Source organism: Leptopilina heterotoma, unplaced genomic scaffold, assembly GCF_015476425.1.
Source record: "Leptopilina heterotoma isolate Lh14 unplaced genomic scaffold, ASM1547642v1 Lhet_63, whole genome shotgun sequence".
NCBI classification, from domain to species: Eukaryota; Metazoa; Arthropoda; class Insecta; order Hymenoptera; family Figitidae; genus Leptopilina; species Leptopilina heterotoma.
In genome coordinates this window covers 3,723,301-3,981,433 of record NW_025111149.1, presented here as the reverse complement: position 1 = coordinate 3,981,433, position 258,133 = coordinate 3,723,301, and the positions used below count along the sequence as shown (strand labels likewise).

Sequence of the window (258,133 nt, the reverse complement as noted above, 5' to 3'; positions counted from 1 at the left end):
AAAAACTTGGAAAAACATACTTGGAACATAAAACACTCGTAATTTCCAGAAAAAAATCACTCTCTATATATATTTTTTGGGCGCTTTTTTGATAAAAAAATCAAAATTTCCGACCCATATCTCCGACATCCTGCATATGCGATTTCGCTACCACAGACTTTTTTTTCTCGGCTTTGCATCAGCTACAACTTTGCTGTTGACAACTTTTTGCCCAACCCAAAACTTTTCAAGCTATTTTTTAAAAACTGTCAAAAAACTAAATTTTTTTACATTCTCATCACATGAGAAGGTATTTTTTGGTCGAATTTGACTTTTGCTAATTTTATGAAATCTTTACGTTTTGAGGTGCCCTGAGTCCGAAAAACATGGTCCGCGAGTGCGTCTGTCTGTGTGTCTGTCTGTCTGTCTGTCTGTCCGTCTGTCTGTCTGTCCGTCTGTAGACGGTCATATGTTGTTCCCACGATAACTCTTGAAAAACTTATCGAATCGTTTTTAAATTTAACACACTTAAAGTTGGTGTAAAAATGAAGGCTAAGTTCGTTAACCAGACATTTTCGTTGAAAACTACAAAAACTACGGTAGTTTCAAAATTTTTAAAAATCAATTTTTTCAAATTTCAGAATTTTTAACTTTATTTTATTTTAGATTAGAAAAAATACAAACAACTTTTCTCTATAACATTTTTCATAAAAACTTAATTTTCGAAGTTATAGTCTCTTAAATGGTCAAAAAAAACTAAAAAAATTCTAAAATACACTAAAAATCGAAATTTTTTAAAGGAATAAAATCAGTCAATTGATTTTGACATATTCCCACCCTAAAATACTTGAAAAACATACTTAAACATAAAAAACTCGTAATTTTCTAGAAAAATCACTCTCTATATATATTTTTTGTGTGCTTTTTTGATAAAAAATCAATTTTCCGACTCCATTATCTCCGACATCCTTGCATTATGCGATTTCGCTACCAGAGACTTTTTTTCTCGGCTTTGCATCAGCTACAACTTTGCTGTGACAACTTTTTGCCCAACCCAAACTTTCAAGCTATTTTTAAAAACTGTCAAAAAACGAAATTTTTTTACATTCTCATCACATGAGAAGGTATTAGTTTTGGGTCGAATTTTGACTTTTGCTAATTTTATGAAATCTTTACGTATTGAGGTGCCCTGAGTCCGAAAAACATGGTCCGGCGAGTGCGTCTGTCTGTGTGTCTGTCTGTCTGTCTGTTTGTCCGTCTGTCTGTCTGTCCGTCGTAGACGGTCATATGTTGTTCCCACGATAACTCTTGAAAAACTTATCGAATCGTTTTTAAATTTAACACACTTAAAGTTGGTGTAAAAATGAAGGCTAAGTTCGTTAACCAGACATTTTCGTTGAAAATTACAAAAACTACGGTAGTTTCAAAATTTTAAAAATCAATTTTTTCAAATTTCAGAATTTTTAACTTTATTTTATTTTAGATTAGAAAATACAAACAACTTTTCTCTATAACATTTTTTCATAAAAACTTAATTTTCGAAGTATAGTCTCTTAAATGGTCAAAAAAACTAAAAAAATTCTAAAATAACACTAAAAATTGAATTTTTTTAAAGGAATAAAATCAGTCAATTGATTTTGACATATTCCCACCCTAAAATACTTGAAAAACATACTTGAACATAAAACACTCGTAATTTCCAGAAAAATCACTCTCTATATATATTTTTTTGTGCGCTTTTTTGATAAAAAATCAATTTTCCGACTCCATTATCTCACGACATCCTTGCATATGCGATTTCGCTACCACAGACTTTTTTTCTCGGCTTTGCATCAGCTACAACTTTGCTGTTGACAACTTTTTGCCCAACCTAAACTTTTCAAGCTATTTTTTAAAAACTGTCAAAAAACTAAATTGTTTTACATTCTCATCACATGAGAAGGTATTAGTTTGGTCGAATTTGACTTTTGCTAATTTTATAAAAACTTTACGTTTTGAGGTGCCCTGAGTCCGAAAAACATGGTCCGGCGAGTGCGTCTGTCTGTGTGTCTGTCTGTCTGTCTGTCTGTCCGTCTGTCTGTCTGTCCGTCTGTAGACGCTCATATGTTGTTCCACCGATAACTCTTGAAAAACTTATCGAATCGTTTTTAAATTTAACACACTTAAAGTTGGTGTAAAAATGAAGGCTAAGTTCGTTAACCAGACATTTTCGTTGAAAACTACAAAAACTACGGTAGTTTCAAAATTTTAAAAAATCAATTTTTTCATATTTCAGAATTTTTAACTTTATTTTATTTTAGATTAGAAAAATACAAACAACTTTTCTCTATAACATTTTTTCATAAAAACTTAATTTCGAAGTTATAGTCTCTTAAATGGTCAAAAAAACTAAAAAAATTCTAAAATAACACTAAAAATCGAATTTTTTTAAAGGAATAAAAATCAGTCAATTGATTTTGACATATTCCCACCCTAAAATACTTGAAAAACATACTTGAACATAAAAACTCGTAATTTCCAGAAAAATCACTCTCTATATATATTTTTTGTGCGCTTTTTTGATAAAAAAATCAATTTTCCGACTCCATTATCTCCGACATCCTTGCATATGCGATTTCGCTACCAGAGACTTTTTTTTCTCGGCTTTGCATCAGCTACAACTTTGCTGTTGACAACTTTTTGCCCAACCCAAAACTTTTCAAGCTATTTTTTAAAAACTGTCAAAAAACTAAATTTTTTTACATTCTCATCGCATGAGAAGGTATTAGTTTTGGTCGAATTTTGACTTTTGCTAATTTTATGAAATCTTTACGTTTTGAGGTGCCCTGAGTCCGAAAAACATGGTCCGGCGAGTGCGTCTGTCTGTGTGTCTGTCTGTCTGTCTGTCTGTCTGTCTGTCCGTCTGTCTGTCTGTCCGTCTGTAGACGGTCATATGTTGTTCCCACGATAACTCTTGAAAAACTTATCGAATCGTTTTTAAATTTAACACACTTAAAGTTGGTGTAAAAATGAAGGCTAAGTTCGTTAACCAGACATTTTCGTTAAAAACTACAAAAACTACGGTAGTTTCAAAATTTTAAAAAATCAATTTTTTCATATTTCAGAATTTTTAACTTTATTTTATTTTAGATTAGAAAAATACAAACAACTTTTCTCTATAACATTTTTTCATAAAAACTTAATTTTCGAAGTTATAGTCTCTTAAATGGTCAAAAAAACTAAAAAAATTCTAAAATAACACTAAAAATCGAATTTTTTTTAAAGGAATAAAAATCAGTCAATTGATTTTGACATATTCCCACCCTAAAATACTTGAAAAACATACTTGAACATAAAAAACTCGTAATTTCCAGAAAAATCACTCTCTATATATATTTTTTGTGCGCTTTTTTGATAAAAAATCAATTTTCCGACTCCATTATCTCCGACATCCTTGCATATGCGATTTCGCTACCAGAGACTTTTTTTCTCGGCTTTGCATCAGCTACAACTTTGCTGTTGACAACTTTTTGCCCAACCCAAAACTTTTCAAGCTATTTTTTAAAAACTGTCAAAAAACTAAATTTTTTTACATTCTCATCACATGAGAAGGTATTAGTTTTGGTCGAATTTTGACTTTTGCTAATTTTATGAAATCTTTACGTTTTGAGGTGCCCTGAGTCCGAAAAACATGGTCCGGCGAGTGCGTCTGTCTGTGTGTCTGTCTGTCTGTCTGTCTGTCTGTCTGTCCGTCTGTCTGTCCGTCTGTAGACGGTCATATGTTGTTCCCACGATAACTCTTGAAAAACTTATCGAATCGTTTTTAAATTTAACACACTTGAAGTTGGTGTAAAAATGAAGGCTAAGTTCGTTAACCAGACATTTTCGTTGAAAACTACAAAAACTACGGTAGTTTCAAAATTTTAAAAAATCAATTTTTTCATATTTCAGAATTTTTAACTTTATTTTATTTTAGGTTAGAAAAATACAAACAACTTTTCTCTATAACATTTTTTCATAAAAACTTAATTTTCGAAGTTATAGTCTCTTAAATGGTCAAAAAAACTAAAAAAATTCTAAAATAACACTAAAAATCGAATTTTTTTAAAGGAATAAAAATCAGTCAATTGATTTTGACATATTCCCACCCTAAAATACTTGAAAAACATACTTGAACATAAAAAACTCGTAATTTCCAGAAAAATCACTCTCTATATATATTTTTTGTGCGCTTTTTTGATAAAAAATCAATTTTCCGACTCAATTATCTCCGACATCCTTGCATATGCGATTTCGCTATTAGAGACTTTTTTTCTCGGCTTTGCATCAGCTACAACTTTGCTGTTGACAACTTTTTGCCCAACCCAAAACTTTTCAAGCTATTTTTTAAAAACTGTCAAAAAACTAAATTTTTTTACATTCTCATCACATGAGAAGGTATTAGTTTTGGTCGAATTTTGACTTTTGCTAATTTTATGAAATCTTTACGTTTTGAGGTGCCCTGAGTCCGAAAAACATGGTCCGGCGAGTGCGTCTGTCTGTGTGTCTGTCTGTCTGTCTGTCCGTCTGTAGACGGTCATATGTTGTTCCCACGATAACTCTTGAAAAACTTATCGAATCGTTTTTAAATTTAACACACTTAAAGTTGGTGTAAAAATGAAGGCTAAGTTCGTTAACCAGACATTTTCGTTGAAAACTACAAAAACTACGGTAGTTTCAAAATTTTAAAAAATCAATTTTTTCAAATTTCAGAATTTTTAACTTTATTTTATTTTAGATTAGAAAAATACAAACAACTTTTCTCTATAACATTTTTTCATAAAAACTTAATTTTCGAAGTTATAGTCTCTTAAATGGTCAAAAAAACTAAAAAAATTCTAAAATAACACTAAAAATTGAATTTTTTTAAAGGAATAAAAATCAGTCAATTGATTTTGACATATTCCCACCCTAAAATACTTGAAAAACATACTTGAACATAAAACACTCGTAATTTCCAGAAAAATCACTCTCTATATATATTTTTTGTGCGCTTTTTTGATAAAAAATCAATTTTCCGACTCCATTATCTCCGACATCCTTGCATATGCGATTTCGCTACCAGAGACTTTTTTTCTCGGCTTTGCATCAGCTACAACTTTGCTGTTGACAACTTTTTGCCCAACCCAAAACTTTTCAAGCTATTTTTTAAAAACTGTCAAAAAACTAAATTTTTTTACATTCTCATCGCATGAGAAGGTATTAGTTTTGGTCGAATTTTGACTTTTGCTAATTTTATGAAATCTTTACGTTTTGAGGTGCCCTGAGTCCGAAAAACATGGTCCGGCGAGTGCGTCTGTCTGTGTGTCTGTCTGTCTGTCTGTCTGTCTGTCTGTCTGTCCGTCTGTCTGTCTGTCCGTCTGTAGACGGTCATATGTTGTTCCCACGATAACTCTTGAAAAACTTATCGAATCGTTTTTAAATTTAACATACTTAAAGTTGGTGTAAAAATGAAGGCTAAGTTCGTTAACCAGACATTTTCGTTAAAAACTACAAAAACTACGGTAGTTTCAAAATTTTAAAAAATCAATTTTTTCATATTTCAGAATTTTTAACTTTATTTTATTTTAGATTAGAAAAATACAAACAACTTTTCTCTATAACATTTTTTCATAAAAACTTAATTTTCGAAGTTATAGTCTCTTAAATGGTCAAAAAAACTAAAAAAATTCTAAAATAACACTAAAAATCGAATTTTTTTAAAGGAATAAAAATCAGTCAATTGATTTTGACATATTCCCACCCTAAAATACTTGAAAAACATACTTGAACATAAAAAACTCGTAATTTCCAGAAAAATCACTCTCTATATATATTTTTTGTGCGCTTTTTTGATAAAAAATCAATTTTCCGACTCCATTGTCTCCGACATCCTTGCATATGCGATTTCGCTACCAGAGACTTTTTTTCTCGGCTTTGCATCAGCTACAACTTTGCTGTTGACAACTTTTTGCCCAACCCAAAACTTTTCAAGCTATTTTTTAAAAACTGTCAAAAAACTAAATTTTTTTACATTCTCATCACATGAGAAGGTATTAGTTTTGGTCGAATTTTGACTTTTGCTAATTTTATGAAATCTTTACGTTTTGAGGTGCCCTGAGTCCGAAAAACATGGTCCGGCGAGTGCGTCTGTCTGTGTGTCTGTCTGTCTGTCTGTCTGTCTGTCCGTCTGTCTGTCTGTCCGTCTGTAGACGGTCATATGTTGTTCCCACGATAACTCTTGAAAAACTTATCGAATCGTTTTTAAATTTAACACACTTGAAGTTGGTGTAAAAATGAAGGCTAAGTTCGTTAACCAGACATTTTCGTTGAAAACTACAAAAACTACGGTAGTTTCAAAATTTTAAAAAATCAATTTTTTCATATTTCAGAATTTTTAACTTTATTTTATTTTAGGTTAGAAAAATACAAACAACTTTTCTCTATAACATTTTTTCATAAAAACTTAATTTTCGCAGTTATAGTCTCTTAAATGGTCAAAAAAACTAAAAAAATTCTAAAATAACACTAAAAATCGAATTTTTTTAAAGGAATAAAAATCAGTCAATTGATTTTGACATATTCCCACCCTAAAATACTTGAAAAACATACTTGAACATAAAAAACTCGTAATTTCCAGAAAAATCACTCTCTATATATATTTTTTGTGCGCTTTTTTGATAAAAAATCAATTTTCCGACTCCATTATCTCCGACATCCTTGCATATGCGATTTCGCTACTAGAGACTTTTTTTCTCGGCTTTGCATCAGCTACAACTTTGCTGTTGACAACTTTTTGCCCAACCCAAAACTTTTCAAGCTATTTTTTAAAAACTGTCAAAAAACTAAATTTTTTTACATTCTCATCACATGAGAAGGTATTAGTTTTGGTCGAATTTTGACTTTTGCTAATTTTATGAAATCTTTACGTTTTGAGGTGCCCTGAGTCCGAAAAACATGGTCCGGCGAGTGCGTCTGTCTGTGTGTCTGTCTGTCTGTCTGTCTGTCCGTCTGTCTGTCTGTCCGTCTGTAGACGGTCATATGTTGTTCCCACGATAACTCTTGAAAAACTTATCGAATCGTTTTTAAATTTAACACACTTAAAGTTGGTGTAAAAATGAAGGCTAAGTTTGTTAACCAGACATTTTCGTTGAAAACTACAAAAACTACGGTAGTTTCAAAATTTTAAAAAATCAATTTTTTCAAATTTCAGAATTTTTAACTTTATTTTATTTTAGATTAGAAAAATACAAACAACTTTTCTCTATATTATTTTTTCATAAAAACTTAATTTTCGAAGTTATAGTCTCTTAAATGGTCAAAAAAACTAAAAAAATTCTAAAATAACACTAAAAATCGAATTTTTTTAAAGGAATAAAAATCAGTCAATTGATTTTGACATATTCCCACCCTAAAATACTTGAAAAACATACTTGAACATAAAAAACTCGTAATTTCCAGAAAAATCACTCTCTATATATATTTTTTGTGCGCTTTTTTGATAAAAAATCAATTTTCCGACTCAATTATCTCCGACATCCTTGCATATGCGATTTCGCTACTAGAGACTTTTTTTCTCGGCTTTGCATCAGCTACAACTTTGCTGTTGACAACTTTTTGCCCAACCCAAAACTTTTCAAGCTATTTTTTAAAAACTGTCAAAAAACTAAATTTTTTTACATTCTCATCACATGAGAAGGTATTAGTTTTGGTCGAATTTTGACTTTTGCTAATTTTATGAAATCTTTACGTTTTGAGGTGCCCTGAGTCCGAAAAACATGGTCCGGCGAGTGCGTCTGTCTGTGTGTCTGTCTGTCTGTCTGTCCGTCTGTCTGTCTGTCCGTCTGTAGACGGTCATATGTTGTTCCCACGATAACTCTTGAAAAACTTATCGAATCGTTTTTAAATTTAACACACTTAAAGTTGGTGTAAAAATGAAGGCTAAGTTCGTTAACCAGACATTTTCGTTGAAAACTACAAAAACTACGGTAGTTTCAAAATTTTAAAAAATCAATTTTTTCAAATTTTAGAATTTTTAACTTTATTTTATTTTAGATTAGAAAAATACAAACAACTTTTCTCTATAACATTTTTTCATAAAAACTTAATTTTCGAAGTTATAGTCTCTTAAATGGTCAAAAAAACTAAAAAAATTCTAAAATAACACTAAAAATCGAATTTTTTTAAAGGAATAAAAATCAGTTAATTGATTTTGACATATTCCCACCCTAAAATACTTGAAAAACATACTTGAACATAAAAAACTCGTAATTTCCAGAAAAATCACTCTCTATATATATTTTTTGTGCGCTTTTTTGATAAAAAATCAATTTTCCGACTCCATTATCTCCGACATCCTTGCATATGCGATTTCTCAACCAGAGACTTTTTTTCTCGGCTTTGCATCAGCTACAACTTTGCTGTTGACAACTTTTTGCCCAACCCAAAACTTTTCAAGCTATTTTTTAAAAACTGTCAAAAAACTAAATTTTTTTACATTCTCATCACATGAGAAGGTATTAGTTTTGGTCGAATTTTGACTTTTGCTAATTTTATGAAATCTTTACGTTTTGAGGTGCCCTGAGTCCGAAAAACATGGTCCGGCGAGTGCGTCTGTCTGTGTGTCTGTCTGTCTGTCTGTCTGTCCGTCTGTCTGTCTGTCCGTCTGTAGACGGTCATATGTTGTTCCCACGATAACTCTTGAAAAACTTATCGAATCGTTTTTAAATTTAACACACTTAAAGTTGGTGTAAAAATGAAGGCTAAGTTCGTTAACCAGACATTTTCGTTGAAAACTACAAAAACTACGGTAGTTTCAAAATTTTAAAAAATCAATTTTTTCAAATTTCAGAATTTTTAACTTTATTTTATTTTAGATTAGAAAAATACAAACAACTTTTCTCTATAACATTTTTTCATAAAAACTTAATTTTCGAAGTTATAGTCTCTTAAATGGTCAAAAAAACTAAAAAAATTCTAAAATAACACTAAAAATCGAATTTTTTTAAAGGAATAAAAATCAGTCAATTGATTTTGACATATTCCCACCCTAAAATACTTGAAAAACATACTTGAACATAAAAAACTCGTAATTTCCAGAAAAATCACTCTCTATATATATTTTTTGTGCGCTTTTTTGATAAAAAATCAATTTTCCGACTCCATTATCTCCGACATCCTTGCATATGCGATTTCGCTACCAGAGACTTTTTTTCTCGGCTTTGCATCAGCTACAACTTTGCTGTTGACAACTTTTTGCCCAACGCAAAACTTTTCGAGTTATTTTTTAAAAACTGTCAAAAAACTAAATTTTTTACATTCTCATCACATGAGAAGGTATTAGTTTTGGTCGAATTTTGACTTTTGCTAATTTTATGAAATCTTTACGTTTTGAGGTGCCCTGAGTCCGAAAAACATGGTCCGGCGAGTGCGTCTGTCTGTGTGTCTGTCTGTCTGTCTGTCTGTCTGTCTGTCTGTCTGTCTGTCTGTCCGTCTGTAGACGGTAATATGTTGTTCCCACGATAACTTTTAAAAAACTTATCGGATCGTTTTTAAATTCAACACACTTAAACTTGGTGTAAAAATGAAGGCTAAGTTCGTTAACCAGACATTTTCGTTAAAAACTACAAAAAATACGGTAGTTTCAAAATTTTGAAAAATCAATTTTTTCAAATTTCAGAATTTTTAACTTTATTTTATTTTAGATTAGAAAAATACAAACAACTTTTCTCTATAACATTTTTTCATAAAAACTCAATTCTCGAAGTTATAGTCTCTTAAATGGTCAAAAAAACTTAAAAAATCCTAAAATAACACTAAAAATCGAATTTTTTTAAAGGAATAAAAATCAGTCAATTGATTTTGACATATTCTCACCCTAAAATACTTGAAAAACATACTTGAACAAAAAAAACTCGTAATTTCTAGAAAAATCACTCTCTATATATATTTTTTGTGCACTTTTTTGATAAAAAATCAATATTCCGACTTCATTATCTCCGACGTTCTTGCATATGCGATTTTGCTACCAGAGACTTTTTTTCTCGGCTTTGCATCAGCTACAACTTTGCTGTTGACAACTTTTTGCCCAACGCAAAACTTTTCGAGTTATTTTTTAAAAACTGTCAAAAAACTAAATTTTTTAGATTCTCATCACATGAGAAGGTATTAGTTTTGGTCGAATTTTGACTTTTGCTAATTTTATGAAATCTTTACGTTTTGAGGTGCCCTGAGTCCCAAAAACATGGTCCGGCGAGTGCGTCTGTCTGTGTGTCTGTCTGTCTGTCTGTCTGTCCGCTGTCTGTCTGTCCGTCTGTAGACGGTAATATGTTGTTCCCACGATAACTTTTGAAAAACTTATCGGATCATTTTTAAATTCAACACACTTAAACTTGGTGTAAAAATGAAGGCTAAGTTCGTTAACCAGACATTTTCGTTAAAAACTACAAAAAATACGGTAGTTTCAAAATTTTGAAAAATCAATTTTTTCAAATTTCAGAATTTTTAACTTTATTTTATTTTAGATTAGAAAAATACAAACAACTTTTCTCTATATTATTTTTTCATAAAAACTCAATTTTCGAAGTTATAGTCTCTTAAATGGTCAAAAAAACTTAAAAAATCCTAAAATAACACTAAAAATCGAATTTTTTTAAAGGAATAAAAATCAGTCAATTGATTTTGACATATTCTCACCCTAAAATACTTGAAAAACATACTTGAACACAAAAAACTCGTAATTTCTAGAAAAATCACTCTCTATATATATTTTTTGTGCACTTTTTTGATAAAAAATCAATATTCCGACTTCATTATCTCCGACGTTCTTGCATATGCGATTTTACTACCAGAGACTTTTTTTCTCGGCTTTGCATCAGCTACAACTTTGCTGTTGACAACTTTTTGCCCAACGCAAAACTTTTCGAGTTATTTTTTAAAAACTGTCAAAAAACTAAATTTTTTACATTCTCATCACATGAGAAGGTATTAGTTTTGGTCGAATTTTGACTTTTGCTAATTTTATGAAATCTTTACTTTTTGAGGTGCCCTGAGTCCGAAAAACATGGTCCGGCGAGTGCGTCTGTCTGTGTGTCTGTCTGTCTGTCTGTCTGTCCGCTGTCTGTCTGTCCGTCTGTAGACGGTAATATGTTGTTCCCACGATAACTTTTGAAAAACTTATCGGATCATTTTTAAATTCAACACACTTAAACTTGGTGTAAAAATGAAGGCTAAGTTCGTTAACCAGACATTTTCGTTAAAAACTACAAAAAATACGGTAGTTTCAAAATTTTGAAAAATCAATTTTTTCAAATTTCAGAATTTTTAACTTTATTTTATTTTAGATTAGAAAAATACAAACAACTTTTCTTCATAACATTTTTTCATAAAAACTCAATTTTCGAAGTTATAGTCTCTTAAATGGTCAAAAAAACTTAAAAAATCCTAAAATAACACTAAAAATCGAATTTTTTTAAAGGAATAAAAATCAGTCAATTGATTTTGACATATTCTCACCCTAAAATACTTGAAAAACATACTTGAACACAAAAAACTCGTAATTTCTAGAAAAATCACTCTCTATATATATTTTTTGTGCACTTTTTTGATAAAAAATCAATATTCCGACTTCATTATCTCCGACGTTCTTGCATATGCGATTTTACTACCAGAGACTTTTTTTCTCGGCTTTGCATCAGCTACAACTTTGCTGTTGACAACTTTTTGCCCAACGCAAAACTTTTCGAGTTATTTTTTAAAAACTGTCAAAAAACTAAATTTTTTACATTCTCATCACATGATGAAAATAAAAAATTTTGATTTTCGTCGATTTCTTCAAATTTTTTGATTCCGAAAATTTTTGCAATTGTAAATTTCGACTGAATTTGTTATTTATTTTCATTTTCAAACAGAAATTTACTCGAAAAATCAGTTTTTGAACGATTTTAAAAATTTCTGAAAAATAAAAATTGGTCGATTTTTTCGTTTTTTTTTGTACAGAAAATTTAAAAATCTTGATTTTCGCCTAAATTTATAAAATTTTTTCATTTTCCATCTAAATTATACTCGAAAAACAAGTTTTTAAAAGAATTTGAAAATTTTTCGAAATTTAAAAATCGTCGTTTTTCTCGTTTTTTTTTCTACAGGAAAATAAAAAATTTTGATTTTCGTCGATTTCTTCAAATTTTTTGATTCCGAAAATTTTTGCAATTGTAAATTTCGACTGAATTTGTTATTTATTTTCATTTTCAAACAGAAATTTACTCGAAAAATCAGTTTTTGAACGATTTTAAAAATTTCTGAAAAATAAAAATTGGTCGATTTTTTCGTTTTTTTTTGTACAGAAAATTTAAAAATCTTGATTTTCGCCTAAATTTATGAAATTTTTTCATTTTCTATCTAAATTATACTCGAAAAACAAGTTTTTAAAAGAATTTGAAAATTTTTCGAAATTTAAAAATCGTCGTTTTTCTCGTTTTTTTTCTATAGGAAAATAAAAAATTTTGATTTTCGTCGATTTCTTCAAATTTTTTGATTCCGAAAATTTTTGCAATTGTAAATTTCGACTGAATTTGTTATTTATTTTCATTTTCAAACAGAAATTTACTCGAAAAATCAGTTTTTGAACGATTTTAAAAATTTCTGAAAAATAAAAATTGGTCGATTTTTTCGTTTTTTTTTGTACAGAAAATTTAAAAATCTTGATTTTCGCCTAAATTTATGAAATTTTTTCATTTTCCATCTAAATTATACTCGAAAAACAAGTTTTTAAAAGAATTAGAAAATTTTTCGAAATTTAAAAATCGTCGTTTTTCTCGTTTTTTTTTCTATAGGAAAATAAAAAATTTTGATTTTCGTCGATTTCTTCAAATTTTTTGATTCCGAAAATTTTTGCAATTGTAAATTTCGACTGAATTTGTTATTTATTTTCATTTTCAAACAGAAATTTACTCGAAAAATCAGTTTTTGAACGATTTTAAAAATTTCTGAAAAATAAAAATTGGTCGATTTTTTCGTTTTTTTTTGTACAGAAAATTTAAAAATCTTGATTTTCGCCTAAATTTATGAAATTTTTTCATTTTCCATCTAAATTATACTCGAAAAACAAGTTTTTAAAAGAATTTGAAAATTTTTCGAAATTTAAAAATCGTCGTTTTTCTCGTTTTTTTTCTATAGGAAAATAAAAAATTTTGATTTTCGTCGATTTCTTCAAATTTTTTGATTCCGAAAATTTTTGCAATTGTAAATTTCGACTGAATTTGTTATTTATTTTCATTTTCAAACAGAAATTTACTCGAAAAATCAGTTTTTGAACGATTTTAAAAACTTCTGAAAAATAAAAATTGGTCGATTTTTTCGTTTTTTTTTGTACAGAAAATTTAAAAATCTTGATTTTCGCCTAAATTTATGAAATTTTTTCATTTTCCATCTAAATTATACTCGAAAAACAAGTTTTTAAAAGAATTTGAAAATTTTTCGAAATTTAAAAATCGTCGTTTTTCTCGTTTTTTTTTCTATAGGAAAATAAAAAATTTTGATTTTCGTCGATTTCTTCAAATTTTTTGATTCCGAAAATTTTTGCAATTGTAAATTTCGACTGAATTTGTTATTTATTTTCATTTTCAAACAGAAATTTACTCGAAAAATCAGTTTTTGAACGATTTTAAAAATTTCTGAAAAATAAAAATTGGTCGATTTTTTCGTTTTTTTTTGTACAGAAAATTTAAAAATCTTGATTTTCGCCTAAATTTATGAAATTTTTTCATTTTCCATCTAAATTATACTCGAAAAACAAGTTTTTAAAAGAATTTGAAAATTTTTCGAAATTTAAAAATCGTCGTTTTTCTCGTTTTTTTTTCTATAGGAAAATAAAAAATTTTGATTTTCGTCGATTTCTTCAAATTTTTTGATTCCGAAAATTTTTGCAATTGTAAATTTCGACTGAATTTGTTATTTATTTTATTTTCAAACAGAAATTTACTCGAAAAATCAGTTTTTGAACGATTTTAAAAATTTCTGAAAAATAAAAATTGGTCGATTTTTTCGTTTTTTTTTGTACAGAAAATTTAAAAATCTTGATTTTCGCCTAAATTTATGAAATTTTTTCATTTTCCATCTAAATTATACTCGAAAAACAAGTTTTTAAAAGAATTTGAAAATTTTTCGAAATTTAAAAATCGTCGTTTTTCTCGTTTTTTTTTCTACTAGGAAAATAAAAAATTTTGATTTTCGTCGATTTCTTCAAATTTTTTGATTCCGAAAATTTTTGCAATTGTAAATTTCGACTGAATTTGTTATTTATTTTCATTTTCAAACAGAAATTTACTCGAAAAATCAGTTTTTGAACGATTTTAAAAATTTCTGAAAAATAAAAATTGGTCGATTTTTTCGTTTTTTTTTTGTACAGAAAATTTAAAAATCTTGATTTTCGCCTAAATTTATGAAATTTTTTCATTTTCCATCTAAATTATACTCGAAAAACAAGTTTTTAAAAGAATTTGAAAATTTTTCGAAATTTAAAAATCGTCGTTTTTCTCGTTTTTTTTTCTATAGGAAAATAAAAAATTTTGATTTTCGTCGATTTCTTCAAATTTTTTGATTCCGAAAATTTTTGCAATTGTAAATTTCGACTGAATTTGTTATTTATTTTCATTTTCAAACAGAAATTTACTCGAAAAATCAGTTTTTGAACGATTTTAAAAATTTCTGAAAAATAAAAATTGGTCGATTTTTTCGTTTTTTTTTGTACAGAAAATTTAAAAATCTTGATTTTCGCCTAAATTTATGAAATTTTTTCATTTTCCATCTAAATTATACTCGAAAAACAAGTTTTTAAAAGAATTTGAAAATTTTTCGAAATTTAAAAATCGTCGTTTTTCTCGTTTTTTTTTCTATAGGAAAATAAAAAATTTTGATTTTCGTCGATTTCTTCAAATTTTTTGATTCCGAAAATTTTTGCAATTGTAAATTTCGACTGAATTTGTTATTTATTTTCATTTTCAAACAGAAATTTACTCGAAAAATCAGTTTTTGAACGATTTTAAAAATTTCTGAAAAATAAAAATTGGTCGATTTTTTCGTTTTTTTTTGTACAGAAAATTTAAAAATCTTGATTTTCGCCTAAATTTATGAAATTTTTTCATTTTCCATCTAAATTATACTCGAAAAACAAGTTTTTAAAAGAATTTGAAAATTTTTCGAAATTTAAAAATCGTCGTTTTTCTCGTTTTTTTTTCTATAGGAAAATAAAAAATTTTGATTTTCGTCGATTTCTTCAAATTTTTTGATTCCGAAAATTTTTGCAATTGTAAATTTCGACTGAATTTGTTATTTATTTTCATTTTCAAACAGAAATTTACTCGAAAAATCAGTTTTTGAACGATTTTAAAAATTTCTGAAAAATAAAAATTGGTCGATTTTTTCGTTTTTTTTTGTACAGAAAATTTAAAAATCTTGATTTTCGCCTAAATTTATGAAATTTTTTCATTTTCCATCTAAATTATACTCGAAAAACAAGTTTTTAAAAGAATTTGAAAATTTTTCGAAATTTAAAAATCGTCGTTTTTCTCGTTTTTTTTTCTATAGGAAAATAAAAATATTTGATTTTCGTCGATTTCTTCAAATTTTTTGATTCCGAAAATTTTTGCAATTGTAAATTTCGACTGAATTTGTTATTTATTTTCATTTTCAAACAGAAATTTACTCGAAAAATCAGTTTTTGAACGATTTTAAAAATTTCTGAAAAATAAAAATTGGTCGATTTTTTCGTTTTTTTTTTGTACAGAAAATTTAAAAATCTTGATTTTCGCCTAAATTTATGAAATTTTTTCATTTTCCATCTAAATTATACTCGAAAAACAAGTTTTTAAAAGAATTTGAAAATTTTTCGAAATTTAAAAATCGTCGTTTTTCTCGTTTTTTTTTCTATAGGAAAATAAAAAATTTTGATTTTCGTCGATTTCTTCAAATTTTTTGATTCCGAAAATTTTTGCAATTGTAAATTTCGACTGAATTTGTTATTTATTTTCATTTTCAAACAGAAATTTACTCGAAAAATCAGTTTTTGAACGATTTTAAAAATTTCTGAAAAATAAAAATTGGTCGATTTTTTCGTTTTTTTTTGTACAGAAAATTTAAAAATCTTGATTTTCGCCTAAATTTATGAAATTTTTTCATTTTCCATCTAAATTATACTCGAAAAACAAGTTTTTAAAAGAATTTGAAAATTTTTCGAAATTTAAAAATCGTCGTTTTTCTCGTTTTTTTTTCTATAGGAAAATAAAAAATTTTGATTTTCGTCGATTTCTTCAAATTTTTTGATTCCGAAAATTTTTGCAATTGTAAATTTCGACTGAATTTGTTATTTATTTTCATTTTCAAACAGAAATTTACTCGAAAAATCAGTTTTTGAACGATTTTAAAAATTTCTGAAAAATAAAAATTGGTCGATTTTTTCGTTTTTTTTTTGTACAGAAAATTTAAAAATCTTGATTTTCGCCTAAATTTATGAAATTTTTTCATTTTCCATCTAAATTATACTCGAAAAACAAGTTTTTAAAAGAATTTGAAAATTTTTCGAAATTTAAAAATCGTCGTTTTTCTCGTTTTTTTTTCTATAGGAAAATAAAAAATTTTGATTTTCGTCGATTTCTTCAAATTTTTTGATTCCGAAAATTTTTGCAATTGTAAATTTCGACTGAATTTGTTATTTATTTTCATTTTCAAACAGAAATTTACTCGAAAAATCAGTTTTTGAACGATTTTAAAAATTTCTGAAAAATAAAAATTGGTCGATTTTTTCGTTTTTTTTTGTACAGAAAATTTAAAAATCTTGATTTTCGCCTAAATTTATGAAATTTTTTCATTTTCCATCTAAATTATAATCGAAAAACAAGTTTTTAAAAGAATTAGAAAATTTTTCGAAATTTAAAAATCGTCGTTTTTCTCGTTTTTTTACATTCTCATCAAAAATGAGAAAGTATTGGATTTGTGCGTTTTTGAGAAATTTCTAATTTTGATAAATCTTTACGTTTCATGACCCCCTGATTCCAAAAAAATGGTTTTTAGAGAAGTGTCTGTCTGTCTGTCTGTCTGTCTGTCTGTCTGTCTGTCTGTAGAAAATTTTGTCTCGACGATAACTCGAATAAATTTTAACGAATCGTCTTGCAATTTGGGGTGCTTTTTTAGTCCATTAAAATAAAGCCTGAGTTCGTTGGACAGCTCATTTCGTCAAAAAACCACAAAAATACAAAACTTTTAAATTTTCAAAATTTTGTATTTTTTCCAATTTTCAAAAAAATATTTTTTTCTAATTTTTTCCTTAAATTTTGTACAAAAACAAACAACTTTTCCTTTAAACACTTTTTTGTACAACAAAAAACAAAAAAGTTATGAATTTTTTTAAAATTTTGAAATTTTCAAAATTTTGGATTTTTGACAATTTTTAAAAAAAAAAATTTTTTTAATTTTTTTCCTTAAATTTTGTACAAAAACAAACAACTTTTCCTTTGAACACTTTTTTGTACAACAAAAAACAAAAAAGTTATGAATTTTTTTTTCCAAAAAAGTGCAAAAAATTGAGATTTATAGTGAGTGAAGCATTAGCCGAAACATTAAAAAACATTAAAAACATGTCAAAACTTTCACTTTTTTCTTTTAGATGCCAAATTTAGGTAAATATACAAAATTAGGAACAAAAAAGAACTCAAAATATCCGAAAATTTTGCTGTTTTTGAATTTTTTCGTAATATTTGTTTTTTACATTCTCATCAAAAATGAGAAAGTATTGGATTTGTGCGATTTTGAGAAATTTCTAATTTTGATAAATCTTTACGTTTCATGACCCCCTGATTCCAAAAAAATGGTTTTTAGAGAAGTGTCTGTCTGTCTGTCTGTCTGTCTGTCTGTCTGTCTGTAGAAAATTTTGTCTCGACGATAACTCGAATAAATTTTAACGAATCGTCTTGCAATTTGGGGTGCTTTTTTAGTCCATTAAAATAAAGCCTGAGTTCGTTGGACAGCTCATTTCGTCAAAAAACCACAAAAATACAAAACTTTTAAATTTTCAAAATTTTGTATTTTTTCCAATTTTCAAAAAAATATTTTTTTCTAATTTTTTCCTTAAATTTTGTACAAAAACAAACAACTTTTCCTTTAAACACTTTTTTGTACAACAAAAAACAAAAAAGTTATGAATTTTTTTAAAATTTTGAAATTTTCAAAATTTTGGATTTTTGACAATTTTTAAAAAAAAAAATTTTTTTAATTTTTTTCCTTAAATTTTGTACAAAAACAAACAACTTTTCCTTTGAACACTTTTTTGTACAACAAAAAACAAAAAAGTTATGAATTTTTTTTTCCAAAAAAGTGCAAAAAATTGAGATTTATAGTGAGTGAAGCATTAGCCGAAACATTAAAAAACATTAAAAACATGTCAAAACTTTCACTTTTTTCTTTTAGATGCCAAATTTAGGTAAATATACAAAATTAGGAACAAAAAAGAACTCAAAATATCCGAAAATTTTGCTGTTTTTGAATTTTTTCGTAATATTTGTTTTTTACATTCTCATCAAAAATGAGAAAGTATTGGATTTGTGCGATTTTGAGAAATTTCTAATTTTGATAAATCTTTACGTTTCATGACCCCCTGATTCCAAAAAAATGGTTTTTAGAGAAGTGTCTGTCTGTCTGTCTGTCTGTCTGTCTGTCTGTCTGTAGAAAATTTTGTCTCGACGATAACTCGAATAAATTTTAACGAATCGTCTTGCAATTTGGGGTGCTTTTTTAGTCCATTAAAATAAAGCCTGAGTTCGTTGGACAGCTCATTTCGTCAAAAAACCACAAAAATACAAAACTTTTAAATTTTCAAAATTTTGTATTTTTTCCAATTTTCAAAAAAATATTTTTTTCTAATTTTTTCCTTAAATTTTGTACAAAAACAAACAACTTTTCCTTTAAACACTTTTTTGTACAACAAAAAACAAAAAAGTTATGAATTTTTTTAAAATTTTGAAATTTTCAAAATTTTGGATTTTTGACAATTTTTAAAAAAAAAAATTTTTTTAATTTTTTTCCTTAAATTTTGTACAAAAACAAACAACTTTTCCTTTGAACACTTTTTTGTACAACAAAAAACAAAAAAGTTATGAATTTTTTTTTCCAAAAAAGTGCAAAAAATTGAGATTTATAGTGAGTGAAGCATTAGCCGAAACATTAAAAAACATTAAAAACATGTCAAAACTTTCACTTTTTTCTTTTAGATGCCAAATTTAGGTAAATATACAAAATTAGGAACAAAAAAGAACTCAAAATATCCGAAAATTTTGCTGTTTTTGAATTTTTTCGTAATATTTGTTTTTTACATTCTCATCAAAAATGAGAAAGTATTGGATTTGTGCGATTTTGAGAAATTTCTAATTTTGATAAATCTTTACGTTTCATGACCCCCTGATTCCAAAAAAATGGTTTTTAGAGAAGTGTCTGTCTGTCTGTCTGTCTGTCTGTCTGTCTGTCTGTAGAAAATTTTGTCTCGACGATAACTCGAATAAATTTTAACGAATCGTCTTGCAATTTGGGGTGCTTTTTTAGTCCATTAAAATAAAGCCTGAGTTCGTTGGACAGCTCATTTCGTCAAAAAACCACAAAAATACAAAACTTTTAAATTTTCAAAATTTTGTATTTTTTCCAATTTTCAAAAAAATATTTTTTTCTAATTTTTTCCTTAAATTTTGTACAAAAACAAACAACTTTTCCTTTAAACACTTTTTTGTACAACAAAAAACAAAAAAGTTATGAATTTTTTTAAAATTTTGAAATTTTCAAAATTTTGGATTTTTGACAATTTTTAAAAAAAAAAATTTTTTTAATTTTTTTCCTTAAATTTTGTACAAAAACAAACAACTTTTCCTTTGAACACTTTTTTGTACAACAAAAAACAAAAAAGTTATGAATTTTTTTTTCCAAAAAAGTGCAAAAAATTGAGATTTATAGTGAGTGAAGCATTAGCCGAAACATTAAAAAACATTAAAAACATGTCAAAACTTTCACTTTTTTCTTTTAGATGCCAAATTTAGGTAAATATACAAAATTAGGAACAAAAAAGAACTCAAAATATCCGAAAATTTTGCTGTTTTTGAATTTTTTCGTAATATTTGTTTTTTACATTCTCATCAAAAATGAGAAAGTATTGGATTTGTGCGATTTTGAGAAATTTCTAATTTTGATAAATCTTTACGTTTCATGACCCCCTGATTCCAAAAAAATGGTTTTTAGAGAAGTGTCTGTCTGTCTGTCTGTCTGTCTGTCTGTCTGTCTGTAGAAAATTTTGTCTCGACGATAACTCGAATAAATTTTAACGAATCGTCTTGCAATTTGGGGTGCTTTTTTAGTCCATTAAAATAAAGCCTGAGTTCGTTGGACAGCTCATTTCGTCAAAAAACCACAAAAATACAAAACTTTTAAATTTTCAAAATTTTGTATTTTTTCCAATTTTCAAAAAAATATTTTTTTCTAATTTTTTCCTTAAATTTTGTACAAAAACAAACAACTTTTCCTTTAAACACTTTTTTGTACAACAAAAAACAAAAAAGTTATGAATTTTTTTAAAATTTTGAAATTTTCAAAATTTTGGATTTTTGACAATTTTTAAAAAAAAAAATTTTTTTAATTTTTTTCCTTAAATTTTGTACAAAAACAAACAACTTTTCCTTTGAACACTTTTTTGTACAACAAAAAACAAAAAAGTTATGAATTTTTTTTTCCAAAAAAGTGCAAAAAATTGAGATTTATAGTGAGTGAAGCATTAGCCGAAACATTAAAAAACATTAAAAACATGTCAAAACTTTCACTTTTTTCTTTTAGATGCCAAATTTAGGTAAATATACAAAATTAGGAACAAAAAAGAACTCAAAATATCCGAAAATTTTGCTGTTTTTGAATTTTTTCGTAATATTTGTTTTTTACATTCTCATCAAAAATGAGAAAGTATTGGATTTGTGCGATTTTGAGAAATTTCTAATTTTGATAAATCTTTACGTTTCATGACCCCCTGATTCCAAAAAAATGGTTTTTAGAGAAGTGTCTGTCTGTCTGTCTGTCTGTCTGTCTGTCTGTCTGTAGAAAATTTTGTCTCGACGATAACTCGAATAAATTTTAACGAATCGTCTTGCAATTTGGGGTGCTTTTTTAGTCCATTAAAATAAAGCCTGAGTTCGTTGGACAGCTCATTTCGTCAAAAAACCACAAAAATACAAAACTTTTAAATTTTCAAAATTTTGTATTTTTTCCAATTTTCAAAAAAATATTTTTTTCTAATTTTTTCCTTAAATTTTGTACAAAAACAAACAACTTTTCCTTTAAACACTTTTTTGTACAACAAAAAACAAAAAAGTTATGAATTTTTTTAAAATTTTGAAATTTTCAAAATTTTGGATTTTTGACAATTTTTAAAAAAAAAAATTTTTTTAATTTTTTTCCTTAAATTTTGTACAAAAACAAACAACTTTTCCTTTGAACACTTTTTTGTACAACAAAAAACAAAAAAGTTATGAATTTTTTTTTCCAAAAAAGTGCAAAAAATTGAGATTTATAGTGAGTGAAGCATTAGCCGAAACATTAAAAAACATTAAAAACATGTCAAAACTTTCACTTTTTTCTTTTAGATGCCAAATTTAGGTAAATATACAAAATTAGGAACAAAAAAGAACTCAAAATATCCGAAAATTTTGCTGTTTTTGAATTTTTTCGTAATATTTGTTTTTTACATTCTCATCAAAAATGAGAAAGTATTGGATTTGTGCGATTTTGAGAAATTTCTAATTTTGATAAATCTTTACGTTTCATGACCCCCTGATTCCAAAAAAATGGTTTTTAGAGAAGTGTCTGTCTGTCTGTCTGTCTGTCTGTCTGTCTGTCTGTCTGTAGAAAATTTTGTCTCGACGATAACTCGAATAAATTTTAACGAATCGTCTTGCAATTTGGGGTGCTTTTTTAGTCCATTAAAATAAAGCCTGAGTTCGTTGGACAGCTCATTTCGTCAAAAAACCACAAAAATACAAAACTTTTAAATTTTCAAAATTTTGTATTTTTTCCAATTTTCAAAAAAATATTTTTTTCTAATTTTTTCCTTAAATTTTGTACAAAAACAAACAACTTTTCCTTTAAACACTTTTTTGTACAACAAAAAACAAAAAAGTTATGAATTTTTTTAAAATTTTGAAATTTTCAAAATTTTGGATTTTTGACAATTTTTAAAAAAAAAATTTTTTTAATTTTTTTCCTTAAATTTTGTACAAAAACAAACAACTTTTCCTTTGAACACTTTTTTGTACAACAAAAAACAAAAAAGTTATGAATTTTTTTTTCCAAAAAAGTGCAAAAAATTGAGATTTATAGTGAGTGAAGCATTAGCCGAAACATTAAAAAACATTAAAAACATGTCAAAACTTTCACTTTTTTCTTTTAGATGCCAAATTTAGGTAAATATACAAAATTAGGAACAAAAAAGAACTCAAAATATCCGAAAATTTTGCTGTTTTTGAATTTTTTCGTAATATTTGTTTTTTACATTCTCATCAAAAATGAGAAAGTATTGGATTTGTGCGATTTTGAGAAATTTCTAATTTTGATAAATCTTTACGTTTCATGACCCCCTGATTCCAAAAAAATGGTTTTTAGAGAAGTGTCTGTCTGTCTGTCTGTCTGTCTGTCTGTCTGTCTGTCTGTAGAAAATTTTGTCTCGACGATAACTCGAATAAATTTTAACGAATCGTCTTGCAATTTGGGGTGCTTTTTTAGTCCATTAAAATAAAGCCTGAGTTCGTTGGACAGCTCATTTCGTCAAAAAACCACAAAAATACAAAACTTTTAAATTTTCAAAATTTTGTATTTTTTCCAATTTTCAAAAAAATATTTTTTTCTAATTTTTTCCTTAAATTTTGTACAAAAACAAACAACTTTTCCTTTAAACACTTTTTTGTACAACAAAAAACAAAAAAGTTATGAATTTTTTTAAAATTTTGAAATTTTCAAAATTTTGGATTTTTGACAATTTTTAAAAAAAAAATTTTTTTAATTTTTTTCCTTAAATTTTGTACAAAAACAAACAACTTTTCCTTTGAACACTTTTTTGTACAACAAAAAACAAAAAAGTTATGAATTTTTTTTTCCAAAAAAGTGCAAAAAATTGAGATTTATAGTGAGTGAAGCATTAGCCGAAACATTAAAAAACATTAAAAACATGTCAAAACTTTCACTTTTTTCTTTTAGATGCCAAATTTAGGTAAATATACAAAATTAGGAACAAAAAAGAACTCAAAATATCCGAAAATTTTGCTGTTTTTGAATTTTTTCGTAATATTTGTTTTTTACATTCTCATCAAAAATGAGAAAGTATTGGATTTGTGCGATTTTGAGAAATTTCTAATTTTGATAAATCTTTACGTTTCATGACCCCCTGATTCCAAAAAAATGGTTTTTAGAGAAGTGTCTGTCTGTCTGTCTGTCTGTCTGTCTGTCTGTCTGTCTGTAGAAAATTTTGTCTCGACGATAACTCGAATAAATTTTAACGAATCGTCTTGCAATTTGGGGTGCTTTTTTAGTCCATTAAAATAAAGCCTGAGTTCGTTGGACAGCTCATTTCGTCAAAAAACCACAAAAATACAAAACTTTTAAATTTTCAAAATTTTGTATTTTTTCCAATTTTCAAAAAAATATTTTTTTCTAATTTTTTCCTTAAATTTTGTACAAAAACAAACAACTTTTCCTTTAAACACTTTTTTGTACAACAAAAAACAAAAAAGTTATGAATTTTTTTAAAATTTTGAAATTTTCAAAATTTTGGATTTTTGACAATTTTTAAAAAAAAAAATTTTTTTAATTTTTTTCCTTAAATTTTGTACAAAAACAAACAACTTTTCCTTTGAACACTTTTTTGTACAACAAAAAACAAAAAAGTTATGAATTTTTTTTTCCAAAAAAGTGCAAAAAATTGAGATTTATAGTGAGTGAAGCATTAGCCGAAACATTAAAAAACATTAAAAACATGTCAAAACTTTCACTTTTTTCTTTTAGATGCCAAATTTAGGTAAATATACAAAATTAGGAACAAAAAAGAACTCAAAATATCCGAAAATTTTGCTGTTTTTGAATTTTTTCGTAATATTTGTTTTTTACATTCTCATCAAAAATGAGAAAGTATTGGATTTGTGCGATTTTGAGAAATTTCTAATTTTGATAAATCTTTACGTTTCATGACCCCCTGATTCCAAAAAAATGGTTTTTAGAGAAGTGTCTGTCTGTCTGTCTGTCTGTCTGTAGAAAATTTTGTCTCGACGATAACTCGAATAAATTTTAACGAATCGTCTTGCAATTTGGGGTGCTTTTTTAGTCCATTAAAATAAAGCCTGAGTTCGTTGGACAGCTCATTTCGTCAAAAAACCACAAAAATACAAAACTTTTAAATTTTCAAAATTTTGTATTTTTTCCAATTTTCAAAAAAATATTTTTTTCTAATTTTTTCCTTAAATTTTGTACAAAAACAAACAACTTTTCCTTTAAACACTTTTTTGTACAACAAAAAACAAAAAAGTTATGAATTTTTTTAAAATTTTGAAATTTTCAAAATTTTGGATTTTTGACAATTTTTAAAAAAAAAATTTTTTTAATTTTTTTCCTTAAATTTTGTACAAAAACAAACAACTTTTCCTTTGAACACTTTTTTGTACAACAAAAAACAAAAAAGTTATGAATTTTTTTTTCCAAAAAAGTGCAAAAAATTGAGATTTATAGTGAGTGAAGCATTAGCCGAAACATTAAAAAACATTAAAAACATGTCAAAACTTTCACTTTTTTCTTTTAGATGCCAAATTTAGGTAAATATACAAAATTAGGAACAAAAAAGAACTCAAAATATCCGAAAATTTTGCTGTTTTTGAATTTTTTCGTAATATTTGTTTTTTACATTCTCATCAAAAATGAGAAAGTATTGGATTTGTGCGATTTTGAGAAATTTCTAATTTTGATAAATCTTTACGTTTCATGACCCCCTGATTCCAAAAAAATGGTTTTTAGAGAAGTGTCTGTCTGTCTGTCTGTCTGTCTGTCTGTCTGTCTGTCTGTAGAAAATTTTGTCTCGACGATAACTCGAATAAATTTTAACGAATCGTCTTGCAATTTGGGGTGCTTTTTTAGTCCATTAAAATAAAGCCTGAGTTCGTTGGACAGCTCATTTCGTCAAAAAACCACAAAAATACAAAACTTTTAAATTTTCAAAATTTTGTATTTTTTCCAATTTTCAAAAAAATATTTTTTTCTAATTTTTTCCTTAAATTTTGTACAAAAACAAACAACTTTTCCTTTAAACACTTTTTTGTACAACAAAAAACAAAAAAGTTATGAATTTTTTTAAAATTTTGAAATTTTCAAAATTTTGGATTTTTGACAATTTTTTAAAAAAAAAATTTTTTTAATTTTTTTCCTTAAATTTTGTACAAAAACAAACAACTTTTCCTTTGAACACTTTTTTGTACAACAAAAAACAAAAAAGTTATGAATTTTTTTTTCCAAAAAAGTGCAAAAAATTGAGATTTATAGTGAGTGAAGCATTAGCCGAAACATTAAAAAACATTAAAAACATGTCAAAACTTTCACTTTTTTCTTTTAGATGCCAAATTTAGGTAAATATACAAAATTAGGAACAAAAAAGAACTCAAAATATCCGAAAATTTTGCTGTTTTTGAATTTTTTCGTAATATTTGTTTTTTACATTCTCATCAAAAATGAGAAAGTATTGGATTTGTGCGATTTTGAGAAATTTCTAATTTTGATAAATCTTTACGTTTCATGACCCCCTGATTCCAAAAAAATGGTTTTTAGAGAAGTGTCTGTCTGTCTGTCTGTCTGTCTGTCTGTCTGTCTGTCTGTAGAAAATTTTGTCTCGACGATAACTCGAATAAATTTTAACGAATCGTCTTGCAATTTGGGGTGCTTTTTTAGTCCATTAAAATAAAGCCTGAGTTCGTTGGACAGCTCATTTCGTCAAAAAACCACAAAAATACAAAACTTTTAAATTTTCAAAATTTTGTATTTTTTCCAATTTTCAAAAAAATATTTTTTTCTAATTTTTTCCTTAAATTTTGTACAAAAACAAACAACTTTTCCTTTAAACACTTTTTTGTACAACAAAAAACAAAAAAGTTATGAATTTTTTTAAAATTTTGAAATTTTCAAAATTTTGGATTTTTGACAATTTTTAAAAAAAAAAATTTTTTTAATTTTTTTCCTTAAATTTTGTACAAAAACAAACAACTTTTCCTTTGAACACTTTTTTGTACAACAAAAAACAAAAAAGTTATGAATTTTTTTTTCCAAAAAAGTGCAAAAAATTGAGATTTATAGTGAGTGAAGCATTAGCCGAAACATTAAAAAACATTAAAAACATGTCAAAACTTTCACTTTTTTCTTTTAGATGCCAAATTTAGGTAAATATACAAAATTAGGAACAAAAAAGAACTCAAAATATCCGAAAATTTTGCTGTTTTTGAATTTTTTCGTAATATTTGTTTTTTACATTCTCATCAAAAATGAGAAAGTATTGGATTTGTGCGATTTTGAGAAATTTCTAATTTTGATAAATCTTTACGTTTCATGACCCCCTGATTCCAAAAAAATGGTTTTTAGAGAAGTGTCTGTCTGTCTGTCTGTCTGTCTGTCTGTCTGTCTGTAGAAAATTTTGTCTCGACGATAACTCGAATAAATTTTAACGAATCGTCTTGCAATTTGGGGTGCTTTTTTAGTCCATTAAAATAAAGCCTGAGTTCGTTGGACAGCTCATTTCGTCAAAAAACCACAAAAATACAAAACTTTTAAATTTTCAAAATTTTGTATTTTTTCCAATTTTCAAAAAAATATTTTTTTCTAATTTTTTCCTTAAATTTTGTACAAAAACAAACAACTTTTCCTTTAAACACTTTTTTGTACAACAAAAAACAAAAAAGTTATGAATTTTTTTAAAATTTTGAAATTTTCAAAATTTTGGATTTTTGACAATTTTTTAAAAAAAAAATTTTTTTAATTTTTTTCCTTAAATTTTGTACAAAAACAAACAACTTTTCCTTTGAACACTTTTTTGTACAACAAAAAACAAAAAAGTTATGAATTTTTTTTTCCAAAAAAGTGCAAAAAATTGAGATTTATAGTGAGTGAAGCATTAGCCGAAACATTAAAAAACATTAAAAACATGTCAAAACTTTCACTTTTTTCTTTTAGATGCCAAATTTAGGTAAATATACAAAATTAGGAACAAAAAAGAACTCAAAATATCCGAAAATTTTGCTGTTTTTGAATTTTTTCGTAATATTTGTTTTTTACATTCTCATCAAAAATGAGAAAGTATTGGATTTGTGCGATTTTGAGAAATTTCTAATTTTGATAAATCTTTACGTTTCATGACCCCCTGATTCCAAAAAAATGGTTTTTAGAGAAGTGTCTGTCTGTCTGTCTGTCTGTCTGTCTGTCTGTCTGTAGAAAATTTTGTCTCGACGATAACTCGAATAAATTTTAACGAATCGTCTTGCAATTTGGGGTGCTTTTTTAGTCCATTAAAATAAAGCCTGAGTTCGTTGGACAGCTCATTTCGTCAAAAAACCACAAAAATACAAAACTTTTAAATTTTCAAAATTTTGTATTTTTTCCAATTTTCAAAAAAATATTTTTTTCTAATTTTTTCCTTAAATTTTGTACAAAAACAAACAACTTTTCCTTTAAACACTTTTTTGTACAACAAAAAACAAAAAAGTTATGAATTTTTTTAAAATTTTGAAATTTTCAAAATTTTGGATTTTTGACAATTTTTAAAAAAAAAATTTTTTTAATTTTTTTCCTTAAATTTTGTACAAAAACAAACAACTTTTCCTTTGAACACTTTTTTGTACAACAAAAAACAAAAAAGTTATGAATTTTTTTTTCCAAAAAAGTGCAAAAAATTGAGATTTATAGTGAGTGAAGCATTAGCCGAAACATTAAAAAACATTAAAAACATGTCAAAACTTTCACTTTTTTCTTTTAGATGCCAAATTTAGGTAAATATACAAAATTAGGAACAAAAAAGAACTCAAAATATCCGAAAATTTTGCTGTTTTTGAATTTTTTCGTAATATTTGTTTTTTACATTCTCATCAAAAATGAGAAAGTATTGGATTTGTGCGATTTTGAGAAATTTCTAATTTTGATAAATCTTTACGTTTCATGACCCCCTGATTCCAAAAAAATGGTTTTTAGAGAAGTGTCTGTCTGTCTGTCTGTCTGTCTGTCTGTCTGTAGAAAATTTTGTCTCGACGATAACTCGAATAAATTTTAACGAATCGTCTTGCAATTTGGGGTGCTTTTTTAGTCCATTAAAATAAAGCCTGAGTTCGTTGGACAGCTCATTTCGTCAAAAAACCACAAAAATACAAAACTTTTAAATTTTCAAAATTTTGTATTTTTTCCAATTTTCAAAAAAATATTTTTTTCTAATTTTTTCCTTAAATTTTGTACAAAAACAAACAACTTTTCCTTTAAACACTTTTTTGTACAACAAAAAACAAAAAAGTTATGAATTTTTTTAAAATTTTGAAATTTTCAAAATTTTGGATTTTTGACAATTTTTAAAAAAAAAATTTTTTTAATTTTTTTCCTTAAATTTTGTACAAAAACAAACAACTTTTCCTTTGAACACTTTTTTGTACAACAAAAAACAAAAAAGTTATGAATTTTTTTTTCCAAAAAAGTGCAAAAAATTGAGATTTATAGTGAGTGAAGCATTAGCCGAAACATTAAAAAACATTAAAAACATGTCAAAACTTTCACTTTTTTCTTTTAGATGCCAAATTTAGGTAAATATACAAAATTAGGAACAAAAAAGAACTCAAAATATCCGAAAATTTTGCTGTTTTTGAATTTTTTCGTAATATTTGTTTTTTACATTCTCATCAAAAATGAGAAAGTATTGGATTTGTGCGATTTTGAGAAATTTCTAATTTTGATAAATCTTTACGTTTCATGACCCCCTGATTCCAAAAAAATGGTTTTTAGAGAAGTGTCTGTCTGTCTGTCTGTCTGTCTGTCTGTCTGTCTGTCTGTAGAAAATTTTGTCTCGACGATAACTCGAATAAATTTTAACGAATCGTCTTGCAATTTGGGGTGCTTTTTTAGTCCATTAAAATAAAGCCTGAGTTCGTTGGACAGCTCATTTCGTCAAAAAACCACAAAAATACAAAACTTTTAAATTTTCAAAATTTTGTATTTTTTCCAATTTTCAAAAAAATATTTTTTTCTAATTTTTTCCTTAAATTTTGTACAAAAACAAACAACTTTTCCTTTAAACACTTTTTTGTACAACAAAAAACAAAAAAGTTATGAATTTTTTTAAAATTTTGAAATTTTCAAAATTTTGGATTTTTGACAATTTTTTAAAAAAAAAATTTTTTTAATTTTTTTCCTTAAATTTTGTACAAAAACAAACAACTTTTCCTTTGAACACTTTTTTGTACAACAAAAAACAAAAAAGTTATGAATTTTTTTTTCCAAAAAAGTGCAAAAAATTGAGATTTATAGTGAGTGAAGCATTAGCCGAAACATTAAAAAACATTAAAAACATGTCAAAACTTTCACTTTTTTCTTTTAGATGCCAAATTTAGGTAAATATACAAAATTAGGAACAAAAAAGAACTCAAAATATCCGAAAATTTTGCTGTTTTTGAATTTTTTCGTAATATTTGTTTTTTACATTCTCATCAAAAATGAGAAAGTATTGGATTTGTGCGATTTTGAGAAATTTCTAATTTTGATAAATCTTTACGTTTCATGACCCCCTGATTCCAAAAAAATGGTTTTTAGAGAAGTGTCTGTCTGTCTGTCTGTCTGTCTGTCTGTCTGTCTGTCTGTAGAAAATTTTGTCTCGACGATAACTCGAATAAATTTTAACGAATCGTCTTGCAATTTGGGGTGCTTTTTTAGTCCATTAAAATAAAGCCTGAGTTCGTTGGACAGCTCATTTCGTCAAAAAACCACAAAAATACAAAACTTTTAAATTTTCAAAATTTTGTATTTTTTCCAATTTTCAAAAAAATATTTTTTTCTAATTTTTTCCTTAAATTTTGTACAAAAACAAACAACTTTTCCTTTAAACACTTTTTTGTACAACAAAAAACAAAAAAGTTATGAATTTTTTTAAAATTTTGAAATTTTCAAAATTTTGGATTTTTGACAATTTTTAAAAAAAAAAAATTTTTTTAATTTTTTTCCTTAAATTTTGTACAAAAACAAACAACTTTTCCTTTGAACACTTTTTTGTACAACAAAAAACAAAAAAGTTATGAATTTTTTTTTCCAAAAAAGTGCAAAAAATTGAGATTTATAGTGAGTGAAGCATTAGCCGAAACATTAAAAAACATTAAAAACATGTCAAAACTTTCACTTTTTTCTTTTAGATGCCAAATTTAGGTAAATATACAAAATTAGGAACAAAAAAGAACTCAAAATATCCGAAAATTTTGCTGTTTTTGAATTTTTTCGTAATATTTGTTTTTTACATTCTCATCAAAAATGAGAAAGTATTGGATTTGTGCGATTTTGAGAAATTTCTAATTTTGATAAATCTTTACGTTTCATGACCCCCTGATTCCAAAAAAATGGTTTTTAGAGAAGTGTCTGTCTGTCTGTCTGTCTGTCTGTCTGTCTGTAGAAAATTTTGTCTCGACGATAACTCGAATAAATTTTAACGAATCGTCTTGCAATTTGGGGTGCTTTTTTAGTCCATTAAAATAAAGCCTGAGTTCGTTGGACAGCTCATTTCGTCAAAAAACCACAAAAATACAAAACTTTTAAATTTTCAAAATTTTGTATTTTTTCCAATTTTCAAAAAAATATTTTTTTCTAATTTTTTCCTTAAATTTTGTACAAAAACAAACAACTTTTCCTTTAAACACTTTTTTGTACAACAAAAAACAAAAAAGTTATGAATTTTTTTAAAATTTTGAAATTTTCAAAATTTTGGATTTTTGACAATTTTTAAAAAAAAAAATTTTTTTAATTTTTTTCCTTAAATTTTGTACAAAAACAAACAACTTTTCCTTTGAACACTTTTTTGTACAACAAAAAACAAAAAAGTTATGAATTTTTTTTTCCAAAAAAGTGCAAAAAATTGAGATTTATAGTGAGTGAAGCATTAGCCGAAACATTAAAAAACATTAAAAACATGTCAAAACTTTCACTTTTTTCTTTTAGATGCCAAATTTAGGTAAATATACAAAATTAGGAACAAAAAAGAACTCAAAATATCCGAAAATTTTGCTGTTTTTGAATTTTTTCGTAATATTTGTTTTTTACATTCTCATCAAAAATGAGAAAGTATTGGATTTGTGCGATTTTGAGAAATTTCTAATTTTGATAAATCTTTACGTTTCATGACCCCCTGATTCCAAAAAAATGGTTTTTAGAGAAGTGTCTGTCTGTCTGTCTGTCTGTCTGTCTGTCTGTCTGTCTGTAGAAAATTTTGTCTCGACGATAACTCGAATAAATTTTAACGAATCGTCTTGCAATTTGGGGTGCTTTTTTAGTCCATTAAAATAAAGCCTGAGTTCGTTGGACAGCTCATTTCGTCAAAAAACCACAAAAATACAAAACTTTTAAATTTTCAAAATTTTGTATTTTTTCCAATTTTCAAAAAAATATTTTTTTCTAATTTTTTCCTTAAATTTTGTACAAAAACAAACAACTTTTCCTTTAAACACTTTTTTGTACAACAAAAAACAAAAAAGTTATGAATTTTTTTAAAATTTTGAAATTTTCAAAATTTTGGATTTTTGACATTTTTAAAAAAAAAATTTTTTTAATTTTTTTCCTTAAATTTTGTACAAAAACAAACAACTTTTCCTTTGAACACTTTTTTGTACAACAAAAAACAAAAAAGTTATGAATTTTTTTTTCCAAAAAAGTGCAAAAAATTGAGATTTATAGTGAGTGAAGCATTAGCCGAAACATTAAAAAACATTAAAAACATGTCAAAACTTTCACTTTTTTCTTTTAGATGCCAAATTTAGGTAAATATACAAAATTAGGAACAAAAAAGAACTCAAAATATCCGAAAATTTTGCTGTTTTTGAATTTTTTCGTAATATTTGTTTTTTACATTCTCATCAAAAATGAGAAAGTATTGGATTTGTGCGATTTTGAGAAATTTCTAATTTTGATAAATCTTTACGTTTCATGACCCCCTGATTCCAAAAAAATGGTTTTTAGAGAAGTGTCTGTCTGTCTGTCTGTCTGTCTGTCTGTAGAAAATTTTGTCTCGACGATAACTCGAATAAATTTTAACGAATCGTCTTGCAATTTGGGGTGCTTTTTTAGTCCATTAAAATAAAGCCTGAGTTCGTTGGACAGCTCATTTCGTCAAAAAACCACAAAAATACAAAACTTTTAAATTTTCAAAATTTTGTATTTTTTCCAATTTTCAAAAAAATATTTTTTTCTAATTTTTTCCTTAAATTTTGTACAAAAACAAACAACTTTTCCTTTAAACACTTTTTTGTACAACAAAAAACAAAAAAGTTATGAATTTTTTTAAAATTTTGAAATTTTCAAAATTTTGGATTTTTGACATTTTTTAAAAAAAAAATTTTTTTAATTTTTTTCCTTAAATTTTGTACAAAAACAAACAACTTTTCCTTTGAACACTTTTTTGTACAACAAAAAACAAAAAAGTTATGAATTTTTTTTTCCAAAAAAGTGCAAAAAATTGAGATTTATAGTGAGTGAAGCATTAGCCGAAACATTAAAAAACATTAAAAACATGTCAAAACTTTCACTTTTTTCTTTTAGATGCCAAATTTAGGTAAATATACAAAATTAGGAACAAAAAAGAACTCAAAATATCCGAAAATTTTGCTGTTTTTGAATTTTTTCGTAATATTTGTTTTTTACATTCTCATCAAAAATGAGAAAGTATTGGATTTGTGCGATTTTGAGAAATTTCTAATTTTGATAAATCTTTACGTTTCATGACCCCCTGATTCCAAAAAAATGGTTTTTAGAGAAGTGTCTGTCTGTCTGTCTGTCTGTCTGTCTGTCTGTCTGTCTGTAGAAAATTTTGTCTCGACGATAACTCGAATAAATTTTAACGAATCGTCTTGCAATTTGGGGTGCTTTTTTAGTCCATTAAAATAAAGCCTGAGTTCGTTGGACAGCTCATTTCGTCAAAAAACCACAAAAATACAAAACTTTTAAATTTTCAAAATTTTGTATTTTTTCCAATTTTCAAAAAAATATTTTTTTCTAATTTTTTCCTTAAATTTTGTACAAAAACAAACAACTTTTCCTTTAAACACTTTTTTGTACAACAAAAAACAAAAAAGTTATGAATTTTTTTAAAATTTTGAAATTTTCAAAATTTTGGATTTTTGACAATTTTTTAAAAAAAAAATTTTTTTAATTTTTTTCCTTAAATTTTGTACAAAAACAAACAACTTTTCCTTTGAACACTTTTTTGTACAACAAAAAACAAAAAAGTTATGAATTTTTTTTTCCAAAAAAGTGCAAAAAATTGAGATTTATAGTGAGTGAAGCATTAGCCGAAACATTAAAAAACATTAAAAACATGTCAAAACTTTCACTTTTTTCTTTTAGATGCCAAATTTAGGTAAATATACAAAATTAGGAACAAAAAAGAACTCAAAATATCCGAAAATTTTGCTGTTTTTGAATTTTTTCGTAATATTTGTTTTTTACATTCTCATCAAAAATGAGAAAGTATTGGATTTGTGCGATTTTGAGAAATTTCTAATTTTGATAAATCTTTACGTTTCATGACCCCCTGATTCCAAAAAAATGGTTTTTAGAGAAGTGTCTGTCTGTCTGTCTGTCTGTCTGTCTGTCTGTCTGTCTGTAGAAAATTTTGTCTCGACGATAACTCGAATAAATTTTAACGAATCGTCTTGCAATTTGGGGTGCTTTTTTAGTCCATTAAAATAAAGCCTGAGTTCGTTGGACAGCTCATTTCGTCAAAAAACCACAAAAATACAAAACTTTTAAATTTTCAAAATTTTGTATTTTTTCCAATTTTCAAAAAAATATTTTTTTCTAATTTTTTCCTTAAATTTTGTACAAAAACAAACAACTTTTCCTTTAAACACTTTTTTGTACAACAAAAAACAAAAAAGTTATGAATTTTTTTAAAATTTTGAAATTTTCAAAATTTTGGATTTTTGACATTTTTTAAAAAAAAAAATTTTTTTAATTTTTTTCCTTAAATTTTGTACAAAAACAAACAACTTTTCCTTTGAACACTTTTTTGTACAACAAAAAACAAAAAAGTTATGAATTTTTTTTTTTTTTTTTTTTTAAGTTGTTGGGCCAGGTATATTTTTTAAGTTTTTGGGCCAGATTTAGCCAAACGGTTTATCTAGAACTAAAAAATTTTATTTTCATATTAAAATAATTTTTTTTGTCTCTCAACATTGTTTAGAAGTATTGCTTTACATATTACTCAGAAAATTTTTTTTTAAAGTTATTAAAAATTTAATTTTTTAGTATTTCTAAATTAAACAAATTTTTTCTTGAGTTCTGGTTGACCGATATAAAATTCGAAATATGATTTTTTTATTTTGAATTGCACTATTTGAATATATTTTTTGTTTTTAATCATTTTTACATTATTATCACATGAGAAAGTATTAGTTTGTAGTTTGTAGTTTTCTCTACAACATTTTTTCATAGAAAATTTTTTTTTTAAGTTTTTGGGTCAGGCCAGGTCAACTGGGTTAAAAAAATTTTATTGGTTTTCTAAAATGTTATAACTAAAATATATTCATAAAAGATATAACATTTTAGAAAATTAATGAAATTTTTTTAATACAGTTGTGCTGGTGTGACCCCTTTTTACATTTTATTTTTTGATCCTGTCTTGTTGGAAATGGTCTTTTACATTCTCATCACATGAGAAAGTATAAGATTTAGTGGAAAATTTACTTTTGCTAATTTTGTGAAATCTTTGCGTTTTGATGTGCTTTGAATCCAAAAAACATTAGGGAAAAGTCAGGGAATTTTGTTAGTCAAGGAAAAATCAGGGAAATTTTAAAAATTCTTTAATAGTCAGAGAATTTTGATCGAAAAAAACTACAAATTAAAAAACTTTGGTACTTAAAATATCAATTCAGTTTTTAATTTCGACGTTTTTGTAATATAGCTCATTATAATGGTCCCGTTACATTTTTTATAAGATTGAACCTTCTTACGGACATTTCAATGTAGAATATTAAATAATTTAAAAATTTGTTAGTCAGGAAAAGTAAAAAATTAGTTAGGGAAAAATCAGGGAATTTTGAAAATAAAATTTTGCGGCCACCCTGAACAAGGTCCGGCGATTACGTCTGTCTGTCTGTCTGTCTGTCTGTCTATCTGTCTGTCCGTAGACAAAAACTTTGTTTTTGTTACCTACGATACTGACAACATTGTAGAAAAAAATGAAGAGTAATATAGGAACGTTCGTTTTTTTGAAAGAAAGCTAAGATACCAGAGTAACTTTTCTAGGAAATAAACACTTAATTAAAACAAAAATGTCTGAGTAAATAAACAAAGAGTGAAAAGTTAGCCATTACGCTCCGGTCTACACTACACAAAAAATTTGATACTAATTCTTTAAAAATATTTTAGCTGCTTCTGCAAATCATGTTTTTACTAAGAGAATTAGTATAATTAAAAAAAACTTCACAATTTTAATCATCAAGACCAAAAATATACATTTAAATTCACATAATATCGCAATCATCAGCAAACTAAAACATGTGATGAGAATGTAATCCTTAAAGTCGTAGTAACTTTAAGAAAAAAAAATGTTTTATAAAACATATAATAGGAAACAAGAAAACAAATAATGCACAACAATTGCAGACCCCTGCGAGCGAAGCGAGCCACTTGCGCGCGAAGCGCGCAACAACACACGGAGCGCGAAGCGCGACGTGCGAAATAATCGCCGGAGCGCGAAGCGCGACGATCAATATTCGCGCGCCCCGAGGCGCGCTGAAACTTGCGAGCGAAGCGAGCCCCCGCGCGAAGCGCGGATGAGAATGTGTCCGCGCTTGCGCGGACAGATTTTTTTTTGAAAACAATTGAATTTCTTAAAAGAGTTTCTGTAATATTTAAAAATAACGAATTACCTAAGTTCTTAATGAATTTTAATTAAATATTTTAAACATGATTTTTTTCTCCAAAACGTTAAAAATTGTAATTCTAAGATGTTATTAATTTTGGTATGTATTTGAATTTTTGAAATAATATGTAATTGAAAGTACTGAAAATACTAAATTTAAAAAAATAAGAAGCTAATTTTCAATAATTTTCATTTTTAAATTTATGTTTAAAAATTTTTTATTAAGATTTTTGATAATTCAATTATTTTGAAAATTTACAATTAAAATTCTTCAGAAGTTGATTTTCAAAAATTCTATCTAAAAATTCTATTCTATTTTTCTATTTTACTTTAAAAAAATTAATTATTTTCTATTAAATTTTAGAAAATTTCAATTATATTCAAAATCTTTTTAATAGTACATATATTTGGAAAATTTATATAGAAAAATGATTCAAAAATAATTTTTGAAAGATTTGTTTATAGTTATTTTTTGCACTATAAAAACGAAATAATTTGGATTATATTATCCTAAAAAATGTGGTATTTTGTTGCAATATTTGGAAGAGAAGTCGAGAAAGTCGCATTTTTTAAAAATAAGTGTAAAAAATCTCAATTTTACTTTCGAATAATCACCAAAGGACCAATTTCCGAGCATTTCAAAAAATGTATGATGATACGTGTCCAATCCAACTTCTTCCAAATCATTATGTTTTCCACCAACTCTAATGCATTTTTGCGAATTAGCAACCCTTGGAAATGGAGGATCGTAGAGTCCCAATAATACGCCCTTAAACTTGAAAACAAAAATCATGAAGCAAAATAGAATTATTAATTAAAATAAATTCGATTTGGCTGGAAATAAATAGTGGAAATATTTTTCTTTAAATTAAATACTCACTTGATTCATTCCCGCATTTACAAAAGGTGTCGAAGGATCATTTAAATTCAAAATAGAACTCGATCGAATAAACGCATGATCTTTTAGAAAATAATCGAGAAATTCTTTTCTAATACTGTTCGCAGATTTAAACTTTTCATTAGTATTATAAAATCTTAATACTATACTCTTATTCACCAAATCAAAACGCCGAAATAACATTTTTGCGCAAATTGCCGCAATGCTTTTAGGTTATACGTTATTTCTTCTTAGACGAAAATAAACATATTTTTATAAAAAGAATAAGGCATTTTCTTTTTTTGTAAGAAAGCTCACTGCTTTATTTATGAAATTAAAAAACGTTATAGATATTCTTTTCAGTGTTTTCTGTAAAATCCTATCGTAAAAATAAATAAACACTGTACACGTGAAGATTTTTTTCTTCTGCAATCAGCTGATTCGGCACAGCAGACGACAAATTTCTATTCTAGCGGTAAAATTCAAATAGTATCAAATTGTATTCACTTTCAGTGCGCATGTTCTCTCACTCTTGACAATAATTAAAAAATAAAATAACATCATTTATCCAGAGTATCGCCTGTGACACGGTGTCGAACAAAAGTAACAATCAAACGGTACATACGAATATCCAGAAGCAATGACAGATGCAGCAAATCGATCTAAAGTGAGATCAACGGTACTTCGAATGTAGCTACTGAAGCAAGGATTTCCGCAAACACAGAATTGTGTATTATTTATATACTTGACCAAAGTTGCAGGTATAATGCTCGCATTGAAATGAATCCTGTAAAAATTATTTTTAAAAATTAATATTTTAAATATATTAAATAATTATTATTATAACTTATTATTTCGAACGTTAACTTTCACATTATAACAATATAATTTGGATCGCGAGCGATCCAACGAAATTACATTCTACAATTTAATTTCTGCGAAGAATTTTATAAATTAAGAAAATAATTGAATTCTTGCGAGAAATTTGATTAAAATTTTTGAAAATAATTAAATTCCTACGAAGAATATTATAATTTAAGAAAATAATTGAATTCTTGGGAAGAATTTTTAAATATTTTTAAAAATAATTGAAATTCTGTGAAAAATATTATTATTTATAAAAATAATTGAATTCTTGCGAGGAATTTGATTACTACAGTTTTTGAAAGTACTAGAATTCTTGTGAAAAATTTTATAATTTAAGAAAATTTATTTATTGAATAAATAAACAAAATAATTAAATTCTTGAAAAGAATTATAAAAAATTTTCAAAAATAATAGAAATTCTGTAAATCATATTATTTATTAAAATATTTGAATTCTTACGAGGAGTTTGATTAAAATTTTTGAATGTAATTGAATTCCTTCAAAGAATTTTATTATTTGAGAAAATAATTGAATTTTTGGGAAGAATTTTTAAATATTTATTTAAGTAGGACATTATACTAATGGGTCTTGAGCCCGTTAATCATAAAAATAAATAAATAAATATTTTTACAAATAATTGACATTCTATGAAAAATACCTTGCTTGATATACAACTTTAGCAGCAATTTCAACAAGATTGGGCAGTTTGAATCGAACTGAAATTATATTTTCTGACATAAGAAAATTATTGTTTGCTATATTCAATGTCGTTAGTCTTAAATTGCGTATACTTCCGGGAAGCTTAGAGAGATTATTTTTCGAAACATCCAAGTACTTCAATGCATCTAGACATCCTAAACTTTGAGGTAACGATTGCAGTAAATTTGTACTCAGTCTTAAAGTCACTAATGATCTCAATTTAATGATCGGGTCCGGTACTTCTGTCAACTGCAATAAAACAACACTTTTATGTAAAATTTTAACAATAATTAATATTTATAATAATCTATTTTTGCTTAAGTGATTTTGAATATTGCTATACAAAACAAAATAATTTAAATTAAACATTTATTTAGTTAAGGATTTTTTTTTTAATATTATACAAAATAAATTTTTTTTGTAAAGAATAAATATAAAATTAAAAGAGGCTAAATTAATTAAATATCTTCAAAGAATTGTATTAAAATTTTTGAAGATAGTTGAATTCTAGCGAAGAATATTGTTTATTTATGAAAATAGTCGAATTCTTGAAAAAAAATTTACTTAAATTTCTAAAAATAATTGAAAGTTGAAAATTTTTCTGAATTTTGTAATAATAATGGAGTTTTTTTTTAATAATATTAATAACATTTCTTCTAATGCTAATGCATTAGATCACTAACATTAGATTATGTTAATGATAGTAATGAATAATTTTATTAATATTAATTAAAATTTTGATTATTGAATTTTATTAAAAAACTTATGGAAATAATTGAATTCTTCAAAGAAATTTATTAAAATATCCAAAAATATGTGAATTTTTTCAAGAAATTCTAATCGAATTGTATTAAAAATAATTGAGAAGAATTTTTTTTTTTTAAATTGAAATTCTGTGAAAAATATTATTTATAAAAATAATTTAATTCTTCTGAGAAGTTTGATTAAACTTTTTGAAAATAATTGAATTCCTGCAAAGAATTGTATAATTGAAGAAAATAATTAAATTTTTGAAAAGAATTATAAAAAATTTTCAAAAATAATTGAAATTCTGCGAAAAATATTATCTATTTATAAAAATAATTGAATTCTTGCGAGATATTTGATTAACATTTTTTTAATTACTCGAATTCTTTCTATTTTATAAAAAGTTTTTAAAATAATTGAATTCCTGAGAAGAATAAATTTTATTTTATTTATAAAAATAATTGAATTCTTGCATAAGGAATTTAATTAAAATTTTTAAAAATAAATGAACATGAAAAAATATTATTATTATTTATAAAGATAAGTCAATTCATGCCAAGAATTCAATTAAAATTTTTGAAAATAATTGATTTTCGACAAAGAATTATAAATTAAATTTCTTGAAAGTAATGAAATTCTTCCAAGGAATTTAATTAAAATCGTATTCTCATAATTTTTTTTAAAAATGTTATTAAAATTTTTGTAAATAATTGAATTGTGACAAAGAATTTCATTAAAAAATTTTTTAAAACAATGAAATCTTGTCGATAAATTTTAATAAAAATTTGATTTAAAATAATTGAATAATTGATTTAAAATAATTGAATCTTGTCGAGATATTTTACTAAAATTGTTTTTTTTTTTTAATTTTCGTCACTTACGAAAATAATTGAATTCTTCCTAAGAATTTTATAAAAAAAATTTAAAAACTATTGAATTTCTGAGAAGAATATCGATTATTTAGGAAGATAATTGAATTCTTGCCAAGAATGTAATTAAAATATTTTAAGATAATTGAATTCCTGCGAAGAATTTTGTTATTTATGGAAATAATTGAATTCTTTCCAAGAATGTTATTAAAATTTTTTGAAGATAATTGAATTTCGGCAAAGATTTTTGTTATTTATGAAAATAATTATTGAATTCTTGCGAAGAATTTTGTGAATTTGTTCAAACTTTGTATCAAAAAAAAGGTTCAAAAATTTTAGTTGATATAAATTTTAGAATTAAATATATATATTTAATAATAATTAATTTACCTCATTAGAACTGAGATCCAATAATTTTAAATTTCTCCCCAATTTCAATTGATCCATCCATGTCCACTTTGTTTTTGGACATTTGTGTAATTGATTTTGTGACACATTCAATTCTTGTAGATTTGGCAAATTTCCCAAGTCCTTTGGAAGACTGTTTATACAATTATTTGACAAATTCAAAATTCTCAAGTTTTGTAATTTCAAAATATTCCTGTCAAAGGATTTTCTCTCTAAACCAGCGAGATGTAGTTCCATAACTTTTCTTGGAAAACCTTCTAATACAGGATAACCAGCGGCACTTTTAACTACCATTTTCGTTTTTAATGCATCTTGAAGATTCTTTGCCTTTAATTCAGTCATTGATAATACGGACGCATCCAATTTATTCGAATGTCCTAATTTTAAAACGTGAGCAAAACTTTTTAGTTGAATCGCATCCGATTTTATTAAAATATCGTGAGGCGGCTGTTTCAAGCGTATTGTCATTTTTCCTTCGTTTATACATTTTGTGAATACGATTTCAATGTTGTCACTTAACTGAAAGTAACGTGCATGGTGAATAATTTTTATTAATTTATTTAGAAATTGAATTCAAATTCAATGAACAAGTGAATTTAAAGTCAAGCAACAAGTGAATTTGAATTCAATTGACAAGTGAATTTGGAAAAACAATGTGAGGCTTGGAAAGTTTTTACCTTGTACTTAATACCCTGTTTATTTTCCATAGTTTGCAGCAACAGGTACAAATCATTTTCGGTAGATTTGAGTTTTCCTATTGAAAGACAAGATTTTTTCGGCTTTCTTTTAATGTTTCCTTCACATAACCTATTATTCACTTCTACTGTACACATCAACTTCATCGTTATTTTTAAATTTCACAAATTATTCTAATAATAAAGTTTAGAGTGTTAATTTACTCCCCTAGATATTAATATTATTTACAGTCATCCGGGACCTTTTAAAACATTTAGAACATTCTACTGCTACTGTAAACCTTGTAAACAAACGATCATCATAGGATAAACAAACCGGTATTATTGTCAGTTTAAATGGCTCAGTTCAGTAAGTTCACTCTAGGTGGGCTGCTATCGACCAATCAGAAAGCAGAACAACACATCTTTCGTCACTGTGAATTGCACTCAAGTTTAAAAGTCCTGCCACGTAATATTTATGTATTGCACTTTATGCTGTTATTCCTAACCTTACTGCAAGTGTAAATTGTCAACAATTAGTGCGTTTGTCATTGAAATACCTCTAAAAAGTGAATAATTAGTTGTAATAAGTTTAATTCAACATGTCTTATCAATTATATAGAAATACTACGCTAGGAAATACTCTGCAAGAAAGTCTAGATGAATTAATTCAGGTAAAATTGTCTTGTCAGAAAAATTTCTCTTCTTCTTGAATTTTTTTCTTATATAAAATTACGTGACTTTTAATAAAACTTATTTTTTAAATTGTATTTCTCAGTATGGACAGATTACACCACAACTTGCGATTAAAGTATTATTGCAATTCGACAAAGCTATCAATCAGGCGCTTGCAACTCGAGTTAAATCAAGACTCACATTTAAGGTATTCTATTTTATTTTATTTTAATTAAATTAAATTCTTTTATCGTTTCTTCAAAAAAAAAAAATTGTTTACAGGCTGGCAAATTAAACACATACAGATTTTGTGACAATGTTTGGACTTTTATGCTAAATGATGTTGAATTTCGAGAAGTTCAAGAAGTGGCCATAGTCGATAAAGTTAAAATAGTTGCATGTGATGGAAAAAGTAAGTTTTTTCGATTTTTTACATTTCTTTCAATAAATTTCCTACATTAATAATAAAAATTATCAATATTTTTTTCAGCCCTAGATGCGGATGCTGCTCAAAAACGATAATATATCAAAAAATTTTACAATACGCAATTTTTTCATGTAGATTTTACAAAGAAAAGCGAACTTTTGGATGAAAATAATTTGTATTTCTCACTATATTATATGTGCCAAAAGATTATTTAAAAATTAGTATGTTTGGACGATATTCAATTTTTTGAGAATAAATGAAGACAAACGGTTTTTCATTGTTTGTATATTTGTTTTATACAAAAATTGAAAAGAGTGTGAGTGATGTTTACGTATTTCAAGGTTAAACGAAAAGTGAAAGTGTTTTTAAAACACAATTGTATATGAACACGGAAAAATGTTAAAAGTAATTCAACTCAAATATATAACTATTCCATGAAATCTTATCATCGTGTAAAAATAAATTTTTTCTTCTTTTAAATGCGAGTCACATTCAAGGTCAGTAGAATAAATTTTAAGAAACTAAAAAAATCGTAGGTCATAAATAAGTCATATAGTTTTTAATATTTATTCAATATATTAAGTGAAAAATATTTTTTTGTCACAAATAATGTACAATAAATACATAACAATATCTTACCTAATTTTTTTGTTTTTTTAAAATGTCGGTGGATTTAGAATGAATAATCGATCCTCTTCTTTTTTTATCCATTTTAACATTTTACTAATTGCATTGATGGCATCGGGTTTTGTAACTAGAGGTCCAAACGTAGCGTAAAGTTCAAAACCGGATGTAACCTTTAAAAATTTATAATATTTAGAAATTTATTTGTACATTTAAAAAAAATTCAAGGTTAAACAGGGCTCGAATTAGGTCCGTAAATTTGTTTCACCTCCGTAAAAGTCAGTTTTTTTGAAAAAAAGGTCCGCAATTTGATTGAAAAAGGACGAAAAGTTTGTAAATTGTAGGGGAGAGGGCCCTAAGGTGGTCACCCATCTTTTGAACGACTGTAGATTTTAAATGGAATTATATATAAAGCTCAATAATACGGCGTTTGAAACTTTATCTTATTACCTAACTTCCTATCATAAAGTTTTTTTCATTTCATTAATAAAAAAAAAGTTATGGCACTTTTTAAAAAAAGTTGAAAATTCGACTTTTAAAAAAGTGGCCCCAAGGTGGTCACCATACAAAAATTCACTAAAAAAGTTTTTAAAAAATGTAAAAAACGTATTACTAAGTTGTTTATTTAATATTAATTGTTTTTCAGGATCACAGAAACATATTACATATTTTTTTTTGCACTTTGTCCTTTCGTCAAAAATGATACTTTTTGTGTATGTATTAGACAGGTAAAATTTTGAAAATAATTCTATTTCATTATTATTCATCATAAAACTTGAAAATTGATAATATTCACATTCACAGTGATAAATGTTGATAAATATGGCGTATAAACACATTTTCATAAAAAATCAAAAGTGACCACCTTGTGGCCAAAAAAGTGTCCACCTTAGGGCCAAGACACAATTTTTTAAACGTTAATGAAAAAATTTTTTAAAGCACAATATTAATTATATTCATTTGGAATATTATTGTACGATATATAAAGATAATTATAACGATTTTTACTAATTTAAAATGGTTAATTTCGATGATTTTAACACCCTGAGAAAAAAATTTCTCGATCATTTAAAAACAGAAATTTTACGACGTTCACGTTACAAAGAGACTCATACGACTATTTACCTCAAAACTTTACTAAAATCTTTGTCTTTTCAAATAATAACAATAACAAAAAACATTTGAAGATACTAACTAATATACAAAAATTTTCTTAGGGTGACCACCTTAGGGCCCTGACCACCTTGGGGCCCTCTCCCCTATAATATCATTTGGAGAATTTTAGAGAAATTAGAAATTTTCTCTTCAAAATTTCAATTATGTGTATAAATAATAAAAATCGTCTCCGAAATTCAATTGAGCGGATGGGAAGAAGAACTCGATGTGACGCTCCGCTGCACGCTGTATTGTCAGTCAAGAGTTCCAAATGCCGATAAAATTAAAGTTTGAAATTTTAAATTTTAAAAAGTGCTACATTATAGAAAATAAAGAGGCGCATCTTTTTTTCCTTTGAATTTTTTTTATAGGACAATTAGTTTAAATAGTAAGTGCAAAAAGCTAAAAAAATTTTATTTTTATTTTTCATTCAATTTTAAAACATAAATCATCGTAGTTAAGACAAATATTGATAAAATTAATCGGTATTTGATATACAAACTCGTTAGGGTCTATAGAAGACGATAACATATCAAAAAACTTAAAAATTATTAATTGTTTAATAATATTTAATTATTATTAATGATCTACCAGCAATCACATTTTCTTACCTTCGCCGACAAAAAGTCAGTGGGGAAGTTTCGAATTAAAAGAACTTCCAGTGAGACATTTGTTCTTCAATGTATAAAGATGTTTTCTGAAAAATTTCAAATTGATTTATTGAAAAGTTTAGAAAATATCGAAGTTTAAACAAATTGCGCGTGGTGCGCTAGCGAGTCGCCGTGTATAGAGAATTATATTCTGTGTATAAATGATCTGCTTCTCATAACTTTTACATATACATTTATTTACTATCGCAAATAAATTGTTTTCAATTTATTTATATTGATAAATTAAAATTGATTTAATGTTTAAATTAATAAATTTTTACTAAATGAATAGAATAAAATATTATTTATATTACCTATATGAATAAATATTTTTCTTATTAATTTGTTATTTAAAAATATTTTTTTGTATAAAATTTTCAAATATCTATAATAATAATGTGGACAAGAAAATATTTTCAAACTTTCCATTTTCAATATTTAAATTTCTTATCTACAAATTATTATTGATAGTTCGTAATTATTTCGTTATTTACGTTACAAATTATTGTTAAAAATTTTTACGCTTTAAGAATGTGAAATATTACCTTTAACGTTATTGTTAAAATATGTCATTAGAACGAAAAAGGAAATATTATGATGCGTCAAAAGAAAAGTGGAAAAATTTAATTAATGTATATTTAGTATTTCATTAAATATGTTATTAAAATGCCTTAACATTAGTTTGAGTTATTTATTAACATTTATTAGTATTTAAAAAATATTTTATTTATTTTTATTTTCACATATTAAAATGTGTTTAATTATAATAATTTAATATAAGGTTTCAATATTATATATTACATTTAAAAAATGTTTAAATAATTTTATTATTTATTATTATAAAAGTTTAATATAATTGAAAACAATTTATTTGCGATAGTAAATAAATGTATATGTAAAAGTTATGAGAAGCAGATCATTTATACACAGAATATAATTCTCTATACACGGCGACTCGCTAGCGCGCCACGCGCAATTTGTTTAAACTTCGATATTTTCTAAACTTTTCAATAAATCAATTTGAAATTTTTTAGAAAACATCTTTATACATTGAAGAACAAATGTCTCACTGGAAGTTCTTTTAATTCGAAACTTCCCCACTGACTTTTTGTCGGCGAAGGTAAGAAAATGTGATTGCTGGTAGATCATTAATAATAATTAAATATTATTAAACAATTAATAATTTTTAAGTTTTTTGATATGTTATCGTCTTCTATAGACCCTAACGAGTTTGTATATCAAATACCGATTAATTTTATCAATATTTGTCTTAACTACGATGATTTATGTTTTAAAATTGAATGAAAAATAAAAATAAATTTTTTTTAGTTTTTTGCACTTACTATTTAAACTAATTGTCCTATAAAAAAAATTCAAAGGAAAAAAAGATGAGCCTCTTTATTTTCTATAATGTAGCACTTTTTAAAATTCAAAATTTCAAACTTTAATTTTATTGGCATTTGGAACTCTTGACTGACAATACAGCGTGCAGCGGAGCGTCACATCGAGTTCTTCTTCCCATCCGCTCAATTATTTTCAAAAATTTTAATAAAATTCTTGTAAAAATTTCAAATTATTTTTAAAAATTTTCCTCAATTCAATGATTTTCAATATCTACTATTTTAATAAAATTTTCCAAAAGAATTCAATTATTTAAATAAAAATGTTGATAAAATTCTATGCAAACATTTAATTATTTTCATAAAATAATAAAAATTTTACAGGAATTCAACTATTAACAGATTTTTTTATAAATTTCTTCGCAGTGATTCGAATTATTTTCATAAATAATGAAATTTTTCACAAGGATATTTTTGAAAATTTTAATAAACTTCTGTGAAAAATTCAATTATTAACAAAATTTTGTTTAAATTCTTCCCAAGAATTTAATTATCTTCTTACATAAATAATAAAATTCTTAGCAGGAATTCAATTATTTTTATAAATAATACAAATTTCACACGAATTTAATTATTTACAAATGTTTTATAAATTTCTTCGCAATAATTAAATTATTTTCATATTATTATAAAACTTTTTACAGAGATTCAATTATTTTCATAAATAATGAAATTCTTTTTTTGAATTCAATTATTATTATAAATAATAAAACTCATCGCAGAATTTCAATTATTTTTAGTACAATTTTTATCGAATTCCTCAAAAAATGTAATTATTCTTAAAATTTTAATTAAATTATTCAATAAATTATTTTTTTTGTTCTTAAATAATTGAATTCTCGTAGAATTTTCTAATAAAAATTGATGTAAAATTGCCTTTCAGTTAAAATTTGAAATTATAATTAAATATTAAAAGCATTATTGCATGAATTTTTAGAAATATTTGAATTTTGAAGAAGTTTCAAATTAAAATCTTTGAAAATCTGAATTTTTTATACTTTTCACTAACAATTCTGTAGAATCAGTTTTTTTTGAAAAAGTTTAATTTAATTTTTTTAAAATTATTTAAAGTTTTTATATTCTAATATATTATATATTTAATTGAAGAATTTCCGAATAATTGAAATTTTGTAAATTTAAATTGTCAACAAATGTATTTGAAAATTGTCAAAAAATTTATCAAAAATTATTCAAAATAATGGATTTATAGAAATACTTTAGTTAAAAACACTTAAAAAATTTGAATTTTGTAGAAGTTACAAATGATTGCAGAAATTCAATTATTATTTTCAAGAATATTAAAATCCTTCGCAGATATTGAATTATTTTCGTAAATAATAAAATTTCTACGAAGGTTTTTAATACTTGAAAATAAAATAAAAATAGATGAAATAATAATTTCAATTATTTTTAATACAATAATTTATTTATTTTTGAATTTAAGTAATTGAATTCTAGTAGACTTTTCTACTAAAAATTGATTTAAAAATGAATTTCAGTTAAAATTTTAGATAATAATTGAATTTTGTTTTTAAATTATTTGAAGTTTTTATTTTCTAATATATATTTAATTCAAGAATTTTTGAATAATTGAAATTTCGTAAAATTAAATTGTAACAAATGGATTTGAAAATTCTGAAAGAACTTTTTCGGAAATTATTAAAAATAATTTATTGGTTTAAAGAATTTTAGTTAAAAATGGTAGAAAATAATAATTGAACTGAAATGATGAAAATAATTTTGAAGAAGTTACTTTTACAATATTGTTATAATATAAAATAATGATTTTATCACTCGGTCATCTTTAATTATTTTAAAACATGAAGAAATCGATTGCTCCGAGTCGAAGACTCGGAGTGATCGATATCATCATGTTTTATAGGTAAGAAAAAATTTAATTTATAGTTTTAAGTAAAATGTTATCTTATTTGACTCGGACTGGTCATATTTTTGTCCGCAGATGGTCCGTAATTTTTAATTTTTGGTCCGTAAAGTCTGTATTTTTAGATATGTATTTTGACTGGTTCGAGCCCCAGGTTAAATTTAAATATTTTAATTAATTTATATTTTTACCCAAGCCAGCATAGTTTCTTTGTCAAATTGTTGAAAAATTAACTTCAAGGGACGACTGGAAGTGTGCAATCTGTGATGTAAACATTGATACGAACCAAGTAGCCTAGAAAAGACAAATAGAATTAAGTAACAAAAAAAATTTGCCAGTTGAAAATTTTAATTATTCCGTGTTAATATCTCAAATTGAAGTCTACCTTTCGATTTCCTCATCGGAATTGTAAGGGGGCTGAAAACCAGGACTCCAAAATTGCGCCGTGGTTCTGCATTTATAAAGAATGTGACGAATCTCAGGTAAACCGATTTCGGCAGTTGTTATTGACATTTTATTCATTGATTCATTTATTGCTTCTAAACAATTTGTTCTTCGTAATTTTTCCATTATTTTCTAGAAAAAAAGAATTACTTTTATTATTAGATTAGATAGATTTATTATTAGATTAGCGAAGCCTATAGGCTTCGCATTAGTTAATTGAACAAAAATAGCAAAAAGCAGGTTTAATAATTTTTTTCCCATTTTATACAAAATTCACATACTTTTTTCGCCTCGGATAAAGTAAAGAATACATCTCTATCTACGGTGAGCAATAATAAACAAGCCTGACAGTCTTCTGATAAATATGATACATGACCGTGCATAAAGCCATTGGCATCAAATTTTGGTAAACAAATTGGTGTCCAACTCTCGGCCGTTTTAAATGACTCCGAACTACTCACTAAATTTTGTATCAAATGCAAATCCGCTGGATGAATAAAACATTTTTTCATTCTCACCAACGTTACCAATTGATTATTCGCTAAAAGTATTGCAAACACTAAATCCTGAAATTGAATGTTATAGAAAATATTAATCATCAGGTGAAGTAAATTCTGTATTAATTAATTTAATATTAATACAGTGCAAATTAATTCGATATTAATTAATACAGTGCTAATTAATTCAATAGGTATTAATTAATTGAAAACAATTGAATAAAATTTACTTTAATTTTTCCACAAATTTGAATGATGGTTTGTGTTATTAAATCTCGTATTGATGGTAATATTGGTAAACATTTAACAGCTCCTAAAAAGAATGCCGGCTCTCTGTCCATAAAATTTAATAAATGATCTATCAATCTCTCACTACCAGACAAAAGTCGTCTCAAATCAAAATTTCTCCTTTGATCATAGACTTTCGTTAATTGTTTCTGTGTCAATACTGACAGTATTTGATTATAAACATATCTGTAAAAAAACAAAAAAACATATTTAAAAAAAAGGAATAAAAATATTAAAAATTAAAATATAAAAAATATAAAAATAGTTATTTATAAATTATTGAATTTCTATATGAAGAATTATTATTATTTATGAAAATAATTGAATTCCTGCAAATTTTTTTGATGAATTTAATTAAAATTGTATTAAAAACAATTCAATTTATTGAATAATTGAATGTTTCTTAAAATTTAATTCTTATAAAGAAATTTTTATTAACTAATTTTTAAATAACTGTATTCTCTTGACAAATCTTAATAAAATTTTTTAGAAGGGTTACATTTTTCAAGGAGTTTGATTAAAATTGTATTAAAAATTATTATTATTTATATATGAAAATAATTAAATGTTTGCGTACAATTTTATTAAACTTGTTTTTAAATAATTGAATTCTTTTGGGTCATTTTATTAAAATAGTAGATATTGAAAATTTTTGAAAATAATTAAAATTTTGACAAGAATTTTATTAAAAGTTTTGAAAATAATTGAATTTTGAAGAATTTTTTTTTATTTATAAAAATAATAATTGGGATTTTGTCGAGATTTTCTTGTAAATTTTGAACATAATTGAATTTTGTGATAAGAATTTTATTATTTTTAAAAATAATTGAATTTCTGCAATAATTTGTAACTTCTTCAAAATTAAATTTTTTTTATTGTTTTTAACTAAAATTCTTCTATAAATCCATTAATTCAGGGAAAGTAGAATTGGTCAGGGATTTTTATTAAAGTACTGAAAAAAATTAAATTTGCAGGATTCATAATTAGTTTTATTTTATTTTTTAATATATATTTAATTAATTATTAAAAATCATGGATTTATAGAAGAATTTTAGTTAAAAACACTAAAAAAAAATTGTATTTTAGATTAGTTACAATTTACAAATGTTTGCAAAAATTCAATTTTGTTCAAAAATTTTTTTAAATTCTATTGAAAATTTCAATTATCTTTAAAAATAATAAAATTCTTCTTCAAAATTCAATTATTCTTATAAATAATAAACATTTCACAGGAATTCAACTATTTACAAATTTTTTATAAGTTTTTTCACAATAATTCAATTATTTTCATAAATAATAACATTTTTTACAAAGATTCAATGATTTTCATAAATAATAAATTTTTTTACAAAGATTCAATTATTTTCATGAATAAGAAAACTCATCATAGAATTTCAATTATTTTTAATACAATTTTAACCGAATTCCTCGAAAAATGTAATTCTTCTGGTAAATTTTATTAAAATTCGTCGAAAAATTTCGATTATTTAAAAATTTGTTGATAAAATTTTTTATGAGAATTCAATTTTGAGAAAAATTCATTTATTCAATAATTTTTTCATTTTGGTATTTAAATAATTGAATTCTCAGAATTTTCTAATAAAAATTGTTTTTAAAATGAATTTCAGATAAAAAATTTAAAATAATTGATAATTGTTCATTTCTTTCTTTCGAAGAATTTTAATAAAATTTTTTAAATTAATTAAATTAATTAATTCAAATCCTGAGAAGAATTTTATTATTTAGGAAAATAATTGAAGTTTTGCAACGAATTTTATTAGATTTTTTTTTAAATAATTGAAATCCTGTGAAGAATTTTATTATTTAGGAAAACAATTGAATTCTTGCAACGATATTTATTACATTTCTTTTAAACAATTGAAATGTGAAGAATTTTATTATTTATGAAAATATTTGAATTCAAGCAAAGAATTTCATTATTTGTGAAATGTAATTAAATTCTTGCAAAAAATGTTTGAAAATAATTCCATTTTTCGAGGAATTCATTTAAAATTGTATTAAAAATAATTTAAATCCTATGAAAAATTTTATTACTTTGGTAATAATTAAATTCTTACAACGAATTTTTTACATTTTTCTAAATAATTGAATTCTTACGAAGGATTTTATTAAAATTTTTGTAAATAATTAAATTTTTTTTTTTTTGAAAAATTTTATAAAAATTTAAATTATAATAAAATTTATTCAATTTCAAATGGTTTCAATTGGAGAGTCAGAATATTCTTTTGGGTCAGGGAAAAAGTCAAAATTTTTTCTGGAAATCAGGGAAAAAGAAAATTAATTTTTTGTGACAACCCTGAATTAATTAAATATATATTGACAAATTTAAATAATTTTAGAAGATTTTGAATTATTAAAATTTTTCAAAAATCTAAGTTCATTACAATTTCTAATTTAATTCATTAAACATTAAAATTTTATAAAATTTCAAATTAAAACCGTTTGAAGTTCATTTATTTATGAAAATTGTAAACGCAACTCTTTTAATATTTAATTAAATTCGAAATATTTAAGAAAAATTATTTATTAAATAATTTATTTATTTTATGATAGTTGTTAAAAGTTATTTAAAAAAAATTCTTGTCAGAAATTGAAAAAAATTGAAGGTTTTGTATTAAAATTCGTTGTAATTTTATAGTTTATGAGTCAAACAAAAAAGACACAAAAATTCAGAATTTTCTTATGAATTCTAAAAATTTATTTTTTTCAGTACTTTTTAATAAAAATTCCTGACTTTTCCCTGAATTCTTCATGTCAGAATATACAGGATGTCCAGCGATTCTTTAAAAAAAATTCAAGGACTTTTCAAGGTTTTTAAGGTCCAAAATAATTTTTTTCAAGGTCCATTTTTAGGGTAGTAATTTTCAAAATATTTGTTATTTATAATCGAGTGTAATAGAGTAAGTTCTGTTTATTAGTTTTCCTCAATAAGTGTATTTTAAGTAAATTTTTACTTCCTCTCTAAAATTAAATTAGTAAAAATGATTACTAATTTGATTTAGAGACTGACTTTTTTCTTTTGAAAAAGTAAATTTTACTAATAAAAAATCATTTCTACTAATTTTTTAGTGAAATTTACTAATTAAAAAGCAAAAAGTCAGTAACTAATGCAAATTAGTAAATATTTTTACTAATTAAAATTTAGAGAGTACTTATAAACAATTTTATAATTTCTACATACAACAGTTATTCATAAATAACTTTAAATACAATTTATTGATAAAATATTAGAAATATAAAGAACATCGATTTAAGAAACATCAATCAAAATTGTTTTTAAATAATTGAATTCTTTTGGAAATTTCTATTAAAAATAATTGATATACAAATTATTGAATTAAGAAAATTTGTTGAAAATAATTGAAATTTTGCAATGAAGTTTATTAAATTAAGGAAGATTTCGACTATATCAGCAATTAGTGACATCTATTAGACGTCAATTGAACTCTTTGGTTTAGAGTCAGGTGTTATTCTTTAGATAATTATTCCGATATGGTTGTCGGTAAATAATTATTTTCTTGAATTTAATTTTTGATCTGAAAAAATAAGCTGCGTGAACGACTGCACTGTGCATCTGTGAGGACTCGAACCCCAGTTAATAGCTGCCTTTCGCGGGACTAACGCCTACCAATGCACCATGCCAACACAGCCTGGACGTTCACGTTTCTTATAATCTCAGATCAAGCCCATACACTAGTCGAAGAGCTGTATAGTTAATGTAGGAAATTATTTGCTGATTAAGAATTTTAATTAAGGAAGATTTCGACTATATCAGCAATTAGTGACATCTATTAGACGTCAATTGAACTCTTTGGTTTAGAGTCAGGTGTTATTCTTTAGATAATTATTCCGATATGGTTGTCGGTAAATAATTATTTTCTTGAATTTAATTTTTGATCTGAAAAAATAAGCTGCGTGAACGACTGCACTGTGCATCTGTGAGGACTCGAACCCCAGTTAATAGCTGCCTTTCGCGGGACTAACGCCTACCAATGCACCATGCCAACACAGCCTGGACGTTCACGTTTCTTATAATCTCAGATCAAGCCCATACACTAGTCGAAGAGCTGTATAGTTAATGTAGGAAATTATTTGCTGATTAAGAATTTTAATTAAGGAAGATTTCGACTATATCAGCAATTAGTGACATCTATTAGACGTCAATTGAACTCTTTGGTTTAGAGTCAGGTGTTATTCTTTAGATAATTATTCCGATATGGTTGTCGGTAAATAATTATTTTCTTGAATTTAATTTTTGATCTGAAAAAATAAGCTGCGTGAACGACTGCACTGTGCATCTGTGAGGACTCGAACCCCAGTTAATAGCTGCCTTTCGCGGGACTAACGCCTACCAATGCACCATGCCAACACAGCCTGGACGTTCACGTTTCTTATAATCTCAGATCAAGCCCATACACTAGTCGAAGAGCTGTATAGTTAATGTAGGAAATTATTTGCTGATTAAGAATTTTAATTAAGGAAGATTTCGACTATATCAGCAATTAGTGACATCTATTAGACGTCAATTGAACTCTTTGGTTTAGAGTCAGGTGTTATTCTTTAGATAATTATTCCGATATGGTTGTCGGTAAATAATTATTTTCTTGAATTTAATTTTTGATCTGAAAAAATAAGCTGCGTGAACGACTGCACTGTGCATCTGTGAGGACTCGAACCCCAGTTAATAGCTGCCTTTCGCGGGACTAACGCCTACCAATGCACCATGCCAACACAGCCTGGACGTTCACGTTTCTTATAATCTCAGATCAAGCCCATACACTAGTCGAAGAGCTGTATAGTTAATGTAGGAAATTATTTGCTGATTAAGAATTTTAATTAAGGAAGATTTCGACTATATCAGCAATTAGTGACATCTATTAGACGTCAATTGAACTCTTTGGTTTAGAGTCAGGTGTTATTCTTTAGATAATTATTCCGATATGGTTGTCGGTAAATAATTATTTTCTTGAATTTAATTTTTGATCTGAAAAAATAAGCTGCGTGAACGACTGCACTGTGCATCTGTGAGGACTCGAACCCCAGTTAATAGCTGCCTTTCGCGGGACTAACGCCTACCAATGCACCATGCCAACACAGCATTTTTTATTAAAATTTTTGAAAAAAATCGAATTTTATTACATACTTTTGAAAATAATTGAATTACTGCGAAGAATTTAATGCCAAATTTTAAAACAAATTTCATTAAATGAATATTATTAAAATTTTTAAAAATAATTGAATTACTGCAAAGAATTTAATGTCAAATTATGAAAAAATTGATTTTTGGGAAAAATTTATGCAAATTCTATTTTAAATAATTGAATTAATGTAGAAATTATTTTTTTTAAATAATTGAAAGTTTGTGTAGAATTTTTTTAAAACTTTTGTTTAATAATTAAATTCTTTCGTGAAATTTTATTAAAATAATAGAATATTGAAAATCATCGAAGTAAGAAAAAATTTTTAAAATAATTTGAAATTTTGCCATGATTTTTATTAAAATTTTTTTTAAATATTTGAATTCTTGTGATGAATACTATTATTTATATTAAAAACATTGAATTTTGCAATGAATTTTATTAAAATTTTATTAAAATGTTGACCACAATTTTCTTTTTGATTTTTTGAAAATAAATGAATTTCTGAGAAGAATTCAATTAATTTATAAAATAATTGAATTCTTGTGATGAATATTGTTATTTATGAAAATAATTGTATTTTGCAATGAATTTTATTAAAGTACCTGAATATAATTGAATTTTGGCGAAGAATTTTTATATTTATAAAGATAATTGAAATATTGACGAGAATTCAATTTAAAACATCAAGGAAATAAATCTCACTTTTAAGAATTTTAATTTTTCAAGTTTTTGTCATAAAATTCAAGTACTTTTCAAGGTTTTCAAGGTAGCTGGACACCCTGATATATGATTATTATAATTATAATAATAAAACTATATATATATTCCAATTTATATTTTATTTATAATAAAAAAAATTTGAATTAAAAATTTTTGCCTTCTATTATTTTTAAAATTGCTAATTTTATTTAAAAAAGAGTGAATGAGAAGTCAGCCGCGCGCGAATTGTTGCTAGTTGAAGAAATAATGATAAGATTTAATAAAAATGTTTGATACTTACGTTAATTGTAAAACAACTTGTGAGACACTTTCTAATGTTTTGGAGACAGCAACTAATATCAATGGTCCTTTAGTAGCGAAAACAAAACAAGTATCTCCTGCATGCACTGACCTAATCATATCGTCACTTGCTTGAACAAATGATACCAGAGCTTGCATTACTCCCATCACGGTTACTAATTTATCTTCCGAACTGTATCGCGAATAAATTGGCTTTCCAGCTTGGCTCAAGACAAATATGTGTTTTTTACGTGAAAGCCACACTTTACAAGTCAAAGGATCAACAGTTTCAATGCAATTTTGACTCAATTGTTCAGTTAAATCCTCCTGTTTGTAAAAGCAAAGAATTATTTTCATTACAATAAAAAGAATATCGTTTATCATTTGTTTTACATATGTACATCATTTAAATAATAAAAATAAACTGGTAATTAGTATTTAGAATCAAATAATACAATAAAGTGGTAATATTGCTTTTAAGGGAAATTAGAGAATTGTTTAATAACTTTTTTTTTGGGGAGAAAATCGGTTTTTTCCAACTTACACAAGAATTATCCTTACTGTCTTTCTGCAGTGTTTTAATTGTATTGGTTGATTGTTCATTACTTTGTGTTTCATTTTTACTACTTGTCATTGCTTGCTCATAATCTTCGTAATTATCAGTTGTAACTAACATAGTCTCTGAAGATGCTCCAGGTCTTATCTCACAATCCATGTTATCAGAGATAACATTCTCAAATTTCTTTGTAGCCATTGCGAAAAAAAAGTACAGAACAGAAAACACTTTACACGAATTCTTTCATTATTACACTAATTCACTAATTGAAAAAGAAAATTAATATTTTAGCTATTCTTTTGTTTCTTTAATTGTTGCAAATATTGCAAAAAGATTATTTATCGTACATTGAAGGTTAGAATTTTTTTTCCTTTTCGCATCATTTGCATTTGCCTTCTGTCAATTTCCTTCTAATTTTATTAAATTTACTCTAATTTAATTAACAGTCATTTTTTTATTATATTTTAATTAAAAAATGACAGGTACTCGCAAAAATGTATAGAAAGAAAAAAAATTCTTTTGACAATAATTTCCGATAGAGCTGTCAAAATCTAAAGTTGACATCTTAATTTTTATTGGTGGATAGTTTACAGCAGTGGACAATTTTAATTGGCTGGGTAATATTGCAAAAGAAACATCATCCAATAAAAAACAAGCATGATAAAATATTATAGAAAAAAGAAAACAAATGAATAGGACTTAAGGTTATTTAACTGTTTCGCGGTTATATTTTAAATAAGGCTCCAAAATACACAGTTTTTTTTAATTTATTTAAAATTAATAAAGGTTTTTAAATTGTGGTCGATTTAAAGAAAAATACTAAAGAAAATAAAGAAGAATAAAGGTTTCGGGATAATAAAAGGTAGTATTATGTAGTATTAGTCGTGATTAGTCAGTTACATACGACCGTCTGTCACTCAGAAATCGAAATGAAACATTTATCTCTCATTTTTTATTATTGTTGACTAAAATTAAACTAATAGTATGTTTTATCCGTTTAGACGAGTTTTTAAATTTCTATCAAATCCATTTGGTGAGTAAAAACGCAGATTCTGTTTTACTTTAACAGTTTTTGCCGAATTCGATTTTTAGGTTAACTTTTTTGAAGTCTTTGTTTTTAATGTTTTTGATTAATTTTTCTAATGACAAAAACATTCTACTTAATGAAACGAAACTGACTTTTATTTGATAAAATCATATTTTAATTGTGGTTATTCGAATTTTATCTGAATTTGATTTTTAGGTTAACTTTTTAAATATTGTTTTAAAAAAATTTTTTTTAATTATACAATGTTTATTATTGAAAAATTAATTATAACTATGAAAAAATGAGAAACGTTGACAAGGTGGTCACAAGTTTCAGATTATCAATTTCCCTCACATTTTCCTGACAATTTACTGACATGAAAATTATTTTCCCTGACAAAATTTTTTTCACAGGAAAATATAAAAGTTTACGGAAAATGAGTAAAATTTATAAATTTTAATAATTTTTAAAAATTACAATTATAACTATTCCTGAATTCAATTATTTTCTACAATTTCTAAACTTCATCTCTTCATTCAATTATCTTATTAAATAATTTTCATAAAGTTCTATTTAAATTCAATTATTGAAATGCAAAAAAACTCAATTTTTTATAATTGTAATTATTCATGTCTTTTTCTTAAAAGTTATAAAGTATAATATTTTAAAAAGATTATAATAAAGAAATTCTTACAATTAATTTTTTAAAAATAATTTTAAATAATTTGTGAAAGATAATAGTTTCTGAATTATATGTACAATTGAAAAATTTCCAATAACAATTGAAATTTGGTAAAATCTTTTAAAAAGAATTGAAGTTTTGTAAAAAATAAATAAAAATAATCGAATTTTGAAGAATATGACTATGATTTCTCCGAAATTTTAAAAAATTATGATAGAACAATTCTAAGAATTAAGTTTTAAAAATATTTTATAATGCAATTTTTCGAAAATAATTTAATTTTTTAAAAGAATTTTTGTATAATTTAAAAAAAACTAATTAATTTCTTGAGGAATTATTTTAATTAAAAATTTTGAACATGATTTTTTTCTGCAGAATGTTAAAAATAATTCAAAAAAGGTTATTTTTTGTATATGTATTTCAATTTTCAAATACATATACATAGTTGAAAATAAATCTAATTTTTAAAATTTAGAATCTAATTTTCATTAATTTTCATTTTTAATTTTACATTTAAAGATTTTCTATTAAAATTTTTGATAATTCAATTATTTTTAAAATTAATAATAAAAAAGTACATGTTCCGGTAATCTGTTCGCAGTTTGAAATCCGTTGCTATTGGTTTTTTGTTTCCTAACTTTCTAAATAATAATTTTTTTTTTTAAATATTTTTCAAAATTAATGTAATGAAAATCATTGAATTCTTGTAAAGTATTTATAAAAAAAATTTGATAATAACTGAATTAATTTCAAGAATTTTATCGACATTTTTCCAGTAATTGAATTCTTTCGAAAAAATGTAATTAAAATTGTATTGAAAATAATTTAATTCTTGGCAAGATTTTTATTAAAAATCTTTAAAATAATTGAATTGTTTTTAAGAATTTATTTCAATATTCTTGAAAATAGAGTTTTTTTTAATAATTTTTACTGAAAATTTTGAAAGTAATTAAATTTATCAACAATTCAATTATTTTCAATAATTGTAAAAAAAATTCTTTACAAGATGTCAATTTATAAATAATAAAAATCTTCGTAAAAAAATTAAATTATTTTTATATAAATAATAAAATTCTTATTAGGATTTCACTTATTTTAAATACAATTTTAATTGATATCTTCGAAATTTTTAAAAATCTCGTAAAAATTCTCCAAGAAAATTCAATTATACTTTAGAAAATAATTGAATTTTTCACAGGAGTTCAATTATTTAAAAAAACTTTTAATAAAATCCAATTCAAGAATTCAATTATTTTCATAAATAATAAAATTCTTTAGAGCAATTCAATTATTTTAAATACAATTTTAATTGAAGGAATTATGTTAAAAATCTTGAAAATAATCGAATTTGATTAATATTTTTAAAAATAATAATTGTTTTCTTTTGAGGAATTTTATTAAAATTGTATTGAACATAATTGAATTGCTCTAAAGAATTTTATTATTTATGAGTTATTTTTCGCACTATAAAAATCAAAATAATTTGCATTTTATACTAAAAAATGTGTTATTTTGTTGCAATATTTGGAAGGAAAGTAGAAAAAGTCTCAATTTTCTTAATTTCCCTGACATTACTGACATGTGGCCACCCTGTTTGATTATAAATATAAATATAATTTTGAATACATATTTTTTCAGTGTGCCAAATATCTAAATATTCGACGAAAGTAGTGCAGAATACATCATGCGAAAGTTCATCGAGAGTTATACAGACCAGCTTTGGTCAGCCGACTTTTCAAACACATCCTCATTTAATAAAAGAAGGCGAAGTCGTCCCTGGAATTCAAATGGATGAATTTAAAAGTAGACGAAGCAAATTAATGGAACAAATTTTCCTCAATAGTATCAATGAAAAATCATCGCATATTGTTGTAATTCCATCGTCAACGACAATGTACATGACTGAAAAAATACCCTACGTGTTTCGTCAAAATTCCGATTTTCTCTATTTCACCGGTTGTCAGGAGCCCGACAGTTGTCTCATTCTCACAGGAAGAGGTGAGAATTTCACCTCAACTCTATTCATGAGAAGCAAAGATCCACGTTCAGAATTATGGAATGGTACACGAACGGGAGTCGATGCAGCGGTACCATTATTTGGTGTCGATGAAGCACTTCCAATTTCTGACTTTGAAAGATTTTATTCATCGTTCATTAATGAAAATCGACAGAGTAAAATTTGGTACGATTCGGAGGATGTTGTTCAACCGGAGATACATAAAGTATTGATGAATATTTTAAAAGTAAATGATGGGAAAATATTCACTTGTCCGAAGACAGTATTTCATCAGATGCGTTTAATTAAATCGAAAGCAGAGATTGCTTTGATGCAGAGAAGTTGTGATATTGCTTCGGATGCAATAGCGAAGGCGATAAGTTCATCGAAACCGGGAATTAGTGAACATCAGTTGTTTGCTATTGTTGATTATCAATCGAGAATGAATGGAGCAGAATTTTTAGCATATCCACCAGTTGTTGCCGGTGGTAAAAATGCCTGTACTATTCATTATATAACGAATAATCAAATTGTTAAGAATGGAGAAATGGTTTTAATGGACGCAGGCAAGTTTTTTATTAATAACATTTTCTCATAGTAAAAATATAATACTAATTAATTATTAATTAAATACTACTACTTTAGTATTTATTTAATTTACCTTTTAAAATTGAAAAATTAAATTAATTAAAAATTTTAAAAGGTTCAATAGTCTGTTTATTTTCTAAGGTTGCGAATATCATGGTTATTCGTCGGACATCACGAGGACGTGGCCGGTTAATGGAACATTTACCCAGCAGCAGAGAATCTTGTATGAAATTATTCTTGAGACGCAAAAAGAAATGATAGTAAAATTGAGAGATATGCCGAGTTTAGAGCAATTATTTCGGGAAATGTGTTTATTTTTAGGAAAACGATTGCAGGAGGTTTGCCTCGTTCCAAAACATTATGGAGGTGATAAATTAATTGCAGCCGGTTATGCATATTGTCCACATCATGTTAGTCACTATTTGGGAATGGATGTTCACGATACGGCGAAAATATCAAGAAGTATAAAAGTCCAACCGGGAATGATTGTCACCGTTGAACCAGGTAAATAAATAAATTTCACTTGTTTTCAAAAAAAGCAGACTTTGCATTCTTCTACTGAAACTTTTACTATCTATTACTTTTTTACGATTTAATAATATTTGGATATTTTTTTTTATTATTTATTACTTTCAAAAATTTAAATAAAATTCTTGGAAAGTATTCAAATATTTTTAACCTTTTTTTTAATTTTTTCAAAAGATTTCCCTTATTCTTAAAATTGTTTTCATAAATAATAAATTTATTTGCATGAATTCAATTATTTTCAGTACAATTTTTGTAAAATTTCTCGAAAGAATTCAATTATTTTCATAAACAATAAATTTATTCGCACGAAGTCAATTATTTTCAGTACAATTTTTGTAAAATTTCTCAAAAGAATTCAATTATTTTCAAAAATTGTAACAAAATTCTAGGTAAATTTCAATTATTTAAAAAAATTTTAATAAAATTCAATAATTAAATTTTTAATTACAATTATTAAGAAACACCATTATTTTTAAAAATGTGAAAGAAATTTTTCGTATAATTCAGTTGCTTTCAAAGTTTTCAATTATAATTGAAAACCTACATTATTTTCAAAAAACTTAAAAAAAATTCTTCAAAGGAATTTAAGTATTTACGAAAACTTTAATAAAATTGTTTAAAAGAATTAAATTTTTCATTAATAAGTAATAATTTATTTAAAATTTAATAATAAAGTTATTAGTTACAATAATTATTAACAAAATCTAATTATATTTAAAAAATTGAAAAAATCCTTCGAAGGAATTGAAATAAAATTCTTTGAAACTATCAAATAATTTTCAGAAATTTTAATAAAATTCTTCACACAAATTCAATTACTTTTATAAATTTTAATAATTTTCTTAAAAATTAAATTATTTTAAATACAATGTTAATAAAAATTTTCGAAAGAATTGAATTATTTAAAAAGATTTTAATAAAATTTTTCACAAGAATTCAATTATTTTCATAAATAATAAAATTCTTTGCAGGAACTGAATTATTTTCAAAATGTTTTATAAGGTTCTCTATAAGAATTTAATTTTTTTAATACAATTTTAATTAAACTCGTTGAATTTTAATTCAATTATTTTTATTAAATTTAAATTAAATTACTTACTAATTAAATAAATTAATTTAAAGTTTAATTATTTAATTATTTTCAGCAATTTTAATAAAATTCTATGCAATAATTAAATTATTTTAGATTCAAAAGTATAACATTTTTTAACAAAAATGTTATCTTTTAAAATTAAAAGAAAAAAAATTGCTTTTTATTCGAAAAATAGTGAAAAATAAAATAATTTCTAAATTCTTCTTGCAGAAATAGAATTAATATTCTTTAAATTTAAATTAGTAAAAATTTCAATTTCAATTTCAATTTTTATGTTTTAGAATGTTTAATTAAATTTACAAAGTAAATTATGACTTTTAATTCTAAACAATTTTGTTTAATTAATTTTCGTCATTATTCAATCTTTAAAATATTACAGTAAAATTTGATTAATTTGAAATATCAAAACATTTTGGAAATCAGAGTAATTCATAATCAAATTTTCGTGATATCCATGAAGAAAATGAATTGCTTTGTTTGCACATTGAATCGACTAAAATTAGTTATTTAGTCGTCAAATTTAATTTTTTCATGGCTTCATTTTTACTTCTTTTCATTCTTTTAGCTGGCTAGCTACCTTTTTCAAATTAATTAACAAGTGCAAAGCCTGAAAAAGCTAAAACAAAAATATTAATAAGAAAATCTTTTATTCCGTTTATTTACAGGCATATATGTAAGTCCAAAAAATCAGTTCGCACTTCCAGAATTTCACGATTTGGGTCTTCGAATAGAAGACGACGTGTTGATACAAGAAGGAGAAACTTTAGTTTTAACCCGAAAATGTCCAAAAGAAGTCAATGAAATCGAAGACTTGGCAAAACTAAGTCAATAAATCCGAATGTAAGTATGTTAATAAATTTTGTACAAACAAAAAAATGTTTATGTAAATAAATATTTATCAAAATTGTTCATTTTTACCAATTTTATTAATTTTTATCCATTCAGAATGAGATTTTTTTTAATAAAATAAAACAAAGAAAGTTTAATTAAAACATTTTATTCAAAAACCTCTCGAAATGGAAACAAATGAATATTATAGACTTGCAGCCAGTAGAGACTAATTAAAATTAATAATAATAAGACATAAACAAAAACTGCTATCATAAACATTAAGTTTTTTTCTTTTTTATTTCGTCAATTAAAATAATCATTCGAAAACAGGTTGCATAAGAAATATATCTATTTTATAAACATGTGAAAAAGTATAGAGGAGGAGTAACAAAAAGAGGAGAATTGTATAAATGGAAAGCGCGATAAAAAACATTTGATGCAAAATATTTTTCAAAAACAAATCACAATTTTTAGCAAGACTTTCATCAGCTTTTGCAAGATTAAAAAGAATATTTGTTTGGTAATAAAACTTATCTGACTGATATTACAATGTCATTTTTCTCATTTTAACATCTGCTCGTTTTAAGGTGATGAAATTTGTCAATTTTTTCACTCTCAATCGTGACCAAACTAAATGATCATTCAGTGCATGTATTTGTGCTGCTGCAAGGGCGGCGCTCTCCGGATAAACAACAGTTGTGCAACCGAGACCTGTAGAAAAAAAATTATTTTCTTTACTATTGAGTTAAAGAATTAATTTTTAATTTACTTTACTTTTATTTCTATTTTACTCTCTACAATTGATTTTAATAACTCTAACTATTGGAAAAGAGAAATAATTTTTTTTTGATCTAAATGTTGGTAAACAAGATTAATTGCGATTTCCCTTTCAAAAACAGTGATACTTGCAAAAAAATAAAACTTGAAAATAAAAAATGATACTTTACAAATTAATAAAAATGGCAAATAAAAAGTAATACCTATATTACAAAATAAAATAATAGTAAATAATTTTAAACTTTAAAAAATAAAGAAAAGAAAAAAATTGCATTTTCGCAAGAAAAGTATAAAAATTTACCTGATGGAACATTGAGAGACGACCAAATATCGTGACCAATGTCTTCAGCTTTAACAGGTGGACAATTAATGACAGGAAGAGTTGAATTTCCAGAAAGAACTGGACCCAATCCGTTGCTTCGTCCCGCTACAGCAATCAATACCACCTACAAAGAGAGAGAAAAATAACAGAAAATTGATAAATTATAAACTCAATAACAATCTGACGTCATCATCGTTATATATTATCACAGAGTTGAAAGAAAGAACAAATGTCAACACAGGTCAATTCTTTTGATATTGATACCTTTTCGCCACTGCCTTCATATTCAGCGAGAATTCGCAGCGTTTCCTCCGTTTCTTTATGAGCGCTGCTCACTCGCAATTGAACACGAAGTCCCAATGCTGTCGCGTACTTGGCAATTTTTTTACAATGCTCCTCGTCCGATGGTGAACCCATTAAAACAACAACTAGTGCACTTGGTGGTGGAACCAAGTAATCCAATTGATCGGCAACCCATTTGAAATTGCGTTTCACCGATTCCAAATCTTCCTGTGTCACGGTCGCGAGGTTTCTGTAGACCTAAAAACAACTCTGTTGTAACTAAATTTTGAATAATTGTAAATTTCGATTTATTTTTTTAGTATTTTTACTTTTCAACTAAAGGTATATTTTTAGTTTTTTATTATAAGAGTATTTTCAATTTTCACCTAGAGAAATATTTTTAGATTTACACACTATTTTTAAATTTCAACTAAAGAAATATTTTTAGTTTTGTATTATAAGAGTATTTTTTATTTCCAATCAAAGAAATATTTTTAGTTTTTTATTATAAAAGTATTTTCAATTTTCAACTAAAGGAATATTTTTTTGCAGATTGAAAAAATCATAAGAGTATTTTCAAATTGCAACTAAGAAAATATTTTCAACTATAAAGGAATATTTTTTTGAAGAATGTAAAAATTATGAGTATTTTAAAATCCCAACTAAAGAAATATTTCTTTTTTCTTTGCAGAATGTAAAAGAGTTTTTAAAATACCTGCTTGTCCTTCATGAGTCTCTTATCACCAGAAGGCCAGAGTCTCCAGGAGTCGCTGTCAATAATATCAGCGACGAGAATTTCGCCATTACAATCAATGCCAAATTCAATTTTCATGTCAATCAATGCACAATCTCTTGTCGACCAGGCTTTCTCTAAAACTTCAAAAACTGCCAATGTCATGGCATTCATAATGTCATATTCGTCCTTTCCAATGACGACGCCATTCAATTTAAAATTGGCAGAAACTAATTGTTGCTCAGACCATTGTGGATCGTGATTCGCGTCGTCCTTGTAGAATGTCTCCTGCAGAGGTGGATTGAATCTGAATCCCTCCGTGACTTCTTTATTTTTAAAAACAAAATTCAAATTAAAAATGGGAAAAAATTAACTGTTTTTAAAACAATTCAAATTAAAGAATGAAAAACATCGTTCGTTTTTTGAATAAAAATTCAAATTAAAACGGGGAAAAATTTTTGACGAAACAAATGGATAAAAATTCAGATAGAAGAAGGAAACAAATTAACAATCGTTTTAAAACAAAATCTAAAATTAAAAATGAAAGAAAAATTTAACAATACAAATAAATGAATTAACATTCAGATACGACACGAATAAAAATTCAGATTGAAAAATTAAATTAAATTAACGATACAATAATACAAATAATCATAAATTCAAATTAAACAAGGAGAAAAAATTTAACGATACAAATACAAACGGATAAAAATTCAGATTGAAAAAGGAATAAAAATGAACGATCATTTAAAAAAAATTTAACGATACAAATACAAACAGATAAAAATTCGGATTTGAAAAAAGAAACAAAATTAACGATATAATTATACAAACGGATACAAATTTGTATTGAAAAAGGAAAAAAATTAACAACAATACAAATACAAAAAGGGAAAAATTCAAATAACGAAAGAAAAAAATTAAAGATAAAAATGCAAACGAACAAAAATCAAAATCGAAAAAAAATTAACAATACGAATACAGACAAAAATTCAAATTGAAAAAGGAAAAAAAATTGTCAATATAAATATAAACAGACTAAAGTAAAATTGAAGATGGAAAAAAATTACAATTCAAATTCAAATTAAAAAAGGAAAATAAAATTAACGATCGTTTTTAAGAAAAAAAATTCAAATCAAAGAAGAATAATGGAGCACTCACAGCTCTGCCTGCCTGCGCAGGCAGTAATTGGAGTAAGAGAGAAAGTCAATTAGAGTGAAAGAGACAGTAAATTCAATTTTGTATGCTGCCTACTAGCTGTGAGTGCGCCTTTAAAGTTAAACAAAAATTTAAATTAAAATGGAAAAAATGAAAAATAGAATAGTACATTATTAATCAAAATAACGAACAAAAATTAATATATCGAATTATTTTGATGATTAATACCTGGATTTCTCTTCAGGAAACTTCCAGTTGCCAAGCGTCTGGTGACCCATTCGATAGGGACCATTTCACATTTTTTGGCGATAAAAGCCGTGTCATTGGCAACTTTAACGAAAGCAGTTTTAAGACCAGCTTGATTTAAGAGTTGAAAAACTTTTGCTGTAGTTGCATTACTAATGGCAGCTTTGCCCTCCAATTCATGGGCCTTAACTCCATCTCCGGCTGTTATTCGATCCTTACTTTGAAGAAAGCAAAGGGAATTATCGTCCGTCAGTTCATAGACTTTTTTCGTCTTTCCCTCAATTATCAACTTTCCCAGTTTGTAGCCTGAAAACAATATATTTTACCATTTATTTTCTCAATTGACAAAAATTACTTCTATTTTTACCTTCATTTTTCCACTTCTTTCAGAAATAAATATTTTCCAAAAGTTAAAATTAAAAAGAATTAAATAAAAAAATTTAATTTAATAAAAAATCAAATAAATATTTTTACAAATGACAAAAAATCTCCAAATTGAAATTAACGGGCTTACAAAAAGAAAATTTATATAATAATTATTTACATTAAAAGGAATGAAATGAAAAAATTTATATTAAAAAAATGAAATAAAGAAATTTAATTTAATAGGTAGGGGAATGTAGTCAAGGTTGGCCTACTGTCTAGGTAGGCCACTCGCGTTTTTTTGTCAAGTTCACTAGCGCCACCTACGCGCATTTTTGTCGAAGCTTGTCTTAGTGAAACCTAACTTTTTGTTCAATTACATTTTCGGAAAATCGAAAATTGTGTTTTCTGTGACGTCGGTACAAAAAAAGCTCAAAAAAAGTTTTGTGCATAATGTGAAAAACCATTAATAAAAGATAAAAAACAAATTGAATCGTCAAGGCAAGTATGCAGAAAATTTGTGGGACTCATGGTTGAAAGGAAAACAAAGTAAAAAATCGAATCCCGAAACGTATTTCTTTATGGTTACAACAATTCGGTAATGTTACTTACTGTCAAGGTCGGCCACTATGTGTTTAAAATGCGCAAAGATGAGGACGAGCTACTTCATTTGCAAAAACTGCAATTCTGTATAACTCATAATATAATTGATCATCTTATTAATATTTTTATTTAATTTTATTAATATTTTAGTGCAAAATTTTTTTTTATTTATATTTATTTTTTTATATTGTTTATTTTTATTATTTTGTTATTTCATTAAGTTACAAACTGTAAACAATAAAGAATCAATTTTCCGTAACTCCAAACATGTTATTTTATTTTTTAACGATTAATGCCCTTTGAATTTTAAACATGGCCGACCTTGACTGTAATGGCCAACCTGGACTACAAATTTTTTTTTTTTTAAATCTTTATAACTTTTTCATTTTTAAACCTGTCAATTTACTTTGTACAGAAAAAATGTTCCTATTAAACAGGACTTTCCAACCATATACTTCAATTGTCCAAATTTATTTTTAAAAAAAAGTTATAAACAAAAGTCAAAAAGGTGGCCGACCTAGACTATGTTCCCCTATAAAATCAAAAAAAGAAAAATATTACAAATTTACTTAAAAAAAATCCCTGTCAAAATTGAAATTAATTACTACTTTTACTTCCTTTTAATATTTATTGCAATTCTATTTTTCTACTTCACTTCTTACAAAAACGAATATTTTGCTAAAATTTATATTAAAAATAAGATCAAATTTAAATATTTTATATGGTTTTTTTTACTTTTATAAAGATGTAAATTTAAAAATAATCGTTATCGAAATTATACACAAGGAACAGAATGTCATTAAAAAAAGAACTAATCACTTAAGAATATTAATAAGTTTTTTTTTCTTTATTAACAATTAAATTACTAATTGAATATTGTTTAAATATATTAATTATCAATAAGTAAATAAAAAAATTAAATTAAATTGAAATAAATTGAATTAAATAAAATCCCAATAATGCTAAAATTTATGTTTCGTGAATTAAAGTACACTTTATTTCGTATTTGAATTTTGAAGAGTAAAACAAAAAAAAGAATTGAACTTTGAATTGACAGAGAAATAATAAACGGAAATTAAAGCTTACCTGCCATCTTCACCCTCTAATGTGCCTCGTGCAAGTGTCTGTTACCAGGCACAAGTCTCCTTAATAATCCCTTCCTCTCGTTGAATTTCTTATCTAAAAACACGCAACATATTTTTAAATCAGAAGCAACAAGTGTCCATAGATAATATGCCTTAAAATGAATAAATACACAAACGATGATCTATATATGACGAAAAAAAATTAAAATCAATAAATAAAAAACAATAGATAATAATAATAATAATAATAAATAGAAACTAGAATCTGGATAAATCTCCCCGCAAAAAAAATATTCTGCCTAAACTAGAAAAACGTGTCAGCTCACTTTCTTTTGACCTTGAATAATAAATTTAAATCTAGAAATCTCTTCGAAATTTTAATTCACGTTAGATAAATAAAAATTTTGATGAGCAAAATTTTTTTTCTCTTTAAAAGAAAAGAAAATTCTTTAATTGGTTTTTAAGGATTAAAAAATAAAGAGAAAAAGTACTTGGAAGATTTTTCGTACATTGAAAACGAGTCGTTATTTTTGTGTAAAGCTCTTTATTCGACACTGAAGGGAAAAAAAGTGGAGATATATAAATTCCTGCCCTTTCATTCTCAAAAGTGTCTTTCTATTGGTGGGATTATTCATTCAATGTTGAGAATTCAGTCAGTTATTACTCACCGTTCAAGAGAGAACTAGCGTGGTGAGAGATTCTATTACGTTGACGACAATGAACTCGAGACACGTGCTGACTGTACTCTGAAAAAAGCAAACAAAAATTTTTTGACAAAAAGCCTTGAACACATCTTTAAAAATAGTAAGAAAAATTTAAATTTTTATCTCTTTTTTTTGTTATTGAAAGAAAATTGTTTTTAAATAAAAATTATTTTTTTTGAAATTATCTTGAAAATTACTTTTTGGAGCAGAGATTAGAAATTTTCATTTCTTCCATTTTTTTGTTGTTGTTGAAACAAAATTGTTTTAAAATTAAATTATTTGTCTTGAAAATTACATTTTGGAGCAGAGATTAGAAATTTCCATTTCTTTCTTTTTTTTATTGAAAGAAAATCGTTTTTAAAATTAAATTATTTATCTTGAAAATCACATTTTGGAGCAGAGATTAGAAATTGTCGTGCATATTTTTTTTTCAATTACTGATAATTGATCTAATTGGACACAGTGTAGCTGCTAAAAAAATTCCATCTCTGATTATTAGTTTTAATGTTTTTAAATGGCTGAATAAATTCTAATTGAATACTGACAATAATAGAATTCTCTCCAAATATTTGCTCCGAGTAATTTAAATAATCTTAATTTAAATAGACCACTAGAAAATTTTATTTTCTAAATTTTTGCCCTTTACTAAATTTTATTTATTCGGTTTTTTTGTCATTACATTTTTTTTCTTTTATTAAATTTTGTTTTGTTGCAAAATTTATTGGCTAATTTATTATACACAACAAATAATTAAATTTTTAAGATTTGGAAAAATAATATTAATCGACGCAAACGACTGTTTTCTTAATAAAAATTAATAAATATAATAATATAAAAATAATAATAATAATTAAATGTAAATAAATTATACTTGCCGAATTTTACACAAAAAGTTTAATTATGTTTCTTCGTAGGTTGTAAATATCGTGGTTATTCGTCGGACATCACGAGGAACTTTTATCCAGCAATTATTTCGAGAAATGTGTTTTTTAGGAAATAATTTTTTAGAAAAACGATGTTTTTAGAAAACGCCGAGGCAGAAGATTTGTCTTATTCCGAGGTGATCAATTCATTGCAGACAATCATAATATTAGATTAAAGAAGGAAAAACTGTAGTTAAAACCTGGAAAAACCTAAATCAACTGAGCCAATTAATATGAATGTAAGTATTCAATTTTTTATCTTAATTTTTATACAAAAAAATAAAGATAATAATAAATAATATTTGAAATTAAAAAATTTTGTAATATAATAAATCGAAGATCAAGTTTCGCGCGCGTAAAATTTGCTAGTGAATAATAAAGGCCTTGTAAGGTATAGAATGAAAATAAATTAATAATTAAAAAATAAATAATAAAGCACAGTAGTTTGATTAATACATTTTATTTAAAATCTTCTCGAAATGGAACTAAACGAATAAATTTACAGTCAATAGAGACTAATAAAATATTAAAAATTAACTGTAATAAGACATAAACTGCTAAGTTTCATAAACATTTAGTAATTTTTGGTTGTCGTTTTTTTATTCTAAATTAGTTAATGCATTTAAAAACAATTTGCGTAAAAAATATATCTATCTTTAATATCAACACGTTAAAAAGTACACAGAACAAACAGTAAAAAATACAAAATATTTTTAAAAACGATCAAAATTTCAGAAATTATTCGTTTTCTAATAAAATTTATCTAACTATTAAAATGTCATTTTTCGTATTTTTAAATCTGCTTGTTTCAAAGTGATGAAATTTGTTAAAATTTTCACTCTCAATCGTGACCAAACAAAATAATCGTTCAGGGCATGAATTTGTGCTGCTGCAAGGGCAGCGCTCTCAGGATAAATAACAGTTGTGCAACCGAGACCTAAAGAAAAAGAATTATTATCCTTTTATTAAATTATTAAATTATTAATATCAATGTTAATAATTATCCTCAAAATAAATTTAATGATTGAAATATTACAACTTGACGTTCACATAAAATAAAAATGTTTAAATTTAATGAAAATGTAATTGCTAAAGGGAAAGTTCGCTTTGAAATTGAAAAATGAAATTGGAAGAAAAAAAAATTAATAAAATAAAACAGAAAGAATAAATATAAAATTCCGTTTTCTCGAAAAGTAAGAAGACTTACCTGAGGGAACATTGAGAGATGACCAAATATCTTTACCAGCATCTTCAGCTTTCACAGGTGGACAATTAATGACAGGAAAAGTTGAATTTGCAGAAAGAACTGGACCCAGCCCATTGCTTCGACCCGCTGCAGCAATCAATACGATCTGCAAAAGAGAAAAGAAATAAAAATTGAGAAATTAGAAACTCAATAAAAATTTATTTCTTAAATTGAAGGGCTACATAAAATAAGGGGACGAACGCGAGACTTGGAAGGGATACTACCAGCCGGGTAGCAGTGGCAATCCTTGAGCCGCTCGCTGCTACCTGACTGTTATTATCCCTTTCAACCACGCGTTCGTCCCCTTATTTTATGTAGCCCTTCAATTATTATTATTATATTAAATTAAATATTATTATATTTTCATCGTTATGTTATATTATCGGAGCCGAAAAAAGAAATAAATATCAACAAAGGACAATATTAGTTTGGCATTGTTACCTTTTCGCCACTGCCTTCATATTCAGCGAGAATTCGCAGTGTCTCCGCAGTTTGTTTATGAGCACTGATCACTCGCAATTGAACCTGAAGTCCCATTTCTGTTGCATACTTGGCAATTTTTTTACAATGCTCCTCGTCCGATGGTGAACCCATCAAAACTGCAACGAGTGGACGTGGTGGTAGAACCAAAGAATTCCAATGATCATCAACCCATGTAAAAGTACTTTTCACTGATTCCAAATCTTTCTGTGTCACGGTCTCAAGCATTCTGAAAACCTGAAATAAAAATTTTTACTGTGTAAAATTTTTCAAATAATTGAAAATTTCACTTCGCAATAGTTAATTAATTCTTTCCATTTCTTGGTAATAACTCAAATTCTAAATTTTTCTAAACAATCATTTTCCAAATGTACAGTTAGAATTCATCGAAAATTTGTATTTTTGAAGAATAACCGCCTAATAGAGAATAAAATTCTCTTTTCCAGCTGGAAGATTTTGAAACTGAGTGCTCCAAAATATTTGAAGATAAATTTTTTCAGAATTCTAAAAAAGTAATACCTGCTTGTCCTTCATGATTCTCCTATCACCTGACACCCAGAGTCTCCAAGAATCGGCATCAATAATATCAGCGACGAGAATTTCTCCATTCGTATCAACGCCAAATTCAATTTTCATATCAATCAATGCAACATCTTTTGTCGCCCAGACTTTCTCTAAAATTTCAAACACCACCACTGTTGTTGCATTCATAATATCAAATTCATCCTTTCCAATGACGACGCCATTCAAATTAAAATTGGCAGAAATCACTTTTTCCTCGCTCCAAATTGGATCGTGATTCGCGTCATCCTTGAAGAATGTCTCCTGTTTAGGTGGATTGAATCTAAAACCCTCCGGGACTCCTTCGTTTTTTTGGAACAAAAAATTAAAATTAAAAAGGGAAACAAATTAAAATATTATTTTATTAAATAAATGTATTTAAAATTAAAATATAAAAATAATTTTTAAAAACAACGACGCCAATGTAAAAAAAAACAAACATTCAAATTAAAAACGAAAAAATTTCTTGTTTGCTTTTTATTCACTAATTTTTTTAAAAAAATTTCTTTTTAAATAACATTTAAAATTTTTAAATTAATGTATTCAAAATAATTATAGGTATAAATTCTTCTTAATAACTTTATCACAAATTTTTTTAAGAATATTCAATTATTTCGAGAAAATTTATTAAAATTCAATTGTAAATAATTTAATTCCTTTCAGTTAGCTGTTGTTTGCTTTTTTGTTTCTTAACTTTTATAATTTTTCTTTTCAAATATTTTCAATTTTAAAATTAATGAATTGAAAATCATCGAATTGTTGCAAAGAATTTTATCAAAAAATTTGATAATAATAGATTTCCTTCAAAGAATTTTATTATTTAGGAAAATAACTGAATTCTCGCGAAAAATTTAATTAAAATTTTTAAAAATCCTAATTAAATTCTTTTGAAAAATTTCTTTGAATTTTTTTTAAGCTAATGAAGTTTCTTTAATAATTTTAATTGAAAATTTTGAAAGCAATTGAAAATTGAAAATTGAAAATTGAAAATTGAAATTGAAATTTTAAGAAATAATTAAATTGTTATGAAGAATTTTATATAGAAATATTTGAAAATAATGAAATTTTTTCGAGAATGTCAATTAAAGTTGTTTCGAAAATAATTGAATTTCTTTAAAGAATTTTATTAAAATTAAGTATATTCAAAATAATTGAATTCATCACAAGAATTTTATTATTTTTTGAAAATAATTGAGGGGCTGGATGCTATAATGTCTTATGCGCCATGTTAAGTAAATGGCGCGTAACACATTATAGCATTCAGCCCCTCAATTCAATTCTTTCAATATTTTTTTGACGAATATATTTAAAAATTGCATTGAAAGTAATTTAATTTTTATATAGAATTTTTTAAAAGTATTTTGAGAATAATTGAATTATTTTTAAAGAATTTTAAATTCTTGTTGAACTTGAATTTTATGGAAATTTTTGACAATAATTGAATTCTTTCGTGTAATTTTATTTAAATTTGATTAAAAATAATTTAATTCCTGCAAAGAATATTCGTATTTATAAAAAATAAAAATAATATTTATAAAAAAATAATTGAATTCTTTAGAAGGATTTATTAAAATTTTAGAAAATAATTGAATTCTTTTATGAAATTTTATTAAAATTTTTGAAAATATGAACAGTAATAATTGATTTTGTACTTAATAAGTGAATGTTTTAAGTTTTGATTATGAAATTATTTAAAAAATTTATATTTAAAAATAAAAAATTTTGTAATTGAGGAGTTCAGTCAAATAACTCGATCTTCGTTCGGCTTAAACGCTGAAAAGCCAGTCAATGGTATCAAATATAGGAAAAAATAAAAACTCAAAATTTCGATATTTTAAAAACGCTATCTTAAAGGAAATGAAAAAGCACAACTTTTGTCTTACTTTCATTTCGTTTATAGAACGATTATTTTTTACAATAAAAAATAAAAACTGAAAAATTTTTATTCTGAAATTTAATTAAATTTTAAAACATAAATTGTATTATTTAGTACAAATTTAAATGAATTTGATTGCAATTTGGTATGTATGTTACCGGCAAAACCCGAATTGCCTAGGCAAAACCCGATTTCCCTAGGCAATTCGGGTTTTGCCAAGGCCGTTTTAGGCAAATTGAAAATCAAACTAAATTGAATTAAATTAAATTAAATTTATTGCAAAAAATATTACTATGACGCAATTGATCATAAGAAAATAGTCTTAGTTGAAAGAATTTCTTTTTCAATTTACCAAATGGCTTGTATTGAGTCATGCATTGATGTAAACAAATAGTAAACGAACTGTTCTTCATAGCTCACTATTAATTAGTGTCTCTTTTGACTTTAAATTGTACATACCATTTGAAATGAGTAACGAAAATTTTATTCAAAAATGGAAAAGCAAATTATTATATATAATAATCGTCGTGATTCCAGATTTCCGGATCTCTGTCCACACTTGAAGTTAGTTATGGTTATTCTTTTGTTTTTTATACGTTTGTTTTGAAAATTAATTTTTGTGGGTTAAGTATTGGCATTTTTTATATTTTTAAATGTCAAATTTTTCAATGTTCATGTTATTATTGTTAAGTGCTGCCAGATTGGAAGAAATATAGTAAAAACTTGAAGTTTGTTTGAAAATGTTGTGAAGGCTGTATATATATCAAGTAATTATGAAAATATTTATAAACATTTAAATAATATAGGGTAAGTGCGGGTATAGTCGGACAGTACTAGTAGTCGGACACTTTCGTGTTTTTTGGCAAATAAATAATAATGCATTGTGATAATTACTTTAAAAAGTATACAAAACGAATGTGTGAAGTTTATATTTTATTAAAATAGTGTTATTTTCGAAAATAATTAAACAAGAAATATTTTATTTAATGTTTTAAAAATCATGGTGTCCGACTATAGATACAGCCATTTTCGAGTAGCGCGATGAGTGGCACAAAGTTTTGTTGATAATTAATCATAAATATTAAAACTTATAGGGTTTAAATATTATATTAATAACTTCTAATATGCTTTAATTCCATTTTCCAGTAGATAGCAATTAAAAAATTATCTGTTTTACTTTATAAATTCAAAATATCTGACAGATGTCCGACTATAGAAACAAGGGGAAAAAGTGTCCGACTACTAAAGCATTCGTAATTTTTTATTAAAATGTTTATATTTTATTAAATACTCAACTATTTGTAACAAATTTATATGATTTTTAATCCTGAAGAAAAAAAAAAATCCTGAAAATTAGTAAAACTATTAATTACAATTATTAACAAAATCGATTATATTTAATAAATTAAAGAAACTTTTTGAAAGAGTTCAATAGTCAAAACCATTAATAGTACACTATTCTTCGAAATAATTAAATTATTTTCTATATTTTAATAAAATTCCTTGAATGAATTAAATTATTTTAGAAAATTGAAATAAAATTCTACAAAGAATTGAATTATTTTCTAAAAATGTTAATCAGTTTCAATAATTAAATGTTTAATTTAAATTATTAAGAAGCACGATTATTTTAAAAACTTGAAAGAAATTGTTCATAAAATTCAATTATTTGCAAATTTTTAAATTAAAATTATTCATGAAACTCCATTAGTATAAAAAAATTCAAAGAAATTCTTCAAAAGAATTTAATTAGAATTTTTTAAAAATTTTAATAAAAATCTTAGCAAGAATTCAATTATTTTCATAGGTATCCAAAAAAGAATATTTAGGAATGTTTTCATATTTAAAATATTATAAATGCGGATTTCCATGAAAACTGTTCAAAGTACAGCCAATCAAGGTGTTACACGAAATTATAATTAAGTTTAAGTGCTTGTAATAGGTATGTTTTCGTTGCCTGCACTAAGTGTAACTCTTTTACACCACCTCAAGAGTAGGTGCAGAAAGTGTAGCGAAATGTATGATAAAATTACGTCACATCCGGCAAAGAGAACATCATAGTGCAGGTTAGGTGTTAAAGTATAAGAAGTGCAGGCAACGAAAACATACCTATTAGAAAAGTTTGCCAATATCTATATAACTCTCGCCTATTGTTATCCAAACAGAATTAAAAAAATAGCCAAGGCGCCAACTAATCGGACAATCGATCGCCATTCAAAAAGAACAGCCAGTTTGGCGCTAATCGCCAAAACTGTCCATTGGGCCAATCAAACTACTACACGAACCCACTGATGACTGGATAAATTCCTAATCGAAGAACGAATAAAATTAATCTCAATCTTTCGACATTTATCAAAAAACTGTCCCTAGTGTTAACTAATAAAAAAAAAATTGCCATGCGCCATCGATCGCCATTCATAAAAAAGAATTGCCAGTTTGGAGCCAAATCGCCAATATACTGGCAACACTGGATAATCTTCCACTTCCTCCGCTTGATTTTCTTATCTGAAAACACGCAATATAAATCAAAACCAACAACTGTCCATAGATAATGTGAAAAATCTTAAATCGAATTAAAACAAATACGAACTAGATACGACGAAAAAAATTCAAATCAAATAATAGAAAACTAAACAAATAGAGTAGAAAACAAACTTAAATAATAGAAAGTAGAATCTGGACAAAATAGAATATTTAGGGTCCCCAAAAAAATTCGGCAAAAACTAGAAAAACGAGTCTCACTTTCCCTTGACCTTGACTAGTTCGACAGCATTTGAGTAATAATCATTTTTGATTTTTAGTTCCATGCATTCATGGTTCCATGATTCAAAATTCTAAGCGATACAAGACAGTGAAAAGTCTTTCAGTGGTTTTCTAAAGATGAAAAATTAATTTCCAAACCTATAAAAGAAACGAAACCTAAAAACCAAAAAGCTAAAAATTAGACATTTTTCGTACATTAAAAACAAAAATGTAAAAATGTACGAAATTAGTTTTCTGTAACTGCTCTTGATTCGCCACTCGCAATCTGCTCACAACCAGAGAGTAAAAAAAAAAGAAGAGAAGGTATATAAAATTCCGAAACTGCCCTTTCATTCAAAAGCCTCTTTCCATTGGTCGGATTATTCATTCAATCTTGAGAACTCAGTCAGTTATTACGCATCGTTCGAGAGAGAAATAGTGTGTGGTGAAAGATTCTATTACGTTGACGACAACGAACTCGTAACACGTGGTGAGTAATACTGAAAAAAGAAAACAAAAATTTCAACAACTTCTTAATAAACAAACAAAAATAGTAAGTAAATGTACAACTTTTCATTTTTTTTGTTGCCATATTAAAAGAAAATTCGGCTCTGTTTAAAATTAAATTATCTCTGAAAATTATTTTTTTTGGAGCAGAGATTAGAAATATTGTCGTGTGTATGTCAAAAGGGCATCTTTTCTTTTTCTCAATAATAATTGATCTAATTGGACACAGTGGCGAAAAAAAATTCCATCACTGATTACTTTTAACATTTTTCAATTGACTTAATAAAATTTTAATTGAATACATTTGGAAATAAAATTCTCGTTCTCATTTGTGTAATATTTAAAAAGCCAACACGACCTATAGGTAATTTTGTTTTCTAAAATTTTTCTCATTTACTAGAACTCATTTACATTTGGGGTTTTTTCCCTGCATTTCATTTTTTCCTTCTGATAAAATTATCTATTTTTAGATCATTTTTGACTAGCTATTTTTATCAACTAAAAAATGGAGAATAAATTTTTATAATAAATCAAGTCTTAGTAAAAATTAAATTTATAAACTTATTAAATTTTAAATTATATCTACAAAACATTTTATAATTGTTATAATTTTTTACCAATATTGTTTTAATCAATAAGTAAACAATGGAAAATAAATTTTTATAATAAATCGATTTTTAGTAAAAATTGAATACAAATTATTGTATTTTATAGATAATTGTCATAATTGTAAAAAAAATATTATAAATATTTTGTCATAATTAAAAAATAAATGAACAAGTAAATAAATAAAGATGGTAATAAATTTGAAGATAATGTAATTTTTCATCTAAAAATTATTAAATAAACTAATAATTGATACATTCGGTTGTAATTGAATTAATTATTAATATTATCAAGTAGTTTAGCAATAAAAAAACTATTCAAAAGTAAATCTGATAAACTATTTCTGCTTTTCGTCATAAGAGTATGTACATTGAAATTGCTTTTAGATTTATTTTTTCCATTATCTACTTCAATTCAGCACTAAACTTTGATAATAAAAACTAGAAATATGATATGTTATTATAACGTTATGCAAAATTTAAAACCACTGTCTAAATTAACAATAAACTTACAAATTGCTCTGCGGAATATTTTTAAGAAAAGAGAACACAGTCTCAACAATTAGAAATGTTAATTTCTATTCATTTCTAAAAATTTCCATTAAGTTCTATTAATTAATAAAAATTTTAATAATAAAGAAAATTAAAAATAGAAATTAATGGAAATTAATAGAAATTAATGGAAATGTCTAATTTTTTAGATTCATTTTTCAAAAATAATTCCCATAATTTAATTTACAATTTGAATAAAAAAATGTTTGACACTAATTTATGAAAAATAGAGAAAATAAATATTTACGTCACTATCGATTATGATATTATTGTTTAAATAATTATTTTTTAAATTTTACATTTGTTTGCTTTTCTATTCTTACAAAACAATAATTATTTACGCATATAATTAATGGGAGACAAATAAACAAATTTTTTTGTTTTTAAAGAATAAACAAAAACAGTATATTATTATTTCTAATATTTTTGTTAATTTATATAGGTCCCTATATCGAATGACGAAACTTGTTGCAAAATCAAACTGACTAGGGAATCCTGATCTATAAAATTATCGTAAACAATAAATAAACAATTTCTTTAATCAATCATGAAGTCAATAGTTCATAGGAACAAAACTGATAATGTTTATTGAAATTGTCTCTTGGGGGTCTCTCAATAAATATTAACAAAACATTCCTTTTTTTGTTGTAAAATTTCGAAAAATTGCAAATATATTTTTAATAATAGAAATTTAATTATTCATAAGATTAAAATAATTTTTTTTTACTTAAATATTAACAAAAAATTGAATATTTTTATTATATTTTATTATTATTGTTATTCACATATTTTGATGTTTTAATTTTTTATTTATTTATTTATTCGTATAAACGGGCTTACAAAAGAAAAAATATTATTATTAATTTATTTTCAAATATTAACTATTTTTAAATGATTTTAGATTCAAAATTTAGAAAAATTCACTTATGTAGTAAATAATTATTATTTATTATTTTCGAAAATTTTAATTAAAGTTCTTCTGTGAGAATACAATTATTTTCATAAATAATAAAATTCTTCTCAGAAATTCAATTACTTTCATAGATAAGAAAAAAATTCTTTACAGGAATTCAATTATTTTTAAACATTTTAATAAATCATTTGAAAGACTTCAATTTTTTTTTTAAATTGTAATAAATTTCTTTTCAAAAATTCAATTATTTTATTAAATAATTGAATTCTTTGCAGGAATTTAATTATTTTCGAATCTTTAATAAAATTCTTTCTTTAAATTCAACAATTTTCATAAATTTTAATATAATTCTTTGTAAGAATTGAATTATCTTCGTAAATAATAAAATTCTTTGAAAAAATTTAATTATTTTCAAAAATTTAGATAGAATTTATTTATTAAAATAAAATTAGTTTCAATACATTTTTAAAAAAATTTCTTAAAAGAATTCAATTATATATTCAAAAGTTTTTAATAAAAAATCATCAAAAAAATTCAATTTTTTGTCAATAATTTTAGTAAAATTCATCGCAAGAGACTTAGATTATTTTCATAATAAAAATAAAATTCAATTATCTTCAACAGAATTTTAACTAAATTCTTCGTAAAAATTTTTATTTTCTTTGAAACAATTAAATTATTTTCAAAAATTTAAATATAATATTTTTGTCGAGAATTCAATTATTTTTATAAATAATAAAATTCTTCGCGGGAATTCAATTATTTTCAATCAACTTTCTTGGCGTTATTCAATTAAAATTCTTAACAAGAATTCAATTATTTTAAAAATTATTTTATAAAACTCTTTAGAAGAATTGAATTTATTATTTTCAATCAAATTTCTTGGCGTTATTCAATTAATTTTCGAAAATTAATTTTTAATAAAATTCTTAACAAGAATTCAATTATTTTGAAAATTTTGTTATAAAATTCATTCGAAGAGTTGAATTATTTTCAGTACAATAAAATTTTAATTAAATTCCTCGAAAGAATTTGAATTTTTTCCCTAATTGAATTCAATTATTTTAAAAAAATTTTCTAATATTATTCGTCGCAAGAACGGAATTATTTTCATAAATCATAAAATTCTTTGGAGTTATTTTTTTATTTTACATAGAAAAAGACATAAAGTCTAATAATTGATTGAATATTCTTATTAATTAAAATAAAATATAAAATAATTAAATAAACAGAATTAAATATAAGTAGAGTATCAAAATAAAGTTCATGTAAAAAATACTATTTTTTTAATATTTATATATTTTCTTACTAACTTTAATATTAAAAAAAATTTTTAATTGGTAAATTCCAAATTACTGAATTTTGAAAAGAAATAAAAAATCCAGATTTTTTTAAATGTAAATAAAAATAAATTTGAAAATTTTTTTCAATTTTTTCTGAATAAAAAAATATTTGCTTCTCTCAAGGTTTATCATTGCCTGCAATTATTAAATTATCTACTATTATCTGCATTTCTGACTAAATATATCTAAGATTCGACTCAATTTCAAGCTTATCCCATGTTCTTTGACCTTATTAAAATTTCGTCATTAACAAGATTCACATCAGTATTTTTTCTACATTACTAAAGTATATTTTGTATGAATATATACGGAAAATTACGGAAAAGTTTCTCTCGTAGTTAATGAAAGAAAGAAAAAAGTCGAAAACAAAATTTTGAAAATTGTTAAAATTTAATTCTTTTCTTTTTTTTTGCATTTGTTTCAGATAAATTGTTTCAATAGTAAAATAAAAATATGTCCAGCGATAATAAAATTGAAACCTGTTCAGATGGAATTTCGAGATTAATGATTGATACAGTAAAAGTGAGACAAAGACGAAGTAAAGGTGAAACAAGAGGGCAACGAGGAACAGGATTAACACATGAATGTGGAGTTTTTGGCTGCATTGCTGCCGGCGATTGGCCATCATCAATTGATGTTGGTCAAGTTGTTTGTCTCGGTGAGTTTTTTCCTCAAATTCTCCGCACACGAGAGAAATTTGGAAATTTTTGCAATCGACAATCGACAATCGAAATTTTTTTGAATTGAAATAGATATGAAAAATACCAATTTCTAGTGATTTTCAAATACTTTTAAATTAAATTCACTTTTTAATTGATTAAAATTATAATTATTAAAATATCGATTTTCGAACCAATTAAAAATTCGATCATTTTTGATAATTGTTCAAAGTTCACGAAAGATAAGAAATCTCAAAAATTTTCACTCTATCTTCATAACAAGTGTAAATTTTGGTCTATTATTTATTTACACTTTTAATAAAGATAAAAAAAATGCAAATAGCTAATATGAAGAATATTGAGAATTCTACTAAGGATTTTAATTGTAATTTCAGGTTTGGTGGCCCTGCAGCATAGAGGACAGGAAAGTGCAGGAATTGTAACGAGCGAGGGTGTTTGCGCAAAATCATTTCACGTTCACAAGGGAATGGGAATGATAAATAATATTTTCAATGATGACAGTATGAAAAAGTTGCGAGGAAATTTAGGAATTGGTCACACAAGATATAGTACGAGTGCGGCGAGTGAAGAAGTTAATTGTCAACCATTTGTTGTTCACACAGCTCATGGTGCATTGGCAGTTGCTCACAATGGTGAACTCGTCAATACTGAATCTTTGAGAAAAATGGTGAGAAAATAATTCGACACAACGTCAATAAATTCAGGCCTCGGATTGACTTTAAGGCGTAAAAAATTTAAGTCGTTTCAGTAGAATTTAAAGTAGAAAAAAAGTCGAAAAAAGTCAAAGAAAATTTTATTGATTTGATTGAAATTCAATTATTTTCAGGGAACTTTCTACTAAATTTATTAAAAATTCAATTATTTTCCAGAATTTTTTTACTGAAAAAATCATCTTTAGATCAATTATTATTTTTAATAATTTTGATTTTCTATTTCTAGAAACTTGTAACCAAATTTATTCAAAAGTTTAATAATTTTTTAAAACAAGTATTTAAAGATTAGTATTATTGAATACAATTAGTTGAAATTTTCAAATAAAATTCAATTTGAAACCTTCTAAAATTTTAATATTTCTAAAAATTGATACCATAACTTCGAAATTAAATTATTTTCAAGAATTTTCAACTAAATTTATTCAAAATTCAATTATTCTTTTAACAATCTTGAGAAAGTTCTTCAAGAGTTTAATTAAATTAAAAAAAGAAGGTTCACTTAAAATTCGTCTATAATTCGACTATTTTTAAATGAATATTACGAAATTTCGATTATTTGTTTTGTTCAAAAACCAAGTTCTTGAGAATTTTGAAAAGAAACTTCAAATTTAAATTTTTACCAATTTCGATTAATCGAAAGTTTTTTTTATTAATTAAATTATATATTTTTAAAAATTGAACTAATTTCAAAGGAATTTGAACTAGAATTTTTCAAAAATGAAGTTACATTTAGAATTTTTGATTTAAAGAAACTTGAAATTTAAATTTTCAATAGTTTGCATGCAGAAATCTTTCGAAATTTAATTATTTCTAAAAATTGCTACTATAACTTCTTCAAAATTCAGTTATTTTCTATAAGTTTAACCCAAAATTAATTAACTGTAATAATTTTAAGAAAGTTTATCGAGAGTATAGTTATAAAACAAAGAAAGTTCACTTAAGTATAACATTCGCAATTGTTTTCAATTCAATATTACTGAATTTCAATTATTCGAAAGTTATTGTTAATTTGTTTAAAATTCAATTATTTTCAAGAATTTTTAACTATAAACTTCTTCTCAAAATAAATTATTTTAAATAATTTTTCGAAAAATTGTCGAGAATTACATTATTTAGATACAAGAATTCATATTTTTTATAAAAATTGCAAATTAAACACTTTATGATTTATTTAAAAAGCTATTAAGATGAATTATAGAAAGTTTGTAACCAAAAATAATAAGTTTTTCTACAAATTAGTGTTTCAAAATCTCGTAATGTAATTTTTAAAAAAAAATTGAATTTCTTAAAAGAATTTTTGTCAATTTAAAGAAATGAATAATATTAAAGAGTTTTAATATGAAATTTAAAAATGACTAGATTCTCCAAAATTTTAATAAGATTCCAAAAAATTAGATTTTTAAAATAGTTTAATTTAAAATTTTTGAAAATAATTGAATTTTAAGAAATTATGATTGAAAAAATGGTTTTTTATAAATAAATTTTTCAAAAATAATTGAATTTCTTTTTCTTATATGAATTTTTTGATACTTTAAAAAACTAATCAATTTTTTTTGCAGAATTTTGATTAAACATTTTGAAAATGATTAGATTCTCCAAAATATGAATAATAATTTTAAAAATATTAGATTTTTAAAAATATTTGAATTAAAATTTTTTAAAGACAATTGAATTTTAAAAAATGATGATAAAAAAATTCTAAAAATTAGTTTTTTAAAAATATTGTAATGTCATTTTTCGAAAATAATTGAATTTCTTTAAAGAATTATTGACAATTTAAAAACTAATCAATTTTTGGAAGTATTGTAATTAAATTTTTTAAAAATAATTGACTTCTCAAAAATTGTACTAATAATTCAAAAAAAATTGTTTTTTAAAATTATAATGTAATTAGTTTTTGTATTTAGAGATTTGAATTTTTGGAAATACATACATAATTGAAAATAATTGAATTTCAAAAAAATATAATGAAAAAATTCTAAAAATTCCTTTTTTTAAAAATATTTTATAATTTTTGGAGGAATATTTTGAAGAAAAGTCGGAAAAGTCACTTTTTATCAAAATAAGTCGAAAAAGTCATATTTTTCGAAAATAGTCGAAAAAGTCAAACTATCCTAGGCTTACACTATTAAAACAAAACAAAATAAATGAAATCCTAAAAAAGAAGATCCTTTGGAAAAATAATTTTTTCAAATCAGTTTTTCCAAAAAAATGAAAATCAAACTAGAATAAAAGATGAAATTCTCAAAATAGGTTTTGGGCCGAGGAGTCGGTCTCTCAACGCATTCAGATTCGGAATTAATCACACAAGCATTGTGCCTCAATCCACCTGAGGGTGAATTAAATGGACCCGACTGGCCAGCGAGAATTAAACATTTAATGCAATTGGCACCACTTTCTTATTCGCTCGTCATAATGCAGAGGGATAAGATTTACGGTGTTCGCGATCCCTATGGAAATCGACCTCTTTGTTTGGGAAAAATTGTCCCCGTTGGTAATCTAGGTAAGAAAAAAAATAAAAAAAATTATCATATAAAAAAATAAAAAATAATACTCACCATTCCAAAAATCAAAACAAAACTAGGTAACGATTCCGACGAGGAAAACGATGCCGAAGGTTGGGTAATTTCATCAGAATCGTGTGGTTTCCTCAGCATTGGCGCACGATACGTTCGAGAAGTATTTCCCGGTGAAATTGTTGAATTAACACGAGAAGGCATCAAGACAATTGACATCATTGAGAGGCCTGACAAAAAACCCCAGGCATTTTGCATCTTTGAATACGTTTACTTTGCCAGAAGCGATAGTATTTTCGAAGGTAATCCTCTTCGTCTCGTCTGAAAACAAAAAACTATTTTATTAATTTGAAAATTAATAAATATACAAAAAAATATTTTTTCTAAATTAGATTTTCTGATGCAAATTCCGAAAAATTAGTTCTTTTCAGTAATAGAATTTTTTTAGTCTTTACTTATTTCTTTAGTTTAGAAAAGGAATTTAACCAAAAAAATATTTGTTTCATTCTAAACTAATTGTTAGAAAAATAGTTCTTTTTAGTTTGAAATTTTTCAGTTTTTAGTTATTTTTTAATTTAAAAAAGAAGAGAACTTAAAAGAAAAATTTTCGATTTCAGGTCAAATGGTCTATTCAGTTCGAATGCAATGTGGAAGAGTTTTAGCCCTAGAATCTCCTGTCGTGGCCGATATTGTCAGTTCGGTTCCCGAATCGGGAACAGCTGCAGCACACGGTTATGCAAGACAGGTTTGTTTCTTTTTCTTCCCGCTAAAGAAAAGAAAAAAAAATGGCCTATAAGTCAAGAAAATGTTAAAAGAAAATATTCTAAAATTGCATTAATTTTTTGCAGTCACAAATTCCTTTTGCAGAAGTTCTTTGCAAAAATCGATACGTTGGCAGAACGTTTATTCAGCCAAGCACACGATTAAGACAATTGGGAGTGGCGAAAAAATTCGGTGCCTTGTCTGAAAATGTCAAAGGCAAAAAATTGATTTTAATCGACGACTCAATTGTCCGAGGAAACACCATTGGTCCAATTATCAAACTGCTTCGAGACGCTGGAGCAAAAGAGGTAAATACACAGAAATTTTACGAAATTAAATTGAAATTAATCCAATATTACGAAATTGAATTATAATTAATTAAAAATTTTATTCAATTTTATGAAATTAATATAAAGTTAATTCAAAATAATTCAATTCAACGAAATTAAATTGAAATATTAAATTAATTCAATTCTACGAAATTAATAAGAGTAGAGATGATTCTATCACTCAGTCGTGTTTTAATAAATAGTGAAAATTAACGATCACTCCGAGTCAAGGAGTGATTAATTAATTAGTTAATTAGTTAATTTTCTACGAAATTAAGTTGAAAATTTTAATTAATTCAATTTTAAGAAAATAAATGACTTTGAATTAAAAATTAATTGAATTGTATGAAATTAAATCAAAACTAATTCAATTTTACGAAAATCAATTAAAATTTATGCAATTTTACAAAATTAAATCGAATTCCATTTTTAAAAATTAAATTAAAATTTATTCAATTTTTCGAAGTTAAGTTCTAATTTATTCAAAACTAATTTAATTTTACGAAATTAAATTAAAATAGGTACTGAATTTAAATTAAGTAATTTAATTTTACAAAATTGAAGCAACATTTTAAACTAATTCAATTTTACAAAATTTAAGTATAATTTTTAATTAATTCAATTTTACAAAAATATATTAAACATATTCACTTTTACGAAATTAAATTATAATTAAATAAAAATAATTCAATTTTACAAAACTAAATTAAAATTATTTCAATCTTTTGTGAAATAAAAATAAAATTATTTCAGTTTTACAGAGTTGATGTAAAATTTTTGAATTTCACAAATTTTTTGAAATTAAAGTAAAATTTTCAATTGAAATTTGACATATTGAATTAAAAAGATCTGAATTTAAATGTAAATTAATTCCATTGAAGAAATTAAAATAAAATTTAATCGAAGTAATTAAATTTTACTAAATGTAATTAAAATTAATTAAAAGTTTCAATTTAAGTAAATTAAAATGAATTCAATTTTACGGAATTAAGGTAAAATTTTAAATAAACTTTATTTCACGAAATTAAAGTAAAATTTTCAATTAAAATTTAAAATATTCTATTAAAAAGTTTTGCATTAAAATTAAAATTAATTCCATTTGACGAAATAAATTTAAAATTGATTCAATATTATAAAATTAAATTAAAATTATTTCAAAATAATTCAATTTATTTAAATTGAATTGAATTTGTTTTAAAATTAATTACATTTTGCGAAATAAAATTAATTCAGTTTTACGGAGTTAAAGTAAAATTTTGAATTAATTCAATTTCAGGAAATTGAATAGAAATTAATTCAATTTCACGCAATTGATATAAAATTTTGGATAAATTCAATTCCACGAAGTTAAAGTAAAATTTTTAATTAATTCAATTTTATACATTCAATTAGAATTAAATTTTTGATTTTAAATTAAGATTAATTAAATTAACTACAAAATATATCATTAAAATTATTTAAAAATAATTCAAAATAACTGAACTGAATTATAAATTTTAATTTCAATGACAATTAATTCCATTTTACGAAATTAAAATAAAATTTATTCAATTTTACGGAATTGAAGTAAAATTTTTGATAATTTCAATTTTACAAAATAAAATTAAAATTATTTCAAAATAATTTTTATCAAAATTTATTACATTTTGCGAAATAAAAGTAATTCAATTTTACGGGACTGAAGAATTGAAGTAAAATTTTGAATTAATTCAATTTCACGAAATGAAATTGAAAGTAATTGAATTTTTTGAAGATAAGTTATAATTCCAGGTATTCAAAATTAATTCACTTTTCTAATGAAATTAAATTTTCAATTCTAAATTAATCAAAAATTAATTAAACTGACTCATTTCTAGGTCCATATAAGAATTGCTTCACCGCCTCTGAAGTATCCCTGCTATATGGGAATAAATATTCCCACGAGAGAGGAATTAATTGCAAATAAATTGGACAGCGTGAAATTGGCGAAACACGTCGGCGCTGATAGTTTAACATATCTTTCAGTTGACGGTCTCGTTGACGCTGTCAGACACGGAATGGATAATCGAGAAAGTAGTTACATCGGTCACTGCACTGCTTGTTTGACCGGCGAATATCCCGATGAATTACCAGGCGACTTGGGTTGGTGAGGACTCAATTTCATTCGGGAACATTCCTAATTTAAATGAGAGAGAAAAAACAAGTTCAACTTGTTCTCTATTTTTTCAAATGCTTGTGTCTCGTTGCTCATAGAGATTTATCAAATTTTCAATTTAGACAATTTTTTTTTAAAGAAAATATAATAATTTTAATGTTAGAAGAAAAAATATTTTTTGATAATTTTTAATGATTGAGAAACAATTTTAAAAAGCAGGATGTAAATTTGTTCTTGGATCAATATTGTACTTACTGAATACGGTAAATTGATATAGGAATTTTTGGTAAAGGAAGCAGCTGATCATCTTGCAGTACTTTTATTTAAATAAAATAGATTTTTTTTATGAAGTTTTCCCTTATATAATCATTTCCTCTTCTTCCTCTTCCTCCTCTTCCTGAGTAATTCCGCTCATCTTTCTCAACTGTTCGGATATTTCTTTCATTTTCGCTTCGCGTTTTTCTTTCTTTTGTAATTTTTTATCGGCTGTTGATGTAAATTCCCTTTTTATCGTTCGACTATGTTCGGTGTGAATTTCATCGGTGATAAATTCTTCAACTTCAGATTCGTTAACACTTTCGGTTTGGGGGAAATTTTCGTACATTAATTCTTGATTAGTTTGGTCCATTTCTAAAGTCTCTTTATGTAATTGCTTCTTTTTATCGACAGTCTTTTGATTTTTGTCAATATTTTTTTTTCTTGCGCCTTTCACTTTTACGATACCTTTATTACGAGTGACAGTTTTTCCAGGACCGATAAACGGTTTAAATTCTCTCGATGTCGATGGTTGGGGTTCATCAATTTCATCCTCATGATAATCTGAAGGTTGCTCGGCAGAATTTTCCACAAAGCGTTCAAATTCGTTTAGTTCTGGATTACAATCGGAAAGATTTTCCTCCTCTTCTTCTTCTTCGATTAATCTATCTTCTCCATCGAGTACTTCATCGGGTTCTTCTTCTTCCTCTTCTTCTCCGTTATTTTGAGGTAATGTGAACATAAATGGATTATCTTCGTCTGATTCGGAAACAGGACTAATGCCACGTGATCTTTTCTCCCTACGAATTCGTTGTTTTTCGATGTAATTATTTAATATATCGATTCTTTCAGCTCTCGCATCTGTCCAAAAGGCTAGCGCTAAAAATAATAACAATGTCAATATTATTGTACAACAAATGTTAAGCGCGAAACGCAATAATATTCAATTTATTATTAAATTTGTATTAAATGCAAATTACAAAATTTTTTATTTTCAAATAGGGTAAGTGCGGGTATAGTCGGACAGTACTAGTAGTCGGACACTTTCGTGTTTTTTGACAAATAAATAATAATGCATTGTGATAATTGCTTTAAAAAGTATACTAGACGAATGTGTGAAGTTTATATTTTATTAAAATAGTGTTATTTTCGAAAATAATTAAACAAGAAATATTTTATTTAATGCTTTAAAAATCATGGTGTCCGACTATAGATACAACCATTTTCGAGTAGCGCGATGAGTGGCACAAAGTTTTGTTGATAGTTAATCATAAATATTAAAACTTATAGGGTTTAAATATTATATTAATAACTTCTAATATGCTTTAATTCCATTTTCCAGCAGATAGCAATTAAAAAATTATCTTTTTTACTTTATAAATTCAAAATATCTGACAGATGTCCGACTATAGAAACAAGGGGAAAAAGTGTCCGACTACTAAAGCATTCGTAATTTTTTATTAAAATGTTTATATTTTATTAAATACTTAACTATTTGTAACAAATTTATATGATTTTTAATCCTGAAGAACTCCTTTAATTAATAATGTGCTTATAAACACAGTAGATATTTGCTATTTCAAGAAAAGAAGCATAATTTAAGATTGTATCCTTAAGTGTCCGACTACTAGTGCATTTACCCTATCAACTTCAATATTTTTGAAAAATTAAAAAAATTTAATTATATTAACAAATTTACTAATTAATTATTATTGTTTATTATTTTCAAATATTTTAATAAAATTATTTCCAGAAATAATAAAATTCTTCAGAAAAATTCAATTATTTTCAAAAATAGTAAAATTCTTCGCAGGAATTCAATTATTTCAATACAATTTTAATAAAATTCTTCGAAAAAATTTAATTATTTTTATAAATAGTAAAATTGAATGCAAAAAATTAAAATTTTTTTATGAACAAAAAATTCTTCTCAGGGATTTAATTATATTCAAAACAATTTTAATACAATTTCTCGAAAGGATTCATTTATTTTTAAAAATTGTAATAAAATTTTTCTGAAGGATCCAATTATTTCCGAACAAATTTTAATAAAATACAATAATCAATTTTTTCAATTCCTATTATTAACAAACACAATTATTTTAAAAACTTGAAAGAAATTCTTTGTGAAATTCAATTTCTTTCAAAATTTTCCATCACAATTATTTAAAAAACTACATTATTTTTAAAAAACCAAAAAAAATTTAATTATTTACGAAAAATCTAATAAAATTGTTCAAATGTATTTAATTTTCTATCAATAATTTTAATGAAATTTTATAATAAAATAATTATTATTACTAATTAAATTATTAACAAAATCGATTATATTAAAAAAATTAAAGAAATTCTTTGAAAGACCTCTATTTTGAATATTGTAATAACATTCCGTGAATTCTTTGAATTGAATTATTTAAAAAAATTATAATAAAATTTTGAGAAGTTAATTATTTTCTAAAAATCTTAATAAAGTTCAATAATCAAATGTTTAATTACAATTATTAACTATCACGATTCTTTAAAAAACTTTAAAGAAATTCTTCTTGAAATTCAATTACTTTCAAAATTTTCATTTAAAATATATTAAAAAAAACTATTATTTAAAAAAAATTAAATTATGTTCATAAATAATAAAAATCTTCGAGAGAATTAAATTACTTTTAATACAATTTTAAAAAAATTCTTCGATGGAATTCAATTATTTTCAAATATTTTTGATAAAATTCTTTGCACGAATTCAATAATTTTGAATACCTACATTAATTTTAAAATTGAAAACATTTTGAAAGAAAAATTATTAAAAAAGTTAGGAAACAAAAAAACAAATAACTAATTTCAAACTACGAACAGATTTTCGGTATTCAACGATTATTAAGAGGAAACTTCGACTACATTTTATCAAGAAAATGATTTAAATCTTCCATAAAATTATTTTTAATTTTATAGTAATTTTTTGAGAGGAAATCAATGGTCAAAAAATAAAATCGGTCAGAAAATGTTCTGACCCTTTTTGGATCTTTATTTTTCTTAAAAATTGATAGATTTTCAAATCCATCCGTAATGTTCTAAAAAATATGTTTTTTTGTATCTAAAAAAATATTTCCGAATGAAAAAATTGATTTTTATAAAATATAAAAATCCAAAAAGGGTCAGAATATTTTTTTACCATTGATTTCCTCTCAAAAAATTACTATAAAAATAATTTTATGTAGGATGATTTAAATAATTTTCTTGATATAGTTAAAAATGTAGTCGATAAGTCTCCCCTTAATATAGAAAATAGAAGATTATAGTCCCGTTTACTATACTTAAATAAATAAATAAATAAATGAAAAACAATAAAATATGATTATAACCTTCGTCCTGGTACTTGGGAGGAACTCCAGCCTCTATTATCGTCTCAATATTCGGTAAAGATTCATTGTGTACAGAATTGCCTAAAACTTCTGTTCTGGGTGCAATGAATACTCTCTGCATTTTTAACAATTTTCTACTTTTCGTCAAATATCTGAGAGTTGGTGCAACTTCAAAAACAGGATCGTCAACACTGATAGTATTGTCCTTTTCGAAAAACATATAAGTACCGACAGCATCTTCATAAACGCCCTCGAAAAACTGTGAGAAAAATATTAAAAAGATAAAAAAACACAATAAAAGATAGAGAAAACGTTATTCAAAAAGGGAGACTTACTTTTCCATTAACTTGTATTATTGGTGTCTCAGTGTCAATTCCAAGTATATCAAGTTTCAGTCTCTCCGTACCAAACATGCTATTTTCGTCACAATTTGGAAATTCTACGTAAACTAAAAGTTCTTCTTCATCCTCCTGCAATTCTTCATCATCAAAATCTCCACTGGCTTCAAACATTTTTTAAAACAACAGTTTTCAAATTCCTTCGTGATTCCTTATTCAAAGTCGTTGTTGCTTTTCCAAAGTAATCAAACTTCGATAAATTTTAATTATTACTATAGAAAATATATTTAATACTCTTACTAATAACTTTGTTCTTGAAAGAAAAAGACTTGAAACGAAAAGATCTAAAAGACTTCCGAGACTTATAACAAAAACGCCAAAAACAGTGCAAAACGTGCAAAATTTCAAGAAAGTGCGTCTAACATAACCTAAAAAACACTCCTGTCAAAAACAAAGTCACGTGACATGGCGCCATATATTTAAATATTTGAAAAAGTAAAAAAGAATTTTAAAGTTTTTAGATAACTGAAAAAGAGTAAACATATTATTGTTAAATAAATAAAATCGAGTAACTATTAATCATATAATTAGGAATCAAATTTATTGAGTATATATCTACGAAGTTATAATAACAAAGAGTGTTTTTAAAGAGCCCAAAAATATTGAAATTAGATTTAAAATTCCACTGGAATTTCGTAAAAATTTGACCTGGAAATCATCGAAAAGGTATGGAATTTTAAATTCGGATTTCTGTAGGAATCCTGAAAAGGAAGTTCTATTTTGAATTTCTAAAATTTAATGTCAAATTTAACGCATTAGAAACGAATTACAAGTGAATCCGATAAATTTTGTTAAAATGCTATTACTGCTGTTAAACTTTCTTGTTGTACGAAGAAAATTGAATATCGCAAAAATTGTTACATATTTTATACTTTTATTTTCAAAATAATTTAAAAATTAAAAATAATTTTGATAACGAAACTTTTAATTATTCTAAAAATTAAAAAAATAATTATTCATTTAGCTTTTTAAACAAAGAATTCCGTATCTTTCGAATCTAACATAACTGCAAAATATTAAATTAAATGAAAATGATAAAGTTAAACATGAACTTTTAATTCTAATTTCTTTGGAAAACAAAAAATCTGTAGTAAAAATACTAATTATAACTTGCATTAATTATTTAATTACAAGATGTAATATAATATAATGAAGCATCAAATTAAAAAAATTCTAAATTCGTTTTTAGAAACAACGAAAAAAATGCCAGGTGAATTTTAGGCGTACCATAGCCCCAAAATTTTAATTCTATACATTGGTTGTTTCATTGAATTTTTAACTTTATAATTATCATTTACTCGGCAGGTATGTGTCCATAATTTAATGTTAACATTATTTAAATATAGAGAAAAGCTTTTGATGTAATATATTTTTAATTGAAAAAATTGACAATATATTTTCATTGATTAGTTGAATATTCTGTGAATCACGTATTAATTTTAAACATTAAAAAATGTTAAAAGTTTATAAAATTAACATTATATTAAACAATATTTTTATGTTATAGAAATTATAAGAAATAAAAATTGTATTAAATTACTATTTTGTAAAATATACTTTGATAACTTAAATTTATGTTGTAGTCTTTAATAATATAGTAATTATTTCAAATAATAATTATATCTGTCAAAAATTATGAAAAATAAATATTATATTTTTAACAATTACATTATTTAGCATTTTGCAAGTTAAAAAATTATTAAAAAGTTAAAAAACTAAATATTCTGTAATTAAGAAATTAAAAAAAATATAATTCAATTGAATGTAAATTATATCAAATAACTTTTTTTAATAATATTGAAATAATGTTAACATTAAATTATATACATTAAATTAAATTATAAAAAAGTATTTACCTTCAGAATGAATGATAGTTGAAAAGTTAAAAATTGAATTAAACACAAAATAATATAAAACATAACCATTGAAACACATCAAAACACATTAAAAAGTTTGACATTAAAAAATATAAAAAATGCCAATACTTAACCCACAAAATTTAATTTTCAAAACAAACAAATGAATGCAGATAATTTGCTAACGGAAAGGAAACTTACGATTATTATAATGTATATTACTACTGTAAAAAGGACTTTCTTAAAAAAAATTCAATAGTTAAATTTAACGACTAAAATTTATTTCAATAACATTTGACAAAATTTCTAAATGTTTCGATTTTTTAAAATTATTTTCAGGAATTCAACTCTCTTCAAAAAATTTAAATTGTACAATTTTTCAACATGCAACCTCATTTTTTCAGAATTTCTAAATTAAATTATTTAAAAACAATAAATTTTGTCAAAATAACTAATTTAAGTAATTAAATTCAATTGTTATTTATTTTTCAACGAGAATTAAAATAATTTGAAATTTTTATGGAATTTAAATTATTTCTAAAAATTACAATTACAATTCTTTCAAAAATTCAATTCTTTTCTTAGAATTTATAAATTAAATTATTCAAAACTTTAATTATTTTTTAGGAAAGTAATAAAATAACAATGTTTAAAAATAAATTTATTTAAATAATTATAATTTTATCGACAAAGATTCTCAAAGATTTAAATTGAAAACATTTTTAAAATTCGATCATTTATAAAATTTTTTTTTTTTTTAAAAACTTGTTTCTACAAATTTTAAACTATGATTCGAAATAAATTGAATATAATTCTAACTAAATTACAATTTAATTGAATCAAACAACTAAATTCTTTACAATTTTTAATTAAAATTTTCTTAAATTTCCATTTGAAATCTTTTGAAATTCAATTATTTATAAAAATTGTAAAAGCAAATTGTGAACACAAGAATTATTAACTTTCTAAAATATTAAATTACTTTTGGAATTTTTAAGTAAAATTGTTCAAAACTTTAATAATTTTATAGAAAAATAAAAAATAGAACCCTGATTTTCCAAAATCTCAACTGAAATTAATTTTTAATTTAATTCGTATCAGAAATTTCTACGATAATTCAATTATTTAAATACAAAAGAAATAATTGATAATATAATTGATTAATTTATTCTAAAAATTGCATCTAGGTATAACTATTTTTTATTTTTCCTTTAGTTAAGAAAATAATTGAATTCTTGAGAAGAAATTTATTAAAATTTTTAAGAAAATCTAATTTGTAGAATTTTACTAAACTTTTTTTTTGAAAATAATTGAATTTCTGCGAATAATTTTAGTAAACCTGAAAAAATAATTGGAGTCCATCATGAAAGTTTATTGAAAATAATTAAATTCTTATACAGAACAAAAATATTCGAAAATAATTCAATTTTGGTGGAGAAATTTATTAAAATTTTTTTTTAAAATACATAGTTGAATTGTTTTAAAGAATCTTATTAAAATTTTTGAAAACAATAAATAATAATAATTAACCACTTCAATAGTTAATAATTGATTTTTTAACAGTAATTACAATTTCCAAAGATTTCCATTTAAAATTCTCTTGAAATTTCATTATTTCTTAAAATTCCTACTACAATGTTTCTAATCAGAAATTTTTACTAGCATACTACTTTAAAATTTTAATATAACTCTTCTGAAAAATTCGATTATTTTCATAAGTAATAAAATTTTTCAGAAAAATTCAATTGTTTTCAACAAAATTTTGATACAATTTCCCGAAGAATTCAATTATTTTCTAAAATTTTAATAAATCCTTTGAAACAATTCAATTATTCTCAATTTTTTTAATTAAATTCTTTGCAATAATTAAATGATTTTCAATAAATTAACTTTAAAATTGAAAATATTTAAAAAGAAAACTTATTAAAAGAATTAGAAAACAAATGCAAATTAAATTATCCAAATAGTAGGAAATCGTTAAAAAATTGGTAAATTTTTATTTTCGTAAATTAGTGCGAAGCCTGCATGAGATCAAGATTTTTGAGTTGGTTCAAATTTTTTTTTCAAATCCTCCCAACACTTATTGTAATTGGAATCAATCTTTTTGCAATTTTTTCCACCCCATTTCGTTATTGTCATGCTGTAATAAGTTTCAAACATAAACGCCTGAGTTCCTTCGGCAATACGTTCGGGTCCCAGTTTCGAATTAGAAGCACTTTCAAAACAATTTGTATCGGGTCCATGCGGTGTCATTATTGAATGTAAAGAGCCACCACCAGCCTGAAATCCATCCTCCTTGGCCTCATAACGTCCCTTGATTAAACCCATAAATTCACTCATGCAATTTCCTTAAATAGAAAAATATAATTAATTCCCATTTTTTCTCATCGATTAATTTTTTCAAATTTAATCAATTTTATCGATGATAATATCTATTAATTTGCAAATATTATCTTTATGTAGATGCAAATATTATCTATTTAATTAAACTAATAAGTTTAGAAAATTATAAATTAAGGAAATAATTATTTGCATAAAGAGAGTGTAGCTCTATTCTCTTTCGTCCTATATTTTCAGAATTTCTCGGTCCACTATGTAGAGTGAAGAAAAAAGGGGAAATCGTTCAATTGACATTCACCATAATAGAGATGATATTGTACGGAAAATTCCGACTTTTCACAATTGGAATTCAAGAGAGATCAATTTTCAAAAGCACTCTTCTGGAACGATCTCGCATCATTTCGACAAGCCGCAGTAAATTACAAGAAAATGAAAAATCTTTTTACGTATACAATTGTAAAGAGATTTTTCATTTTCACCATTTATCGATTTTCATTTAATTTCTCGAAACATTCCCGTCATTATTCAATCATCTTCGTTCTAGTTTTGTTTTTAAAGAGTGTGATAATAAGTGGTACTAAACCAAAAAAAACAAAAAAAAAAACCACTATAATCATATAAAAAATAAACTCTTAAAATAAGAATAAATAAATAAATTAAATAGAAAAATAAAAGCAAAGATTGCTTTTGCTTTCAAGAATCGAGATATGTGTTTTTAATTATTTACCGATTGAATAAGAGATGTTATCAGAAAAGCAAAAGATCGGAAAGTAAGATAATTTCTTAATCCGCGTTGGAGGCTTCTTTTCTTTCTTTATTTCCCGGCACCACGCGCGTTGCTTAATTCTATGTAGTCAATCTTTAGAAAGGCGTATAGAATGAAAGAAAGGGAGCATCGGATTCTTTTAGATTTACTCTATTATTAAATGTAAATCATTAAAAATATTCTCATCTCGAATCATTAATTTATCAATCTACTTACGATGATAATAAGGTGGACGGAAAGTGTTCTCCTGAACGGACCAACGAGGAGGAAAAATCACAAAATCAGCGATCGCGGTCCCCGGTTTCGTCGAGGGACAAGTGAGAACGGTGAATATTGATGGGTCCTAAAAAAATGTATTTCCGATTTATTAAGAAATAGAAATAATTTACTAACTGTAGCTAACTATTTATTTATTTTTATTTATTTAATTAGAGATTAATTATAGATATACTCACGCAATGATCGAAGGAAACCGAATTGATAACCATAAAACGTTCAAGATTGTATCTGTAGGGGACATAATTCCCATGCCATGCGACAACATCAAACGGACTGTGACGTTGATTGGCGACAAACATTTTTCCATGATATTTGCAAATTATTTTATAATCCACGTCCCGATCCTCGTACCATGCAGAAGGGGTTTCAAAATCTCGAGAATTTGCCAGTCCATTGGCACCTGTAAAAAACAAATTTAACTTTATTATTTCCTAGCAAGTAATACTCGCAATTTTTTATTTTAATTAATTTATTATTATTATTATTAATTCATCATTTCCTATTATTATAAAAACTAGCCAAACTATCCGCGCGCAAGCGCGCGGGAATGTTGTATGGGGCTGCTTATTTTAAACAATTTAAAAAATTTTAAAGAAATAATTATTATAACCTAACAAAGAGATTTAACTAACTAAAAATCAAATAATTTCACTCAATGGTCTCAATTTAAATAGAATTTACATTACTAGACTTAAACTATGGCTAGAACAATTACAATTAGTATCTGGGTCATCTTTTGCATTGCTTATTTTATAAAGCCATTTTAAATTAAATACTTTTTAAAGAAATAATAATTATTACACACTGAAAAAAGTTTTACTTGAAATAGCGATAAGTTTCTCTAGAATAACGAAAGTATTAATTGAAGCACTAAATAATTTCGCTACTAAAGTGAAATCTGTAGTTCATCCAGCTAAATATTTTTTGCCGTGCATAACGAAAAAAGAATTAAATTAACATCAGATTTTCTACATTCAAAAAAAACGAATTCAAATACAAATTAATCATTTTACAACTTAACCAAATTCACCCCAGAAATCACTGAATTCGATAATTTAGAAGAAAGTCAGACAAAAGCAGGGTTCCTACAGAATCTGGAAATCATGGAAATCATGGAAATCATGGAAATGGTATGGAATTTTTAAAAGGCTTCTGGAAATCAGGGAAATCATGGAAAAGGCCTGTAATTTTTAAAAAATTCTAAATTTTTTCAGTTTTCCATTTTTTTTCTTGAATAAAAATTCAAATAATAATAAAGCTAAATGGTATAAAAGCGAAAAAAAATGTTGAATTTTAAGAAATTCAATTTTTCGGATTTTTGATAATTTTTAATAATTTTTTATTTTTTTCCAAAGAGTCGAGACAATTTAATAAGTAAAGTATTTTCCAAAAGCACAAAAATAATGAAGCTAAATCCTATAAAAGAGAGGAAAAAATGTTGAATTTTAAGAAAATCAAATTTTTGAATTTTTTCGAATTTTTGATAATTTTAGATTTTTTACTAAAGAGTCGAGACAATTTAATAAGTAAAGTATTTTTCAAAAGCACAAAAATAATGAAGCTAAATCCCATAAAAGAGAAGAAAAAATGTTGAATTTTAAGAAATTCGGATTTTTGAATTTTTGATAATTTTTGATAATTTTAGATTTTTTACCAAAGAGTCGAGACAATTTAATAAGTAAAGTATTTTCCAAAAGCACAAAATTAATAAAGCTAAATCCCATAAAAGAGAAGAAAAAATGTTGAATTTTAAGAAAATCGGATTTTTGAATTTTTTCGAATTTTTGATAATTTTAGATTTTTTACTAAAGAGTCGAGACAATTTAATAAGTAAAGTATTTTTCAAAAGCACAAAAATAATGAAGCTAAATCCTATAAAAGAGAGGAAAAAATGTTGAATTTTAAGAAAATCAAATTTTTGAATTTTTTCGAATTTTTGATAATTTTAGATTTTTTACTAAAGAGTCGAGACAATTTAATAAGTAAAGTATTTTTCAAAAGCACAAAAATAATGAAGCTAAATCCCATAAAAGAGAAGAAAAAATGTTGAATTTTAAGAAATTCGGATTTTTGAATTTTTGATAATTTTTGATAATTTTAGATTTTTTACCAAAGAGTCGAGACAATTTAATAAGTAAAGTATTTTCCAAAAGCACAAAAATAATAAAGCTAAATCCCATAAAAGAGAAGAAAAAATGTTGAATTTTAAGAAAATCGGATTTTTGAATTTTTTCGAATTTTTGATAATTTTAGATTTTTTACTAAAGAGTCGAGACAATTTAATAAGTAAAGTATTTTTCAAAAGCACAAAAATAATGAAGCTAAATCCCATAAAAGAGAGGAAAAAATGTTGAATTTTAAGAAATTTGGATTTTTGAATTTTTGATAATTTTCGGTAATTTTAGATATTTTACCAAAGAGTCGTGACAATTTAATAAGTAAAGTATTTTCCAAAAGCACAAAAATAATGAAGCTAAATCCTATAAAAGAGAAGAAAAAATGTTGAATTTTAAGAAAATCGGATTTTTGAATTTTTTCGAATTTTTGATAATTTTAGATTTTTTACTAAAGAGTCGAGACAATTTAATAAGTAAAGTATTTTTCAAAAGCACAAAAATAATGAAGCTAAATCCCATAAAAGAGAAGAAAAAATGTTGAATTTTAAGAAATTCGGATTTTTGAATTTTTGATAATTTTTGATAATTTTAGATTTTTTACCAAAGAGTCGAGACAATTTAATAAGTAAAGTATTTTCCAAAAGCACAAAAATAATAAAGCTAAATCCCATAAAAGAGAAGAAAAAATGTTGAATTTTAAGAAAATCGGATTTTTGAATTTTTTCGAATTTTTGATAATTTTAGATTTTTTACTAAAGAGTCGAGACAATTTAATAAGTAAAGTATTTTCCAAAAGCACAAAAATAATGAAGCTAAATCCTATAAAAGAGAAGAAAAAATGTTGAATTTTAAGAAAATCGGATTTTTGAATTTTTTCGAATTTTTGATAATTTTAGATTTTTTACTAAAGAGTCGAGACAATTTAATAAGTAAAGTATTTTTCAAAAGCACAAAAATAATGAAGCTAAATCCCATAAAAGAGAAGAAAAAATGTTGAATTTTAAGAAATTCGGATTTTTGAATTTTTGATAATTTTTGATAATTTTAGATTTTTTACCAAAGAGTCGAGACAATTTAATAAGTAAAGTATTTTCCAAAAGCACAAAAATAATAAAGCTAAATCCCATAAAAGAGAAGAAAAAATGTTGAATTTTAAGAAAATCGGATTTTTGAATTTTTTCGAATTTTTTATAATTTTAGATTTTTTACTAAAGAGTCGAGACAATTTAATAAGTAAAGTATTTTTCAAAAGCACAAAAATAATGAAGCTAAATCCCATAAAAGAGAGGAAAAAATGTTAAATTTTAAGAAATTCGGATTTTTGAATTTTTTCGAATTTTTGATAATTTTAGATTTTTTACCAAAGAGTCGAGACAATTTAATAAGTAAAGTATTTTCCAAAAGCACAAAAATAATAAAGCTAAATCCCATAAAAGAGAAGAAAAAATGTTGAATTTTAAGAAAATCGGATTTTTGAATTTTTTCGAATTTTTGATAATTTTAGATTTTTTACTAAAGAGTCGAGACAATTTAATAAGTAAAGTATTTTTCAAAAGCACAAAAATAATGAAGCTAAATCCCATAAAAGAGAGGAAAAAATGTTAAATTTTAAGAAATTCGGATTTTTGAATTTTTTCGAATTTTTGATAATTTTAGATTTTTTACTAAAGAGTCGAGACAATTTAATAAGTAAAGTAGGTATTTTACACATTAAAAAGTTTGACATTAAAAAATATATAAAAAATCCCAATACTTAACCCACAAAATTAAATTTTCAAAACAAACAAATGAATGCAGATAATTTGCTAACGGAAAGGAAACTTACGATTATTATAATGTATGTATATGTATATGTATATGTATATGTATATGTATATTTCTATTTTCTATCAAAACGTATAAAAAACAAAAGAATAACTATAACTAACTTCAAGTGTGGACAGAGATCCGGAATTCATCATTTCCTATTATTATAAAAATTACAAAATTTTATACTTCTAAATATCAACTTCAATTTTTGAATAATTTCAGATTCAAAATTAAAAAAAAATTTACTTATTAACTATAATTAACAAATTAATACAAAATTATTTAATAATTTCGAGAATTTTTATTAAAATTCTTCGAAAAAAATCCATTATTTTAGAAAAGTTTAATGAAGTACTTAAAAAGAATTCAAAAGATTTTAAAATTTTTTAAATTTAGATAAAACTTTTTATTAGCATTTAATGATTTTCAATACAATTTCAATTAAATTCTTCGAAAGATTTTATTGATTTTGGAAAATTTTAAAAAAATTCTACACAAGAATCAATTTCTTTTCTATACAATATTAATTTAAATTCTGTGAAATTATTTATGAATATAATTTAATTACAAGAATTTTATTAAAATTTTTGAAAACAATTTAATTGATTCGAAGAAAGTTAACATTTTTTAAGGAATTTAGTTCAAATTCCATTTAAATATAATAGAATTCTTATAAACAATTCTATCAAAAATGTTGTAAATAATTGATTTCTTGTCAAGAATTTAATTAAAATTTTCGAAAATAATTAAATTCCATCAAGAAATTTTGTTGAAATTGCGTTTAAAATAATTGAATTCTTGGGAAGAATTTTCTTATTTGCGAAAATAATTATATTATTATTTATTAATGTTTAAGAATTTCTATTAAACTTCATCGAAACAATTTACCTAATTATTTTCAAAAATTTAAATAAAATTCTTCGCAAGAATTCAATTATTTTCGTAAACATTTAAACATTTTAATAAAATTTTTCAAAAGAATTCTATTACTTGCAAAAATTTTTATAAAACTCTTTCTAAAAATTCAATTATTTTAAAAACAATTTTAATTCTATTCTTGGAAAGAATTTAATTATTTTTATAAATGTTAATAAAATTCTAGACAAAAATCTAATTCTTTCTCATACACAATATAAATGTTACTATTGTAAAATTATTTGGGAAAATAATTTAATTCTTGACAAAAATTTTATAAAAATTTTTGATAACAATTTAATTGATTCGAAGAAAGTTAAAATTCTTTCAAGGAATTTAGATAAAATTGCCGTAAATATACATTAAATATATGTAACTGAATTCTTAACAAATAAATAATTTGAATTCTTAACAATTCTATCAAAATTTTTGTAAATAATTGAATTCTTGTCGAGAATTTTATTAACATTTTCGAAAATACATTCTTCGCAAGAGTTCAATTATTTTCGTAAATAATAAAATTTCTCAAACAAAATTGAATTACTTTAAAACATTTTAATAAAATTTTTCAAAAGAATTCATTTAAATACAAAACTTATTCTCTAAAATCTAAATCTGAAGTAGTAATTAAATAATTAATTTTTGTTATTATTTAATTTCCAAATCTTTAAATTAGAATTTCATTAATTTTAAAATTCAAAACATGAAAAAAGAAAAATTATTTTAAAAAATTAGGAAACAAAAAGCAAATTTTATTAAAGAAATTTTTAATAAATGCAGAAATAAATTTATTAGTACGATTTAATTATTTGGCTAAATTCTGAGATTCACCTTTCACTTGCGCGATACGAGTTTTGAGTTTCGGAATAAATAAGAGATCTTTTATAATCGGAAGAATTATATTATAAACTTTTTCTTCCGTTTCGCCTCGAAAGTTTTTTTTGAGTAACATTACAAGTGATTTATCTCGCAACAACGCAAATTCTCTGTTTATGTCTGTGTGTATATTATAACGCGAATTATTATTCATAGCAAAGAGGCTATTGCACTTCCAAATAAACAATTCTTTTCTTCAATCAAGATTTTTCTTATTCATCCACTTGCATTTTAATTAATTTTTTCTTTTAATTCCAAGTTACTTTCATTATTCTCTTTTGAAAAAGTAATTCAACAAATTTCTTCTCTTAATTATAAACTAGAAGAATATTATAATATAATTAGCCATTAAAAAAATTTCTATTAAATTAATTCCAATTTATACGTATATATACGTATGTAATATTATATTTGATTTTTATGGAAAATTATATATATTTTATAAGATGAAAATTTTATATTTCTCGTATAGTTATTAATTATGTAACCAAAGTTTATCTTTCAAAAAAGAATCTTTTTTTAAAACTTTTTTGAAACTTTTTAAAGTTTAATAATTATTTTTGTATTCTTTTTGTTTTGTATTCTCAATTCTTTTCAAACATACCAATTGGTTCGATAATTTGGAATTAACTGAATTTTATTTTCAAAAAATGTTCTTTTTAAATTTTTTGAACTTTTTAAAGATTAATTATGTTGTTTTCGTTTTCTTTTTGTTTCGTATTCGTTTCAAACATACCAATTGGTCCCAAATTTGGAAGTTGAAAGTGATTGTCAAAGACCTCAAGAATGTAACCTCTGGATGGACCAAATACTGTCACGGAGAAACGCATTCCTCGTTGAATAACGCAAATCTCATTTGGCTCACATCTCATTCTTCCGAATTCGGTCGTAATTTGCAAGACACCCAATTGTGGTACTAAAAGAAAAGGAAAATTTTTAAATCAAATATTATTTCAACAATTAAATTTAATACTTTAGTGTAATTTTTTTAATAATTTAAAAACAAAATAGTATCTTTCAAAAAAATGAAAATAAACGTTTTAAAAAGAATGATTTGAATTCTAAGACAGGGTGGTAAGTACTTTCACTTTCGTATACTCTTTCGATGTTTTTTGTTTCATATTTAAAGTACTTTGTATAGCAATTTATTGTCGATAAAAACAAAAATATAGTGAAAGAAAGAAAAAAACAAAATAAATAAATACTGGTCAATAATGATCACGCATTGTTTATAAGTAAAAGAGTTTGAAATTTATGTAGACCATGACTTTCACACACGCATATATAGAAACAGAGGATATATTCCTTTACCAATAAGGAAGTCTCCATCAGAATTGTAAAAGGCTTTATCTCGCATGGAAGAATTACAGAGGTAAATGTGAACAGCAATTCCGGCTCGCGTGCGAGCATCGCCAGCTCCGCAAAGTGTATGTAAACCCTCAACGAAATCTACTTCCGGTTCCTGACGAGTTGGCACGTCGAATGGCATCCAACGAATCTAAAAACAAAAAGACATATTAATATCGATGAAAAATTGTATAAATAAATAAATAATACATTTTTGTTACTGTTTTCTTCTATGTAAAATAAAAAGTTAATTTTCAGAAATTTTAGATTACTTTTGTTCTGAAAAGTTAAAAAATTTGTACTAATATATTATTAGTATTAATTATTAATATATACTATATATTTATTAGGAAATATTTATATTTTCGTAGAAACATTTTTGCAAGAAAAATTTAGAAATTTCTTATTTTCCATAATTTTGCGTTAATGACAGGATTTTTTTTTTAATTTCAAAGATGACATTTTTGTTCAAAAAAAGTTATAATTTGTTTTTAACTTTCATAATTTCGATTCTGAAAAGTAATTCAATTCTTATGTAGAATTTTATTAAAATGTTTGAAAGTAATTGAATTCCTCTGAAAAATTTTAGAACTTATGAAAATTTATTTAAAAATTTAATAATTTATATAACAAAATTCATGCGAAGAAATTTATTTAAAACTTTTGAAAATAATTCAATTTTTTCCAAGATTTTTTTAGTTACAACTTTTCAAAGTAATTCAATTTATTGTTTGAAAGAATTTTATTAAAAACTTATAAAATTTTCTTCTAAAGAATTTTATCAAAATTTTGAAAATCGTTGAATTCTTTCATTTAATTTTATTAAAATTTTAAAGAATACATAATGGAATTGTATCAAGAAAGTTTACTAAAATTGTATTCAAAGTAATTGAAACGTTCCGAAGAATTTTATAACTTATGATATATTTAATAATTTAATAATTATTATTTAAATAATAATTCAATAATTTATTTAATAAAATTTCTTGCTAAGATTTTTAATAAAATTTTTCAAAAGAATTGGATTGCTTCGAAGAATTTTATTAAAAACTTTTAAAAATAATTAGTTTCTTCCAAAGAATTTAATTAAAATTGTATTGAAAACAATTAAATTCTAATAAATAAATTTCTTCGAATTTTTTTTAACTAATTGAATTCTTTCGAGAAATTTAATTGAAATTGTTTCAAAAATAATTGAATTCCTGTCAAGAATTTTATTATTTATGAAAATAATTGAATTCTAGCAAAGACTTTTAATTAAAATTTTTGAAAACAATTTAATTATCTCGAAGAATATTAAAATACCTCGAATTAATTTAGTAAAAATTGTATTGCAAATAATTAAATTCTTTTAAATTCTTGAAAATAATTGAATTCCTGGGAGAAATTTTATTTCTTATGAAAATAATTGAATATTAATAAATAAATTTTTTTAAAGTTTTTGTAAATAAATGAATTCTTTCGAGGAATTTAATTAAAATCGCATAGAAAATAATTGAATTTCAGTCAAGAATTTTATTATTTAAGAAAATAATTGATTTTCCGCAAAGAATTTTATTATAATTTTTGATTGCAAATTATTAAAATTGTTTAAATTATTGAAAATAGTTAGGTTCTATCAAGAAATTTTTATAAAATTGAATAGAAAATAATTTAATTCCTGCAAAGTATTTTATTTTTTTATGAAAATAATTTAATTCTTTTGCGACGAATTTTACTAAAAATTTTGAAAGAAAAGTAATTTTTTGGTTTAAATTCTTTAAAGAAATCTAATTAAAAATGTAATGAAAATAATTGAATTCTGATAAATAATTATTTTCAAAATTTTTTCAAATACTTGAATTCTTTCGAGCAATTTAATTAAAATCGTAATGAAAATAATTGAATTCTTGCGAAAGCTTATTATTTATAAAAATAATTGAACTCTTGCGAAGAATTTTATAGTTCATAAAAATAATTGAATTCTTGACAAGAATGTTTAAAAATTTTTTTTAAATAATTGAATTTCTGCGAAATTGAAGTTGTTATTTGAAAATAAAAATTCATAATAAAAAATTAAATTCCACGTTTCCCGCGCAAGCGTGCGTAACATGTGCTAGTTAAAAAATAAACAATAAAAATAAAACTAAAATAATAAAATCCAGAAGAGAGAAAAAGAAATTTAGTTAATTTCAAGACCTGATTAGGTGTAGGGGGAAATTGGTCCCATTCATGAGTGACATGATCTTGTAATTCTTGAATTGGTTCAAAGACATCGTGCACAACCGAAGGTCTTATTCGATACAGCCAAGATCTTTTATTCTCGCCTCTTGGAACTGGAATAGAAAAAGGAAATTTTCTCCACTGAAGGAATTTATTCTCCGTAAGAAATTTTAAAAACATCTCTTAATTAGGTGTGTTTCTTCTAAACACTTCATTATATTTCAAACGCAATTAATTAAATTATATTATTATTTCTCCTCTACTTTACAGATTTCCTCTTTTCGAAACAATATAATATATAATATATAATTAAATAATTTTTAATGACACTTATTAAAATTTATATTCATCGTATATAATATTGTATCATCGCGACTGTGTTTACTGAAACATTTAATATTCAAGTTGTTAACTATTAGAAAATATTATAATTTATCTATTACGTTAATATTTACTTATTACTTATTACGTTATTTATTAATATCACGAATAATATTTAATGAATATATATATTAATTTTTGTATTTTATTAACTCACCGGTAAAAGCACTGCCCGACAATTGTTCAGCGTAAAGACCGTAAGGACATTTTTGAGGACTATTTTGACCCACGGGAAGTGCTCCCGGACAGCGTTCATCCTCACTGCTGAATTCACAATCAAAACCTGTCAAATACTAAAAAAGAAAATTTTTTTTTTACTATAAAAAAATTCTCCACCATATTTCTGCGAGTATAATTTTTCAAGTAGCGAATTTAATCAGTTTACCACAAAAAATTCTCTACATTTCTGAATATAATTTTTCAAGTCGCGAATTTTATCAGTTTCGCCTGTCTTTTAATTCTACATTTGAGATATTAAAAAAGAACAGGATTTATACAAGAAATGTAGTTTGCAAATTAAATTGAAATTAATGAATAAATTAAAATGTAAAAAACACAAAATAGAAAAATAAAAAATATAGAAACAAGAATAGAAAAAATAGATTTATGATTGAATCAAAATGAAGAAAGAAAAACAAAATAGAAATAAAAAAGTAAAAAATAAACAAGAATAGGAAAAATAGAGTTATGAAAGGATTAAAATTGAATAAAAAACAAAATAGAAAAATAAAAAATAAAGAAAAATAGAAAAAATTGAGTTTGAAAAGTACCTTAAATTCTTCCTTCATAATGAATGAATTGCACTTTTCCTGAAATGTGTGTTGTGAGAAGATTTCAAAAAATCACGCCGTTTTATAAACAACCTTAGTCTGACGTCAGGATTTCAATTATGCAAAATATGTTTACTCCTCGATTTGTCGACCAATAAAATGCTTAGAATCAGAAGGCACGACCTAATGAGCAGGTTCTTCACGGTGCCGGTTGCTGATATCCAAGACACACCATCAGAAAAATTTATCTCCTTGATTATACAAAACAAGTATATTTTTTTCTTTTTAATAGCTTATAAACATTCTTCAACGGACGATAACATTCCTCCAGAAATGTCAATTCTTTAGTTGTTTTCTGCAAGCAAAAAATCGCACATAGTAAATAAAGAGTAAATAAACAGTTAAACAAATAGCAATTAAACAGTAAATAAAGAGTAAATAAATATTAAATAAATTATTTAATAGTAAAAAAAATTGTAAATAAATTAGTAATAGTAAATAAATTAGTAAATAGCAAACAATTAGTAAATAGTAAATAAATTAGTAAATAGCAAGCAATTAGTCAATAGTAAATAAATTAGTAAATAAAAAGTTAACAATTAGTAAATAAAAAGTTAACAATTAGTAAATAGTAAATGAACAGTAAATAAATTAGTAAATAGTAAATAAATTGTGAAATAGCAAATAAATTAGTAAATAGTAAATGGACAGTAAATTAATTAGTAACCAAAGAGTAAAAAATTAGTAAATAGTAAATAACCAGTAAATAAATTAGTAAACAAACAGTAAAAAAATTAGTAAATAGTAAATAAACAGTAAATAAATTAGTAAATAGTAAATAAATAGTAAACAATTAGTAAATAGCAAATAAATCAGTAAATAAATTATAAAAAAGTAAATAAATTAGTAAACAGGAAATAAATTATTAAATAGACAGAAAATAAATTAGTAAATAGTAAATAAACAGTAAATAAATTAGGAAATAGTAAATAAACAGTAAATAAATTAATAAATAGTAAATAAATCAGTGAATAAATTACAAAAAGTAAATAAATTGTAAAAAAATAGATAGTAAATAAGCAGTAAATAAGTTTAAAAAAATGGAGAAATTACTAACTAGCAAATAAATATGTAGTAAATAATTCAGTAAATATATAGTAAAAAATTAGTAAATGGTAAATAATTCAGTAAATAGTAAACAAATTGTTTATGACAATAATACAAGTGTCAGTGAGTAAAACATTTAAAAAAAAATTCCAGTTTCATTCAATATTAAAAATCTTTGAATTATAAATTTTTCCGGCAATGTTTTTTCCTCTTGTTTAAATTTCTAATATATTCTAATTAACATAACAAGATGTGAGCGAATTCATATGTTTATGTGGTTTTCTAGTTATGTTGCAAGACACTGAGAGCAAAATGTCATATAATTACATGGAGAATTTTTGCATTTTTTCATTTCTCTCTGATAAAAAGCCACAAATCCTCTCGATTTTATCCTCTACAATTTTCACCACTTAGGTGAAATTTAATTAAGCCACAATCAACGCTTTTGATCTAGTTTCTTTTTCTTTTTTTTTAACCTTCGAAATCACGAAAGCTAGCAAAAATTTTTTTTGTTTTCAAATCACTTTCATTTCTGAGTAAATTTCAATTTTTATTTTTCCATTCACTTATTTTTCTTTTTTGATTTATTTCTACGTTTTTTTTTAATTTCATTTTTACTATACATTTTTATGTCTTTTATTTATTTATATTTTCATGATTTTCTTTGATTTTTACTTTTATGAATTTTTAAAATACTTTTATTTTCTCTTAGTGTCAATCAGTAAAAGAATTGAAAAGAAATTTGTTATGGAATGAAAAGAGAAAAAAGAATGGAAAGAAAAAAAATTGAAAAAAAATAAAAAAATCCAAGAAAAAGGAAAAAAAAATTCTATTCGAGCTAAAAATTTTAATTCCGGCAAAAAGAATGCAGAAGAAATTATTTTTCCTATATTACAATTTCACGGAGCGTACGTAGTAAATTTGCAAGGTCGTATTATTGTTGGCAGTGCAAACTTGGTCATTCAAAACAAAAAAAAAATATAGAAAAAAAAGAAAAAAGACTTTTCCTTTCTCTCTTGAAGTTTATAACAACTGGTAATAATTATTTTTTTTAAATCATGAAAAATACTGAGTTTAACAAGGTCTTTGAACTAGGTTCTCTCATTTTCTGGAAGTAACACGAATGAGACTCATGAACCCGTTATATTCACTTAACTTATGCAACAACTGGTTCTTGTCACAGTATTAACTGTCGTTAACTCAAAATTTTAATAAATTTGTTAATAAAAAGAATTTAAGAATATTAGCAAAAAAATAAATTTAATAAACTCTATAAGTATATAATAAAATGAATAAGATATAAATAAAAAAATTTACTTTTTATTAACTAAATTGCTTATTTATTTATTTACTTATTTATTTATTATTATTTAAAATTATTTTACCTTCAATTTTTTTTACCTTTTTATTTAAATGTATTTTTATTTTTAGAAAAATTTTACTTTTTGATGAGAATTGAAAGAAAATTCTCTAAAAAATGAAAACAACACGAGTTTTTATTTAATATTTATTTAAACCAATAAATTCAAAATTATCAGAAAAATTCTATCGTTTGATGAGAATTGAAAGAAACTTCTCTAAAAACTAAAGACAATATTGAAGTGAATTACTATTTATAGATCAAGATCCGAAGAGTCAATCTAAAATTCTGAAGAAACAATCAAAAATTAATTATTTCCACTCGAATTCCTTATCTTTTTCAATAAAATGTGAATAAAAAAAAAATGTTATCTCTATTTAAAACGCTTTAATTTAATGTCAATTCCGATTTTTTACACATTCGAATAATTAATGAAAAATATTCTCAAATTTCAAAAGAAAACAAAAACATTTACAACTTTTTAACTTTTAATGTACTTTTTTTTTTAATAAAACACATTACAAAACTGAAAAACCATCTTTTAATTGCAGCGGAAATGAGAAAAAAACTCGCTTATGTAATATTTAATATATCATTACGAAAAACAAATTTCCAGTTTTTAGTCTAATCGCACATACATATACATATAATGACCTCCGAAAACTTTTAATTAAGTGACACATTCAAAAAAATTGGGGAAAAAAATTATGTTTAATTCTTTTGAAAAACCTGATGACAAAATTAACATAACTGCCCATGGAATAAATAAATAAATATCAAGAATTTTGTCGAATATGTACAGAAATTAGCGTGTTTGTATTTTGATCGATATGAATCTAATCGGAAAAAAGGAAATTTCAACTGACCTGAAAATTTGTGCAAACAAAAAAAAAGGATAAATAATGTTTTCGTTAGACGTGAGATAAGAAACCGGGATATTGACAAAGTACAGAGAGAAAATAATCAAATAAATTATTTGTTGACAAAATACTAATGTAAATAAATAATTACATTTAGGAAAACTTAACGTTAAGACTCTTAATTAATTACTAAACTTGTGAGCAAAAAAAAAAACCCGTTAAAGAATGTTAACATTTTAAAAGTGTAAAATCTTTTACATTTACTTTTTTTCAAATTCTTTCTCAAATTTTTTTCAGTTTTTTTCAAATTTGTTTTCAACTTTGTTGTTTTTTTCTGTTTTATTGAAATTAGTTTTCGATTTTTTCAGTTTTTTTCAAATTTGTTTGCAAACGTTTCTCAGTTTCTTTCAAATTTTGTTTCTAATTTTTTCCTGCTTGTTGTAATTAACGATTTTTAAACTATTGACAAAATTGCTCACCATAATTATATTTCTGCGTATTTCTTTTCCTCTTTTGCCTGTCGGCTAAAATAAAAATTTCGCAGAAAATTCCTTATTCTCTCTTGCTCTCTAACTTCATGTTGAAAACTTTTCCAAACGACGATGGTCATTACTTATTGCTCTAAAGTACAGTTAAGTACTTTTGATTTAGAATTCCTCATTAGTCAAAAGGTTTTTTTCTCCTTTGCATCTGAAAAAGATAAACTCAATATTTATAAGCGTCTTTAGATCATGTAGCTGAAAAAAAAATCTTGTCTACGCATAAAAGAGAATACTAAATAGTAAAAGTTATGGATTTTCTTTCTTCAGAAAATTTTTTTTCTTTTTTCAAATTTAACAATCGCTTTCACAGGAAGACATAAATGCAGAACAATTTGTAACAGAACATAATTTAATATAAAATAAAAATTCAAAACTCAAATAGAAACTTTTGTAATTTTCAAGCTGCATTTCAACAAATTATTGAATGATTTATATAATTATCTTCTTTGAAACTCATTAATTATTTATTGTAATTAATTTTTTCTCACTGTATTATCTAATTATAATTTCCAATATTTATTTTCCATAATAAATAATACAAATTATTTATTTAAATATTTGTCATAATAATGTGACATATTTTTCAAATGTTAAAAAATTTATTTAAAATAATAAATTATAATATAATTTATAATTATATAATAATTTATAACTTATAATAATAAATTATAAATTAAGTGATAAATTACAAACCATTAAATAATAAATAATATATTAATTATCTATATAATATTTTATTATATTATATTAAATATAATTTATAATTAAACTATATAAATAAAATTATTTAAACAAATTTTTATGCACAATTATTATTCGCTTGAAAATATAATTTTCAACAAAAAAAGAAAAATTAGAAAATGAATAAGTAATTAATTTCTTTTCCTATTCATGAAAATTTGTTGTCCATAAATAACTAATATAAAAATGTTAAAAATAAATTGCTATTTCGTACTATAAACACGAAATCAATCAACAAGTTATATTTCTCCCTCAGTTATGTGCAAGTGCAGTTAGAATATTATAAAATTGAATTGAACGGGTTTTAAATGCAAAAAAATGTGTCTTGTACCATTGACCAATAAAGATTATTTCTCTTTTTATCGTGTCTTTTATACCCTATAATTTTTGTGTATTCAAAATTAAATCCAATTTGAAAAAACCATTAAAAATTAAATCCAATTTGAAAATCCAATTTATAAATATAAGTTTAATTTAATATTTTCCAAAAAAATGTTAAATATACAATTGAAAATTTTCCAAAGCAATATTTTTAAAAAGAAAAAAAATTATTTTCGAATGCATTTGAAGAATACAGTTTTGCGCACTACTTTCTCTTTTTTTCAATTTCCAAAGAGAATATTATATGGAACTATTTCAAATTTTTTACGGTAGAATTTTATTTGTAAACTACTCACGAAAATTCCTTTATTAGAATTTAAAATCTAATCTTGACATGTAGCAATAAGACGAAGACAAATAGACTTCCCAAAGTGAAAATTAAACCAAGAATGTTAATTTTCATCTCGAAAGAAAATTTGACTTCTTGATGTGTTATTTATTCACTGCACTGAAAATTTAAATACAATTTCAATTAATTATCTTTAAACAAATTCAATTATTTTTAAATAAATTTAATTTTCCTTTAATTATAAATAATTCTAAACTGTAATTTTTTTCGACTCAATTAATTTAATATAAATAGGAAAATCTCACCATTTTCTTATTGTATTGTGACGAATGGAAATTAGCATTTTTTCAGGAATTTCTTTCAAAAAAGGTCCCAAAAAAAAAATATTTGAAGCATCTAGTCAATGATTATGTGAAACAGGTTCATTAACCATTATTATTTGCTCAAGTTTTTCCTGCACTTAATTTTATCGGTTCCGAGCACTGTGACTAAAAACCATAATATTTCCCACTTTGCGCCTCGATTTCAAACTTTGTTTTAGCAATTTCAATTTTCCGTCGAGTCACCAAACTGAAACAAAGAATTTATTATAAGAAAAACATAAAATTAAGTATAACATTGTTTTCTAATTATTATGAAATAACTCAATAAAACAATTTTCCGCAATATTGTTTATTATTTCCGAAATATTCAATGAAATAACATTCAAAATAAATAAAAACCGAATTTTGTTTTTTTCAATTTATTAAATTCTTTATTAATAATTTATCTCTGTATAAAAATATATTTACTAAAAGTATTTTCGGTATTTCCACCAGTAGCAAATTTATTTATTTGTTGGTTTTCAATTAATTAAATTAATTAAAAAACAAATAAATTAATTAATAAATAATAATAATAATAATATAATAATATAATATAATAATAATAATATAATATAATTAATAATATAATATAATATAATAATAATAATAATAATAATAATATTAATAATTTTTTTAATTTTAATTATTAAATTTGAAAAAAATAAGGGAATTTTTTGTTTTTACACCAAACAACAGAAAAAATTGTCAAATTATTTATTTTGTGGCACAATTTTCTTTGGATTCACCTTGAAAAAAATTTTTCAACTGTATGTGGCAAATAGTCGCAAGGTCATTCTGTTATTGTTTCGCTAGCGGAACAAAATTCTATGCGTTCCAAAGGTAAATTAAGTGCGTCTTTTAGTTGCTACTGTAGGTAATACTTTCAGTAATAAATACATTTTTACAGAGATAACTATCACACTGCCGACTTCTTTTACTTCCTTTACATTGATTTCGAAATTTTCTGAAATTTCTTCTCGAAAATCATTGATATTTAAATGTCATTTTCAAAAAAAAGAGAAAAGATATGGAAAAAAATCGTAAATAATTCTCTTTTTTTTAAATCAAACTTGTGGAATTTTAGTCACAATTTTGCAAAATTCAAATCAACCCGTTGGACTCTTTTGATAAAAGGTTATCTGGACTGCTTTCGTTTATTAATAAATTTGTCTCTTGAAAATAAGGACTCGAAAAACCAGAATTACATTTTTGATAACTAGTTCACCTTTAATGCGAAATAATTGCAATAAGGAAATCAAAAGTGTTCTTGTGATAAGAACACATTGAATTTATGTCATTATTGCAAAATATTATGAACATGAAAATATATTTTTTTTAATTACATACAATTTTTTTGTTTTCAATTTCAAAATTTTGTAAATTTTGAAATTAAAAAAAAAAGTGATTTAAAAATTAAATAAAATAAATACCTACTATAATAAAAAAAATAAAATGAAAATAAAAAAAAATATTTAGAGGAATGTTTATAAAATAAATATTACATGTTATAAAAAAAATAAAAAATAAAAATGAACGAAAAATATTTAGAATGTTGAATACGAAGAGACAGAAACAATACAATAGATGCGGTGAAAAATTCACGAATGACGGATTTGAAAAGTTCTGTCCCGCTTTTGAGAATTTTTCTTTTTTTTCATTCATTCATTCATTCATTCATTCACTGTATAATTATTAATTATCATGCACTGGAAGTAACTTTAATGAAATCATAGATCACAAATGCGTAACGTCACTGTACTGATTACAGTGAAAGAAAAAAGTTCTTTTTTCATTGTCACAATACGAATTGTCATCATATCAATTAATTCCGTACTCTAATTCAAAGAAAAAAAATCCATAATGTAAATTTTCTCTTTTTAAAACGATTTCGATTAAATATGTATTCACAGAAAAGAAAAGAAATCAAATCATGACTTTATTTATAGGAAGAAAAAATTTATAAAAAAGATTCTTTCTTTTGAATGATCATGAATTTTTTTATAGGGAAAAATGAAAAATAAATACCTCAGATCGACTTTAAGAAGTCAGAAAATTTCGAAAAATTTGTTTATTTTCTTCAGTGTTGTCACAAGAATTTTATTTTTTATTTCCCTGACTTTTCACTAATTTCTAAATTTAATTCTTCAAAATTAAAAAAATTTTTGCAGAATAAATTAATTAATTAATATTTAAATACTTGTCATTTTTTCACAAGAATTCAATTTTTAAAAGTTTTAACTTTTAATTAAAAAAATTTTATAAAAATTGCAAACTGCAATTTTTTTGAAATTTAATAATTATTATTACCTATCTAAAATTTTTTATTTTCTTTTTAACTCTTCTCGTCTTTACAATTTTTTTAAAGTTATTAAAGTTCATTTTTTAAAAAATGCAATTTAAAATATCCAAAAATATTAAAAATAATTGATTTTTAAAAAATTGAAAAAGAAAATTTTTTAAATTAGTATTTAAAAATATTTTAAAACAATTTTTGAAGAATAATAGATATTTTAATGTTAATGATTCCAATTTAGTAAAGAATTGAATTTTTTAAAAGAATTTTTTCTCGAAAATATTAAGAAATAATCAAATTTTTCAAGGAAATTTTCAATACAAACATGAAAATATCCGATTATTTCAAAATTTTAATAATAGATAAGTATAGAAAAATAGTATTTTTTAAAAATTTTAATTTAATTTTTTTTAGAATTCAGTTGAATTTTAAAAAATTACTGGTAAAAAATCCTAAAAATTAGTTTTTTTTTTTAAATATTATTGTAATGTAATTTTTCAAAAATAATTGTATTCCTTAAAAGAAATATTGGAAAATTAAAAAAAATAATTCTTTGAAGGCTATTAATTAAAATTTTTAAAACTGAATAATTTTCCGAAATTTGAAAATTTGAAAAGTTTTTATTTAAAAAAAGTTATTATTTTACGTCTTTTTAAAAATATTTTATTATAATTTTTTGAAGCTAATTTTCATTCATTTTCATTTTGAAATTATCATTCGAAGATTTTTCTTTTTCGAAAATTCAACTATTTTCAAAATGTACAATAAATTAAGTTTCCTCAAAATTTAATTTTTTAAATATTACAATGAAATTCTTAAAATATATCAATTATTTTCAGTAAAATTTTACAAAATTTCAATTATTTAAAAACATTTTAATAATATATTTCAAAAATTTAATTATATCATAAAAAAATTATTCAAAAATCATTTTTGAATGATTTAACTGTATCGTTATTCTTCAAGTATACTTTTTAAAAAAATTTAATGCACTTCTTTTTGTAGATATTTGAATTTTTTAAAATATAGAAATAATTAAAAATATTAAAAATAATTGAATTTTAAAAAAATATGAAAAAAATTCTGAGAATAAATTTTTTAAAAGATATTTTAATATTTTTTTATTTTTTTGGAATAAAAAAAAACTTATTTTCGAAAGATTGGACTATAATTATTTTTCTAATCAAAAATAGTTATTTTAAATAATAATTTTAATTAATTTTAAGTATAATTTAAATTTAAAATTAAATAATAATTGTAAAAATCGAAATAAGTTTGCATTTTATACCAAAAATTCTTCAAAAACTAGACTCTTTAAATATCTTCCAAAATTTGTTTTAAAAAATTCAATTATTTTAAAAATATGTTATTAAATTTAAATTATTTAACAATTTTTTCATTATATATTTCAAAAATTTAATTAAATTGTACCGAAAATTCTTCAAATATTAGACTCTTTTTAAATATCTTCCAAAATTTCTTTTGAAAAATTCTATTATTTTCAAAATATGTTATTAAATTTCAATTGTTTAACAATATTTTAATTATATTTTCAAAATTTTAATTACATTGTAAAAAACTTCTATTCAAATATAATTTTATCGAAATTCGACAATAAATTTTTTCTAATCGAAAATAGATATTTTAAATAATAAATTTTAAACAATTGGAATTTGAAATTAAGTAGTAATTGTAAAAATCGAAATTATAGTTGCTTCTTATACCAAAAAAGTGGTATTTTGTTGCAATATTTAGAAGAAAAGTCGAAAAAGTCGCATTTTTTGAAAATACGTAGAAATAAGTCGCCTTTTCTGGAAGTAAATCGAAAGAATAGTCTTTTTTGAAAATAGTCCAAAAAAGCTTCAAAAAATCATATTATCCAAGACCGGAAAATAAATAAAAAACAATGAATAAAATAAATAAAATATTTCTCTCAATCTAGAGAAATTTCTTTTCCACAAAGTATTCAAATACCGACGATTTATTCAACGACGACAAAAAAATAGCAATTGCCGAGAAAAATTATCATAAATAATAATAAAAAAAGAAATTTGTCCTTTTTTCGGATGTGGTTTGAAAAAACATTTTTTTCTCTTTTTTTTTTTTTTGACGAAATCATAGAGTGCTTTCATTTGTAAAAGCAATAGTATGATGGTCATTATATCGAATCGGTTTTGCGGTGGGAGAAAAAGAGTGGATTGCAGCGAATGAACATTGGTTCTGAATACCCTACCTGCCAACAGTCTGTCGGATTCAGCAGGTGAACACGAGTCCAGAGTCCCGGTCTAACGCTTTCTGCACCTGGTGGTCGGTCGCGTGAGTTCGTTGTCCGGTTTGTCTTTTATATTCTCTTTTGCATCGAGAAAAGCCCGCGAATCGTGTTTCTCTTCAATTTTCCCTCTATATCTCGTGCTCTCATTTCATAGTGAAAAAAAATCTAAAAAAGAAAACGAAGAAAATGTAATAAAATGTTTTCTTGATAAAAAAATAAATAAATATGACAAAAATAAATAACAATTAATGTTCATACATTTGTGACGACGGTGTAAAATCAAGTCGCGTGTGTTTCCGGTACTGACAGATGCCTTTGTTCATATCGTTAATGTGAAATTGTTTTTTTAACGGATCTCTTGTGAGATTCCTAATACGCATGGAATTCTGGTGATAACAAAAAAAAGAACTTCTTCTTCTTCTTCTTCTTCTTCTTTCGTTTGCCTCAGGTATGAATTTTCTGCAAAAAAAAATTCTCTTTTTAATATTTCCCTTTTGCACATTTTATATTTTATTGGCATTAAAATCACTCTTATTTCTTTTCTACTGCTAAATAATGCATTTAAATTACCAGAGGGACCAGAGAAAGGAAATTCTAACATTGTCAAAATTAGCACAATATTCTATTGTTTATAATATTACGTAATAAATAAATAAAATAAATAATAAACATTGCAAAAAATTTTGATTATTAAAATAAATTTGCTAATATTCTAGCAAAATTTATTTTAAAAATAGGCAAAGAATAATAAAGTAAATAATAAGTAGCAGAAAAATAATTAATAAATAATAAATAAACAACAAATAAAAAAAATAATAAATAAATAAATATTGCAAAAATTTTTTTAATATTAAAACGAATTTGCTAATATTGTTGCAAATTTTATTTAAAAACAAAATAATAATAAAGTAAATAATAATAAATAATAAATAACAAATAAATTATTTATAAATACTGCTAAAATTTTTGAATATTAAAACAATTTTGCTAATATTGTTGCAAATTTTATAAGAAGAATGAATTAAGAAATTGTAAGAAATTTTTTTGAATATTATAACAACTTTGCTGATGTTTTTGCAAATTTTTATGGGGTTTGACGAAAAAAATAACAGTAATTTTAATTCTACTTCCTTTTATTATTTTCCAAAATATTTTTTATTAGTTTATAAATATTGACCAAAATTTTTTAATATTAAAACAATTTTGCTAATATTGCAAAATTTATGAAGGACAAAAATAATAAAAAGCATATTTTGAAAAATAATAAGTAAAATTAAAATTGTCATTTTTTTCTTAGAGAAGAAAATTACGAAATTCGCTCATTCTTTTTTTTTTTGTAAAAATGCCACCGACAAAGTAGATTTTCGGTCATAAAAAATAAAATTTCATATCGTATAAAGAAATATTGGATTGAGTTTCAGTAACAGAGTACCGGTTTTGCATGATTGTATATACTGAACTGTAAAGAGCGTTCTCAGGACGATAGAGTGCTTGTCAGTTATAAGATTTAAAGCGGAAGTGTTTTCAGACGTATGATTTTAAAGTAATTTCATCTTGATAAATTCCGTTCACCGCGGTCTATTATAGCATTTTGTTACTCTATATTTAATTCAAGAAAGAAATGTTTGCATTATTTTTGAAAATTGTTTCACATAACATGAGTTATTCGGAATCAAAATAATAATATAAATTTTTTTTTTTTGCCCATGATAACTAAAATTATCGATTAATTTTTTCAAACGAAAAATTATAATTTATTAGAATTAAACAGAAAGTTGATATTATCGTGAATGAAATATAGAATTAAAAAATGTTGATTGTTAAATAAAATAAATATCCTTAGAGAAATTACGTATTTTAATTACTAAATTTTTTTTTACTTTATATATTTTTTACTTTATCGTAAATCGTAAAACAAAAAAAAATTAATTTTAATTTTTTTAAATATTTTTATAGGAAAAATAAGTTCGTCTTTAAGTTAATAAATTAATACTCGTAGAACAAAGAATAGAAAATGACGAATTTCAATTATTAATTACATATTAATTAATAATCGAGTAAATAATATTTATAGAAAAATTATAAGTTCGAGCCTTTAAATTAATAAATTAATACTCGTAAAACGGGGAAAAATAAAAAATTACTATTTTAGTTATTGAAAATTAAAAAATAATATTTGGAAACGAATTTTGTCTTTATACTTTTATCAGGCAAAAGTTCACTTTCTTTTCAAGCACATTCAATCGTGCGTAAGGTAAAAGTTTCAGAATTTCTGCTTAATAAGTAAAATCCTTTGAAAGGCGATCAAAACAGGCGTGTTACACATTCTACGTAAATTATCTTTGTTCCGGAACAATAGTTTCATTTTGTCCTTCTGAGCCAGAAAACAATGTCTATGAAGTTCAATTTTAACTTTCTCTGCGTGATGATTGATATTTTATCATACAGAATCAATTTGTCGATTGTCAATATTTTCAATATTACATAGAATTTTATTCAGATAAGTCTCTGCTATTGTTTCAAATTTCTTGTTTTAAATTTCCTTCTGCGAATTTTTATTCGAATTTTTTTTCAAATTTCTTTTTTCCAATTTCTGGTTTAAAATTTCTTTTTTCGAATTGAAAAATTGAAACAAAAGAAAAAAAGAATCTTTCGAATTTCTTGTTTCAATTTTCTTTTTTTGAAAGAAATTATTTTGTTTGCGAACATTATTAAAAATTGATTTGAATTTGCAAATGTTAAACAAATTAAATAATTCTCTTCGAACATTGTAACTCACAATATTATTGTCCTGAACACGCAAAACGTAATTCAACGTTCAATTAGTTTCTCTTATCAGCATTGTCGATTTTTTCTCAGCAAATCCAGTTCCAATTGAATAACATTTCTTCTGTGTATACTTTAGATTAAAATAATTTCTATTTATTGACAATTTTTATTTTTTCAGTTAAATAAATTTCACATCGAATTTGTAATTTGGAAAATTAATCCAAAAAAACTCTTTTCGATAAAAATCGAGTAAAGAGTCATTTTTGGTACTTTTTCTATATTTTTCGTTGAATTCTTCGTTGATTCGTTTTTGTTTAATCGTTCACTAAATAAATATTAATATTAAATATTAATATAAATATTATAATATTTATTACTAAAATAGAGAAATGAGAGCAGTCCGTATGAAAATTGTCGCGTCCTCGCCAACATTTGCCATACAACTCGATTTCCATATCAGAAATTATTTACTTTATAAAAGCCATTAAGGAAATGAGCAGGTATGGATGAAACTTTTTAACTCACGCCTACACTATTCAGTATCACACTTTTTCTGTTCCATTTATTTTCATGTCGTGAGAACTGTGCAACGTTAAAAAGAATTATTATAAGCCTCTCAAGTTTCGCACTCTTCAACAAAACTGAAAAAAAACATTAAATAACAATGAGCATATGTCAATAGAATTTTGCTTATATAGAATTTCCCATTTCTGTATTTGACCCCAAGTCAAAAAAAACGGAAAAGAAAAAATAGCGAATCATTAGTGTCACCATCTAAAGAAAAATTTTTCCTCTTTTGGAAAAAAGACGTTTTTTTTCTTACAAAATATAAAAATATTTCTCAATAATTATATACCTTTTATATTCGAATTAGAGATGTTTAGCAAACACGAATAAAATATTAAGAAAAAAAGTAGACTACGTACTTTCTTTATTTTTCTGTATAATTTCTCATCGCGAATGTAAAAAATAGAAAAAAAAATTATTTGACGAGAAAAAAATGTGATTTCAAAATTAAAAATTTGAAAGGATCGAGTGAAGATGGAAATGGAAAAATAGAAAAAAAAACCGAGATCAAAGAATAAATAAGCGAAAAAGAAGGAATGTAATTTAATTTTGAAGATTTTTAAAAATACTGACCTGAAAAAATTAGTCCACAGATTTAAGTCCGACGTATTGTATATAAAATCGATTTTTGTCATATTTTTTCCATACAGGAAAAACTTGTAAATGTCAGTGTCTTTCCACGTGGCTTGGCACATTCTCAATACCGGACCACCGTAATAATAATATACCAGAGCGTGAAAGCAGCGAAATAACATCTGTTCTTGAAAATAATCATCTCTCTCGATCAGTTTTGATAATTCACCATTTTTTCTGTAACAAAAAAGAAAAATATTAGTCTACTATAGATATAAAATAGAATAAATTATTATAATGCGAATTAAATAAATCTATGATAAACAAATAGAATAAATCTACAATAAAAATAAATTCATGCAATATACAAATTAAATCTATAATAAAATAAGTTTATATAATATTAATTAAATAAATCCTATACTATATACTGAATCGAAATTCAGTATTTATTTTTTTTTTCGTTTCAGGCTTCGTACTCGATAATTAATTTTAAGAAAGGAGCAAAAAGTAGCTTAAAGACAGAAAAAAGGTAGTAAAAATTTAGCTAACGAAAAATTAAACTTGACGACTCAATTTTTTTTATAATTTCTTAATTATTACATTCAAAAATAGAATAATTTTTTAAAATAAATATTTAAATACCTATTTATTTTGTCTATAGGAATTAAAATATTTCAAATTATTTAAATGTAACGCATTTTTGAAATTTAACTATCTCTAAAAATTACAAAAGTAATTCTTTTATAATAAATTCAATCATTTTTTTGTTGAAATTTATAAATAAAATTATTTAAAACTTTAATCATTTTATTTTATTCAATTTTAAATCAAATCTTATTAGAAAGTTCAATTATTTAAATACCAAAATAAATAATTTATTGAATAATTGAATATTTCTTAAATTGGAATCTTATAAAGAACTTTATCAACATTTTTTAAAATAATTGAATTTTTACGAAGAATTGCATTAAAATTTTTGATAATAATTAAATTCATTCAAGAAATGTAATTAAAAATGAATTGAAAATAATTATTACATATACTCTATGAAACAAATATTATATCAAAATTTTTTAAATAATTGAATTTTATTCAAATTTTTAAGAATAATTGCGTTTTTAGCGGAATTAATTAAAAATTATATTAAAAATAATTGAAATCCTGCGATGAGTTTTATTATTTATGAAAATAATTGAATTTTTGTCACCGAACTTTAATGAAGTTTTAAAAATAATTGCATTCTCGAAAGGAATTTAAAAAAAATCTTTTTAAAGAAATGATTTTTTTCAAAAATTTTTATGAAAATTGGGTTTTAAATAATTGAATTCCTTTGAAAATTGTATATATTATTTATGAAAATAATTGAATTCTTTCAAAAATGTTATTAAAATTATATTGAAAACAATTCAATTATTATATAAAGAATTTCTTTAAAATTTTTTTAAATAATTGAATTCCTGAGAAAAATTTTATTTTTTTTAAAAATAATTGATTTTTTTCGAAAAATATTAGGAAAATTCTGTTTTAAATAATTGAATTTCTGTGAAAATTTTTTTATTTATAAAAATAATTGAATGTTTGCTAAGAATGTTATAAAAATTTTTTTTAAATTATTCAATTCATTTGGGAAATTTTTCTATTAAAATAGTAGATATTAAAAATCATTGAATTTTACGAAAAATTTGTGAAAATAATTGAATCGTTTTAAAGAATTTTATTAAAATTTTTTGAATTTTTTCCTATAACTTTATAAATTTTTTTAAATAATTTTTTTATTTCAACTGTTAACAAATTTAAAGTTGTGTAAATTCTCAAACATGGAAAAAGTAGAGGCTTTTAGTGTAACAAGTAAAAAAAAGTATCCAAATAGTAGCAAATCGTCAAAAAAGTAGTAAATAGTAGGTTTTAGTAGAAGAGTGCGAGGCCTGTTTATTTAGTAAAATGTCATTTTCCTAGTTTTGAAAACGTTCAAATAAACAAAATTTTTTTCTATTCAAATATTTTTCATAATTACTATACAAAAGAGAAAAACAATTAGAAACAATTTTCTCTTATTAAGAAATATTTTTAAAAAATATTTTTCAAAATTACTAGGTATAAAAAAAAAGAAAAGTAAATAAAATTGAACATTTACTTTCTTATAAATTGTATTTTAATTTACAAAATTATTTTTTTTTGTATATAAAAAAATACAAATTGGAAGAAGTAAAAAAAATGTTGTTTATTTGAAAGTTCGAAACTTCAGAAACTTGTAATATTAATCAATTACGAAATGGAATAGTTTTTTTTTCTGTAAAATTTTTGCAAAGTGAATTTTAGTTCACATTCACATTTCACTTTTTCAAAAGGAAATCGACAATTTTTTATATAAAAATGTTTAGAATACAAATTTGAATCTTAACAAAGAGAATATTGTCACTAGACTCGTTTCCTGTTTGACACAAACTAAAAAAAACAATTACAACATATATAATGCAATACCGTAGCTATAATTTTCTGTTCTAAATTTAAAAGCGACTGCAAAGTTCATAAATTATGGTTTTGGAGTTTTACTGCGGCGTATGCATTTTATTATTCAAGTTTTTATAACTTCAATTTATTTCATTATTCTTTATTTTCTATAAATAACTGCCTTGTGACTAAAGGAAACATTCTTGATTTTTCCCTTTTTTCTCTTCTATTTTCAATTTAAAATATTCCCTCGAGATATACTTTTCAGAAAAAAGAAAAAATGTGAAAAAATAATTTCCAAGTTGAAAATAAAGTAAATAAAAATTTAAGTAAATAAAATAAAAATATAAAAAGTTTATAAACAAATAAAATGATATAAAAATTTATTATGATCGTTAAATTCACTTTCGCTAATATGTGTGTATAATGTATAAAACAGTCAAGTGCGATTAATTTCGCTTATAACTTTCGTGTACACCAAAAGATCATTAAGTGAATTTTATCACGAGCAATAATTTTCGTGGTGTTTTCTAGTGAGCGAAAGTAAGAAAAAGATTTGTGCAAGTTGTCGCGTGTCAATGATCGTTGAACTGTTAAATCAAATTAAATGTGTTCACTCGCTGTGCCTGGGACAAAAAAAATTTATTCCCATTTTTCTCAAATTTTTCATCTCTTGAAATTTGTCTCATTTTTTAACTATACACTTTCTTTAATTTAGAAAAATATTAACTTTTTAGTTTTAGATTTAGTTAAAAATGATCTATTTTTTCGATAAAAGAAATTATATTATTTAAAACTTTTATTTAAATAATTATTTACTTTTGAACTGATAAATTTAAATTGACGCCTAATATTTTTATTTATTGTTTAAATAAACTGACATAGAAATAAAGAAATAAAATTTAACAAATTTATTTATAAATAAAAAATAAATTTAAATAAACAATAAAATTTAAATCAATAACTAAAAATAAAAAAATTATTTTCTATTTAAATATAGTAATTTAAATAATAAATAAAAATATTTTTACTTAAAAATCTAAATGAATTTAAAACTGAATTCCATTCCTTTCGCTTTCGTAAACAATTCTTTAAATTTGTTTAAAAAAATTGTCCCAAGGCAAAATAGTTGGAGTTTTTTTCTTTCATTTTTTTGCTTTTCTCTGTTATTATCTAGTACTTATTCGGAACTTGAAGTTTCTTTAACTCACTGAAAATTATGCATAACATTAAAATCGAGTTTGTTTCTATAAAGCAATTTCTTCAAGTTCCCAATATTAACTTGTTCTACAACAAATCATCAAAGTTCAACTGGTTTTATATTCGATCAATCACTCAATTTAATTACGAAATAAATCACTTTTATTTCTACATTGCGTATTGAAATTTTCAAAAAAAAGTTTATGTTCCGATTTACAAGATTAACCATTTTCATTGTCCCCTTTATTTATGTAAATAAATATAAATTCTCAAAAACTAAAGAATGTATACTTATATGCATTCGTTTTAGTATTTAAGTAATTTATTTAGTTATTTACAAAAATAAAATAAATAATAAAAAATAAAAATAAATAAGTAAATAAAATATAAGTAAAGTTATAGTAAAAAATTATTATTGAAAAATGAAAATTTAGATTTAAATATACAAATTCAAATTGAAATATTTTGTTCGTAATTCTTTTTTTCCAGTATTATGCAAATAGTAATTTATTTTAATTAACTAGAAAAGTACAATTAGAATAATTTCTAGTTTTGAAGCGAATATTTCGCAATTTTTACTGCATTTTCTTAGTGTTACAAAAAAATGTTATCAACTGATTTATTTGAATGTAAGTAAAAATTCTCAAAACTAAATTTTTGTAAAAAATAATACTAAACGTAATGTTACGTTATATGTTTCTAAAATTATGAGTCATGAACAAATATTTATATTATCCACAAGTTTTCAACGTTCAAATTAACGAAACATTGTAAATATTTCATTAAAAATATTTTTCAAAATTCCCGATTGCAATAAAAACATAAAAACAATAAAACATATATTTAACATTTAAAAACTTTATTTAATAAAATTTCCCAAAAAGATTCAAGTTTATTTAAAAAAAATTTTTTAATAACATTTTTTGAAAGAATTCAATTGTTTCCTAAAATTTCGACAAAAATTCTTCGAAACAATTCAATTATTTCCTAAAATTTTCATAAAATTCTGCGAAACTATTCAATTATTTTTATAAATAATTGTAAAATTCTTTTCAAAAATTAAATTATTTTTTATAAAATAATAATAAAATTCTTCTCAGGGTTTTAATTATTTTCAATATAATTTTAATAAAATTTTTCGAACGGGTTCAATTATTGTTTTAAAAATTTTAATGAAACTTTTTTAAAAATTCAATTATTCTCAAAAGTTTTGATAAAATTCTTTGTAAATTTCAATTAGTTTGAAGATTTTTAATCAAAATTATAACAAAAACAATATTGTAGATTCAAGAAATTTAAAGAAAATAAAAAAAAATTTAATTATTTATAAAAAGTCAAATAAAACCGTTTAACAGTATTTAATTTTCTATCAATAATTTTGATAAAATTATTAATTACAATTATTTATACACCTACATGATAACTTTAAAAACTTAAAAGAAATTTTCATAAAATTCAAATACTTTCCAAATTTTCAATAAAATCTATTAAAAAAAAACTCCATTATTTTCATAAAATTCTAATAAATTCTTCAAAACAATTCAATTATTTTTTGGAAGAATTTAATTATTTTCATAAATAATAAAATTCTTTGCTAGAATTCAATTATTTTTAATACAATTTTAATGAAATTTCTCGAAAAAATTAAATTATTTTCAATACAATTTTAATAAAATTTCTTAAAAAAATTAAATTATTTTCAAAAATTTTGATAAAATCCTTCCAAGAAATTTAAATATTATCAAATTTTTTGATAAATACTTCGCAAGAATTCTATAATTTCCAATACATTAATTTTGAAACTCAAAACGTTTAAAAAGAAAAATTAATTAAAAAGTTAGGAAACAAAAACTAACTTGCAACTGCGAATAGATTTCCAGAATAAAACGATTATTAAAATATATATGTTCAAAATTTTAGGATCATATTTAAATTAGTAAAATTTTCTACTAAAAACTTTGGCAAAGAATTTAAAAGTAGTAAAGGAAATTGTAAAATTTTACTAAAAATTAGTGAAATTAACTTGAATGTTACATTTAGAAACTTTAATAATTTTTTCCGTTGTGACGCAATATTTTTCTAATAAAATTATTTTTATTTTAAGAAGAAATAAATAAATTTCGTTCACTTGAATGTTTATAGATCTTTAGAAATATAATTATGTATTGATCTAAAAGGTAATATTTAAATTTAATTTAATTAATTGTAATAAGTATTTTAATTTAATTAAATTAATTTTAATAAGTATTTTAATTTAATTTAATTTATTTTAATATCTACCTACTTTAATATTATTTGCTCCTAATTTAATTTGTTATTAAAATAAATAGAATATTTAAGAATCTTAGCATTAATAATGGAAAATTGTTAATTTGAAATTAATTTGAAAATGATGATCGAACATCAAACACAGATGTTTATTGATGATGAAATTTGTTTCTCTTCTTTTTGATACGCGTTAAAATAAAGTGAAGAAAGTATATTAAAAACTTTCGTATTTTTTGAGGCAATACCTTTCATTTAACAAGGTAGACATTAGATTAGAATACACCTAAATAAATCAGAATGAATTGCTAATTACGAAACGTTGGTCGTACAAGAGCATGCCGTTCATTGGTATTCAAATTCTAATTACTTCCTTCGCATAGAAAGTTAACGTGGATGAACATAGTGGATAATTGCTTTAGACGCGCGAAAGCGTCCAGTCTTGCACGAAACTGACGCCGGCCATCGTTTCAACGATCGTGGACGCGAAATTACAAGATATCTTGTAAATTGTTTTGATACGGTTCGCTTTGCACCGTTTTGTATACTTTGATTCGATCATCAAAACACTATATTCACGCAATCTCCAAAGATATAGATTACTCCATTTTTTCCATTTTTTGTTTTTTAATTCACATTTTCACTTTTCTGGTAACGATAGGTGGTTTAAATCGATAGCAAATTCATTTCCTTTTTAGTTTAAAAAATTCCATAATTCTTTGTATATAAAATTTGTCTTCTCTCTCTGATTTTTTCATTTTTCTTTCATTTTTTCTCGATTTTCGAATTCCATAAATCTTTCTCGCAGTTAAGTTCTTTTTTTGGTCAGTTCTTTCTCGCAAATAATGAAATCCAATATATTCGATGTAAGCAAAATTCTTTTGAAGAAATAAAAGAGTTAAGTTGGCTAAATATTCTTCGCTTACTTCCGCAATGATATTACATTTCTGAGAATATTCTCAAAAATGGATCAAGTGCTCCAATTTCCACCGCGCCTTTCTGTTGCAATTAACAATAAATATAAAATACTTTTTAATGTGGATAAAAATTGTAATACCTCTTCTTTATCTTCTTCTTTTTCTTCAGTGGATTCTAATTTTCTTTTTTGCTTGAAATCGTTCTTCCGTCTCATCTGAAAAATAAAAAAAAAAGTCAATTAACGTCTCAATAAACGTAATTAATTTTTTCTTTTCAGCTAGAGGTAGACAATAAGAGCGGCAAATGGTTCTTAAAGAATGGAAAGGGATCGGCGAGGATCGGAATATTTTGAAAATATGAGCGAGACAACGTCTTGCAGCTGTTTAACGAGTTCCGTTGAAAAGGTGCTTTTTCACGCAAATACGAATCAATTGTACAAAGCAAATTTTAATTGAAAAGCAAATAAAATCCAATAGCAAATAAAAATAGAAAATAAAACTAAATAGCAAATAAAAATAGCTAATAAAGTCAAATAGTAAATAAATGTTAGAAAATAAAGTCAATTAGCAAATAAAAATAGAAAATAAAATCAAATAGCAAACAAAAATAGAAAATAAATTCAAATATAAAGTAAAAATAGAAAATAAAGTCAAATAGCAAATATAATTATGTATACTAATAAATTCAAATATCAAGTAAAAATAAAAAATAAAGTCAAATAGCAAATAAAAATACTAATAAATTCAAATATCAAGTAAAAATAGAAAATAAAGTCAAATAGCAAATAAAAATAGAAAATAAAGTCAAATAGGAAATAAAAATAGGAAACAAAGTCAAATAGCTAATAAAATCAAACAGAAAACAAAAATAGCTAATAAACTCAAATCACAAATAAAAATATCGAAAAAAGTCAAATAACAATAGAAAATATAATTTTCTCTGATAAAAAATAAAAAATTGAATTCAATATCACAAAATTTGTATAGAAACATTTCAAACAGAAGTCAGTGCCCAAAAAAAGGAAATGTTAAAAAAAGAAACAAAAAAGCAAATAACTTTCTAAAAGTCCGACAAACAAAATAGAAAGTTGTTTGCGTTTTTTATTTTGATCAAATTTGAATCTTTTTTTTAAACATAGACATTTTTTTCTCTTTTTTTCGTAAAACATAAATTACAATCGAACCGAAAAAAAAATTGTTTTACAAATTGATAATTATTTTATTGTATAATAATAATCAAGAAATTCTGTCATTCCGTGAAGTTAGAACTTTTTGATTCCAAATTGTTTTACAGCTCAAATTGTCATGTCAAAAGGTTCAAAATTAATTTTGTAAATGGATTGATTAGTGTTTTAGTGAAATTAATTCATACATAATTTTGAGAATAACAGAATTTCCACAGGGTAGGAAAATAAGTAAAGAAAGGAAATTTTATTCAAAATATTAAAAAAAATATCAAATTATTGAAAATCTGAAATAGTCTATGAATTTTCTTTCTCAAATTGAAAAAAAATCTATAATTGAATTCTCGTCACACTTTTTGACAAGAATTGATTTGAAAAATAATTTCAGTTCAAATTGTAAAAAATATTTGAAAAATTACAAATTTTAATTAGAAATTAAATTTTTTACCTATTATTTTAAATAATTTAATTTTCGTCGAACTTTTTGCCAAGAATTGATTTGAAATAGAATTTCATTTAAAATTTTAGAAAATATTTGATAGATTGGAAAAATTACAAATTTTAATTAGAATTTAAATTTTTGTATTTAAATAATTGAATTCTCGTCAAACTTTTTGACAAGAATTGATTTGAAAATGAATTTCAGTTCAAATTTTAGAAAATATTTGATAGATTGGAAAAATTGCAAATTTTAATCAAAAATTAAATTTTTGTATTTAAATAATTGAATTCTCGTCAAACTTTTTGACAAGAATTGATTTGAAAATAAATTTCAGTTCAAATTTTAGAAAAATTGGAAATATTGCAAATATTAATAGGAAATTAAATTTTTAGAAATAATTAAATTTCAAAAGATTTTACATTGAAAGTATTTTGAATATTTATTAAACAAAAATTAATTAATTAATTTAATTTGTTTAACAATTTTAAACAAAAATTACATCTAAACTAAAAATTAATTAAATTTGAAAAATTTTATTTAGAAATTCTTAATAAATTTTAATATTTTTTTTAAATTAATATTTTTTTAAAATTAGTTGAATTCCCGAAAATAATTTTAAAAAATTGAAAAAATAGGAAATTTTTTCAAATTTGATTAAAATAAATTTTATATTTTAAAGAATTATATTTTCTCATGCTTTAAAAAATTATTTAAAAATATTATTGTATTTTTTTAAGAATTGTAACTAAAAATTGGAAAATAGTGAAATTTTACAAAAAAAATTTCTAAGCATTTAATTATCGTTGAATTCTAACAATTGAATTAAAAAAATTACAGTTAAAATTTTGAATAATAATTGAATATTAGAAACGTTTTAACAGATATAAATATTATTTACCTTTAAAAATTATTAAATTTTTAAATAAATTTATTTCAAAAATTCGAAGAAATTATTAAACTTTTGAATAAATTTAATTTAAAAATTGTAAGAAATTATTAAATTTTTGAATAAATTTAATTCAATGATTCTAAAAAATATTTGATTTTTGGAAAAATTGCTGTTGTAATTTTTAAAAATAATTAAATTTAAAAAATTTTTAGGTACATTGCGAAATTATTTGAAATTTCAATTAAAATAAATACCTATAAATAAGTTTTTTAATATTTGTTTAACAAAAATTATTGAAGTTTTAAATAATTTAATTCAGATATTATAAAAAAATTTAGTCTTTTAAAAAATCGTGATTAAAATGTTTTTTAAGTTAATTGAATCCGCGAATATAATTTTAAAAATTGAATCAATTAAAAATTTCGTCAAATTTCATTGAAATAAATTTTATGTTTGAAAGAATTGGAAATTGGAAAAATTAGAAATAATTTTCTAATTGCAAAATTAGAGAACTGAAAAATTGAAAAAATTAGAAATAATTTTTCAATTGCAAAATTAGAGAATTGAAAAATTGGCAAAATTAGAAATAAGTTTTAAATCGCAAAATTAGAGAATTGAAAAATTGGAAAAGTTAGAAATAATTTTTTAATTGAAAAATTTGGAAAAATTAGAAATAATTTTTCAATTGCAACAATTCGAAAAATTAGAAATAATTTTTCAATATTGCAAAAATTGTAAAAACGAAAAATTTGTGACAAAAATATTGTCATTGTTTGTTTACAGTGCTCGTTACGCAGCTGTAGTATGTTTCAAGAGCCATTCTTCCTGCATCCGCCGAGCACAAGGCCACGTGATGGGATTTACATAAATCCAATGAGCGCATTTATTGAGCCACAAAAAGCAAAGGAAACTGAATCATTTTATCTTCATAGTCCAAACGATCTTGTTTACACGAGGATCACACAAATATTTGGTGACACGCAAAAATCACGCAATGGCGAACGAAATATCATCCAGAGGAAAGATGAAACTTTAACAGGTAAGTGGAACGTCCCAGATATTAGCTACTCCGTTAACGCCGCTGCTTACCTGCTGCTGATTCCGCTGATGTTTCTCTTCTCCTCCAACATAAAAACGACCTCGATTCACTCAATCATGCTCGATCAGGGATTCAGAATACTATCGAAAAAAAGAATCTGCAATAAAAATTCAAATTACCATTCTTCGTTTCGCCATGTAACATAAATTATATGTATTTTTATGCTATAATTAAATCTTTTTTACTTTTCATTTTCCATTGAATTTTTTCATCATATTTTTTATTACATTTATTATATTATTTATTTTTTCTTAATAAAATGTTTAAATATTTCAAATTTTGCCAAAAGAAAATGAACCAATAGAATATTTTTTGAATTTAAAGTAATTATTTTTTAGAGTGAATTAAAAATCTTTTGGAATAAAATGTTTTAACATTTCAAAGTTAGCAAATAAGAAACGAAAATGTACAAATAAATATTTTCTAAATTAGTTTCTAAAATTCTAAATATAAAGTAATTATTTTTTTGAAAGAAAATTTTCAAATTTCAAAGTTTCAAAGTTTGCAAATAGAAAAAGACACTGAACAAATAATATAGTTTTTAAATTAAAATTTTTTTTGGATTTACCGAGTTGACCTTCTTGACAAACGCCAATTCCTCCTGTTCGAGAAAATCATTTCGCAAGAAAATTTATTTCGCCATCGATAACTTGAAATCATTCATCAATTCCCTAATTGCCAGATATTAAAGAATGACGATTGTCGTCTAGGTAATAATTTCAGAAATTTCAATAAAAATTCTGCACGAAGATGAAAAGATTATTTCTGTAATCAAATATTGAAAAAAGATTTTTTTGATGGAAAAAAGTGTTTGAATCACTTTTACAGGGCTCGAACCAGTGGAAGTATTTGAAAATACGGACTTTACGGACCAAAAATTAAAAATTATGGACCAATTACTGACAAAAATATAATCAGTCCGAGTCCAATTAGAGAACATTTTACTTAAAACTATAAATCAAATTTTTTCATAATTTCAATTCAATTCTTATTATCGCGAGTTTTTAACTAAAATTCTTCTTTAAATCAATTATCTGTATTAATTTTTAATAATTTTTGAAAAAGTTCTTTGAGAATTTTCAAATCCATTTGTTTACAATTCAATTTTACAGAAATTTCCATTATTTGAAAATCTTTCAATTAAATAGTTATAAAATAAAAACTTCAAATAATTTCCAAAAAAAATTCAATTAAACTTTTTCAAAAATATTAATTCTACAGAATTATTAGTTAAAAGTATGAAAAATTAAGATTTCCAAAGATTTTAATTTGAAACCTTTACAAAATTAAATTTAATATTCAATTATTATCTAAAATTTAAACTGTAATCAATTTTTAAATCAATTTTTATTTGAAAATTCTACGAGAATTCAATTATTTAAATATAAAACTAAATAATTTATTGAATAATTGAATTCTCATAAAAAATTTTATCAAAATTTTTTTAAATAATTGAATAACTGCGAAGAAATTTATAAAAAATATTGGTAAATAATTGAATTCCTTTCAAATTTCTATGATTTATAAAAATAATTAAATGTTTGCGTAAAATTTTCTTAAGTATTTTTTTTTTAAATAATATTGAATTTTTTTGGAAAATTTTAATAAAATAGTAAATATTAAAAATCATCGAATTGAGGAAAACTTTTGAAAATAATTGAAATTTTGACAAAAATTTTATTAAAATTTTTGAAAATAATTGAATTTTGCAGAAAAATTTTATTGTTTATAAAGATAATTGAATTTCTGCAATCATTTATAATTTCTCCAAAATACAATTTTTTTTAGTGTTTTTAACTAAAATTCTGTTTAAAATTCATTATTTTTAATAATTAAATAATTAATACCTATATGTATTAAAAAGTCAAGTAATTTCAGAACAATTGTAATTAAAATTTTCAATAAAATTAGTTTAACAGAATTTTGAAATACGGTATGAAAAATTCAGATTTTCAAAGATTTTAATTTGAAACCTTTTCAAAATTCAATTATTTCTAAAAATTCATGCTATAATGCTTTTAACATTCAATTATTATCTAAAATTTTAACTAAAATTAATTTTTCTCAGTTTTTATCAAAAATTTCTACGAGAATTCATTTATTTAAAATTTTAAAAATTTATTGAATAATTGAATGTTTCTTAAAATTGAATTTTTATAAAGAATTTTATCAGCAAATTTTTAAATAATTGAATTCTTTTGACAAATTTTAATAAAAATTTTATGAATAATTACATTTTTCAAGGAATTTGATAAAAATTGTGTTAAAAATAATTGAAATTCTGCAATGAGTTTTATTATTTATGAAAATAATATTTGAATTTTTATGAAAATTCTATTACCTATTTATAAAAAATAATTAAATGTTTGTGTAGAATTTTATTAAATTTTTTTTTTAATTAATTGAATTCTATTTAAAAAATTTTTGAAAATAATTGACCTTTACTGGATTTACGAACCGAGTTCGAGCCCTGCTTTTATTAAAAAGAGAGAAAGAAAGAAAAGAGTTTAACGAATTTTATCGAAATCTTAATTTAGAGAGAGATTCGCATGCATATTTCCACATGGCTAAGTTTGCGTTTCATTATTTCCTCAAGGTAATCTTAAATCTTGTCCATCTCAACTAAAACCTACACAATTTAGTTAAAGCTCAAAGGAATTGAATAGATGAATAGGAAATAACAAAGTAGACTCTACTTACATTCCATAACAAACTTCAAGAGTCCAGAGTTTCTCTCTCGAGACAACAAGCCAACCTGACAGATTAGATCGCTTAACAAGTGTCTAAATAAACGATACTAATTTATGATAAAATATTCTAAACACTTTTAATATTGACATCAAACGCAGCTAGTTAATTAAAAATCAAAATATAAATAACGAAAATTCAATTATTATTCGTACAATGAAAAAATTCAAAAAAAAATTGTACGAAACTAAGTTTTTTAATTCGAAACAATTTTTTTAACAACCAAATTTTGTATTTTGTCCCAATATTTGGAAGAAATGTCGAAAAAGTGACAATTTTTAAGATGAAAAAAGTCGCCTTTTTTTAACAACCAAATATTGTATTTTATCCAAAAATTTGGAAGAAAAGTTGGAATGCGAGTCATTCATCTCGATCAAATGACAGCCTGGAGATGAGAAAGAATATAATTGCAAGAATCGAATAACAAACAATTTTTTTCTATAGAATTAAAAACGTTATTTTACTTAGTAACGTTGAATCTTAAAAGAAAAAGTTCTATGAATATCAACATGTCAAATTTAGAAAATCCGGACAATGAATCCTCTCAAGAATTACCTATTAGCAAAACAGAAACGTAGTTTTCTAAATATTAATATGCAAATTAGCATCAAGAGTGATAATCGGAAGTGAAATTGTCTTTCTCTGAAATATGGAATCGATGGACAGTCACTGTTTTTACATTCGATAATAACTCATTTCTTTTGATAAAATATAAATCCAGGCCTCGGAACGACTTTAAGGCGCAAAGATTTTTTTATTTTATTTTGTATTTCTCTGATTTTCCCTTTTCACTGATTTCTAAATTCAATTATTCGAAGCTTGAATAATTTTATTAAATAAATATTTAAATTATACAGAAGTATTTAAATATTTATTTAATAAATTTCTTTTTCCACGGGAAATAAAATTTAAAAAATTCCAATTTAAAACCTTTTCAAATTTAATAATTTCTAAAAATTACAATTATAACCCTTTCAAAATTTTTTTAATTATTAAGATAGAATATTTTCAAAAAAGTATTATGTATAAAGAAAATCCTAAAATTAATTTTTTCAAAATATTTTTCAATAATTTTTAAGAGATAATAGTTTTTCAATTAAATATACTATTGAAAAATTTCCAAACAATTGAAATTTGATAAAATCTTTTTAAAATAATTGAAATTTGGTAAAATCTTTTAAAAATGAATGAATTTTTCATAAATCTTTTAAAAATAATTGAATTTTTGAAAAATATAAAAAAAACAAATTTTTGAAGACTTTTATAATTATAAATATATGAAAATGATTTCTACGAATTTTAATAAGTCTAAAAAAAACATTATAAAAAATTTTAGTTACTTTTTTTTCAAAGGTAATTGAATCTTAAAAAATTTGGATAAAATAATTCTGAGAATTAGTTTTTCAAAAATATTGTAATGTATATTTTCGAAAATAATTGAATTTCTTAAACGAATTTTTGTATAAGTTATAAAAAACTAATTAATTTATTGAACAATTTTAATTAAAAATTTGGAATATAATTGTTTTCTCCAAAATGTTAAAAATAATTCTAAAAAATTTTAATGTTTTTATTTTTTTTATCAAAATTTATGAAAATTTTTTTTACGAAAATCCAAACATGTTTGAATTTTCGGAAAGGGGTCGTCCATAAATTACGTAAGACATTTTGGGGGGAGGGATGGGTCTGGTAAATCTTACGAACCGTAGAAAAAATGGCGCTAATGTATGTAAAAAATCTTACAAAGGGGGGTGGGTGGTCAAATTTTCCAAAAAAGTGACTTACGTAATTTATGGACGGTCCCAAATATGTAATTGAAAATGTTGAAAATAATTAATTTTTAAAAAATTTGAATGAGGAAATATTCTAAGAATTCCTTACTTCAAAAATATTTCAATATAATTTTCATTAATTTCCATTTTTAAATTTTCACTTGAAGATTTTTCATTAACATTTCTGAGAATATAGGAATTATTTTCAAAATTTACAAATAAAATTCTTCAAAAGTTGATTTTTAAAAATTGTAATAAAATAATTGATGAAAAAATTAATTAGTTTCAATTAAATATTACAAAATTTCAATTATTCAAAATCTTTTTTATTGTATATTTCAAAAATTCAATTAATAAAGTTATTCAAAAATAATTTTTGAATGAATTGTGTAGAATTATTTTTTGGAGTAAAAAATTGAAATAAGTTGCATATTATACTAAAAATGTGGTATTTTGTTACAATATTTGAAAGAAAAGTCGAAAAAGTCCCAGTTTTTGAAAATAAGTCGTAAATAGTCGCATTTTTTGAAAATAGTCGAAAAAAATGGAAAAAAGTTATTTTTCACACTATAAAAATGGAAATAAGTTTCATTTTATACTAAAAATGTGGTATTTTGTTGCAATACTTGGATCACTTATTTTTGAAAATAAATCGAAAAAAGTCGCCTTTTTTTAAAACAGTTGAAAAAAGTCGAAATATGATAATATCCGAGGCCTGTAAATCAAACGATTTATTTATAAATGGAATTATTTATCCTATTTTTAATACAACAAGTATTTAAAATACAGCATTTAAAAGACAAAAATTTAGCATTCTAAATTTCTAAAAGAAAGAAGATAACAAAAAGAGAGCAATAATTAATTACAAAGGAGAATAGTATCTAATTAGAAAGGTTTACAAAACCTTTCTATAATTCAAAAAGATCCGATAGAAAAAAAAGAGATTTCATTTCTCTATTATCGAATTGTATTACAAAACATTAAAAAGTGAAAGTGATGAAAATTTCAATTGAAAACTAATAATTTCTGCGTTTTAGTGCAACAAGAATAGAGAGGGGAGAAAAAAAATAATTATAGGTATATTTTTTTCACGACTGAAATTATTTCGTGGTCACGAAAAGTGAATGATGAGACGTAATAAATTTTCATGTAATGATTACATCAAGGCGTGTCGGGAAGAACATGCTAGATTCCTTATTGAATTTTTATTGTTCCAGTGAAAGTGGACGTGCACATCAATAACGGGACCTACAAGCCCATCAGCAACGGGCACTCGATAAGGTCGGACTCAATAATCAAGGACACCAGTGAGCATGCATACGAACAAATTTGCTTACGTCAGGAAGAAAATGATAGCAGCGTCAGTTCTTCGTTTCAAAAAAAATTGTCCGATAACGCATCCGATGGCAGGTAATCCTCTCACGTTTCATATGTTGATCCGTTCACCTTCCACAGTAGAATTCTGGAAAAATAGAAACTATTTAATTAATCTTTTCTAAATTTCCAAATTTTAAATTCAATTCCAGTGGAAATTAAAATTTTTTGTACTTATAGTTTTAATTAAAAGAAAAATGAAGTAACAGGAAAAAATTTAATTCTTAAAAACAATTTTTAATTTAAATCTTCACTCAGTGCCGAGAGAAAAATAAATAAATGGGTGATTCTCCGCGTAGCGCACAATTTGGATTTTACTATTTTTGAAATTTTTTTTTTCAATTTAAGTAAAAGTCGATATAGAATTTTAAAGTTCAATATTCAAGAACGAAATATTCGTGGTGGGCCAGACAAAATAATTATAATTTTCTTTTTTACAATAAACACCCATGTAAAATTGATTACACCATGACGCTCTGATTCGACCACGACGCACAAGAAAAACTAATTTTTTAAGCAAATTATTATCGATTTCAAAAATTCTTTTTTTCCACGTCTTTTGTTTTCACTTACTTTATACTACTAAACTTGTTTTGAGGTAAAATATAAATAATTATTCATTTTATTGCAAATATATTATGATTCGACCATGACGATTCTGTGATTCCCTATGCAACTTTCATGCTCGTAACACATATAAAACAGAAAAATAAATTTTTTTATTAATTTCTTTTTTAGTAATTTACTTACGAGAGTTTACTAATGCTTTTTATTAATGTTAAGTAATTTTTCGATTTCATTTTTTATGTAAATTAGGCAATTTTACAAAGTGATGATACCATGACGCGAAAACGGGGGACAAGAAATATCTACAAAAATATTAAAAAATAAATTTTTTTTTACATAAGTGTTTTGTTTTTCTCAATTCTACTAATTTAGACAATAAGAAAATGTCAATATTCATTATATTTATTATTATATTTTACTAAAAAAATTACATTTTATATATGAAATGGTAATGGGGACTGATTACACCATGACGTTTTGGCACCTTAAAACAGACTTTTAAGTAAAATTCTAAACTTTTAAATGGAAACGACTATAGACTTTTATTTGTTATTATGGAAATAAGTTATCCACGTTGAATTTATTAGAATATATGAAACTGTTTTCTTAAAAAACATGAGGGACATTAAATTGTGCGCCACGCGGAGAATCACCCAAATACAAAAAAAAGTAAATAAATAAATCTCGACAAATAAAAAATGTTGAAAAATTAAATTTTCAAAAAGAGAGGAAAAAAAAAAGTTTACGGACTTAACACAGTTTATACAATAAAACATAATTTTCTAATAGCATGAATCTATTAGTTGTATTGAAAAGGATGTTCTCTTTAAACAGAGCATGATAAATTGTGAGATGCCAAGTAATTAACAATTATGTGGTAATAAAACTATCATCGATAAGTGATCGAGAAATCTTGAACCATTAAATTAAATTAACAATCATTGACCTCATCCCAAGAAAAATTGAGTACATACGAAAAAAATTTCAAATTTCTTTAGTAATAAATTTCATAATTATTTAATTAAAATTTAATTTTCGAATTCAAGAAAGAGAATTATTTTTCAAAAATAAATTTTCTATGGAAGTGAAATATTATTTTTTTTTGTTCAATTGCTTAATATTGTTGGTGACATAAAAAACTTTGTTATTATAGAAGATAAAAGACAATAAAACCAGGAACTGAATACGATTGTTTTCATGTTAGTTTTAAATCCAATAAAAGACTTGACAAAACATAAAATTAGATAATGTTGCAATCTATAATTGTTTCAGTCGGTCTCGAAAAACTGATCGCCGTTATAGTAGATCAAGCAGTGCAAGCGAATGTTCAAATATGAGTAGTGAAATTCATTGTTTCTCCTCGACAACATCAACGCCATCGCTCTCAAGAAACAGTAGTAATGAAAGAATAAGTAAAAGTCCCAAAATCACGGAAATAACAGGTAATAAAAAAATTTAATATATAAATAATAATATTATAATTAAAGCAAAACTTACAAAAAAATTTTTTACAAAAAAATTTCATTTTTTAAAGAAATAATTCATTTTTATCCATTACATCAAAAGTAGAAAATCAAAAAATAATTACAATAGAATATCAAAAGTAAAAAAAAAAAAAAATAATAATTAAAATAGAAAAATTTCTAAATAATTCAGGTTTCGCACTCGTTAATAATTAATTTAAAAAAGGTAGCAAAAAGTATCTTTAAGACTAAAAAAATAAGTAAAAAAGTAGTGAAAAAATAGTTATCGAATAATTAAATTTGACGACTAAAAAACTTGCTTTAGTCGATTCAATGTACTAAAAAGGAACTCATTTCATTCAGGGTTATCACAAAAACTTCATTATTAATTCCCCATATTTCTAAAAAAATACGTTTTTCTTTCCTTATCCTGGAAATAACTTCGATTTAAAATTTTTTTTAAATTCTATTATTTCCCATAGTTTTAGTTAAATTCTTCAAAATTACGATATTTAAAAATAATTTTTAAAAGTAAAAAACTTAAATTCTTTAAAATATAAAATTTACCTCTATGAAACTAGACAAAAATTCCAATTGTTTCGATTTTTCAAAATTATTTTCGGAAATTCAATTATCTTCAAAACATTTGAATTACAATTTTTCATAAATCTCCTATTCTTCAGAATTTCTATTAAATTATTCAAGAACAATAATTTTTGTTAAATTAATATTTAAATACTTATTGTTATTTATTATTTTTCAAAAATTAAAATTTTCAATTTCAATGTAAAACTTATTTTGTAAGTTAAGGATTTCTAAACATTACAACTATAATTCTTCGAAATTTCCATTATTTTTTAGAATCTTTAAATAAAATTATTCAAAACATTAATAATTTTTTAGAAAAATAATATTAATAAATTCTATAATTATAAATATTTAAATATTATTATAAATTTACATGAATTAATTTTTTTCTAATTTTAATTGAATTTAAATCTTAAAAATTACTTAACTAAATTTTACTTTAATGTTTTGAATTAAAAATTATAATTTAATTTGTAAATTAATTGTAACTAGTGTTGCACATCGATACAAGATGATCGTTTAGATCGGAATATTTTGTTTTAAAATCGAGCATTTGTCGAACCGAGATTATCGTATATTCTTTTGTTATTTCTCATATTATCGTCTCGACAATTTCACTGTGATCGCTGTCATCGGTTGATTTGTCAATTTCACTATTTCGTTTTAAATTTAAAAATGGGCGATACTGAAGAAGAAAACAGGCGGACTATTGAGTAAATTCAATTATTTACATTATAATGTAAATTTAAAACATTATTTTGCAATGTAATTTTAATTTCTGTTTAGTGAGAATTTTAAAGATGTTAATTTTCGAGCTAAACGCAGAAAGTATAATGGGAAACCTCTCCATGAATCATTTGAATTCAGTGTAGATGAAAATACTAACTGCAAATGGGGAAAATGTAAACTTTGTCTTCTGAAAAATCCACCTGTAATAAAAACTATTAAAATGAGTGGCTCAAACACCACAGGCCTTAAGCGTCATTTACAGAAAGAACATTTCGAAGAATATAAAGAAACGTATCCATTACCTGAGACATCTCAACAAGTAACTTTTAATTATAATAATTTTAACCCTTATTTTACAAATAATTACTATTTGATCCATTTATAGTAATGACAAGTATAATAATGAAGGTTATTAGTAGAAATATTTTTAAATTATTTAAGAATTCAGAACAATAATTATTTATTATTACTATTTATACAAAATGTATTTTTCATATTAAATTTCCAATAAAATTATTCTTTAATTATTTTATTTTTAAATCACTCTATAATAATTATTCAGGGTGGTCACAAGTTTCAGTTTATCAATTTCCCTGATATTCCCTGACAATTTACTGACATTAGAATTACTTTCCCTGAGAAAATTCTTTTTACAGGAAAATATGAATGCTTACGGAAAAAGAGTAAAATTTATGAATTTTAATAATTTCTAAAAATTACAATTATAACCCTTTCTGAATTCAATTATTTTCTACAATTTTCAACTAAACTTGATCTCTAAATTAATTAATTTAAATAACAATTCTAATAATTAGTTTTTAAAAGTATTTTAATTTCATTTATTGAAAATAATTAAATTTCTTAAAAGAATTTTTGTATAATTTAAAGAAACTAATTAATTTTTTGACGAATTTTAATTAAAAATTTTTAACATGATTTTTTTCTCCAAAATGTTGAAAATAATTCTTAAATGTTATTATTTTTTGCATATATTTGAATTTTCAGAAATATATGATTAGAAATACTGAATTTTTAAAAATTAAAAGCTTATTTTCATTAATTTCCATTTTTAACATTTTTGATAATTCAATTCTTTTCAAAATTTGCAATGAAAATTCTTCAAAAGTTGATTTTTAAAAATTGTAACAAAATACTTAAACAAAATTCATTATTTTTAATTAAAATGTACAAAATTTCAATTACTCAAAAATATTTTTATTATAGATATATTTGAAAAATTTAATTATCTTAAAAAATGATTCAAAAACAATTTTCGGAAGATTCGTTTATAGTTATTTTTCGCATTATAAAAATCAGAATGAATTGCACTTCTTTTACTAAAGCTTGTGTTATTTTGTTGCAATGTTTGGAGAAAAGTCAAAATTTTTGGAAATAAGTTGAAAGATGCTTCAATTTTCATAATTTCCCTGAAAAAAAATTTTTTCCTGACTTTACTGACAAAAAATGTGTTACCCTGACTTTACTGACATGTGGCCACCCTGATAATAGTTCTTTCCGATTTCAGTTTCCCATAAGTTTAATTTTTTCTTAATAAAAACTTTATTTTCTTAAAATAAATAAAATTAATTTCGTAGAAAAAATAATAAATTATTTAAATAAAATATAAACAAAATTATAGTTAATAAATAATAAAAGAGAAAATTAATTAAAATTTTAATTCTTTTTTTTCATCACACTCCTATTTAAAAAATGTAACTGTTTTATACGTAAGCGAATATTTAAAAAATTTTATTTTTTAATATTATATCATTTTTTGTAGAATTTTCAACAAGAAGTATTTGAAAATCTGTTAGTCGATTGGATAGCAAAAAAACACTTGCCTTTGATGTTGTTTGATGACGATGACTCTCAAAAATTATTTAACTACCTAAATCCAGAAGCTCAAATTCCACTGAGAGGGAAAATGAAAGACATTGTTGTAAATAGATTTATAAAAATGAAGGAAGTGGTAATTCGAATTTTACAAACCAACGGATCAAAAATATCATTTACCTTAGATGGGTGGACGTCAATTTCACATAAAGGGTATTATGGAATCACGGGTCATTTTATTGATGAAGAGTGGAATTTGCATTCCCTGGTCGTAGATTTTATTCCTTCTCACGGCGATCATACAGGGAAAGACATTGCTAAATATTTTGATGAAACGGTTCAAAATTTTAAAATAAGTAATAAAGTATTAGGAATAACAGTCGATAATGCCAGTGTGAATTTCAAATTTACAAAAGAGTTATCAAAATTAATTCCATTTGATTACATGAATCAGCATTTTCAATGTTATTCTCATATTTTGAACATAGCCGTTCAAGATATGTTAAAACAGTTAGGACTTGATATTGTTTGCTATGAAAATGAAGATGATGAAGGATTAGAAAATGATTACGAGGAAACTGATATTTTAGAAGAAATTCAAGGAAGTCTTATGACATCGCCGCTTTGTAAATTAAGAAAATTATTTAAACTTTTGAAAAACTCTGAAATTTGGAAAAATAAATTGCACAGTAGTTGTGAAGTATGCGGAATAAAAATGCTTTCACCGAATATAGACGTGTCCACCAGGTGGAATTCAACTTGCGATATGATCCATTTAGGGATTCATATGCAATTGCCAATAAACTTGCTGTGCAAAAATAATCCCGCTTTGGAGAAGATGCTTATTTCAGAGAATGAATGGGTCCTATTACAAGAAATACACAGGCATTTGCGGAATTTTAAAGTTTTGTCAAAAGTATTTTGCGGGGAAAGTTACCCAACATTAAATTTAATAATAGTAGGATTCAACATGCTCCTTGATAAACTAGAAAACTCGATCTTTCAATTAAAAGAAAAAATTAGAAATTCTGTAGAAGAGAAAATTTTATCGGCTCTGGAATTAGGATTAGCTAAATTATTAAAACATTATAGAAAAAGTAATTGGATCTACAGTATTGTATTGATTCTGGACCCAAGACACAAAATAGAAACGTTCAATTTAACATCATGGGGTATTGAAATGAAAGCAACTTCTCTGGAAAAATTTAAGGACATTTTCAAACATGAATATTATGAAGGATCAGTTCAAGAGGTAATCTAGAATCATGTTTAATATTTTCTTAATTTTTAAACTTAAAATTTAAAATATAATAAATTAAATAGTCATTATCAGTGCAGAAATAAAGAATAATAATAATAATAATAATAATAATAATAATAAATATATTTTTGAAATATAAAATATTTTCTGGATATTTTTTTGCTAATTTATTTATCTTGAATATTTATTAATTTTTTAATTTCATTATAATTTTAAAAATCAAAAATTTTTTACAATTTATTTTTAATTAGAATATAAGTAAAAAAAGATTACCGTACAAAGTAGTAAAATATCTAAAATATATAGAACCCAGTTTTAACTGAAGCAGAGCAATTTATGGAAAGTGATGCTGATATTGATATATTATCATTATATAAGAATAATGAAAAATCTCCTGCAACTTCATCAGAGAACATTTGGGAAAAAGAAATTACTTTGTATAATTTGGAAGACCGTGCACACGCGAATACTGACGTCTTAAAATGGTGGAAGGAGCACGAAATACAGTATCCAAATCTGGCACGCATGGCGAGAGATTTCCTAGCTATCCCAGGAACATCCGTTCCATCAGAACGACTTTTTTCAAGAAGCTCGTTAACAATTCGAAAACATCGAAACCGATTAAATGATCATTCAATTCGTTGTTTAATGGGACTAAATTCTTGGGTTAATTGTTCGTTAACGCCTAAAATAAAAACTTTTATGGGAGAAGTAAATGATAAGAAAATTGGCTAATTTCCTACAATAAATCAATTCTTTTGTGTTGAATTGAAAAAAAGTTTGCAGAGGCAAACTTTTTTTTTTGGCAAACTTTTTTTTTTTTTTTTTTATTATAATTGGTATTTTATTTTGTTAACTTGTTGTGTTGTAAGATAAAAATATAGAATTAAAAATTTGTTTAAAATAATGTTTTATTAATTTCTTTTACCACCAAAAGGAATTTTGACTAGTTTACATTTAGAAGATTAAAGAATAAACTTTAAGATTAAAAAAAATTCAAAAAGAAAATTTAAAAAAAAATTTTAATTTTGTAAACAAACATTGTAATATTTATTTTGCTTTATTAGAAATAAACATTTTAATTTTATTTTCATGATTAAATAAATTATTATGGTTTTCAATTTGTAGAACAGATATATTATTAATAGTAGCGTAACTATTTTGACAAACATTAATTTATTATTAATTGTTTAACTATTATTCTTTGCTAAAAATTAATTTTTCTTTTGCTTGACTTCATGCACAAATATTTTCTATAATTCTATATATATTTGCCACAAATTTTTCATCTTTCTCCAAAAGAGTAAAAAATGTTTTTCATCGAAAGAAAGGAAGGTTTTTTATTTTCATGATTAAATAAATATTTTTATTTTTAATTTTGTAGCTATTTTCAATTTTTTAAATAATTATTTAACAAAAATAGCATTTAAAACAGAAAATAAAATAATTTATTGCATTCAATATCCTTAACATTAATCGACAATAACCAATAACTCATATTCTAAACAAATGAGGTTTTTCGTCCACGATTGTTGTAATTAATATAATACGAGATTCTCGTTTATGTTCTGTGATCGGCTTTATAATATGAAGTGAGACGAGATTTTTGTTTTGTCTAACGAGACTCTCACCTGAAGCTGGTTATTTCTCGATCGTAGCGATCGACGTGCAACTCTAATTGTAACCTATTTTATTAAAATTTTTAAAAACAATTAAATTCTTTGGAGAAAATTAATTAAAATTGTGTTAAAAATAATTGAATTCTTGCAAAGAATTTTATTATTTATGAGAATAATGAAATTTATGCGAAGAATTTTATTCAAACTTCTGAAAATAATTAAATTCATTCGATGAATATAATTAAAAATGTATTGTAAAGAATTGAATTCTTATAAAGGAATAATTATCAATATTTTTAAAAATAATTGAATTTTTTAGAAGGATTTTTTAATATAATTTCTGAAAATAATTGAATTAATGCAAGGAATTTCGTTCAAATTTTCAAAAATAATTGAATTTTTTCCAAAATATTCAAAATTAATGAATTTCTGCGCAAAAATGAATTATTTTTTAAAATAATTGAATGCTTACGAGGAATTTAGTTAAAATTTTCAAAAAATAATTGAGTTCTTCCGAGAAAATTGAAAATTATCGAATTTCTGTAGAGAATTTTATAATTTATGAAAATAATTGAATTTTGGAAAAAAACCGCTGCCAAGTTGTATATTTTTTTTTATAATTTTGGTGCTCATTTCATGAACACTTTACTTCCTCATGGAGATAAAAATAATAGAAATATATGAATAACTTTTTATAAATATAGTAAAAGTGATTAAATTTTGAGTCAATCAATGTATTTTTAAATACCCTACAAGATAGTTACAATAATTTAATAGTTAAACAAAAATTTTCAAACAAAAAAGTTGAGAAAATGTCATTTTTCATAATTTTTGGTTTTTAAAATACCAATAATTTCGAAATTTATTATCGAAGTAGGTTCAAAAATAGGTCAATCGAAGCGTCTTTTAATGCTCTACAAGTTGATAACGAGAATTTTAAAGTTACTTCTACGTTTTTCAACAAAATTTTCAAAAAAGTCTTATTTTCTAAAATTTTGTATTTTTAAAAGTTTAATAACTCCGGTTAATATGGACGAAAAATGTTCAATTAGGGCTCAAAAGATGCGTCTAAAAAAACTCTACAAAATTATGGAAAAACATTTATAGGTATCCTAACATTTTTTTAAAGTTATGGGCAAAAAACGTTTTTTTGCAAAATTAAAAATCCAAAAAAAATTTAGTTAAACTTTATTAATATATCAGAAAGTACTCTCACTTTATGTCCGCAGGTGAGATCTACAATTTAAAAAAGAATTCAACCCAAAAGCTCTTCATAATTTCGAGATATTTATGAAAATGTGATGTTTACACACACACACATACGGAATGACATTTTTTAAAAATGTCATTTTTGAACTCCTGAGGTCAAATAACATAAAGATATGTCAAAAAATCGAACTCGAAAAATTTTGGTATTACAATACTTCCTCTATGAGGAAGTAAAATTTAATTAAAATTTCAAAAAGGTTTGAATTTTTTCGAGAATATTGAAAATAAATGAATTTTTTAGAAAAATTTTATTAAAATTTTAAAAAATATCTAATTGAATTTTTTCAAAAATATTGAAAATAAATGAATTTCTGCAAAAAATTTTAGTATTTCTAATAATCATTAAATTCTTGCAAGGAATTTAATTAAAATTTTCAAAAATAATTGAAATTTTTCAAAAATAATGAAAATAACTGGATTTTTGAGAAAAATTTTATTATTTCTAAAAATAATTGAATTCTTGCAAGGAATTGAGTTAAAATTTTCAAAAATAATGGAGTTCTTCCGAGAATATTCAAAATAATTGAATTTCTGTGGAGAATTTTATAATTTATTGAAAATAATTGAAATTCTGCGAAAAATTTTATTATTTTTAAAAATAATTGGATTCTTGGGAGGAATTAATAAAAAATTTAAAAATAATTGAGTTCTTTCGAGAATATTGAAAATAATTGAATTCCTGTGAAGAATATTATAAATTAAGAAAAAAATTGAATTTTTGCGAAAAATTTTCAAAATGAATTGAATTGTTTCAAGAATATTGAAAATAATTGAAATTCTGCAAGAAATTTTATTAAAATTTCCAATAATAATTTAATTCTTTCGGGAATATATTGAAAATAATTAAATTCCTGCAAAATAATTTTATTATTTATGAAAATGATTGAATTCTTTCGAAAAATGATTATTTTGAAGAAAAAAATAGTAGCAAATTGTAAAAAAAAGTTGTCAATATACTAGTTTTAAGTTGATGAGTGCAAAGCCTGAATAATTAAAATTTTTCCACAAAATTTTTAAAAATTACCAAATATTCCCAATAATCTCAATACTTATTTTAAATAATAAACGTTGAATTTAATGAAATAAAATGAAATATAAAAATATCGTAAAAGAAAGAATATCGATAAAAGGCAATCATATATAATAAAATTGCTCTCATTCTATATAAATTTCACCTCCTTCAAAAACTTTCTCATCTCCTATCGTAAAATAATTCATCTGCTGTTTACCTTCGAGTATTTTTTGACACATCATCAATTTTATCAAGTATTCCCTCCACCTCAACAGGAAGAGAAAGTAAATATATATATATTGTAAAGATGAAAAAGCAATTGAAGAGCAATTTTCTAAAAACTATATCACGAGCGGAAGAGACGATATATACATAATTTAATAAGAAAACAAATCAATTTAATAATTTGCAGAAAGAAAGGACTCAATCAGCTCAAAAGTGGAAAGTGAAAAGGGGATAAAGACAATCAGTAATGGGTCCAGGTAAGTGGGACAAAAATCTAACATCCTTGATTGAAAGTTAATCATACATGAAAAACACGTGTGTGTGGGCAGGCAGACAATATCAATTCAATTAATTATTAATTTTCAACTCTTCGAATTTTACAAGATTTTTTTTTCAGAAAATCGTAATATTTTGTGGAAATAAAAAAAGATTTATTTTTATCCTTCACATAAATTAATTTTTGTCTATTAGAAAATATATAAAAGTCGACTTGAAATATAATTCATTTGGGAACTTTTTTTCTCTGCCAAAGTTTATGATCGAAGTTTAAACTTTCTCATAGCTAAATCTAAGCATTCTGATATTGATAAATAGTAAATGCTCCCATAAATTTCTTTGTGAATCTGTACTGAAGTCGTAAATTGCCATTATATCACCTTTTAACCAGAACTCATAACCGGAAAGTAATTTATTGTAATTTACGTTCCTTATGAATATAATATTTTAAATTTGCTCAATTTATGAGCAAATACTTATGTAAACTTTTCTTATAGTCAAATTAACTAAATTTTATTATTTAAAAACTGTAACTGAATTTAACCCTTTTTCTGCATTTCTTTCTTTCACAATATTTTTGTTATTATTAATTTTAGTATTTATAATAATAATTAATAATAATATTTATTATTAATAATGATAATAATAATTTATTACCACTATTATTACTGCTTTTTTTCGAGAATTGAATTCTCCTTTTTCTGTACATATTTCTTTTTTTTCACATTATTTTTGCGTTATTACTGCTTTTTGAGAATTTGAGTTCGAAGATGTTTCTTACGTCATTTTGAAGACAAAAAAAAAAGTGAAGAGAATAAAATTATTCCCAGAAGATGTTCTTTTATTGTCTGCAAAATATGCCATTTCCGGGACTTGAAACTTATTCTTTTCATTTCAGCGTTCTCAGGCCACCGCCACCGCCACCTCTTCCACCACCACCGGAAATTGAGGAGGTTTTTGTCAGTCAAATAAAAGTTGTCGAAAATATAACACGAGAGGAGAAAAAAGATGTCAGTGATTCAAACGGACTTGATAGTAAAAGTGAGACTGGAAGTCTTTCCTCTTGTGAGTAACATTAAATTAAGTATATTAAAAACATTTTTCTTTTATTACCTTTTTGAAATTGCCACAAAAATTTGTTTCTCATTTTTCTTGTGTTTTCCCTGAAGATGAATAAGACTTTTCTTTTCTTGATTTCTTAGTGAGAATTTTGGACTTTTTCCCTGAAATATATAAAAGAAATTAAAAGAAGAATTAAATTCATCTTTCTTATAATTATAAAAAAGATCATTTTTAGAAACAAAAAATTTATTTTAAGCTTTAAGGATATTTATTTATTTTAAAACTAAAATTAATTATTATGTCGAACAGTTTTCTTAGATTAACAGTTTTAATTATTTTCAATTCAGTTTCAAAAAAATTCATATAGTTTGATAAATCTTTAATAAAATTATTTAAAAATTCAAGTATCGTTAAATAATTGAATTAAAATTTCTCAGAAATTATTTTAACAATTTTCAATTACTTGTTTATAAAAATTCAATTATCTTTAAAAAATAAAAATGATTTATTTAGAAAAAACTAATATTTCTGAATTTTAAATAACATTTTTTGAAACTTCAATTTTTGAAAGAAATTGTAAATTTAAATCTTTGTTAAATTTAGTAAAGTAATAATTTTAATTGTTAGTACATTTTTAATTTAATTTAAATTATTTTCAGTTTAATTAAAAAAAATTTCAATGAATTTGGTAATACTTCAATAAAACTTTTCCCAAATTAAAATAACTTTGAAGTTTAAACAATTATTGAATTAAAATTTCTCAAAAATTTTTTTTTTTTAGAAATATAATAAATATAGAAAATGAAAAAATAAAAATTTAATTTCAATTACTTGTTTATAAAAATTCAATTATTAAAATAAAAATAAAACAAATATTTTTAAAAAATCTAATTTTTCAGGATTTTAAATAAAATTTTTCGAAAATTCAATTTTGTATTTTAATCTCTAATATAAACCATGGACAATTTGAATTATTTTTAATACAAATTCAAATGAGTTGATAATACTTTTTTTTAAAATTCAAGCATCTTTAAACAATTGCAATAAAATTTCTTAAAAACTTAATTTTTTCAGAATTTTAAATAAATTTATGTAAAATTTAAACGCAAAGAAAAACTGCACCAAAAACAACTCAAACTTTACTACATTAGCGTAATTTTTAATTGTCTTATTTAAAACTTTTGTTATTCCAGAGAAACTTATCCCTGTTCTAGGTAAAGTTTTTTTTCCATGAATAATAATTTGAAATGTTATTATTTAATTATTAAATTTACTAATTCACAAAAATTGAAATTTTCAAAAATTTTAGTTTAAAATCTTCTGAAATTTTATTATTTCTGAAAATTATGACTGTTTTTACTAAAATATTTTTCTACATTAATTAAAATTAATTACTTAAAGTTATTATTTCAAGAGTTATTCTAGAAAGTAATTATTTAAAATATGATATAATTAATTACAGAAATAATAGAAAATTTCGGTCTTGCTTTAAAATGTTTTACTTGCTTTAAAATTCACTGTTGAAAAGGTGAAATATTGAAAAGTTTTTAATGTGAAAAAAATTCAAGAAGTATTCAATTTTTTTTAAGTTTTTCAAAAAAGTCTTCAAACACCAAAAACCAGAACTTTTGTACTAATTCTAAAAATTTAATTGTTCTATAGTACTTTTGATAAAATTCTCTGACATTTCCTTGATTCTCTTAATCAAATTCATGTTTCCTGACTTTTCCTTAAATTCTCCGATTTCTCTAATTTTTGTCAACTTAAGACTCGGAAAAAAGACAGAAAATTCAAATAAGGAAATATTTGATTTTAATAGATTGAAAAAAAATTTTTGAAAAATATTTCTTAGAACTCTTGATAAAACCTTGAGAATTAGAAATACTCTTAATACCTTTTTATACACTCATGATTCACAATTTTAATCTTTATTATCGCAAGATAAGTAACACCTCAATAGAATTCATCCCTTCATTGTAAAATTGTCTATACAACAGTTTAAACTTTAAATAACATCAGTTAATAATTATTCCCATGTCAAGTGAAAATAAAAATAAAAATAAAAAGTAATTTATAATTTAAAAAAAAATTCTCATGGATCAAGAACGCTCAAGTAAGTTTTCTCTTTTTTTCATTCATTATTGAAAAATTTCAACCGAACAAAAAAAGAAAAAGAAAAAATAACAAAAAAAAAAAAAAAATTAGTAGGGGAAATTAATTAATTAGTTTTCCTTTTTGAGATTCGAAAGATAACGAGACAAACTTGAAAAGCTTGACGACTTGTTAAGAGTATAAATATAGAGTTGATTTAGTTAATTGGGAGTGATAAAGAAAAAGAAAAAAGAATTTAGGGTGATCACGATGACTTTTAATTGGGCCGTTAGCGGGGCGATTATGGATACGACTATTACTAGACCATATCGCTCAACAGGCATATAATATACTTACCTAGATTTCACTTGCACACGATCCTTCTCTCTCTTTCTCTCGAGATTCACATATTCAACTATGTACTTAATAATAATCACTGGCTGACCCCCTCTTCTGTTGCGGAACAGCGACCAACAAGACCGATGCATCCTGCGAACAGGCGGAAGTCAATTCTGCCAGTCCACCGGTAGATATCGAAGAAATTAAATCATCTCAGGTGTCACATCTCGTGAGTAAACACATGGTACTGCCCTTCATTCCGCCCACGTTCACAAATGCCGCCGATTCCAATACTTTACTGAAGCCTTCCGAATATCTCAAGAGTATCTGCAAAGTGCCTCAAAAGAAGTGCCTCTCCAAAGCAAGGTCAGTGATCGTCCTCATCCAGCTTCTCTTCTTGCAATTAGTAATCTGTAAACATTTCGCTCTATGTAATCTTCACAATTCTGATAACATTAATTGTTATTTATTATAATCGATACTATTCTGATTTTGAACAAGAAAATTACTTTTTATATACTTCTATTTTTAAATATTTCTGTATCTTGATAAATTTCTATATTTTTATATTAGGTATAATAGTGCACTGAAAAAAAATTATTTGCTTCAAATAACCAATTACTTGTCTATTACCAAATAAATATTTATTTGTATGAAATAACTTTTATTTGAGTCAATTAAATCGTATTTCCATTAAATACTGAACTTATTGGTTCAAATAATTAATTGTGCAAATAATTACTCGTTCAAATAATTATTGGTTCAAATAATTTTCGTTCAAATAATTATTGGTGCAAATAATTTTCGTTCAAATAATTATTGGTTCAAATAATTATAGATTCAAATAATAATTAATTAAAATAATTATAGGTTCAAAATTATTTGATTTGAATAAAAATAATCTGATTCACAGGGCTCGAACCAGTGAAAGTATTTTAAAATACGGACATTACGGACCAAACATTAAAAATTACGGACCAACTACTGATAAAAATATAACCAATCCGAGTCAAATAAGAAAATATTTTACTTAAAAATATAAATGAAATTTTTTCATAACTATAAAACATGAAGACATCAATCACTCTAAGTAATCGACTTCTTCATGTTTTATAACAACTTCTTCAAAATTATTTTCATAATTTCAATTCAATTATTATTATCTTGAGTTTTTAACTAAAATTCTTCTTTAAATCAATTATTTTTAATAATTTTTGAAAAAGTTCTTTGAGAATGTTCAAATTCATTTGTTTTCACTTCAATTTTACGAAATTTCGAGTATTCGGAAATTCTTCAATTAACAATACATTAGAAAATAAAAACTTAAAATAATTTCAAAAAAAAAAAAATTCAATTAAAATTTTTCAAAAATATTAGTTCTACAGAATTATTAGTTAAAAGTAAGAAAAATTAAGATTTTTATAGATTTTAATTTGAAACTTTTACAAAATTCAATTATTTCTAAGGATTCACGTTGTAATGATTTTAATTTATAATTATTATCTAAAATTTAAACTGTAATCCATTTTTAAATCAATTTTTATTAAAAAATTCTACGAGAATTCAAATATTTAAATACAAAACTAAATAATTTATTAAATAATTGAATTTTCTTAAAAAGTTGTATCAACAAATTTTTAAATAATTTAATCCTTTTATTGAATTTTTAAAAAAAATTTAAGAATATAATTACATTTTTCGAGGAATTCGACTAAAATTGTATTAAAAATAATTGAAATTCTGCAATGAGTTTTATTATTTATGAAAATAATTAAATATTTACGTAGAATTTTCTTAAATAATTTTTCCAAATAATTGAATTCTTTTGGGAAATTCTAATAAAATAGTATTTCAAAATCATCGAATTGAGGAAATTTTTTAAAAATAATTAAAATTTTGCCAAGAATTATATTAAAATTTTTAAAAATAATTGATTTTCGTAAAAAAAATTTATTATTTATAAAGATAATTGAAATTTTGATAAGAATTTTTTTTAAAAAATTTTTGAACATACTTGAATTTCTGCAATGAATTTTATTACTTTTAAAAATAATTAAAGTTCAGCAATCATTTGTAATTTCTCAAAAATTCACTTTTTGTTGTGTTTTTAACTAAAATTCTTCTATAAATCCATTATTATTATTATTATACTTATAATTATTTAAAATTAAAAAACAATTTATTGAATAATTGAATTCTCATAAAGAATGTTATCAACAAATTTTTAAATAATTGAATTCTTTTGACGAAGTTTAATAAAAATTTTATGAATAATTACATTTTTCGAGGAATTTGATGAAAATAGTATTAAAAATAATTGAAATTCTGCAATGAGTTTTATTATTTAAGACAATAAATTCATTTTCTAAAAAGTGTTCTATTATTTATGAAAATAATTTAATTATTTTAAAGAAATTTATAAAAAATTTGTAAATAATTGAATTTCTGTGAGATTTCCATTCTTTATGAAATAAAATAATTGAATTATTGCCAAAAAATTTTTCAAAAATTTGTAAATATTTGGAATTTTGTGAAATTTTTACTATTTATGAAAATAATGAAATGTTTGTGTAAAATTTTATTAAAATTTTTGAAAATAATTGAATTTCGGAGAAGAATTTTATTACTTTTGAAAATAATTGAATTTCTGTAATCATTTGTAACTTCTCAAAAATTCTCCAAATTATATCGTACAATTTACGAAATTTTCGTACTTTTTCAAATAAATTACGGACTTTACTGACGTTTTTAAAAAAAACTGACTTTTACAGACTACAATCAAATTTACGGACCTAGTTCTAGCCCTGGATTCAAGTATTCAAGATTTATTTGATAAAAATCAACTAACTGATTATTTGAATCAAATAAATTTTCCTTCAGTGTGTAATTATTATTTAAGAACATTTAAACCATTATGATAATAATAGCGAAATGACTTAATAGCAAACGCAGAAAAAATATTTCCCCTGGAACAGCGATAATTTTCTCTAGAATAGCGAAAGTCTTAACTGAAATATCTAAAATATTTCGCTAATATAATAAAATTTGTAGGTAGTTGTTCCAGATAAAATATTTTTTGCGTGAAGCGAATAATGGTTCAAATGCTTTTAAGAGAAAAAAAGTTGTAATACCTGTTTATATTGAAAAGATTTTGAATTTTAAAATTAGATCCGTGGACAATTTGGATATTCAAGGCAGATCAAGCGACGACGAGGAGCAGAAAACCGAGGAGGACTCGAGTCCTCCTCCGGGACCACCACCTCCTCCGGCTCTACCATCTTCGACGCCGAAGATTCATGGAAGTCCAACTTCCGCCACAACACCTGAAACCGAATCTCCAAAGCCACTGCAACAGCCCCTTGCCACTATAAGTATTCACGATCTGACGAGCGTTCAACTCAGGCGGACAAATATTAAAATGCACGCATCGAAAACATTTTCAGCGCCTCCACCTCGAAGTGTATCCATGACAAATGGTAAACAATTTATACCTATAATACAGAAAAAAAAAATTCTTATCTCATTATTTAATTTACGCAATGAAAACTTCTTAACTAATCTACAGTAAGATTAAAATCAAAAATTATTTTCATATTTCTTCAATATTATAATGCATTTTTTAAACTTGTACCGAAACATTATCATTATTATAGTAAATAATAAATTATTATTATTATTAATATTATTATTATCTTTATTATTATATTAAATAATAACAAATATTAATAATTAATAATAATAGGTAATAGTTTTCAAATATTTTTTTTTATTTCTATTTTATTTCTTATTCTAATTAAAGGCTTTCAACTCGTTAATTAATTTAAAAAAAGTAGCAAAAGTAGCTTTTAACTCTATTATTCTTCAAATGTTCAATTAGAATTATTCAAAAATACGATTATAATTAAAAAATAATTTTCAGAAGTAAAAAATAAAACTCATCTTCAAAACAAAAATGTTTATTTCAATGATATTTCACGAAATTTCCAAACGGTTTCAAAATTTTTTAAAATTATTTTAGGGAATTCAAATATTTTCAAAAAAATTTAACTACAATTTTTCAGAAGAACCTAATTTTTAAAAAATTTCTAAATAAAATTATTAAAAAATTCAATAATTTTTGTTAAATAAATATTTAAATATTTATTGATCTTTATTTTTCCATGAGAATTAAATTTTTCAATAATTTTTCTAAATTATACTTTTTAACTGTTTAAAATTTTAAAATTTAATAAATTTATAATTTAATATTTTGAAAATTAAATATTAACAGAAATTTATTAAGTAAAATTATTTTAAATTAAAAATCATTCCTGCATTTCTGCGAAAAATTGTATTATTTATGAGAATAAAATAGAATTTTAATAAAATATTTGAAAATAATTAAATTTTTTTGAGGAATTTAATTAAAATGTTATAAAAAAGAATTGAATTCTTTTGAAGGATTTTATTATAATTTCTGAAAATCATTGAATTCTTTCGAGAATATTAAAAATCATTGAATTCTTGTGGAGAATTTTATTATTTACGAATATAATTGATTTTTTGTGGCGAATTATTTTAAAATTTACAAAAATATGTAATTGAATGCTTTGGAGAATATTAAAAATAATTGAATTCCTGTGGAGAATTATATTATTTATCAAAATAATTGAATTCTTGTGAAGAATTTTATTAAAATTTAAAAATAATTGAATTTCTGCGAAGAATTTTATTCAAATTTGGAAAAATAATTTAATTTTTTTGAGAATATTGAAAATAATTAAATGCCTGCGAAGATTTTTCTTTCGATCTCAATAAAGTATGCAAATAGTAAAAGAAATATTTAAAATATTTTTTTTAACAGATGAGTGCGAATAATTGCTATTGAAATTACAAATTAACTAATCTTTAATTTGCAATTTAAAATTACTAGGTATTTAGATTACTAAATATATTATCTATTAAAAATTTAACTACCTACAATTTTTCAAAAGAACCTAATTTTTTTCAGAATTAGATTAAATCTAATCACTATACTCTAATTACTTTTTCATTTTCATAATTACTCACTTTTTTAAAATATCAACATTTTTCAGTGTCCGAACCGTTTCTAATCCAGAAGACCGACCTGATAGCGGAACTGAAACAAACAAAAGACATTCCAGGAATTAAAAAATTAAAAGTGGAAAGAGCTCAAGTTGAAAAATCACAGGAACAAAATTTAATTTCCGAAATTAATAAAGCATTTAATGTCACAAATTTTGTCGAACAGGTAAACAATTTTCTTATTATTATTATTATTATTATTGTCATTTTTTTACCTTAAAAACTATTTTTTCAATTTTTTACTTTTGCTGTTTGACACGTGATTTGAAGTTAAACATTAAATCTTTGCTCCAGATTCCAGAAAAGGATAGTTCAGGAAATGTAATACCAATTTGGAAACGTCAGATGCTTGCGAGGAAAGCTGCAGAGAAAGCTAAAAAGGAACTTGAGGAGCAAATTGCCCGGGAGAACGAGGAGAGACGACAAAAAGCCATACCACCTTGGAAGAGACAACTTCTTGCTAAAAAAGATAACGAAGATAAAAAGTGAGAATTTAACTAATTAATTTAATGTCGACACTAATTATTATTACTATGCTAATTAGTACTAATTTACTAATTAGTTTTGACATATAATTAGTATTAATATACTAATTACTAATTTTAATTACTTTTATTTTAATCAGCGGATCTCTGATTTAAGACTTCTTTTTCAAGGAAGTAAAAGCGAAATAATTTTTAATAAATTCTTTTCGTTTTAATTCCATTTTCAGAAGCTATTATCAACCTCAAACAACTGTGACAACGGGTTCCACGTTAAAAATTGAAATAACACCAGCAACGCAAAGAGAATCAACGACAGCGACATTACAATTAAAACCAAAAGAGGTGAAAGTGGAAAAAGTTGAAAAAGAAGAAAAACGAATTGAAACGAATTACGATTCGGACGAAGGTCAAATAATTCCATGGAGAGCTCAATTACGAAAAACGAATAGTAAATTAAATATTCTCGACTGACTTTGAATTTTTTTTTTTTATAATAATACAAATGTTTCAATTTGACGAAACGCTATAAACTATGTATGCATTGTTTTTTTTGACGATAATTTATATTTTAAAATTAGATTGTAATAGCAAAGACTCATTCAAAGACTCATTTTTGAATCAAGTACGCTTGTGTAATTTGAATTTTTCAGTGTAACTGATTCAAATTGTGCAAAAAAAAATTGTCCCTTTTTTTAAATAAAATTGTCCCTTTTATGTTCTAATGAACATTTTCGCTCGAAATTTATAAAGAAAAATTTATATATCTGTTCAAATTGTAAAATGTAATTTAATTACATTGATTTGAAGTATTAAAATTTATAACGAGTTCAATATTTTTGAATTTTGAACCAAGAAAAGCTGTGTTGACAATATTAAGTTTTATTTTTTAATGTCTGTGAATTGCGAATTTCATTAATAATTAAGTTGCAATATGTACATAATACTAATTAAAATTGTTTATGTTTTAAAAATTATTTTTTTTTCAAAAATTATTTTTCTCTATCCTTTCCACTGTTCCGATAATTATTATTATTTCTAATTATCTTTGGTTTAATTGATTATCTGAGATAATAATTTTAATTCGAAAAAATGTCGTAATGTTTAATTTTTTCTATCCCAAATAGAAGAATTTAAAAAATTTTGAAAAAATATTATGTTTAACTTACATTCTTCACTACTTCGCCAATCACACATTTCTTTATTTTCGCATAAAGAAAAAATTGGTTTAAAGAATAATTGCCAAAACTTCTAGTCGTCACATAAAACTTTCTGCCACTTTCTGCAGAAAAAAATTATGTATAAAAAACTGGTGAATTAAAATAAAAGGAAGAAAAGCGCACACACCTTCAAATAATAAATAAAAGTTTTCTTAGAAGCACCACCTCTCTTCTTATTCATTAACGATTTATCAATTTCTTGAATTAGGAATTTTTTCCTTATTTCTCCAATAAGGCGATGGGAATTGTCTTTTGCGGTTTTCATCTCCATACAACTCTTCTGGAAAATAATAAAAAGACAGTAAAATTAAAAAAATTGACTAATTATAATGTTGGTGAATGATAAATACAGTTTCTCTTTTTTTATCAAAACAGAAGTCTTGAGTTTGAATTTATTATAATTAGTAGTATATAAAGTATCTATATACAATTTGTAACCTTCAACATTGACACATATTTAATAACTTTAAAGTAAATTGTGTCAAGAAGAAAGGTTGGTTGTAAAAAATAATTTAATGATATCCATTCTTTTATTTTTCCTCTTTTTGCTAAGAATTTTTCTCTTGCCTATTTTTTCTCCCGTCGCTTTTTCTTGCTCTTCTTATCTTTACTATCGTCCTCCTTCTCCTTTCGCTTCTTCTTCTGCTTCTTATCCTTGACCTCTTCTTTCCTTTTTTTAGCTTTGCTCACTTTATTACTGTTGTCGCGCTTCTTCCTGTGCTTCTTTTTTCTCTTTTCATCCTCAGAAGAATCTGAAACTGATGTTCAATTATTTTGATTAAAACCAGTTTTTTAAATTACCAACGAAATTTATATTTATTAAATTATTAATTTAAATTATTTACTGAAAAAATTAATTGATAGAATTTAATTAATTTACCACCAGAATCCGAACTGTCGGAAGATGAACTGCTGGATGAACTACTGGAACTTGATGAAGAGGAAGAACTTTCAGAACTGGATGATTCTTTCTCCGGTACAATTTGTGGAACAGGTACAACTTTCGGTCGAGTCTCCAAATGTTCCCGAAGATCATCTCTGAAGAAAGAATCAAATTAAAAATCTATATTAATTTTAGTTTACTTTTTAAAACATTTTTTCAAAACATACGTTAAACCTCCCAATCCAATCGTTGTAAAGAAATTGATAGCAAATCTAGTATTTCTAGGATCGTCCCTTGGAAATAGGCCAGAGAATGCTTCAAACAGAGTTCTGAAAATAAAGAAAATGTTATAAAATAAAATAATTGTAAAATAAACAAAAATTAAAATATTCATATGTAAATTAATATCAAAACAAAAATATTTAATAATAACTTACGCATCTTTGAGTCTTTCGTTTAGTTTCGCGAGTGACATATCCTCGGACAATTTTTGGAATAAAATCTTAATGAACACACGTCCGGAACTATTGGTATCGTTTTCATTTAATTTAATACACGACATTGCCTCCCATGATATAGAATCCGTACAGAAGAGATGAGCGAAAAAATTCGCAACATTACGAAGTTTATTTGTATCCAGACGATAAATTGTATCATAGGAATCACGGAAAATTTGCTCAAAAGGCGTGACATAAATCTGCTTGATAGCACAAAATCGCTGCAAACAGAAGAAATAAATTAGAAATATATATAAAAATTAATTTAATTAAAATAGCTATTTGTAGCTATTTCGATTTTTGAATTAAAATTAAAAACAATTTTTTTCTCACCCCGGCAAGAAGACCGAAAAATTTCTCGTACGTTCTGTTTTCAGCGCAGCAATCAAGAATCATGTGACACAATTCAACTTCCTGTCCGGGTTTCAATTCCATTTTGAGAAGTTTGTGAGCGCATTCTTCAAAATCAAGTGACGAATGAATTGTCAAGTAAATTGTTCTCCTCAAGGCCTTTAAATTTGTCTCCGTATTGTCTATAATTATATTCTGCTTTCCTTCCTCTGTGAATGAAAAATGTAATTAGTTTTTCAAAATTGGGAAAATTAAAACATTTTTTTTTTGTTATTTAGATAAAATTTACCTTCTTCCTCACTCTCTGCTTCACTTTCTTCTTCATCGCCGTCTTCTTCCGAGCCACTGCTGTCCGTATCCAAGATTTCCTTAATCAGAGCTCTATATTTTTCTTCACTTGTAACATAATCCGTATCCAACTTAAAAACATCTGTAAATTTAGAAAAGCGAAAACATAATTAAAAATATACAAAAAAAAGACAATTTAATTACTAGTTTAAATTATTAGCAAAACTATTAACAAAACTTAATTAATTACTTAAGTAATAAAACTTACTCAATATATCCTGAGTGTCAATTGCGTCCTCGAATTCAAGAAAATGAGTTATTTGATCCTCATCTTCGACGAGATCGAGACCTTCAGGAACGGCCTCATGGTCCTTAAAACCATCCTTTCTAACTTGGAATATCACTTCAATCATGTATTGAACTCTCTTATCTAAAGCTCCCTCGTGAAGAATCGACCGCAACGATGTAAAAATACATTCAATTCCTTTCTTTGATGTTTGGGTTAATTTCATACCGCATTCTTTTAAAACAGCAATTGCAATTTCGATTGAATCATCCGTTGGATTTTCCGTAAGTAACATAAGAATTTCGAGAACAAGAAGATCGTGAACTACGCCTTGATTTACTAGATGTGAAATAAATGTTCCAGAAGATATACAAAGTGCTTTATCATTACGACGATAACCACGTTTAAATTGATTTAACAGTCTTTTTAGAATTAATTCGCCAACGTCTGGAAACTGTAAAAGAACAAATTTTTTTATTCTGTAGTCAAACTTTCCTGTTTTTTTTTTAATAAAAATATTCTAATTCACGCTAAAAATTATTAGATACACAAGAAAAAATTATTTTTTAATTCATTTATATTAGTTATTGTAAAAATATTTAAAAATATCAATAATTTTCTTTTAGATAAAATATTTAATAATTATTATTATTATTATTATTTTCCCATTGGAATTAAGATTTTCAAAAATTTTAAATTCAAACATCAACTTCAATTTTTGAATAACTGCAGATTAAAAATATAAAAAGATTAACTAATTACCTAATTGAGTAAGTAATTAATTCTCTGCAAGAATTCAATTACTTTCATAAATAATAAAATTTTTCATAGAAATTCAATTATTTTTATTATTTTCGAAAGTATTCAATTATTTTTGAAATTTTAATAAAATTTTTGGCAAAAATTCAATTATTCTCATAAATTATATAAAATTCTCCACAGGAATGAATTATTTATTTAGTGATTCAGAATAGAAAAAATAATATGGATTTTCGGAAACGTTCCCAATTTTCAACTTTTTCCAAAAAACGGAATAAAATTGTAAAGTGTGCTATTTTTGCCAAATTTCAAAGGCAAAAACTTCTTAAAAATCACGCTAAATTTCAAAATTTTGATTTTTTTTATTGATTTCGACATTTTTTTAATTTCAGTGTTTTAAATAATATTTTTTTCTTGCCTCCTCACAAAACTCTGTTTCAGTAAAAACATTGCAATTATGATTTTTTTGATAGATTTCGATATTTTTTTAATTTCAGTGACTTAAAACTAGATAATTTCTTCTCACCTTTGAATTTATAACAGCAGTGAGTGCTGCATAGACTGAGGTGAACGTTGGAGAAGCAGATTGCGCCTGTATAATGGATCGACTAAGTAAACCTCGTCCTCGAACGATATTTTCCTTCAAAAGTTCTCTAACAATTATCCCAATATTACTAGTGTTCACTTTATTAATATGTCCATGAATCGATTTTTTAAGAGCCTCCCAAGAAATTCTTTGATAAGCTGCTCCCGATTTATCAGTGATTTCCTGTTGCATTAATTTAAGTCTCGCTGGTGGAATGTATGCACCACCTGTTCTCGTTGTGAGAACATCGACATTCTTTTTCCTTGATGGATGAACCTCGGGTTGGGATTTCTTGTTTGTTGCTGAAAATAGAAGAAAAGTGATTAAAATAATAAAAGAAGTCAATAATAAAAGCTTCCTCCACGAGGAGTCAAAAGAGGAAAAATAATAATAAGTTAAAATAATCTAAATAAAACAATAGCAAAGTTTAAAAATAATTAAAATCTATATTAATAATTGTTGTATTCCGGTAATCTGTTCGCAGTTTGAAGTTAGTTATTGTTTCTTAATTATTTAAATAATTTTTCTTTTTAAATATTTTCAATTTTAAAATTAATGTATTGAAAGTCATAAAATTGTTGCAATGAATTTCAAGAAAAAATTTCATAATAATAGAATTCCTTCGAAGAATTTTATTATTTAGAAAAATAATTGAATATTCTTCCAAAGAATTTTGTTAAATATTTTGAAAATTCTAGTTAAATACATTTTGAAGAATTTCTTTGAATTTTTTTTCCAATAATGGAGTTTTATAATTTTAATTAAAAATTTGGAAAATAATTGAATTTCATGAGCAATTTCTTTCAAGTTTTTAAAATATTCGTGTTTGTTAATAATTGAAATTAAACATTAAATTATTTTATTAATTATTAAAATTTATAGAAAATAATTAAATTCTTCTCAGAATTTTCATATAATTTTCTAAATTAATAATTTAATTCATTCAAGGACTTATAAAAATAATTACAATGTTTTGAAGAATTTATTAAAAGTTTAGAAAATAATAATTTATTGGATTCTTTAGAAAAATTTTATTAAAAATTAAAGAAAAAATTGAATTCTTTAATGAAATTTTATTAAAAAAATAATTGCATTTTTTCGAAGAATTTAAAAAAATTTTAGAAAATAATTTAATTCTATTGAAATTTTTCATACCGAAGTAAGAAAAAAATTGAATTTTTTCGTGAAATTGTTTTTAATATAATTGAATTCTTGCAAAACGTATTTTACTATTTATCAATATAATTGATTTCTTTCGAAGGATTTATTAAAATTTTAGAAAATAATTGGATTCTTTCGAAAAATATTATTAAAAATGGAAAATTTAAAAAAATTTTAGAAAATAAATAAATTTTTGCAAATATTTTACTATTTAAAAAAATAACTTAATTGTTTCGAAGGATTTATTAAATTTGGTTTAAAAATAATTGAATATTTACAAAAATTTATACTATTTTTTATAAAAATAATTGACTTCTTGCGAAGTTTATTAAATTTTTTGAAATTAATAGACAAGAATAATTAATTAGTAAATTAGTTAATAATTTAATTTTTTACAGTCTGAATCTGAAATTATTCAAAAATTCATCATTTATATTTGAAAATAAAAAATTTTATAATTTGTATAATAATAAGAAATCGAATATCGCGTTCCACGCGTAACATTTGCTAGTAAATAAAATAAAAGCAAAAGATTTGAATTAAAGAAAAACTATACTTACGAGGCTCATTCTCCTTTCGTTTTTCACTAGTTGCATCTTTTTCATCGGTTCTATTTTGTTTTCTCCTGCCTCCATAGAATCGATCGCCAACTTCCACCTCGTCGTCGGAATCATATCGATTTCTAAATTTACCCTCATTTTTATCCCCTGTATCCCAATAACGTCTAAGATTTCTTCTTTCATCGTCATTATCTCTTCTTCTGTAAGAATCCCTGCTATCTCTTTCATAACTTCTTTCTCTTCTACGTGAATCTCGATCATCTCGTCGACGATGATAATAGTTCCGTTCGTCCCTTCTTCTCCTATCGAAATCGGGACTTCGTCGTCTTCTTTTATTCGAATCTCTTGAATCTCGTCTTCTATCATCATCGCGATCATCTCGTTTTTTATTATTATAATTCTCTGAATCACTGGAATTATTTTCCTTTTTCGGAGAAACATCATCACGTTTCCTCTTCTCCGTGGTCTTCTCTTCGTTATCACTCATCTTTTTTTTTCGTTAGAAAAAATATAACTAAAAAAACTATAGGTAAGTCACTTATTTCACAGATAACAAGAATTTCATTATTCTATTTTTTGTGCAGAAATTTACACAACTATTGTGTAAATTATAAACTATATTGTGAAAAAAATGTCAAAAACAAAACGTTTACGTTTCTCGGCAGATGCCAATTTTTAGGTTAGAAATGATGACGTTCGTGACGTCACGATCAACAATGGCTGCGCAAACGCCGAAAAGTGGAGGGAATTTTTTAAAACGTTTAAAACGAATTTCCTATAATTGTAAGTACTTTTACAGATTTTAAGAAGCAATTATCCAAAATTGGGTGCTGATAATTTTCTCCGTAATTAATATTCGCTTTATAAGTTTATTTCTTTTATAACTAATTTAAATTAGCTAAAAATTTCTAACCTTTTTAAAGAGTTTATTCTCTTTTTCTCACTGTTTATGATTATTCAATTTCTTTTGAAGAGAAATGCGACTGGCTCGTTGTTGTCGCCAAAATTCCTGTCTGGATTTCAAAAAAGAAATTCCCTCTTCAGCGTGAACTGTAATATGTTTCGCAGAATCTTGATTTGCTGCTTTAATATCTGAAATTGAAAAACGAATCAAATTAGTGAATATAATTAACTTATTGAATTGAAGAATATTATTAAATAGCAAATGTAACGAGCGTAAAGCATAAATTTAATATTAATAAGACAATATTATACAAAATTTTTTTGTCTAGAGATATCAACTCCAATTTTTGAATTATTTTAATATTTAAAATTTTGTTAAAATCCATATATTAACAAACTGATTATATAATTATAATTGTCAAATATTTTCAAAAAGTTTAATAAAATTCTTCCACAGAATTTAATTGTTTAACAAAATTTAACAACATGCTTCGTCAGAATTCAATTATTTTTCTAAATAATAAAATATTCTTCACAAGATTTAAATTATATTCATAAATAATAAAATTCTTTTCAGGAATTCAATTATTATCAATATTTCCCTCAAGAATTAAATTATTTAAAAAAATTTTAATTAAATTCTTCTCAGAAATTCAATTATTTTCAATTTTCTCGAAAGAATTCAATTATTTTTGGAAATTTGAATACAATTCTTCACAAGAATTCAATTATTTTTAATATTCTCGAAATAATTCAGTTATTTTTGAAATTTTTAAGAGAATTCTTCACCAGAATTCAATTATTTTTGAAAATTTTAATAAAATTCTTCCCAAGAATTCAATTATTTTCGTAAATAATAAAATTGTCCACAAAAACTCAATTATTTTTAATATTCTCGAAATAATTCAATTATATTTAAAAATTTTTATAAATTTATTTCAAGAAATTCAATTATTTTCGGAAATAATAAAATTCTCCACGAGAATTCAATTATTTTTATTATTCTCGAAAGAATTCATTATTTTCTGTACATTTTAAATCAAATTCCTTGTAAGAATACACATTTTTTTCATCCAATAAAATTCTTCGAAAAAATTCAATTATTTTCAAAACTTTTACTGAAAAATTCGCCGTACGAAATCAATTATTTTCATAAAGAATAAAATTTCTCGCAGAATATTTAAATATTACATATTAATTTATTAATATTTTCGGAATAAGTAAATTATTAATATAATAAAGTTCTTCGAAAAAATTCAATTATTTTCAATATTCTTGAAGGAATTGAATTATTTTTATAAATAATTAAACTCTATATGAATCGAATTATCTTCAATCTTATCAAAAGAATTAAATTACTTTAAAAATTGTAATACAATTTTTCACTAAAATTCAATTGTTTTCATAAATAATGAAATTCATCACCAGAATTAAATTATTTTCCATTTTTCTCGACAGAATTAAATTACTTTTGAAAATTGTAAAAAAATTCTTCATTAGAATTTAATCAATTTCAATGTTCTCGAAAGAATTAAATTATTTTTGAAAATTGTAATAAAATTCTTCACCAGAATTCAATTATATTTATAAATAAGAAAATTCTCCACTTGAATTACATTATTTTCAATATTCTCGAAAGAGTTAGGTATTACATTATTTTTGAAAATGTTAGTAAAATTCTTCGCCGAATTTTAAACACGTCTGAAGTAATTCCCAAAACAAAAGTTTGTTAATTCGTAAGACACATAACCCGTTGCAAAATCAGTATAACTTTTCAAAACAAAATTGGAGAATTTTGAAAAAACTAATGAAAGAAAAGGGAAGGAAAACTTTAAAAATAATATGGATGAAAAAATGTGTGGCGTTGATAGATTAAAAATTGACGAAAAAGAATCGGAATTAGGCTATGTTTATGGTGTATCCGGTCCAGTTGTTGTCGTCGACAATATGCTTGGCTCAGCCATGTACGAATTGGTATTCATTGGATTTGAAAATTTAATCGGTGAAATAATTCGTCTCAATGGTGAAACGGCGACAGTTCAAGTTTACGAAGACACAAGTGGATTGACAGTTGGCGATCCAGTGAGACGAAGTGGAAGACCATTGTCCGTTGAACTTGGACCGGGAATTCTCGGCAGTATCTTCGACGGTATTCAGAGACCACTGAAAAATGTTGACAACAGTCATGCGACATCAATTTTTATACCAAAAGGACATAATGCTCCATCATTATGCCAAACGACGAGTTGGGAATTTTCGCCGTTTTGCTTTAAGAAAGGTAAAATTCTTTCTGGTGGCGATGTCTATGGAATAGTCTATGAGAATTCCCTGCTGAAACATCGAGTAATGCTACCGCCGAGATGTGTGGGTAAAATTAAATATTTAGCGCCACGGGGAAATTACACGGTGAATGAAATTATTTTGGAAACAGAGGATGAGGAGAAGATTCATCGTTATTCAATGACGCAAATGTGGCCTGTGAGACAACCGAGACCAGTTTGTGAAAAATTGCAGGCAAATCGACCATTATTGACTGGTCAGAGGGTATTGGACGCACTTTTTCCTTGTGTTCAAGGAGGAACCACAACAGTTCCTGGCGCATTTGGATGTGGAAAGACTATTATTTCTCAGGTTATTTTAATTCTTTTTTCGCACTTTTGTGATACATATAGTTTTTAATTTTTCAGGCTTTGCACTCGTCAATTGATTAAAAAAAGGAGCAAAAAGTAACTGAAAAGTAACAAAAAGACTGTAAAGTGGTAGTAAAAAAGTAGTTATCGAAAAATCAAATTTGACGACTAAAAAATTCGTTTTAGTTAATTTGATTTGCAAAAAAAGTTAATCATTTTATTCAGGCTTATCACAAAAATTTAATTACGTATTTTCCTGATTTCCAGGAAAAATATTAACTTGTTTCCTTATTCTGACAATAACTTCAATTATAAATTTTTGTGAAATTCAATTACTTTCCAAACATTCAGTTATTAAATTAAAATTTAAATACAAAAGTCAATAAAATACAATATCTTCAAAAAATATTTGAAAATAAATTCTAAAAGTAAATAAAATTCTTTAAAATTCAAAATTTATTTCAATGAAAGACAAACTATTTAATTTTTCAAAATTATTTTAGGGAATTTGAATTCCAACCATCTTCAAAAAATTTTAATTACAATTTTTCAAAAACGTAAGTTTTTCATAATGTCTAAATTAAATTATTTCAAAACATGAATAATTTTTGTCAAGTATTTAAAAAATACTTATTGTTATTTATTTAAGAAACTATTTTCCACAGGAGATAAAATTTTAAACAATTTCAATGTAAAACTTTGGAAATTTAATTATTTCTAAATATTAAAATTGCCGCAATTCATCTTTCAAAATTCAATTATTTTTTAGAATTTTTAACTAAACTTTCTCTTCAAATCAATAATTTTTAATCATTTCCCGAAAGATCTTCAAGAATTCAATTATTAAAATAGCGAAATTCAATTGTCGTTGTTTATAATATTTTTAACTGTAACTCAGTGAATTATTTAAAAAATGCAACCAAAAATATTAAAAATAATTGATTTTTAAAAAATTATAATAAAAAAACTTGTTAAAATTAATTTTTTGAAAATATTTTTTAAAAATTTATAAAAGACAATACATTTTTTAATTATATTTAGGTAATATGTAATTGAAAAATTATCAAATAATTAAAAATTAGTTAAACTCTTTGCCAATAATTGAATTTTTTAAAAGAATTTTTGGAAAATAATTTAAAAAATCAAGTTTTGAAAGAATTTTGATTTCAAATGCAAAAACTATATTTGTCAAAAATTTTAATGATAAGTGTAAAATAGTAGATTTTTTAAAACATTTTGATTCACGTTTTTTTAAGAAAATATATTCAAGTTTGGAAAATTATGATAACAAAATGCAAATAATTATTTTTCTTAAAATATTATTAATGTAATGTTTTCAATATAATCATGAATTTCATAAAATTGGTCAATTTAAAAAAAACTAAAAGAATTTTATTATACATATACGAATTGAATCTCTGTAAAAAATGTTATGTTTATGAAAATAATGGAATTATTACGAAGAAATTTATAACAAATTGGTAAATAATTAAATTCATGTGAAAGTTAGTATAGAATTTTATCAAAATTTGTTTTAAATAATTGAATTCTTTTAGAAAATTTTTGAAAATAATTGAAATTTTAACAATTTTACTATTTTTAAAGATAATTACATTCTTCCCAAGAATTTTATTAAAACTGTATTAAAAAGAATTGAAATTCAGCCAAGAATTTTATTATATTAAAAGATAATTGAATTTTTGTAAAGAATTTTATGATTTTAAATATAATTCAATTCTGGCCAAGAATTTTATTCCTCTTAAAAATAATTGAATTTCTGCAATGATTTGTAACTTCTCTAAAATTCAATTTTTTTACTGTTTTTAACTAAAATTCTTCTATAAATCCATTAGTCTTAATATTTAATTAAATATGTATTAAAAAATGTAACTAATTTCAGAAGAATTTGAATTATTAAAATTTTCCAAAAATCTAAGTTCTTTCTAATTAAATTAATTCAAAATTGAAATTTTCTAAAATTTCAAATTGAAACCTTTTTAAGTTCATCTACTTATAAATGAAGTTATTTAAAAAGAAATTATTGTGCGATATAGAAAAAATAAAAGTAAAAAATAGGTAGTAGGTTTTAGTAGATGAGTGCGAAGCCTAATTTATTTTTAAATTGTTTTAAATTAATAATAGGCTCTTTCGAAATATTCCAATTCGGACGTTATCGTTTACGTTGGATGCGGAGAACGTGGAAACGAAATGTCAGAAGTTTTGAGCGACTTTCCGGATTTAGCAGTAGAAATTGATGGTAGTTTTTTTCAAAACGTGTATCTATTCTCTCAATTATTTTAGTCTCGACTATTTTTTTTTAATTAAAAATTTCCTTTTCTACAGGAAACAAAGAATCAATAATGAAACGAACGATTCTAGTGGCAAATACATCGAATATGCCGGTGGCGGCCCGTGAGGCGTCAATCTACACAGGAATCACGCTCTCCGAATATTTTCGTGACATGGGATACAATGTGTCAATGATGGCCGATTCAACTTCACGTTGGGCTGAAGCACTTCGTGAAATTAGTGGACGTCTAGGAGAAATGCCAGCAGACTCTGGATATCCCGCTTATCTCGGCGCGAGACTAGCAAATTTTTATGAACGTGCAGGAAAAGCGAAATGTCTCGGAAATCCAATAAGAAATGGTTCCATCAGTATTATCGGTTCCGTTTCACCTCCTGGTGGTGATTTCTCCGATCCCGTGACAAGTGCAACTTTAGGAATTGTTCATGTATTCTGGGGACTCGATAAAAAATTAGCTCAACGAAAACATTTTCCCGCTGTCAATTGGCTGCTCAGTTATAGTAAATATCTGAAAACTTTGGACAATTTTTATGAAGTACATTTTCCTGGTTTTCAAGATTATCGAACAAAGGCATTGAAATTGCTTCAAGAGGAGGAGGAATTGAATGATATTGTTTATTTGGTAGGCAGTACGACACTTACAGATGGCGATAGACTCGTTCTTGAAGTGACTAAACTACTCAAAGAAGATTTCCTCCAACAAAATGGATATTCAACGTACGATCGATTTTGTCCATTTTACAAAACATTCGGAATGTTGAGAAATATTATAACATTTTATGATTTAGCTAAGGACATTATGGAAAAGACTATGAAGAGTAGTCGACAAATAACGTGGCGGATCATTAAGGAAACAATGATGGAAATTATTTATAAATTGACGAATATGAAATTTGTAGATCCCGCAAAAGATGAAGAAGATAGAATTATTGAAGAGTTTGAATATTTGTATCAGGAAATTCACAAAGCCTTTAAATTACTCAAAAATTAGTTAATAAATACTATTTCAATGTTTTTTGTAATCATATTATTTTAAATGTGAATCTAAATAATTGTTAGTCTATTATTTCAAAAAGTAAAAAAAAGTGTAAAAACTAACCTGGACATTTCAGAAGATTCTGCAAATATTTTTTATCGACATTAAGTTGTCCAAGTAGATTCGGTTCAGAATTTCTCAATTTCGATGTCTGCGAACGTATTCGTTTTGATTGATTTTTCGAAGCTGATTCCTTTTCTGATAATTCTTGTCTAGATTGTCTCGATTCTTGTCTAGATGAATTGCTTTCCGTGAAGGAGTTTTTTGACGATGAAATACAAGTCTTTGGTCTCGAATCTTTCTCAGAATCTTCTGCTTCTAATTGACTTTGTTCAGGAATCGGTAAAACTGTATCTAAAAACAAAAATAATATTAGAAATATTATAAATTTGGAAAAACAATAAATCATTCAAACAAAAGGGAAAAAATTATCAAAATTTTTTATTTTCAAACAACAACTTCAATTTTTGAATAATTCTAGATTCAAAATTTTAAAAAATTCACTGATTAATTAATTATTATTTATTATTATTTTCTAAATTTTTAACAAGATTCTTTAAAACTAATTCCATTATTTTCAAAAACTTTAATAAAATCATTCACAAGGTTTCAATTTTTTCATAAATAATAAACAATAATTTCTGCAAAAATAAAATTCTTAACAGAAATTCAATTATTTTTAATATTTTGCAATTAATTAAATTTTTTTTTTTAAATCTTATTAAATTTCTTCGCATGAATTTATCTCTTTTCAATATTTTTGAAAGAATTCAATTTTTTAAAAATTTTAATAACATTCTTCGCAAGAATTCAATTATTTTTAAAAGTTTTAATAAAATTATTTACAGAAATTCAATTATTTCAGAAATTATAATAAAATCCTTCAAAAGAATTCAATTATTTTAAAAAATATTGATAATTTTCTTTATAAAAATTCAATTCTTTTCAATACATTTTTAATTATATTCATGGAAAGAATTTAATTATTTTCATAAGTTTTATGAAAATTCTTCGCATGAATTTCATTATTCTTATAAATAATACAATTCTTCGTAGGAATTTCATTATTTTTCATACAATTTTAATTTTCCTCTGAAAAATCTAATTTTTAAAAATTTTATTAAAATGTAAAATTCTTTCCAATAATTCAATTACTTACAAAACTTTTAATGAAAAATTGTCAAAAAGAATTCAATTCTTTTCAAAATTTTCAATAGAATTCTTCAAAATAATTCAATTATTCTTAAGTTTTAATAAAATTTTTCGCAAGAATTCAATTTTTTCTTAAATTTTAATAACATTCCTCACAAAAATTCAATTATTTTCAATATTCTGAAAATAATTTAATTTTTATTTTATAATAAATCTTAATAATGTTCATCGCAAGAATTTAATTCTTTTCAAAAATGATAAAATTCTCCAAAGGAATTCAATTATTTTCAATATTCACGATAGAATTGAATTTTTCATAATTTTAATAAAATTCTTCGTCCAAAATACAATTATTTATAGAAATTATTATAAAATTCTTCAAAAGTGTTCAATTATTTTAAAAAATGTTGTTATATTCATCCTTCGAATTTTATACTTTTCAACACAATTTAAAATAAATTACTTGAAAGAATTTAATTATTATCAAAAATTTTAATGAAATTCTTGGCATGATTTCATTTATTTTTATAAATAATAAAATTCTTTACAGGAAATCAATTAATTTCAGAAATTGTAATAAAATTCTTTATAAGAATTCAATTGTTTTCAATATTTTCAAAAGAATTCAATTGCTTTCTGAAAATTGTAATTAAAGTCTTTGCAATAATTCAATTACTTTCAAACATAATAGATTTTTTCACAGAAATTCATTTATTTTCAATACTCTTTCTTCCTTAGAAATTCAATTATTTTCAGAAATAATAATAAAATTTGTAAATAGAATTCAGTTATTTTGAAAATTTTATAAATTTCTTCGGAGGAATTCAGTTATTATTAAAAAGTTTAATAAAATTTTATGTAAGAATAAAAATATTTCAGATGAAAAAATATAATAGTTTAAAAATTTAGAATATAATTTTTTTTGTAGTAAAAATTTTAACTTTGAACTTATTAGAACAAAAGTGAAACGAAATTTCTGAAAATTATTTTTAAAATTTTAAATAGAACAAGACATAAAAATAAATAAAATTCATTGTTTTTTGTTTATAAAATATATACCATTAATTGTATTTTGCGGTTTAGAATGATAAATTAAGAAATTAAATTTGGACTTTTCGTTCAAAACAATTTTGTTTAATTAATTAAACTATTGAACTATTATTATTATAAAATTTCTACCATCAAGAAATAAAATTCTCTTCTATTCTCTATTATAAAATTATCATAATAAAAATATTTTCAATCAAAAATAAGGAATGGAGAAACAAAGTCATATAACAAAACATCTTGAACTTGTAGAAAAGTTTAAAATCAATATTAGATAATGTAGTAATGAGATTTATAAATTTTAAAGAAATAATCGTCTTACTGCCAAGAATATTTTGAATGGCTTCTTTTGCTTTCTGCACGCCAAGACGAAATTGATCAAATTCGGGTCGAATTCTCATTCCACGATAATAAAATACAAGACTGAGTTCAAAATCTCCAAGATGATAGAGAGCCTCTGCCTTGTAGTAAATTGCTCTTGCATTTTTAGGATCCTTTAATTTTCCCCGAATAGCAGCCTCAGCGTCCTGTAAAGCCTTCTCCGGTTCTCCAAGTAAAAGAAAACACTTGCTTCGTGCAATCAAGGCATTCTTATCATTTGGACTGAGTTCCAGAGCCTAAAACAAAATAAAACCGCAAGTTAAAAATTTAATTGCCATTACGTGACTGTTATTCATGAAATTCTCCTTATTCTCTCATAAGTTCTCAAAAAAAAATAAAAGAATCAACAATTCCATAAATTATTTTCAGTTAAATAATAAAACATTTACTTTACTTTCCTTTTTACAGTTCGGTACTTTTTTTTACAAAGTAAGTAAATATACTTTGTAAAAAAATACTTTACTTTATTCAAAAATAGTGTTGAATTTAATATTCCTAATTTTTGTTACTTCTTTATTATTATAATAATTAAAATTTTTAACGAGCATTGCGTTGCTGTAACTCATTAAAAGTTTTCGTGATAGTTATTTCCTCAAGTTTATGATGCGGTCTGGTATTTTTTTTTTGCTAATGATATATTAGTTGTCCCAACCCCCTTTTTCTTTTTGCTACCCTTGCAATATTCGAGTCAGGCTGTGTCAGTGTCACGATAAACAATACCAAGCTCTCTTTAATCACGATAGATTATCGAGCGATTTGATTTCAAAAATTGAGGCAATCGACCTCAAATTGCATCACGCATACATTTATCTTTTATCTTCCCCAATATCGCGAAATTAATTTTTAAAACAATCTCTTTTCAAACCTTTCTTCTAAATTTCAAAACACAGAAAACAAAAAAGCAAAAAAGCACAGAAAAAAATTCTACTTGTAAAAATTGTAAATATCAAAAAATCATTTTCAGAATTCATAAATAATTAATTATATCCAAAAATTTGAAAATAATCAAATTCCTTTGATACTTAAATTTAATTGAAATTGTATTAAAAATAATTGAATTCCATCAAAGAATTTTAGTATTTATGAAAAGAATCGAATTCTTCCAAAGAATGTTATTAAAATATTGTACTTTGAAAATAATTTACTTCTTGGCAAGAATTTTATTAAAATTTTTGAAAATAATTGAATTGTTTTGAAGAACTTATTTGAATAAAAAATGTTTTTTTTTTAAATAATTTTTATTGAAAATTTTGAAAGTAATAATTGAATTTTAGGAAGAATTTCTTATAAGTTTCTAAAGTAATCGTGTTTATTATTAATTGTAATTAATAAAGTTATTATTAAATTTTATTAAAATTATGGACAGAAAATTAAATTCTTTTAAAGAATTTTATTTGTTTTCGTAAATAATTAAAATTTTTTCAAATCTTGAAAGATATATAAAATTTCTTATTTTATCTATTGTAGTATAATATAAAAGATCTAGTATTATTTTAATACTAATTTAAAATCAAGTATTATGTTGGAATACGGCTGCCAAATATGTAAAACAAAATTATAACATCAATGAAAAAAAATTCTTCTTTTATTCTAATTAAAATTTTTTGAAGAATTTCTTTAAATTTCAAAAAAATAATGTAATTTTTTCAAATAATTTTCACTGAAAGTTTTGAAAAATAATTAAAATTTACAAAGAATTTAAAAAAAAAACTTTTGAGAATAATTGAATATTTTTAAAAAATATTACAATTATAAAAATAATTGAATCCTCCAAAGAATTTTATAAAATTAAAAAAAAATTGAATTGCATCGAATAATTTTATTAAAACGTTAAAAAATAATTAATTTTTAAAGAATTTTATCAAAATTGTTGAAAATAATCGAATTTAATTAACATAATTTTAAAAATAATTGTATTTTTTCTAGAAATTTTCTAGAAATTAATTGTAATAATTGTATGTTATTATTTATGAGAATAACTGAATTGTGTTGAAAAACTTTTGAAAATTATTAAATGTTTCGAATGAGTTTTATTACAAATTTTGAAAATAATTAAATTCTATCGAATAATTTTATTAAAACGCTTAAAAATAATTAATTATTAAAGAATTTTATCACAATAGTTGAAAATAATCGAATTCAATTAATATAATTTTAAAAATAATTGTATTTTTTCTAGAAATTTTATTAAAATTGTCTTGAAAATAATTGATTCCTCTGAGGAATTTTACTTACGTTTAATACAAAAAATGAATTCTTCCAAAAAATGTTATTATTTATGAGACCAATTGTGTTCTTTGAATTTTTGAATTTGAAAACCTTGAATTTTGAAATTAAAATTTTGAAAAAAATTCAAATTTCATAAATTTTTCATTTTTTTAATTTCAAAATAATTGTTTTGAAGAATTTTTGAAAATAATTGAATGTTTTAAAAGAATTTTATAAAAAATTTTGAAAATAATTGAATTAAATCGAATAATGTTATTAAAAAGTATAAAAATAATTAATTTTTCTTAAGAATTTTATAAGAACTGTTGTAAATAATTGATGCTTATATTTTAAAATATAAAATTTTTCAATTTACAAAATAATAATAAACAAAATATTGCGTTTTGTGCGCGTATCATTTGCTACTCAAAGAATTAAATTAATTAAAATAACGAAGGTGTTTTTAGAAATAGTTTTTCGTAAAGAAAAATTGCAGAAATAAACCTTATGTATGCAATTAAGGGCAATATTAAGATTTCCACATCTCATTTCACGATTTCCAAGAGCCAACATTGCACTTGGTTCGGCCTCCTCCGGAATTTGTAGATCTCTACTTCGATCTTGTCGTCTTTTCATTTTAAGAGATTGTTTTATATCACGACTACCCATATTGACAGCAGCTGCACGATCCTTATCGGTATAAATTTCCTCCTGACGATATGTCACATCACTTCGTCTCCTTCGACGTTTTTTCTTCGATTTTTCCAGTTCAAGTTGATTATTTACCGATTCCCTCGAGAATCTCACACTCGATCTTCGTCCCTTATCCTTACATTCAATTCCATTTCTTGACAATCTTCTCGATGGTGATAATTTTGCAGCATCTCTTCTATCATCACCTGAATATTTAGCATTCGAACTATCTTCCAGACCAATTCGCACGAAACTCTGCAGGAAATCATTATCTTGAAGTGTTGATTTTAATATCCCAGAAACTTGTGCTCCGACTGCGTCATTATTTAATTTTGACGTTCCATCAATGTCAATTTGAGAATTTTGAGGATCTGTGGAACTTCGAAAACTTGACGGATTTTGTGTTTCATCATCAGCCATTTTGATGAAAAGAAAGGAAAATAAAAAATTAACTTATAACACTAAAGGCACTATTTTTGTTTCTATCCCAAAAAAATACTTTGTCGCAATTTTGGAAAAGAAAATTTACCGATTTTTCAAATTTCAGAATTGAAAACTTGCAAATTATGAGATTTCTAATTATAAAAATGAAGATTGAGAGAAAATTTTCACATTTACTGGAATATCGACACCTTCCAAGAAGTCTTTGTTACCTTAGAAACAGTCAACAAAGTGGTATACCTAGCACCTTGGCTGCCAACATTGACACCTTTTGAATCTCAATAAACGCTTTTTACTTTACTTTATTTTATTTTATACTTTTTTTTACTTCTTAAAATTCTATAAGAAGAAATACTTTAAGGATTTATAAGGAGAGATTTTTCACTACCAGTTTCATCTGAGATTAATTAAAATTGAAAATCATAATTAGAATGATTAGGGAGAATAATTAGAAAATTATTTTCTTAATTATAATATAACTAAGATTTAATTGATAAACACTATGTTCAAAAACCAAAAAGAAATATTATGTCGCGTGTAACGTTTTTTTTTATTATCATTACAATTTTTTACTGGGAGTTTAAAATGTCGCAATTTTCGTTTCGTAGAAAAATAAATTACAGGTTGCCGGAAGTCATTGGAAAGGTTCTAATATAGTGTAGTTATTCCGAGAAAATTGCATTTTTTGAAATTGCTATTATTTTCTTATTTTTACCCCCATAAATACTGACTCTTTGTTATTCGTTATCATTTTCAATTTTTTGTAAATTTATTTCTGCAAATTTCTTCGTAAATTCCTTTGTGAATTCATCTATAAATTTGTTTTCAAATTTTGTTGTCAAAATAGTTTGAATAAAATTCATCGAAAGAATTTAAATACTTTCAAAAATTTTAATAAAATTGTTGAAAAGAATTAAAGTTTCATAATTAATCAAAAATTCATCTTAAGAATTCAATTTTTTTCATAAATAATAAATTCTTCTCAAGAATTCAATTTTTTTCATAAATAATAAAAATCTTCTCAAGAATTCAATTATTTTCATAAATAATAAAAAACTTCGCCAAAACTTAATTTATTTTCAATATTTTCCAAAAAATTAAATTATTTATTGAAAAAAATTTATTAAAATTTTTCAAAGGAATTCAGTTTTTTGTCAATATTCTTAGAAGAATTAAATTCTTTTTTAAAATTTTAATAAAATTCTTTATAAGAATTCAATTATTTTCAATATTCCTGAAAGAATTAAATTTTTTCTTGAAAATTTTAACATTTTTCTCAAGAATTCAATTCTTTTCATCCTTTCATAAATAATAAAATTCTCCACAGGAATACAATTATTTTTAATATTTACGAATGAATTCAATTTTGGATGATTTGAATAAAATCCTTCTCTCAAAATTAATTTCAGAAATTATAACATTCTTTAAAACAATATAATAATTTTAAAAAATATCGTTGAAATTCTTCCGAAGAATTTTATTCTTTTCAATACAATTTTAACTTAATTCCTTGAAAGAATTTAATTATTATCAAAAATTGTAATGGAATTCTTGGCATACTTTCAATTATTTTTATAATAATTAATAAATTTTTTTACACGAAATCAATTAATTTCAAAAATTGGAATAAAATTCTTTATGAGAATTTAATTATTTTTAATATTCTAAAAATAATTAAATTTTTTCCAAATTGTAATTAAAGTCTTCGCAATAATTCAATTATTTTTAAAAATAAATAAATTTTTCTCAGAAATTCTTTTATTTTCTATACTTCCGAAAGAATTCAATTAATATTGAAGAATTAAATGCTTCCTTAGAAATTCAATCATTTTCAGAAATTATAATAAATTTTTTGAATAGAATTCAATTATTTTAAAAATTTTATGAAGAATTCAATTATTTTTCTAAGTAATGGAATTCTATAGAGGAATTCAATTATTATTAAAATACATTTTCAAGACAATTTCTTGACGCAATTCAAATAATTTTAAAAATTTTAATAAAATTCCTGCAAAGAATTCAATTATTTTCAAACATTTTGATAAAATTCCTCTGATAAAATCTTCGAAACAATTCAATTATTTTCAAAAATTTTGATATAATTCCTGTGATAAAATCTTTGAAACAATTCAATTATTTTCCAAGATTTTAATGAAATTCTGTGCAAAAAGTCAATTATTTTCACAAATAATAAAATTATCTTTAGGAATTTAATAATTTTCTATATTCTCGAAAAAATTCAATTATTTTTAAAAACTTTTAATAAAATCCTTAGCAAAAATTCAATTATTTTCAATACTTTGCAAAGAATTAAATTATTGTTTAGAAATTTTAATAAAATTCTTCGCAGGAATTTAACTATTTTCAATATTAAATATTCAATATTCTTGAAAGAATTCAATTTTTTTTTAATTTTAATAACATTTTTCGCAAGAATTCAATTATTTTCAATACTCTTGAAAAAATTTAATTTTTTTTTAGAAATTGTAATCAAATTCTTCGCAGGAATTCAATTATTTTCAATATTTATGAAAGAACTCAATTTTTGATAATTTTAATAAAATCCTCACAAAATTCAAATATTTTCAAAAATTATAATAAATTTCTTCAAAAGATCACAATTATTTAAAAAAAAATGTCGTTGAAGTTTTGCCTAAGAATTTTATTCTTTTCTATACAATTTTCATTAAATTTCTTGAAAGAATTCAATAATTTTTAAGAATTTTTATAAAATGATTCACAGGAATTTAACTATTTTCATAATATTAAAAATTCGTAAGTAAATTTCTACAAAATTGAAAATTAAATTTGTAAGTCAATATCAAAATACTAAAAAACAAATAATTATATAAATTATAATAAAAATAATAGAAAAAACAAAATTTTATGTCTTTAAACTCACGGAAATTTTATATTATTTCATTTCTTGAATTATAATTATTGTCCTCAAATACCGAAAATTGAATATAATTCTGCAATTTTTTCCTAATATTCTTGATACAATTGAAATGAGATCGTTTCTTTTTTGTCATAGTAAAAAATTGTTTGGAATTTGTTGACAAATTTGTTTTCGTTTTCTCCGAAAGAAAAGACAAAAATTTATCGACAAAAACAGTATAATGAAAAATTTACCTGATTATACAAAGTCATTGCTTTGGAGAACATTCCATTTTTAACATGTCCAGCTGCTTCATCGACTCGCAGTTTTCCTGCGAAAGAAATTGAATCCGATTTTTGAACTGAGTTCAATTTTATTCCCTTTCGATGAACGTTTTTCATTCTAAAATCAAACAGTCAAATTATAACCTAATCCTTAAATACTGAAAATTTTTTTAACAAAATCAGATTTTATTTCTATAAAAAGAAACCGAAAATTTTTAATTCTGGGTCCTTGCTTTTTTTACTGATAAGAATTTTCATTCAACTCGTTTTAGAATAAAATTGAATGAAATAATCGAATTTATCATAACTGATATGTAATGTAATTAATTAATAAATATTATAATTAACAATGGAACAAAAGTTTTCTTTTTTTTTTTGGAGAAAAAATGCAACTAACTTTTAAAACAAAAAGACAGAAAGTCAGAAGAACCTTTTGCGGCGCAAGCTCAGGATTAACTGACTATATTTAGAAGAATTTCTGCGATATCGCATGTACCATACTAATTAAGGAGTAATTCCATTTCATATAATCATATGGTTTTGGATAATCTGTCATAAAAATTATCTTGACATGCAGCACGCTTAATAATAAAATTCTTTGTAATCAATCTTTTTACAATCTCGATAGTTTTAAAATATTTATCTCATGTGTAAGATTATAAGTTTGCTATAAGTGTAGCGGATAAATAGCGATAATATATTAACGGTAATCACGATAATAAATTAATTGTCACTAGAATATAACGACAAAACACTGCATCAATGACAATAATGCTATCACAATATCTTACGCACCATATTTTGTAACAAGAAACATTTTATCACCAGAAAATATCAACCACAATTACGAAAAAATCAAAGTACTTTTGTAACATTATTTTGTTGAGTCCTTTTAATAATTTTAGTGAATATAACCTAAAAAACAACTATAAACCTAATTTTACATTAACTTACTATATTTTTTATAATTAAATTTTATTACTCACCACTTTTTCCACCAATTTATTTTCAAAAGAAGAAAGATTTCCAAATAATAATTATTCACCTTTCCCTTCAGACTCATTCAGACTTTGGTAGAAAAAATTCATTTTCAAAACACGTGCTACGTCGTCTGCTATGTAACGCCACCACTTTAATCAAAACATCTCACTTCCGTTTTACATCTACTTCCTTTCTTACTTTCCACTCTGCTTTTCCACCATCTTTTTGCCAATTGTAAACCAATAAAATTCTTCGCGCCAAATTCTAGTCCCTCATTTATTGGTCATCGTCAACTAAAACAAAAATTATAATCAAAACAATTACATTTTTTTTCATTTTCATCACAAATGGAAAAATCTATAATTTACATAAATTTACATTAGTGTCAATAATAATCGTATAGCGATTATTGACTTTTACAATTAGGAAAAACCTTTAAATATTGCAATACTTTTTAAGAATTAAAGGGCGCTTTTGCGCAAAATCAGACGCCATGTTTTTGTTTATGAAATACTTTTTCACCAGACTGTACTCGAGTCGGAGTTTTTTATTTTGTTTTTAAAAACTGTTAATTACTATAACGCCTTCAAATTAAAAATAAATTCAAATCAAAAGTTGTGTTTTATTGGAAATTATTGGAAAAATTAACAAATTTCGGGACTATTTTTTTTGTAAAAAATAGAAAACTCGAATGTCAAGGAAATATCGATAGGTATCGATGAAGTTAAAGCATCGGTTTTCACACATACAACACTAGTACGCAGTGTGGAATTATTCGTTCATAATGGCGGAAGATCATAGTCAGTTTCAACAACTCTTAAACACACTCCTAAGTACTGATAACGATGTTCGGACACAAGCAGAGGTACGTTAAATTGGTGGTGAATTTTTTATCATCAATTTGATACAATTAATTTCAAAAGGACATTTATTTATTGCCGTTATTAATAACTCATAATCATTGAACACGTTGCCAACGTGTTTGTCATGTCGGTCTCTCCCTCGTGTTTTTCACATTCATCAATAATCTATTATTTAACAGATTCTCCATTCAATTAAATGTTCTTTACAATAATAAATATTTACAACCAGATGACATTTAATATTCGCTAGAAAATTGACAGGTGTTGAATTTCTTGATAATAGTTGAATTATCAAAATGGTGTCGCACGGAAGCACGCGCCCCGCCAAACTTTTATGTTTTTTTTCCTTGACAGTCTCTTTCTTGTTTAAAATTGATTAAAAATTGTTTAGTTAATTTAATTTTTTCATCCAAAAAGTATTTTATGCAAAAAAGAGTAATTTTCTCCAAAAGATTAATTTTTCTATAGTGTCTTGATAACTTTAATTTTATAAATATTTAATGATCTCTATTAGTTTCTTTTCCGCTTTTGCCGCCTTCCTGCGTCTAATCTTTCGAATTTTCTTATCGTGAAGATTTTATAAAAAGAAAACCGGTTTCTTTCAATGAATCCAATAAATTATTATTTAGAAACGAGGTTATGTTGTTCGTCGAGGGCAAAAGATTTTATTTTTTTTGTTTAATTTCGATTTTTTTATGATTTGGAGCAATTTGTAAATTCCATATGGACTAATTTTTATGGTAAAGATATTTTCGGGAGTACTTGAAGCACGTTGCTTTGTTATATCAATCTGTTACATAAAAGTATCATGAGATGAATCACGCTTTAGAAGGAAGCAATTTTACACATTTTATTCAGGCTTGCCACAGGTCAGGGAATTCAGGGAAAGTAGAATTGGACAGGAAAAAGTCAGGGATTTCAATTAAAGTACTGGAATTCTTTAAAATACTGAATTCATAAGAATATTTTGAATTTTTGTGTATTTTTTATTTGCCTCCTAAACTAAATAAAATTACCACGAATTTTAATATAAAATCTTCATTTTTTTCTATTTCTGACAATAATTTTTTTAAATAACTTATTTCTTCAAAAACTGTCATAAAATTATTACATATAAATTATTTATTGAATAATTTTAGTTTAATATTTTAAAATTAATAGACTTTAAAAAAAATGCGTTTACAATTTTCAAAAGTAGATGGACATCAAAAGGTTTCAATTTTAAATTTTAGATCATTTCAATTTTGAATTAATTTAATTAGAAAGAACTTAGATTTTTGGAAAATTTTAATAATTCAAATTCTTCTGAAATTAGTTACATTTTTTAATATATATTTAATTAATTATTTAAACTAATGGATTTATAGAAGAATTTTACTCAAAAACAGTAGATAAAAAAAAATTGGATTTTGGAGAAGTTACAAATGATTGCAGAAATTCAATTATTTTCAAAAGTAATGAAATTCTTCTCAGAAATTCAATTATGTTAAATTTTTTTTCAAATTCTAGTCAAAATTTCCATTATCTTCATAGATAATAAAATTCTTCTCAAAAATTTTAACAAAATTCTTGTCAACATTCCAATTTTATCAAAAATTTTCCTCAATTCAATGATTTTCAATATTTATTAATTTAATAAAATTTTCAAAAGAATTCAATTATTTAGAAAAAATTCTAACCAAACATTAAATTATTTACATAAATAATATTTTATTATTTTATATTACATAAATAAAATTTTTATAAATTTCTTCGCAATAATTCAATTATTTTCAAAAATAATAAAACTCATCGCAGAATTTCAATGATTTTTAATACAATTTTAAATCAAATTCCTCGAAAAATGTAATTATTCTTAAACATTTCATTAAAATTTGTCAAAAAAATTAAATATTCAATTCTTGCAACGAAATTCATTATGTATGATAATAATATTCAATTCTTTCAATGAATTTTATTACATTTAAAAAGAATTGAATTCTTTTGAGAAATTTTATTAAAATGGTAGATTTTAAAAATATTTTAATTTCAGCGAAGATTTTCATTATTTGTGAAATGTAATTGAATTCTTGCAAAAAATGTTTGAATTTAATTACATTTTTCGGGGAATTCATTTAAAATTGTATTAAAATTAATTAAAAACCTATGAAAAATCTTATTCTTTATAAAAATAATTGAATTCATGTGAAAAATTTTATTACTTTGTAAAAAAAGGTTTGAATTTGAAATTTTTTGAAAATCTTAATTCCTATATATATATATATATATATATATATATATATATATATATATATATATATATATATATATATATATATATATATATATATATATATATATATATATATATATATACATAATAATAATAATTTTCAAGAATTCTCTATTATTTTGTTAATTCTTATAAATTTAATGAAATTCTCAAACTTGGTATTGATAAAAAGTTTAAATTCTAACATCAAACAATTTTTTTACAATATTATTCAATTAGTGAACTGAATTTTATTTGCCACTTTTGTTTGACAAAAATAAATTGATTAAAGACACTTAAATTTTGAAGTTTAAATATTAAGTATGTTTTTTAGATTAAAATAGTGTTTTTCAATTAAATCTTTAGAATTTTTATTTCTTTTGGTAAATTCAGTCTCCTATAAAATGATAATTCAATAAACTTAAAAAAAAATTCCGCATTTTTTACATTTTTTGATACTCTTGCCATTCCGGTTACGCAGAATCGAGTACTTTATTTATTTCAGAAAAAATAATACTTATAAATTCTATTAAACATTCCTTTCCTTCAATTATCAACATTTCAATGTATTCAATATATTTTTCGGATGAATACTAACAATTATTAGGGTAGGCGAACACTATTTTAAAAAAAAGTATTTTCTACACCTTTTTGTCTAAAAAGGCGATTTCTAATTAAATCTGTTTTCTAAAAAAAATTTTTATAAAAAGTTATAATTTCTAATGTTTATTTTCCTAAAATTTCTAAAATTCCATAATTTTTATAAAAATTAGAAAATTGTTTAAAAATAAAGATTAAATTTTCTGTTTCTCAATTACAATTCTGTTTACAAAATTATAAGTTTCTTTTTGAAAATGAAGAAAATTTTTTATAAAATTACTATTTGTTATCACAATTTGTTAACAAAATTCTATTCTTCTTTGAAAAAAAATAATTTGCATCATTTTTACATTTAAATTTCCAAAGTTAATATATTTATAAAAAATTTTTTTAGAAAATTTTAAATATCTTTAGGGAAAAAATCCCTATAATTTGTTAATTACGATTTTTAACTAGATTATTTAAAAATTTTGTTAAGTAATTTGCATAATTTCTATTTTTTATTATAATTTTTTAACGAAATATCAAGTATTTTTTTAAAGAATTAACAAATTTTCGTAAATTTTATTTTTTAATCATATGTACTTATTGATCGTGATTACAAAAATAGAATATTGTTAGAAAAATGAAAAATTTTGAAAATTACCTTTATTAGAAAAAAGTTTTTTAGAAATTCACCTTTATTAGAAAAAAAAATTTTAGAAAATACGATTTAGAAAAACTGTACCCCAACCATTATTAGAAACATAAGAATGAAAATTAAAATATTTGCAGAAATTATAATTTATAAATCTTTTGAGTTTGAATTTTATTACATTTATATGAGCTTAAAAAATGTTTGAGGGATTTCATGAGAAAATTACATGTATAAAAATTACATTTGAAACTTGAGTTGAGTAGAGGCATGTTTTTTCACTTGGTAATTATATTTATTTTAATAACAGAAGCCATTAAAAAATCGCAAAAGGATCCAAGGCAAGAAAAGTAGTAATTTTGATTTTTTGAGGATTTTCTAAAAATCTTGGTATTTAAACTAAATTATAATTTCCACCCCTTGGAAGCAATTTTTTTCGTTTGCTAATTATTTATTTTAATGTTAGAAGTCATTAAAAAATTTTGCAAGAAGATCGAAGGCGGGAAAGCAGTGATTTTTATTTATTTTATATTTTAGGATTTCTGAAAAATCCGTGACAAAAAATAAAAATCACTGCTTTCCCCGCCTTCGATCTTCTTGCAATTTTTTTAAATGGCTTCTGAGGCGTGGAAATGATAATATAGTTAAAATACCGAGATTTTTTAAAAAATCATAACTATTGTAAACATGCAAGAATATAAATTGAAATTATTAAATTTTTTCTGTGGAAAGCAGGTAGGCAGATTGCTACCGTGGCAATTCTTTAAATCATTAACGCGCGCATCGCGCGCGTAGGAATTTGCTAGTGGAATAATAATAATAATAATAATAATAATAATAATAATGATTAAATATTTATTTAAAAAATAAGTTATTGATGTTTTAGAATAATTTTACAATGAAAGAAATTCGTAAATAAATGTAATAGAACATTTTTTTGAGTATCTAATCATTTTTAGAGTGAATCAGAATATTCTTCAGAGTCAGGGAAAAAGTCGAAATTTTTTCTGGAAGTCAGGGAAAAGTCAGGGAAAAACAAAATTAATTTTTTGTGGCAACCCTGTTATTGCAATATTTCAATGAATATTTTTATTTGAGAATAGGAAAATATATTAATATCATTTTTAAAATAAAATGGCATTAGAGATAATGAGTTATTTTCAAAATTGTGGACCATTAAATAACTTTTAAAAAACGATTATCTTTTAGGAAGCATATAAGAATATTCCCTTGGAAAATAAAGTCGAATTCCTAGTAAGCTTCATTTGTAACACTTCTTATGTGGAGGACTTAAGATCAATGGCTGCAGTTTTACTGCGCCGGCTATTTTCATCAGAATTTATGGAATTTTATCCCAAGGTAATTAAAAATGAATTATATTAAGAATAATAATTTTAATATGTATTAATTATTAATAGTTTAGTTATTTAACAGTTATTAATTACTTTAATAGGTAGTTAATAATTTCACTAAAATTTTTATTTTATCATCAATTTAATGCGAATTTAACCTTATTTTTTTAAAATGTAAAATTTTTTTTAGATTCCACCGGAAGGACAAGCTCAACTTAAAGAACAAATTCTTCTGGCGGTGCAAAATGAACAGAGCGATAAAAATCGTCGGAAAATATGTGAGGTCGTTGCGGAAGTTGCACGAAATTTAATTGACGAAGATGGTAACAATCAATGGCCAGAGTTCCTGCAATTCTTATTTCAGTGCGCGAATGGACCAGTGCCAGAACTTAAAGAAAGTGCTCTTCGTATGTTTACGTAAGTTTAATTTTAAATAAAACCAAAAGGTAAATCAAAACATTCTTTTGAAATCAAATTTTTTTCTAAAACATTTCATGTAATTAATTTCAGATCGGTTCCCGGCGTTTTTGGCAATCAACAAGCTCACTATCTTGAATTAATTAAACAAATGCTACAACAATCAGTTATAGACTCGGCAAACTATGAGGTAAAAATACGTACATACAATGAAAATATCTAATTATTTTGGGAGATAGATACACGAGAATTTTTCATAATCTCGTCACGGATTCTCCCTAAATTAAAGAAGCCTTCTGATGACTGCAAATTGTCAAGTATTAATTTTCAGACAGATACGAGGCTTACATTTTAATTATTCAGTTAGAAATTGATGTTCACAGGGTTACCGCAAATCAGGGGAATCAGGAAAAAGACGGGGAATTTTAAAAGTTCAGAAAAAAAATTAAATTTTTAGAATTCATAAGATTTGTATCTTTTTTCTTTGACTTATAAACTAAAATTACCGCGAATTTTAATAATTAAAGAACCTTAAATTCTTTCTAATTCTGACAATAATTGATTTGAAATAAATTTAATTCTTGGAGAACTATCATATAATTATTTTCGATATCTACAATTTTCATAAAATTTCCCAAAGGAATTCAATTATTAAGAAAAAAATGTTGATGAAATTCTACGCAAACATTCAATTATTTTCATAAATAATACAATTTTCACAAGAATTTAATTATTTTCAATAAAATATTATTAAAATTTAAATAATTCAATTATTATCAAAAATAATACAATTTTTCACGAGAATTCTATTGTTTAGAAAAATAATAAATTTTTTCACGATGAATTCAATTAATTTTTTAATTTTTACTAAAAGTGATGGTAAAAATCCAATTATATTCATAAATAATAAAACTCATTACAGGATTCAAATTACTTTTAATATAGTTTTTAATGAATTCTTAGAAAAATGCAATTATTCTTAAAAATTTTATTAAAATTATTGGACAGAATTCAATCATATTGAAAAATTTTGATAAAATCCTTTATAAAAATTCAACCTTCATAAATAATAAAATTGTAACAGGTATTTAATTATTTAAAAAATTTTAATATTACTTTCCTCAGACTTCAATTATTTTCATAAATATTAATATTCTTTAATTAATAATTATTTTTAATACAATTTTAATAAAATTCATCAAAAAATGCAATTATTCTTAAAAATTTTATTAAAATTCGTCGGGAGAATTCAATTATTTAAACAATTTTTGATAAAATTCTGTATAAGAAATAAAGGGCTTAGGGGGTTAAGTGTGCAAAAAGTGCCCCCGCATCTATTTTTCTCAAATTTGGCCCATATATTACTATCCATATGACTATAACTTTCTGCAATTTTGAACTCAAAATTCGCTTTTTTGGGGGACTTATGGAGGGGGAAAGCAAAATCAAAAAACTTATTTTTCTCGAAAACTACTGAACCGATTTTAATGAAATTTTAAGAGATTGTAAATATAGATAATAAGATTTTAAAAAAAAATCAAAATTTTTTTTCAAAAAAAATTTTTTAAATTTTCAAAATTTTTTTTAGGGTTATTTTTTGAAGTGACCACTTTCTCTTTTGGTGTAAAAAGTACCTTATAATGTCCCCTTTAACATATATTTTTTCCAAATTTTTTAAAAATATAGTTTTTGAGTACAATGTCAAAAACCATGGTCATGCTATTTGTCACGTACGGTAATACACATATATTCATATGGGCAATTTCACGTGTTAGGGTATAGCCAAATAAGTATGGCAAAAGTGACCCGAATATATTTTTTGGAACTTATGGAGGGTAAAAAATCGAAAAACGCATTTTTCTCAAAAACTACAGTATGCATTTTAATCAGCTTTGAATATGTTGGAAAGACAATAATTAAAAAGATTCCAAAAAAAATTTCAAATTTTTTTTTTTTAATTTTAAAATAAAATTTTTTTGAAATTTTCAGAAAAAAATTTTTTTAGTTTTATTAATGTGAAATTTTTATGTATTTTCTCATTTCATTCTCTTATGTGATCTACTTAATAAAGAAATTTTGCCTGACATGATTTCAGGGTGTGTCACGGTAAATAACTCAAAAACCATACCCGGTACATTTTTATATTGTATGTAAATGGTTAATTTTAAAAAACCTGTCAAATATTTTTGCTACTTATTACTAGTGGGTTATTGAGGTTGCTAAATACAAATCTGAAGTTGATATAAAAAATATTTTTAGACAAACAAAAAAATTTGGAAAATTTTAAAATCAAATTTAGGATTTTTTGAGTTTTTTTACAGTGTCGCACTCTAAATATCTCAATATCGCCATTATTTTTTAAAAAGTAAGACTGTTAAAAAAGTTAAATGAAAAAAGTGTGATGTACCGCTTCAACGATCCAAAAAGAAAAAAATTTTAAATGCCAAAATAAAATTTTTTGGATGTTTCTTTGGAAATAATTTTTTTTAACATCGATTTCAGACTTGTATTCAAAAAACCCCTAAGTATTAATTTGTAATTTAATAAATAATTAATTAATTAACCATTTACATACAATACAAAAATGTACCGGGTTTGGTTTTTGAGTTATATATCGTGACACCCTGAAATCATGTCGGGCAAAATTTTTTTATTAAGTAGATCACATAAGAGAATGAAATGAGAAAATACATAAAAATGTCACATTAATAGAACTAAAAAAATTTTTTTTTGAAAATTTCAAAAAAATTTCATTTTGAAATTTAAAAACAAAAAAGGTTTTTGGAATTTTTTGAAAATAAAATTTGAAATTTTTTTTGGAATCTCTTTAATTGTCTTTTCAACATATTCAAAGCTGATTAAAATGCATACAGTAGTTTTTGAGAAAATGCGTTTTTCGATTTTTTTCCCCTCCATAAGTTCCAAAAAACTCAAAATTTTGAGTTAAAAATTTCAAAAAGTTATTTTTAAATGGGTAGGAATGCATGGGAAAAATATATTCGGGTCACTTTTTCCATACTTATTTGGCTATACCCTATCACATGAAATTGCCCATATGTACATATGTGCATTACCGTACGTGACAAATAGCATGACCGTGGTTTTTGACATTTTACTCAAAAACTATATTTTTTAAAAATTTGGAAAAAATATATGTTAAAGGGGACATTATAAGGTACTTTTTACAACAAAAGAGAAAGTGGTCACTTCAAAAAATAACCCTAAAAAAAATTTTGAAAATTTCAAAAATTTTTTTTGAAAAAAAATTTTGATTTTTTTTTTAAAATCGTATTATCTATATTTACAATCTCTTAAAATTTCATTAAAATCGGTTCAGTAGTTTTCGAGAAAAATAAGTTTCTTGATTTTGCTTTCCCCCTCCATAACTCCCCCAAAAAAGCGAATTTTGAGTTCAAAATTGCAGAAAGTTATAGTCATATGGATAGTAATATATGGGCCAAATTTGAGAAAAATAGATGCGGGGGCAGTTTTTGCACACTTAACCCCCTAAGCCCTTTTAATAAACATTCAATTATTCAATAAATTCTTTCTTTTATAAAATACTTGATTTCTCGTACAATTTTCTAATAAAAATTTATTTAAAAATGTATTTTATATAAAGTTTTAGATAATAATTGAATATTAGAAGCTTTATAGGATGAATTCAAATCTTTGAAAATCTGAATTTTTCACACTTTTAATTAACAACTCTAGAAAACTATTATTTAAAATTTTAATTCCATTCTGTTAAAATTAGTCTCTTAAATTAAGTCTTTTTAAAATAATTGAAATTTGGAAAAGTTACAAATAACTGCATTTTTTAGAAATAATTGAATTTTGAAATGTTTTCAAATTCAAATATTTGAAAATCTGAATTTTTCATACTTTTAATTAATAATTCTGTCAAACTAATTTTTTTGTAAAATTTTAATTTAAATTTTAAATTATTTAATTTAATTTTGATTATTATTTGAAATTATTTAAAGTTTTTATTTTCAAATATATATGTAATTGAAGAATTTCCGAATAATTGGAATTTCGTAAAATTGAATTGTAAACAAATGAATTCGAAAATTCTCAAAGAACTTTGTCAAAAATTATTAAAAATAATTGATTTAAAGAAGAATTTTAGTTAAAAATTCTAGAAAATAATAATTAAATTGAAATGATGAAAATAATTTTGAGGAAGTTAGAGTAACAATATTCTAATAATAATAATGATGGCTTTATCGATCACTCCGAGTCATTCAGAATAATGAAAAAAAATAAGAAAATTTTTTTCTTTACGTTTCAACGGCACAGCCGTCCTCTTTAGAAACTGAAAGTTTATTATAATTTATAAATATATGTACATAAAATTCATTAACAATTAAAAATTATTTTACAAAAAAAAAATTATTCGGTGTTAAAAATTACTTGGTGTTATTAAATAACACCGAGTGATAAATTCAAATCAATATTAATATTCTAATAAGTTATTGAATTTCAAAAGGTTTGAATTTGAAATTTTTGAAAATCTCAATTCCTATCTTTAGGGTCAGGGGAAAAGTCAAAATTTTGTCTGGAAATCAGGGGGAAAAAATTAAAGATTTGTGGTAATCCTGATGTTACTTAATTTTAACTTGAATTTAAATCTTTTTAAATGAAATTAAAATGTTAAATTAAATTTCCAATTAATTTAAAAATGTGTTCCAATTTTTCCGTTTAGGTTCGATTTCAAGCAGTAAGAGCGATAGGTGCATTTATAATGCTTCACGACAAGGAAACAAATATTCAAAAGCATTTTTCTGAACTTTTACCAGCAATCGTTCAGGTGACGGCTCAATCAGTTGAGAAGCAAGAGGATGAAGCATTACTTAAAGTTTTAATTGATCTGGCAGAATCGACGCCTAGATTTCTTCGACCACAATTAGAGAATATAATGGAAATGTGCATGAAAATATTTTCCAACGAGGAAATGGGAAATTCATGGAGACAATTGGCTCTTGAAGTTTTAGTAACACTCGCTGAAACAGCACCGGCAATGGTGCGTAAAATTGGTGGGAAATATATTGAAACTCTCGTTCCATTGGTGCTGAAAATGATGACTGATCTTGAAGATGACGACGAATGGAGTTTCGCTGACGAAATTATTGAAGAAGATAACGATAGTAATAATGTTGTGGCAGAAAGTGCTTTAGATAGATTGGCATGTGGTTTAGGTGGTAAAACAATGTTACATCATATTGTTCAAAATATTCCAACAATGTTGAATAATCAGGATTGGAAATACAGGTATTGAATTGAATCTTTACTTTTTGAAAGTAAAAAGCAAGTCTTGTAAAAAAATTATGAAAGAAAAAAACTCCATAGAAAGTCAGCAATTGAGTTTGAATTCTAAATTTGAAGGCGTTACATCTATGGTAGAGAAAATGATGCACTTTTCTATTTCTTTCTGTTGTACTAACAGTTTGAATTTTGAAAAGTACGTCAAAATGTTTCTAGAGTTGTTTGCAATTTCCACATAAATTGCCTTTATGAATTAGGAACAAACAATTTTATGGGTCTAGGATTATTATCATAATTATTATGAATTATGAAATTATTTATGGTTTTAAATCTTTCATTATTTAATATATATACTGAATATAATATTAGAATTAATAATATAATTTTAAATTACTATTACTATTAAATTACCAAAGGAAGAAATTAATTTCAATAATTTTACAGACATGCCGCATTAATGGCGATTTCCGCTGTTGGAGAGGGCTGTCACAAGCAAATGAAAGAAATTCTAAAAGAAATTATGGATGGAGTTGTGAATTTCCTACAAGACCCAGTGAGTGTAATTTGAAATTAATTAATTATTTAGGCCACGAATCGAGTCAGCGGTCGAATTCATTGAAATTCTGAAAGCGTTACGTTTGTGGCAGAGTAAGCCGATGGAATAAGTCTCTATTCAGTTTGTCGTTTTGACGGCTGATTTTTAGACCCTCCTGAGGAAGTTCTTGAGAGTTGACTGTATTATTTTCATGATACAATCATAGTTTTAGAACGCACAAAATTATTTATCGATTTTTCATTTTCAAATCGAAAAATGTAATAATTTTAATTATTGACTTTTACAACATTAGTTAACTTTAATCTTTAGTTAATTATAATGTTAGTTCATTTTAACTAAAAGAGTTAAATAGGACAGAATTCGTACTCATCTACCAAAACAAATTTACCACTTTTTTACGATTTGATACTATTTGGATACTTTTTTTAGACTTTTGCCACTAAAAGCTACTTTTTTTTCTTTTTTTGAGAATTCGACAGTTAATAATTGAAATAAAAAAATTAATATTTACTTTCTTCAAAATAATTATAAATTTAGTCATCGCCAATTCACATTATTTCTTTAGCATACAAAAATAATTTTGTTATTAAATTTAACTTTATTAATCAAAAATAATCTAATCTAATCTTAGTGGATTCAAATTCAAAGAAATTACAATAAATTAACTAATTTAAAAGTTAATTTGTTTAATCTAATATTTTAAACTTACTTTTTTCAGTCTTAAAGCTATTTTTTTTTAATTAATTAACGAGTACGAAACCTGAACTTAAGTTAATTTTAACTTTAGTAAATTTACTTAAATTTAGAGAGTGAGTAAAATTTTCTAATATAGGAAATAAATAATTAATTTTTTAGCATCCACGTGTAAGATATGCGGCTTGTAACGCAGTGGGACAAATGTCAACAGACTTTGCGCCAACATTTGAGAGAAATTTCCACGAGAAAGTAATACCAGGACTTTTAATGGTGTTGGATGATAATGCGAATCCACGAGTCCAAGCACACGCTGGCGCGGCGCTTGTAAACTTCAGCGAAGATTGTCCCAAACACGTTTTGCTTCCCTATTTAGATGGAATAATGGGAAAATTGGAGTCGATACTAACTGCTAAATTTCAGGAATTGGTAGAAAGAGGAACGAAACTTGTTTTAGAACAGGTTAGTACCTTTTTATTTTTACTTTCTTTTTCCGTTTTATTCTTCCCACTTAATTTTGTCTGAGACTTTTTTTTATTTAAGGGCATTTTAACCTTTATGACGTCAAAGTTTTATTTATTTATTATTTTAATATTTTATTTTTATTTAGGTTTTCTTATTTAACACATGCTTTGAATAAATTGTGATTGAACCATTAGCAGGGTTGCCGCAGGTCAGGGAAAAGTCAGGAATTTTAATTAAAGTACTGGAAAAAATTTAATTTTTAGAATCATAAGAAAATTTTAAATTTTGGTGTCTCTTATGTTGCCTCATGAACTATGAAATTACCACGAATTCTAATACTTATTTCTTCAAAAACTATCATAAAATTATTACTAATAAATTATGTAATTAATAATTTTACTTAAATATTTTAAAATTAATTCAATTTAAAAAGAATTGCGTTTACAATTTTCATAAATAGATAAACTTCAAAACGTTTCAATTTGAAATTTTAGAAAATTTCAATTATGAATGAATTTAATTAGAAAGAACTTACATTTTTTAAAAACTTTAATAATTCAAATTCTTCTGAAATTAGTTACATTTTTTAATATATATTTAATTAATTATATAAACTAAGGGATTTATAGAAGAATTTGAGTTAAAACCTCTAAAAGAAATTGAATTTTTGAGAAAATGTTTGCAGAAATTCAATTATTTTCAAAAGTAATAAAATTCTTCTGAGAAATTCAATTATGTTAAATATTTTTTAAAAATTCTCGTCAAAATTTCAATTATTTTTAAAAATAATTAAATTCTTCTCCGAAATTCAATTATTTTTAAACATTTTGATAAAATTCTAAGCAAAAACTAAATTATTTCCATAAATATTAAAAATTTCACAGGAATTCAACTATTTACAAATATTTAAAAATTTCTTTGCAATAATTCAATTAATTCATAAATAATAAAATTCTTTACAGTGATTCAATTATGTTCAAAAATATTAAAATTCTTTTTAAGAATTCAATTATTTCTTATAGAAATTTCTAATACAAATTGATTTAAAAATGAATTTCATAGTTAAAATTTTAGATTATAATTGAATATTAAAAGCATTATAGAGTGAATTTTTTTAGAAATAATTGAATTTTGAAAAGGTTTCAAATGAAAATTGAAAATTTTTAATTTTTCATACTTTTAACAAATAATTCTAAAGAATTAATTTTTTTTGAAAAAGTTTAAATTTTTTAAAAATTATTTGAAGGTTTTATTTTATAAATATATTTAATTGAAAAATTTCCGAATAATCAGAATTTCGTAAAATCGAATTGTAAACAAATAAATTTTTGAAAATTCTCAAGAAACTTTTGCAAAAATTATTAAAAATTATTGATAACTGATGTTGAAGAATTTTAATAATTAAATTTTTAAAAACAATTACATATTTTCGAAAAATTTACTTAAAATTGTATTAAAAATAATTGAAATCCTATGAAAAATTTTAATATTTATGATGAAGGAGAATAAAACAAAAACATTCGGACAATGTTATTTTATTTATTTAACTATGATGTTGATGTTTATTTATTTATTTCAAAATTGGTTTTATAATCTTTTATAGTTATGACTCCAAACTCTATGTTTTCTCTGACGTTTGATGGGTGAATTTGTTTTTATTTTTTGCTGACGAATGTTTATTTATTAATTTTTTTTTGACTCCCTGAAGAGGAAATCATTTAGATTTCGAAACGTTGGAGTAAACTAATTTTAAAAACTATTTGTCCGTTTTATTCTCCTTCACTATAATTACTATTTCTCAGACGTAAAAGATTGAATTTTAATATTTATAAAATTGAATTCGTGTGAAAAATTTTATTAAAATGTATGTAAATAATTTGATTTTTTCTGAAAAATTTTATGGATATTGAAATTATTGTAAGTTGTTAAACTTGAAAAAAGTTTGTATTTTAAATTTTTTGAAAATCTTGATTCCTATGGAATAATAATAATGATTACATTTTTATTTAAAAAATAAGTTATTGATGTAATTCGAATAATTTTTCAATTAAAAAAATTTTTAAATAAACGTAATAGAACATTTTTTTTGAGTATCTAATAATTTTTAGAATAAATTAAAATATTCTTTAATCTCAGGGAAAAGGTCAACATTTTTTCTGAAAAACAGGGAAAAGTCCGAGAAAAACAAAATTAATTTTTTTTTTGCAACCCTGATTAGGTTCAAATAACGTTAATCAAAAATTTTAGTTTACTAAAAATTGTATTTAATGAAAATAATGAAAATTTTGTTGATGAAAGTTGATAATAAAGAACTGAATTTTCCTAAAGGTTGTAACGACAATCGCTTCGGTAGCTGACACATGTGAGGAGCAGTTCGTTAAATATTACGACAGACTGATGCCTTGTTTGAAATACATTATTCAGAATGCAAATCAACAGGAGCATAAAATGCTTCGTGGAAAGACAATCGAGTGCGTGAGTCTTATTGGTTTAGCTGTTGGATCCGAGAAGGTAAAAATATTGTCATATGCACGTTAATATTTTCTATACGTAATATTTATATACCTATTTATTTACTTATTTAATTATTTATTTATTTTCAGTTTATTTCCGATGCCAGTGAGGTAATGGACATGCTTCTAAAAACCCATTCCGAAGGCAATTTATCGGATGACGATCCACAGACGAGCTATTTAATATCCGCTTGGGCGAGAATTTGTAAAATTCTCGGCAAACAATTCGAGCAATATTTGCCATTGGTTATGGGACCAGTATTACGTACAGCAGCTATGAAGCCAGAAGTTGCGTTGCTAGACAATGAAGATATGGAAGGAGTCGAGGGCGACCTCGATTGGCAATTCATTTCTCTTGGAGAACAACAAAATTTTGGAATTAAAACTGCTGGATTAGAAGATAAGGCGTCAGCATGTGAAATGCTTGTTTGTTATGCTCGTGAATTGAAGGAAGGATTTGTAAATTATGCCGAGGAAGTTGTTAGTCTAATGGTGCCTATGTTAAAATTCTATTTTCACGATGGTGTACGAACAGCTGCGGCCGAAAGTTTACCATGTCTACTAGATTGTGCCAAAATAAAAGGACCTCAATATCTTCAGGGAATGTGGGCCTATATTTGTCCCGAATTATTAAAGGCCATTGAATCAGAACCAGAATCAGAAGTTCTATTGGAATTGCTCTGCTCGCTGGCAAAATGTATCGAGACTCTTGGTGCCGGTTGTTTAGACACACAGCCAATGGCTGAACTCTTACGAATTCTAGATAAACTTCTTAATGAACATTTCGAACGGGCTGTGCAAAGATTGGAGAAACGAAAGGATGAAGATTATGATGAGGTAAGTTTAAATACTATTCTTTTTCTTTTTTCTTTTGGCAATTTTACTAATTTAAAAATAATTCAAAAGGTGGTTGAAGAACAACTCGCGGACGAGGACAATGATGATCTCTACACATTAAGTAAAATATCGGAAATTCTACACGCTCTGTTTGTGACACATAAATCAACATTCTTTCCCTTCTTCGATCAAATTTGTGGACATTTCGTGAAACTTTTGGCACCGGAACGTTCATGGTCGGATCATCAATGGGCTTTATGTGTTTTTGATGATGTGATCGAATTCGGAGGACCTGATTGTGTTAAATATCAGGAATTCTTCTTGAGACCAATGATTCAATACATAACGGACGAGTCCGCCGAAGTTAGGCAAGCAGCAGCTTATGGTTGTGGAGTTTTGGGACAATTTGGAGGAGAGGCTTTTGCACAGGCTTGCGCCGAGGCTTTGCCAAGGTTAGTCGAGGTGATAAATAAACCGAAATCAAGAGCACCTGAAAACGTGAATCCAACGGAAAATGCCATTTCGGCAATTACGAAAATTCTCAAATACAATAATTCAGCGATAAATGTCGACGAGATGCTTCCACATTGGTGAGTGAAATTCAATTACTGTGGAATTTCAGATAAATTGTTAAGTCAATAATTATGATTTTGATAAAATTTATTTATTGAAATGCTCTAGGTTGTCTTGGTTACCAGTTGTTGAAGATGAAGATGAAGCACCACATGTATACGGTTATCTTTGTGATTTGATAGAAGCAAATCATCCAGTAGTTTTAGGCATGAACAATACAAATTTACCAAGATTAATTAGCTTTTTCGCGGAAGCACTTCACAAAGATGTGGTACCAACTTCGAGTCCAGTGATGCCAAGGATAATCAGTATCGTTAGGCAAATTCAAGTGAGTTAAATTTAAAAAGAAATTCTTTCAGGGTTGCCACAGATCAAGGAAAAGTCAGGGAATTTTATCAAAAGTACTGTAGAAAAAATTAACTTCTTAGAATTTATAAAAAAAATTCAGTCTGGTTTTTGGTGTTATAAATATTGAAAAAATTTCATTATTAAGAAACTTTATTGTTTTGTTTGTCTTATAAACTTTGAAATTATTAAGCATTTTAATACAAAACCTTAAGTTCTTTCTATTTCTAACAATAATTGAAATTAATTGAATGTGAAATTTAATTTATTTAAATTAATTGAATTCCTGAAGATCTATCATAAAATTATTACTTTCAAATTATTTAGCGAATAATTTTACATAAAAAATTGGAAAATAATTTAATTTTAATAGACTTGATAGAATTACAATTTTTATAAATAATCGAATTTTAAACGGTTTCAAATTGAATTTTTAGAAAATTTAAATATAATATTTTTACTTGAAAATTCCAAAAATAATTTTATTTTAGTATAGTTGCGTTTAAAATTTTTATAAATAATTGCATTTCAAAAGGTTTCAAATTGAAGTTTTAGTAAATTTGATTTTAATCATTTTACTTAAACATTTAATAATGTTATTTCAAAATACAAAAAATAATTTAATTTTAGTAGAGTTGCGATTTGAAATTTTTATATACAATTTAATTTCAAAAGGTTTCAAATTTTAGAAAATTTAAATTTAATAATTTTACTTAAAAATTTCAAAAATAATTTAATTTTAGTATGTAGTTGGGTTTAAATTTTTTTATAAGTAATTGAATTTCAAAAGGTTTTAAATTGAAGTTTTAGAAAAATTGAATTTGAATTTAATAATTTTACTTAAAAATTCAAAAAATAATTTTATTTTAATAGTTGCGTTAAATATTTTTAATTAATAATATTGAATTTCAAAAGGTTTTAAATTGAAGTTTTAGAAAATTTGAATTTAATAATTTTATTTATTTATTTACGGGCATTGAGTCCCATTCATACATAAAATACTAAAAGTATTTAACAGTTGTAAACAATATAATAAACGTTAGGCTGCGTTATTATTATTAAATATTAAATAACAATTTACGTAAATCGATAACAAAACCTGACAAGGAGTTATTTACTTAGAATTTCAAAAAATAATTTAATTTTAGTAGAGTTGTGGTTTAAAATTTGTCTAAATAATTTAATTTCAAAAGGTTTTAAATTAAAAAGATTTTAAACAAAATTTTATAATTTTTATTAAGTATTTAATAATTTTACTCAAAGATTCCAAAAATAATTTAATTTTATCATAGTAGCGTTTAAACATTTTATAAATAATTGAAATTAAAATAATTACCAATAGAAGTTTTAGAAAATTTGAATTTAATAATTTTACTTAGAAATTTCAAAAATAATTTAATTTTAGTAGAGATGCGTTTAAAAATTTTTTAAATATAATTTAATTTCTAAATGTTTCAAGAGGAAGTTTTTTAAATTCGAGTTTAAAAAGTTTTAGAATTATTTTAGATAAACTTTCATTTTTTCTTTGAATAATTATTAAATTCTCAAAGATCTTTGTCAATAATTATTAAAAATAATAATTGATTTCGAAAAAAATTTAAGTTAAAAATTACAGAAAATAAATGAATTTTAGAGTTATTAGTAGAAATTTCTGGAAATAATTTAAAAAAATTTCAAATTAAATTTTTTTTGAAATTTGTGTTTTAAATAGTTTTAATTAAAGTTACGAATATATTTTTTTTAATTTGATATCTAAATTCTATTGAAATTAATTGATTTTTTGAGAATACATTTGAAATTTCCAAAAATAATTTGATTTTAAAAGAGTTACGTCTACAATTATTATGAATAATAATTGAATTTCAAAAGGTTTCAAGTTGAAATTTTAGGAAATATTAATATTAATTTATTTTAATTGTATATTTTAAAGAATTTAGTTTTTGAAAAATTTTAATTAAAAATTCTAAAGAAGTTAGTTTTTGAAAAATTGTAATTGAAAATTCTAAAGAAGTTAATTTATGAAAAATTTGTATATTTAAATTTTTTGATATTAGTCTATTTTTTGGGTGTATTTAGTTAAAAAAATTTCAACTAATCGAAATTTCGTAAAATTAAATTATAAACATGTAGATTTTAAAAATATTGTAGGTGAACTTTCCTTTTTTAAGTAATATTGGATTTTCAAAGAAAATAATTTAATTGAAATCATGAAAATAATTTTCGACAAGTTACAATAGCAAATGTTATAAATTATCGAATTCAAAAAAAAAATTTCAAATTTTTGAAAATTTTCTGTAGAAAAATAATTTAATATTTATCTAAAAAAAACTATTTGTGTTTCCGAATATTTTCACAGTTAAAGATATTCATAAATAATTAAATGTATTAGAAACATTAATTGTGTATCTAATAATTTTTAGAGTAATTCAGAATATTCTTCAATTAAAAATTCTTTTCTTCATTGAAAAAATCAAAATTCTCTCTAAAAATCAGAGGAAAGCAAAATAAAATTTTTGTGGCAAACCCTATATTTGGTATTAATTCAAAAAAGAATAAAAACAGTGATTAAATTTAATTAACAATTAAACTAATTGAATATAATTTTACAGAGCAACGAAACAATGTTCCAAGCATGTATAACTTCTTTGACGACAGATCAACAACACGCTCTCCACGAGGCACTCAGTGGACAAGCAACAAATTAAGTTTGCAACATTCGACAAACTTTTTTCTAATTGACGTAAATTTACGTTTTCAACCCCTGAGATAAAAAAACGAAAGGATCACTGATATCTAGAGGTAGCTAGAATGTACCTAATTTTCACAATCGATTTTTTGTCTCAGCCTAAAAAAAACGACCATCATTTTACAACAAGGTGCATTCGTCTGTTTTTGCTTACTCGCTCTGTTATTGTTAATATTTTTCAAATCGATTCTTTAAAATAAATCCCGAAAGAAACTCGAATGTTAAATGCTCGAAAATGTAAATTGTGAATTCGCATACAAACACTAAATTATAAATAGTCCACAGTTTCGTCGGTTTAAGTGTAAAATATAAATGAAATTGAGTCTGCGGCTCACCCATTAAAAACGAAACTTGGACCTTTTTTTCTACAAATTTTTTTTATATATGAAAATTTTTTTTCTTCGTCTTTATTGGTAAAATTGTGTAGCTTGACGAAGGTACACAGTTGTTTGGAATCACTTTTCAAAAATAACGTGTAGCCTCAAATATCATCTATTCGACATTTTTTTATTATTAATTTTTTCCTTTGTATTCCGACATTTGTTGATCATGTGTCGTGAACAATAATTTCGACTTAATAATCGATAGTGATTAGCTTAATGTGTCGTTAATAAATTATGAATTCCTGGATGGAATTTTATTTTTTTCATGTTCTTCAAGTTGTAAACGTTTAAGTTATTTCTGTATAATTAAATTAAAAAACTTTTTAAAGTCGAATAATTTAATTTTTGTATTATTTATTTTAAAGTGTCGTTTAAATTTACCGTTTTTTGAATAAATCATCCTAATTGAATTTTAAAGTGAAATTGTTAGTGAGGAATTTTTTTTTCAACTCGAACGTTTAGAACTTGAGGAACATATTTCTTTGATGTTATTCTAAATCATCGAAGGGATGTTACTTCGTTGCTATAGGAACGCGATGCGATTCGGTTTCTAAAGAGAACACGTTTTAGTAAGATTATATTTACATTTTGATATTTCCCGCCAAATGATGGCTAAAACGATTTTCTAGAGGAGACGTGTGCGAGATTTTATAGAGAACCTTATATTGTATCTGTAAATATTTGAAAAATCAATCCTCCCTCATTGTTATACAGGATGCTTTTGGCATTGCGATCTTGTGTAATCATTCTCATTTCACAAAACAAAAAAAAAATTGTCACTCCGAGTTATTGCCTTCAACAATTTGACAAAATTATGAAAGCAAATAGACTGGAAAAAAGCCACTAACTCATTGCCATCCCTCGAAGGCATGATATTGTGATTTAGGTATTTTATTATTAAATTTAAGTATGATAAATGTTATTTAATAGTAATATCTATAATATCGCAACGTTCAAGTTAGATAGGACGGTGTAAGAGTGCCTCTCGAATGAAAATGTAATTAACAGATTTACTGATTCGCATCCAAAGCTCTTTTTAAAATATCCATTAAATATTATATCAGTAGTTCTTATGTTTCATTCATTTTTTGCGATAAAAAAACATTTTAAAAAACAAAAAAATTAGCATAAGATCGAATTATTCATTCTTTTTAACAAATTTCCTAAATTATTATAAGCGCTTTTTATCTAAGACCTAATATCACAATTGACTATGACTGATGACGTCCATAATTTCATAAAAAAAAATTAATTTTAACAAATATTTATTTTCATAAATTAAATAATAACAAATATCAGAAAATTGACTGACTCAAGGAACAAATATGCAACGAGAGATTTTTGTATAGAATTTAAAAAATTGCTCGTCTTGGACAATTTTCTGAAAATGTTTTTTTTTTAAATAAAATTTTAGTTTATTGATGTGAATATTAATTTTTTTTTACCAATTTTAGAGTTTTAATGAAAATTATCTTTTCGATCGATGGGCGGAAAATGAAACCGTCAAAAAAGAATTTTGAGTTTTTAAATTTCGAGATTGTGGTAAAAGGTAAATTTTTCAAATATATTGAAATATTTCGAATATATACATGAAATCTTTTAAAATAAAAGCAAAATAAAAATAAAAAAAAATTCTTAAATTTGAGCGCTAAAATCAAATTGGCGTTTTAAAATGTAATAAACTCTAATGATGAAAAAAAAAACCGAAAGAAGAGCGAAATCGCAATGATTAAAATTATCATAAGGATTATATAAAGAATTATTTTAAAGTTTGAGTAAAATAAATCTCAGCTTTCTAACAAATTGTTCCTTTTCTTTCTCCTACGAAATTTTGTACTTTAAATTTTTGAATATTTGCACATTTCGAATTTCTAATTGAGTATTAAGCATAAACAGGACCAAGGAATTCAGGGGAAAGTCAGGGATTTTAATTAAAGTACAGGAAAAAATTAAATTTTTAGAATTCATAAGAAAGTTCTGAATTTTTGTGTCTTTATTTGTTTGCCTCATAAATATCTGAAATTGTCACGAATTCTAATACAACAAATTCAATTTATAACTTATTTATTGAATAATTTTACTTAAATATTTCAAAATTAATTGAATTTTAAAAGAGTTCAATTCAATTATTTAAAAATTTGTTAATAAAATTCTGAATGAGAATTTATTTTACAGAAACATTCAATTATCCAATATATTATTTATTTATTTATTTTTAATTTTTAGAAATAATTGAATTTTGAAAGGGTTTCAAATTAAAATCTTTGAAATTTTGACTTATACTTCCTTTAACTAACAATTATGTATAGAATTAATTTTTTTGAAAAAGTTTGAATTTTTTAAAAATTATTTAAAGTTTCTATTTTATAATATAGGGGAGACTGGGGCGAAAAGTTAAATTGTGAAAACAGTTAAAATTCATTATCTTTCGAACGGAAATAGTTAGAGCATTGCAATTTTAACTATAGAAGTGTGTTATCACCCTGAATAAATGTCCGGAGTTATGTGACATTCTGCTAATTTTTGTGGTGTCCATATTTAAATTTTTTTTTTCACCCTACTTTTGAAAATTTTTTCGTAAAAGAAAATATCAACTTTTAAGTATATTTTTTGCATTTATTCTCACCGTGATTTTTTCACTTCATTATTTGGGTCCCCTGAAGAGATACCTAAAGGTATTTGCTAAATATCAGATTTAGCAAATATTTGCTAGATTTTTTATATTTCAGATTTTATGTCATTTTATTATGTCAGATTTTTTATATTTGTTGTTAAAGCCAAAAATGCACCCTGGGGCGAAAAGTTAAATGTATTTTTACATGTTATTAAAAATTTTGTTTTATTTTTCGTTTTTTTGGGTTTATTTGTTTAAAAATGATTTATTTGACATTAGGCAAATACTCTATCAAAAAACAAGACCGCTCACGTGAAATAAACCAAAAAAATTTTTTTTTTCTTGAAATTTCAATTTATTAACTTTATAACTATTCTAAAGCTTTTGTTAAGTAAACAAAGATCTTTTATTAACTAAATTACTTGTTTACGTATACTTTAACTTATCTACTACTTAACACCTATCAGAAAATAGTTTTAGTAGGCTAAAAATAGAATTTAACTTTTTGCCCCAGCCATTTAACTTTTCGCCCCAGCATGGGGCGAAAAGTTAAAAAAAAACAAAATTTTCAAAAAAGGACAAAACATGTATTGTATGCGAAAATATCAGAAACTTTTTTATTGAAAGTTGTAGGGGACAAGTTGCCCTACAATATTGATGTGTAAATATTTGCATCTAAGCGGATTATATTGTCTAAAAAAAATCATTTATGCAAAATTTAACTTTTCGCCCCAGTCTCCCCTATATTTAATTGAAAAAATTTCCGAATAATCAAAATTTCGTAAAATTGAATCGTAAGCAAATGAATTTGAAAATTCTCAAGAAACTTTTGCAAAAATTGTTTAAAGTTTAAAATAATTGGTAATTGATTTCCTTTGAAGAATTTTATAATAAAATTTTTGAAAACAATTTATTATATTTTTCGAAGAATTTACATAAAATTGTATTAAAAATAATTGAAATCCTGTGAAGAATTTTATTATTTAGGAAAATAATCGAATTCTTACAAGGAATTTTATTACATTTTTAAAATAAAATTGAATTCTTTTGAGAAATTTTATTAAAATAGGGGATTTTGAAAATATTTGAATTTTATCGAAGAATTTAATTATTTGTAAAATGTTATTGAATTCTTGGAAAAAATTTTTGAAATTAGTTACATTTTTTGAGGAATTCATTTAAAATTGTATTAAAAATAATTGAAATCCTATTGAAAAATTTTATTATTTATGAAAATAATTGAATTCTTAAACAACAAATTTTATTACACTTTTTTAAATAAATAAATCAAAAATATTATTACTTGTAAAAATAATTAAATTTTTGCGAAGAATTTTATTAAAATTTTTGTAAATAATTTTATTTTTTCTAAAAAATTTTATGGATGCATATTTAAATTATTATAAGTTATTGAATATCAAAAAGGTTTGAATTTGAAATTTTTTGAAAATCTTAATTCTTATGGAATAATAATAATTAGGTATTAAATGTTTATTTAAAAAGTAATTTATTGATGTTTTCGAATAATCTTACAATTAACAAAAATCGTAAATAAATGTAATAGAACATTTTTTTGAGTATCTAATAATTTTTAGAGTGAATCAGAATATTCTGTAGTGTCAGGGAAAAATGTCGAAATTTTTTCTGGAAATTAGGGAAAAACAAATTTAATTTTTTGTGTCAACTCTGATAAAATATAATTTTCATAATATTATAGCGAAAAGTAGTTATAAATAAAAAAATGATATTGTACAGTCGTCACTAATTACGCTAATTACTCATAATATATAGAAAGAACAATTAGGTTATATGTATGTTCAACACACGTGATTAATTTCAAGGTATACAAATGCCGGTTTGCAATTAACGTTTCATCATCCAATTTTTGCGTCATAAAAATCCCACTCTAGAAGATATCACTTTACGTCAAAAGTTGCCTATCGAGAAATATGTATTCGTAATACATAACGAAAAAAAATAATATTCTCCTTTTTTCCTCAAAATAAAATCGAATGTCTTCAAGTTCATTGATCGTTTATAGAGATAGTTTTTTAATTAATAATTAATTAAGTAATAAGAAACTATCTACATAAATTAATTATTCCATTAATTATTCAAATAAACACACTTTTTATACAGTTATATTTTTTTGCACTAAATGTACATATATTTTCAAAAATCGATAAAAAGCCGGAAAAAAATTGGTCTATAATAACTGGTCAATAACTGTCATTAACATTGATAATTAAATAAAAAACAAATTTGTAAATATAATTAAAAATCTATAAATGAGTAAGCCTTTCTTTTAAAATTGCGGTCATGAATCACTACTGTTATTCTTTGATCAGTGATTTGACCCTGCCTCGTAACATAAAATACAAACGTATATAAAGGAAAAGAAGAAAAAAATTATGTAGTCATGCCTGTAATTTTTTATACCCGTTATACGGAACTTTGACTATGTGGAATTAAACAATTTTCTGATTGGTTAATATCAGGATGGCGCGATACAAACCCCTCTCTCCTTTAAGGACCGGCTTAACCCCCTCGCCCAAAAATATGACCTTAACTTTTAATTTATTTACCATTTCCCCATGTAATTATCAAAAACCTATTAAACAACAATTTCCTTTTCAGCCACCAAATTTTTATGGGAATAAAACAAATTTTTTTTAATTAATTGATCGAAATTTTTGATAAAAACGGAAACACGTAAAGTGCGTGAGCACACTTGGAATGCAGTGACACATGCGCAGAACTGTCAGTATGCGGGCGTCTGCTGTGACCACGTCTAGTTCACAAGTTGATGATATGGCATTAACTTTTATTCTTATTGAATAAAATATATTTTAACATTTAAAGTAAATCAATTAATATTTCAATGAATTTAATTTCACAGTGAATAAACAAGTTTTTAAAGGAAAATTGAAAGAAAAGCAATTGTTAATTTCGCGAAAATTGTGTAATAATCCTTTGACAAGTCAAAGTATATAAAAGAAAATTGAATTCAGGGTATGAAAAGGTTGGTTCTAATTTATATTTGGAATAATATGTTCCTTTTGTTGTCAAGTTCATTACATTCTATTCTATTTTAATCTATTCATGTATTTTACTAATTATAGTTTTTTTATCGTTTTTTTTTTGTCGACTCGTGTCTAATAGTCGTCCTAATTATTTTCTACATCGCATTTTCATTGATTATGTGTACATATTAGCGATATAGTTTTTTCTTTACAACGAATTTTTATTTATTTCATTTACTTCTATAAATATAATTTTACCGAAAATTTATCATACGGTGCGTATTTACATTATTGCATTGTTTTTTAAATTGCCTTTCGAATTACCTTCTAATATTCAATATTGTCTTTTTATGTCGCTGTAATTGTTAGTTTGTTTTTTTGAAAAAAAATTGTGATAATTATTTTGATTATTGTTATTTGGTATTTTAGTCATTTTAATAATCTTTTAGACTTTGTCGATTCATCAATATTGACAAATTGCACGTTATTTACCTAATTAGACAATAATTAATTCTGCGTAAAGCTTTATTGTAAACACGCTACTTAAAGTTATTCTAGAACATTTACGCATTTCTGTTTTATTTTAACATTAAATTAAATAGGAATTAACAATCGATAAAAAAGGATAATACTTTTTTGAATTAGTTATTGCGTCAGTTGTCATTTTTTTTTTAAATTAAAATATCTACATATTTTTAAAGATATAAATCTAAATTAAATAATAGAGCCTACTTGTTTTATTCATTAAAAACGAATGAATTTCTATTATAAACATGTGTGAACATTGCTGTGAAATTTTTTCAATTCTTTTGTTTAAAATAAAGATCAAATGTTTTCTTAATGACTCTTGACGTCTTTATAGAGTTGATCACGAAAACTAATATCTGATTTAGATTTTTAATTTATTTTAAATATTTACACGAAATACATAAATTTAGTAATTTACGGTAATTTATTTAAATGTGATTAATTGTACATTAATTTTATACGAATTAGAATGAATTAAAAATTTTAAAAATTATTTTCAGTTGTTGGAGATTATATGGATTTTAGATTTTAAAAAAAATGTCGAGAAAGAGACCGCACGATATTGAAGATATGCAGAGCAATAATATTGCCAATGATACAAATCAGAATGGAGACCATGCTTCGTCTTCGAGGGAGGAGTCACCGTCTTTTCCGGTAAATACGTCAATAAAATAATACAATGCAATTAATTTGTAATATTTTTTCGATAATTCATGTGGAATAATTGTTTCACAAGTGACAGAATAATTATTACTAAATTATTAAAATCTTTTTGTAAATTTGAATTTAAATTTTATTATTAATATTAATATTATTATTATTTTTTATCTAAAACGTCGATAAATTTTATCGGAAATATGAAATTTATTCTATATGTAGTTCATTCATGAAAGATTATTTTCTGTGATGAAATTCTTTGGTGATTTGTAATTATTTTTAGAGTTCGGATAATTTTTGTCAAATAATAATAATAATTCCTAGTTTAGTTGAAATTGAATTTTTATCTTTTTAATAAGAATAATGTGAGAATTTAAAAAATGATATAATTGTTTCCAATTTTTCCTTCTTTCTGATTAGTCATACATATTATGTTGACAAGTAAAGATGGGGTGATGAACATTATTCACGTTTTATTAATAACATTATTTATGTAATCTGGGTGAAATGGAACACTTATTGATCAAGAAAATTCAAATCAAAAGAAAATAGTTTCTATATCATATTACAAATATTTGCATTAAAAGCAATTTAACGTTAGGAATTTAATTTTTTTTTAAAAATAATTACTTTTGTTTCCATAGAAATATTTATTTGGTAAAAAAATAAAAATTGCAGGGTTTGCACTCATCTACTAAAACCTACTATATATTTGCTACTTTTTTACGATTTGCTACTATTTAGATACTTTTTTAAATTTGTGTGTCACTAGCTCTACTTCTTTCTTTCTTTTCAAATAATGGTCGCTACGTACTTTCAGTCCTCTAATAATTAAAATAACAAAATTATTCTAAAAAATTTTAATGAAATTCATTGCAATGATTCAATTATTTTCAAAAATTTGAAGAAAAGTTTTCGTAAGAATTCAATTATTTTCAATATCTACTATTTTAATAAAATTTCACAAAAGAATTCAATTATATAAAAAAATTTTTACAGATCTTCAATTATTTAAAATACAATTTTTTTGAAATAAATTAAATATTTAAAACAATTCTTAGAAAATTATTCAAACGAAGGCAATTTTTAATGATTTTAATAAAATTTGTTTATTAGAATTCATATATTTTAATACAATTGTAATTCAATTTCTTGAACAAATTTTAATAACATTCTTTGCAAGAATGCAATTATTTTCATAACTAATAAAAGTCTTCGCAGAATTTCAATTATCAGGGTTGCTACAGAACCTGGAAAACCTGGAAAAGTCAGGGATTTTTTAAAAAAGGTCTGGAATACCTGGAAAAGTCAGGGATTTTTTAAAAAAAGGTCTGGAATACCTGGAAATGTCATGGAAATTTGAAATGCCTGGAATTTTATTCCACTTTTTTTGATCCATCAAAAAATAATTTTAATTTGTCGTTTGATTAAAGAATCTGATATCTATATTATATAATATTGATTTTTAACTCTTTTTATAATAAAATTAATATTTTTGTTCAAGTAGGTTAATTTAAATTATGTTAATCGTAATATGAAATAATATTACACATGTAAATGTCCTAGAAAATTAAAAAATCTGTCCTGGAATGTCCTGGAATTTTAAGTCATATTTTCAGTAGACACCCTGTCTGTGCTTTAATAATCAAATAGAGATAATCTAACGTGAATATTTTTATAATACAGAAAAATTCTAATTTATATAATGTTCAAAAGGTGACCTGGAAATTTATCAGATTTGGTACTGGAAAACCTGGAAAAGTCATGGAAATTTAAAAACAGACTTCTGTAGCAACCCTGATTATTTTTAGTAAAATTTTAAATAAATTTCTCGAAAATATCTTTAAAAATTTTATTAAAATTCTTCGAAAGGATTCAATAATTTATATAAAATTTTTGATTAAATTTTGTAGAAAAATTCAATTTTAAGAAATAATTAATTATTCAATCAATTATTTATTGTTGAACTTAAATAATTTAATTCTCGTATAATTTCCTAGCAAGAATTGATTTAGAAATGAAGTTCAGGTAAAATATTTATTTAACAAAAATTATTCAAGTTTTCAATATTTTCATTTAGAAATTATGAGAAAGAAATTAGCCTTTTGAAAAAATGCAAGTAAAATGTTTTTTTGAAAGCAGTAAAATTCCCGTAAATAATTTTAAAAAATTGAATTAAATTTTCAATTAATTGATTTTGTTTTATTTTAGTCAATTTGCAAAGAGGCCCCATTTATGGACGACGAGGAGGCTATTTTAGAACGAAAATGTTGCGATTACGATGTCAAAATTTCAGTGGAAATGGCTCAAGCTGGAAAAGGTGAATATTTCGCTAATTTCTTTATCTATTTTTTCCTAATCTATTATTTATCATTTTCGAAATGTTGTCTATTTTTTTTAATAACTATAATATAACAATAAACTCGTTTGTTTAAAAATTTATTTTTTTAAATTATGGATCAAAAAAGTGCAAAATGTTTTTTTATACAAAAATATATGAAAATTTGAATTTGAAACATTTTCAATATCTAAATCGTTGATTATAAACATGAAATTCAGTTATTTCTAAAGGAAAATTTAGTTAATTTTTAATAATTTGTATTAAATTGCATTAAATTGTATTGAATTGTATTAAATTTTATTAAATTGTATAGAATTGTATTAAATTGTATTGATTTGTGTTAAATTGTTTACTTAATTATTTATTTAAATTTCAGCTCCTAGGAAGATTCGAGTATACGCAGACGGAATTTATGACCTTTTTCATCAAGGTCACGCTCGACAACTGATGCAAGCAAAAAATCTTTTTCCGAACATTTACCTTATAGTGGGAAGTAAGTCAATAATAATTTCTTTCGATAAAAATAATCAATATTACGGTGCCTGTTATTTTCTCACTGATATGACATAATTTTATTTTGATTTCAGTTTGTAATGACGAATTAACTCACACAAGAAAAGGTAAAACAGTAATGAATGAATTTGAAAGATACGATGCAGTCAGGCATTGCAGATACGTAGACGAGGTTATAAGAGATGCCCCGTGGGAATTGGAAGACGATTTTATTGACAAATACAAGGTATTTATGTCGAAAGAGAAGAAATTTCTATTTTATTTCTCTATTTTTTGTTATTTCTATACTCTTTCACTATTTTCTGTTTTTTCTCTACTTTTTGTCTATATTTATTCTATATTTCTGCTTCTCTAATAAAAACAGAGTTGCCACGAAAAATAAATTTTTTTTCTCCCTGATTTCCAGAAAAAATTTTCACTTTTTTCCTGACCCTAAATAATATTCTGATTCACTCTAAAATAAAATGGATTCAAATTTATTTTGTTTTACAATTTAATTTTACTAATTTTCGATTATTTGGAAATTCTTCAATTAAACATATATTAGAAAATAAAAACTTCATATATATAATTCCAAAAAAAACCAAACTTTTTCAAAAAAATTAATTCTACAGAATTGTTAGTTAAAAGTATGAAAAATTCAAATTTTCAAATATTTTAATTTGAAACCTTTTCAAAATTCAATTATTTCTAAAAATTCACGCTATTTTAATATTCAATTGAAGGGCTACAGAAAATAAGGGGACGAACGCGTGGTTGAAAGGGATAATATCAGTCAGGTAGCAGCGAGCGGCTCAAGGCTTGTCACTGCTACCCGACTGGTAGTATCCCTTCCAAGCCTCGCGTTCGTCCCCTTATTTTATGTAGCCCTTCAATTATAATCTAAAATTTTAACTATGAAATTCAGTTTTAAATTAATTTGTATTAGAAAATTCTATAAGAATTCAATTATTTAAATAAAAAAATAAATAATTAATTAATTAATTATTATATTGATTTATATTGAAATTTTATGAGGCAAACAAAAAAGACACCAAAATTCAGTATTTTCTTATCAATTCTAAAAATTGAATTTTTTCCAGTACTTTGATTAAAATCCCTGACCTGTGGCAACCCTGAAAAAGATAACATTTTGAGACTAATTTGTGAAATTCTATTTTCAGATCGATTTCGTTGCCCACGACGCGATTCCCTACAGTACAGAAGATGAGGAAGATCTTTACGCGAAATTAAAAGAACGAGGTATGTTCGTGGCAACACAAAGAACAGAAGGTGTATCAACGTCGGATATTGTAGCGAGAATAGTAAAAGATTACGATATCTACGTGAGAAGGAATCTCGCTCGCGGATACACAGCAAAGGATCTTAATGTCTCATTTCTAAACGTAATTGAACCTATTTTCGTTCTATTTAAAATAAGAATTTAATTATTTAGTTCTTATAAAAAAAAATGAAGTTCTAATTAAAAGAAGAAGACTAATTTTTACAAAATTTGTAATTTATATAAAACAAGAAGATCCAAATTCTCTTTTTTAATTTCTAAAATAAAAATTTATTCTACAGGATAAGAAGTTTAGGCTACAGAATAAGTTCGATGATCTCAAAGATAAAGGGAAACAGATGATAGAGAATTTTGGTGAGAAACGAATGGATATTATTAGTAAATGGGAGGAAAAATCACGAGATTTTATTGACACTTTCCTCTTGTTATTTGGCCGCGAGGGACGAATTGTGAGTTTTATTATTATTATTTTAATGACCGTTTTACTAATCGCAGTGTGTGTTTTTATAATTTTAAAGTGCAAATTTTAATTCTCATGCTCATCGAATTTTAAAGAGAAGGCTGTAATTTTTTAAAAATATTTTTTCCTATTCATGGTGGAGTGTTTTAATCTTTTGTATTAGCAATTAATTGAGCAAATGAATTTTTTTGAATATCGATTTTTTTATATATCAATTCTGATATTGTTAAATAAACATTTGCTTACGTGTCTATTTTTAATGCATGACTTTTGATTTTGAAGTTTTTAGAAATTTGTCATTGGTGTATTTTTGGGTATTTTCGTTTGCTTAATTTGATGTATAAGATTTATTTTTAATTTATAGTCAACAATATGGCATGAAGGCAAAGGTCGCTTAATGCAAGCGATCTCGCCTCCTTCGAGCCCAAAAAGGAATGGCAGCCCTAATAGTAGTTATTGCTTCAGCAATGACGAGGAACGCGCAAGGTATGAGAATAATTATGATAATCGTAAAAACATTTCAAGTGTACTGACCATTTACCTGATGAAACTGGTGAATTTCGCCTTTCCTTGGAGTTCCATTTTCCTTGATGTTGCCTCGTATCCTCAATTTGTTTTCCACTTTTCCAGACACTATATTCTTTCCAAACACATCACCAGAAAAAAAAACACAAAAATTTTATAGTTAAAAAAGAATAATGGAAGTTATTCTCTCGCTTTTCAATAAAATTTCTCAATTTATCACTAAAATTTCGAAAACGGACTAATAAGTTTTCAAAGTATTAATTATTATCTATTATTACCGATTTATCGAAAATCGCTTGACAATAATAGAAAAATTTTCAGAAATAATCAATACGATCAATACTGGGAATTAAAACAGTTTCCCGCCAATAAATATTTTAACGTATTTAACCTACAAAATTGTTTTTCAACTTATTTACCGCACTAGATAATTTTCACTAAAATACTAACACAATCTTCAAATTATTTTAAAACATTCACAATTTCTATCACTTTTTTAAAACAAAAAACGAATAATAATCACATTGTGACAAAATTAGTCCCCGTGAGAATGAATTTTTGATTTCGACAGAATTTATCAAAAATCTAATGATTTTTATGGAAATTATTAGCAAACTTATATCACTTTTATCGAAGAAATAAGAATTTTGTTGAATTGAGAAAAATTTCGAAGACGATTCGATTATTTATTTGGAAAAAACTAAAAGAACGAATCGTCGAATTTCCTTTACGAATAAAAACTGAAAATTTTTTATTAACAAGTTGGCCAATATTGCAAAAAAGTAAAATTTCAATTTGTTGACAATGTTACCAATCACTGATGCATAAATATTCGAATGACATACTAATAAGTTTTTGAACTATTAATTATTATTACCGATTTATTGAAAATCGTTGGACGATAATAGAGATATTTTCAGTAAAAACCAATAATGTGATCAATTCTAGGAATTAGAACAGTTTCCCGACAATAATTATTGTTTAACGTATATTTAACCTTTAAAGTTGTTTTTCAACTTTTTTAACCACTAGACAATTTTCATTATTAAAAAACTAACACAATCTTGAAATTATTTCTAAAAAATCAAATTCACTTTTTTTAATACAAAAAACGTATAATAATCACATAAGAAAATTAGTCACCGTGAAAATGAGTTTGATTTCAACACTCGAAAAAAATGAAGAATCTGTCAAAAATCTAACGATTTTTAAATGGGAAATTATTAGCAAACTTTTGTCACTTTTATCGAAGAAATGAGAATTTCGTTCAGTTTAGAAAAATTCGAAGACGATTCGATTATTTATTTGGAAAAAAAGTAAAAGAACGAGCCGTAGATTTTCCGTTACGAATAAAAACTGAAATTTTTCTATTAACAAGTTGGCCAATATTGCAAAAAGTAAAATTTCAATTTGTTGACAATGTTACCAATCACTGGAGAAAAAAATTTAAATAAAGGTATATTTAACTCTAAAATTAATTTTAAATAGAATTTTAATAACATGAAATAATTTCTAACTGGAAGTAAAATGTTTATTAAATTCTAAATATTACAAAAAGATAAAAAGAAATATTGGAAATAAAATCTGCACATAAATTAAAATTTCTAAATAGAAAATTAATCTTATAGGTTATCCTACTCTTGATCCAGTTTCCTAAACACTTGATTTTTTTTATGGTTTGTTTTTATTTTCAGGGTGGCCACATGTTAGTAAAGTCAGGGAAATGACATGAAACAAAATTTTTTATCAGGGAAATTAAGAAAATTGAGACTTTTTTGATTTATTTTTAAAAATTGCGACTTATTCGACTTTTCTTCCAAATATACAAAATACCACATTTTTTAGTATAAAAATGCAAATTATTTCTATTTTTATAATACGAAAAATAACTATAAACAAATCTTTAAAAATTTATTCTTGAATCATTTTTTAAGATAATTAAATTTTTGAAATATATCCGTAATAAAAATCGTTATAAATAATTGAAATTTTGTAAAATTTAATTGAAAATAATTAATTTTTTTCAAGTATTTTGTTACAATTTTGGAAAATCAACTTTTTAAGAGTTTTAATTCAAAATTTTGAAAATAATTAAATTATCAAAAATTTTAATGAAAAATCTTCAAATGTTAATTTAAAAATGAAAATTAATGAAAATTATCTTATAATTTTTAAGAATTAAATACTTTCACTATTTTCAATAACATATTTCCGAAAATTTAAATAAATAAATTTAATTTAATTTAATTTAAATAAATTGTTTTATCATAATTTTTTAAAATTCAATTATTTTCGAACAATGTAAATAAAAATTGATAAAAATTTCCTTTTTTAGATGTTTTAAAATTTCGGAGAAATCATGGTCATATTTACAAATAAAATTCGATTATTTTTATTTATATTTTTCAAAAGTTCAATTTTTTTTTAATTGTAATTTTTAGAAATTATTAAAATTCATAAATTTTACTCATTTCCCGTAAACTTTTATATTTTCCTGTAAAAAGAATTTTGTCAGGGAAAATAATTTTAATGTCAGGGAAATTGGTAAACTGAAACTTGTGACCACCCTGATTTTCCTTTATTTAAAAATGATTATTTACTTATTTATTATCTGTTTTCAGTCCACCGCCTATGAAAGCTGGTCGTTTTGAATTTTCCAAAAATGGACATTATTTCCACGAGGATTATAGTGACGATGAAGAATATCGAATGTCAAAGTGATCCTTGGAAGAATCCGAGGATCTTTTAAATCGACTCGACCAAATCTAGCGAATTTTAATTTTATTAAGAAACAACAACAAAAAACAAAAAACTGTTACACCACAATGATTCATTGAAATAATTAGATCATTTTACATTTAAATATGTCATAGATTTTAGGGTTTGTTTTCAGTTTCGCTTCGCATCAACGAGTTTTTTAAAAAAACAACAGTAAAAAAATTATGCCCCAAGAAAAATGTCGAATTACTTAATTTCAACAAACTCTATAAACGTGTACTTAAATTTTAAGATATTGCATTTGATAATAGTACATTAATTTTTTTCTTTCCCTCCTTTTGTATTCTGTGAGTTTGACATATGTGGGCATTATAGATTGTATAAAAGTGATTCAATTTAAATTATTGAATTCGTATATATTTAAAAAATCCGATATTAAAAAGTAATTATTAAAATGAAAAAAAAACGTTAAAAATACATAGTTGTGATATAAAAAAGCAGATTTGTGAAACATGTTTCAATAGATTAATTATTAAGCTCGTAAAAATGAAACTGAACAATAAAACAACGGTTCTAGACTTCTTTGAATGTGTAATATTTTGTAATACACTATTTGTTGAAGAAGAAGAAGAAGAAGAATAATAATAATAATATAAATTAAATTTTTAAGAAAGACTTGGAAAAATATGTGTGACCAACTCGGTGATTGTTGACGTCAACTACAGGAATTGAGGACTGTAAGAATATTGATCTGCACATTGTATTCGAATTAAAAATGTATTTCGTTTCGAGTGAGTTTTTTTTATAGTTTTAAATTCACTAGCAGTTTTATATGGACTATTTTATATAGAGAAAACAATTTCTAAATAGTTTTTAGGGTTGGTAAGAACGCAATTGTGTCTGTACATTGTCATGATATTTAGTTTTCATTTTGTAAGTATTAGCGATACCCTATGAAGTAAACAAGAAAAACGCGTTGTGAAAACAAAAAAAAAATGTTTGTAGAGGAATTATTGTTGCTAAAAAAAACTTGCTGTTAACTAGATATATTTGTAAATTTATTTCTTGTGATTATTTATGAATTCAATTTTTAGTTTCTTTCTCTTTTTTGAGTACTTTGAGTGTCGAAAAGAAAACAAAGAGGATTATTTATTTTTCGTAAAATAGTTTCAAAGCAATGTATTTCGATATACGAAAAGAGATTAGAAAGTTAATAGAACTGTTTGTATTTTAATTTGATTAAATAACATTTTTCTTGATATGAAAAACACGACTGAGATTTATAATTAATTTAATAATGAATCGACGTTAGATTTTAAATTATTTATCGGTAAATAAAATTATTATTGTAAAACAAAAAGTTATGAAAAAAATGCAATTGGTTGAGTTTAGTTATCACATGATTCATGTCCGTTATTATGTAATTAAGAATTGTATGAAAATAAACATAAAGTTCTATTTACTGCTAACAGGGTTGCCACAAAAAATTAATTTTGTTTTTCCGTGATTTCCAGAAAAAATTTTCACTTTTTCCCAGACGCTAAAGAATATTCTGATTCATTCTAAAAATTATTAGATACACAAAAAAATGTTCTATTACATTTATTTACGAATTTTTTTGTATTGTAAAATTATTCTAAATCCTTAATAACTTCTTTTTTAAATAAATAATTAATCATTATTATTATTTCTTAGGAATTAAGATTTTCAAAAAATTTAAAATTCAAATCTTTTTGAAATTCAACAACTTATAATAATTAAAATATCCATAAAATTTTTCAGAAAAAATCAGATTATTTACAAAAATTTTAATAAAAATCTTCGCAAAAATTTAATTATTTTTACAAGTAATAAAATTTTGCACATGAATTCAATTATTTACAAAAGTGTAATAAAATTCGTTGTGTAAGAATTCAATTAATTTCATAAATAATCAAATTTTTCATATATGATTTCAATTTTTTATAATACAATTTTAAATCAAATTTCTTAAAAAAAGTAATTAATTTCAAACACTTTTTTCGAGAATTCAATTACATTTTACAAATAATAAAATTCTTCGCTGAAATTCAAATATTTTTAAAATCTACTATTTCAATAAAATTTCTTAAAAGAATTCATTTTTTTTTAAAAATGTAATAAAATTCGTTGCAAGAATTCAATATTATTTTCATAATTAATAAAATTCTACACAGGACTTCAATTATTTAAAAGAAATGTTAACTGAATTCGTTGCAAGAATTCAATTATTTAAAAGAAAATAATGTAAAAAATACGTTGCAAAAATTCAATATTATTTTCATAAATAATAAAATTCTTTACAGAATTTCAATTATTTTTAATACAATTTTAAATAAATCCTTCGGAAAATGTAATTTTGTTTTCAAAAGTTTTATTAAAATTCTTCAAAAGAAATCAATTATCAATTATTCTTAATAATTTTTGCAAAAGTTTCTTGAGAATTTTCAAATTCATTTGTTTACAATTCAATTTTACCTAATAAGAATTTTATTATTTTTGAAAATAATTGAATCCCTGCGTAAAAAATTTTATTATTTATGAAAATAGTTGAATTATCGCGAAGAAATTTATAAAAAAAATATTGTAAATAGTTGAATTCATGTGAAATTTTTATTATTTATGGAAATAATTTAATGTTTGCTTAGAATTTTATCAAAATGTCCTTTAAATAATCCTTTCTTTTGAAAAATTTTATTAAAATAATGGATTTGAAAATCGTTGAATTGAGGGAAATTTTTTAGAACAATTGAAATTTTGACAAGAATTTTATTAAAATTTTTGAAAATAATGGAATTTTGGAGAAGAATTTTATTATGTTTAAAGATATGATTGAAATTTTGACGAGGAATTTTTTAAAAAAGTTTGAGGAATTGAACTTTTGAGAAGAATTTTATTACTTTTGAAGTTTTTGAAAATAATTGAATTTCTGCAATAATTTGTAACTTTTCCAAAATTCAATTTTTTTAAACTGTTTTTAACTAAAATTTTTCTATGGATCCATTAGTTTTATATATATATATATATATATAAAATGATCTAATTTCAAAAATAAAATTGCATTGTTTGCATAAATTTAGAGGTTAGTAATTCTAACCTAAAAATCAATAAATCATAATTTTTGCTTATAAAAATATTAAATACATATATATTAATATCGCTAGATATTATTTTTTATATAAACTTAAAAAATTTTATTCAATTGTTACTCAAATTGGGGAAAGAATATTAAAACTTACCAAAGTGACAGCCACCGGTCGCAAAGGGTAAAACAAAACAAAGCGAGTTATTTAAATTAGCTTCTTTTGTATGGAAATATTAAAAATGTTTAATAAACACCAAACGCACACCTGTGTATTATAAAAGAGCATAAATTAGAAATACAAACAATAAAAATACACATTGGGAAATCGAACGTTTTTTAACAAAGTAACACAGAAATTTAATACTTACAATATTGTACCGAAAATTCTAGCATTTTCTCGAATTTCCCGTTTTTTAACAATTCGTGATTTAAATTTCGCCGCACAGTTTCCAGGGCAATGTCACGTGATCAAGAATTGACCAAGATCAAGCTTTCCACGTGATCTTTGATTTGGATTTTCAGCGAATGGCAGAGCTTATTCCGGTCTTTTTCGAACGTTTTTGTGTGAGTGAAATAAAAGTTGTTTAACCGCTTTAAGAATGACGAGGATAGAGAATTATTCTCTCCCGCAAAAAGGTATGTTCGCATGAGTGAGACAAACATAAACGGAAACTGTGCGAGGGAGAGAGAAAATACACACAGGCACACAGCTTAGATCAGACAGTCACGAATGTAATCGACAGACGAGGGTAGTTATATACAAAAAAAAAGAAGTGGTGTTTTGGATTATACTAATGTGTGCGTGTTTTCACGTTTTGTGCCTTTTATCCCAAATGTATAAACTTATGAAAAATTCTTAGACATATGTCTATTGGAATTAAAGACAGTGCGAATCGCGCTGTAAGAAGACAAACAAGAGGACCGATGTTGTAACAAACGGCCAAAATGGAAGAGAGAAGCGTTCATAGCAGTATCAGCGATATAAATAGTGAAGAGGCGGTTAGAACTGAACGTAAGGATTATAAATTCTTTTCTCCGTCTTTTTAGCATAAAAAATGCAGGGAAAATAAATATCATCAGTTTTGAATTTAGACCTGCTGTTTCTGTTTTTCTTCTTTAGTTAAAAAGGCGCGAGCACCTGTCGGTATTTCCTCTCTTAATTTTAATCATTTTAATTCACTTTTCTCATTTTTCCCCTCTATTAAACAGGTTAAATTTTCCAATTCCCGAATATCAACTTTCGCCCTATTTTTCAGTAATGTTTGCTATTTTACAGTAAGTTTTTTCAAGAAAAACCTTCGCGTCCTTATAAACTTGGCCTTGACATCGGCTCTGAGTCTGAATTACGTCAGAGTAAAACTGTTTTCTTTCTTATAAAAAAAAACTGTAGATCATTTTCTACATTTTCACACTCGTTTTATTTCACGAGTTTATTTTGCAGTCTAAATAAAAATTTTTAATTTGATTCCAAATTTTATGTATGAACTTTGGATATTTGTCTGTTGACAAAGAATTTTCTTTTAAGTACAAAATTACTGTTGACAGTTGATTTATCAAAGATCCTTATCTTTGCCTGACGCTCATTCACAGTGCTGCTAGTTGCAATTTTTGCTCAACACCTTGACAGTTTTAATCAAAGTGCACGTGTAATTCAAGTGCTCAATTATCTTGTACTAGTTAAGAACATTTTAAATATTGTGCAAATAGATTGTTTTTCCTTTTAAATCAGCTGGAAAATAAAGGATGCTCAATACTGGTTAGTTTTTATTTTGATTATAATTCATGACGACAGGTATTCTCGAATTTTAAGTTTAACAAGGAATTATCATTTATTCTATAATGATTCTAATAGAGTGTATATTTAATATCTATTACGTGTATTTGTAATTCAGTTTTATTTACTAATTACTTGAAAAGTTTACTTTCAAAACGATTGTTTAAATTGATAAATATGTAAAAATAATTTCGTACCTTTCGAACATAACCTATATTTGAGTGAAAAATTGTGTACATTTTGGAGTTTATTTATTATTTAGATGTAATTTACTGTCAAAGTATTTTTGTTTACTAATATATTTATGTTTGTACTATATGTAATAATAATATAGTGGATATATAGTATTACAATAAGTATATTATAGTTGTATTTGTTTATAACCTCTTGTATACTTTATTCGATTTTCGAGTGCAAAATATTTTGTTTTCATTTTCCTAATTTAGATTTATGTACATAAAAAGGCAAAATATCAGACATTTAATAATTTTATCTGTAAATGACAGATAATAGATTCTTTAAATGCCACCCTATTTTTTACTGTCAGAAATTTTTTTTCTCGAAGCTAAAAAACGGTTTTGTTGACGAAATAAGTTTTATTGACAGCTTATTAATAGTCTACTCAATTTCCTGGACTATCACTATAATTATTATTACTATTTCTATTACTATTGCTATTTTTATTACTATTTATATTTCTATTACTATTTCTATTCTTATTACTATTTCCAGGGTTGCCACAGGTCAGGGATTTTAATTAAAGTACTGGAAAAAATTAAATTTTTAGAATTCATAAGAGTATTCTGAATTTTGGTGTCTTTTTGTATGCCTATTATAAACTATGAAATTACTACGAAATCTAATACAAAACCTTCAATTTTTTCTATTTCTGACAATAATTTCTTTTTAAATAACTTATATTTTCAAAAACTATTAATCTTTATAGATAATAATTTTCTTCTCAAAAATTCAATTATTTTCAAAAATTTTAATAAAATTCTTGTAAAAATTTCAATTGTTATCAAAAATTTTCCGCAATTCAATGATTTTCAATATCTATTAATTTAATAAAATTTATCAAAAGAATTCAATTATTTAAAAAACATTTTGTTAAAATACTAAGAAAACATTAAATTATTTCCATAAATAATAAAAATCTCACAGGAATTCAACTATTTACAAATTTTTTATAAATTTCTTCGCAATCATTCAATTATTTTTATAAATAATACAACTTTTTACAGTCAAAAATAATAAAATTTTTATTTCAGTTAAAATTTTAGATTATAATTGAATATTAAAAGCATTATAGTGTAAATTTTTAGAAATAACCGAGGGGTGAACAACTCTCATTCAGGGCGTACGAAGAATATATTCCCAACAAGGAATACTTGAGAATACTAAGAATATTTGGGAATACTTCAGAATATTTCGGAATATGGAATACTCAGAATAGTTAGACAAATGTAAGAATATGTTTGAATATACGTGAGAATATTGAAGAATATGTTTGACTATAAAGGAATATGCCGAGGAATATATGAATATGTTCGAAAATATAAGATTATTATATATAATATTTAGAAAAATTATAGAATATTAGTCAATGTTTCTTGAAAAAAAAATATTAAGAAAAAGCGGAATTTATTTAAAATACCCTTTCATGTAAAACCGGGGTAAAATCTTATAAACTTTGAAAATATGCTTTGCTTCTGATTTTTATTTTATCTTTAAAAACTCTAATTTATTCTTTTAATTATATTTTTGAGTGTCATACCCCTCGCAAAATTATTAAAAATAAGTCTTAGAACTGATGTTTTCGTAAACTGTCAATCCTTTGACGTATTTGCAGTCATATAAAGTTAGTACCTTACCCAGGGTGGTCACAAGTTTCAGTTTATCAATTTCCCTGACAATTTACTGACATTAAAATTATTTTTTATTATAAAATATTTTTACAGGAAAATATGAAAGTTTACAGAAAACGAGTAAAATTTATGAATTTTAATAATTTATAAAAATTACAATTGAGGGGACGGATTCTAAAAGGGGATACGCGTGGATTGTCACGTATAACTATTGACCAATAGTGCGATTTTCAAACATTTTCAATTTTCAAATTTAATGACACAAATTTATACACAATGAAAATGCGCATCTTTTTTCTTTAAGAAATAAATTTATATCTTTTTTAGTTTATGAAATAATAAGAAAAAACTAAATTTTTGAAAACCAAAAAATTTAAATGTTTTACGTCTTTAACTCGTGCTGGCGTTTTTTATTTTTCATATTTTGTAATCAAACAAAAACGAACTTACAGATTAAGACTTCCTGAAACCAACTATACTTTTAAAACTACAAAATCTTAATTAATAAAAAGTTTATTAATTTTTTCGAAAGACGTTGCAAAAAACGTGTTTTTCCAACTTTCAACGCTTCGTTTATCGAGGAAATTTTAAGGTACAAAAAACTTCCAGTGACAAAGTTTTTCATTACTATACGGACAAGTTTTCTGTAAAATTTTATTAACATGATATGAATGCTTACAAAGTTATTAATGTTTAAAGCGTATGGTGCGTCAGATTTCTCGCGCCTCGAACACATTGAGTCCCAAGGTGTTCGTTTGCAACGCGTTGAAAATGTGTTTGTCAATTAATATTGAATATTAATATTATTAATTAATATTCACAGTAAATAAAATTTAATAAAATTTATTTTTAACATAAATGTTTTATTTTGTTATATATAAAAAACTCAACTACAATAATATTTCTTGTATTTAACTTTCTTGTTTTATTTAGTTTAAGGCTTCCACTCTTTGTCAAAATGATCTCATTTACTACATTTCATGTTTTTAAAATAATTATTAAAAAACTCCTGTCCGTTTGGAGAAAGATATCGTACTTAACTTTTTACATCATTCATTTTGATTCAATTTTGAAAGCGGAAGGATTTTGTAATCTATAGTTTTCAAAAGTATTTATACTTGATTCTGGTAAATACTGAATTGCGTAGCTTTCACTGATTTTAACATTTTTCGGGATTATTACTTCTTGGTCCGGTTCTTGACCAAGATGGCCATAATGTTTTCTCAATTGTGATAAAAAAATCTCGAAATCCTGGGAAAATTGTATTGGGTTTTTCCGAACCCTTTTTTTTGCAGTCAACGGTCGCGGCAGCCGCGACCCATCTGGATACCATATTTTACTTAGAATGAAAACAAATCACAAGTTTGAGGAAAATAGCATTTAAAAAAGGGTTACTTCCTCGAAAAGTGCACATGATAACCAAAAAAATTCTATTTTATGAAAATGTCTGACAAAATACAGATATAAATAAAATAAAAATACTTCCTCTATGAGAGAGCAATATGTTTTAACGACAATATAGAATATAGAAAATATAGAATTATTGTACAAATTATTTTGCAATATTTTTTAAAAAAATATTTCTTATATTATGTTTTTTACTTAGAATACATGTTAAAATAAATAAACTGATGCTACTTTTATATAAAGTTAGCCAAATCGTCATAATCTCATAGTTAAATATTATTTAAAAATAATTACTTTGATAGCAAAAAACTAGTCAATAACTAAAATAATAATATTTTTACTATTCTTAATCAACAATTATTAGTTTAATTAACATTTAAATTAATGTCAAAATAACTGTGCATTAATTATTTGTATGTCAGTCAATTTTAACTATCTTCAGACGATTTTGGCTAATTATTATTAGTTACTTTTTAATAATAAATAATCGTTTTTATCTAAACTGCGATTCCAAAAGTTATCTGTGACTTCATTAAAAATTGTATTTTTTTTAAGTAAACAAATGAATAAACTAAAATAGTCTTAATCTGTTACAAACGAACACCTTGGGACTCAATGTGTTCGAGGCGCGAGAAATCTGACGCACCATACGCTTTAAACATTAATAACTTTGTAAGCATTCATATCATGTTAATAAAATTTTACAGAAAACTTGTCCGTATAGTAATGAAAAACTTTGTCACTGGAAGTTTTTTGTACCTTAAAATTTCCTCGATAAACGAAGCGTTGAAAGTTGGAAAAACACATTTTTTGCAACGTCTTTCAAAAAAATTAATAAACTTTTTATTAATTAAGATTTTGTAGTTTTAAAAGTATAGTTGGTTTCAGGAAGTCTTAATCTGTAAGTTCGTTTTTGTTTGATTACAAAATATGAAAAATCAAAAACGCCAGCACGAGTTAAAGACGCAAAACATTTAAATTTTTTGGTTTTCAAAAATTTAGTTTTTTCTCATTATTTCATAAACTAAAAAAGATATAAATTTATTTCTTAAAGAAAAAAGATGCGCATTTTCATTCTCTACAAACTTCAGTAATTCAAATTGCAATTTGTAATAGTTTCAAAAATTGACCTAGTGGACAAAACTTAAACGCGTGAATCCACGCGTATCCCCTTTTAGAATCCGTCCCCTCAATTATAACCCTACCTGAATTCAATTATTTTCTATAATTTTCAACTAAACTTCATATCTAAATCAATTATTTTAAATAATTTTACGATAGTTCTTCTAGAATAATTCAATTATTTAAATACAAAACTCAATTTCTTATAACTGTCCATGTTTTTTCTTTAGTTATAAAGGTATAATATTTTCAAAAAACTAATAAAGAAATACTTACAATTAATTTTTTAAATATTTTAAAATAATTTTTGAAAGAAAATAGTTTTCTTATTTATATGCAATTGAAAAATTTCCAAACAATTGAAATGTGGTAAAATCTTTTAAAGATGATTGCATTTCTTAAAAGAATTTTTGTTTAATTTAAAGAAAACTAATTAATTTTTTGATGAATTTAAATTAAAAATTTTTAACATAATTTTTTTCTCCAAAATGTTAAAAGTAATTCTAAAAAGTTATTATTTTTGTATGTATTTGAATTTTTGGAATGTGTATTTAAAAATACTAAAAATATTGAATTTAAAAAAATTTTTAAATTAGAAGCTAAATTTGTTTTTAAATTTATATTTAAAGATTTTTCATTAACTCTTTTGATAATTAGTTAATTTCAATTAAATTTTACAAAATTTCAATTATTCAAAATTTTTTTAATTGTATATTTCATGATCCCCAAGTTTTGAACGTTCAAATGAACGAAATATTTTTTATTGAAGATATTTTAATAAATTACTTATCACAAACAAATTTTTAAAACTGAAATATTTACGTTTAGAAACTCAGTAATTAATTTTTTGGATAGTAACGCAAAATAATTGCAATAAAAATTTAATTTGGAGAAGAAATAAATAAATTTCGTTCATTTGAACGTTCAGAACTTTAGGTTCTTTATATTTCGAAAATTTTAATAGAAAAATGATTCAAAAATAATTTTTGAAAGATTTGTTTATAGTTATTTTTCGCACTATAAAAATCGAAATGAGTTTTTTGTTGCAATATTTGAAAGAAAAGTTTTGAAGTTTTTGAAAGTAATTCGAAAAGAATATCATTTTTCTTAATTTCCATGACTAAACATTTTTTTCCTGTCATTTCCCTGACTTTACTGACATGCGGTCTCCCTGCGTTAACAAATAAAATAAAGGCTTTATTTATTGATGAGAACGCACACCAATCGTCCTCATGTATTGCATTTTCCCTTGCAATAATTGACTCTGTTTTTTAACTCGAGTATCGAAACAGCAGAGAATTTTGAATTTCCGGAGACTTTACGAGTATAAATTTAAAATGACAAATGTAAAAATATGTTACAGTTTTCTTGAAACTGTTGTTATTGCTCGTTAATATTATAGAATATGTCAAAATATTGGAGATTACTTAGGAATATATGGGAATATATAGGGAATATTTAAGAATATAAGTGAATACTGAGAATATTAAAGAATATCAGTGAATACTGAGAATATTGAATATATGCTGGAAAACATGGGAATACCCATAGAATAGATGTGAATATCTACCGAGTGTACGAGGAATATCGAAGTTGTTCACCCCTCGGAAATAACTGAATTTTCAAAAGGTTTGAAACTAAAATCTTTGAAAACTTGAATTTTTCATACATTTAACTAACAATTCTGTAGAATTAAGTTTTTTGAAAAAGTTTGAATTTTTTTTAAGTTATTAAAATTTTTATTTTATAAATATATTTAATTGAAAAATTTCCGAATAATCAAAATTTCGTATAATTGAATTGTAAACAAATGAATTTGAAAATTCTCAAGAAACTTTTGCAAAAATTATTAAAAATAATTGATAATTGATTTCTTTTGAAGAATTTTAATAAAACTTTTGAAAACAAAATTACATTTTTCGAAGAATTTATTTAAAATTGTATTAAAAATAATTGAAATTCTGTAAAGAATTTTATTCTTTATGAAAATAATATTGAATTCTTGCAACGAATTTTATTACATTTTTTTTTTAATTTCATTATTTGTAACATGTAATTGAACTCTTGCAAAAAAATTTTGAAATTAATTACATTTTTCTTTTGAGTATCTAATTATTTTTAGAGTGAATCAGAATATTCTTTTGGGCCAGGGAAAAAGTCAAAATTTGTTCTGGAAATCAGGGAAAAAGAAAATTAACTTTTTGTTGCAATCCTGATTTCTATTACTATTACTATTTCTATAATTCGAATTTCCTCGATAAATTCTTATCTATAAATATACAAATTTTTTTTCGTTCGATGAATTTCTAAATCCCAAATGTAAATATCGGAAAGTGTCCATAAAACATTTGGAATCATTCCGTATTTTGTTATCAATAAGATAACAAGAATTTACAACTCTTGAGTTTTATACATTTTATATATCTACCTTTTAGTGAATGTCATTTTACAGCTGTTTTCACTTAGTGGTAAATTCAACTGCACTTGTAATTAAATTAAAGTGAGAATTTTATATTTCCCATCCTCATTTATTTTGTAAATTAATATTTCTACTCTCGTTACGCATATTCAGTAGGTTTTTTCCCAGAATTTGTCATAAAATACTTTTGTGACAAAAAATAAACTTTGTATTTTCTACATTTTGCTGTAGGAATACCGTTTTAATTGTACTAAAAATTCTTAATTATGTTTTTGTTATTTTTTTCCTTTCGCGGAAGGAAACAATTCAGTTTCATCACTTTTAATTATTTTCTCGTTTATTGTCTTGTTTTTTTTCTTACATGTATAATTTAAACTAAACAAACGTTATGAAACATTTGAACATTTGAAATTTTTTTCAAATGTTCAAATGTTTCATAACGTTTGTTTAGTTTAAAAGAATTATTTTGATTCTCTTTGATGGTGGATTTTGATTTTCTTTTTTCTTTTTGTAGCTTTAAAAATTCCACGTAAGAAGAGAATATGTCTGGTTGGTGCAGCAAGTGAGGATCCATCGCTTGGAGCTGCTGCTCAACAATTCAGCGTACCAGTGTTAAAATCTCAAACCGGAATAGAACATATAGAAGATACCGCCTATTGCACTTATTTTATTTTAAAAGATTTCGAAGGTTATGAATATGATGTGTTGCACAAGAGTGCCCACAGGTGAGATTTTATTTTACAATTAAATTGACTTCGGGAATTTAATCCTGAATTCCTTCAGGAATTTGCATTTCAAATTTTTAACATAATTTCGGATATTTCATTTATTACTATTAAGATATTCAGATTTAGCTATATATTAATAATAGCTGTATCTAATAGATAATTCGAAATTGTTTCCAATTAACAATTTGGATTTGAATTCTTTTTTGCAGAATATTGGGACCAACAGCTCTCCTACAGTTGGCAGAAAAGAAGGAATCGTTACCAAGTAATAATCGACCAATGTACACTCAAGCAATGACTGGGACAGTGGTTGTGTTTACTGGTTTCCGAAAGAAAGATGAGTTGGTAAGAAGAAAAGCAAATCCCAGGGATCACAGTTAGTCCCCTTTTCTACCTAATCCACTTCTTTTCTCTTTCTTTTCCTCTTTTTTATCTCCTTAAATTAATAAAATCCTCCTAAAACTAAAATCTCATGATTTTTGCTGCTTGAGGAGGATTTTCGACCATTCCCCCCCCCTTTTTTTTAACTTTTGTGAAGTATTTACAATTTTTATAATCTACGATTTAGAAGAAAGAATTTTTTTCCAACCAAATTTTTAGGTAGTTTCGCTTGAAAAATTTGTAATATATTTTTCTCGTCAAATTTTATTATTTTTTGTGCAAAATATATATTTTTTTCTTCAATCATTGATTGTGAACGTTGTAAACTTCACCGACCTTTTTTTCTTTATAGAAAAACTACCATTTTTCTTTAAGTACAGGATTGCCATAGGTCAGGAAATTCAAGGAAAAGTCGGGGAATTTTATCAAAAATACTGTTTGTTTGGGGCCGTACACATAATACGTCACGCGTCTAGGGGGAGGGAGGGGGTCTGAGAATTGTGACTAAGTGTGACATGGGGGGGGGGGTGAACTCATGTGTTACGTCACGATCTTTTAAATTCAAAGATAATAAGAAATTATATGTGACAATGTCACTTTTTCTAAATAAAACAAGTTAAAAATGGTTTGAACTATTTAATATCTATTATGTATCTGTTTAACATCTATTGGCATATTATTTATAATATGATAAATAATATCCCGTGTAGAAAAATCCCTATTATGGACAAATTAGGGAATGAAACACACGGCCCGACCTGGGCCAGATCGGGGCGACGATCAAATGTGGATTTCCTGATCAGGGCCATATCGGGCCGTGTGTTTCATTCCCTAATATGGAAGGCCCGATCAGTCCCTGATCCGGACCATAGCGAAATTTCTACACGGGATATTCTCTTAATTTGAATCAGTTAAAAATCATGGTTTTAACTGTCAATCAGCAGTGACTGACTTTTTGCTTCTGAATCAGTTAAAAATAAATGAAAAATTATCCACAAAACACCGAAATTTTTCTAAATATTGTATATTAAAGATTTGCTTGCATAAGTCAAAAAATTTACTTGCAAAGTTTATTTTAAAATTGTGTAAAGATTTAAATTTCTCACTCCAATAAATGTCTATCGTCAAATTTTCTTAAAAATATAGCTTGAAACTTTCCTGAACATTTGAATTGCATTTTCGACTATACTTTCGTGAAAATCTTCCTGAAAATTTAACTTAAATTTTCGGAAAAGTTTCCCGCTAAACATTTATTGAAGTGGGATATTTAAATCTTTACACAATTTTAACTAAACTTTGCATTTAAATATTTCGAAGCTTGCGAGTAAATCTTTAGTAAATTTTTAGGAAAGTTTCGGTGCTATGTAGGTAGTTAAACGTGACTAATTGAATCAATCAAAAACAATTGTATTGAAACATCAGTTATTTTCAACTAATTGTCAGAAAAAAATATTACTATTTGAATTAGTGACTGATTTTTTGCTTCTAAATCAGATATTCTTAACTGATTCAATAATTTAGAGTGTAAGATATAATATACATATATATTGTCCAATGTATAAAATTTACAGTGAAATTTACGTGTGTAACGTGACGTAGGCGGGAGGGGGGGTTCAAGATTTGTGACGAAGTGTGACATAGGGGGAGGGAGGGGTTAAAAATGGTCAAAAATCGCGTGACGTATTATGTGTATGGCCCCTTTTATAAACTTTGATTCAACTATCATAAAATAATTACTTTCAAATTATTTAGCGAATAATTTTACTTAAAAATTCCAAAAATAACATAATTTTAAATACTACAATTATTATTAGTAGTATAATTAGTAGAATTAGTAGAATTACAATTTTTCTAAATAATTAACTTTTAAAAGGTTTTAAATTGAAGTTTTAGAAAATTTGAATTTGAATTTAATAATTTTAATAATTTTACTTAAAAATTCCAATCACAATTTAATTTTAGAAGAATCGCCTTTCAAAACTTTTTAAATAATTGAACTTTAAAAGTTTGAAATTGAAGATTTAGAAAATTTGAATTTGAGATTAATAATTTTAGGTACTTGCAAATTCAAAAAATAATTTAATTTTAGTAGAATTACAGTCTTTATAAATAATTCAATTTCAAAAGGTTTCAAATTTAAATTTCAGAAAATTTAAATTTTCAATTAATAATTTTATTAATTTGACTTTAAGAATTTCAAAAATAATTAAATTTTAGTAGAGATCTGATTAAAATTTGTGTAAATTATTCAATTTTAAAAGATTTTAAATTGAACTTTTATAGAATTTAAATTTAAAATGAACAATTTTAATAATTTTACTTAAAAATTCAAAAATAATTAAATTTTAGTAGAGATCTGATTAAAATTTTTATAAATTATTCAATTTTAAAAGATTTTAAATTGAACTATTATAGAATTTAAATTTAAAATTAACAATTTTACTTAAAAATTTAAAAATTAATTTAATTTTAATAAAGTTGTGTTTAAAATTGTTATAAATAATGGAATTTTAAATAGTTTCAAATTGAAGTTTTAAAAAAATTGAATTTTAATTTAATAATTTTAGCAGAGTTGCGTTTAAAATTTTGTATAAATAATTAAATTTTAAAAAGTTTCAAATTTGAATTTAATAAAATTTTAAATACAAATTCTGAAAAAATTAGTTTTTTGAAAGATTTTTATTCACATTTTTTTAAATTGGTCAAAAATGATTAAAAATGTCTGGGAAAAACAAAATCAAATTTTTATGGCAATCCAAATTTTTACCTCTACGGATTTGGGAAAATTTTCGTTTTTTTGCAAATTAAAAATCTTTTTTTATTATTTTCTCAGATATTTTAAACTTAGAGACATTCTTTTGCACTAGGTAACGAATTCATGAAATTTTCTTTGATCGTCGTACAATTCTTTATTGAAAATTGTGGTTTAAAGAGTAAATTTTACTACTTCAGAAGTAAATATTTCTAATTTTTATAAAAAAAAATTTTTTCTTTAGAAATAATAAAAATTATTCTGTAAATAATGATTTTTAATAGCTTATTTTACTATTTTTGGGTGAAAATTTTATTATGTCCGAAGTAATTATTGATCATTTTTACGATTATTTACTTCGGGTACAGTATTCATAAGATTTAAAAAATAGTTTTTTTGGGGGAATGGTTAGTAAGTCCGATGTTAATTTTACTGTAACTCACTTACAATATAGTAAAATTAATCGAATTTTAAAATAAAGTAGCGTTGTAATAAAAATTTTTATTCCAATTTTAGAAAAATTACAGACTAAAAAAAATATTGATAAAGAAAAATAATATTTGACAGAAAAAATTATATAAAAGAATCTGATTTAAGAAAGCTGGAATTAAAAGATGATCCTAAAGTTCTGAACGTTCAAGTGAGCGAAATTTATTTATTTCTTCTTCAAATTAAGTTTTTATTACAATAATTTTTCGTCACGCATAAAAAAAATTAATTATAGTTTCTAAATGTAGAATATAAGTTCTTAACTTTTGTTACAATCAAAAATTTTAATACAAAATATTTCGTTCATTTGAACGTTCAAAACTTGTGGATTATATTTAAAAAAATCTTTTTAAACATTAAAATCTTTTTTACCTAAAATTAGGTATAGGAAAAAATTACTGTGATCCCTGAAACACTATTTTTTATTTTAATCTAAAATCAGTTAAAATAAGGTGACTTTTCTTTTAGACGAAACTTATCAATATGATTCACAACATGGGGGGAAGTATTCGAAAAGAAATGGGCGCAAAAGTTACCCACCTTATCGCAAATTGTTGTGGAGGTGAAAAATATAGGTACGCCGTTACGTTTCGGGTTCCTATTATGTCATCGAACTGGGTAACTGCCCTTTGGGATATGAAAGATGAAGTTACCTGTTATGGTACCAATGAAGAATTAGTAAGTCGATTTTATTTAAAAAAATATATATATAGAAACAAGATTCATTTATTGATATTAAATTAAATTTTTTTCTAGATTTCAGCGTGTAAATTGAAGCCATTTTACGGGGCGAAGGTTTGCTTTTTCGGTTTTCCTGAGGAAGAGAAGAAGCACATGTGTGAAGTTCTCCAACAACAAGGTGGAGAACCCACAGAAATTGACGATCCAAACTGCACTCACGTGGTATGTTAATTTAAAAATCCTTTAAATTTTTTGTGCTTTATTTTTCAAAACAAAAAAAGAACTCACTACTGTTTTGCTTGTGACACGCTTTGTTTTTTTTTAAAGTAACATTCTTAGTTTCTCGCATTATTAGGTGAACGACTTAGGCAAGAATCAGTGCAGCATAACCGACAGTGCGAACAACACGCTACCATACTTTAAGAATTCTTGCTATTCTCTTCAGACTCCTCTTCGTAAATCGAAAAACGAGCCCCACTCCTTTATTTATTACGATCCATCCTCAAGTATCAATTATTCAGATAACGAACTGACTGACATTGATTTCAATTCAGATCCAGATAATCGTGATATTTTATTCTCAAGTTCATTTGCAAGTAATTTCGAATATTCACACGATTCAATTTCATTAAATAACGATTCGGCAATCTGTATGAATTTCAAAGCGAGTCATTTGAATATTTCCGAGAAATCATTTCTCATTTTTGAATGTCTTCGCGCTAAAATTGAATCCAAACTCGATGTATCGTCATTGTCAAATATTTCACAAAGTATCAAAGATTCTGGTTTTTCTTCACTTTGTGAAATATCATTGAGACCAATGTCAACAAATTCATACGATATGGAAATTGATGAGTCGAGTTTCTACGAGAAAATGAGTATCGAAAATGAAAATGTCGATGATTTTGATTTTATTACTTATCGTTCACAAACGGATTTCACTAATTGCGTTGATAACAATAATAATAAAACCGATTTATCGCGACGTTACATGAAATGGAGAAAATCAAGATCGTCATTCACAATTACAAAAACAGTAAAATCGCGTAAATTTGCAAAAACAAAATTTCAATCCAAACCGAAAGTTAATAAAAATCGTAAACGTTATTTAAAGGAGAAAAATAATTCGGCTATTTTAACACAGGGGAATAAGAAATTACAGAATTCTTTGAGATTAAATAATTCATTGTTCGCGAAAATATGTAATGTCGTTATACCCGCAACTTTTAAACAATACATGCCAGTCAGTCCATTACATCAGGCGTTAGATAAAAATTTATCAAAACAGAAATATACTCCTCTACCTGTTCCTGAAAAAATTGCTGTTATCAAATCGAATGCAAATTTTAATCGTGATAGAAAGATCGCGAGTCAATATTCATCATCTACTCCCTTTAATCGACGCTCTGCTAAAGCTGAACGATCCAGGAAGGATACGCAGCCATTTCTTGTGGTACTTTTTTTTTTACTTTTTATGTTTTTTAACGTTAGAAAATGCAGGGTTGCTACGGTTCTAGAAAATTGGGAATTGTCACGGAATTTTCTTTTAGTCACAAAAAAACCCTTTTTTTAGACTTTTTAAACTTCACAGCAAAAAATGTTTATGTGGAATAGCTACAAATTTCACTATATTTGCAAAATTTTTAGTTATTTCAGTTAAAACTTTTGCTGTTTTAGAGCAACTTATCAATGTTGGAGTTGAAGTTTTTTTCCCGTATTAAAAATTTTTGTATAAAAGGTAATAAATATAAAATAACGATTTTTAATAGAAAATATTAATATTTAGGAAGTAATTTTTGTATAAAAATTATTTAAATCTTCTTCGAAAGTAGTACAGTTGGTTATTGAAAATTATTATTTCAAGAATAAATTTTACTGCTTCATCTGAAGTGAAGATTTTTAATTTTTTCTATAAAGAAAGAAAATTTTTTTTGGAAATTGTTAGTAATTTATTCCGGAAGTAATAAATTTTAATAGCAAATTTTACTATTTTTAAAAAAAATTTTACTAATTTTTACTGAAATTAACTTTAGATTTGGTCAAATTCATGCGCGGAATTTTATAAATAAAGAAGCGTTGTAAAGAAAAATTTCATTCAAGATTCAGAAAAATTGCCGACTATGGAAAGAGATAATAAAAGTATCAATAATTTATTACCAAAAATAAATAAATATTAAGTGTACAATTATTTTTATGGTAATTTTTTGTTTGAATTTTTATTTTTCTTAAAAATTGATAGATTTTGAAATTTAAGGGTAATTTTGTGGACAATATTTTTTTTAACTACAAAAAAATTGCCGAATAAGGAATTTGATTTTTACTAATTTTTAAGCAATTTTTTAAAAATTGTTTTTCAAATGCTAGAAAATACTATTTGATCTTTAAAATTAATATAAATTGGAAATCATTCAATTCTTGCGAAGTATTTAACAAAAAATTTGAAAATTATTGAATTATTTCTAGAAATGTTATTATAATTCTATTGAAAAAAATTGAATTCTTCCAAATAATTTTATTTTTAAATAATTGAATTCTTCCAAAGAATGTTAAAAAAATAGATTAAAATAATTTAATTCTTGTCAAGAATTTTATTAAAATTTTTGAAAATAGGTAATTAAAAATATTTTTTTTTTAAATTGATAGATTTTGAATTTCATGAGTAATTTTGTAGAAAATGAATTTTAAAATTATTGTATTGGAAGTAATTGAATCTTTCGAGAAATTTTATTAAAATTGTATTAAAAATAATTTAATTGTCCCAAATAAATTTTATTACTTATGTAAATAATCGAATTCTTTCAAAGAATGTTAAAATAATTTTTTGAAATAATTTAGTTATTTGTGACAAGAATTTTATTAAAATATTTTGAAAAAAATTGAATTGTTTTGAAGAATTTATTTGAATTTTTGGAAAATAAAAATTATTTTTAATAATTTTAATTAAAATTTTAAAAGTAGGTATGTAATTGAATTTTATGAAGAATTTCTTTTAAGTTTTAAAAATAATCGTGTTTATTAATAATTGTAATTAATAATTTTATTATTTTATTAAAATATTTTTGATAGAAAATTAAATTCTTAAAAATTTTATCAGACTTTTTGGAAATAATTAAAGTCTTTTGAAGAATTTCTTTAAATTTCTTAAAAATAATGTAGTTTTTAATAATACTAATTCGAAGTTTTGAAAATATTGAAATTTACAAAGAATTTTATAAAGACTTTTAATAATTTAATTTTTTAGAAAAGTTTAATTAAAATTGTATTAAAAATAATTGAATTCCATAGAAGAATTTTATTATTTATAAAAATAATTTAATTCTATCGAAGAATTTTACAATTTATAGAAATAATTGAATTGTTTTGAAGAATTTTATCAAAATTTCAGAAATTAATTGAATTCTTTCGAAAAGTTTTATTCAAAATTTTCAAAAATAATTGAATCCTTTTGTGAAATTTTATTAAAATTGTTTTGTATTAATTGAATATCTGCGAACAATTTTACTATTTATGAAAATAATTGATTTTATTTTCTGACCATTGAATTCCTCACAAGAAAATTAATTTAAAAATAATTCTACGGATTATTTAGAATATTTTCTTGGTGTAGTTAAAAAACGATGTATCCTCTTCTTATTAAGACGGAATAATAAAATTAGTTGATTTAACAAGACTTTCAGTAAAATTACCTGAATTTTGTAAAATTTACATAGGAAAACCTTTTTTTCTACATTATTTATCGCAGTCTACCTTGTAAAATGAATATTATTTTCTTTTGTCTCCGAAAACAAAATAGATACTTCGCATTAATGTAATTTCCTCTATTTGCTCTTGTCTATAATTAGAAATGACTAATAATTAATTTGTTAAACTGATTATAATTAATTAAATTGAATTTATCATTTTTTTAAGTAACAGGATAACAAATTCATTTCGACATATATTATAATTTTTTTATATTATATTTGGTCATGAAATTTGAAAAAATAATGTTCTGAAAAATCTTTAAAATTTATGGAATTTTGAAATTTTCAGAACCGTAGCAACCCTGAAAATCGAATCTTTTTTTTGTGAATTTTAAGGAATAAGGTTTTATATTATGTTTATTTTTTCTATATTTATTTCACGTTTCTTTTTTTTTCTGTTTATTTCACGTGGTGAATATTGTCATTTTTGTTCGAATGCTGTACTGTGAATTGTTGTGTCACACGTTGAGGTCGAATTTGTCACTATTATTCCTAATAAATCATGTCCCATTCTAATCGGTATTGATTTCAGTTTTTTCGTCGTCATTTCAAAAATCGTGTAGTATTTTCTGTCTCGTAGTTTATTCTCCCTGCGTACATTATTTTTAAATGTTTCATTTTTTAATGCATGCTAATTCAAATTTTTCTGTTGGTTGCTGTAATTGAATTTTTTTATTAGCAACTAATAACAAAACATGGAAACTATTTTTTGACTCATTTATTTACAGAAATAAGATTCTTTTTTTCTCTTTAACTCAGTTTTTTTTATATATTTCTAAAGTTTCAAACGTTCAAACGAACGACGATGTCTTTTTTACGTCTAATTTGTATTTTTTTATAAAGAAAAATATTTGGAATATTAAAAAAATTCTTAAGGTTGATTAATTAAATTCTTAACTAAATGTTCAAATTTAATTATTTTTTTCTCTTTTACTCAGTTTTTTGATATTTCTAAACTATCGAACGTTTAAACGAATGACGATATTTTTTTTATACTTGCACTTTATATTGTTTCATAAACAAAATTATTTGGAATATTAAAAAAATTCTGAAGGTTAATTAATTTTTCTTTCCTTCTAATTCGTATTTTTCCCTAAAAAAAATAATTTGGAATATTAAAAAAGTTCTTAGTGTTAATTAAATTCTTATCTAACTAAATGTTTTAATTTTAATTTTTTAGTAATTTTTTTTAGTAATTTTGTAAAAATATTTGAATAAGAAAAAAATTTCGTTTATTTAAGAGTTCAAAACTTTGGAAAATCGTTTTTTTTTTCGTAAATATTTTGTACGTCTCACGTAAATTGTTTCATTGTTAACTGTTTTTCTTTTTTAGAAAAAGATAAGAATAAAAAAAATTGTTTTGTTTCGTTATCAACAGGTTGTAGACGAATCCAACGTTAACGCGTTACCTGATCTGGCATCAGTTAGAGCTCACATAGTTAAGGCCGAGTGGTTTTGGACGTCTGTACAAAATGAAGGCGCAGCTGATGAAAGAGAATACCTCTTTGAGGACGTGAGTTAATTATTTTAGACAAATCATTATTTTACTATTTTAATTTATTTTATTTTAACTTATTATTTTATTTTAATTCATTATTTTACTATTTTAATTTACTATTATATGTTTTTTTTACTTTAAAAGTTATTATTTTAGTATTTTAGTTTTCTCTTTTAGAATTTTAATTTTTTCTTTACCAAAAACAACAAAAAGCATCTTTACTAAAATTAGAAAAAATCCAAAAACATTTTTCATCTTTACTTAATGTTATCAATTTTTCTTCTCAGTACTTGGAGTCTGTTATGTCGCCTTCAGTTTCGGCGCGAAGGGACAGTCAACAGGCAGCAACGCCGAGCACTGCATCAACAAGAAGAAAACGCAAAAGACTTGCGGAAACAATATCTAGTCTTGTACAAAATGGTACAGATTCGCCAGCAGTACATAAAAGGCGATCGAGTATCAGTGATGCTGGACATTTAAGTGTCAGTGGGAGTTTTCTCGATTGTACGACAAGTCCTGAAAAACAACTCTTAGATGGTAAAAAAAACAAAAGAATTAAATTTTTTTTCATACCTCATTTTCTTCTTTTTATTACACGTTTGTAATGTACAGATATTCCAGAAGTTGAAGCTGTCAACACTGAAGCAGCAAGAAAGAATCTTTCGCCTAGATATCAAGTGTTTTTGGAACTCGTTCAAACCGAATCGAATTATGTCGGGATCCTCAATACAATTATGAACGTAAGATTCTTGTTTTCAATTTTTCTATATATTTATTTATTTATTTTCTACTAATAAGTAGAAAATAAAACAAGTGAATACTTGTTGAAGTTTAATTTATTCAAGTCGCTTGTAATTTTTGATTTCAGTTATTTAAATCCCCCTTGGAAGTTTTAATAGACACCAGTGGAGAATTGTTAAATAGTACAGAGGTGAAAATTATTTTCGATAATTTCCCACCAATTTATGATGTGCATAAGAAAATATTGGAAATGTTGCGCGAAATCGCAGCGAACTGGACGGAGGAAGTTAGTATAGGAAATATATTTTTAAAATGTGCCCGAGAATTATTGACGGCATATCCTCCGTACGTGAATTTCTTTGAGAATACAAAGGAAATGTTGGACCAGTGCGATCAAAATAAGCCGAGATTTCATGCCTTTCTTAAAGTTTGCCAAACCAAACCCGAATGCGGAAGACAAAGTTTAAAAGAATTATTGATAAAACCAGTGCAGAGATTACCTAGTATTAGTTTATTATTAAATGGTAATTCACAATCTTTTATTTTTGTTATTATTTTATAATTTGTTAGATAAATAAATTAAATTTTGTCTTTCTTTTCAGATATTCTTAAGCACACGAATAAAAATAATCCGGATCACGGTGCCTTGGAACATGCGATTAGCAGTATTAAGGAAGTGATGACCTATATAAATGAGGATAAACGAAAAACGGAAGGCCAGTTAGTTATGTTTGATATATTCAACGAAATCGATAATTGCCCCCCTCATTTAGTGTCTTCGCATAGATCATTCATTGGTAAATGCGAGGTAATGGAATTAAGTGAGGGCTTAAGTGGTCGTGGTGATCATTTAGTTCTTTTCTTATTCACCGACACTTTGGAAATTTGTAAAAAGAGATCGAAAGCTTTCAATTCTTTAAAAAGTCCAAATACAGTGAACGGTCTTCATTCTGCAAAATTAAGTCAAGGAAAACCGTACAAACATATCAGGATGCTTTCTCTTAGTACAATAAAGAAAGTCGTCGACATTCGAGAAACTGATGGTAAATTTCAAATTTTTACTTTATAAAATTTCTATTTCTTGTTTCTCTTATTCGCTTCTTGTTCGATTTTCTTTTAGATTTTTTTTTCTTGTCCGATTTTCTTCTCGTGTTCGATTAGTTTTCTTTTCTTACTCGTCACTTCTTATTTAATCAAAAGATTTTCTTTTCTCGACCGATATTCTTCTCTTTTTCTCCTTCTTTATTTTCTTATTCGTTAATTCTAATTTAATTGAAAAAAATTTTAGATAATTTTTTCGAATGTTTTTTCATGTTTCTCGTTTAGAAAATCGAAAGGAAATGAAACAAATTTATTTTACAGAGTGCCATAAAGTATTTGCGTTGATGGTTCGAAGTAATCAAGAATTAAAGGAGAAATTATTTTCCTTTACAATTACAGACGAAGAAGTGAACAAAACAAATTATTTACGAACTCTTTGTCGACAAATGGCGAATACAGTTTGTAAACCAGATGCGGTATGTCTAAAAATAGTACTTTTTGCAATTTTTTTTGGTAATTTTTACCTATTCAAGATTTAAAATTGTAATATTTTCTTCTCCAGGATACATTTCTAATCAGTCTTGATTCGCATCAGTTGGAAATCGATACTAGTGACGTTGCATTAGGAACATTAAGTAAAGCATTTAAGTAAGTTATGGAAATTTAAATACTATTTCAACTAATTAAAATTAATTACATTAAAATAAAAATAAATAACTAGGAAATATTTCTCTTAAAAATATTACGATTATTTCGTATAATTTATGTATATTTCTTCTTTTTTTTCTATCAAGTCTTTATCTTTTTTTTCTTTTCTTTTAGAATGTTTTCTTTTTCTAAAAATTCTTATTCTAAATGTAGAAATAATGTAGAATAGAAATAAATATTTTTATTTCTAATTAGGAAGTTTTTAAAAGATTTTTTTTAAAAGAATTTTTTAAATTTGCAATTTTTGTAATTTTTCAGATTTCTAATAACTTTTTTTAATATTAGAACTATCAATTTTTGATGTATGTAACTTATTTAAAAAAAAATTGTTGCATGTATTTAGAAGAATAATGCGTCGACAAACCATTTGGTTACAGGAGTCTATTTCATAATTTTTACCTGGAGTATATGGACCCGTATGTGTTCCTACTCAATAGCATGTGTGAAACCACATTTAATGTTCCACTGCCGTCAGTTTTTGCACCAGGCTAATTCTAATTTTCTTTTTTTAATTAGCTTCATTATTCCTTCTTGTGCTTTTTCTTATTAAAAAAACATCTTAATATTTCATTTTACGTCACTTAAATTCTATTTTAAGTAAAATAACAATTTTTTTCTATTTATAATTTTTATAGTCTCATATTTTCCTCTTTTTTCTTTGGTTTCTTCAAAAATGTCTGTTTCTGTGTTCCCGAATGTGTCTGTATATGAAATTTTTCAAATTTGCCGCAAAATCCTTATTTGTGAATAACTTTCCTTCTTGTATTAATTATAATTTCAATTTTTATTAACTTTTTTTTGAGATTTAATATTCTGATTGAGACTTTTAGGTGTGATTTTAATCTCTGGGTAAAATTTGTTTTTAATTTCTTTGTTTTCGTTCTTTTTTTTCAGGGTTGCCACAGATTAGGGAATTTAGGGAAAAGTCAGGGAAAGAAAAATTGATTAGGAGAATTAGGGAAAAGTCTGTGAATTTTAATTAAATTTATTTAAAATAAATTTAATTTTTAAAGGACTTTCACATTCTTATTATTTTTAAATTAATTTTACGAAAATTGGATTATTCGAAAATTTTTCAAAGTAAACTTTCTTTTTTTTATACTGAAAATAATTTAAGAGTAATAATAGAAATTTCTAGAAATAATCCAAGAAGATTTCAAATTGAACTTAATTTTTGAAAATTAGAATTTTGAATAGTTTTAATTTAAAATTCTGAAGGTTTTTTTGGAATTTTGTAGTTGGAAAATTTTATATCTTAATTCTTCTGAAATTATTTGAATTTTTAAATATATACATATGTATTTAATTGAGAATTTTTTGAAAGATTGGAATTTCGTAAAATTTAGTTACAAACAAGTGAATTTCATAAATATTTTAGAACTTTTTTTTTCTTTCAATTATTAAATTCTTAAGGAACTTTCTCAAAAATAGTTAAAAATAATTGATTTACAGACAAATTTTAGTTGAAAAATAATTATTAAAAATTAATTAGCGAATAATTTTACTTGAAAAGTCCAAAATTAATTGAATTTTAGAAAATTTACGTTTAAAATTTTTATAAATAACTAAATTTTAAAAAGGATTCAAATTTAAATTTTAACTAATTTTAATTAAAAATTCCGAAGAAGTTAGTTTTTTGACAAATTTTTGAAATTAATTAAATTATAAAAAAAAAGTTTAAAATTCAATTCGGTTTCATTCAATTTTACAAAAATTCGATTATTCGACAATTTTTCAATTAAGTGAACTTTTTTCTGTATTATAATAATTGAATAATTGAATTTTTAAAGAAATTTATCAAAAGTATTGTAAATATGCAATTCACTTAGCAAAGAATTTTAGTTAAAAATTCGAGAATAATTAAAATTTCGTAAAATTTAATTGCAAACAAGTGGATTTCATAAATATTTTAGTTGTACTTTTTTTTGAGTTAATTGAATTCTCTCTCAGACATTATTTAAAATGATAATTGATTTAGAGATGAATCTTAGTTGGAATTTGAAAGTTTAGAAAATTTGAATTTTAAAGAAATTTATTAAAATTTTTTTAAAAATTTAGGTTTTTTTAAATTTAGCAAAAAAAGTCTTTTTTCCGGGAAAAATTCATAATTCTCTCTGGAAATTAAAAAAAAGTCAAGGAAAAATAAAATCAAATTTTTGTGGCAATCCTGTAATTATATTTTTATTCTGATTAACATTTTTCAGTTTTTTTATCTCTGTTTTTAATCTCTGGGTAAAATTTCTCCTAACTTTTTTTTATTCCAATTGTTTTTCAATTTTTTTTCTTTTACTTTTTTATTATTCTATTTTTCTTTAGGGATAAGAAAAGGGTTTATTTTTTATTTATAAATTAAAAACCGAAAAGGAAGAAAAGTTTTGTTGTCGCATTTGTTCGTTATTGTTTTGTTTTTGTTGGGTTTTTAATATTATGATGTAAATAATAATTCTTTTTTTCTGTTCTGCTTAGGTTTGCATCGCGTACGAGAATGAAAGTTGGTCGTGCTTTTAGTTTTAACAAAACCCCAAGTAAATTGAAGAGGGCAATGTCGACAATGATGTCGCCATTTGGATCAACACACAGCCTTACACCAGCAAGTCAGCAACTTGCTCAAATGAGACTGGCGAGTTGCAATAATATTAACGTTAGTTCCAATTTTTTCGAATAATCTATTTTTGATAGTTGTTAAATTTTCGAATCTTAAATTTCGACTTTTAACTATGTATATGCAAAGTGCTTTAAACTTTTTGATATCATATTTATTAATCTGTGATTACAGTGTCTTGCTTTTTTAAAAAAGAATAGATGATAGTAACTTGGTAATTTAATAATAAAATAATTGATAGTAATTGATAAATTAATAATGAATTGATAATAAATTGATAATTAATTGATAATGAATTGATAATTAGTTAATTAATTGATACAATAATAATTAAAAAACAAAAAATTGTGCAAGCTCCTAGGACTTTATCTGTAGACGTAAGTATGTCTGAAATATTGCGTTTAGATTTTTCCTCTGTTCTCCCTTAAGTTTTAGTTTGTAAACTATTTTTTAATTTTAATTTAACATGCAAATAATAAAGAAAAATTTTTTTCAGGAACTTGGCAATGGCGGTCCGGGTTCGCAAAGTAGAGATGAAGTTTTAGTGGCACCAATGTCGGTACAACCGACACGAAAGGCAAAGTGCAGCACACTCAGTATGGCTTCACTTCGAAGGTTGTAATAATGTATTTTCAGAAACTACGCTCCTTCCTTTCGCTTCCATTGCTCAAGCATTTCCTATAATTTCCGCTTTCCCCCTCGCCTGCTACCAATTTTTTTTTTCACATCCTCCTCCGCATATAAACTTGATTAAAAATAATATCCCACATTCGCAAGATTCAATTCTCTTTTCAATATTTACCTGATGGATCGAAGAATCTCAAAAACTAGTCTTACCTATTCTTACGAAAAAAAAGAAAAAACGAAAACTTCATCGGTCAGAAGTTAATTTATTTAAAAAGAAATTTTTTTGTTTTTTTTTGTCTTTTGTTTCCTTTTTTTTGCAAAGGGTAAAAGTTATAATTATATATTTGAGGGAAATTAATATTTCCTCGTGAATTTTTAAATAATTTACCAAAAAAGAAAATAATGGTAAAAATGAATCTTGCTGAAAGTGGAATAAGGATTTTTTTTTTTTTTGAACTGAGAGAGAGAGAGAGAGAAATTATGTATATGAGAGAAAATACTCAAAGTTTGATTTACGAATGAGGAGCATCGACTATAAAAGAGAGAGAAACAAAAAAAATATGTAAATCTATATGTGATTTTTCATGAATGAGTATTATATTTTTAGAGAGTCGTTTTTTGGTGCTTCTTTTTGCACTCCTTATTCATTATTTCCGTTTCCAGAAAAATTTATTTATTGAAATCGATTTTCTCCTTTTTTTTGTGTTGTCCGTTTCTTCATTTTGCTTTCGGAAAATTTCATTTTCAACTATTTCTAGTTTTTTTCAACACTTGGAGAAAATTTTCTTCTTTCTTTCCGAAAGTTTCCTAATTTTTAAATAACCATTTTTCATAAATAACATTATTTATTTTTAGAATATTATCACATTCGCAGTTTTTTCAATCAGCATAATTAATTTATAAGTATTGCTTTCGTTTTTCTGCTTTACTACCATTTTTTTTGGTTGTATATTTAACATTGTGACTGACGGCAACTTTTGGTTGTCTATGTAACTTATGTTCGCTGGCGACGCTCGACTGTTAATTGTATATCTCTGAGAAAGAATAAGCCTATAGTACACGAACGTACGTTAAACAAATTTGTATTATAGTTCTATATACAATTATATTGCTCACAATATATTGTCGATTGAAAAATTTATTTAAAAAAAGAGAAAATGAAAAAAAAATGTTTGCTTAGTTTCGATAACAACGAACTTTTTTGATTATAATTGTTTAAAAAAAATGTGAACTACATAGTAACAATTTGGAAATCAATTCAAATTGAATATTAATTTCAATCTTTTTAATTTAAATTTTTAAAATCTAATTTCAACATATTTGAATTAAATTGTTTGAAATTTTTATTCCTTCATGAGCCTTCATTTTAAAAAATTAATTGTGGCTTTAAAAAGTTGATTGTTTCAAAATTCTAAATATAATTGAAATTGAAACTAAATTTTATGTTTTCTTTTCCTTGATTAATGAACTTGTTCTTCTGCTTCTATCTCTACTTCTTTTTTTTATATTTTCTCTCCTTCTTTCTTTTCTTTTTTCCTTTTTCTTATTTTTCTTCTTCTCAATTTCATCAATTTCGTTGTGTTTATTGTCCCTTGTCATAATTAATCAAAATATTGACGAGCTTTGCTGTGACTAATTTTAATTCAATTAGTACTTTTATACTTTAATTTTCTCTTTGTCCCCAATAGAAACTGTTCCGAAGAAATAATTCCAGACGATTCTGATCTTTAAGAGGAAAAAAATGACAAAGCATAATTCAACGTAAAATACAAATTATTGTCAATATTATTGTCAAGAAATGGAAAATTGCATTTCTTTTCTACTCTTGAGGAAGAAAAGTTTCAGTGCCAGAAACAAGATTAAAAAAAAAAAAAATTGGAATTGTGAATAAGAAACTTGCCTGTTAAAATTTTTTCTTGCGATTATTATCCATTAAGTCATTAATCTGTATTTACTACAATTAGTTTTTGGGAGAATTTTTTGTACAGAAAAAAGATTCTTTATTGTGCGATGATGAAAGTTGATAATTTTAGTCTCAGGGAGAGTCCAAGAGAAAAAAAAGCGAGAAAAAGAGAGAGAGTGCAGTTAATTTATTATAGTTCTCACTTAATAAAAATTGCTCCAAAAATAAAAATTCGAACAAAAAAGAATAAAAAAATAAATAAATTTCCAGTGGCTCAAATTTTGTATAGATGTATTTTGACAAAAAGTGATATTTTATATATAAAGGAAAATTTTTGATGTTTCTAAATTATGTTTACAAAAATTAAAACAAATATTTAACTCAAAAATTTTGTAAGAGAATTTTACAAGAACAGCGAAAAAAAATCTAATTTTAAAAGTATTTGGAATAACTTTGAATGAAATTTGAATTAAATAATTTTTTGTGGAAAATAATAATGTTTATGGAATATTATGTTAACAAAATTATTATTGAAAATAATATATGAAATATCTTAATAATAGTAACTATTATTATTAATAATTATATACTTGTAATTTTAGTAAGTTTATATTGTACATTAAAATTTTTAGAATTTAGCAAATAAAATTAAGAAATGTAAATAATTTATTGATATGTAGACTGAAGTTTATAGTACATATGCAAATTATTATGTAAACTTGGTATTTTTTATTGTGTTAACGAATCCTTAGTTTTTAATTTTCTTTGAAATTACTGTAAAAATCTGATATTTAATTCTAATTTAATTTAATAAAATTTTTGCTCTAATTATAATTTACAAAAAAAATATTATTTTCTTTTCACTTCTTTTTTTGAAATTTCGAAACTTTCCCGCGGTATTTTTATCGAAACATCGATTTTGCTGCGATATACAAAATGGCGACACACTAGGAATGACTTTGTGATTTCTCGTGATTGTCAAAAGTTGTTTCATTAAAATGGTAAGTTACTCTTGTAATAAAAATATTTATAATCTTTTTCTTTAGGGGAATAATTTCTGCTTTTACAGTATTATTGTTTCAATTGATAAAATTTATCTCGTTTGTGTATTTTTCTACCTTTCGTTTATAACAGTAAACTAACCTCAAATTTTGTGACAAGATTTTTTATTTTAATAAAAGAGAAATGTTAATAAAGTTTGGGGGTATTTAATAAAATGGTCTTCTGGTGGAGCTTTCTTTGAGTTTGTTCATATTTTGTTTATAAATAGAAAAATGGTTGAAAATATTTTTGCTTGTCACTGTCAAAACAAAAGGTTATTTAAATTACTTTCCGAAGTTTCTTGTTTTTAATTTTTTGTATAATATATTGAAGAATTTCGATTATTTTGTGATTAAATATTTTTTGGAGTATTTAGTATTTAGTTTTAATATTATAATATTATTTTGTTTTAATATTATTATTTTTTTATTAGTATTATAATCTTTAGACAGACGGAAAACCTAAATATAGGCTCTACGTGTCATTGAAATTTTGTATATAATATGGTAAATTGAAGATTAAAAATTATTTAGGTATTGAAAATTATTTTCGGATTTTATTAAAGAGATAATTTATAGGTAGGTGGTCACTTTTTCTAAAAATATTTTCTATTCCTTGTTGTCTAAAAAAGCGATTTCTAATGAAATCTGTTTTCAGAAAAAAAGTTATGATTTCTAGGATTATTTATTTTCCTAAAATTTGTAAAGTTCCATAAACTTGATAAAAGTTAGAAAATTGTTAAAAAATTAAGATCAAGAAATAGAAACTATTTTGTATATTTTCTGTTTCTCAATTACAATTTTGTTTACAAAAGTATAAGTTTCTCTTTGAAAACAAAGAAAATTTTTTATAAAATTCCAATTTCTTATTACAACTTTTTTAAAAAATTCTGTTCTTCTTTGAAGAAAAAATAATTTGCATTATTTTTATACCAAAATTAATATATTCATAAAACGTTTTCTTAGAAAAGTTTATAGGTAGTTTGTATTTGTTAATTACGATTTAAACTAGATTATTTTAAAATTTTGTTAAAAAATTTGCATAATTTCAATTTTTCTGTTGTAATTTTTTAACAAAATCTCAAGTATTTTTTTTAAGAATTAAAAAATTTTTATAAAAATTTTATTTTTTTAATCAAAATACCTATTGATTGTCATTACAAAAATTGAATATTATTTAAAAAAAAAAGATTTTGAAAATTACCTTTGATAGAAAAGAAATTTTTAGAAAATGCCTTTTATTTGAAGAAAGAAAAATAGAAAATCACCTTCATCAGAAAAAAGTTTTTTCAGAAATTCACCTTTATTAAAAAAAAAGTTTAGAAAATATATTTTAGAAAAACTGTACCCCAACCAATTTGTAGAACCCCGAAAGGCCAAAAGTTGATCTACTAATATATTTTTTTTTATTTTTAATCTTGTTTTTTTCCTATTTCAAGGGACAAAACCATTCGGGGCCTGGAGGAACTGGCGGCGATAAGAAGGATGATAAAGATAAAAAGAAGAAGTACGAGCCTCCAATTCCTACGAGAGTTGGAAAAAAGAAGCGACGCACCAAGGGACCTGATGCTGCTCTCAAGTTGCCTCAAGTCACTCCCCATACTCGTTGTAGACTGAAGCTTTTAAAGCTGGAACGTATTAAAGATTATCTCCTCATGGAGGAGGAATTCATCAGAAATCAAGAGCGTTTGAAACCCCAGGAAGAGAAGAACGAGGAGGAAAGATCGAAGGTCGATGATCTTCGAGGAACGCCAATGTCCGTTGGAACATTGGAGGAAATAATTGACGATAATCATGCCATTGTTTCCACTTCCGTTGGCTCAGAGCACTACGTGTCAATTCTTTCCTTCGTCGATAAAGATCAATTGGAACCTGGATGTTCCGTTCTTCTAAATCATAAAGTTCACGCGGTTGTTGGCGTTTTAGGTGACGATACAGATCCGATGGTGACTGTCATGAAACTTGAAAAAGCACCGCAGGAAACGTACGCTGATATTGGAGGTAAATTTCAAAAATTATTTATTTTTTAGTTTTTTCTCGATTTTGATTGAAAAAGATTTCTTCAAAATCGAAGAAAATGAATAGAATTAACGATTTTTTGTATTTTAGGTCTCGACACTCAGATTCAGGAGATTAAGGAGTCTGTTGAACTTCCATTAACTCATCCCGAGTATTACGAAGAAATGGGAATAAAACCACCGAAAGGAGTCATTCTTTATGGACCGCCAGGAACGGGAAAAACACTTTTAGCAAAAGCCGTTGCGAATCAAACGTCGGCGACATTTTTGCGAGTCGTTGGATCCGAGCTCATCCAAAAATACCTCGGCGATGGTCCAAAACTCGTTAGAGAATTGTTTAGGGTTGCTGAAGAGCATGCACCTTCCATTGTTTTCATTGATGAAATCGACGCAGTGGGAACGAAACGTTACGACAGCAACAGTGGCGGTGAAAGAGAAATTCAACGAACCATGTTGGAACTTCTTAATCAGCTTGACGGTATTTCTTTTTATTTTATTTCCTATTAAATACAAAATAAATTTATTTATTTAAATGAATTTAATTTTCTAAAATAATTGTTAAAATTAAAGTTAAACTATTAAAATCATAAAGTAAATTGATTTAATTCATTTAAATCTTATTTATTTTATAAACGGCGAAAGCCCTTTCGTACCTATTATTGTAGTGGAATTTATTAAATAAATTTTTATTTTTTAAGGTTTCGACAGTCGAGGAGATGTGAAAGTTGTCATGGCGACAAATAGAATTGAAACTCTCGATCCTGCTTTAATTAGACCCGGTAGAATCGATAGAAAAATCGAATTCCCCTTGCCAGATGAAAAAACAAAGAGAAGAATCTTTAGTATACACACAAGTAGAATGACACTAGCTCCTGATGTTAATCTCGCCGAACTCATTATGGCGAAGGACGATTTATCAGGCGCTGATATTAAGGTAACAAAACTTTAAGAATTTTCCAAATGATCAATATTTCTTTACAAAAATTTACATAAGTAACTTAATGTACATGCTCCAGTTATCGTCACTGTTTTATTTACCGTTAATTTGCCCATTAACAACATTTTTAACATTTTTATCGTTTTCAATTGGTAAAAATAAAATAAAAAAATAATTGTTCAAAAAACTGTTGAAAAATATTTTTATTGATAGTATTTTTAATTATAAACAATTATTTTACTTAAATAATTAAATAATATATTTAAATAATAATTATTGAACCACAATTTAAATTATTAAAATTATGTGTTGAACATTGGTCTTTAGTTTAGTTATTTTCAAATGAATAAAGTAATAAATTTTCCAAATTAGAAAAAAGTCTTGGAATAATTTAAATTAATAAATTTAGTTATTTAATAAAATGTTCTACGCACAAATACTAAAAATAATTTTTCTTTCTAGGCAATTTGTACTGAAGCTGGTCTAATGGCGTTACGTGAACGTCGAATGAAAGTGACAAGCGATGATTTCAAGAAATCAAAAGAAAGTGTTCTATATCGGAAAAAAGAAGGTTCTCCCGAAGGATTATATTTATAGACTTGTTTCATTCAATTTTTTATTTCCCTTTTTGCTGAACTTAACTCAATAATTATAAAAAAATAAAAAATTGTACCGAAATTAACTACTTGTAATAATTTATACGAACTAATTAACTTTATATATCCATCAAAATAATAGGCGATTAAAAAATAAATTTCTTAAAGTTTCAAATAATAATATTTGTTAATTACTCTTAGTTTTCTTATTTTCTCATTTTATAACTTTTGTTTATTAATTTTTCTTATTTTAAAAAAATGTTGTCCTTTATTAATAAAATAAATTGAATTGAGGTAATATTAACTTTCTCAATTTTAATATTTTAAAGAAATTAAAATAAAAAATATTAAGAAAGTAAGTAGAGGAGAACGGGGCGAAGCAGCCAAGATGGCACATTTTGGTTTGCGAGGCAGTTATTTAAATAGGTTTTTTCAATTTTAATATCGCGTTAGAAAGCTTGTCTTACTGGCTAAAAAATCGCCATAGAACATTTTGACGTAGGTTGCACTTAAAAATTTCTACAACCTTTTTCCCAAAGGACCACATTTTGGCATATTTGAAAAAACGTGAGGTGAGGCGGCCAACTATTTTAATAGTTAAAAAAACTTAAAGTTACAATTAGTGAAACATAACAAGGTAGTTGTCCTTAACTTACTTTTATTTTGTTAGTAAAATTCAAAAATTTACATATAAATAATATTATAATAATAACATTAATTAAATTCAATTTAACATTTTAAGGAAATATAAATTTGTTATTCTTAAAAAATGGTTTATAAAATTCAATGTTAAGTTTAAAATGTATTGGAGTAGGAAAAAAAGAGAAAACATTTAGAAGAACCAATAAAATCAACTCAAAAACGAGTACTTTTTACCACGAGTACTTTTTTAAGAAAACATCCACAAAACCCGTAATATTAAAAATATCGCAATTCCATTAACACCATCGTCTTCAGCACTAAATTCTGCATTAAAAATCACTTTACAAGAATTTTATTCGTGTAACTCTATTAACTAAAATCACCAAAATAACTCTTAGAAAAGTTACATCCAAAAATTCTGTTTTCATAAATGATACTGTCATTGCTAAACTGCTGCAGCAATAATGCCCATCTATTAGCAACTAAAGTAAACTACCATAAGCAGTCTACATTATCAATAGCGCACGATTTGAAAAAATTATGCAGAAATAAGAAGCAATTGGCACCCAATTGGCTGCCTCGCCCCGTTCTCCTCTAAGACACCCTAAAAAGAGTAATGAAAAAAAAGATTAAAAATAGAAAGAAATTATTTTTGAAGAATAGAAATATTAAATTAGTGAATAAATAAATAAATTTCTCCTCATGATTCATTAATTAATTAAATAATTATAATAACAATTTTGTTAGTTTTCACAGACTTTTATAAAAATTGTCTTTAAAAATAAATTCCTCAATTTTAATTTTAAAAAAAGTAAAGCAATTTAAATAAAAATATTAAAATAGAATAAAACAATATTTAAAAAAAAGATTACAAACAGAAATTATTTTTGAATAATTAATATATTAATTTATGGTAAAAAACTAAATTAATTTCTTTTCCTAATTGAGGCCTTGGATCCAATAACTCGCCCGACGCTCAGAGGAACGCGCAACTGTCAGTCAGTGAGCAGTGAGCGCCTTTGGGCCACTCACTGCTACCCGACTGGTATTAGCGCGTGCCTTCGAGCGTCGGGCGAGTTATTGGATCCAAGGCCTCAATTGATTAAATAATTACAATATTAATTACTTAGTTATTTTCTTAATCTTATTTACTTACTTTGTTCACTTTAATTTTTATTATAATAAATATAATATTTTATAATCGTTTATTTTAATTTCATTAATCATTAATAATAAATTATAATTTATTAATAAATATTAAAATTTTTGTTATAATTTTTTCAAGAATTTTAATTGAAAATAAGTCATTTTTTCAAGTATTTTATTACAATTTTAAAAAATTAACTTTTAAAAAATTTTAATTAAAAATTTTGGAAATAATTGAATTCTCAAAGATTTTAATTGATACTCTTCAAGTGTAAGTTCAATAAACATGAAAATTATTGAAAATTAGGTTCTAAAAATAATATTAAAATAGATTTTTGAAAAAAGTAAATCTGGGAATTATTTTGTTCGATTTTTTAAAATTCAATTACCTATTTTCAATATTTTCAATTTTCCAAAAATTCAAATACATACACAAAATAATAACATTAAAATTTTTTAGAATTATTTTTAATATTTTAAAATTCTTCAAAAAATTATTTTTTTTTAAATTATACAAAAAGTTTTCAATTATTTTCGAAAAATTACATAGCAATATTAATAAAAAACTAATTCTTAGAATTGCTTTATCATAATTTTTTAAGATTCAATTACCTTCGATCAAAGTAAGAGAAAAGTTTTAAAAATATACTATTTTAGAATTTTTGAGAAATCATTTATAATTAAAATTCGTCAAAAATTTGATTTTTTTAAAATATTTTTTTATAACTCAATTATTTTTAAAAGATTTTACCAAATTTCAATTTTTTGGACATTTAAATACTGGTTTCATTAATATTCATTGAATTATTATTATTATAGTATTATTAATAAATAATATTAAATGATAATTAATAAATAATAAATCATGTGAAAGCTTTTTCGTTTTCGACATTTAAATTGAATTTGCCGCCATTATACCAAAGTATGTTGCCGTTTCCGGTTTGGTATTTTCCTCGTACTTTGTCTTTTCTTGCGATAAAATATGAGAATTTGGTAAAATAATCATCACCAGTGATTTTAGAATAAGGAAAATAGAATAAAAGTAAATTTTAAATAAATATTTTTAATGATAAAAAACAACTAAAACAAGTTAGTTTGATTTCCGTAGTGGCGCTGTTCGTCACATGCGCCGCCATTTTCCCCAAGTTTTTCATCACGTGACCAGGACCACGAGTGCGTACTGCCGTTGTGTTTAGGCATGAAATTTCCATTTTAAAAGTGTTCAATCTTTTATACTAATTCTATTTTAGTTTTATTTCTTTGAGTAATACACTGAGCAAAGTTATATATAAATTAAATGAAAGAAATTCGAGAAAAATTGAAAAGTACAACAAAGTAAAAAAGTACAGTCCCTGCAAGTAGAACTTTTTGTCCGGATCGTTCGGATTCTTTCTTCCCGTTTGTTTATTATTGCTTTCTCATTATTTAACATTTTGAGTGTAAATTTCGTGAAAATTTGTATAATTTATCCATACTGCGTAAGGGGAATTGAATAGTTAACATGTTTACGTTGCGCGTATTTGCATTTCAAAGTGAAGAACAGTACACTATGAGCACGTTGACTTTGATCAAAAGTTACAAAACATCAACACAGACGATCTTGAGAATTGGTGAGAAAAATAATTGCAGGCTACTTAAAAATCAATTTTTAATCTCAAGACATGTATTAACGAAGGAAGTTGTTTTAATCACAGGTTATGTGTACATATAAGGAGCAAGCAAAAAACAAGGAAAAGGAAAATAAAACGAATTCGCTGAGAGTCAACAATTGTCAATAATAAAGGAACCGTTTCTGTAGAAATCGGTGAGTCAAGAACGTCAAAAATAATTGCACTTTAAGGTAATTTCTCTCTTTCTATAAATATTTTTTTATATATAAACGTATTCGCCTGACGATTTTGAGATATTATATCAACGACTTAAAAATTTTAGTGGATTTCAACAAATTTAAGTGAACGTTAACAATTTAAGTGCGAACAAGTTTAACATAACCTCAAAACTGATAAAAAATACGCTGTGTCTATTTCGCCCGCAAACGGGCGAAATAAGAGTGATGAATTATTTCGCCCGTCACTAAAAATACGTAGGTGGGGGACAACGGGCGAAATAAGAGCAATGAATTATTTCGCCCGTTATATAGTTATTCCTATAATACCATTGAAAAATTTTTAATTTTTAAGGTGAATGACAGAAATGAAAAGAAGTGTGTTCAAGTCAGGTTAGTAACCTTCACACCAAATTCAAATAATTATGTGTAGCTCATTTTTAAAAAAAGTACAGTTTCTTTATTTAAGTTTTAAAATGAATTTCACACTTTCACACTTTCTTTAAAAAAAATGTTTTTGTCAATCAAAATAAAAAAAAATAAAATTATTTCTAAATTTTTCTTTCAAAAATAGTATCATAAAACTTATTTTCCAAATCTGAGTTAATATACTTTTGAACTGATTTGAACAAAAATAATAAGAATTTTCTAAAAATTAATGTTTTTAGTCTACATAGATAGGTAGAAAAAATATTAAAATACATAATCTAGTTTATTTTATAAAATATTATGTAGAAAATTACTAATGAGCACCAAAAATATTGATAAATAAAGAAAGTTTGTGAATTATTATAAAAATTCACAACTTTTTAAGTTTTTAATTCAATCTTCACAAAAATATACAAGTGACAAGCTAACCTTTTTCCCATTAAAATTAATTAAAAAACCAAAAACGGGCGAAGCAATGTGTAATTGCTACTTCGCCCGTTTGACATATTTTTTTTACTTATTTTTCATGATGGGCGAAATAATTTACTATTTTTATTTCGCCCGTTTCCCCCTACTCACTAATTTTTCATGACGGGCGAAATAATTCATCTCTCTTATTTCGCCAGTTGTCCCCCACCTACGTATTTTTAGTGACGGGCGAAATAATTCATCACTCTTATTTCGCCCGCAAACGGGCGAAATAGACACAGCGTAAAAAATAACGAAAATAAATTTCTAAATTATCTGAATTCTATGACTTTTAGATAAATAATTTTAAAAAAGTAGGGGAGAGTCTCCAGTTGTGAGACGGGTTTCATTTTTGACCCGTAAATTGTAAACGGGTAAACGAAATTGTAAATAAAATACACCGTTCGAAAGGTAACAGAAATACGCAACTTTTATTAAAAGAAAGTATAGTGTTTCGATGAACTCAAAAAATTTTACGATACATTTTCCGAGCACATCGCTTTTTTCAAAAAAAAAAATGTCTCCAGTTGTGAGACACTCATTAAAAATTGCTAAAATTTAATAAGTTTGACATAAAACGTTATGTTTAGTAGAAATAATTAAATATATTAATAATATATATTATTATATACTAAATAATAATATTTATTCGCCAAAATATGACTATCAAATAAACACAATTAAATAGCTTCAACAAGAGCATTAAAATTGATTTCTTCTGAATCAATTGACTTTTTTCCACTTGACATGCCCAAAAATACTAGAAACAAAAATCAAAACAACATTTAAATAGTATGCCTGCAAAGTCGTATTTTTTATGCTGCCCAGATGGGCGTTGACACCGTCTCACAACTGGTGATATGCTGTGTCTCACACCCAGAAATTGGCGCTATTTTGAAAAAGGAAAATTAAATTATTTTCAACCGTAGATTGGAACAATGCAATATTGCATCACAAAATATAAGGAAAACACTAAAAGAAAATGCATTACATTTACCTTTTCCAATTAATTAACTTGGAAAAAAAGTACTTTGCATTTATTGAAAAAACGCTTTTTAGTCGATTATCACACACAGTGTTGGTATTTAACAAAAACAGTTTATATATCCGCTTCGGCGTACACGAAAAAGTTGGCTCATATAAAAAGAAATGTTTTTATACAAACCAATCGGCTTTTTAATATTGCATGTTAAAAAAAATTGTCTGTCTCACAACTGGAGGTGTCTCACAACTGGAGACTCTCCCCTATAAATATCACAAAATTATTATATTTTTCTACTTTTTCGTGACATTTTTTGGGAATTTATAGGAAAATGTTTTCCATAAAGAGTATAAATTTTCTATTTAGTATATGAAGTAACTTGAAATCGCTTAGTATGGGAGTGTGTATACAAGAAGTATAGCAGTAATTTAAAAAGTGATTTTAATTTCCCGAGTGTGAAATATTATCGGTGAAGTGGAAAACATTATTTGGCGGTTTGAAAGAGACATTATTATGACGTCGTTACTGAAATATCACGGGTAATGTAAAATCGTTAGCGTATCATGTACAGATATTGGATAAAGTGAATTTGCAAAATTTTACCCCCGACAGTGGTCATAATCCATTATCATCAAGTTAATGGTGTAATTTTATAAATCTATTTTAATAAATATCGATTCTTTTTTTACATATATGTAAATTTTCATATAAATGAAAATACAAACTCTCCACCTCAAGTTATTATTAAAATTATTATTATCTATTATCTATTATAATAATTAAAATAAAAGTAAAAATAATAATAATCATAACAGTAATAATAGTAATAATATAATAATAAGTATTATTATTTTCTTACGTACTTTTTAAAATAAATATTAGCAATTTTAAAAATAATAGAATTTAAAAATTTTTAATTCAAATTTCCCTTATAAAAATAAAGTATGAAATGGAATATCATAATTATATTCTAAGACAGGGAATTAAAATCACCACAAATTTTAATACAAAACCTTCAATTTTTTTCTATTTCTGACAATAATTTCTTTTTAAATAACTTAATTCTTGAACAACTGTCATTAAAATTATTTAATGAATAACTTTACTTAAATATTTCAAAATCAATTCAATTTTAAAAGACTTGCGTTTACAATTTTTATAAGTACATCAACTTTAAAAGGTTTTAATTTGAAAATTTATAAAATTTCAATTTTTTATTGAATTTAATTATAGAAATTTTGAAAAACTTAGATTTTTGCAAAATGTTAATAATTTAAATTATTCTTCTTAAAATTAGTTAAATTTTCCAATATATTTAATTAATTTTATTAAAAATAATGGATTTATAAAAAAATTTTAGTTAAAAACATTTTAAATAATTGAATTTTGGAGAAGTTACAAATTATTGCAGAAATTCAATTATTTTCAAAAGTTTCAAAATTCTACTTACAAAGTTCAATTATGTACAAAATTTAAAAAAAAATTCTCGTCAAAATCACAATTATCTTTATAAATAACAAAATTCTTCTTCAAAATTTAATTATTTTTAAAAATATCAATAAAATTCTTGTCCTAATTTCAATTATTTTCGAAAATTTTTCTCAATTTAATGATTTTTAATATCTACTATTTTAATAAAAATTCTCAAAATGAATTCAATTCTTTAAAAAAAATTTCAATAAAAGTTTACGCAAATATTTAATTATTTTAATAAATAATAAAAATTTCACAGGAATTCAATTATTTACAAATTTTTTATAAATTTCTTCGCAATATTAAATTATTTTC

The 258,133-nt window shown here is 24.1% G+C and overlaps 18 protein-coding genes, 1 long non-coding RNA gene and 1 other non-coding gene across 35 annotated transcripts; 10 read left to right on the top strand and 10 right to left on the bottom strand.

The window, feature by feature from the left end:
• Positions 1-36,646: 36,646 nt before the first annotated feature.
• LOC122509842 (alanine--tRNA ligase-like) lies at positions 36,647-37,235 on the bottom strand. The gene is made up of 2 exons (XM_043624115.1): positions 37,035-37,235; positions 36,647-36,929 (listed from the first exon to the last, which is right to left on the bottom strand). Exons 1-2 carry the CDS (start codon positions 37,233-37,235, stop codon positions 36,660-36,662), a joined length of 471 nt encoding a protein of 156 aa, XP_043480050.1. The 3' UTR covers positions 36,647-36,659.
• Positions 37,236-37,323: 88 nt separating this feature from the next.
• On the bottom strand, positions 37,324-41,616 carry LOC122509841 (leucine-rich repeat protein 1). The gene is made up of 4 exons (XM_043624114.1): positions 41,299-41,616; positions 40,604-41,140; positions 38,557-38,846; positions 37,324-37,818 (listed from the first exon to the last, which is right to left on the bottom strand). Exons 1-4 carry the CDS (start codon positions 41,461-41,463, stop codon positions 37,596-37,598), a joined length of 1,215 nt encoding a protein of 404 aa, XP_043480049.1. The 5' UTR covers positions 41,464-41,616; the 3' UTR covers positions 37,324-37,595.
• Positions 41,617-41,675: 59 nt separating this feature from the next.
• On the bottom strand, positions 41,676-56,589 carry LOC122509840 (vacuolar fusion protein MON1 homolog A). 3 transcript variants are annotated; one of them, XM_043624112.1, is made up of 8 exons: positions 56,043-56,589; positions 55,500-55,825; positions 49,280-49,523; positions 48,834-49,118; positions 48,494-48,684; positions 48,300-48,402; positions 43,037-43,194; positions 41,676-41,808 (listed from the first exon to the last, which is right to left on the bottom strand). In XM_043624112.1, the coding sequence occupies exons 1-7, from the start codon at positions 56,250-56,252 to the stop codon at positions 43,054-43,056; spliced, it is 1,500 nt and encodes a 499-aa protein (XP_043480047.1). In that variant the 5' UTR covers positions 56,253-56,589; the 3' UTR covers positions 41,676-41,808; positions 43,037-43,053. The 3 variants fall into 3 exon arrangements, with proteins under 3 accessions (XP_043480047.1, XP_043480048.1, XP_043480046.1); XM_043624113.1 differs by lacking the exon at positions 41,676-41,808 and having other exon boundaries at positions 42,951-43,194; positions 56,043-56,316; positions 56,402-56,589; XM_043624111.1 differs by lacking the exon at positions 41,676-41,808 and having other exon boundaries at positions 42,951-43,194.
• Positions 41,765-42,837, top strand: LOC122509843 (transcription initiation factor IIA subunit 2). Its single transcript, XM_043624116.1, has 4 exons — positions 41,765-41,969; positions 42,074-42,178; positions 42,253-42,382; positions 42,461-42,837. Exons 1-4 carry the CDS (start codon positions 41,898-41,900, stop codon positions 42,490-42,492), a joined length of 339 nt encoding a protein of 112 aa, XP_043480051.1. The 5' UTR covers positions 41,765-41,897; the 3' UTR covers positions 42,493-42,837.
• A 345-nt stretch (positions 56,590-56,934) lies between the features above and the next one.
• LOC122509808 (xaa-Pro aminopeptidase 3-like) lies at positions 56,935-62,885 on the top strand. Its single transcript, XM_043624060.1, has 4 exons — positions 56,935-57,087; positions 59,402-60,325; positions 60,489-60,851; positions 62,634-62,885. The coding sequence occupies exons 1-4, from the start codon at positions 57,039-57,041 to the stop codon at positions 62,798-62,800; spliced, it is 1,503 nt and encodes a 500-aa protein (XP_043479995.1). The 5' UTR covers positions 56,935-57,038; the 3' UTR covers positions 62,801-62,885.
• Positions 62,886-62,949: 64 nt separating this feature from the next.
• On the bottom strand, positions 62,950-69,066 carry LOC122509809 (multifunctional protein ADE2-like). 3 transcript variants are annotated; one of them, XM_043624063.1, is made up of 7 exons: positions 69,037-69,066; positions 68,370-68,462; positions 66,300-66,623; positions 64,896-65,239; positions 64,163-64,438; positions 63,878-64,022; positions 62,950-63,510 (listed from the first exon to the last, which is right to left on the bottom strand). In XM_043624063.1, the coding sequence occupies exons 2-7, from the start codon at positions 68,374-68,376 to the stop codon at positions 63,344-63,346; spliced, it is 1,263 nt and encodes a 420-aa protein (XP_043479998.1). In that variant the 5' UTR covers positions 68,377-68,462; positions 69,037-69,066; the 3' UTR covers positions 62,950-63,343. The 3 variants fall into 3 exon arrangements, with proteins under 3 accessions (XP_043479998.1, XP_043479996.1, XP_043479997.1); XM_043624061.1 differs by lacking the exon at positions 69,037-69,066 and adding an exon at positions 68,878-68,984; XM_043624062.1 differs by lacking the exon at positions 69,037-69,066 and adding an exon at positions 68,628-68,740.
• A 1,377-nt stretch (positions 69,067-70,443) lies between these two features.
• LOC122509806 (multifunctional protein ADE2-like) lies at positions 70,444-74,536 on the bottom strand. Its single transcript, XM_043624058.1, has 6 exons — positions 74,511-74,536; positions 74,317-74,405; positions 72,241-72,584; positions 71,683-71,958; positions 71,203-71,347; positions 70,444-70,932 (listed from the first exon to the last, which is right to left on the bottom strand). The coding sequence occupies exons 1-6, from the start codon at positions 74,534-74,536 to the stop codon at positions 70,766-70,768; spliced, it is 1,047 nt and encodes a 348-aa protein (XP_043479993.1). The 3' UTR covers positions 70,444-70,765.
• A 2,404-nt stretch (positions 74,537-76,940) lies between these two features.
• Positions 76,941-88,304, top strand: LOC122509807 (amidophosphoribosyltransferase-like). Its single transcript, XM_043624059.1, has 8 exons — positions 76,941-77,390; positions 81,245-81,478; positions 81,875-82,167; positions 84,467-84,716; positions 84,798-85,031; positions 85,347-85,474; positions 85,578-85,799; positions 87,677-88,304. Exons 2-8 carry the CDS (start codon positions 81,274-81,276, stop codon positions 87,947-87,949), a joined length of 1,605 nt encoding a protein of 534 aa, XP_043479994.1. The 5' UTR covers positions 76,941-77,390; positions 81,245-81,273; the 3' UTR covers positions 87,950-88,304.
• LOC122509811 (FK506-binding protein 5) lies at positions 88,258-92,335 on the bottom strand. Its single transcript, XM_043624064.1, has 3 exons — positions 91,901-92,335; positions 91,566-91,824; positions 88,258-89,088 (listed from the first exon to the last, which is right to left on the bottom strand). The coding sequence occupies exons 1-3, from the start codon at positions 92,075-92,077 to the stop codon at positions 88,313-88,315; spliced, it is 1,212 nt and encodes a 403-aa protein (XP_043479999.1). The 5' UTR covers positions 92,078-92,335; the 3' UTR covers positions 88,258-88,312.
• A 3,414-nt stretch (positions 92,336-95,749) lies between these two features.
• Positions 95,750-117,929, bottom strand: LOC122509856 (homogentisate 1,2-dioxygenase). Of its 3 annotated transcripts, XM_043624137.1 has the most exons (12): positions 117,793-117,929; positions 113,207-113,471; positions 112,909-113,060; positions 111,428-111,638; positions 107,622-107,976; positions 107,009-107,144; positions 106,447-106,583; positions 104,233-104,419; positions 103,658-103,837; positions 97,381-97,604; positions 97,142-97,268; positions 95,750-96,167 (listed from the first exon to the last, which is right to left on the bottom strand). In XM_043624137.1, exons 5-12 carry the CDS (start codon positions 107,637-107,639, stop codon positions 95,851-95,853), a joined length of 1,326 nt encoding a protein of 441 aa, XP_043480072.1. In that variant the 5' UTR covers positions 107,640-107,976; positions 111,428-111,638; positions 112,909-113,060; positions 113,207-113,471; positions 117,793-117,929; the 3' UTR covers positions 95,750-95,850. The 3 variants fall into 3 exon arrangements, with proteins under 3 accessions (XP_043480072.1, XP_043480074.1, XP_043480075.1); XM_043624139.1 differs by lacking the exons at positions 111,428-111,638; positions 112,909-113,060; positions 113,207-113,471; positions 117,793-117,929 and adding an exon at positions 110,130-110,206; XM_043624140.1 differs by lacking the exons at positions 111,428-111,638; positions 112,909-113,060; positions 113,207-113,471; positions 117,793-117,929 and adding an exon at positions 110,114-110,135.
• Positions 117,930-118,141: 212 nt separating this feature from the next.
• LOC122509853 (espin) lies at positions 118,142-158,761 on the top strand. 2 transcript variants are annotated; one of them, XM_043624134.1, is made up of 12 exons: positions 118,144-118,279; positions 128,855-128,981; positions 131,875-132,130; positions 137,928-138,120; positions 139,924-140,093; positions 148,838-148,907; positions 149,825-149,991; positions 152,547-152,784; positions 155,587-155,894; positions 157,494-157,669; positions 157,798-157,988; positions 158,216-158,761. In XM_043624134.1, exons 2-12 carry the CDS (start codon positions 128,895-128,897, stop codon positions 158,457-158,459), a joined length of 2,100 nt encoding a protein of 699 aa, XP_043480069.1. In that variant the 5' UTR covers positions 118,144-118,279; positions 128,855-128,894; the 3' UTR covers positions 158,460-158,761. The 2 variants fall into 2 exon arrangements, with proteins under 2 accessions (XP_043480070.1, XP_043480069.1); XM_043624135.1 differs by lacking the exon at positions 128,855-128,981 and having other exon boundaries at positions 118,142-118,279; positions 158,216-158,760.
• On the bottom strand, positions 155,771-159,319 carry LOC122509859. 2 transcript variants are annotated; one of them, XR_006302385.1, is made up of 3 exons: positions 159,155-159,319; positions 157,468-157,537; positions 155,771-155,909 (listed from the first exon to the last, which is right to left on the bottom strand). It is a non-coding gene; the product is annotated as an uncharacterized LOC122509859 (long non-coding RNA). The 2 variants fall into 2 exon arrangements; XR_006302386.1 differs by lacking the exon at positions 159,155-159,319 and adding an exon at positions 157,719-157,825.
• A 147-nt stretch (positions 159,320-159,466) lies between these two features.
• Positions 159,467-165,624, bottom strand: LOC122509852 (pre-mRNA-splicing factor CWC22 homolog). Of its 2 annotated transcripts, none has more exons than XM_043624132.1 (10): positions 164,577-165,473; positions 162,796-163,157; positions 161,493-161,964; positions 161,226-161,366; positions 160,919-161,145; positions 160,526-160,806; positions 160,316-160,417; positions 160,086-160,243; positions 159,773-159,963; positions 159,467-159,485 (listed from the first exon to the last, which is right to left on the bottom strand). In XM_043624132.1, the coding sequence occupies exons 1-9, from the start codon at positions 165,061-165,063 to the stop codon at positions 159,773-159,775; spliced, it is 2,421 nt and encodes an 806-aa protein (XP_043480067.1). In that variant the 5' UTR covers positions 165,064-165,473; the 3' UTR covers positions 159,467-159,485. The 2 variants fall into 2 exon arrangements, with proteins under 2 accessions (XP_043480067.1, XP_043480068.1); XM_043624133.1 differs by lacking the exon at positions 159,467-159,485 and adding an exon at positions 165,490-165,624 and having other exon boundaries at positions 159,512-159,963; positions 164,577-165,090.
• LOC122509858 (outer dynein arm-docking complex subunit 4-like) lies at positions 165,517-181,781 on the bottom strand. Of its 2 annotated transcripts, none has more exons than XM_043624142.1 (5): positions 181,524-181,781; positions 180,508-180,655; positions 173,975-174,269; positions 171,517-171,807; positions 165,517-165,668 (listed from the first exon to the last, which is right to left on the bottom strand). In XM_043624142.1, exons 2-5 carry the CDS (start codon positions 180,652-180,654, stop codon positions 165,517-165,519), a joined length of 885 nt encoding a protein of 294 aa, XP_043480077.1. In that variant the 5' UTR covers position 180,655; positions 181,524-181,781. The 2 variants fall into 2 exon arrangements, with proteins under 2 accessions (XP_043480077.1, XP_043480078.1); XM_043624143.1 differs by having other exon boundaries at positions 180,508-180,584; positions 181,524-181,761.
• LOC122509855 (V-type proton ATPase catalytic subunit A-like) lies at positions 167,061-171,468 on the top strand. The gene is made up of 3 exons (XM_043624136.1): positions 167,061-168,110; positions 170,252-170,366; positions 170,453-171,468. The coding sequence occupies exons 1-3, from the start codon at positions 167,322-167,324 to the stop codon at positions 171,406-171,408; spliced, it is 1,860 nt and encodes a 619-aa protein (XP_043480071.1). The 5' UTR covers positions 167,061-167,321; the 3' UTR covers positions 171,409-171,468.
• Positions 181,782-182,141: 360 nt separating the features above from the next.
• On the top strand, positions 182,142-203,080 carry LOC122509851 (importin-5). The gene is made up of 12 exons (XM_043624131.1): positions 182,142-182,383; positions 187,076-187,225; positions 187,409-187,635; positions 187,729-187,825; positions 192,344-192,909; positions 193,348-193,456; positions 194,315-194,614; positions 196,946-197,128; positions 197,221-197,967; positions 198,037-198,557; positions 198,649-198,868; positions 201,495-203,080. Exons 1-12 carry the CDS (start codon positions 182,303-182,305, stop codon positions 201,588-201,590), a joined length of 3,297 nt encoding a protein of 1,098 aa, XP_043480066.1. The 5' UTR covers positions 182,142-182,302; the 3' UTR covers positions 201,591-203,080.
• LOC122509892 lies at positions 187,865-187,987 on the top strand. Its single transcript, XR_006302389.1, has one exon.
• A 4,310-nt stretch (positions 203,081-207,390) lies between the features above and the next one.
• On the top strand, positions 207,391-218,144 carry LOC122509857 (choline-phosphate cytidylyltransferase A-like). Its single transcript, XM_043624141.1, has 9 exons — positions 207,391-207,650; positions 208,680-208,833; positions 211,048-211,156; positions 211,554-211,670; positions 211,765-211,916; positions 212,854-213,075; positions 213,254-213,421; positions 213,797-213,918; positions 216,579-218,144. Exons 2-9 carry the CDS (start codon positions 208,717-208,719, stop codon positions 216,676-216,678), a joined length of 1,107 nt encoding a protein of 368 aa, XP_043480076.1. The 5' UTR covers positions 207,391-207,650; positions 208,680-208,716; the 3' UTR covers positions 216,679-218,144.
• A 2,272-nt stretch (positions 218,145-220,416) lies between these two features.
• Positions 220,417-246,725, top strand: LOC122509850 (protein ECT2). Of its 6 annotated transcripts, none has more exons than XM_043624125.1 (17): positions 220,417-220,790; positions 228,883-229,093; positions 229,306-229,441; positions 233,187-233,396; positions 233,475-233,621; positions 233,755-234,852; positions 238,521-238,655; positions 238,928-239,177; positions 239,262-239,380; positions 239,509-239,905; positions 239,984-240,424; positions 240,744-240,898; positions 240,985-241,070; positions 241,508-241,600; positions 243,597-243,771; positions 244,229-244,347; positions 246,048-246,725. In XM_043624125.1, the coding sequence occupies exons 1-17, from the start codon at positions 220,724-220,726 to the stop codon at positions 246,088-246,090; spliced, it is 3,882 nt and encodes a 1,293-aa protein (XP_043480060.1). In that variant the 5' UTR covers positions 220,417-220,723; the 3' UTR covers positions 246,091-246,725. The 6 variants fall into 6 exon arrangements, with proteins under 6 accessions (XP_043480060.1, XP_043480059.1, XP_043480063.1 ...); XM_043624124.1 differs by having other exon boundaries at positions 220,419-220,790; positions 239,253-239,380; positions 246,048-246,724; XM_043624127.1 differs by lacking the exon at positions 220,417-220,790 and adding an exon at positions 221,384-221,534 and having other exon boundaries at positions 239,253-239,380.
• Positions 246,726-247,131: 406 nt separating this feature from the next.
• On the top strand, positions 247,132-250,939 carry LOC122509845 (26S proteasome regulatory subunit 4). The gene is made up of 5 exons (XM_043624118.1): positions 247,132-247,263; positions 248,742-249,303; positions 249,412-249,798; positions 250,019-250,254; positions 250,720-250,939. The coding sequence occupies exons 1-5, from the start codon at positions 247,261-247,263 to the stop codon at positions 250,852-250,854; spliced, it is 1,323 nt and encodes a 440-aa protein (XP_043480053.1). The 5' UTR covers positions 247,132-247,260; the 3' UTR covers positions 250,855-250,939.
• The last annotated feature ends 7,194 nt before the right edge of the window (positions 250,940-258,133 follow it).

Bases quoted from the DNA above. Each gene is read 5' to 3' on its own strand.
- LOC122509842 (XM_043624115.1), bottom strand. From the start codon at position 37,235: ATGTTATTTCGGCGTTTTGATTTGGTGAATAAGAGTATAGTATTAAGA. The intron at 36,930-37,034 runs GTGAGTATTTAA...TTTGTTTTCAAG, and splicing joins TAAATGCGGGAATGAATCAA to TTTAAGGGCGTATTATTGGG.
- LOC122509841 (XM_043624114.1), bottom strand. From the start codon at position 41,463: ATGAAGTTGATGTGTACAGTAGAAGTGAATAATAGGTTATGTGAAGGA. The intron at 41,141-41,298 runs GTAAAAACTTTC...CGTTACTTTCAG, and splicing joins AACAGGGTATTAAGTACAAG to TTAAGTGACAACATTGAAAT. The intron at 38,847-40,603 runs GTAAATTAATTA...GTTTTATTGCAG, and splicing joins TGGATCTCAGTTCTAATGAG to TTGACAGAAGTACCGGACCC.
- LOC122509843 (XM_043624116.1), top strand. From the start codon at position 41,898: ATGTCTTATCAATTATATAGAAATACTACGCTAGGAAATACTCTGCAA. The intron at 42,179-42,252 runs GTATTCTATTTT...AATTGTTTACAG, and splicing joins AATCAAGACTCACATTTAAG to GCTGGCAAATTAAACACATA. The intron at 42,383-42,460 runs GTAAGTTTTTTC...TATTTTTTTCAG, and splicing joins AGTTGCATGTGATGGAAAAA to CCCTAGATGCGGATGCTGCT.
- LOC122509840 (XM_043624112.1), bottom strand. From the start codon at position 56,252: ATGGCTACAAAGAAATTTGAGAATGTTATCTCTGATAACATGGATTGT. The intron at 55,826-56,042 runs GTAAGTTGGAAA...TTTTACAAACAG, and splicing joins ACAGTAAGGATAATTCTTGT to GAGGATTTAACTGAACAATT. The intron at 49,119-49,279 runs GTAAATTTTATT...ATTCAATTTCAG, and splicing joins AAATTTGTGGAAAAATTAAA to GATTTAGTGTTTGCAATACT.
- LOC122509808 (XM_043624060.1), top strand. From the start codon at position 57,039: ATGTTTTATCCGTTTAGACGAGTTTTTAAATTTCTATCAAATCCATTT. The intron at 57,088-59,401 runs GTGAGTAAAAAC...ATATTTTTTCAG, and splicing joins ATTTCTATCAAATCCATTTG to TGTGCCAAATATCTAAATAT. The intron at 60,326-60,488 runs GCAAGTTTTTTA...TTATTTTCTAAG, and splicing joins AATGGTTTTAATGGACGCAG to GTTGCGAATATCATGGTTAT.
- LOC122509809 (XM_043624063.1), bottom strand. The intron at 64,439-64,895 runs GTATTTTAAAAA...AGTTGTTTTTAG, and splicing joins GACTCATGAAGGACAAGCAG to GTCTACAGAAACCTCGCGAC. The intron at 63,511-63,877 runs GTAAATTTTTAT...TTTTTTCTACAG, and splicing joins GTCTCTCAATGTTCCATCAG to GTCTCGGTTGCACAACTGTT.
- LOC122509806 (XM_043624058.1), bottom strand. From the start codon at position 74,536: ATGCATGACTCAATACAAGCCATTTG. The intron at 71,959-72,240 runs GTATTACTTTTT...TTTTTATTTCAG, and splicing joins GAATCATGAAGGACAAGCAG to GTTTTCAGAATGCTTGAGAC. The intron at 70,933-71,202 runs GTAAGTCTTCTT...CTTTTTCTTTAG, and splicing joins ATCTCTCAATGTTCCCTCAG to GTCTCGGTTGCACAACTGTT.
- LOC122509807 (XM_043624059.1), top strand. From the start codon at position 81,274: ATGTCCAGCGATAATAAAATTGAAACCTGTTCAGATGGAATTTCGAGA. The intron at 81,479-81,874 runs GTGAGTTTTTTC...TTGTAATTTCAG, and splicing joins TGGTCAAGTTGTTTGTCTCG to GTTTGGTGGCCCTGCAGCAT. The intron at 85,800-87,676 runs GTAAATACACAG...ACTCATTTCTAG, and splicing joins GAGACGCTGGAGCAAAAGAG to GTCCATATAAGAATTGCTTC.
- LOC122509811 (XM_043624064.1), bottom strand. From the start codon at position 92,077: ATGTTTGAAGCCAGTGGAGATTTTGATGATGAAGAATTGCAGGAGGAT. The intron at 91,825-91,900 runs GTAAGTCTCCCT...TTTTTCTCACAG, and splicing joins TAATACAAGTTAATGGAAAA to TTTTTCGAGGGCGTTTATGA. The intron at 89,089-91,565 runs GTTATAATCATA...TATTATTTTTAG, and splicing joins TCCCAAGTACCAGGACGAAG to CGCTAGCCTTTTGGACAGAT.
- LOC122509856 (XM_043624137.1), bottom strand. The intron at 106,584-107,008 runs GTGAGTTAATAA...TTTCTATTCCAG, and splicing joins GTCGGGCAGTGCTTTTACCG to TTCCAAGAGGCGAGAATAAA. The intron at 96,168-97,141 runs GTAAGTAGATTG...TTTCTATTTAAG, and splicing joins CCGTCCACCTTATTATCATC to GAAATTGCATGAGTGAATTT.
- LOC122509853 (XM_043624134.1), top strand. From the start codon at position 128,895: ATGGAAAGGGATCGGCGAGGATCGGAATATTTTGAAAATATGAGCGAG. The intron at 140,094-148,837 runs GTAATAAAAAAA...AATAATTTGCAG, and splicing joins CAAAATCACGGAAATAACAG to AAAGAAAGGACTCAATCAGC. The intron at 157,989-158,215 runs GTGAGAATTTAA...TTCCATTTTCAG, and splicing joins AAAGATAACGAAGATAAAAA to AAGCTATTATCAACCTCAAA.
- LOC122509852 (XM_043624133.1), bottom strand. From the start codon at position 165,063: ATGAGTGATAACGAAGAGAAGACCACGGAGAAGAGGAAACGTGATGAT. The intron at 160,807-160,918 runs GTGAGAAAAAAA...TTCTGTTTGCAG, and splicing joins TTTTCGGTCTTCTTGCCGGG to CGATTTTGTGCTATCAAGCA. The intron at 160,418-160,525 runs GTAAGTTATTAT...CTTTATTTTCAG, and splicing joins AACGAAAGACTCAAAGATGC to AACTCTGTTTGAAGCATTCT.
- LOC122509855 (XM_043624136.1), top strand. From the start codon at position 167,322: ATGGATGAAAAAATGTGTGGCGTTGATAGATTAAAAATTGACGAAAAA. The intron at 168,111-170,251 runs GTTATTTTAATT...AATTAATAATAG, and splicing joins GAAAGACTATTATTTCTCAG to GCTCTTTCGAAATATTCCAA. The intron at 170,367-170,452 runs GTAGTTTTTTTC...CCTTTTCTACAG, and splicing joins TTTAGCAGTAGAAATTGATG to GAAACAAAGAATCAATAATG.
- LOC122509858 (XM_043624142.1), bottom strand. From the start codon at position 180,654: ATGAAAAACGTTCATCGAAAGGGAATAAAATTGAACTCAGTTCAAAAA. The intron at 171,808-173,974 runs GTAAGACGATTA...TTTTGTTTTTAG, and splicing joins CATTCAAAATATTCTTGGCA to ATACAGTTTTACCGATTCCT. The intron at 165,669-171,516 runs GTTAGTTTTTAC...TTTCAATTTCAG, and splicing joins GAATCTTCTGAAATGTCCAG to ATATTAAAGCAGCAAATCAA.
- LOC122509851 (XM_043624131.1), top strand. From the start codon at position 182,303: ATGGCGGAAGATCATAGTCAGTTTCAACAACTCTTAAACACACTCCTA. The intron at 192,910-193,347 runs GTATTGAATTGA...ATAATTTTACAG, and splicing joins AATCAGGATTGGAAATACAG to ACATGCCGCATTAATGGCGA. The intron at 198,869-201,494 runs GTGAGTTAAATT...ATAATTTTACAG, and splicing joins GTATCGTTAGGCAAATTCAA to AGCAACGAAACAATGTTCCA.
- LOC122509857 (XM_043624141.1), top strand. From the start codon at position 208,717: ATGTCGAGAAAGAGACCGCACGATATTGAAGATATGCAGAGCAATAAT. The intron at 213,422-213,796 runs GTGAGTTTTATT...TTTAATTTATAG, and splicing joins TTGGCCGCGAGGGACGAATT to TCAACAATATGGCATGAAGG. The intron at 213,919-216,578 runs GTATGAGAATAA...ATCTGTTTTCAG, and splicing joins AATGACGAGGAACGCGCAAG to TCCACCGCCTATGAAAGCTG.
- LOC122509850 (XM_043624124.1), top strand. From the start codon at position 220,724: ATGGAAGAGAGAAGCGTTCATAGCAGTATCAGCGATATAAATAGTGAA. The intron at 229,442-233,186 runs GTAAGAAGAAAA...CTTTTCTTTTAG, and splicing joins TCCGAAAGAAAGATGAGTTG to ACGAAACTTATCAATATGAT. The intron at 239,381-239,508 runs GTAAGATTCTTG...TTTTGATTTCAG, and splicing joins TCCTCAATACAATTATGAAC to TTATTTAAATCCCCCTTGGA.
- LOC122509845 (XM_043624118.1), top strand. The intron at 249,304-249,411 runs GTAAATTTCAAA...TTTGTATTTTAG, and splicing joins AACGTACGCTGATATTGGAG to GTCTCGACACTCAGATTCAG. The intron at 250,255-250,719 runs GTAACAAAACTT...TTTTCTTTCTAG, and splicing joins TATCAGGCGCTGATATTAAG to GCAATTTGTACTGAAGCTGG.